Source organism: Heteronotia binoei, chromosome 1 (genome assembly GCF_032191835.1).
Source record: "Heteronotia binoei isolate CCM8104 ecotype False Entrance Well chromosome 1, APGP_CSIRO_Hbin_v1, whole genome shotgun sequence".
Classification (NCBI taxonomy): Eukaryota; Metazoa; Chordata; class Lepidosauria; order Squamata; family Gekkonidae; genus Heteronotia; species Heteronotia binoei.
In genome coordinates this window covers 196,522,158-196,778,300 of record NC_083223.1, presented here as the reverse complement: position 1 = coordinate 196,778,300, position 256,143 = coordinate 196,522,158, and the positions used below count along the sequence as shown (strand labels likewise).

General features: G+C 43.3%; 2 protein-coding genes, 1 long non-coding RNA gene and 1 other non-coding gene across 5 annotated transcripts; all 4 read left to right on the top strand.

The window, feature by feature from the left end:
• Positions 1–15,908: 15,908 nt before the first annotated feature.
• Positions 15,909–31,284, top strand: LOC132576774 (protein FAM177B-like). The gene is made up of 5 exons (XM_060246088.1): positions 15,909–16,407; positions 19,663–19,815; positions 21,635–21,701; positions 25,310–25,407; positions 29,965–31,284. Exons 1-5 carry the CDS (start codon positions 16,381–16,383, stop codon positions 30,181–30,183), a joined length of 564 nt encoding a protein of 187 aa, XP_060102071.1. The 5' UTR covers positions 15,909–16,380; the 3' UTR covers positions 30,184–31,284.
• A 21,552-nt stretch (positions 31,285–52,836) lies between these two features.
• Positions 52,837–196,390, top strand: LOC132576748 (protein dispatched homolog 1-like). Of its 2 annotated transcripts, none has more exons than XM_060246086.1 (8): positions 52,837–52,944; positions 147,491–148,026; positions 176,822–176,851; positions 179,622–179,745; positions 183,727–183,854; positions 184,423–184,520; positions 185,728–185,825; positions 192,787–196,390. In XM_060246086.1, exons 1-8 carry the CDS (start codon positions 52,858–52,860, stop codon positions 196,378–196,380), a joined length of 4,695 nt encoding a protein of 1,564 aa, XP_060102069.1. In that variant the 5' UTR covers positions 52,837–52,857; the 3' UTR covers positions 196,381–196,390. The 2 variants fall into 2 exon arrangements, with proteins under 2 accessions (XP_060102069.1, XP_060102070.1); XM_060246087.1 differs by lacking the exon at positions 52,837–52,944 and adding an exon at positions 128,875–129,099.
• Positions 86,152–86,253, top strand: LOC132589290 (U6 spliceosomal RNA). The gene has a single exon (XR_009556574.1). It is a non-coding gene; the product is annotated as a U6 spliceosomal RNA (small nuclear RNA).
• Positions 196,391–246,328: 49,938 nt separating the features above from the next.
• On the top strand, positions 246,329–246,667 carry LOC132587218 (uncharacterized). Its single transcript, XR_009556409.1, has 2 exons — positions 246,329–246,511; positions 246,580–246,667. It is a non-coding gene; the product is annotated as an uncharacterized LOC132587218 (long non-coding RNA).
• The last annotated feature ends 9,476 nt before the right edge of the window (positions 246,668–256,143 follow it).

Sequence of the window (256,143 nt, the reverse complement as noted above, 5' to 3'; positions counted from 1 at the left end):
TGCAGTGTGTAGCTGCATCTTCATAGCAAATGATATAAACATTTGGTCTCTTTTGCACCATTTCTTGCAAAGGAAAATGTGACATAGCTAACTGTTTTCTTGGTTCTGAATGCTGTGTTTTAAACCCTTTCTGATAATCCAGTGACATGGTAACTTTAAATTCATTTCCTGCTTTTCTCTCATTATTTCCAGGCTAAACCGAAGCCAGAGGAAGAAGTAAAACCTGTGAAAGAGCCAGATATAAAACCTCAAAAAGACACTGGGTGCCAGATTTCTTAAGCCCCACAAGTGCATTGAATACCTCTTGTGAGCTGCATTTAGTGAACTCTGGGGTTTCATTGTTCACCCCCTTTGCTGATTCTTTTGGACGCCTTCATCCTCAAAAAGAGCACACTGCTTTTCATGTTTCACAACTATCATTCTGGATTGAGTGTATGTGGTTTCTTTTCATAAATGTTGGAAATGGTGAGATTAAAACTGAGTGGAAAATATTTGCTTCAGTTCCTTGAGGGTGAGTTAGATGTCTAAACAAGAGGGAAGTCTGAGAAAGCCTTGGATGATGCAGTGTAAAAAACCTGACTAAAATACATAAAGCACAGACACCAGAGATGTACTTCAAGAGTATGGAGACTTATGCTATCAGGCTAATAAACAATGTAAAGAAATCATAGCAAAAGAGAGTATAAGGACTTTCAGGTAGTGTTTTATCTTTAGGATCTTTGACAGAAGCATTTTGGTTTGTATCCAACAACTGTTTTCTCCAATTGGAAGGATGTTTCTGCCAGCAGAAGGGGTGGAGACAATTTCTACTAATTCCCCACCACCACCATCGCACACACATACATCGTGCCTAGGCCACTTCCTAGGGTCCCTGTGGACTACAGCAGGAAGTGGAGAGGGAAATCTGGTTCTCATTGGATTGCAAGCTCTTATTCTAGGAATGTTTGAGAGAAAGAGAACATGATTATATAGAAGGATCTGTTGAGAGTCATTCATCCAGTTGATCACAAGAGTATAGCAGAAGTAAAACTTGTCTGGAAGGACCATTATTTAAATCTATACCATCTTGGATAAGCAGTAAGTTGTTCTGTTGTCTAAAGAAATGTTCCTTCAGAGTCTAAAAAAATGCCCTGTTGAGAGGATTTACAGGTGCTATCGTACATGTAATAAATATAAAGAGAAGTAAAAAGGGGACAGATTACACTAAAGAGCAATGTAAAGAAGTCAGTATGATATATGGAGAGGATGAAGGGAAAGTACGTAATATCAGCTGCAGGATATAAACACCCTGTGAGATGACTGTTGGTATAATGTGTTTGTGACATGGCAGTAGATACTATAAATAATAGAGACTAAAGGTAATGTAATAGATTTATGTAAATCCAGGAAAAGAAACACCAAAAGTTTTGACTTTAAAAATGAAAGGTCTGTAAGAGATGGTTACATGGAAAAGCAGGAGCAGAGCATTCTTCTTAAGGGGGTATGAAGGATGGTGTAACTCTTGAGAAAGCAAACGCAGATTCACTGATGTATAAAAATGTGTTGGATTGTGGAACACGCCACCCTTAGCTGAGTGGGGTGGAAGGACACAACATTGGCATAAGGCTGACAGAGGAGCCTCTTGTATTGGCAAGACACACCTTGTACAAACAAACTTGATGCTTGTAGCTGAGCAGAATGGCAGGACACAGCCCACTGAAACCTAATCATAGAAAGCTCTGAAATGAAATATAAACAACTGTTTCGGAACAGAATATCCTGTAGTGCAAATGAAATTTAGTGCATAATTGGGTTAGTTAATGCTCTAGTCTGTCTTTGATAAACTGGATTTGTATATGTGTTCGATGACTTACTCTCTACTTCTGGCCTGTTGTCTGGAATTGCATTTGGTGAGAGTGTGAGCAGCCATGGTATTAAATTGGCTGGCGGTCAGGAGCCTTAAAGGGCATTTATCAGAATGTCATATTGTTAAAATTTGCTGTAACTGGCATGCAAGTCCAGCTCTTCGCTAGAATTAAAATTATCCAGATGTTTTGGGCACTCTCACTTTGTCTCATTTTCTCTTACCAAAATTCAGTAAAGGAATAACGTGGAGCTGCTTTGGTGCATAGAAAATCTTTACGAAAAAAAATCATGTAGATATCTGTACAGTGCTCAGCTGGATACTGGCAGAGTTGATCACAGAACGTTTCAGTGGTTTAAGAAACCTTGGAATATGTGTTACTAAAGAATTTATGTACTACTTGTATATAGTTTAGTAACAAAGGATCTATTTTGCCTAGTATGCCCTTAACCAGTCACTACATTGCAGTGATCATGTAAATAACTCTTGTGCAGATTTAGCAGAGAAACTAATTCTGTAGTCCAACCAGCCAGTTCTCCTGCATCAACATATTTTCAGAACTCAGTCCCACTTATTCCAGTGTGACTTGTAAGTAACTGAACATAGGACTGTGACCTTAATAATGTATTTTGCCTCATATTTCAAGGCTCATTTTTTCTTTCCTTCCCCCCTCCCCTCACTGCACTGTTTTCCACATTCATTTGATGTCTTCCAAGTTCAGTCACCCAGCATCCCCAGTCAATACTTGAGAGGTTTGTCTGGAGTTGCTTCCTGTTCTGTTCAGACCCCTTGCTCTTTGGTATGAGTCTTGTCAGCTACTGTGCCAAGCGCTACACATGGTCATAGCTGTGTTCCATGCTGAGCTGGTGGTGGTGGAAAGTGCCATTAAGTTGCAACCAGCTTACAGCAACCCCTCATGGGGTTTTGAACCAAGATACATTTAGAGGCCATTTTCCATTGTCTGCCTCTGCATAGCAACCCTGGACTTTCTGGACTCCCTTCCAAGTACTAACTGGGACTGCTGACCCTGCTTAGCTTCTGAGATCTGATGAAACTGGGCAAGCCTGGGCCATCCAGGTCACACTGTGCTATTCTAGGATGTACTGAGTAGCCTTTAGATCTTGTCAGGTCTTCTGTAACTGTCCCAACTAGCATCTCTGGTTTTATGCCTTGCTGTTGTGAAGCTTTCCACTCTCTTCCCATCTCTTCTTAATAGACATCTTTGTGCTTAGAGTACTGTGTTGCTTCTGGTGACACATTCCAACGCGGTAAGGACTTTATGGCCATTGGAGGAATAGATGTGATGTGATATTATGGGTTTAACATCTGTGTCTCACTGGCTACAACTTTAAATTATTCAGCATAATTTTTCTGGATTTCTGCTCCCTGCTGTCAGATGAAAATACAGTTGGGCAAAATGTAGGTTTTCTATATATGTGCTTTCACTATTCAGCTCATTAGCTCAGAATTAATTTTTTTTTCAAAATTCCTGTAGTAACAGTGGCAATATATAGAGAAAAATTCTTTATTTGTTGTTGCTATTTCCTAATGTAGCGGCCCCGTGGCGCAGAGTGGTAAAGCTACAGTACTGCAGTCCTAAGCTCTGCTCACGACTGGAGTTTGATCCTAGTGGAAGCTGGGTTCAGGTAGCCGGCTCATGGTTAACTCAGCCTTCCATCCTTCAGAGGTCGGTAAAATGAGTACCCAGCTTGCTGGGGGGAAAGTGTAGATGACTGGGGAAGGCAATGGCAAACCACCCTGTAAAAAAGTCTACCGTGAAAATGCGTGATGTGACGTCACCCCAGAGTTGAAAACAACTGGTGCTTGCACAGGGGACACCTTTACCTTTTTATTTCCTAATACAGACCCCTTGAAAGGCCTAGGAGCACCAGATTTTATAGAACTGCTGAACTGAAGTAGGTGTTGCAGACCTGATCAGTAACTTGGATAGGAGACCACTGAGAGCCTATTATGAGAGCAAGGTAGACTTATAACTTGTTTTCTAAAAAAAGGAGAGTCTGGCTCAGAGAACTAGCACTTTTGTGTTTTCTGCATCTTGAGTATTTTTCAAACACATGAGTGATGAATACAACTACTCTGAAATCGTTCCTGCCTTGTACAATAGCATGATGCTTACTTGCCCTGAACTACAGGAGGAGACATCCCTTTGTATTAAATCTGCCCTGTGGAAGTAAGCACAACTTCCTGATAACTTTTTTAAACACTTGGGTGGCCATTGAGCTAAACAGCAATATAGAATAAGTTTACATGAAGTGAAATTGTATTTAAATGCTTTGGTTTCTCAAGTCTTCACCAGTAATTTGAATTTTGAGTGATACGTGGTTTCTTTCTCTCAAACAGGGCATGATCTTTTTTCTTTATTTTTTTGTCCAAGGAATACACATTCTCTTTCATCATTGTGATTTCCCTGCCTGCCACCTCAAGAGATTTTATCATGCTACTCACTATCAGTATGCCTTCCTTAAGTTAAATACTTGTCCTTCAGTGTACATCTTCAGTATACTTGCATCGTGCATTCATAGAAGAGCTTGCTTGGGACTTCAGTGATTCAGCACAAGGATAAAATGCTGTTGTACTGTGATGGAAGCTAGACATGTTTCTATCTTACTTGAATAGTGAGACACTTTTTCTCATGATTTCATAATTTAAAATGTAATAAGGATTAACATATGGCATTGTAAACCATTTACACTGACAATGCTGTGTACACAATACTAGCACATTTTCAGCACATAGGCTATAAGGAGTTTTCTTCCTCAGCAAATAGTGAATCTGCTTTGGTTTCACAGTGGGCCTGGATAAGGTATATTGCCTCTTCTGGGTACCTTTGGGGAACTTCGTGGCTCTGATATCAGAGATGGGCTGGGAATGCAGTTGAGTGCACAGAAGATTTAAATCTTTTGCAAACCATTTATGGTAATCTATTTTTTAAAATACTGTCTACATGTCATGGCCTTTGAATTGTGGGGATGAAGCTTACTGACCATGCACACAGCACACTTTCTATTTGTGGTGTGTAGGTTGTAGACATTTTGGCATACATAAAGGTTTTTCTTACAATTTCCTTTACTTTGCCTCAGACAGTATAATTAGCCAGCAGTTGTCATTGACAAGCATGCAGTTCCCTATATCTGCCTCCCACAAATCTGTGGTTTATTTTTCAATAAAAATCCCTGACATACTAGCTATATACCAAGGCTCCATTTAGCATGCACCAACCCAAAAGAAGAATGCTGCTCTGGCTTCACACTGGCTTCAGTGTGAAGTTTTCATATGCATCCAAATATATAATTCATGTATGTATTCAGTGAAAATACCTGCTTGTGTGTTTCTATGACAGTTTTTGATGTCCACAAGGCAAGCAGCTGAATTTCAGTATATTACTGTAAAGGCAACTTTGCACTTTAGAATCTTCGTTTTGCTTTTCAAGTACTGTATAATCCTGCAAATATTGCCCATTACTGGGTTATTCTGATAAAGGCAATGTCTATTAAAATGATAAAATGGTATAAGTGTTGTCCTGTCTTCTGTGAACTGCTGTGATAATTTGCCCTGGCTCAAGCAAAACTGGATTATTTTTGTCTAAAAATGAGCCAAAATTATTTGCTGGGCCATCTTTTGATGATCAGCCAATAAAGGAACACTTTTAATTTCCCAAGGATTTTGTACAGTAGAAAGTTTGTAAGCATCTCACTACCATCTAGGAGTAGAGAGAACACCCTTCAAAACTTTGATTCTGTTCAGAGCAGCCTGAGGCTATAACTATGACCAGTTCAGTAGGTATTGATGCCTATTACAGGATAATGTGCTGGGCTTTGAGACACATCTGTATTTTTTCAGTGGCACATATGATATGCTCACATTGAGTTGGTTTTTCTGATTACATACACTTGTGTGTTTTATGTTGTCCTTCTAGCCATTCCAATGTTATGTGCTTGAGTGATAGATTTTAATTATAAACCACTTTGGCTGCTTCTGTTGGTTATAAAGTAAAGTGTCATATTTTGTTATTATTCTTGTCATTTTTTCCTATTTAAAATGTCACACCTTAATGTGAGCCAAAAAAGAACTACATTACAATATTAAAAGAGATGACCTATGTTTTATATATGGTGAACTTAATCTAATTCAGTGTGTCATGACATAATGCTATAGAGATGGTGAAGGAGGTGAAAGGCTATAGAAGGGAGGCACTTGGAAATCTAGAAAGCTGAAGCTGGGTGTCCACTGAATCTGAATTATTATTCAGCAGCATTTTCTGTCGTAAAATAATTATCTGCCATCATTAGAGGACAGTCAAAACAAAGGACTGCAGTGTGGGGAATATAAATAAAAAATACACCGTTCCAGGCGCAACAAGAGACAATTTAGTAACAGCCAATCATTTGTTTACAAATATACAACATACAAATCCCAAATATAAAGTATGGACTACAGTGGGTAGATTCAGTGTAGTTTCAAATCATCTTCCGGTCCGACATTGAATCCAAAAAATTTATAATCCTGTTTGTTGCTAGCTCTTTGAAGTGGGACCAAACAACTCCAAAGAGCTTACACTCTTAATAATTGTTATCACTTTTGGAATGGGGCCAAACCAGACTCCAAGGAACTTACGGTCTTATTGGCAATAACTTGTGTTTATATGGAATCAGCACAAACATTTACCAGTAGCCAAAGCCTAAATAATTATTCAGGGGAAAATTCTCCATTAGACGACAGGCTTGCTGTGTTCCATGAGTAAATGCAAAAATGAAATCTTCCTATGAATAATCTAAACAAAAGACATGGAGACCCAGACCTGCCCCAGCGTCATATCATAATATGGCCATAGAATGACACCTAAGAACATCCATGATAGCCTAACTACTCTGGTTTTTGAGAACTTAAATGTCCCCATTGTAGGTGACATCCTTGCTCAACATCAGTATTCCTTCTAAGCTAAATTAGCGTGAGCCAGCTCACAGATTTTAAACTTCCAACTCACACATTTTTGGCTTAGCTCAGGAAGGATGACCCCAGAAGACAATAATTCATGCAGTAGCTCATAACTTTAATGTCAGTAGCTTCCAAAGTAGAATTTTTGTTCACAAGGCTCTGCATTTTAGAGGGAACATCGCTCAACATTTCTGAAAATACAGATTGGAGTTTTCGGAGTTCACACTATCCCTACCTGAAGGAGCCAATCTTGCTTGCTTAAATTGTTGATGCCATGTCATTCTGTGAAGCTTTGTGGAATGTTTTCATAAACTTTTAACTTAAAAGAGGAAGTAGAATCAACTAGGAAGACAAAGAGCTTGAAATGATGCCAAAGAGTCTACTGTATTTTTTTTATATCAATGCTTGTTCCTTAAAACTTGCCACTGATTTTTGTAGATATATATGCTTTTCCAATGAAAGAAACAGGATACAATACTTCAGATTTTTCTTTTTGTTCTGTAGGAGAATGATGCTATAAATGGATTCTCCCCCTTTTTGGTGGACTAAAGACTGATGATGGAGGTAACTAGATAGCCTCCTAGGTCTTGGCCTGATCAGGGCTGATGCTAAGCTTTCTGGAGCCCAAGGCGAGTCACCCACTAGTGCCCCCCATTATTAAAAAAATATATAGGGAAAATGAAGAGCACCAAACTTTAAACTTTTCACATTTTTAATTTACTGATTTTTAATTTTAATTTTTTTAAAAAATGTGGTAAATTATAAAAAATTGTGAGAATAAGTGCTTGCCGGCCACGCGAGGAAGGAGGGTAGCAGGAACAGGACAAGGTGGGACGCCAAGTCACACATTGGGGAGAGGGGGTGTGGCTTGGCTTTGTTGAGGTAGATGAAGCTTTGGTGGTGGAAGAGGATGAAGCAACAGTGGTCAGGAGCCAGAGTCATGCATTGGGGAGGGGGTGCCCAGCAGCACCCCCTGTCATGAGCCCTGACGAGGAGGAGCTGGAAGGGTTAACAGACCTGGAAGAGTTGCCAGCCAGTTCCTCAGCTGAACAAACAGCAGCTGGCCCATCAATCACTCTCCAGGCACCAGTGTCAGCTGTTGACGATCAATCTCCTCCAAGCTCTTCTTCTCCCATTCAAGAGTTCGAAGCAGGCTCCAGAAAGAACTTTCAGAGTGAAGACGAGGCACGCCAATGCTTCAGATCTCTCAGCTCTGAGTTCTAGCAGAGTCACTGCCACCCAGGGAGCAGGCTGATTGAGACTCTCATATAGCTCCCACCCAGGACCTGGTAACTTTGTAGAAGCAACAAGTCTATTCTCTGGCTTGCATCCACGCTCCTTCCTGATTCCTGATCCTGACCTGCTTGATTTCCTTGGCAAACTGACCTTTTGGCTTTTGGACATTGACTTCTGATTCCGGTCTGTGATTCTGCATTGGTGACTTGGCTCCTGCTTGACTTCCTGGACTTTGACCTTGGACTGGCTTTGGACTCCTGCCTGCCTGCACCCTGAGAACATGACACCCCAAGGCCAGGTGGTACCCTAGATGAGTGCCTACTTTGCCTACTCCCACGCATCCCCCAAAGGGATGTCTGTGACAATTGCAACCAGACTCTAGATGAAGGACAGCAGCCGATCCACCTGGAAGTAGTCAGCTTGTCTGATGGGGGTGGGGGTCTGAGAGAGTTATGACTTACCCAAGGTCACTCCAGCAGTTGCATGCAAAGGAGTAGGGAATCAAACCCATTTCTCCCAAATAGGAGTCTGTGCACTTAATCACTACACCAAACTGGCAGCACCTTTCTGAAGACTTAACACATAACAAATTTTTATTTTATTTACAATGTGCCTTTCTCACTGGGATTCAAGGTGGATTACACAGAGTAAGTCAATACAATCAACAGGATGGGATATCTAATAAATAATGCAATAGGATAGCAAAGCATAAGAATGTGACAAATTATACAAAAACTACACAATAGGATCCTATTGACAGCAAAAGGTCGCACAAGCTATACCTAGTAGTATAGAACACAGTCCCTAACCCTCTACTCAAATAACCTTCAGGTCTATTCTGTTACAGTACAGTCCTATTATCTGTGTAATAGTTTGTAGAAAGCAGGGAGAGTGGAAGTCTTCCTGATCTCATCAGGATTTTCTATGGCAGCTTGTCCTTGTACTATGACTCTTACCTGGGAGAACCGGGTTTGATTCCCCACTCCTCCACTTGCACCTGCCGGAATGGCCTTGGGTTAGACATAGCTCTGGCAGAGGTTGTCCTTGAAAGGGCAGCTGCTGTGAGAGCCCTCTCAGCCCCACCCACCTCACAGGGTGTCTGTTGTGGGGGGAGAAGATATAGGAGACTGTAAGCCTCTTTGATTCAGAGAGAAGGGTGGGGTATAAATCTGCAATTCTTCTTCTTCTTCTTATGATGGAGTTATGTGAGGATATTTCTGGAAGATACAACTCTTAGTGCCTGCTTTTTTCCTAACCTACCCTCCGCATTAAATTCTTGCACTGTGTCTGTGGATGTGCTTGGCAGCTTGCAATACAGATGGGGCCTAAGAGTAGCACTTGTGTAGAAAAGCGGTTGAGCAGCTAGTAGATAGGACTGGGAAACAGTTGGAAATTTTAGGGGTGGAGCCGAAGAAGGGTGGATTTGGGGAGGGGAGGGTCTTCAATGAGGTATAATGGCATAGAGTACATCTCCCAAAGTGGCACTTTTCCCCAGATGAATTTATGTTTGTTGCCTGGATATTAATTGTAATCCCATGAGAAAATCTAAGAACGGCCTTGCTGGATCAGACCAATGGTCCATCTAGTGAAGCATCCTGTCTCACACAGTAGCCAACCAGTTCCTCTGGAAGGCCTAGAGGCCAAGACCTTCCCCTGATGTTGCCTCCTGGCTCTGGAATTCAGAGGTTTAATGCCTCTGAATGTGGAGGCTCCCCTCAGTCACCATGGCTAGTAATCATTGATAGACTTATCCTCAGGGGTTTTTTGGTAGAAAAAGCCCAACAGGAACTCATTGCATATTAGGCCACACTAGGGTGACCATAATGTCTGAAGGCCAGCCAGGGACACATTGGGGGGGGGAGGTAGGGGTGTGCGCGCGCGAAGCGCGTGTGCGCCACCGGAAACAGGAAGTGACGTCACTTCCGGTGACGGCATGCCACCACAGGAAACAGGAAGTGACATCACTTCCTGTGACATCATTTCCCCGCGTCACCTGCCGGAAATGGGAAGTGACATCACTTCCTGTGACATCATTTTCCCCCAAATGACATCATTTCCCCCAAATGCCACTGCCGGAAACAGGAAGTGACTTCACAGCACTTCCTGTGACATCCCCAAAAATCCCCCAAATATCACCGCCGGAAACAATTTTGTTCTGAAATCCTGTATATACTTCATCAGTATATGGGATAAGGCACTTTCTCAACTGTGCTGCATAATGCAGCCTATTTATTTTGTCCTGTTTGCTCTGTTGGCTCTATCTGCGCCACCTTCATCACTTTCGGGGTGTGGATCCCCCAGTGGGGTGCTCTCCCGACTCCCTCCGCCGGCTGTTTCTGATAGCCCTGCGCCCCCTCTTTCATTTGATATGTGTCCCGTGCGGGTGCCACCCTCCCGCCGGGAGATGCCGCAAAATGAGCCCCCTTGAGGCTTATGGCGGCAGGGCTCGGGGGAAGCGAGCTAGACTGCTGTTCTTTTGAGGGGTTATAGAGTGTTTCGAGCCCGTCCCTGTGGCATCAGTCCCATCGTTGTGGGGCCCAGGGGGCCGGCGCAGCGGCACGCCGAAGCAGCCTGTCACTAATAACACAGGTCGAGATGCAGGACAGGAACCCGGAAGTGACCGACAGGCTGCTTCAGCGTGCCGCTGCGCCGGCCCCCTGGGCCCCACAACGATGGGACCGATGCCACAGGGACGGGCTCGAAACACTCTATAACCCCTCAAAAGAACAGCAGTCTAGCTCGCTTCCCCCGAGCCCTGCCGCCATAAGCCTCAAGGGGGCTCATTTTGCGGCATCTCCCGGGGGGAGGGTGGCACTCGCACGGGACACATATCAAATGAAAGAGGGGGCGCAGGGCTATCAGAAACAGCCGGCGGAGGGAGTCACGAGACCACCCCACTGGGGGATCCACACCCCGAAAGTGATGAAGGTGGCGCAGACAGAGCCAACAGAGCCAACAGGACAAAATAAATAGGCTGCATTATGCAGCACAGTTGAGAAAGTGCCTTATCCCATATACTGATGAAGTAAATACAGGATCTGAGAACAAAATTGCACCAGAAGACACAAACACAAAGCTCCCTTACACTGAATCAGTGCTTGGGTCCACCAAAGTCAGTATTATCTACTCCAGTCACAAACACAAAGCTCCCTTACACTGAATCAGTGCTTGGGTCCACCAAAGTCAGTATTGTCACATAAGAACATAAGAGAAGCCCTGTTGGATCAGGCCAGTGGCCCATCCAGTCCAACACTCTGCGTCACATAAGAACATAAGAGAAGCCCTGTTGCATCAGGCCAGTGGCCCCTCCAGTCCAACACTCTGTGTAACATAAGAATATAAGAGAAGCCCTGTTGCATCAGGCCAGTGGCCCCTCCAGTCCAACACTCTGTGCCACATAAAAATATAAGAGAAGCCCTGTTGCATCAGACCAATGGCCCCTCCAGTCCAACACTCTGTGCCACATAAAAATATAAGAGAAGCCCTGTTGCATCAGACCAATGGCTCATCCACTCCACCACTCTGGTCACATAAGAACATAAGAGAAGCCCTGTTAGATCAGGCCAGTGGCCCCTCCAGTCCAACACTCTGTGTCACATAAGAACATAAGAGAAGCCCTGTTGGATCAGGCCAGTGGCCCCTCCAGTCCAACACTCTGTGCCACATAAAAATATAAGAGAAGCCCTGTTGCATCAGACCAATGGCTCATCCACTCCACCACTCTGGTCACATAAGAACATAAGAGAAGCCCTGTTAGATCAGGCCAGTGGCCCCTCCAGTCCAACACTCTGTGTCACATAAGAACATAAGAGAAGCCCTGTTGGATCAGGCCAGTGGCCCCTCCAGTCCAACACTCTGTGTCACATAAAAATATAAGAGAAGCCCTGTTGCATCAGGCCAGTGGCCCCTCCAGTCCAACACTCTGTGTCACATAAGAACATAAGGAGGGAAGGGAAGGGAAGGGAAGGGAAGGGAAGGGGAGCGAGGGAGGGAGGGAGGGAGGGAGGAAGGAAGGAAGGAAGGAAGGAAGGAAGGAAGGAAGGAAGGAAGGAAGGAAGGAAGGAAGGAAGGAAGGAAGGAAGGAAGGAAGGGGGAGGGAGGGAGGGAGGGAAGGAAGGAAGGAAGGAAGGGGGGAGGGAGGGAGGGAAGGAAGGAAGGAAGGAAGGGAGGAGGGAGGGAAGGAAGGAAGGAAGGGAAGGGAGTGAGGGAAGGAAGGGAGGGAAGGAAGAAAGGAAGGAAGGGAGGAGGGAGGGAGGGAGGGAAGGAAGGGAGGGAAGGAAGGAAGGAAGGAAGGAAGGAAGGAAGGAAGGAAGGAAGGAAGGAAGGAAGGAAGGAAGGAAGGAAGGGAGGGAGGGAGGGAGGGAGGGAGGGAGGAGGGAGGGAAGAAAGGAAGGCCGCCCCCCGCCCCCCGCTTTCGGCCCCCTTACCTGATTCCAGGGCGGCATCCATCGGCGGCGGCGGCGGCCTCGCGGCGAGGCAGGGAGGGAGCTGCCGGCGCTGGCCTCTGGAGGCCTCCAGGGACCAGCGCCGGCTGCTCCGCGGCTTCCCCGCGGCCTCCGCTGGTCCCTGGAGGCCCTCCAGGGACCAGCGGAGGCCGCGGGGAGGCCTTCGCTGGCCGGCGCTGGTCCCGGAAAGCCTTCCAGAGGCTCTGGAAGGCCTTCCGGGACCAGCGCCGGGTGCCCCGCGGCCTCCCCGCGGCCTCCGCTGGTCCCTGGAGGCCCTCCAGAGACTCTGGAGGGCCTCCAGGGACCAGCGGAGGCCGCGGGGAAGCCTTCGCTGGCCGGCGCTGGTCCCGGAAGGCCTTCCAGAGGCTCTGGAAGGCCTTCCGGGACCAGCGCCAGGTGCCCCGCGGCCTCCCCGCGGCCTCCGCTGGTCCCTGGAGGCCCTCCAGAGTCTCTGGAGGGCCTCCAGGGACCAGCGGAGGCCGCGGGGAAGCCTTCGCTGGCCGGCGCTGGTCCCGGAAGGCCTTCCAGAGGCTCTGGAAGGCCTTCCGGGACCAGCGCCGGGTGCCCCGCGGCCTCCCCGCGGCCTCCGCTGGTCACTGGAGGCCCTCCAGAGACTCTGGAGGGCCTCCAGGGACCAGCGGAGGCCGCGGGGAAGCCTTCGCTGGCCGGCGCTGGTCCCGGAAGGCCTTCCAGAGGCTCTGGAAGGCCTTCCGGGACCAGCGTCGGGTGCCCCGCGGCCTCCCCGCGGCCTCCGCTGGTCCCTGGAGGCCCTCCAGAGTCTCTGGAGGGCCTCCAGGGACCAGCGGAGGCCGCGGGGAAGCCTTCGCTGGCCGGCGCTGGTCCCGGAAGGCCTTCCAGAGGCTCTGGAAGGCCTTCCGGGACCAGCGCCGGGTGCCCCGCGGCCTCCCCGCGGCCTCCGCTGGTCCCTGGAGGCCCTCCAGAGACTCTGGAGGGCCTCCAGGGACCAGCGGAGGCCGCGGGGAAGCCTTCGCTGGCCAGCGCTGGTCCCGGAAGGCCTTCCAGAGGCTCTGGAAGGCCTTCCGGGACCAGCGCCGGGTGCCCCGCGGCCTCCCCGCGGCCTCCGCTGGTCCCTGGAGGCCCTCCAGAGTCTCTGGAGGGCCTCCAGGGACCAGCGGAGGCCGCGGGGAAGCCTTCGCTGGCCGGCGCTGGTCCCGGAAGGCCTTCCAGAGGCTCTGGAAGGCCTTCCGGGACCAGCGCCGGGTGCCCCGCGGCCTCCCCGCGGCCTCCGCTGGTCACTGGAGGCCCTCCAGAGACTCTGGAGGGCCTCCAGGGACCAGCGGAGGCCGCGGGGAAGCCTTCGCTGGCCGGCGCTGGTCCCGAAAGGCCTTCCAGAGGCTCTGGAAGGCCTTCCGGGACCAGCGCCGGGTGCCCCGCGGCCTCCCCGCGGCCTCCGCTGGTCCCTGGAGGCCCTCCAGAGACTCTGGAGGGCCTCCAGGGACCAGCAGAGGCCGCGGGGAAGCCTTCGCTGGCCGGCGCTGGTCCCGGAAGGCCTTCCAGAGGCTCTGGAGGGCTTCCAGCGACCAGCGGAGGCCACGGAGAGGCCTCCACCACGCTCCCTCCCTCACTCGCCGCCTTCCCCGCCGGCGCCCGCGGCCCACCGGCTCCGGGGCTGCCTAAACCGGGACCTTTAATGGTCCCGGTATAGGCAGCCCGGGAGCCGGGATTGAGTGGCCAGAACCGGGAATGTCCCGGGAGACCGGGACGGTCTGGCCACCCTAGGCCACACCCCCTGTGATCACCATTGTTTCATGTAATTTTGTAGAAAAAACTAGTGGGGACTCATTTGCATATTAGGCCACACACCCTGACACCAAGCCAGCCGGAACTGTGTTCTTGTGCTCAAAAAAAGCCCTGCTTATCCTCCATTATTCTATCTAATCCCCCTTCAAAGCTGTTTATTCCTGTGGCCATCACTACATCTTCTGGCAGTGAATTCCTCATTTTAATCACTCTGTGTAAAGTAGTATTTCCTTTTGTCTATCCTGAATCTACTGTCCATCAGCTTCATTGGAAGCCCTCTATTCTTATATTTTGGGAGAGGGAGAAAAAAATCTTTTTGTCAATTGTCTCCATCCCATGCATAAATTTATAAACCACTATAATGTCTCCTCTTGTCTCTTTTCTAAACTGAACAGTCCCAGATTCTTCAGCCTTTCCTCACAGGGAAGATGCTCTAACCCGCTAATCATTTTAAGAACATAAGAAGATAAGAGAAGCCATGTTAGATCAGGCCAATGGCCCATCCAGTCCAACATTCTGTGTCACACAGCGGCCAAATATATATATATATATATATACACACACACACACACACACACACACACACACACACACACACTGTGGCTAATAGCCACTGATGGACCTCTGCTCCATATTTTTATCTAACCCCTTCTTGAAGGTGGCTATGCTTGTGGACGCCCTCTGTACTTTTCCCATTTTGGTTGCCCTCTGTACTTTTCCCATCTCTGCTGTCTTTTTTTGAGATATGGTGACCAGATCGGTACACAGTATTCCAAATGAGGCTGCACCATAGAACTATACAAGGACATTATAATATCTGCCATTTTATTCTAAATCCCTTTCTCAATAATCCTTAACATAGAGTTTGCTTTTTTCACTGCTGCAACACACTGGGTTGACACTTTCTTTGAGCTATTGACTATGATAGCAAGATCTTTTCCCCTCAGTCTCAGCAAGTTCAGATCCCATAGGACTATTTTTGAAGCTGGAATCTTTTGTCCCATTTTGTATCACCTTGCACTTACTAACACTGAATTTTATTTGCCATATTGTCACCCACTCACCCAGTTTGTAGAGATCCTTCTGGAGTTATTCACTGTCAGCTTTGATTTTCACCATCCTCAGTGCTCCTGAGAGATCTCTAGCCACCATTTGCAGGTTGGCAACTCTATTGGCAAGGAAGACCCTGGTTCAAATCTTGCTTGACATGAGCTCAATAGGTGACCTTAGGTAAGCTGTTATCTCTCAGTCATAGCAAGAAGCTAAGGAATCTTGTAAAGGTGGGAATTTCTGTAAGTGTAGCTTGCTTTTCCCTGTGAGGCCTGTCTCCTACAAATCTTTCTCTGTTAACTAACTGTAGTTTTGCATCTGCTTACCCCATCTACAGTCTGAAAAATGACAGCCCATTTTACAGAGCTGCTATAGGTACTGTGAGGAACATATATGTTGTGCAGTCTATAATAATGCCAAGTATTCATTTTGCTGGATTGACTCGGTGAGAATGACAAGTGCAAACTTTTGATGTAATTATGTGGTCCTTATGCTGGAGGATTCACTATGAGAACTTTTCAGAAAAATAAATTCTAATTTTTAAAATTCAGCCCTGTTAAGTTCCACGTAGCGATTACTTACAGTTCCTGGTGTCATTGCACGCAACTACCACTAGATGGTATAGTGTCTTGAGTCACAGAGCTTTTGTGTGCCAAGGTGTGGCTGTTTCTAGCTCTCTGGTTCGACGGGAAACGAGTAAATATACACCTACGACTTTTAACCTTGTTAAACAGAAAAGCCTTTTTAAAAGCCATTATTTTTTGGCGAAGGGCGGTGGCAAAATAATGAAAGTATTCCCTCTCAAACTGGAACTTATTGATTTCAAATAGAAATTGTCGATATTATAACTGATCCTTGCCCTCACCCTTTCCGTAACCTTTGCAACAATTTAGAAACCCTGCCCCCAATTTAAACACAGCCAGTCCTTCTCAGACAGCAGTATCCTGAAGTATTATTGTGCTCCTTTTTTCCACTGACCAGCCTCTTGGTTTCAGCAGCTAATGCTCCCAAAAGGTCTCTGCGCTGCTCTCAAGTTACTTTTGTTGTTTTCCTCCTGAGCAACTTTTTAATCAGATTTTTCTTTCTGTGATGGAAGATAGCCAAGAGATTTTAAAGGTGAGTTAATGGATTTTTTTTTGCATAGAATGTTAATACTTTTGCTAGAATTAATGCCCTGTTTAGAGTGGAGGAGAAAAATCTTAGAACCTTTACCATTTTGGAGTTATCTACCCAAATGAATGGGTTTTCTGATTTTTTTATTTAAAAAATGCTGTACTTTAGTTGTGTTCTGGCACGTATAAAAATACAATGCATTTATGCATACCATTTTGAACTACTGCACTGCTTTTAAAAATCATACATTTACTTCCTCCTATACTGTACAATTTAGCTACATGTTTTAGTCTTCCAAAATGGCTTGAGGACATCTTGGGGGGGGGGGGGGGGGAGGTGAAGGCTAAACCTGGGTGTAGTCACTCCTGTGACTACTGAGAAGCAAACTTGCTGCTGTCTTTGTAGCCCCACTTGTAGTTTTGTTTTTAAGTGTGAAGGAATATTGGCATCTGGCAGGTGTACACACACACACAGATCTAATGAGTGTGGCACCAACTCATATAAAGTGAAGCAGAAGACTGGCATGGTTTCTTCTTGCTGTTTTGGTTGTTGTGGACTCCATTCTGTCTTGTATGCATAATGCAGGACATTCTCACTAATGTGAGAAGTGCTTTCAGGCCAAAATAAGCAGCTGAGGAGGTGTGAAATATCTATGCCATTGCTTTTCTTGTGTTCCCCAGTGGCACATGAGGTCCCATCCTGGGGGAACCACTTTGCTGAGTGTATACTGTGGACATTGGAATTGCTAGGGAAACCCAAGATAAGGTGGTGTAGTAATTCCTTTGGGCACCCAGGTACATCATGTAAATTCACAACTAAATATTATTTCATAAGGATGCCAGCCTCCAGGTGGGACCTGGGGACCCCCTGGGATAACAGCTAATCTCCAGACTACAGAGATCAGCTCCCCTGGAGAAAATGGATGCTTTGAAGGGTGGACTGTATGGCATTGTACCCCCTGAGGTCCCTGTTCTGCCCAGGCCTCATCCACAAATCTCTAGTTTTCCAACCTGAGTCTGGCAACCCTATTCCCCCGCCATTAGCTGGGGGAGACCTGGCAACCCTGTTTCTAGAATAGAGTTTATCTGTGTCTATGTAAGAATGATAGAACATGACCAATGCATTCAGAATAACCAAGATTTTTCCACTCTTCAAATGTCATAGTATGGTGATTGTAGGGATTTCCCCCTTATCCTTCAAATAATCATAATTTAACAGAAAAGCAATTGTGCAGAATCATGCCAATCTGTGTATGGAAGGTATAATTCTCCTGCATTCTTGTACTTTGGTGCAGCCCTTTCTGATCCTTGGCATGATCTGTCCTGGGACTGCAGTCCTTAGGAGAGCCAGTTTGGTGTAGTGGTTAAGTGTGTGGACTCTTATCTGGGAGAACCGGGTTTGATTCCCCACTCCTCCACTTGCACCTGCTAGCATGGCCTTGGGTCAGCCATAGCTCTGGCAGAGGTTGTCCTTGAAAGGGCAGCTGCTGTGAGAGCCCTCTCCAGCCCCACCCACCTCACAGGGTGTCTGTTGTGGGGGAGGAAGGTAAAGGAGATTGTGAGCCGCTCTGAGACTCTTCGGAGTGGAGGGCGGGATATAAATCCAATATCTTCTTCTTCTTCTTCTCTCATGGAAGAAGTGTGCAGGTGGGGAGGGGGGCGCTGGAGTGAGGAGGGACCTCATTCCTCCATCCTGTTCTGCACGCACTGCTCTGCTGAGAGGAGGTGGCAGCTTCATCCCATCATGCTTCCTCACTCCAGTTTGCTGAGCATCTCAGCTGTTCATTTGCATGGACTGTGCAACCTCAGGAGTAATTTTTCCAGAGAGAAAGCAGCAGTAATGGAGAGGAACATGGGAAAAATGTGTTTGTTCTGTACACTGATGCTATTGTACTGCCTAATATTTCTTGTCTTTGCTGGAGATAGATAAAGATGGGTAGCTGTGTTAATCTGTCTATAGCAGTAGAAAAGAGTAAGAGTAGCATCTTAAAGACTAATAACATTTGTGGCAAGGTATGAGATTTTTTGAGTCACTGAGTGAATCACAAGCTCATGCGCTAACACAAATTTTGTTAATTTTTAAGGTGCTACTGGACTCTTACTCTTTTCTACTGCTCATTTTTGCTGTAAGGACTTTGTAGTTATTTATACAAGTCCTGTAACCACCTCTGAATATCTCCTGCCTGGAAAACCCTATGGCATTGCCATAAATCAGCTGTAACTTGACTGCACTTTCCACCACCAACTTTGCAAAAAACCCTTTAAACCGTATCCTTCTCTTGCAGAAATACAAATTGGGGGCATGATCCTCATTCTGTACGGAAGACAGACATGGAAGATGGTGCTGCTAAGCATTCCTTTCTTCTCTCTGTTGGCAAATGAGAGACCAGGGACACCTTGTTTACAGACTTAAGAGGCGATAAGAGTCAAATGGGGAAACAACTTTCACTGATACCCAGGGCTTTTTTTGAGCAGGAACGCAGCTCTGGCTGGCATAGTGTCAGGAGCTGTGGCCTAATATGCAAATGAGTTTCTACTGGTTTTTCCTACAAACCCCCCCGCGCAAAACAATGATGATGTCAGCGGGAGTGGCCTAATATGCAAATGAGTTCCTGCTGGGTTTTCCCGCCAAAAACCCTGCAAAAAAAAACAATGACGATGTCAGAGGGAGTGGCCTAATATGCAAATGAGTTCCTGCTGGGTTTTTTTCTACCAAAAAAGCTCTGCTGATACCCATCAGCCAGTATACCCCAATGCTGACATAGAGATGGTAATTTCTTCCACAGTGATTTTTTTTATCACATACAAGCAGAGTGATCATTTTAATTTCCAGGCACTAATCCATAATAGCCATTAGAAGTATTGCTATCATCTACAAATTTGTTCATAAAACCTGGGACATGAAACTATCTGTCTGGGAGGCATCAGCATATATCAAAGAATTGTGAGCTAGCCTGCTCCCCACTACTGTAAGTCACTGTGTCCCTTGAAATGCTGCTCCTGAGGTTCATGGGGACACCCCCCCAATGGAACAACACTTGGTACAGTATATGGATCTACCGTAGGAGGGGGGAAATCAGTAGAAATCACATTTGTAGACCCGTCCTATGTCTCACTTGATGGTTTTCTCCATTTGATGTTTTTCTCCAGAAATCTCCATTTGTAGACCTGTCCTTCTATTTGATGTTTTTCTCCAGAAATATCCATTTGTAGACCCGTCCTTCTGTGTCTCACTTGATGTTTTTTATTTAATGAACAGGCAGAAAAAGGTGGCAGCCAACAGGATGGAAATAGAAGTTCAAAAGAAAAGACTCCAAAAAGGATCATATATTTTGCAAGTGGTGAAACTCTGGAAGAATTCAGCTCAGAAGAGGAAGACCAAGAGGAGGTCATCCATGAACCCTTTGACACTGTGAGAAATAGCAGAAGGGCTACTTCACCAGTGAGAGGGAATGAACATGTATTATGTGCCCCCTTCATGAGAAGTGTGGGAAAAGGATAACCACTATTTAATTCTGCGTGTTTGGGAACTTGTGGTGTGATTGGAGAGTGAGTGACACTTCTGATGAGCACCTAAAATGACTGTTGTTATAGCTTTAACAACCATCCCCCCATCCCTGCTAGTCCAGTTCTGTGACAGAAGGGAGAATGCAAGAGGGCAGGAGATCCTAGTGTAAGAACTACCAGCCAACTATTGGGAAGCAGGTCCAGGAAGCTGGCTGCAAAAAAGAGCCAGCTGACCCATACAAGGTCCCTTCAGAGTTCTGCCAGCTCTTCCTCTCCTCCTTCCAAAAGCAGTGCCCAGAAGGTCAGGCCAGAAGCAGTGGGTTGAAATTAAATCGAAAGTGTTCTCGGCTAAACAGTAGGAAGAATGTCCTGACAGAGCAGTTCCTCAGTGGAACATGCTTCCTCAGGAGGTGTTGGGCTCTCCTTCCTTGGAGGTTTTTAAACAGAGGCTAGATGGCTATCTGACAGCAATGCTGATACTGTGAATTTGGAAGATCATGAGAAAGAGGACAGGAAGGGTTGCATCAGTGCTTAGTTCTTGTGGCCCTTTCTTACACGCCCAGGGAAATGCTGATTGCTGCAATTTTTCTCCAGGCCAGTTTGGCAAGGGATCCTGGAGTTTTCGCCATCTTCTGGTCATGGAGCATGGATCACTGGGTGTCAGGGTGGTAGGGGGAGGTATTTTTGAATTTCCTGCATTATGCAGGGGGTTGGACTAGATGACCCTGGACGTTTCTTCCAGCTCTATGATTTTATGCTCTTCGTGTGTGTGTGTGCATGTGCAGCCAGTGTAGCTGCCTCTGCTGCTAATCAAAGGCTAGGTATCTTTAAGAGATTGGGTTTTATGGTGCCTGGTCAGTTATTAAAGGTCAGTTTGTCTGGCAACAGATGGCTGACTCAGGGCGGCATCAAGCTGGCCTGGAAGTAAGCCTGGGAACCTCCAGATGGCACATGACCCACCCCTGGAACAGGGACGGGCTGCATGCACTCTGGAGGAGCTTCCAGAGAGCTTGTGTGCCTCTTGGCCACTCCCCAGGTGTTTCCTGGCCATGCAGATGGCCGGGGAAGTGCCTCAGAGTCACCTCAGAATTTAGTGGCTTTCTGAGGCAGCTTCAGTCCGACCCCAGACAAGCTGTGTGTGGAATGGGGACAGCAGGCAGATGTGCATGTGTGTACGCGCTTTTTTGATCGGCATGCTTCCTGTCCACAGGGCAGCTCAAACCGCCCATCTGTTATCACCCTTTATGTAGCAAAATACACTATCATCCTGTGGATAATTGCTTGGAGTAGTAACTAGCCTCTGAAGATAGCTCTTGTTGGTCTAGAGGTCAACAGTGGCATGAGAATGTCCAGACAGTGGCACTGTAGTGTTGCAATGTTTTATTAAATCAGGTCATGTAGAAAAATGTTCATTTTGCACCTGTTGTAAGGCTCAAGGTGCCCTATAGCCATTGTTCATAGATAAAGTAGGCCTCTACCCCAACAAAGCAGGAAAAAGGAGATATTAATTTTAATGGGAAAATTTGTTTCTTATCTTTCTATAATTTTTCTGTATATTTGAAAAATTAGATTTCACCAGAAATCACCATTTGATTACAGGTCATATATACCTGTGATCTGCCTTGTTCTCTTTGCAAGACAGAAATCTGGTTTCCCTGTTGTTGATATGCTGTTATTATGGCTGCGTTTCTCTGAGTTGTGAACTCTGTCTCATTTTTTTATAGGCCAGTCTCTCTTGGGGTGCTTACCTGCAATTTTGGGCACTTCAAGTTGCAGCAGTTTCTTTTTTTAGTAAGTATGTGTATGGTTTTGGCTCTTTTGCAGCAGTGGCTAGTTTGGTAGGATAAGAACAATTAGCATGTAATTGGCAAGGAGTGAAGACATACTCCGAGTTCTTTGGTAGTGGAAACTGGCTTAGTCTTCTTTCCTGGTGAGAAATTGTTTTCTTCCTCCTCCACCAGCCAAAAATTGAAAGGTTGATTTCCCTCTTCAGAAATCAGCCAAGCACAGGAAGGTACATAACAGCATCCCTTGGCATATATGGACAAGGTAGCCCACTCCAGCTCTGTTTTTTCTCCATATGACTGTTAATGAGCTGGAAATTCACTTGAGCTCTGCTCAGATAGTATCATAGAATCATAGAGTTGGAAGGGGCCATACTGGCCATCTAGTCCAACTTTAATGCAGGATCAACCTAGAGTATCCCTGACCAGCGTTCATCCAGCTGCTCCTTAAGGATTGCCAGTGAGGGGGAGCTCACCACTTTCCTAAGTAGCTGATTCCACTGTCAGACGACTCTTACCGTAAAAAGGTTTTTCCTTCCCACCTTTAATTTAAAACCATTATTATGTGTCCTCTCCTTTGCCGTCAACAGGAACAGCTCCCTGTCCTCCTCTAAGTGACAGTCCTTAAAATACTTAATAGAGAGCAATCATGTCCCCCTCAGTATCCTAAGAACATAAGAGAAGCCATGTTGGATCAGGCCAAAGGCCCATCCAATCCAACACTCTGTGTCACACTGTGGCCAAAAAATCCAGGTGCCATCAGGAGATCCATCAGTGGGGCCAGGACACTAGAAGCCCTTACACTGTTGCCCCTCCCAAGCACCAATACAGAGCATCACTTGCCCCAGACAGAGAGTTACAATGATATGCTGTGGCTAATAGCCACTGATGGACCTCTGCTCCATATGCTTATCCAATCCCCTCTTGAAGCTGGCTATGCTTGCAGCCGCTGCCACCTCCTGTGGCAGTGAATTCCATTTGTTAATCACCCTTTGGGTGAAAAAGTACTTCCTTTTATCTGTTCTAACCCGACTGCTCAGCAATTTCATTGAGTGCCCACAAGTTCTTGTATTGTGAGAAAGGGAGAAAAGTACTTCTTTCTCTATCTTCTCTGTCCCATGCATAATCTTGTAAACCTCTATCATGTCACCCCTCAGTTGACATTTCTCCAAGCTGAAGAGCCCCAAGTATTTTAACCTTTCTTCATAGGGAAAGTGTTCCAACCCTTTAATCATTCTAGTTGCCGTTTTCTGGACTTCTCCCAATGCTATAATATCATTTTAGAGCTGCAGTGACCAGAATTGTACACAGTACTCCAAATGAAGCTGCACCATTGTTTTATACAGGACATTATGGTACTGGCTGATTTGTTTTCAGTTCCCTTCCTAATAATTCCCAGCATAGCATTGGCCTTTTTTATGCATAGCATGCCCTCTACATGGGGCTGCCTCTGTACCGAATCCGGAAGCTGCAGCTAGTGCAGAACGCGGTGGCTAGATTGCTGTTGGGGCTCCCAATGTGGGGGCACATACAGCCTGGGCTGCGCGAACTGCACTGGCTGCCAGTTGTATACCGGATTCGTTACAAAGTGCTGGTTATTACCTTTAAAGCCCTATATGGCCGAGGACCTGCCTACCTTAGGGACCGTCTCTCCCCATATGAACCCCAGAGAGCACTGAGGTCAGCCGGGAAAAACCTGTTGAACATTCCCGGGCCGAAAGAGGTGAAGAGGTGAAGCACCCACAACCGAGCTTTCTCTACTATGGCTCCACGCCTATGGAACCAACTTCCAGAGGAAACGCGGGCCCTATGGGACCTTGAACAGTTCCGCAGGGCCTGCAAGACTATCCTCTTCCGATTGGCCTTCACTGATTAAGAGGGAAACTGCTAAAGAACTCGCCATCGTAAACGTAAATGTAATCATAGCACTAGTATATTTTATTAATTTTATCAATTTTAGAATTTTAATCAGAATTTTAATTAAACTGTCAATGTAGTTTTATTCAATATTTGTATGACCAATGTATGAAATTATGTTGTTAGCCGCCCTGAGCCTGCTCCAGCGGGGAGGGCGGGATATAAATAAAAGTTGTTGTTCTTGTTGTTTATTGCAGTTAGACACTGTCTCGACATTTTCAGCGAGTTATCTGCCACAACCCCAAGATCTCTCTCCTGGCCAGTCTTCTTCCAGACTGAACATTCCCAAGTCCCTCAGACTTTTTTCATAGGGCTTGGTTTCCAGGCCCCTGATCATCGTCGTCACTCTCCTCTGTACCTGCTCCATTCTGTTCACATCCTTCTTGAAGTGAGGCCTCCAGAACTGCACACAGTACTCCAGGTGTGGCCAGACCAAATGTAGTGAACAGCGGAACTATGACATCTTGCGATCTGGAAGTTATGCCTCTGTTGATACACCCCATGATGACATTTGCCTTTTTTGTCACTGCATCGCACTGGCTGCTCATATTTAACTTATGGTCCACCCGTACCCCAAGATCTCATTCACACACACTGCTACCCAGAAGTGTATCCCCCATCCAGCAGTATGTGTGTTTCTCATTTTTGTTTCTGAGATGTAGAGGCACTTATCCTTGTTAAATTGCATCTTGTTCACTTCCATCCACTTTCCCAGCATGTTCAGATTTCTGAGATGTAGAGGCACTTATCCTTGTTAAATTGCATCTTGTTCACTTCCATCCACTTTCCCAGCATGTTCAGATTTCGTTGAATTTTAACTCTGTCTTCCAGTGTATTCACTTCTGCTCCCAATTTGGTGTCATCTGCAAATTTAATTAGTAGCCTTTCCACACCCTCATCCAGATAATTGATAAAAATATTGAAAAGAACAGGGCCCAAAACTGAGCCCTGTGGCACCCTGCTGGACACCTCCCTTCATTCAGATGTAATGCCATTGACAACTACTCTTTGAGTGTGGTTCTCCAACCAGTTCCCTGTCCACCTAACTATCCTGGAGTCCAGTCCACAGCTCTCTAATTTACCCATCAGAACATCATAGGGAACCCTGTCAAAAGCTTTACTGAAATCTAGGTAAACAACATCAACACTATTCCCTTGATCCAGTAAGCTCATCACTCTATCAAAGGAAATTAGGTTGGTCTGGCAGGACCTGTTAGGGACAAATCTGTGTTAACTTTCCCAGATCACCAAGTTGTCCTTTAGGTGCTCACAGATTGATCCCTTTAAAATCTGCTCCAGTATCTTCCCTGGGACAGAGGTCAGACTGACTGGCCTCTAGTTTCCTGGGTCATTCCTCCTCCCTTTTTTGAAAATTGGGATAATATCTGCCCACTGCCAGTCTTGTGACAGATCTCCTGTCCTCCAAGAGGTCTGGAAGATGACTGACAAATGCTGTGCAAGCTCTTTGGGAAGTTCTTTGAGCACTCTTGGGTGCATAACATCTGACCCAGGGGATTTGTACACATTCAATGCAGCCAGGTGCTTCTCAACTACCGCTCTGTCCATGTTAACCAGCAGCCTGGATACCGTGCCTGTTATACTTGCTGTAGCAATGAAAAGGCCCAGATGATTCCCTGCTGTTAGGTGCTTCTTTATACTTAAAATTTGGGGCTCTAATTGCTTTCTTTCTCCTTCCAGCCTGTGAATTTCTTGGTGGGAAATTAGCTACATTATTTGGACTTGATCAACCCAAATATCAATATGCAATAGACGAACACTACAGAGCTCAGAGAATGGTAAGCACCATATAGTCTGGTGTGGAGTAAAAGCCTAAGGCATTTCATTTGTAATCAAGATGTTTTGGGTTGATTTGATTTTCAAGAGTTAATTATGAGCTCAGTTTCACACACAATGTAGATAACTAAGCCTCCAAGGAAGGGGGTGAACAGTGGCTAAACAAACAATAAAAATTATTTTCTTTTTCACCTTTGACTGTCTTGAGAGCTTGTTCTCTGTGGTTCAAGGAAGAAAATAGGCGATTTGCCACCCTCTGATAGTGTGCAGAATCTGCCTTCAGAGGGAGCTGCTGTTCTTTGCTTCATAACATTAACAGGTTACTAGAAAATGTTCTCATATCCTTGTTTCATGTTGTGTCTATAAGGCCTGTCGGATAAGTTGGCAAAGGAATTTCTCTACCTGCTGGCAGGTCTGGCTCAACTCTTTTTGTTGCCCCAAGCACGGCGCAGAAGGAGATGCACTCCCACCAATCATGCCAGTTTCCCAGCCCTGTCTGAAGTTGGACTTCATTGTGACGTTCATTTGTATGCATTGTAGTTGTCTACTCCAAGTCTAGGCATTCTATCCCTTCTCTGTGAAAGCAATCTTGCTTTCCCCCTCCTATGTTGTGATTTTGGGATCTGGTTACTGTGAATGGGACAATCTTGTACACTTGGTCAGCAGCATGAGGGCGGCAGGAGTCAGAGCCGTTGACAAAAGAATGGTAATGTAGACAATAATATCCTTGGTGGACTTGCTTGTTAGGAAATTACCCTGCCCAAGCACCCATCAGGTGCCAGAAGGAGGAGGTCGATGTATGCTTGTAAAGCTTTTTTTAAAATACAAGTTTTGATTCTGTGTATGTGTGTGCATGTGCACTATTCCATTACACTGGCTCCATATTGCTTTTGGAACTGAATCTCCTGGACCAAAATAGGAGGGTACACAACTGGGATACCATTTCGGATATATGTACCTGATTTGGACACAAGGCAATGTCATATGAGGCCTATATAGAACCTCTTTGCCTTGAGTTACTGATATTTATCAGAACATAATTTTCACTTGGTTCTGTATTGATAAACATTAGTATTGCAATAACTGAGCCTATGTAGAACATTTATGCTTGACCACTGAAGAAGGCCGGCAGGCTGAAACATGTGTTGTACAATTTGAAATTCTTATTGAGGCTATATTTGGACCTATAACTTTAAAACTAATTTGTAATAAATACATGTTGTATATTTATTGATTTTAACATTGGGCCTCCTAATTTGTATCCATTTAACCTTTCTAACCCAATACACTGGACCAGTTGACACTTATTCAGCTGTTATTATGAATACTTCTGTGTCTAGAGTTGGGCTATGTAGTCCAAACCTGTTCAGTGCAGAAAATCCAAAGCTAGAGTATTGCATACCTGATTACTGCTTATTTTGTGAGTTGACTCCAGCACAAGGACCCTGTAAAGTCCATACAAGGATCTCTCATCTTCCTGGCTCTCTAAGAACATAAGAGAAGCCATGTTGGATCAGGCCAACGGCCCATCCAGTCCAACACTCTGTGTCACACAGTGGCAAAAATTTTTTATATATACACACACACTGTGGCTAATAGCCACCGATGGACCTGTGCTCCATATTTTTATCTAAACCCCTCTTGAAGGTGGCTATACTTGTGGCCGCCACCACCTCCTGTGGCAGTGAATTCCACATGTTAATCACCCTTTGGGTGAAGAAGTACTTCCTTTTATCCGTTTTAACCTGTCTGCTCAGCAATTTCATGGAATGCCCACGAGTTCTTGTATTGTGAGAAAGGGAGAAAAGGACTTCTTTCTCTACTTTCTCCATCCCATGCATTATCTTGTAAACCTCTATCATGTCACCCTGCAGTCGACATTTCTCCAAGCTAAAGAGTCCCAAGCGTTTCAACCTTTCTTCATAGGGATAGTGCTCCAGCCCTTTAATCATTCTAGTTGCCCTTCTCTGGACTTTCTCCAATGCTATAATATCCTTTTTGAGGTGCGGCGACCAGAACTGCACACAGTACTCCAAATGAGACCGCACCATCGATTTATACAGGGGCATTATGATACTGGCTGATTTGTTTTCAATTCCCTTCCTAATAATTCCCAGCATGGCGTTGGCCTTTTTTATTGCAAACGCACACTGTCTTGACATTTTCAGTGAGTTATCTACCACGACCCCAAGATCTCTCTCGGTCAGTCTCTGCCAGTTCACACCCCATCAACTTATATTTGTAGCTGGGATTCTTGGCCCCAATGTGCATTACTTTGCACTTGGCCACATTGAACCGCATCTGCCACGTTGATGCCCACTCACCCAGCCTCAACAGATCCCTTTGGAGTTCCTCACAATCCTCTCTGGTTCTCACCACCCTGAACAATTTAGTGTCATCCGCAAACTTGGCCACTTCACTGCTCACTCCCAACTCTAAATCATTTATGAACAAGTTATGGAAAGAGCGGACAAATCATTTTTCACCCTCCCTCATAACACTCAAACTTTAGGTCAGCAAATCCAGCTGTCTGGCAGTAGTTTATTACAGGGAGAAGGATTTATTCACACACACACAATGCATAATTAACTGGCAGTATTATGTGTTATGAGGGAGGGTGAAAAATGATTTGTCCGCTCTTTCCATTTCAGATTCAAAAATCCTTTGTAATGTACCATTTGTAGGATATAAAAGCGGCAAAAAGGAAAAAGGTCTGCTTCAAGCCTTGGAATGACCATTGAAAAACTCAACCCCAAATATTTACTGCAGTCCTATCAGGAAGTTATTGCGGGCCAGTTATTCCACTTAACTGTTTAATAGTGATGGCTCACAGCCCAGAGTGCTCATCCTATTGAATTACCTCCATTAAACCTCTGTGTAGTCTTTCCCTGGCAAACCTTCACTGAATTAAGAACAAAATTACCTCGGCCACATTGCTGCATTAAGCAACCTGTTATTGATGGCCATAATAAGTGGTTATTTTGTTGGAGGTTAAGGTGATCAAAGGCAGTCCTGGTATTTTCTTGTGAGGCAGCTGAGCAACAAGAAGCATGTGGCTGGAATGCAGTCAGTTTGGAATAGGGGAATTTGTGAAGAGTAAAGATAAACCTTTGTGGCTGTGAAGTTCTAAGGAATTAATGAAGGAGGCTCCTTTGAAATCTGACTACATAGAAACCTTGAAGAAATTGTAGCACTCACTCACTAAGACAAATGTCTCATAATTATGCTGCTGCACTGAAGGGCTTCCAACAATTGGCTTATGACCCTTGATCATTTCTCACAAACAGTAGATACGGTTGTATACCAGTCTCTGGAATCTACAACTTCAGATCTGCAATGAGAATGAGAGTCATCTGATGGAAGAAGTCCCTGCACATAGAATACTGGCAGTCAAAAGGGAAAGGTTCTTGTTTAATCTTCCCCAAAATGCTAGTGTTTGATGTGTAGGATTTTCTTTCTTATAGGGGAACATTTCATCATGTAATCTTTCACATGGTGTCAACCATGGTCCAGTTTTACTACTTTACCTCATGTTTATGAGAATTATACCCTTACTGCAGAAACCTAGAACAGCCTTTCAGTTACACTGTTAACCATTCAAAGAACTTTTGTCACTTCTGTATCATTTGTAAACATTTGGCACATATGACAATAATCTAAATTCTCACTTTCACTCTAGGAAGACAAAATATGCCATAGCTATAGCTGTCAGGACAAAATCATAAGAAAATCCAAGCTTATAGAATTTTTAAGTTCTTCATCAACCTGTATAGTGTGCATTCACCTTCAATTAATATAAATTTGGAAGATGACTTTGGAGTTTTTATAACTATGAAACATGTCCCTAATCACATTGGTTTTAATAGTTTTTAATTGAAATTTGTACTGAGGCTCAATAATTTGTATTGAGGCTTAAGCAGGAGTTCAGCAAATTGAATTGGGAATGTAAATAAATACCAGTAGTTCAGAATAAGTGCAGAATAAGAATTCATCTGAAGAGTTTTGTATTTGCCTTGTCAGTCTCTGTACTGCGTATTAACCAAGCAATGTATAAAATGACCTATTTATGCTGTCAGTTTGTATATTTGCTCCATGTTCATGTGGTTTTCATGCAACATCATCATCACCATCATCAAGTTGCAACCAACTTATGGTGACCCCTCTCGTGGGGTTTCTAAAGCAAGAGATGAGCGGAGGTGGTTTGCTGCTGCCTTACCTCTGCATAGCAACTCTGTTTTTTCTTGAGGGTCTGCCATTCAAATACTGACCATGGCTGACCCTGTTTAGCTCCCAAACAAACTTTGGCTGGTCGGCTTGTTCAGTCTTTATGGTATTTATACACAGTCATGCTATTTATGCATTCTCATTAATCTCAACATATACAAACAACTGCAGTTATCTGCTCTGTCTAATGTAATTTAAGGAATCTTATGAATGAATGAGAAATTCTTGCATGTCAGGATCACAAGCCACTCTCAAGTCATTATCTGAGTAGCTTTGGGTTTTGTTTTATTTTTAAATAGTAGTATTCACCATTTGCCATCTGGAATATGTTTCAGGAAAGTGAAAGTGATGAAGATGGTGAAGATGTGCTAGAGATGGAGAGAGCTGTTCCACTGGATGAAAAACAGCACCTGGAAATGCAGAATATAGAATATGGGTCCCTTTGTAGCAAAAATATATCCACATTTTGTCAGAGAAACACATTTGCAAATGTCATTGAATGTGAAGAAGGTAGACTGGCAGATCAAAAATTTAACCCAGTCCCAGGAAAATAATAGCAGCGTTGTGAGTCACTGCATTTCCCCTGCCAGCAATGTCTGCTCAATGGAGGAGGGGGGAATTGTTAGGTACGTAGGAAGTGACGTCAGGATGACTTTAAAACAGTGGTTCTCAAACTTTGTTTGAAGCTTAGTGAGGATTGCTCATTGAGAAGATAAGCAATAGCAGATGATCTTTCCTAAAAGACCATATCTCCTTACTACTGTCTGCAAAATGTTGTGTAGCTGTTAAGACATGTAAATTTCTGGCAGGTGTCTATTGTGTAGAGCAAGACAATGAAAGCGAATTTTAACAGCGTCAAAGCTTGAGTCTTATGGGTGATACATCACTTCTTCACTTCATTTCCATTCTATAAGGAGGAATCAGAGTAAAGCAACAACCTGGCATCCATGGGAATAACGTTTTACCTAGTGAGTGGTATGAACTGTATGTTAGGAATGCCCTCTCACATTCCAAGAGGGGAAGAAATTCCCACAAGGCTCTTAAATACAGTCAAGGCTAAACTACCATAATGCAGCGTATGTTAACAGCATCTGGTGTGATAATTTTCTGCCTTTTTATACTTCAGTTCCACAGTATTCATATTTTCTGTAGAGTTGGTCAAAGATGTGTGTGGTACAGTGTTGCAGTGTGTGGTACAATCACCTCTAGTCCTGGATTTTATTTATTTAAAACATTTATATCCTGCTTTATCACCTCAGTCAGACTCAGGGCAACTAACAACAGAACACCATGTTGCAAGGATATAAAACAACTGTCCAGTTTCCAATATTTTAAAATGCACAGATTAAAAACACAGAGCATTTTTCAAAATGCAGATTACAGATTAGAAACAGCACAGAATTAAAAAGAATTTAGGTACCTGCCGTATTTTATTCTTCAGCATACTATACCTCTCAAACATTTAAGCAATTGCGGAGGGGATATTCTGTCTTGGGTAGAGATAGAAGATTCCAGTGATTTTACATGAGGAGGTCAAGATTCCTGGATTTGTCCTAATTCACACAGATTTTGTATTGTAAAATTAATTTTAGATTGTAAACCTGAAATAGAGTTCTTTGTATATTTGCAAATATACTTTCTGCAGTACCTAAAAAGTGTAGAGTCTTCTTAAACTATATAGACTATAGTTTAATTAACATGACATAAAGCATAACATAACATAGGGCAGAAGGTTCACAGGAGTAGTTTAGGGACATGTTTGCTCAGCCAGACAGAGCTTAGAAGTTGTTCATGAACAATAATTTATAATCTCTAAACATCTTTCAGAAAGGAAACTGTTTTTAATCCCATCTTTTTAAAAACTATTTTTTTTTCTTATTGATTTGTCTTTTGCTGTTTGTAGGTCTTTGATTCTCTGCACTTTGTTTTTTCTCCTGATTTTTGTCTCCATATTTTCTGCCTTTACTGATAAATGTATATAGGAAGGCTTTTTAAAATACACACACAACTATGCAATTCTGGGTGACTGTGAAGAGCTCACTGGAGTAAATGTGATATTTAACATATAGACTGGAACACCCCAGCTGACAAATCCCCAGAACATTGCCTCTAAGATTATCTAGACTTTCAGCTCAAATAGATACATGACATTATTTTGGATGTCATGCAGAGATTGTGCTGCTGTGGAACAAATTAAACAAGGCAAGCCCCTTCCAACTGCAACCTGCACATACTTACTTGGATGCATGTCCCATCAGACATGGTGGGACTTACTTTTGAGTATATATACACAAGATCAAGATGTAACCCCTATCTTATGCATACTGACTTGGAAGTCTCATTATAATCAGTAGGTTTTACTTCAATATGATTGTACATCTGATAAGGGTGTAGGGTTTTGTTTTCAAGAGCACACATCTCTGTTTCATCAATATGGAATAGCTAGAATATGGTTAGGTTCAGGAAATAATGGCTTGCTCTCAATAACACAAATTTAGTTCTGTTTAATCTGAATTAGCTGAAAACAGCATTTGGTTCAGTGTCCATTTTCAACATTTTTAAAAACTTAATCTTCATTAATTAGCACATCCTGGTTTTGTACCCTTGCAGTGCAATCCTATGCAGAGCCACTCCAGTCTAAACCTATTGAAATCAGTGGGTTTAGAGTACAGTAATTCTGCATAAGATTGCACTGTCAGTTATTAAAATGAACTGCAAGCACTATCCAGTTTGGTGTAGTGGTTAAGTATGCAGACTTCTGGAAGAACCAGGTTTGATTCCCCACTCCTCCACTCACAGCTGCTGGAATGGCCTTGAGTCAGTCATAGCTCTCAGAGAGCTGTCCTTGAAAGGGCAGCTGCTGTGAGAGCCCTCTCAGTCCCACCTACCTCACAAGGTGTCTGTTGTGGGGGAAGAAGGTAAAGGAGATTGTAAACCACTCTTTGAGATTCAGAGTGAAGGGTGGGATATAAATCCAATATCTTCTTCAAATGGGGAAGCCTGAATAGTCTTCAACTACACATTGTGAGCAAATGCTGTTTAAAGAATGTTGAGGGATAACTGTACTCACAAACCTGTGGGAGTTGAGGCTTTCCATCATGATCTCCAAGCAACTGTTTTTCCCTTCCTCTCTGACTTTTTTTTGCAGTGAATGCATGGCCTGAAGAAGTCTTCTGGGCAACTTGAAAGTATGCTCACTAGGGACACTAACCACCAAGCAGGACCTGGAGATCTGGTATTTACAATCAATCTCCAAACTAAATACATCAGTTTCACAGGAGAAAATGGCAGCTTGGGAGTGCAGAATCTATGGCTTTATACCCTACTGAGGTCCCTCCCCTCCCTAAGCCCTCCCTCCCCAGATTCTACCCCAAATCTCCCAGAATTACCCAAGCAAGCCAGATTTGGGAACCCTGTTTCATGACATTTCAGCGGGTCTGGGTAAAAGTCGGATCTAAACAGATTCTCATGAATTTATATGATTTTTACATTGAAACAAAATCAAATCACCATCATGCAGTAGAACAAGTCGTAGACTATAGGTAGCATCCCAAAAATCACGCCTTCACGGATTTGTGGCGACACACCAGCACAAAGACATGCTTTCAAATCACGGATCCTCATGAATTCATATGATTTTTTTTTTATTAAAATGATAAAAAAAACCACCATCATGCTATAGACCTTGTCTTAGTCTATAAACAGCAACGCAGATATCAGGCCTCCAAAAATTTGTGGCATCATATTAGTGGAAAAACATGATTCCAAAGCATGCATACTGATGGATCCTAATGATTTTTGTTTTGGATGCCCCCAGGCTTAACATTAAATCATATATCATGTCCATGGGCAGAGTCTGCACCACAGAAATCGTGGATCCACAGCTTTGTGGCAGCACCATGGACCAAAAACTTGGTTTTAAACCACAGATCCTCATGATTTTTGCTTTGGATCCCCCCAAGCTCACCATCCAATCACATATCATGTCCATGGGCAGAGTTTGCACCACAGAAATCATAAATCCACGGCTTCATGGCGGCACCATGGGGCCAAAACATGGCTTTGAAGCATGGATCCTCATGATTTTGACTTCAGGCCACCCCAGTCTCACCATCCTATCACATATTCTGTCCATGGGCTGAGCTTCCACCCCAGAAATCACAGATCCACAGCTTCGTGGCAGCACCATATAGCCAAAACATGGTTTTGAAGCATGGATCCTCAAGGATCCTCATGATTTTTGCTCACCATCCAATCACATATCATGTCCATGGGCAGAGCTTGCACCACTGAAATCATGGTTTCACGGTTTCGTGGAAGTACCGTGGACCAAAAACTTGGTTTTGGACCACGGATCCTCATGATTTTTGCTTTGGGGCACCCAAGCTCACCATCCAAACACAGAGCTTGCACCACGGAAATAATGGGTCCCCAGCTTCGTGGCAGCACCATGGACCAAAAACTTGGTTTTGAACCACGGATCCTCATGGATTCTCATAATTTTTTGCTTTAAATCCCCCCAAGCTCACCATCCAATCATATATCATGTCCATGGGCAAAGTTTGCACCGCAGAAATCGTGGATCCACGGCTTCGTGGCACCACCATGGATCCAAAACATGGTTTTGATGCACGGATCCTCATGGATTCTCTTATGAGAAGACAGGAGTCTTGGAAAACATGACCAGTTTCACAATAGATCTTTATTCCTGGTTTAGCCCTGTCCCCAAGCTAATATTCTACACTAAAATAATAGAATCATAAGAGTTGGTTTATCTGATTCTATGATTCTAGTGTAGAATGTCAGTTTGGGGACAGGGCTAAGCCAGGGTTAAAGGTCTACTGCAAAACTGGTCTATGACATTGCTAGGAAATGGTGGAGGCAGTAGAAGAGACCCAACATGAGTTGTACTGATTCAGTTGAGGACAAGGCCGGCAGTTTGCAAGACCCAAATATGTCTGTTAAAGATAGTACAATTCGAGGGACATCAATTCGTAGGGTTGTCAGCTGTTAGAAACAACTTGATGGCCTTTCACACACACACTCACACACACAGTCCCATTGAGAGACCCATAAGACATGTGTCTGCTGAAGTTTATAGTAAAATATAAATTTCTTAATCTTCTGAAGCACATTACTGCAGCTCAATTTTGCAGCAGCATACTAACTTAGAATCACAGAGTTGGAAGGGGTCATAGACTCCATCTGGTTCAGCCCCCCCCCCCCCCCCCCAACACACACTTAATGCAGGATCAGTCTAGAGCATCCACAACAAGTGTTTTTCTGGCTGTTGCTTAAAGACTGTCAATGACGGGGGAGCTCACCACCTCCCTCAGTTGCTAACTCCACTATTGGACAACTGTTATCGATAAAAAATTTGTCCTAATGTCCAGGCCTTGGATTCAGCAGGAACTCACAGGAATGCAGCTCCTGAAGCTTTCTGACAGTTCCACCTTCTCCTTCCCATTTTGTCCATTGAATAGTAGGTGCAGTTGCATAACAATCCCTGGATGAGCTCCACCACCTTTTTTTCTACAAAATGACCCCTGCTAATGTCCATCCAGTACCTTGAAAACCTTATATACCCCGCAGATGTGCAAGACGACCTGAGCTGTGGGCTGAGTGCCGGGAAACGCCAGCAGCGGCCGGGCGGAGTGTCAGAGCAGCTTGGAGATTGTTTGGTGGAGTGGCGGCTTCCAGGGTGGGGCGACCGGGAGGCCCACGATTGAGAGGCTCCACTGTGGGGCCGGGCGGCATGTGGAGGCCTGGTGTGCTTGATTGTGGGGGCTGTTGGACTACGAACATGACCCCAAGACGGCTGCGGAATTCACAGGCAGCTGCGAGGCGCCTGTTACCAGCTGGGTGCCTGAAGGGCTTAACTGCATGGCTGGGGGAACGCTTCCACTCCTCTGGGTCTCCTAAGCTGTGCAGGGGGCCGTCTGGGGTTCGGACAGCACTACCACACTTTAAGAACAACTGCACTTTGAGAACACTTTGCACTTTCAGAACACCTTGCACCTTAAGCATTGCAGTGTTTTATCCAGCACCATTTTAACTCTAACCTATTCATACGAGAGGCTTACTCCTATTCATACGAGAGGCATACGAGAGGCTTACTCCTTCCGGGCTCTCCCGGCCCCAGAGATTAATGGCATTGAATGTGCCGGTCTGGTGTGGGGTTGGCGTACCGTCCGCCTAATGCACCAGCTGATGTCTTACTGTCCCTGATGGAGGCCGTAACAGGCTGGGCATTGGAGTACCCAAGGCTTTTGATCCTGGGTGACTTCAATGTCCATGCCGATGATGCGACCTCCAGTCAGGCAATGGACCTAGTGTCATCCATGGTGACATTGGGACCCTCCAACTTGTTACAACGCCCACTCACCACGCGGGGCACATGCTAGATTTGATCTTTGCTGTGGGAGTTTTAGTGGACAGTATTACTGCCGAAGCAGTGCCATGGTCGGATCACTATGCCCTCAAGGCTCATGTGGATGTCCCACCCCAAGCCTGTTTAGGCAGTGAGCATATTGTAGCTCGCTTATTAAAGCTTGCCAGAGGGAGCTCAGATATCCTATACGGGATATCATAAATATATCCCTTGTGGAAGCCTCTTAAAGAGGCTGTGGTCCACCCTCTCCTGAAAAAAATCGACATTAGACCTGGCTGAATTGGCACATTACCAGCTGGACTCGAATTTACCCTTTTTGGGTAAAACTATTGAGAAGGCAGTAGCACTACAGTTACAGAGCTTTCTGGATGACACTTCTGTCCTAGACCCCCACCAGTCCGACTTCCGCCCAGGTCATGGGACGGAGACAGTGCTGGTTGCCCTTGTGGATGACCTCCAGCGGCATCTGGATCGAGGCGGCTCGGCGGCACTGATGTTGTTGGACCTATCAGCAGCGTTTGATATGGTCGACCATCAGTTGCTGACCCGCCGTCTTGCCGACGCAGGGATTCAGGGGTTGGCCTTGCAATGGCTTTCCTCTTTCCTTGATGGTCGGGGATAGAGGGTGGCGATTGGGGGTGAGTTGTCCTGGAGACACGCACTTGACTGCGGGGTGCCTCAGGGGGTAGTGGTCTCCCCGATGTTGTTCAACATCTACATGCACCCCCTTGCCCTGATCGCCCAGAGGTATGGGTTGAGTTGCCACCAGTATGCCGATGACACCCAGCTCTATCTACTGATTGATGGACGGCCTGACTGTGTCCCAGAAAACTTGGGCCTGGCGCTACAAGCTGTGGCTGGATGGCTTAGGCTGAGTAGAGTGAGGCTTAACCCAGCAAAGACAGAGGTCTTTTGCTTGAGTCGTGGTGGTCCAGGAAGGGAAATTCCCCTACCGGCCTTTGATGGTGTGCCACTGGCAATGGCGCACAAGGTCAAGAGCTTGGGGTGCTGCTGGAGCCTGCCTTGATAATGGAGGCCCAGATAGCAGCCACTGCTAAATCTGCATTTTTCCATCTTAGGCGGGCAAGGCAGTTGGTCCCCTTCCTGAAGCATGGCGACCTGGCAACAGTGATCCATGCAACAGTCACCTCGAGGCTGGACTACTGTAATGCCCTCTACATGGGGCTGCCCTTGTGTCGAACCCGGAAGTTGTAGCTAGTGCAGAATGCGGCCACTCGGCTGCTATTGGGGCTTCCCAGGTGGGAGCACATTCAGCCGGGACTACGGGAACTGCACTGGCTGCCAATAGTATACCGGGTTTGTTACAAGGTGCTGGCTATTACCTTTAAAGCCCTATGGCTTTAAAGCCTATATGGCCTAGGACCTGCCTACCTTAGAGACCGTCTCTCCCCACATGTTCCCCAGAGAGTACTTAGATCGGGATCACAAAACCTATTAGTAATCCCCGGACTGAAGGAGGCCCAATTAAAATCAACTAGAGACAGGGCCTTCTCAATTGTAGTCCCCTGCTGGTGGAACCAACTGTCAGATGAAGTGAGGGCCTTGCGGAACCTTGTACAGTTCCACAAGGCCTGCAAGACTGTCCTCTTCTGGCTGGCATTCAATTGGCACCGGCTGGCACCGGTACTTAAGAGAAGTGGAAGAAGGCTGTAGCCATTAGAATAGCACCAACTCAATAGTTTGTTTTTTCTGTTTTAATCATTGTATATCTATTTTATTACCAAATATGTAATTTTAATACCTATTAATTTAATTGTTTCTGGGATTTTATGCTGTAAGCTGCCCTGAGCCTGCTTCGGCGGGGAGGGTGGGATATAAATAAAATAAAATTTTAAAAAGTATATTAAACCCTTAGGGTTTGTAGAGTCTTTCGGGATCAAGTGCCGTGTTCTACTGGAGAAAGTTTTCCTTCCAGACGTTTCGTTCTCAGCTGCAGAGAACATCCTCAGTGGCGTTGCAGCCGGAGCAGGCGCTCAGACCTTCTTGGCTGCTGTGCATTGAGTGGGGCCAGGGCTGCTGGAGAGCTGCTATTTCTAGGCTGGAGGGGGTGTGGTGAAAGGGCAATTGGTTTGTGGATGTGCCCATCTTTGATATATTAAACCCTGATTGTGAGTCTGTTCCTCTTCTGCCAACAGGAACAGCTCCACGCCCTCCTCTAAGTAACAGCCTTTGAAATAAAGAGAGAGCAATCATGTCCCCACCCCCCTACCCCGGCCTTCTCTTCTCCAGACTGAACATTCCCAAATGTTCAGACTTTCCTCAGAAGGAATTGTCTCTGTAGCATAGATCCCAGTGGGGAGCCGTATGAACATATATGAAGCTGCCTTATACTGAATCAGACCTTTGGTCCATCAAAGTCAGTTATTGTCTTCTCAGACTGGCAACGGCTCTCCAGGGTCTCAAACTGAGGTTTTTCGCACCTATTTGCCTGGACCCTTTTTTGGAGATGCCGGGGATTGAACCTGGGACCTTCTGCTTCCCAAGCAGATGCTCTACCATTGAGCCACCGTCCTTCCCCTTCCTTCAGCCACGTTTGTCTGAAGCAGCGGAACAAAGTTTATGTCCAGTATCATTTCTGAGTCTGTCACGGTTTTATTCCTGGTATAAGCTTTCATGTGCATACACACTCAAAGATGTCATGGGAGTCAAACTGTGACATACCATGTGCATTCCATAGCTTCACCGCAAAAGGAAGTCCTGTCCAGCAATACTTTGGAGTTCCTTGAGAATGTCAACAGGCATGTGCATGAAGGTGAGCTGGTAGACATTATGTGCCTGGACTTCCAGAGGGGTTTTTGGTGAAGAACCTCACCAGGCAACTGAATAGCCCTACTAAGTCATGGGATGAAAGACTGGGCCCTCAGATGGATCACAGATTGGTCAAGCAACAGCAAGCAGGGAGCTAGAACAAATTGGCATTTATCTCACTGGTGGGGCCCATACAAGGCTTAGAACCACTATTATTTCACTTAGTCAGATGTAAGCAGGAGTTAGTGGTGAGCTGTGTAGTTGCCACATTTGCAAATTATGCCAGGATGGTAAAAACTGAGGCTGGTTGTGCAGTAGTACCTTGACAAGGTATCAGCTTAGTGTGAAGCTTCTGTGAACAAAGCTGAATTCATGCTGGAGATCTTGGGACAGAAGATTAAAACAAAATTGTCACAGTTGTCATGCCCCTGTAAAGTTGTATAGCGTGGTTCTATTCGGAACAGTGTGTGCAGTTTTGGGTGTGTTATCTCTAAAATGACATGATGTAGCTGGAGAAATTGCAGAAGAGGCAATTTTCTTTCTGTCTGGGAAGGTCGTTACCTTCCATGGAATGTGCAGCTTAGGGAGGGATGCACAATAATGGAGAAAGCAGACACATTCCTTGCAAGCCATACTAGCCAAATCAAACCTGTTGACCGTACAGAGCCAGCGTGTGGGAGCAGGTGGGGTAGGTGGCTGCCTAGGGCACCATCCTGCCTGGGGCACTGCTGGACGCCCCCTCTCTCCCCTGATGAGCCAGCCCGGGGCTTGCACACTGCATTCCTCAAGAGGAGCGTAGCACGCAAGCGTCAGCTCTCCCTGCCCCTGATCAGGCTTCCTGTAATGCAAGAAGCCTGAGAGGGGACAGGGCTTGTACCTCATCCCCTGGCCTGCTTGATGACATCACTTTTTTCATAGCCCAAAGGAGCTGTGGGGGGCGCTGCACAGGGGTCTGTCTTGAGCGGCAGAACTGCTAGTGCCGGCCCTGACCGTACATCTGGAAGTTGGCAAACAGAGTGATTAAGGGGTTGGAGCACTTTTCCTCTGAGAAGAAGATAAAGATCATAGATGTGTACCCCAACCTTCTCTGTGAATCTGAGTCTCAGAGCGGCTCACAATCTCCTTGACCTTCCTCCCCCACAAAAGATGCCCTGTGAGGTGGGTGGGGCTGAGAGCTTTCACAGCAGCTGCCCTTTCAAGGACAACCTATGCGAGAGCTATGGCTGACCCAATGCAAAAACCTTTAAGTTCAAGAAAGATCCGTGCTTCAAAACCATGTTTTGGCTCCTTGGTGCCACCACAAAGCTGTGGATCCGTGATTTCTGTGGTGCAAGCTCTGCCCATGGAAATGATATGTGACTGGATGGTAAGCTTGGGGTGGCCAAAACAAAAATCATGAGGATCCATGAGAATCCGTGCTTCAAAACCATGTTTTGGCACCGTGGTTCTGCCATGAAGCTGTGGATCTGTGATTTCTGGGCTGCAAGCTCAGCCCATGGACATGACATGATTTGATGGTGAGCATAGGGAGATCAATGCAGAACTAATGAGGATCCATGAGGAACCGTGCTTCAAAACCATGTTTTGGCTCTACAGTGTTGCCACGAAGCTGTGGATCTGTGATTTTTGTGGTTCCAGCTCTGCCCATGGACATGATATGTAATTAGATGGTGAGCTTGGGGTGGCCCAAAGCCAAAATCATGAGGATCTGTGCATCAAAACCAAGTTTTTGGTCCATGGTGCTGCCACGAAGCTGTGGATCCACAATTTCTGTGGTGCAAACTCTGCCCATGGACATGGCGAGCTTGGGGGGATCCAAAGCAAAAATCATGAGGATCCTTGAGGATCTGTGGTTCAAAACCAAGTTTTTGGTCCATGACGCTGCCACGAAGCCGTGGATCCATGATTTCTGTGGTGCAAGCTCTGCCCATGGACATGATATGTGTTTGGATGGTAAGCTTGGGGGGATCCAAAGCAAGAATCATGAAGATGCATGCTTTGGAAACATGTTTTCCCACTGTTGTGGCTCCATGAATTCGTAGAGGCATTTTTCTGGTGCTGCGTATAGTCTAAGACAGGATCTACAACATGATGGTGGTTTGATTTCATTTCAGCATAAAAATAATATGAATTCATGAGGATCCGTGCTTTGGTACCGTTTTTGCACTGGTGAGGCGCCATGAATCTGTGGAGACGTGATTTTTGTGGTCCTGCCTATAGTCTGACAGGATCTCTAGAACAACAGTAGTTTTATTTCATTTCAATGTAAAAATCATATGAATTCATGAAGATCCGTGTAGATCCGACTTTTACCTTTTCCCCGATTCAGCAGGTCTTAATAATAAAAAAATGTTCACTGCAGCTACTCATAGAAAGGTAATCTAAAGATATACAACTAATTCAGTCTATTCAGCTGTCTTTAATCTTAATATTCAAACACACAGCTGAAGCAAAATAAAACCTATCAACTTAATGGGAAGATTTCAAATATAACCAACCCTTGAAGCTATAATTTACAAATAAATAAAAGTTCCCAACACATTTAGTTTTGAAATCAACGCAATCCAAAAAGGTGATCAACTGCCAAATGGGTTTTGACTCCCATCTTCACCAGCAGCTATTTATACAGCACACAGACTTCAATTAATCTTCAAATTACATTCATGAAAAATCATATTTCACCCACAGATTTTTTTTAAATGATCAAATTATGCTTTAAAGTATTGGGACCTCCAGGCTAAATAAGAAATCTTGTGAACCTGTTACGAAAATATTTTTAAATTATCCTATACATTTCTTCTCAGGTTCAAAAGGAAAACAAAATGCACTTTCAATGGGCTCTTCATGCATTTGATGAAACAAGCCCTGGTTCATCAAAGCTTATGCCATTCTAAATATGTGAGTCTTTAAGGAGTTCTTTAAGTAGTTAGGAGACATTCCTTATTTTGACTGCAGCACATATAAATATATATTTTAAAGTAGGTATTGGAATGAGAGCAACTTTTAAAATGAAATAATTTTTTAATGATCCATCTCCACTCCCAAAAGTAAAAGGAAGTTCACCCACAATACATGAAGGCTAAAAAATCTGGCTTCACTGCTGAAGATATGTACACAGTACACACACTTGTACACACCAAAAACACAAGCATCTAGCCAGATTCGACCATGTGTCCAACTATTTCCAGCACTCCGTTTGCAATAATGGCCTGATGTATTTAGAACGCGACAGGCGTAAAATAAACGAAACAAATTCCCTCCTCAAAGGGGATGCTGTTTTGGAGCGTGGGAGCTCCATGCAGTCAATCTAGCCAATCACGCGTTGCTAGACTTTTCCTCTAGATGTGCCTATTCAAATACGCACCTTTTTAAAGGGTGGCTTTTTTTTTAAAGGGACAAGAGACCGACTTTCTAACGCTCCTCGGAGTGTAGAGCACTCTCTTACCGATCCCCGCCTATCAGTAGCGGCAATAGAAAGCCGGACTGCACCACGCTCAAGATGGCGGAGCAGTTTAGCCACGCTCAAGATGGGGGGGGGGGGTGTCTCATAACCGCCCCTCCCTCTTTCCCTTCGATTCTCCCTCTTCTCCGTGTCTAGCCACTTTCCCGGCAGTGACTTCCGGAGCCCGTCCCATAGTAACTGCGCTACGTTTGGGGACGCTAGCAGGGCCACTCACTTCCTGCCCCACAGCCATAACGGGCCGACACAGAGCACGGCGAGGCAGAAAAGTGAGGAGAAGCAGCAAGGAAGAGAAAGCTGAGTTCCACACGCCCCCCACAGGAGGGTCAGGCAGGTACCGACTTCTCCCCGCTTTCGTTGGGGCCCCAGGCACGAATTGGTGCCCCGCTTCCTTCAGGGGGCCAAGAGCGAGCGGAGTTGAGAGACGCCGGATGCCCCCGCCCCCAGGTGTTGGGACAGGTCGGGAACCGCTCTTTCCCTGCCGGACCTGGAGGAGGCCCAGCCTTCCTTGTGCGTAAAGCCCAGACGCTCCCAGTACAGTTGCTGGACTGGAACTGGATCTCCATTATGCTTTTTCTGGGGCTCATTTAAATGCAAAGTAGGACTGTTTGAGAAGCGTAAGGATGGCGGGAGTCCCCAGTGGGTATTATTTTTAATAATATTAAAGTAAAGGTTGATTAATTTAGTAGCGACACCAGTAGGTCTCTCTCTTCTTTTCTTGTCCGGTAGCTCAAACATCTTCTTTTTTAACTAAGTGTGGCAAGTACAATTTAGAAGAATTTCTTAACTTACAGCAGCTGTTTTTCAAAGCGTATAGGATTTTCCAGCCTTTACTCCCTTTGCAAGGCATGCAGTGTTAGTTGGACAGCCTGCTTGCAACAGGTCTTTTAATCTCTTACTCTTTTTCGGGATCGCAGGGACTATGCTAACCAATCTGATGCTTTACTGATCAATTTAGTTGCAACTTTAGGTCCTAAAAGTCTTCCTAACATTTTATGTGCGCTAGCAAAGAAAGCTACTCTAGTGGAGTGTGTTTTTGAAAAGGGAATTGTACTTTGGCATCCTCAAGGCAGCTCAAATTGGGTGCTGTAGTGCACATTTTGGAGTGCAGGAAATTATTCAGGTTAAGTCTGGTACTTTTTGACCCAGGGCAGACTTGAGCTGACCTAGTGGAAGTTCCACTACATATTCTGTGGAGCCGGTGCTGTGTGGATTGTCTAGACTTGAAACAAGGGTTGTGGAGGCAGGGTATTGGAAGTAATGAAATGCTGGTTCACAGTCACAGTCTTTTAGGACAGGGCTAGACATCTCTGATTTCCAAGATTCATCTGGAAAGGTCTGGCACTTTGTTACAGAGAAATGGGAAATGTGCCATTGATGGCTCACTCTGTGCCTCAAGGGAGATGCTCTTACTTAGTTATTAACTTCTGAGTCCGTGATGAAAGATTAGGTATTAAAACCCTTCCAGGTTGTTATATCTTTTATATGTATAAATACATAATCTTCTTAAAAGTGCTGTTATACCTAAAGAGCACAGGTCAGTTGAAATGGTTTAGACAACTGAAGGGTTAGAGGAACACCATGGTTTTGTCTAGCCTAGTGGTCTTCAACCTTTCCAGGACATCATTAACAGATGTTTGCCCAACAGTCTCTAAGGAGGGGACTTTCTGAGATAGCTACGGTTGTTTCAAAATAAACATTAGTATAAGAAGGTGTTTTATACTGCTTTGGGGGGTTTTCCTGTCAAACTTCAGCCAATTTGTGGTGACCGCTCAGGGTTTTCATGGCAAGAGATATTCAGAGGTGGTTTGCCACTGCCAACCTCTGCATAACAACCCTGGACATCCTTGGTGGTCTCCCATTCAAGCATTAATCCGGGCTGACCTTGCTTAACTTCCAAGAACTGATGAGATTTGGATGACTCAGGCTAGCCCAGTCATGTTGTCTATCATACTTAAAAAATTATTTAAGTGTTTAGGAAATGATAGCCTAACTCAGACATCCCTTGGTCTTAGGACTAACCAATCAGGAAAATTCACCATTTTCGCTTTCTACTTAGCCTGTCCCTATCCCTTGCTATTTATTCCTTGTTCCCTCTCACTACATCTGTCATTCTTCTCATGAGCCACTGCGCAACCCCTGGACGTGTGCATTTGTGCCTTAAGGCTTTTTCTTATGTTGCAGTTTCATTGGAATTAATTGCTTTCTAAAAATAATTTTTCTGCTTACCTAGCTAGTGGGTGTCTTGGCTAACATTGCCCTCCTCTGCATAGCAACCCTGGACTTCTTTGTGGTCTCCCATCTAAATACTGACTAGAGCCAACCCTATTTAGCTTCCAGGGTCTATTGAGACTGAGCTAGCCAGCCCTGACTTGGATAGCTCAGGCATGCCCAGTCTTGTCAGATCTTGGAAGTTGAGTAGGGCCAACCTTGACAAGTATTTGGATGGGAGACCTCGGAATACTAAGGTGGGAAGGCAGAGGCAGGCTATCAAGCCACTTCTCTGAATGTCCTCCATGCCCCAGTAGGAGTCACCAAAGGTCACCATGGTTTCCAGGCATGGACACACACACACACATACAAAATGCAAAAGAGAGGGAGGTTGGGTTAGCCTTGGCTATGAAGGTCAGAGCACTGCTTCGTCTGACTCACTATTATTTCCTTAGACTGGCAGTACCTGTCCAGGGCTTTATTTGCAGATACTGCTACCAGAGATCTCTGAACTAGAAGAAACATGGAACCTTCTGTGTACAAAGTGGTTGCTTTAGGTTCCTACCCTGTAGAGTCCTAATAGCATTTTTGATTGATATTCTGATGTGCTTAACAAAGATCTGCTGTATCAGAATATTTACATTCTTGTGCTAAGTATGTATTCAAAGCAGGGAGAGCTTTCTTAACTTTAGCCATAACATTTATGCAACGATACTACTGCTTGTCCTCAGCTGTTCAGATTTAATATGGGCATCTTCTAAAGTTCTTAATCTTCAATGGAAACAAAGGCTGTGAATGTTTTTCTGTTTTTTGGTTAGTTTGTTTCAGGTGCAAAAACATTCTTTTTTTTTAGGGAGGGTGGTCTACAACAAGGATTACATTTCTGACATATTAAATGTCAGTGTTGTCTCCCAAATCACCAAGGCTTAAGGTTTATGTCTATTGGTAGGGTTAGAACATGGACATCTGTCCCTTTGAAACAATGCATCTGGATCCTTTAACACAATAATGCTATCATAAAGAATTATTAAATTGAGTCTTCTTGCCCATTTCTGTTTCCCAGTAGGCATTCCACAAGACTATGCTGTGTGTTTCCCAAGCTGAACATCTTTACAGTTTAAAAGTATTTTAATTTATGGACATAATAACTATTATCTATTACTTGGAACGTCTCCCAGTTGGTTACCCATTTGTTCCTGGCAGTCACTTAAGGGATGTACGTTTGTGGAGTCTTGCCAGCTCATCTGGAGAAGGAAAACCCATACACTTAATTTCTTCTTTGAAAAAGAAGACTTTGTAGCTAGTGAGATACAGGTAATCTTCTTATATTCAAGTGATCTGAAATAGCATTAGACTGTCAGTTAAAGAAGACTGAAGGTGATAGTCTTAGAATAAATAACATGAAAGCTTTTTTATATACATCCTCTATTTGAGATGTACAGACTGCCAGGCATGCACAGCATAGACTGCATTTTAAAAGGGTTGCTGGAAAAAAAAACAAATTCCAATTGACTACCGACTTCCAAAGATTTATATTTTACAGCATTAGGTATTATTTTTCTCTGTAATATAAGCCATCTTTTTAATATTATGCACAGTATTCTTTGAAAAGATGAGCCTCAGAAATCTGGCTAGTTGAAAGAAAAATCTTTGGGCTGACAAATCTGAAATGTTCTAATTTTTTGTGATGTTTTGATTCAGGTAGTTACCAGTGAATTTAAGTCTGATAAAGCCAGGTAGTTTGGAAGGGTTAATTTGTTGAATAATGTAGACATGCATAACTTGTCCACTGGGATATAGCTGTGGATTCAGTACTCCTTGGATTCCTTCAGACAAGTTAGAACATAAGAACATAAGAGAAGCCATGTTGGATCAGGCCAATGGTCCATCCAGTCCAACACTCTGTGTCACACAGTGGCCAATATATGTGTGTGTGTATACACACACACACACATATACATACATACACACAGACACATATATATGTATACACACACACATACTGTGGCTAAGTTAGTTTTGGTAACAACAAATGTCAGACAACAAATGAGGAAAAATGCAAATAGACCAAATTCTGTAATGATGGGTAGGGTGTTGCTGAGCCCCATTTGTAAAATTGAAGAGCGATATTGAAATTAAATTTCAGCTCGAAGAAAGCCATATCCTCTTTCCTTTGCTTCTCTAACTCCAGTAAGATACAAAGGTTATTTGTAAAACCAATGGAAATACATCAGCATAGTGTAGTGATTTGAGTGTCCAGTTAGGATCTGAGAGAGCCAGGTTCAAATCCTCATTCTGCCATTGGAACTTTGCTGGGTTATCTTGGGCCAGTCACATACTCTCAGCCTAACCTGTCTCACCGGTGTGTTGTGTCGATAAAATGGAGGAGAGGATGATGACACAAGCCTCTTAGGATCCCCATCAGGGAGAAAGGTGGGGTATAAATGAAATAAATGTGTTCTAAATATTCCAAACTGCCTGTTCATATTGCCCATTATTCTGTCTGGGATCTTTTGCACATGTTTAGAGCTTGTGGCCAATCTTATTCCGAAGAACTGCGGCAATTTAGCATTGCTTGCTTATTCAGAAAACCTCTAACCATATAAAATGAAAACCAATATTAAAATCCCACAATTATTCTTGAATACTAAAAGCCAACTCAGATTTTTTTAAAAAAAATCTTAATAGTATTTCTGGATGATGCTCACATATTGGGTTTGATGAGCCTCATCGAGGAAACTGAAAAACAGCATTCATGAACTGTGGCAGAGAGTGCCTTTGTGGTTGTGAAAAACCCTTTCTGGTTAAAAGGTTAGTTACTTTTATAATGTAAAATTCACTTGAGAGTTTGTTCATTATATATTTAGTATTGTAGACATCTTGAAAGGTTAAAAATATTTTTGGATAAATATGAGAGAGCATAAACCCCAAACTTGAGAGGCTATAGAGGCTTGAGAGCTATAAGTTGTCATTTTTGTGCTAGGGTCCCCCCCCCCCCCTTTGTTAGTAGTGTTACAAGTATCGTGATCAACTTCTAATGTTGGTTTCTCACCCAGGCTTTTCACTGTACTGATGGCATGCTGTAGTTCCCTGTTAAAAACTATGCAATATAAGTTTTGTAATTTGTCTTTCAGGCTCAATTGCTTTGATATCTGTTAAATATCAGAAAAAGCAAGCTACACAAGTTCTAAATGTATCCCTGTTTAGCTTTTTAATTGAATAGCTGGTATCTACCCTGTCAGGTCTTCCCACATAGACATGGTTGCTTTTTTAAAAGTTATACTCTTCGTTGAGGACTTACTTAATACTATAAACATGTTTATGGACTGTTTTAAATTATCATAATTTCTTTTAATATAATAGATTTATTCAGAATAACCCTGAAAATCTGCAGCAAAGTTTCAGTAGTATTTTTGTGTGGACAGCAGTTGAAGTGTTATTATTAGTCTGTATTTTCAAAAACTTTGACAAATAATTCTTCTCAATTAAGGTTGTTGTTTTTTGTTTTACTGTGAATTTATTTGGATGTAGAAAGTTCAGCTTGGGAGGGCTAAGAGAGTAAAACAGATTAACTATGACTAAAGTCACACGCCTCTGTTTCAACTGGAATGTTATAGAGAATGGTATTTCTCAAATAACAGTTGTGCTTCGGGGTAGTGGCAGATTTGAAGGTGTGAATGAAAAAACTTAATTGGAAGCCATTTATTTCACAACCATAAATTACTGTTTGCTGCATGAGTGTGCATCTAAGTGCATGGGTATGCTTACTAGTCTGCTCAAAGCAATCTACAGCACAAAATTCCAAGATTTTGTTGTGTATTTAAACCATGCTGCAGGAGAAGCTGGCCTCAGGATCTACATGCTGCAGGGAGGTCTCTCCCTGCTGCAAACAGACCTAGCTGGGATGGCTTCACCTTCAGCATGGTTTAAACTGCTGCAGGAGAAGATAGCCCCAGGAGAACCTGTGTGCTATGAGGAGATCTTTCCCTACTGCATGCAGATCCTGGTTGGGATGGCTTTTCCTGCAGCATGGTTTAAATCATGTTTCAGGAGAAGGTGACCCCAGAATCTACTGTGTTGTGAGTAGCAGATTGCTCCCTGCAACACAGCAGTTTCTAGGGCTGGTTTTTTCTGCGGCCCCGTTTAAACTGGGCTGCTTGAGAAGCTAGCTGCAAACCAAGTTGGTGGGAACAGTCTGCTCCCGCCTGGAACAGCTGATCCTTGGGCTGTCTTTTGCAGTCCCTTTAAACTTTAAAGAGATTGCAGTAGAAGCCTGACAAACAGCTGAGAGGCAAAAGCAATCTGCTTCTGCCTCTTGGCTGTTTTCAGATCTACCAGCAATCCCCAAATATATCTGAGATTTTCTCAGGATGGTTCTTCCCCCCCCACCCCAGAAACCCTGGATGCATTTGGGAAGCCAAAATATAATGGCGTTTTTTGGGTATATATTTGGCTTGGGTAGATCTGAATGTACACCCCTAATAGTAAACCTGGTATTCTTTGGTGGTCTCCTATTCAAAGACTAACCTTTGAGGAGGTGAGCAAACATATGGACAAGGGTGATCCAGTAGATGTGGTTTACCTAGACTTCCAGAAAGCTTTTGATAGTTCCGCATCAAAGGCTCCTAAATAAACTCAGCAATCATGAGATCAGAGGACAAGTCCTCTTGTGGATTAAAAACTGGCTAATTAACAGGAAACAGAATGAGTATAAATGGGCAGTTTTCACAGTGGATAGGGGTAAGCAGTGGGATATCGCAGGGCTCAGTACTAGGTCCGGTGCTTTTTAACTTGTTCAATAATGATTTGGAGATGGAAGTAAGCAGTGAAGTGGCTAAGTTTGCGGATGACACTTAAGTTGTTCAGGGTGGTGAGAATCAGGGAGGACTGTGAGGCACTTCAGAGGGATCTGTTGAGGCTGGGTGAGTGGGTATCAATGTGGCAAATGAGGTTCAACATGGTCAAATGCAAAGTAATGCACATTGGAGCCAAAAATCCTAACTATAAATACACGTCGATGGGGCCCAAACTGGTAGTAACTGATCAGGAGAGAGATCTTGGAGTCGTGGGAGATAACTCACTGAAGATGTCAAGTCAGTGTGTGATAGCAATAGAAAAGGCAAATGCTATGCTGGGGATTATTAGGAATGAGTTTGAAAACAAATCAGCTAGTATCATAATGCCCCTGTATAAATCCATGGGGTGGCCTTATTTGAAATACTGTGTACAGTTCTGAGCACCTCAAAAAAAGTTGTTATAACTCTGGAAAAGGTGCAAAAAGGGGCAACTAAAATGATTAAGAGAATGGAGCACCTTCCCTATGATGAAGTTTAAAGAGGTTAGAGATCTTTATATTGTAGAAATGATGATTGAGATGATAGAGATTTACAAAATTATGCATAAGATAGAGAAGGTAGAAAAAAAAAGTACTTTTCTCCCTTTCTCACAATACAAGAACTCATGAGCACTCAATGAAACTAATGAACAGTAGACTCAGAATAGATAAAAGTGCTTCTTCACCCAAAGAATAATTAATTAACATGTGGAATTCACAGATGCAGGAAGTGGTGGCATATACAACCATCAACAGCTTCAAGAAGGGACTGGATAAATGTATGGAGTTGAGGTCAAGGTATAAATTGAGCACTCTGTCTGGGGCAGTGATACTCTATTCCAGGTGCTTGTGAGCAACAGTTGGAGGGCTTCTGGTGTTCTGGCTGTACTGATGGACCTCCTGATGGCACCTGGTTTTTGGCCGCTGTGTGACACAGAGTGCTGGATGGGATGGACCACTGGCCTCATCCAAAAATGTCTTTTCTTATGTTCTTAACCAGGGCAGATACTACTTAGCTCTTGAGATCTGACAAGGTAAGGCTAGGCTAGGCTATCCAGGGCAAGGCAGGCTTCTGTTTTAGTCCTTTTTAAAGTGTACCTTTGTTCTAAAATAGCTTTTTTGAGTATTAAAAGTGCTGATGAATATATTATCGTCTGTATTTTAGGTATTGAGAAACCATCTGCAGAGCCAGTTTGGTGTAGGGGTTAAGTGTGCAGCCTCTAATCTGGGAGAACCAGGTTTGATTTCCCACTCCCCCGCATGCTCCTGCTGGTGTGATGTTGGGTCAGCCACTGTTCTTGCAGAGCTGTTATCTCAAGAGCAGTTCTCTGAAAGCTCTTTCAGCCCCACCTATCTCACAAGGGTGTCTGTTGTGGGGATAGGAAGGGAAAGGAGGTTGTAAGATGCTCTGAGACTCCACTTGAAGGGTGGTGTATAAATCCATTCTTCTCTCTCCTCTCCTCTTCTCCTTAAATGATTTAGTGGAACCATTTTATGACTGAAGTCCTGCGTATTTCAATCAAGACAAGAATTGTAATATTGCAAAAAAAGGTAATAATATACTTTTCTGAACATAAGAAGATAAGAGAAGCCATGTTGGATCAGGCCAATGGCCCATCCAGTCCAACACTGTATCACACGGTGGCCAATATATATACACACACACACACAGAGTGGCTAATAGCCACTGATGGACCTTTGCTCCATATTTTTATCCAATCCCCTCTTGAAGCTGGCTATGCTTGTAGCTGCCACCACTTCCTGTGGCAGTGAATTCCACATGTTAATCACCCTTTGCGTGAAGAAGTACTTCCTTTTATCCGTTCTAACCAGACTGCTCAGCAATTTCATCAAATGCCCATGAGTTCTTGTATTGTGAGAAAGGGAGAAAAGGACTTCTTTCTCTACTTTCTCCATCCCATGAATAATCTTGTAAACCTCTATCATGTCACCCCGCAGTTGATGTTTCTTCAAGCTAAAGAGCCCCAAGCGTTTTAACCTTTCTTCATAGGGAAAGTGTTCCAAACCTTTAATTATTCTAGTTGCCCTTTTCTGCACTTTTTCCAATGCTATAATATCCTTTTTGAGGTGCGATGACCAGAATTGCACACAGTACTCCAAATGAGACCGCACCATCGATTTATACAGGGGCATTATGATACTGGCTGATTTGTTTTCAATTCCCAGCATGGTGTTGGCCTTTTTAATTGCAATTGCACACTGTCTTGACATTGGCTGTTTAAATCCGGGATGTCTAACTCATTTGTCATGAGGGCTGGATCTGACATAAATGAGACTTTGTTGGGCTGGGCCATATGTATACCTATTTAATATTAGGTAGCAGAGATGTAAACTTTATAAAGGACACAGACAAACACAATTAACCTCTAAATAAAAATTAAAATAAAACATGCTTAAAACATTAGCACTCATTAGTCTTAAGGTGTTTTCTTTGCATTTCTCCCATGGGATCCAGCGAACTGGGCAAAGGAAGCTCTGGCTCTTTCTTCCTTCCCCAGGGGATCAGGAGGGGTGGCGCCTCAGCCAATAGGCTTGGCTCAGTAGCTCTGCTGTGCGATTGAGAGAGCCTGGCAAAGCAAGCCCTGCCTCCCCCAGGGAAGAGCCTCAGCCAATGGAGAAAATAGAGGTTTTGCTCTGTAGCTCCTGTGCAGTTGAAGAAGACAAGAAGACGACATTGGATTTATATTCCGCCCTCCACAGAGTCTCAAAGCGGCTCACAATCTCCTTTACCTTCTCACAGCAGCTGCCCTTTCAAGGACAACCTCTGCAAGAGCTATGGCTAACCCAAGGCCATTCCAGCAGGTGCAAGTGGAGGAGTGGGGAATCAAACCCGGTTCTCCCAGATAAGAGTCCACGCACTTAACCACTACACCAAACTGGCTCTCCAGTTTGTAAGCTGTTATGCAGAAGGAAGCAAGAGAGAGGGAGAAGGAAGAGAGGGGCAGCCAGTTGCTTGGGAGCCTGATTCGGTCCCTGAGCCACATGTCTGACACCCCTGGTTTAAATGGTATCATTATACTAGTGAATTCCTTTTTGTGATGAGAATGTGTATAAAAACACAGATGTAGCTGACTCTTTGAATAATGAACAGAGTTTCTCTTTTTAATTGTTCTGTTGCTTATAGACTATGTTGATCAAAGTAATGAATCGCTATCTTCCTATATGTATCCATTCTTATCTCCTACATCTACTATACTTTCTACCTCAGCTCTTGTTCTATGTACCTACCAAAGCCTCTCCAGTTTAATTATATATCTACCATGGTCCTTCCATATAGTTGTACATGTGCATATGTGCTCTCTTGCTTCTGGATGCAACACATTACTTGCTGCTCTCTTTGTTTGAATTCAGATGTTATATTTAATCATGATTAAGAAAAAAATGTTATTGTGACATGTGAATGCAGACACGTGAGTTAAGCAGAGCTAGTAAGACCCAGGTGGGGAGCCTTACCACTTTAATCAACACACCTGCATTGACTCTAACTTTTGTTCTATGGGGAATTAGAGTTGTTCAGTTGAGATACTTGTTGTGAGAAGGGAATGAGGAGGACAAGCATGTCAGTAGCTATGCAAAATAATAAATGGACACCAGTGGCATTAAAAATAGCAGTATTCAGAAACCAGCAGGTGAATGTTTTAATCTTCCATAGTGTTCTGTTACTGATTTAAAAGTCACTGTTTTGCTGCAAAAGAATTTAAAAGGAAAATACAATGGAAAATGCTGAATTAGCATTCATCTCCATGCAGGTCTCAACAAGGACCTGGCGCTATAGGTGCTAATAGTTGAGCACGTCTTACCCCTTATAGATGCTAATTAGTTCAGCTGTATGTCTGCACTATTAAATTAGGTTTGTTTATTATGTTTTATCCTGCACTAGACTTTCGTATGATAATCCTACTTTGCATTTCTGTCAACAGTTGGGAGTGGTCCTCTATTGCACCGTTTTTCATTTAAAACTGGCCTGATTTTGTACCATAACTGTCTGATACTTCTTTCTGTTTTCTCCCATGTTAAAATGGCTGACCACTTCCTAGAATTAATGAAGTAAGCACTGACTCGTGAAAGTGTGTGATGGGATAAATATGTGTCTTTAAGGTGCCACTGGACTTTTGCTTTGTTCGCCTTCTTTTACTTTTTCTGATGGTACTAAGACTTGATGTCTTTGTGTTTTGTTGTAAAAGGGTACTGAGTGCTCATATCTGTGGGGGAGAAGGGGGATAGCCTGTTATGGTATAATGCAGTGATAAAATAGTAAGCTGGGAATTCTTAGTTCAAATATTCCTTCAGTGACCCTAAGTAAGCAACAGCTGTTTTCAGGCTCCCCTTCCCCATTAACAATATGGGACCAATGCAAATGTACTGTAAACATTGTGGGAAGCATCACTGTGATGACTGTGAAGTCCTTTAACTACTGTTATTATTAATAATATTGTGCTGTCAGTGTACATGGTGCTTTGCAAAGTCTTCTTGTATTCTATCCGGAGGAGCTCTTACAATGTAACATCTATTTTATATTGATATCTGTGTTCAGATTTTGTGGGTCAACAGCCATTGTATTAGAGTTACACTAGACACTATTTGCTTGGGAAAATGCATCTATTTGCTGATAGATTTAGATAGAAATAACAGTGCATTTCTTGTCTTTTCTTTAATGATAGTAATGAGTGAGTATCAAGTTATCATAATGCACTATTTCCTTTTGAGTAGGAAAGAAAAGCAGCAGAGCTTGAGTAAAGAAATGAGGAATTACTATGTGTGCAGATCAGCATTGTAAAATATTGAGAGAGTTTTGCTTGAGACTTCCAAGAATTGTAAATGAGGTATAGTTAAATTGCAAAGACAAGATTTTGTCAGATCAGCAGTACTGTCATTATATAAAAATAAATATATGCTCAGAGTCTTATCATTATTTTAAACAATGGAGTTCTCAAATTCTGCTGTAGTTACTCAGACGATGTCTGTAGAACAGTGTGTGTACTAGTTTTGTGCCACAGAGTCTTATTCCATTGAAAGGTTAATGTAGATGTTTAGCAACTTACTGTCTGGTCCTAAAAGTCTGTACTTGGAAGTAATTCTTTCTTCCTAGTAAATATTCATAAGAATATGGCTGTGTGGTTTGTGGAACCAGTCTTCTGTGAGAGGCTGCTGTATCTGCAAAACTTGTTCCTGCTTGCTTTCTAATGTGTTACATTGACTGCAGACAAGCCTTCACATCATGTGTGCTTCTTTGTCCCAAACAGCTCTTAAAATATAGGTTTTCCCTTTGGCATATGTTCGCACCTGAACATTGTTTTGCCTGCACTGGTTTTATAGATTGAAAGCTTCCCCCCACCAAATTTTTTTTTCTAACTTAAAGCAGTATTTTTACAATGTCTATTATTTATGACCCTTAGTTTTTGCATTCTCGAAGTGACTACAGCAAAATATATAAAGAACAGTATTTTTCAAACCAATGTATCTCAGGCAATATTCATCCTTTACTGTTTTTATCGTTTGGTTTCATGGTTTTGATTGTGGATTTTTAATTTCAAGGTAGAAACCACATGCATTCTCAAGTGGCACCAAATTGAAGCTATGTTAATGTTGGTTTGCTGGGTTTTAGAAATGTAAGACTTTGCTGGCATTTTTGGTTGGGTAGAAGCCACCTTAAAATATCTGAAGAGTAAGAACATTGACCTTGATGAACTGCTCTGACATACATGGATATTCATTCTCCCATTTGTTTTCTACTGTCTTTCATCTGTATAGGGAATGTAATGAGATATGACATTAATACTAGGTTTTTTTTCAGAAACAGAAGTACAATACGAATTATATTAAAAAAGAATATTCATAACATAAAGAGCATCTGGACTATGCTCACTTGATATTGTAGAAAAACTATACTATTCATGCTTTGAATGGATTAATGGATTTTTCGTCTAGGAGAACAATTGGGGACTGCTCTAGTTGCACTCTTTTGCATAATAGTAACTTTATAAATTTTGTTAAGACCTTTAATAATTTGTTGTAACGTTTTTTGGAGGGGGGGTGGAATGATCAACCAATTGAACTAAACATAGTCATTTTATATAACATTTATATTTTTAAGATTGCCTTTTGGTTCAGAAGAAATAATTTGTAATTAGGTATGTCATGACTTCCCTCTTAATTTATGTGTAATGCTGCCACCAGGAACTTAATTCCAAACACTTTATTTAATGTTCTCAACTGAATTAAGTGCCACGCTGTAAGGCTTCTTTGTTGGACTATGTGGTCCTGAGGATGAGACTCTTATATTTTAAAATCACAGGACTCCATAATAATATAAAACAAAATAAATCTTTATTTGTGCAATAAGTGTATTGGTATCAAGATGTTTACAGCTTAATTCTTCAATGAATAATGATAACTTCTGACTGAGGTGCCACTCTTTCACTGCACATATCCCTCCCCTCTCAAATCTTCCTTTCTCTTATTATTTTCTGACCACTTCTGTCTCTCACACTCCTATAATACTCTGACAATATTAGGTTTTGGCTCTCTCTCTCTCTAGTCCTAATATACCCTTTAAGTATTTCTACTTTTTTTCTATAGAATCTTAATGCTTTTCACAGCACTATATGGGATTCTAATCAGAAGACTGCTTCTCTGACTCTGTAGACTGCTGACTGACCAGAACTGACAGTTAATTGCTGCCACTCTGCTGAGAGTTCATTGCTGATCTCTCTCCCCCCTCCCCCCCCCATACTTCTTAGGTCTGCCCACACTCTCTCTGTCAACAACCAATAGGCTTGCCAATCCCCAGGTCCAAGCGGGAATCCTCCAGTTTTGTAGACTCCTTCCCACCCCCAGTCAGTTGGCTGATAGGATTCTAATCAGAAGACTGCTTCTCAGACTCTGTAGACTGCTGACCCACCCCCGCAACCACCATGTGCCTTTCTACTTCAGAATGGTAGAAGTTTGGAAAGGCTTGCTTTTTGGATGGTGTGTCTGTGCCTTTAAATGTGTAAGGGCCAGGCTGAATGGGGGCGGAGTGAGCTGTCAGAACAACATGGCTGCTCTCAGTTAGCTGTGAAGCTTCCAGACCCTCCGTTTGTTTTATAATCTTTTAATAAGTCGTTTTCATAGTAAAAGGTAAGCTAGAACTTTTGGTTTCCCTGTGTTAGTCTGAAGAACTTGGAACTTCAGCAGCTTGTGAGTAAATTGCCCCAGTGAGACCACACAAGTGTGGGATTATAAACTGTTTATTTTGGCTGTGTGTGTGTGTGAGAGAGAGTGTGTACATGGATGTGCAGCTGCTTGGGATGAGGGCATGAAGACTGTATTCAGGGGAACTGCTCTGCAGTATTTACTTAATTAGGGAATGTGAAAGTCTCCTATTTCCACCCCCAAAGTCCCCAGATATTTTCTGAATTAGATTTGGCACCCCACCAACCAATCACCTCATTCACTCATTCCCCCTCTTTCACCTTCCTTTCTCTACTGCAACTTACCAACAATTAAAGGGACACACATACGTATATAAGTTCAAATCATTACAAGGTATATTAGATCAAGATGGGTAGCCATGTTTGTCTGTAGCAGTAGAAAGGAGTAACCGTCTAGTAGCATATTAAAGACTAACAGAAGTGAGTAGTGACTCATGAAAACTCATACCCTACCACAAATTTTGTTAGTTTTTAAGGTGCTACTGGTCTCTTATTCTTTTCTACTGGGAATGTGAGGCCTCCGGTACATGGAGTTCATTAATCTAACAATGCTGTTACTAGATTCCTAGAGACCTCTGATTATGGTGATTTGGCAAGCTTTGTATGAGTCCTGTTTTCTTTCAGGTCCCCCTTCTATTTGATTTATAACCTCCACTAGCTATTTAGGTCTTGGTGGGTTTCAGCCTTATAAAACTGCATGCTAAAATCTAAACAGTAGCTATGAAGTCTTCCTTTTAAAAATACACAATTTAAACCTGTTACTTATCTTGTAGCCTTTAAATGCTAGCTTAAACAAAGATTACCTTCAGAAGTTATTTGGGCTCTTGGGAACTCCAGAAAGAAGAAAATTGAATTCCCTATCATGGTGGCAACTGAAGCCTACATCTTACAAGCATTAAGATAACATGGTATGCCTTGTACTGAAACTCCTGCCTGCACTTGAGGATTCATGGGATGGTAAACTTGCCCACAAAAGTGTAAAAAGATCCCTGGTATGGAAAACTAAGTTAGAACCCTCCTTTCTGACATACTAGTTTTCTATCTACAGGAAATATTTTTATATGGAGGAGAGCTGAGGTCTGTATTTTAAAGTTGTATATTCCAGGTAGGCTTGCCAACCCCCAGGTCCCAGTGGAGGTTCTCCCGCTTTCCCAGGCTCCTTCCCACTCCCAGTCAGCCGGCCGGCGGGGGGAAGCCCTGCCCCCACAGCCCCCATGTGCCTTTCCAGCTCCGGAGGCTTCAGACTCTACTTTCAGACTCCACTCGGAAAGGCTTCCTCTTGGGATGGTGCGTGTGCATCTTTAAGGCTGAAGGGGGGTGGGGGAGCAGGCAGAATAATATGGCTGTGAAAGCAGCCCAGATCCTCCATTGGTTGCACAATTTTTGCAGAGGTCATTTGCAGCCCAGACCCTTCGTCGGTCGCACAGTCTTTTCAGAGGTCAGTTGCTCTGTGTTACTTTGAAGAAGTTGGAAGTTCAGCAACTCGTGAGTAGAGATGCCAATCCCCAGGTGGGAGCAGGCCCTCCCCCGCTTCAGAGTCATCAGAAAGGGGGGGATGTCTGCTTCACTTCATTATTCCCTATGGAGATCGATTCCCATAGGGAATAATGGAGAATTGATCTGGGCATATCCGGGGCTCTGAAGGGGCTGTTTTTTGAGGTAGAGGCACCAAATTTTCAGCATAGCATTTAATGATTCTCCTCAAAATGCGCTCCAGGTTTCAAAAAGGCTGGACCAGGGGGTCCAATTCTATGAGCCCCAAAAGAAGGTGCCCCTATTCTTCATTATTTCTAATGTAGGGAAGGCATTTAAAAGGTGTGTGGGTTCCTTTAAATGTGATGGCCAGAACTCCCTTTGGAGTTCAGTTGTGCTTGTCACAACTTTGCTTATGGCTCCACCCCCAATGTTTCCTGGCTTCACCCCCAAAGTCCCCAGATATTTCTTGAATTGGACTTGGCAACCCTAATTCCAGGCGTCTTACTACCTTATCTGATATTTGTAAAAACTAAGCCAGAAACTCTCTGTGCCCATTTTTAGACATGCTGTGATGATGGTATTGTTTAGAATGGACTGTTATGTTCTTAAGAGCATCAGTCGAGATGCAGATGCACAGAAGAAGAGGTGCAGAGTTCAAATTCTTCAGAACTTTGTAATAGGAAAAAAAAAATACCCTCATGACACACAATACTATAGAAGCATTTTTTAATAAATGCATAGAATTCCAAGGGCTGTTTCTAAAGTATTGTGAATAAACCTCTGCCCATGAAATGGAAATCTCTTACCCTCTTGCACTCATTGTACCCAAGGAATAGCACTAGGTGCAGTGTGGATTCCTGCAATGATGGTGTTTGGAAATCAGCAAAAATAACTCTTCTCTCTCCTGCACCAGTTGGCAGAAATTCCTATTTGCTAGTGCAAACAGATGTTGTCATCTCAGATTTTTTAACTGGAACCATTTTTACAGAAAGCTGAAATTCAAAGGACGATTAGTAGAGGAAGAATGAGGTTGGATGAAAAGTGGTGATAAACTATTGGAAACAAACTTTTAAGCATATATAGGGTGCTATTTTTAATGCTACACTTAAACACTAATCTAGAAATCATGTTTTTGTTTTAATTAATTTCAAATAGTTTGGTAAAAATTCTAAATCTCTGTAAACAAATTTTAAAATTATAAGTCTTCCTTCACAAACAGTATTAGACATAGCTCTAAAAGACATTTTGGATGGAAATGTACGAGAACAAAATAAAACCCATAATGGATGTCTTCGTTGTCTTAGATCATATGCCAAAAGTGCACTGCTTTGTATCTTCACCAGCTGCTTAGAATAATGTGCCATTCCTAAAATGTTATGGAAGGCAGAAATTGATTGCAGTAACTAAACCTGGCAAACCTCTGTATGACTCAGAAATTGATTGCAGGATTTTGTTTGGTGTGCGTTTTTTCTGTGACATCTCTGGTTGATCTACTTCAACCCTAAAAACAGACATCTAGGTGAGTACTAGCACTTTGGCATGGGCCTAATGCATTTTTATTCTGGCCTTCCAGATAGTTCAAGATGGCATTCATGGTTCCCTGTCCTCAATTTTATCCTTCCAACAGTCATGTGAATTAAGTCAGCCTGAGGGAGTATGACTGGCTCAAGCTTATCCTGCTAGTGCCATCGTAAGCATATATTTGAACGCAGGTCTTTCCTCTCTCAATCCCACATTCTAACCACTGTACCACTCTGATGAATCAACAATCCCATTGGGTATATCTAAAATCTTGGTTGATCCTAAGGAAGCTCTTTGATCCTAGCATTCGTTGTTGGAAGCAGTGTTTGTTGTTCAGTCACACAGTCAAGTCTGACTCTGCGACTCCATGAACCACATTACCCCAGGCCCTTCTAACTTCCACACCCTCCTAAGTTCACACAAATTCATGTTCACTGAATCGGTAACACTGTCTAACCATCTCATCCTTCGCCATCCCCTTCTTCTTTTACCTTCAGTCTTGAAATACAAGAAAGCGAAGTGGCTGTCTGATGAGGCTTTACAAATAGCTGAGGAAGGAAGGAAAACAAAAAGCAAAGGCGAAACCCGCCTCACGAAATCTGGACCGGGCACTACAGGCTGTGGCTGGGTGGCTCAAGCAGAGCGGGCTGAGGCTAAATCCGGCGAAGACAGAGGTCCTTTGCTTGGGTCGTCGGGGTCTGGGAAGGGAAATACCCCTTCCGGTTTTTGACGGTGTGCCGCTGATTGCGACGCATAGAGTCAGGAGCCTGGGGGTACTTCTGGAGCCTTCCTTAACAATGGAGGCCCAGATAGCAGCCACTGCCAAGTCCGCATTTTTCTATATTAGGCGGGCAAGGCAGTTGGCTCCCTTCCTGGAGTGCGACGATCTAGCAACGGTGATCCATGCTACGGTCACCCCGAGGTTGGACTGCTGCAATGCCCTCTACATGGGGCTGCCCCTGTGCCGAACCCGGAAATTGCAGCTGGTGAAGAACGCCGCCGCCCGGTTGTTATTAGGGCTCCCAAGGTGGGAGCACATTCAGCCGGGACTTCGGGCTCTGCACTGGCTGCCAATATGTTACCGAGTCCGGTACAAGGTGCTGGTTATTACCTTTAAAGCCCTATATGGCCTTGGACCTGCCTACTTGAGGGACCGTCTCTTCCCACACGTTCCCCAGCGAGCACTAAGATCAGGAACCCAAAACCTCCTGGTTGTTCCCAGGCCAAAGGAAGCCCGTTTGAAAGTTACAAGGGATAGGGCCTTCTCCATAATGGCTCCATCTTGGTGGAACCAGCTGCCGGAAGAGGTAAGGGCCCTGCGGGACCTTACCCAATTCCGCAGGGCCTGTAAGACATCCCTCTTCCGGCTGGCCCACAACTAATCGGCACTGAGCATTGAACACCGAATACTGAACATGGAACACTGAACTTGAAACTGATGAGTGTAGCTTTAGGACCGCTGTATGATTTAATGTTCATGTATATTACAAATGTTTAGATTTTTAATTATACATTATGAAATGTCAATTTTAATGTTTAATTTTATATTTTATGTTAGTTTTATATGTTGTAAGCCGCCCTGAGCCACCTAGTGGGAAGGGCGGGATATAAATCGTAAAATAAATAAATAAATAAATAAATAAAAGGAAAGATTTACCCAACTGAATGCAGATTTCCAGAGAACAGCAAGGAGAGATAAAGAGGCCTTCCTAAATGAGCATTGCCAAGTAATAGAGGAAAACAATAGAATAGGAAGGACTAGAGATCTATTCAAGAAAACTGGAGAACCCAAGGGAATGTTTCACGAAAAGCTGGCAATGATAAAGGACAGTAGGGACCTAACAGAAGCAGAAGAGATTAGGAAGAGGTGGCTGTGACTGCCCTGCACCCCTTAAGGCGACTTATGGTGACCCCAGCCCCTCCGGACGACTTTGTTTCTTTCTTCTGGTTTTGCCTCATGACTACTGAGTAAAGGGGGTGGGTATAATAAGGATTTCTAGTCTCTTCAGGGTTCTCTTTTATTTTCAGATAGACGGATAACTATGTATGTAGTGGACCACTGCTGATTTACTGCTGATTCCCAAATACTCAGGCACCAGAGAACTTAACAGTTAACCACAGATTTTTATTTACACACAGTCTTCAGCTGGCGGCGGGGGGGGGGGGGGGAGGGATGTATTTACATAGGCTATTTTGTATCTTGGATAAATAACAGTTGCTAAACAGTTCAGGCTTTACAATATAGAGTTTCACTGAGGTATCTCAGGGTCCACAGTTCTTATATTCTTCAAACTTTAATTAGATTAGCCTCTTGGGCTTTATGTGTCTGGTCTCTTGAGTTGACTAGTGTGTCTGCTCCCAGCCCTCCTGACTCCCTCAGACCCACATCCCTCCCTCAACAACCTTGTTAGTTCTTAAGAGTAGTGTAAATATTTCTGTGACCACTCAGGTCTTTCACTGTGACACTCGATTGTCACTCTCAGCCACCTGGCTGTCTCCACAGAGCTAACAGCGAGCTTCACTTCACCAGAAGTCTCTTCACAGCTCTCTGTATCAGCTGTCTCTTCAGCTCTCCTGCTGACCATATACTGCCCATCTGATGGTTGCTGACAGTTGACTCTCCAGCCATTATCTGTCACTCACTCATCCTAAGAGTTCCAAGCACTCCGGCCCCCACCCTCAGATCACATGACTCAGACTCCCTGAATCCTTAGCTTTTCTATTAACCCTTCCAATTCCGTCACAGTGGCAAGAATACACAAGAGAACTATACAAGAAGGATCTCAATGTCCTTGACAATCATGATGGTGTAATTGCTGAACTTGAGTCAGACATCCTGGAGTGCGAAGTCTAATGGGCCTTAGAAAACATTACTAACAACAAAGCGGAATGACATCCCAGCTGAGCTATTCAATGTCCTAAAATATGATGCTGTTAAAGTGCTGCACTCGATATGCCAGCAAACTGGAAAACAAAACAGTGGCCACAGGATTGGAAAAGGTCAGTTTGTATTCCAATCCCAAAGAAGGGCAATGCAAAAGAATGTTCAAACTGTTGCACAATTGCATTCATTTCACATGCTCAAGATTTTACAAACTAGGCTTCAGCAGTATGTGGGTAGAGAACTATCAGAAGTACAAGCTGGGTTTCAAAGAGGTAGAGGAACTAGAGATCAAATTGCCAATATTTTCTGGATTATGGAGAAAGCACGGGAGTATCAGAAAAACATCTACTTCTGCTTCATTGACAATGCTAAAGCCTTTGATTGTGTGGATCACAATAAACTGTGGCAAGTTCTTAAAGAGATGGTGTGGTGCCCAGGGGTCCCTCCAGCCTCCTCCCCGCTCCTTGTGAGGAGGCCAGCCTAAGGACTTACTGCCGGGGTACATATATCTAATAACAGGGGAGGCCAAGCTCTTCCACCTTCCCCCAGGTTGCTGCCATCAGACTGGTTTGTTTTACAGCGCCCAATCCACCCTGAAGTTCCCTAAGGGATGGACAGTCTCCAACTAACCAAAAGATGTTTAAGGCAATCACCTTCTCTTAAGTAGGGCTAATAGGCACTGGTACCTTGCAAGCCACTGACACAAAAAAAGGTTTAAACAAAGTTTATTTTAACAGTGCAGGTAATCCCCCAACACAATGTAATAAAAATAACGAAACTTAAAGCTAACTAGTACCTCAACCCTTAAGTTGATAGTAGGAAGCTAAAACATTCCAGAGTCCCTCAGGCACTCCCTCCTGGGATGGTCTGGCCATGTCCACCTTGGTTCCAAAGTATTCTGGCCTACCCTCAGGCCACTGCCACTGCTTGCCTCAGCAAGTCGTCAGAAGGCACAGACTAAGAGAAAAACTCTCCTTTTCTAACCCACCAGCTTCTAATTGGCCCTCAGGGATTGATACCCTGCAGCTGGTGGCTCCACCCTGTGGCTTACAGCAGAAGGGAAGGGATCCTGTGAAACGTAAGTCATGTTAAAACTTACCCCTGGCACCACAGATGGGAGTACCAGAGCACCTCACATGTATTGGAATTCTGAGTATTTATATTGCATGTCTAATCATTGTCTAAGTTCAGTCATTATAGGGTTAAATATGTTTACCAGTTCGTATTGTTTAGCTGACTCAGGAAGGGATATCTGGTTCACTGCCAATGAGATGAGAGCTGATGGAATGTTAAGGGGAGGGTTGGAAACGACGGTTAAAAGAGTGGTTGGCAGCTTCGGATCTGTGGGGAGCTGATGGAGTACCAAGCTTGTTAGCTATAGAGTAAGGATGTAGTCTAAAGCATTATTATTTTCATCCCAATGTCCGTATCCCTTTAGAAATAAAAAAAATATGTATTTTCAATACTAAAGATCTCTCAATTTCTTTTGCGATCCAGTGGTCCATTGAACTGTCTGGGAAATTTTAAACAAGTTCTCTCACAAAACTTCTCGACATGTCTCCTGAGAAACCTTTATAAGGGTCAAGAAGTGACAGTTAGAACTGGATATGGAACAACTGATTGGTGTAGAATAGGAAAAGGAGTATGACAAGGATGCATAATCACCCTGCTTATTTAATTTATATGTAGAATACATTATGCGAAAAGCTGGCCTGGATGAAGTGTTTGTGCTGAACACTAAAAGGCTTTCTTCAATTATTCATTTTTGCTTTTAAAAAAAACCCTCTTGAACTATCATATGGCTCCCTGGAATATTTTTGTATCTGTTGAATATGTTAATTTGTTCTGTCAGATCAGTATTTTCCAGAAAAATCCAGCATACTTAATGCTGGCGGAATGCTGGTATTACAAGAGAGCAGTAGTTTCTGATATTACAAGATGGCCGTCTTATTGGTTTCCTAGAAGAATGAGTTCAGAATGTTCAAATGATGTCATTTTTGTTAACCATTGTAACTAGGGTTTTTTTTGAGCAGGAACACACAGGAATGTAGTTTCAGCTGGCTTGGCATCAGGGGGTATGGCCCAATATGCAAATGAGTTCCTACTGGACTTTTTCTACAAAAAAAGCCTTGCTCTTATCTGAAGACGGACAGGGCACTGTTCAGCACAGCCTTGACAAGAATGTGGATTTTGCCTTATAGAAGGCACATGAAGCCATGGCAGTGGCAATCAAAGCTTCTACAGCAGCATCCGTCATATCAAGAGCTGTGATTATTTGAGCCAGGAAAATATCGCAGTTACTGCCAGAGTCCAACAAACATCATAAAAAGGCTTCTTTCAGCATTCTCAAAACAGTCTCCCTCATCACAGATGCCATATTAGACTCTTATTAATTTTTTTCTAGAGCGATGTCATCAGTTACTGCAGCAAGAAGGATCCTCTGGCTCCAGGCATGGCCAGTGGATTTTCATTTCAAAGCCATCATCAAAGCATATCCTTTTCAGGGAGACAGGCTATTTGAAGATTGTTTGGACAAGGTCCTTGTGGAAACAAGGGATAAGAAGAAAGTTTTGCCTAAGACATTGAGGTGTTTGGATAGAAGGCAGTATAGTGGGGCCTTTTTCACACTCAACACATTTAATCAAAATTTAGGCAAGACCAAAGAAGGCCTCCTAGAGACAGGCAAGACCCTTCTACAGGAGGGTCTGTCCAGATTCTCTAGACAACTTGCTCCTTGATCTGAAAAGCCAAATCTGGACAAGAAAACAGCTCAGTATACAATGCCAAAAGCATCCTGATTGAAGGATGTGTTCTTCTGTTCCAGGAAACCTGGGTCCAATTGCAAGCAGATCTCTGGTCCATCGAAGCACTCACCAAGGGTTTATGTGATAAAATTTTACAGCCTCCACCAGAATGCTTCATACAGTCACCAGTTTCCAAAAGACCAGAAAATGACAAGAGGATTAGTCAGGCAATTCAACTCTCTCCCCCCCCCCCCATGAATGCCATCTAGACAGTCCTATTTCCACACAAGGGGTCAGGAGTTTACTCCATATTCTTTACAGTGTCAAAGAGAAATGGAGATTGGAGGGCCATCCTGGACCTAAAATTCAAAAATAAATATGTCAAGACGAGGCACTTTCGGATGGAATCACTACACTCCATAATGGAATCCCTGCATCCAGGAGAGTTTCTCATCTCCATCGACCTCACAGAGGTGAATCTATGTTACTATTCTCCCAGTTCACAGGAAATGCCTCTACCTCTGCTTCAGGGAACTCTACTTCCAATTCAGAGTGCTTCCATTTGGCATCTCTATGACCCCAAGGATATTTTCCAAGATACTAATTGCTCCATTTGTCAGGTTGAGACAGCAAGGTATTCATATCCATCCATATCTAGATGACCTGATCAAATCCAGCACCAGAAACAATGCCCAACTAGATATAGCGTTGACTATATAGCTCCTTCAAGATCATGGATTCATAGTCAACCTACAAAAGAGATCCCTTTCTCCCTCTCAAGAACTGGAACATCTGGGGGTTGTCAGACACCTCCATCAACCAGTTCCTACCTCAAAACAAAGCACAAAGAATAGTGGAACTTCATAATCAAGGCTAGGTCTATGCCCCTCATGACGTTGGCCAAGCTACAAGGCCTCATGATATTGTATATAGACACAATTCAAGAATGCATGCACGCAAGAAAGTTGTGACAGCTGTTATGACCAATATCAAGATCATACAGAGAACAAATCTGCTCCTTCAAACAGGTATCCAGGTGAGCCAAGGCTGTTGTGGGTCAAACCATCCAATCTGCTACAAAGCAAACATACTAGAAGCGAAAGGTACTGCAGTTTTTCACTGATTCCAGCTTCTCAAGATGAGGAGTAACATTAGATGACAATCCAATCCAAGGAATTTGGTCAAGAGCAGAATCCAAAATGAACATCACCCTCCTGGAGCTGAGAGACATATGGCTAGTGTTAAGACATTTTCACCAACAAATTCAACACAGACATGTTCTCATGAGAATGGACAGTATTTTGGCAAAGACCTACATCGTCAAGCAGGAGGGGTTGAGGTCTTCCAGTATCCACAAAGAAGCCCTGAAAATCCTAATTTGGGCTGAAAGGAATTTATCGATTACAGCAGAACACATAAAAGAGTCTTCCAACAACAAAGCAGATTGGCTCAAATAGACCCTTGGATACTTACTACAATCGTGGTCTTGCAGCTTGCAGCGTAGCTGCTAGGCTGCTTGGAGCTGTTTGCCCTCCAGGGCGGGAGAGTTGGTCTGCGCCCTGTTTGGGCGCGCTTTGCAGGGGGCGGGGTTTAGCCGCGTCAATGGCTAGCTCCCCGTCCCTTTCCTCAATCCCTCGGCGATCGGGTATGGGGTGTGGTGTGTGCCTCGCCTTTTGAGGCATGTTTATTTCATGCCGCGTCCTTGTTAGCCTTTTTTGAGGCGCTTAGAGTGAGTGAGCTGGTAGCTCAGTCTAGAAACGATGTTTCTGGTAGGGCTTTGCAGTTGAGGGACCTGTTGTTGTTGGGGCCTAAGGCGGTCATTACTGTCCGTCGCTCGAAGACGGATCTGCTGCAGCGGGGTACTGTGCTCGAGCTGGGTAGTTGTTCAGAGCTTGAGTTGTGCCCAGTTAATGCGTTGGCTGCTTATTTGGCAGTGCGCGGGTCCAAGGACGGATTTTTGTTTATACACATGGATGGTAAGCCATTAACAAAACACCAGTTCTGGGCGGTTACGTCCAGGGTGTTGGGTGAGTTAGGGTTATCAGGGGTGCGGTTTGGTACCCACTCCTTTAGAATTGGGGCGGCCTCGACAGCGGCTGCCATGGGGTTTCCTTCCACCTCTATTCAGAGGTTGGGCCGTTGGCGTTCTTCAGCCTATAAGGCATACATACGTCCCTTTTTCGGGCAGTGAGCACTTTGGATAATGAGTTGGTTCTGTTTGTGTTTAATGGTTTTTTCTCTTTTTAGATGCTGCTGTTCCTGGCCAGAGGAGCTGGTGCCGAGTTCTCATCTGCGGCCATAGCTACGTGTTTTGGGCTGCTCTTTAAGCACGGAGAACTGCGGTCGGCTCTCAGCTGGGACTCAGCCAGCATGCGGTTATCGAATGGCAGGGGCGCCGGGGCCTCCAGTGGCCAGGCTTGCTGCCGTTGTTATTCAAGGGTAGAGCGGGTCCTCCTCCACAGGTCTTAATTGTTCACCTGGGAGGTAATGATCTGGGGTTATTGAAGGGTAAGGCCTTGGTGTGGCAAGCCCGGGATGACTTCCAGCGCATCAGGGAGCGATGGCCGGAGACCACGATAGTCTGGTCAGCCATGCTGCCCCGCCAAGTGTGGCGTCATGCTGTGGACCCTGCAGCCTTAGAAAGAGCTAGGTATAAAGCCAATAAAGAAATTAAAAAATTACTCGAGAAGGGTTTGGGCCACTATTTACCCCATCCGGATATTTCGGTGAGATGTACTGACCTCTACAGAGGGGATGGGGTACATCTCTCGGAAAAGGGTAATGTGCTTTTTCTGAGAGATTTGCAGCAAGGGTTGCGGGTGGCTTTGGGCCTCCCGGTGGGTGCTAAGCCCTAAGTAGAGACTTGGCCTTATTAGTGGCAGGTTTTAGGGGTTTAGGACACTATGCGGCTAGGGGAGGACTGTGAAGCATCCCCCCCCTTTGGGGGAAATTTGGGGTCTGGCATGATCGGCCTTGGGGTTTGGAGACCCGGGTTGGAGAATGCAGACTGTCCAGGAGGCTCGGCTAGAGGGTGCCTTTCTGCCGAGACGTGCGTCTGGGTTTGGGCCCTCTGGTGCGGGCCTCCCTGCTGGGCCTGCCTGGAGGGAGCTGAGCAGCTCAGCTCCGGAAGGGGGGCTGGGTCCTCGCCCGTTAATGGCAGGGGAGCGGTCGCGGTGACCCCTAGCCCTGGCCAGGCCGCTGGTGGGGTACCCTTGCTGTTCATGTTGTAAGTTAATAAAGTGGCCCAATTTCAATCCAATGCATTGTGTCCGACTCGTTATTCCGACCTTGGTGGGCAAAGAGTCCTTCTCCTTTGAGGCAAAGAGGATATCTTATACCTCCTAAAGTCATCATCAAGAAAGACATTACAACAGGTTTTTTGTTCTTGTCTCAGCCTTTGTTCACTCATATTGCTCATGTATCTGCTATTCTTCTCCTACTGTAGAGGTAATAGCTTAGTCAAAACTGCTAGTGGAGTTCCCAAACTGGAGAGGGTGACTCCCATGAGACTGAGGACAGGAAGCTGAAAATTAGTTCCAGCTTCCCTTGATTGGACAGTGGGAATCACCCTATCAATATATCCTCCTTTCCTTGTTTTAAATTTTTATTAAATTTCAGTATAAAGGGGAAGGAATGGTGTAGGGATACAGAAGCAAAAAAGGGGAGGGTAATGGAGGGAAAAACAAAACAAAGAGAAAAAGAGAAGCAGTAAAAAAAACTTACATTTCTACCTTCCAAACTTGATCCTAAATTCTTTCTACGTGCAAGTCTTAAATGTTAACCCAACCCAACCATTACATTCTACAGTCTTATTATTTTATTATATATTTTACTAATTATTACTTATAATGTAAATCTATACTATTCATATTTAATATCCACGCACGAGAAAAGCAAAGAAACCAATCACAAAATAAAACCCAATAGATTATTTTAACCATGTTAGGGATAAGTACTAACTTTAACCACCATACTAACAATAATCATAAGGAGAGAAGATGAATATAATCTCTTTATCCTTAACACTACCTTAATTGTTCCAACAGAGAAAACATAAAAATAAAAATAACAAAGGACCAAAATAAAACCTAACAGATATTACTTTATCTGTTTCAATATCAACAGAATCTATTACTAAAAAGAAAGAAAAATAAAAAATAACCAAGAGCAGATCTTTAAAGTTTTTAAATACCTGTGTCATCTACCTGATTGTAAATTGACCCAAATTAATTATTTGTCTAGATTAAGTATTTAAATATTTAACTTCATTAAACTTTTAGGAGACTCATATTGCTCTAAAAAACACACAGATTTAATAACCAGTGACAATCTCATTTCCCATGCTTATTATTTTTGCCTAGATAAAAAATCATACAATCTCTATAACCTTCTCTCTATTAACTTGCTCCATTTAACTTTATAAGAAAAAAGAAGAATCCCTAAATAAAAACGGCTTTCTTTCTCTCATTTATCTTATCCGTGGAAAATATTATATATCTCTATAACCCACTCTCTATTAAATTGATTAGTTTTAAGAGTCTGAAATCCATAAGAAAAAGTAACAAACAGGAAAAAAGCATTCAGATTCAAAATCATGCGTCTCTAAAAATCGCGCTTGTCAATTCAAAATTGTGAGTTTGGGGGTGCTACTCTGTTGGGCACCCTGGAGTGACACAGAGCTAGGCAGTGATTTTTTTAGCCTAGAGAAGGTATCCTGAGCGACAGGATTATGTGTCTGAACCAAGAGGTTTCCCAAACTCTGATCGAAAGGTGTTATGGAATCCTCGTGGGTATATCCTGGTTGATGGTTGATACTATTTAATACTTCAAAGTGTGTGTGTGTGTATCCCAGAGAATAGGCCATGGCCATAAATCTGTTTTCCAGAGAAATGTTTACACTTTAAGGAAGTTTGGCCCAGGAAAGAGGCTATAAAGGACAGACGTAGGTGTTTTGCAGAGAACTGCTGGAATGCTGAGAATGCTGAGATACTTACCAGGGGTGGAGGGGAGGAGCAGATTGCACATTCTGTTTCTGCAACCTCCAGAAACCTTGTTTTGGCAAGTTTTGGCAAGTTCCCATGATCATATGTGTGTCCCCTTCAGGACTTACCCATAGACCCAGGAGTAATGCTTTGGGAGACCCTGACGTAGTTCAAAGGTGGGGGTGCCTGTAAATGTGGGTGTAACAGTCTGCCCTCCGATGCAGGGCATAACAGTCGGGTTACAATTCCATCATCTACAACTTGAATTATTAATTCTGGACTATTCTGAAATTCTTATTAAGAGGGTTTTTTTGTGTCAGCTATTAGTCATTCAAAAATGGCATGGGATAGGCTTCTTGAAGTGATTTAAGAATTGTGTTGTGGAACCAGGATGACTTGCTTGCCTTTCAGTTGCAATTCAGAGCAGTCATTTGTCATCCATTTTTGCGCTCGTGCCTTCCTCCTCAGCACAGGCTCAGTCATTTATAATGTCAGTTATGCAAATGGAAAAATGATATCCTGGTGCAGCTTTGTTGTTTTCTGAACCTTTTGGTGTGTGTTTCACTTCGGTATATAATGCAAGCAACTAGTAACTGACATTTTTGTAGCTTTTTTAAAAATTACTTTTTAATACAAATAAATTCTAAATCATATCACTTTGTGGGATCTCATTTTGTCTTTCACCAGTCTAGCTAGTTGATTTTACAAGTATTACCCTGGGTCAGAAAAGACACAGGGTTTGCGTGATAACTGTTTCCCTGTGTCCAGTTCTAGGAATAGCGAGGTGATAGACTATTTCTAGCTTTTTTTTTTAAAGGCTTGTACCATCAACATGTTGAAGACTGAGTTGCTAAGTTGCAATTTTGTTAAATAGTTGGTGTAATTGCATCTGAAGCATTGTGACAGAGAGCTAACTAGTATTTAGACTTGAAGGCAGCCTTTTTAGACCAGAGTTTTATGGCAATAATGTTATCTGTCATAGCTTCACACTTTCAGTTGTTTTGTTTTAATTACTGGCTATACTTTGATGTGTTTTCAGCAGCTGTCACTGATTGTACAACTCAAACGCTCCTAGTGTTGGTTAGAAACAGGTGGAGCACATTGTAAACATTTTGAAATATGAAATTAATTAAATTGTCATAACAGGTAATGGCTTTTCCCTCAACTGTAAACCTAGAACAATTCGTATTTAATTTTAAGTCTTTCACCAGGATTTAGGTAGACTGAATCTCTTTTTAGTGATCATAATGCTCTTTTAAACTTCATGTAGAGCAGCGGTGGCCAACGGTAGCTCTCCAGATGTTTTTTGCCTACAACTCCCATCAGCCCCAGCCATTGGCCATGCTGACTGGGGCTGATGGAAGTTGTAGGCAAAAAACATCTGGAGAGCTACTGTTGGCCACCCCTGATGTAGAGTGTAGATATTTGTGTTGAAGAATATGTGCCTAATTAATTGGATATTACATTTATAATCTGTGGCTTGACACAGTTCTATTTTAGGACGTAAACATTTCTACCTGTATTAAACTTCTCTCTTAACTACCCACATCTCTGCATAATGTAGTGTTGGCTTTGTATTTATTTGAGTAAATGGAAGTTTGTTGAGACATTTCTGTTTTAAGTGAAATCCTGAATGCATTACATGAGCTAAAACAAATTCAGACATTTGGTTTTCATTAGCTTTGTAACTGAAACAAAAACATATTTAATCCCAAAGTATTTGAAGTTAATGTGCAACTTTGCTTGGAAGGTACTTAAACTGTGGTATCAGTTGCAAGTAGGCTACATGCCAGAGTTTAAGAACTGTCACTACGCAAGATGTTAAATTGCTTTTAATGTGCACGAGATTCTGTGGTGTGGTATGAAGAGATTTGGGTGAAGTGTAAGGGAAGCTTGGGAACCAAAGTAAACACTAACCCCACCCCTAGCCCGTGCTGATAATAGATTGTTCTCCATTTCACTTAAGCCACCATTTCGTAGTTGCTTATGCAAGGTTCCTTATGACTGCAGGATAAACCAACTAGCCTACTTGGACAGACTGAAGCATCTAAGAACAAGGGCTGTTAGCCAGCTGCAATATGTTTGTTGATAAATCATAAGAGTTTTAATTCAGTTTGCATATCAGTAAGGGCCTGGATCCAAAGATACTTCAATAAAGGGGAGTCTGTGATTTCAGTGCATGACTGTCATACAGCATTCTGTGCTGTTTGCAAGAGATCTCCAGCTTGCAGGAGCAGGTGCAGGTGCACGTGACACAGGGAGCTGCTGCAGCAGAAAGCAGATGGTGGGAAAGATGTATTGTGCTTGCAGCTCATTACTGCTAAGCTAATAGTTTGAAGAGAAAAGCATATTTTCCTGGGGGGTTTTGGATAATGGATGTGTCAGAGTAGGTGCCATTTTGAGAGAAGCATATTTCTTGCTTGCACTGTCAGAAGAAGATGGAATCTGCAGTTTTATAAACAACTGAATTAAAATCAGTTGTTTTTTTAAAAAAATCTCTTCTACCTGGAGCAGTGATTTAATTGATTAAAAGGTTTCATTCAGATGTGTCAAACATAATGGCCGTGCAGGTCTGGTGTCCATCCCGCAAGCAACTGACTCTCTCCAGCTTTGTCCCTTTGGGCTGCTGCTGTGTTGTCAAGCCTCTCTTCCTTCCAGTGGCTGAGATCTTCTCTTTCTCCTTTGGGAAGGAAGGGAGAGGGGAAGGAAAGAGAGAGAGTATGTGCATGCACCACAGAAAACATTCCTCACTTGTTCTCTCCTGCTTCATCCTCTGGGGTGGCTGCTGTGTCACCAGGCCTCTCTTCCCTCCATTGGTTGAGACCTCTTTTTCCTTTGGGAAGGGAGGGAGAAAGGGGAAAGGAAAGAGAGAGAGTGCTTGAGAAAGCGATGGAGTCCCATGGCACCTTTAAGACCAACAAAGTTTCATTCCAGTATAAGCTTCGTGTGCATGCACACTTCTTCAGAGAAAGGGAGATTCTTCTGACAAGCACAATTTACCTTAAGATTGCCCACTCTGCTGTTTACTTTGAGATCTGATCACACACACGTTAAAAAAGGAAGGGAGCAGGAGAGAGATGCATCTGGGATAAGTTCCTCCTTTCCGGTTCTAACAGATGAAAAGTAAAAGAAACCTAACAGTACAGCTTGCAATCTTTATTAGTGGAAGGGAGCAAGAGTCCAGTAGCACCTTAATGACTAACATCATAACACAAGTAATGTCAAAATTCCTTTGTAAAAGAACTGCTACTCTTAGGTCAGCAACTGAATGTCTTGGAAGGTTAAAATGTTCCTCCCACTGATTTTTGGGTGTTGTGCTTTCTCAACTCCAAAGGGATCTGTTGAGGCTGGGTGAGTGGGCGTCAACGTGGCAGATGCGGTTCAATGTGGCCAAGTGCAAAGTAATGCACATTGGGGCCAAGAATCCCAGCTACAAATACAAGTTGATGGGGTGTGAACTGGCAGAGACAGACCAAGAGAGAGATCTTGGGGTCATGGTAGATAATTCACTGAAAATGTCAAGACAGTGTGTGTTTGCAATAAAAAAGGCCAACGCCATGCTGGGAATTATTAGGAAGGGAATTGAAAACAAATCAGCCAGTATCATAATGCCTCTGTATAAATCGATGGTGCGGTCTCATTTGGAGTACTGTGTGCAGTTCTGGTCGCCGCACCTCAAAAAGGATATTATAGCATTGGAGAAAGTTCAGAAAAGGGCAACTAAAATGATTAAAGGGCTGGAACACCTTCCCTATGAAGAAAGGTTGAAACGCTTAGGGCTCTTTAGCTTGGAGAAACGTCGACTGAGGGGTGACATGATAGAAGTTTACAAGATAATGCATGGGATGGAGAAAGTAGAGAAAGAAGTACTTTTCTCCCTTTCTCACAATACAAGAACTCGTGGGCATTCGATGAAATTGCTGAGCAGTCAGGTTAAAACGGATAAAAGGAAGTACTTCTTCACCCAAAGGGTGATTAACATGTGGAATTCACTGCCACAGGAGGTGGTGGCGTCCACAAGCATAGCCACCTTCAAGAAGGGGTTAGATAAAAATATGGAGCAGAGGTCCATCAGTGGCTATTAGCCACAGTGTGTGTGTGTGTGTATATATATATATATATATATATTTGGCCGCTGTGTGACACAGAATGTTGGACTGGATGGGCCATTGGCCTGATCTAACATGGCTTCTCTTATGTTCTTATGTTCTTATGTTCTGATAGGAGTAGAAAGAGTAAGAGTCCATTAGCACCCTAGAGACTAACAACATTTGTGGTAGGATATGAACTCTCATAAGTCACTGCTCACATCTTCAGACTTATGTCCATTTATTCTTTGCATCCTCCTGGGCTGAATCCTCCTGTACCAAATAGAGACCTAGGTTTCCTGCCTTTTACCAATGCAGATATCTCCATGCCTACTACCCCTCTGCATATCACACCTAATCCAATCAAGCCTGCTATTGCCATTCAGCATCTGAAATCACGTTTATAAAGCTTGCTATCTCCGGTATTTTGTGTTACATTTTATGGCACACATGGCCTGGCCAGACATAGTGACATTTATGTCAGATCTGGCCCTCATAACAAATGAGTTTGACACCTCTGGTTTAGTTGATCATTAATCAACTAAATGCTGAGAAAGCTGTGCCTGGAATGCTTAGGGTAAGTGTGGTTGGCTGAAGAATAATGGGGCGAAAGTGTATAATGAGGAAAATGGTAATAGGGGAAGCCAAGCAAGATATGGGATGGTCCAGTGATAGGGAAATGGAGTAGAAAGACTAGATGATTAGGAAGCATAGGACTGGAGGATTGTTGTCAGGGAGATTAATTGTTGTTCATTCATCCAGTTGATTGTACTGATTTACATTATGTAATCTCCTTCAAGTCTCTGTGAGAAAGGCCTACTATAACATAAAATAAATAGGAGTAACTGTGTTGACCAGATGCTTTATGATTCAGTAGACTTTTATGCCGTGTAGAGAAAAATTGTAGCCTGAGCTGCTTGAAACTGACCACAGTAACTTTTTATTGCATGGAACCATGCATATGAAGAACAATATTACAAGATAATTACTGGCTAATTTAGCTAAACTGGTTCTCCAGTGGTCTGTTATGCAGGAAAGGAGCAGGGTTTTTCAAATATCAGTGTCTGGTGGGCTTTGGAAAACCATGACAAACATAATTTTTATGTCTACTACACCTTATGATTTTAAATATATATGTGTTAATTACAAAGCTTTGATTATAATTGGTGGGCAAAAATAGTTCTTCTCTCCTGCATGACCTTTCATTATTTTCATGCATGCTTGAGCCGTTCTTTAGTTTTCATTTGCTTGCTTCTTTCCTTTGAACTGTAATGTGCTTAGTAATTTTCAGGAATGTGAAAGACTTAAGAATACACGTATAGTTGTGTCTATTTAAAACAGCAAATCAGACATGACAGCCTTTAAATGTTTATAATATTAATGTTTTTCTTTTTCTTTAAGAAATCAAATTAAGAATCTCCAAGTCCAGCTTCTCTTCTAACTTGAGTGTGCCAGTTAAAATAGGGAAGTTCCATATGTGCATCTAAACTTTAAGACTGAAGTGGCAGAGTATGGAGGTCTTTATTCAGCTGAATGTTCTTCATCTGATCCACTCTTTCTTAACAGATTTTTCCACCCCCAATCTCTTAACCTTCCTCATAGTCAAGAGAAGAATAAAATAGGGAGGGGAAGAATAAAATAATATGGTTGAGCTCTTCTAGTGGGATGTATACAGAATAGTGATTCTCTCGTCAGACAGATCTGGAAAGTCACTCCAGCCCCCTTCCAGAAGGGCAAGCTTGTTTATATTCTCAAGTCTTTGCCACTATTACGTATTATTCCAGGGGACATGACGTCTGATGGTAAAGCACTCTCAGTTGCCTTTTGTCATTTTATAGTTTAATGCTATACAGATCTTGATCTTATTTGGAAACTTCCTGACAACTTTCTGTTGTACTGTGTATAGATGATTATTTTGCTAGATTGACTTTCCTGTAAGAGTTGTGCTGTCACTAGTAGCAGTTTAACTGTGTGTGTTGTGTTAAGTGCTGTCAAGTTGCTTCTGACTTAGATGACCCTATGAATCAATGTCCTCCAAAACATCCAGTCATTAACCCGGGTCTTGCAAGCTCATGTTGGATCTTGCTCTTTTCCTGCTGCCTTCAACTTTTCCCAACATTATTGTCTTTTCCAATGACTCTTGTCTTAATGAGATCAGATAGCCTCAGTTTAGTCATTTTAGCTTCTATGGATAGTTCAGACTTGGTTTTATGTAGAACCCAGATATTTTATCTGTATGCCTTTAATATAAAACCAATGAAATACACTCTCATTTTGGAGAAAGATTCAACAGTGAAGTTGTTTGTTTTTAAGGCAATGTTCAAATATTACCTGGGGAAAGTAGCTCTGATTTTTTAAAGACTGCATGAGAATAAATATACTGTAGCAGACAAATGCTCTATCATTCACAGGAGCAAAATAACAAAGCAATATAATATTGTGTAAGCATGGGGACAGGGGATTGGTTATCAGCAGTACCATCTAGTATACAGTCTTCACTAAACAAAGCAACGTGTCTGGTGTGCTAGTACTGGGGGTCAGATGTAGGGGGTTTTTTAGTTACCAGGGCTTTTGGTTTTCATTCTGGCAGAGTAACTTAACCAGCAGTATAGGCAATGTTCCCTCTAAGCCAGGGGTGTGAAACATGCAGCCCAGGGGCTGAATCATGCCCCTGGAAGGCTCCTATCAGGCCCATGAGCAAGTCTGCTTCTTTCTCCCTCTCTTTTGCTTCCTTCAGTTATCAGAGGCTGTTTAAAAAATACTACAAAAGTGCTAATCATTTTAGCATGTTTTAGTTAATTTTTGTAAAAAAAAAATCTTTAATAGTGTTTGTCTATGTCCTTTATAAAGTTTATTTCTCCACTACCTGGCATTACATTTTATGACAAACATGGCCCAGCCCAACATTTATGTCAGATCCAACCCTCATAACAAATGAGTTTGACACCCCTTCTCTAAGCTGTGGTATCTTGTGAGCAAAAATTCTACTTTGTGAGCTACTGGGGTTAAAGTTATGAGCAACTGCATAAATTAGTTTGTGAGACAGAGACTAAAAAACTATTAGTTAGCTCACTCTAACTCAGTTTAGAGGGAACACTGAGTATAGGTATGATTGGAAGAACTTGCCTGTAATTGGTACACTCTGACCCTGCAAAAGTTAGTTTCTGAATGAAGCCTAATGGTCTTTCCCCCCTCAATCTCTGAATACTTCTACTTTGCAGGGAATTAATTAATGTTTGTGTGCTGGACTCCTTAGTATATAGAGCTCCTAGAAGGGGGGCCCTGACTTACCCATGGAACCCATTTGCAGTCCTGTGTGAATGGGGAGAGTCAGCAGGGTGGCATCTTGCAGGCCACATCCTGCAGGGTGGGATGGGTGGCTTGGGGGCCAGGTGGCAGCAACAGTGGGAGAATCTGGCCTTCACCTTCCCAGGTGAGCCTGTGGTGGGAGATGAGCCGGAGGAGGGGCCACCAGAGGGAAAGCATGCTGCGTTGCCCAGCCAGCTCACGTGGCTGTTTAGGATCGCTTGCCCACCCATCACTCCCTATGAGTTAATGCTTGAGAGGGAAAATGTATGTGGGGGAGTGTAACCTCAAGAGGATACATGGGTAATATTCTGTTCAAGGTGTTTTTTGGCTTTATTTATTTATTTATTTTATGATTTGTATCCCGCCCTTCCCACAAAGATGGCTCAGGGCGGCTCACAACAGATAATAAAACAAAATTTAAATTAACATTTACATATATAAACAGTTAAAATAGTCAAAACATTTAAAACCTTAAAACATCAAGTCTTAAACAGTATAAATAGCAAGAGTCTAGTAAGCTACATTTGTTTCCCATCTCAGTTAGGTGTAAGCTACCCGGAAGAGGGTTGTCTTACAGGCCCTGCGGAACTGAATAAGGTCCCGCAGGGCCCTCACCTCCTCCGGCAGCTGGTTCCACCATGTAGGAGCCATAACAGAAAAGGCCCTGTCTCTAGTTGATTTCAGGCGGACTTCTTTTGGCCCAGGGATAGCGAGAAGGTTTTGAGTTCCCGACCTCAGTACTCTCTGGGGAACATGTGGGGAGAGACGGTCCTTCAGGTAGGCAGGTCCCAGGCCATATAGGGCTTTAAAGGTAATAACCAGCACCTTGTACCGGACTCGGTATGTTATTGGGAGCCAGTGCAAAGCCCGAAGACCCGGCCGAATGTGCCCCCATCTTGGGAGGCCCAATAACAGCTGGGCCGCGGCGTTCTGCACCAGCTGCAATTTCCGAGTTCGGCACAGGGGCAGCCCCATGTAGAGGGCATTGCAGTAGTCCAACCTCAAGGTGACCGTAGCATGGATCACTGTTGCTAGGTCGTCGTGATCCAGGAAGGGAGCCAACTGCCTTGCCCGCCTAAGATGAAAAAACGTGGACTTGGCAGTGGCTGCTATCTGAGCCTCCATCTTTAGGGAAGGCTCCAATAGTACCCCCAGGCTCTTGACCCTATCCGCCGCCATCAGCAGCGCGCTGTCAAAAGCTGGCAAGGGGATTCCCCGCCCCCCGGTCCCCGACGACCCAAGCAAAGGACCTCTGTCTTCGCAGGGGTCTGTCACAATCTTTGGGCAGTATCAGCATGGGGGCAGATCCAATTTTAGGAAAACTGGCCTGCATGCCCATTTTTGCGGCATAAGGGGATCCCATTAAGGGATCTTGGGGTGAGAACTTTCAAGGGGCATGCCTAGCTCAGGAGCTGCCAATGGGTTATCCTCATGCTGAAGTGGCAGGGGAGACCACTTAGTGGTGATTATCCTTGTGGAATCTGACAGCCTGCCGTCCCATGGTTCTCCCCACCCCTGCAGGTGGGATGGGGAGGGGGTGCATCAACTGGCAGGCAGGTCAGTAGATGCCAGGATTTGATGGACCCATGGTGTGCCAAAGGCTTCTTACAGCTGTAACCACCAAGCTGTGGCCATTTTTGTTCCAAAACATTGTGTTTTGTGTTATTAGCAAGTTGTTGTAAAGGTGTTGCCCTCTCCCCTGCAAATTCCCTGCCAAACAAATGAAACTAACATGTTCAGACTAAGCTTCAATTATGCATTACTAGTTAGGGCACAGTTTATTTTGCTAAAATTCAAGAGATGGAAAAGCTCTCTTCTGTGACACAAAGAATACTAGCACTAAGCATATGGCAAACTGAAAACTGGTGGTCTTTCTGAAGAGCAAATTAGCCTGCTTCTTAAAATGTACTATGGAAAAAAAATGTGTTCTTGTCTAAAGAGAATAGCATTTTCCACACTTTGATGTCATTAGCATTAGGTAGTGTTCTAAACTTAAGAGCCTGTTTCAGTTCACAAATTAGGACTCTTCCACCAAAGCCTGAACAAACTGGAAAAACTGTTCATTTCTCTCCTTTTGAATAAAAACCTAATTCAGACATCTCACTGGGTAGTGTGCATTTGTTGCTCTTTTATTCCAAGCATATTGTGCAAAAATTCAGGATATGATTCCTTCAATTTATAATTCCTGTAACATTTATGGCTTGCTGTTTTCCCACCTGGTAATGGTAATCTTTTTATTTTATGTTGGGCATTGTTTATTTTTTAAGTAGGATGTGTTAGCACAGTGTTCTATAGTTTTTTGGTATGTTTCTTCACTGCTGGAGTGTTCATCCAATGCTAACTACAGCAGAAAAGTTGTGCCTTCCTCTCTGCACTTTTGAATAGATCATTGTTGCTAGGAAAGCTGTTTTTTAAAAAGCAAAGCCTATAGTTCCTTACTGATAAGTCTTCCTTTAGTACTTATTGTGTTCATCCATTCAGTTAAAAAACCCTCCACATTTTTACACCATTGTGTAAGAAGAGATATATTACAGTTTCTAGTCAGGGACTAATATGAGTGAAGTGCTAAGGATAAACTTCTTCATTGTCTGGAAAGACCCTAGCAAATGGTCTGCACAGTAGAGTGATACTGTAGCTGTCACTAAAAGAAGAAAGAGGGTGAAACTGTCTATCAGTATTCTCATTTATTTCAGATGATTACAGTTAAGAACTTGCATCCAATAAACAAAAATAGAGTTTGCCACTCAAGATAATGTGAAAGTTTTAGATCTTTAGTTCTCTGTAGTGTCATATTCCAGTTCAACATGAAAAGTCTAGTCTATGGAATACTTTGAATGCAAAATTAACAAACTTTTAGGGATTTAATTTCTCTCTTAATGTACTTTTTTTTAGAGTAGATTACCCAATTCCACTTTCACCTTCACTTTTCATAGACAAAATAATTTAATTAAACTCGTGCAGTTATTGGCATTTGAGTTGAAATTTCTGATAACTTACTGCAAGTGATCTTTTTAATAGTATGAATAATCTGGAAGGGAGATAGTAAGGTTTTTTTTGCCCTCATTTGTTGAATTTTCAATGACCTGGATCTATCACTTAGTAGTAATGGACCATGAAGTGTAATTTTTTAAAAAAAGAGAAAGAGGAATGCACCCCGCCCCTGCATTGAAAGTTGGCGTCTCTCTCATGTACCCTAATTCAGTGTGTCCCCATTTGTGGAAATTTTCTTGGTATGCAGCAATTAATTTTTCATTTGTCTCATTCAAGTAGTTATACTATGCAAGGTAACTGCCATTCAAGAATTAATTATGCAAGCAGTCAACAGTTTCTCATGAGCTAGAAAGGGAAACCAAACAGCTACCTTGTCAACAAAGTCTCAACCACAAAGTCAACAAAATTACACACACTATTATACAAATTATTCAGAATTATTCAAAAACTATATCCACAGTATGCATTACAGATACAAAAATTGTGCAAACAGGGAAACAAATCACAATTGCATAGAATAGAACAAATGATCCAAAAGTATCCACATAGGTAAGTCTTTCACAGTTGCACCAAATCAACTTTATTTAGGATAGATATCTTTTGTTCCAGAAAATTTAATGTGGAGGAATCCAAAGCAGAAAAAGTCCACCACACTTGGCTTAAGTTTAACTTGGTTTCAACCTAAATGGACAAACCAGTATTCCACAACTTGTTTCACCAGAGCTTTTTCCAAGCTATTTCCAAGTTGAAACTTTTTGTGAACAAGAATTATTCCTTATGAATTTGAGCAGACTTCGGAGGATGGTGGAAGACAGGAGAGTCTGCCGTGACTTGGTCCATGGGGCTGCAAACAGTTGGACTCGACTGTGTGACTGAACAACAAAGAACACGCAAGACACTATATGCTTCCCAGTGGCTACAAACTTCATGACTGGTAGCTGCAGTTAAATAACAAGCCTTTGTGGTGACAGCAGGAAATAAAGGAGGAGGGATAGAATGTGTCTCATGCAAAATGACTTCAAAATTTCTTTCCTACCCCTGCCCATTGTTACTTTTACAGAGTAAATGCCATGCATATATACATATTAGGGGAGGGACGGTGGCTCAGTGGTAGAGCATCTGCTTGGTAAGCAGAAGGTCCCAGGTTCAATCCCTGGCATCTCCAAAAAAGGGTCCAGGCAAATAGGTGTGAAAATCCTCAGCTTGAGACCCTGGAGAGCCGCTGCCAGTCTGAGAAGGCAATACTGACTTTGATGGACCAAGGGTCTGATTCAGTATAAGGCAACTTCATATGTTCATATTTTGTGGTATTTCTTTACTGCTTTGTAAAAAGCAATTTAAGTATTGTACTTCTAAAAAGATGCATCCATACTGCCTTTTATCAGTAACTGCTTAAAATTAAGCTATGTATAAAATGTGAGGTATTCAGCTCTTTCTTGCTTATGAAGGTAAACTCAGAGAACTTCCCTGGGTTATGTATGTATTCATAGTGAAGAAGCTAGGGCCCTAGTCTCCTTGTGTTCCCAATAAGGTAAGTAGACCTTTTGCAAGGAGAGCCACATATGCACGAAGGGTATTAAAAGAGGGATTGTATATATATATTTTTTAAAGAATAAAAATAAAAAGCAGTTATGAAGGCAGAATGCCAGCAGTGGGTTGGAGGCTGTCCAGTGTTTTGCACTGAGTGTCACATATATGACTGTCTGTTTACTGCACAGATGTCTTGGGGGTGTGATCGGTTCATGGAGCTCCTGCTTCTCAGGGAACGAGTGCGCACCTTTGAGGCCAAGGCTGACCTGGAGAAGCAGAGACAGCCAGTTAAGCACTTGGAGAAGACTCTCAGGGACTTGTTAGATGTGTCCCACTCTGAAAACGGCAGACCTGCCACTATCAGGGGTCATGGGGGTCAAAAGGCAACAGGGTACCGTGCTGAGGGACCTCTTCTTCAGTTTTTATTTATTTATTTTATTCGATTTATATCCCGCCCTACCCCACCGAGGTGGGCTCAGGGTGGCTTACAACATAAAAACCAACAAAATCAATTTAAATACATTAATAATACATTAATAATTATAATTATACAATAAAATACATAAAATACATATAAAACACATAAAAACACATAAAACTAAAAACACATAAAACATAAAGTTGATGAATAGGTATCCTTTTGCACCAAGGAACTACCCCTGGACAGGGAGGGAGGAGCTGTCTTGGTAGTTGGTGATTTGATCCTTAGGCAGATAGACAGATGGGTGGCAAACCCATGTACTGACTGTATGGTGACTTGCCTGCCTGGTGTGAAGGTAGCGGACATTACACGTGTTCTATATAGGCTGGTTGGCAGTGCTGGGGAGGAGCCAGTGGTCATGGTATGTTGGCACCATTGATGTGGGGAAATGCAGTTGTGAGGTCCTGGAGGAAAAATTTTGACTGCTAGGCAGGAGACTCAAGGCCAGGACCTCCAAGGTAGCCTTCTCAGAAGTGTTATCTGTTCCATGTGCAGGGCCAGAGAGACAGGCACAAATTAGGAATCTCAATGTGTGGATGAGATGATCGTGTGGGAAGGAAGGGTTCAAGCTTGTTAGACACTGGAATGCTTTTTGGAACAAATGGGGGGCTGTACAAAAGAAATGTCTCCACTTGTCCCACAAAGGAACCAGACTGCTGGCACTTAAAATAAAAAAGGTGGCAGAGCAGTTTTTAAATTGAATCTTGGGGGAAAGCCAACAGGAGATGAAATGCCTCTGGTTTGGGATGACTCATCTCAAAGAGATGAAGGGTTAGCTGTTAATTTTCTACGGGGCAATGGATTCAAGTTGTCCATATGGACTGGCTGGCAAAGTCTCGAGGCAGCAGGAGAAAGCTTGTGGGCTTAACGTGCCTGGGAAATTATAGATGTTTATATACAAATGCTAGAAGTGTCTGAGGTAAAATTGGGAAGTGTAGTGATTTTGTTCCACTAAATCACTAGTCAAAGGTTCTTGGCCTATATGCTTAAAGTAGGGTCAAGAGACCTGTCATTTCATAAGAACATAAGAGAAGACATGTTGGATCAGTCCAACACTCTGTGTCACACAGTGGCCCAAAAAATTGTGTGTGTGTGTACACACACACTGTGGCTAATAGCCATTGATGGACCTCTGCTCCATATTTTTATCTAACCCTCTCTTGAAGCTGGCTATGCTTGTAGCCGTCACCACCTTCTGTGGCAGTGAATTCCACATGTTAATCACCTTTTGGGTGAAGAAGTACTTCCTTTTATCCATTTTAACCCGACTGCTCAGCAATTCCATAGAATGCCCACAAGTTCTTGTATTGGGAGAAAAGTACTTCTTTCTCTACTTTCTCCATCCCATGCATAATCTTGTAAACCTCTATCATGTCACCTCGCAGTCGACTTTTCTCCAAGCTAAAGAGCCCCAAGCGTTTTAACCTTTCTTCATAGGGAAAGTGTTACAACCCTTTAATCATTCTAGTTGCCCTTTTCTGGACTTTTTCCAATGCTATAATACCCTTTCTGATAAGTAAAACAATTTTTATTATTCAGCAACATTAATCAGTTATCATCCAGAAATAAACATCAAAAAATATTGCATCACATTTCCCATCTCCCTCCCCCCTTTCTGTGACTTCCCCGGTGCATTCGACTTAAAATATATAACAAAAATAAAAGGTAAGATTAACCTTTTAAGAACATATTAAAAAAAGAATTAAAAAGACAAAAACTTATGACTATAATAAAATACAAATAAGAACAACATTACTTATTACTATTATTATCTATCTTGGTTAATAGTCCATTTATAATATTGCTATACTTAATTCTTAGTGTTATCTATCCTAATTATATTCCATTAAACCCAATCCATATATGCAAAAACACTGTATATTTCCATAATTCTACTTTACCTATAGTTAACACTGCATTAAAAAAAATTAACCATTATTAAAAATCACCAAATGTCCTTTCACCTTCCACTGTTTTTCAACATACTTTTGAAATTTCTCCCATTCCTTGTTATATTTATCTATATCAAGTTCTTTTAATGTTCTAGTCAGCTTGTCCATTTCGCTTCAATGCATAACTTTCATAATTCAGTCCCATTTTTCTGGTAATTTATTTTGCTTCCACAACTGCGCATATAATGTCTGTGCAGCTGAAAGCATGTACCAAAGTAATGTTCTGTCTTGTTTCGGAAAATTTTCCATTTGTAATCCCAACAAAAAAGATTTCAGGTGCTCTCTTTACATTGTAACTCAAAATCTTTGAAATTTCTTGCTGAATCATTTGTCAAAATTGTATAGCCTTTTCGCAAGTCCACCGCATGTGATAGAAAGATCCTTCATGTTTTTTACATTTCCAACATCGATCAGACATCTGGTTATTTATTTTTGAAAGTTTCTTAGGAGTCATACCATCTGTATAACATTTTAAAACAATTTTCTTTAATATTATTACATGTCGATATTTTCATAGAGTTCTTCCATAAATATTCCCATTGTTCCATCTGCATGTCTTTATTTATGTTAATTGCCCACTTTATCATTTGAGATTTAATCACTTCTTCCTCTGTAGATCAATAATAATTTATATACTTTCAAAATCATTTTTTCATTATCGCCAAACATCATTCTTTCCAGTTCAGTTTGATCCTGTCTTATTCTTTCATTTCTAATATCCTGTTCAAGCAGACTTTTATTTTGTTACAATTGAAACCAATTATACTTATAGTCCAATTCTTCCACTGATTTTAATTCCACCTTGCCACCTTGTATTTTTAGCGATTGTTTGTATGTTATCCATTTTTCTTCCTTAATATCAGAATATAACTTATTACTTCTGTCAGTACAGTCCAAAGCGGTTTCCTCTCATCACCATATTTCCTGTATTTCAGCCAAGTTTTTAACAAATTACTTCTTATATAATGATGTGAGAAGAAACCATCCATCTCACTTTTCCCATAACACAGATACGCATGCCAACCAAAAATATTTCCATGACCTTCTAATGTTAATAATTTTTTATTTAATAACATTATCCATTCCTTTTTCCACACCAAACAAACTTCATCATGGTATAATTTTAAATCCAGCACTTGAAAACCTCTCCTTTCTTTTGCATCAGTCAAGATCTTCATTTTAATTCTTGGTTTCTTGCCGGCCCATATAAATTCTGAAAGTTTCCTCTGCCATTTATTAAATTGTGTATCTTTTTTCACTATTGGAATTGTTTGGAATAAGAACATGATTCTTGGTAATACATTCATCTTAATTGCCAGTATTCTACCCAGTATAGACAGGTTCAGCCTATTCCATTTTAATAAATCTCCATCAATTTTCCGCAAAAGCTTTTCATAATTATTTTTATATAAATCAATATTTTTTATTGTGATATCTACTCCTAAATACTTTACTTTGGAAACCACTTCACATTTTGTTAGGCTTTGTAATTTTGCCTGTTTACTCTTTGACATATTTTTACACAAAATTTTTGACTTTTCTTTGTTCACATAAAAACCTGCCAGTTTACCATATTCTTTAATTTTTTGAAGCAGCAACGGTGTAACTTGAGTTGGGTTTTCATTTATAAACATTGCATCATCTGCAAACACTCTGTATTAATAAGAAAAACCTTTCAATTTTAGACGCTTCGGCAGCATATATACTAAAATTGGAACGATACAGAGAAGATTAGCATGGCTCCTGTGCTATAATATACTTTTTGAGGTGCGCTGACCAGAATTGTACACAGTATTCCAAATGACACCGCACCATCGATTTATACAGGGGCATTATAATACTGGCTGATTTGTTTTCAATTGCCTTCCTAATAATTCCCAGCATGGCGTTGGCCTTTTTTATTGCATTCGCACACTGTCTTGACATTTTCAGTGACTTATCCACCATGACCCTAAGATCTCTCTCTTGGTCAGTCTCTGCCAGTTCACACCCCATCGACTTGTATTTGTAGCTGAGATTTTTGGCCCCAATGTGCATTACTTGGAACCTCATTACATTGAACCTCATCTGCCACGTTGACGTCTACTCACCCAGCCTCAACAGATCCCTTTGGAGTGCCTCACAATCCTCTCTGGTTCTCACCACCCTGAACAATTTAGTGTAATCTGCAAACTTGGCCACTTCACTGCTCACTCCCAACTCCAAATCATTTACGAACAAGTTAAAGAGCATGGGACCCAGTACTGAGTCCTGCGGCACCCCACTGCTTACCGTCCTCCACTGTGAAGACTGCCCATTTATACTTACTCTCTGCTTCCTATTCGTTAGCCAGTTTTTGATCCACAAGAGGACCTGTCCTTTTACTCCATGACTCTCGAGTTTACTGAGGAGCCTTTGATTAGAAACTTTTATCAAAAGCTTTCTGGAAGTCAAGGTAAACAACTTCTATTGTGTCTCCTTTGTCCACATGTTTGTTCACTCCCTCAAAGAAATGTAACAGGTTAGTGAGGCAAGATCTTCCTTTACAGAACACATGCTGAGTCTTCCTCAATAACTCGTGTTCATCAATGTGCCTACTCATTCTGTCCTTGATAATGATTTCTACCAACTTTCCCGGTATTGAAGTCAGACTGACTGGACTGTAATTTCCTGGAACTCCTCTGGAACCCTTTTTAAAGATGGGGGTGACATTTGGTACCTTCCAGTCCTCAGGAACGGAGGCAGATTTCAATGAAAGATTACATATTTTTGTCAGGAGATCCACAAGTTCAACTTTGAGTTCTTTCAGAACTCTTGGATATATGCAACCTGGACCTGGTGACTTATTAGTTTTTAATTTTTCTATCAGTTGTAAGACCTCCTCTCTTGTCACCTCAATCTGACTCAGGTCTTTCAACACCCCTTCCAAAATAAGTTGTTCTGGAGCAGGCAAACACTTCTCATCTTCCACAGTGAAGACGGAGGCAAAAAATGCATTCAGCTTCTCAGCCATTTTCCTATCCTCCTTCAGTAATCCTTTGACCCCTTGGTCATCCAAGGGCCCACTGCCTCCCTGGCTGGTTTCCTGCTTCTAATATATTTGAAGAAATGTTCATTGTTGGTCTTTATGTTTTTTGCAATATGCTCATAGTCCCTTTTTGCCTGCCTGATCACAGTCTTGCATTTGATTTTCCATTGTCTGTGTTCCCTTTTATTAATCTCACTTGGACTAGCTTTCCACTGCTTAAAGGAGTCCTTCTTACCTTTTACAGCTTCCATTATTTTGTTTGTTAACCATGCAGGCCTTTTCTTATGCCTGTTTGTGCCTTTCCTAACTTGTGGTATATATTTTATCTGAGCTTCTAGGATTGTAGTTTTAAATAGCCTCCAAACTTCCCCAAGGGTTTTGACTGTATTTACCTTTCCTTTCAGTTTCCTCTTCACATGCCTCCTCATCTTAGAGAATTCACCCCTTTTAAAGTTAAACATGGTTGTGCTGGTCTTTTGGGGCAACTCTGTATTTATACAAATGGTGAAATCAATAACGTTATGGTCACTGCTCCCAAGCGGTGCGATCACTTTTACATCTCTCACCAAGTCTTGGGCATTACTTAGGATCAAGTCCAGGATCGCCCACCCCTGGTAGGTTCAGAGACCATCTGCTCCATAGCACAGTCATTGAGAGCATCTAGAAACTCAATCTCTTTCTCTCAACCTGAACACATATTGACCCAATCAATCTGCGGGTAATTAAAATCACCTATTACGACACAGTTTTTATGCTTAGCCGCTATTTTTAATCTTTCCATCATATTATAATCATCCTCTATCTTTTGATTTGGTGGGCGATAACAAACTCCCATAGTTAAATTTCTTTTTGGGCCCTCTATTTCAACCCAAAGCATTTCTAGAAGGGAATCTAATTCTTTGACCTCAGTCTTACTGGACTGTATACCCTCTGTGACATACAGAGCCACCCCACCTCCAACCCTTCCCTCCCTATCCTTCCGATATAACTTATATTCAGGTATCACCGTGTCCCACTGATTCTCCTCATTCCACCAAGTTTCTGAAATTCCCACAATGTCTATGTTTTCCCCCAACACTAAACATTCCAACTCAACAATTTTACTTTGAACACTTCTAGCATTTGTATACAAACATCTATAATTTCCCAGGCAAATTAGGCCCTCAGCCTTCCTCCTGCCGACTCGAGACTTTGGCAGACACTCCATACTTTCAAACTTGTAAAATTAGGCCTCTTGCCTCAAGTCTTAAGTGTTTGCAGAGATAAGGGCTTGGTATTTGGCCTGCCACAAACAGATTCAGGTGGGAGTTAGCACTAGCTAAGAGCTATCTCCCAGTTAAGAACATTCCACCCAGCTGTGGGGTAAGAATCAAGGCCATCTAAGATCAAACCCTTTGCTAGCCATTAACTCTGGGGTGACATCATCATGCTTGTTCCCGGTTGGTTGTCTTGGATCCACCAAGCGTAAAGTTTTGGCTACCTAAAGAGATGTTGAGTCTGATCCCACTCAGGCTTCCTTGTGGGTTGCTGTGCTGCAAGTCTGACTCCACTGAGGCTTCCTTGCGGGTTGTTATGCTGGGAGTCTGAACTTGTGGACTGCTTGCTTTGTCTTCATGTTATCCTGCTGTGCCTAGCTGAAAGCTAAGAAACTTTTGTGCAACGTCCTTATGCCTTCTGACTACGTTTGAGCAAATATGACAACTGTTTAGTTATGCTGGATAAGCTTAGGTTCTTTTATTTTCTTTCCTTGCCACAAGCATGTTTCTATGTTGAATGCACACAATAAAATAAATGTTTATGGTTATACTTCATGTAGTCTGTTGCTTTAAAGTTGGTTCAAAGCCTAATCTAGTGCCTAGGCTGCTCACTTCCTTTAAAAGTGATAATCTGTATTTTACTGCAAGCCAACCTTGCAGGCTCTTATAGTTTCCTGGTAAGGGCTGGAGATTTCACCTGACCTCCTGCCTAGGGTTTTGTTCTCGGGTGTGGTGGCAGTCTACTACTAGGGACTGGGATTCTGGGGCCTAGAATGAGTTTTGGAGTCCTTAAGCCTTGTCCAAAAGTATAAAGACTTGGAAGCATGGTTTGTGCTCCAAGACAGGGAGTTGGAAGCCTTAGCATTGGGCAGGAAATATAGAGATTGTGGGTGTTTCAGAAACTTGGTGTGATGAGAAGAATCAGTGGGACACGGTGATTCTTGGATATAAATAATATAGGAAGGATAGGGAGGGAAGGGTTGAAGGTGGGGTAGCTTTGTATGTTAGAGAGGATATACAGTCCAGTAAGACTGAGAAGGTAAGAGAATTAGATTTGCTTCTGGAAATGCTGTGGATTGAAATAGTGGACCCAAAAGGAAGCTTAACTCTGGGAGTTAGTTATCGCCCACAAGATCAAAAGGTAGAGGATGATTATAAAATGAAAAAATTAAAGATAGCAGCTAAATGAGAGGGGATTGGATAAGCATATGGGCTGTCAGAGGTCCATCAGTGGCTATTAGCCACAGCGTATTGTTGGAACTCTCTGTCTGGGGCAGTGATGCTCTGTATTCTTGGTGCTTGGGAGGGCACAGTGGGAGGGCTTCTAGTGTTCTGCCCCCACTGATGGCACTTCGGTTTTTTGGCCACTGTGTGACACAGAGTGTTGGACTGGATGGGCCATTGGTCTGATCCAACATGGCTTCTCTTATGTTCTTTTGTAAAAACTGTGTCACAATAGGTGATTTTAATTACCCCACACAATGATTGGGTCAATATGGTCCAAGTCAGGAAAAAGAGATTGAGTTTCTAGGCACTCTCAATGACTGTGCTATGGAGCAGATGGTCACAGAACCTACTGGGGGGAGGTGTTCTTGGACTTGGTCCTAAATAATGCCCAAGACCTGGTGAGAGATGTAAAAGTGACTGTTTGGGAACAGTGACCATAAAGTTGTTTGATTTCACTATTTGTATAAATAGGGAGTTGTCCCAAATGACCAACACAAGCACTTTGAACTTTAAAAGGAGTAACTTCTCTTGAGATGAGGAGGCATGTGAAGAGGAAACTGAAAGGAAAGATAAGAAGGGTCAAAACAGTTCTAGAGGGTCAGATATATACTGCAAGTCAGGAAAGGCACAAATAGGTATAGAAAAAGGCCTGCATGGTTAAGAAACAAAGTAATGGAAGCTGTAAAAGGTAAGAAGGATTCCTTTAAGCAGTGGAAAGCTAGTCCAAGGAAGGTTAATAAAAGGGAACACAGGCTGTGGCAAATCAAATGCAAGTCTGTGATCAGGCAGGCAAAAAAGGACTCTGAGGAGCATATTGCAAAAAACATAAAGACCAACAATAATTTTTTTTCAAATATATCAGAAGCAGGAAGCCAGCCAGGGAGGCAGCAAGGCCCTTGGATGACCAAGGGATAAAAGGATTACTGAAGGAGGATAGGGAAATGGCTTAGAAGCTGAATTCCTTTTTTGCCTCCATCTTCACTGTGGAAGATGAGCAGTGCTTGCCCACTCCAGAACTGCTAATTTTAGGAGGGATGTTGCAAGACTTGAGTTATATTGCTGTAACGAGAAAGGAGGTCCTATGAATGATAGACAATTTAAAAACTGATAAATCACCAGGTCTGGATGGCATACATTCAAGAGCTCTGAAAGAACTCAAATGTGAACGTGTGGATCTCCTGACAAAAATATGTAATCTTTCATTAAAGTCTGCCTGTATTCCCTAGGACTGGAAGGTTGCTAATGTCACCCCCATCTTTAAAAAGGATTCCAGAGGAGATCCAGGAATTACAGGCCAGTGAGTCTGATGTTGGTGGAAACCATTATTAAAGAGAGAATTGGTATCCCTATATGGATCTCAGCTTTTACCAGGAAAGTGGAGGGCATTCAAGCCTCATTCTTTAGACAAATTCTTGGTTTGCCAAAATGTGTGTCCTACTTTGCTCTCTGCTCTGAAGTGGGTCAGTCTTTGGTGGAGACAAAAGCCTGGATTGCAGTGTTTAAATTCTGGCTCAAAATTCATTTTAGAACAGATCCCAACAGCCTCCTTGATTGTATGAAAAGAGACCCATATATTTCGTCCTGGACAGCACTGCTTCTGTCTAAACTCAATCAATTGGGGTTAGAGGTAGATGATTTTTCTACCTCTGAAGAGTCATATATCTTCAGATGTATTAAACTGAGACTGTGGGAATTGGAGGAAACGAAATTACGGCCAACTCTCCCTTATACTTGCTCTCCAGCTTCCTTAGGTCTTTATGCTTTTTGTGGCAAAATGCCCAATTATCTATCAGACCTAACCACTCCAAGTCATCGCAGGGCATTTATGTTGGCCAGACTAAACGCGTTTCCCTCCAAAGTTTTACAAGGGAGATATCAGCGAGTCCCTTTAGCCGACAGACTTTGCTCCTGTGGAGCGAATACCCCTGACTCAATCCAGCATATATTGCTTGATTGTTCTTTTTACCATAACCTCCGTAAAGATTTATTTGGCAAGCTTTCTTTTTCTCCAGATTTGTCTATTCTGCCACCCTGTTATTATTTATTGAGTGATACTGAGGGGGTGGTTAGTGAGGCTGTGGCAAAATTTCTGGCTGACATCCTTAAATTTAATTCTGACCATGTTTGAATGTATCTGTAAGCTCGGTTTTATTTTGATTTTATCTCCAATGTTTAAATTTTTATATTCTGTGTATTTTTATCTGAATCTATTATGCCATTAAAGGTTTGGTATGGTATGGAGAGAATTGGTAGACACATTGATGAACAAAAGCTGTTGAGGAAGACTCAGCATGGATTCTGTAAGGGAAGCTCTTGTCTCACCAACCTGTTCTTTAAGATGGTGAACAAACAGGTGGACAAGGGGGACCCGATAGATGTTGTTTACCTTGACATCCAGAAAGCTTTTGATAAAGTTCCTCATCAAAGGCTCCTAAGTAAGCTCAATAGTCATGGGGTAAAAGGACAAATGCTCTTGTGGAAATGGCTAATAAATAGGAAACAGAGAGTGAGTAAAAATGGGCAATTTTCGCAGTGGAGGGTGGTAAACCGTGGCTCAGAACTGGATCCGATGCTTTTTAACTTGTTCATTAATGATTTGGAATTGGGAGTAAGCAGCAAAGTGACTAAGTTTGCAGATGACACTAAATTGTTCAGGGTGGTGAGAACCAAGGAGGATTATGAGGCACTCCAAAGGGATTTAAATTAAATTAAATCTGTCGAGGATGGGCGAGTGGGCATCAACGTGGCAAATGAGGTTCAATGTGACCAAGTGCAAAGTAATGTGCATTGGGGCCAAAAATCCTAACTATAAATGCACGTTGATGGGGTCTGATCTGGCAGAGACTGACCAAGAGAGAGATCTTGGAGTCATGGTAGATAACTCTCTGAAAATGTTGAGACAGTGCATGACTGCAATTAAAAAAGCCAACGCTATGCTGGGAATTATTAGGAAGGGAATTGAAGACAATTCAGCCAGTATCATAATGCCCCTGTATAAATCAATGGTGAGACCTCATTTGAAGTACTGTGTACAATTCTGGTCACCACACATAAAAAAAGAGAATATACCATTGGAAGAAGTCCAGAAAAGGGCAACTAGAATGATTAAAAGGTTGGAACACTTCCTCTATGAAGAAAGGTAAAAACACTTGGGTCTCTTTAGCTTGGAGAAACGTCGACTGAGGGGTGACATGATAGAGGTTTACAAGATTATGCATGGGATAGAGAAGGTAGAGAAAGAAGTACTTTCCCCCCTTTCTAACAATACAAGAACTCGTGGACATTCAATGAAATTGCTGAGCAGTTGGGTTAGAACAGATAAAAGGAAGTACTTCTTCACCCAAAGGGTGATTAATACATGGAATTACCTGCCACAGGAGGTGGTGGCAGCTACAGGCATAGATGGCTTCAAGAGGGGATTGGATAAACATATAGAGCAGAGGTCCATCAGTGGCTATTAGCCACAGTGTATTGATAGGAATCCTCTGTCTAGTGCAGTGATGCTTTGTAATGTTGGTGCTTGGGGGGCAACACTGGGAGGGCTTCCAGTTTCCCGGCCTCACTTGTGGACCTCCTGATGGCACCTGGTTTTTTTGGCCCCTGTGTGACAGCCATTGTGTGACACAGAGTGTTCAACTGATCCAACATGGCTTCCCTTATGTTCTGATACAACATGGCTTCCCTTCCCATCTTCTTCATGGTCTCTGTGCAGTCCCACATATGGGTAATCCGCCAGGATCGGGCCCGACCTTGGAGAATTCAAAGCAATCTTGAGCGTTAATTTTAGCGCGCCTTCCCGTCGTCCCGGGGAGGAGGCATCGCCTGCGCATGCCTGGATGAGGGGGAGGCGCCTAACCCACTCAGTTTCTTCTTTACCGCCGTCCGGAACACACCTACCTCTATGAGTCTCCTGTTTTCTTCACTGCAATCTGATCCTTCTTGAATCATCTCTGCGCCCGGCTATGTCGCACGCGGCGCCTCAGACCTTGCCACCATCCCTAACTTCGAAGGGAATGGCGCAGCTGGCAGCTTCCGTGGCCCTGGTTCCCAGTAAGCCTAAGTCCGGAAAACACTCCAAAAAGTCAGACGACACCAAAAAACGTCACCGTTCAGATTCGACTTCTAAGGACTCGACTAACCGGAAAGCTCCTAAGAAAACTAAGACGAGCCATAAGCCATCCAACCCAACCTCCTTGGTAAGGCTCTCTACCTTGGAGGAGGTCGGAGGAGGTCGACAGAATTCTTGGCACTGCACGATCCACGACTTGTGACCTGGACCCATGCCCCTCCTGGCTAGTTAAGGCCTGCCAGGAGGAATTAAGATATCCTATACGGGATATTATAAATCGATCCCTTTCAGAGGGTGCTTTTCCAACACCCCTGAAAGAGGCATTGGTCCGCCCTCTCCTGAAAAAACCGTCATCAGACCCGGCCGAATTGGCACACTACTGGCCGGTCTCAAATTTGCCCTTTTTGGGCAAAATTATCGAGAGGGCTGTGGCGGTGCAGTTACAGGAATTTCTGGAGGACGCTTCCGTCTTAGACCCATGCCAGTCCGGCTTCCGCCCGGGCCATGGGACGGAAACAGTCCTGGTCGCCCTCATGGATGACCTCCGACGACAACTGGATCGAGGCGGCTCGGCGGTACTGCTGTTGCTAGACCTATCGGCTGCGTTCGATATGGTCGACCATCGGCTGCTGACCCGCCGCCTCGCCGACGCAGGAATTCGGGGGCTAGCCTTACAGTGGCTCTCCTCCTTTCTTGACGGTCGGGGACAAAGGGTGGCAATTGGGGGGGAGCTGTCTCAGAGGCACCCACTTCATTGTGGAGTGCTTCAGGGAGCAGTTCTCTCCCCAATGTTGTTTAATATCTTTATGCGCCCCCTTGCCCAGATTGCACGGAGGTATGGGCTGGGTTGTCATCAATACGCAGATGACACCCAGCTCTATCTATTGATGGACGGCCGGGCTGGTGATGTCTCTATAAATTTGGACCGGGCATTACAAGCCGTGGCTGACTGGCTCAGGCTGAGCGGGCTGAAGTTGAATCCGGCGAAGACTGAGGTCCTTTGCGTGGGCCGCGGCGGACCGGGAGGGGAGATTACCCTACCGGCCTTTGACGGTGCGCCACTGGTACCAGTGCGCAAAGTCAAGAGCCTGGGAGTGCTACTGGAATTCTCTCTATCAATGGAGGCCCAGATAGCCGCCACTGCTAGATCCGCCTTCTTCCATCTCAAGAGGGCGAGGCAGCTGGCTCCCTTCTTGGAGCGCACCGACCTAGCAACTGTGATCCACGCAACAGTCACTTCGAGATTAGACTACTGCAATGCCCTCTACATGGGGCTGCCCTTATACCGAACACGGAGGCTTCAGGTAGTCCAGAATGCGGCGGCCAGGCTGCTGGAGGGACTACCACGGTGGGAACCTGCGCGGCCTGGGCTGCGGGATCTGCATTGGCTGCCGGTTGTGTACCGTGTTCGCTATAAAGTGCTGGTTATTACCTTTAAAGCCCTATATGGCCGAGGACCTGCCTACCTAAAGGACCGCCTCTTCCCATATGTGCCCCAGAGAGCACTGAGATCCAGCTCTCAGAACTTACTAACAATCCCTGGGCCAAGAGAAGCTAGGTTGAAGGCTACTAGGGAGCAGGCCTTCTCAGTGATAGCCCCTCGTTGGTGGAACGACCTTCCAGAGATGGTGCGAGCCCTGCGGGACCTGAACCAATTCCGCAGGGCTTGCAAAACATTTCTTTTCCAGCTGGCTTTCGAGATAGAACCTGATTAATCCGACGTGTGGACATCTAGCCATCTTGTGGATATTATGATTACAGTATTTTAGCACCGATTTTATGTATTTTATCTATTTTAAATAATCACTATGTAATTGATATATTTAAAATTGTTTATATTGTTTTAGATGAATCATGGGATCCCCATGTCTGTTAGCCGCCCTGAGCCCGCCTTGGCGGGGGAGGGCGGGATATAAAAATAAAGTTTATTATTATTATTACCTCGAATCCGACGGCCGGCTCCAGCACCTCGATTCCGACAACGCCAACTTCGAAATTGACTCGAGATCGTTTGCATCCACTCCAGATCGCCTTCGGTCCATGAATCTATACGAACAGATACTTGAGGTCGACTCCCCGACCTCGACCAGAAGCCAGCGCCTCAATGCTCTAGACGCACGCTCCTTCCGGGAAGTCTCCTTACCACCATTATCAGCACACTCCCTTGTAAGGGAACCATCAACTCCGAAGGAACTGCCAGTCCGTATTCGAACAAAGAGGTCCCGAAGTGGTCATAGGGAGCGCTACTACTGCTATTCCCCATCAAGGTCCAGGTCACCATCCCCTCGTGGGTACCGAAGACACCGAAGATCGCCGTCTTCAGGTTCCTATTGGCACACCAAACCTAGGTACCGAGACGACTTGCGACGCCACGAATCTCCTCAATACCGAGACCGTACACACAGAGAGGACCGTGTTCGATACCGCGACACACCTCCATGCAGGGATCACTCTCACTACGAAGATCGCCCTCGGTACCGAGGGGACCCCGGTCACCATACTTCTAAGCCTAACCATACTTCTAAGCCTTTCTCCAGCCAGATCGACCTCCATTGGCCCCACCAAACCACAGCCTTCGCTGACGGAGCGAGCTACCAAACCTTTGGACTTGGAATCCCATGAAGAATCCGAGGCAGAGCACTCTGACTCCTCACACTCTTCAACTTCAGGTCTCCACTCTCCAGCATCTGACATAGCCAAGCAAACAGACCTATCTCCTTCAGAGGGACGAAAATCCTACTTGGATCTTTTATCCAATATGGCGAACTCCCTCAATGTCAAACTAACCGCTGATGCACCCAGAGTCTCAGACGTAGTATATGACCTGGTACATGCGGATTTGCCTGCAGGCTCCTCCTTCCCGATGCTCCCAGTCCACCTTGAAACCCTGAAGGAAGCATGGGACAAGCCAGCCTCAGTACCACCGACTTCAAAACGGGTCAAATCACGCTACAAGGTTCATGCCCCTGAGTCCAAATTTCTCTTTAACTACCCTGCACCGAACTCCATGATAGTGCACTCCTCATCTAAATCGAAGCAGACTAGACATCCTGTGCCTCCAGAGAGGGAGGGCAAGAAACTGGATACGATTGGGAGAAAAATATACTCTCTTACTACTGCTACCACAAAGATCCATAACTACATGGCGTATTTCTCTGCCTATGCCTTCAACCTAACAACTTATTTAAACACCTTGGTTCCTTCTCTACCTGAAGCAACGCAAAACCAGCCTCTCACGCCCTGCAAGAACTCGCAGGAGTCAGCAAACAGCAAATTAACACGGCACGCCATGCAGCCCAATGCTCCTCCAGAACCCTTGCATCTGCAATAGCCTTGCACCGACATGCATGGCTTAGGTCTTCATCTCTACAGCCGGACATAAAGTTCAAGATAGAAGACTTACCCTTTGATGGGCTAGGCCTATTCAACGCCACTACAGATGACATTCTAACAAACGTGGATGATAGCAGAAAGAGAGCCAAGAGATTGGGGGTTACACAACCACAACCTCAAGCCAACCGACAAAGAAACTGGAGGCCGAATTACTACAAACCTACCAGATCCCCGCGACAGGCTGAATCTTGGAGACGTAAGCCCTCTCAGCCCAAACAACCTTTTCAACAGAGAGCACGTCCTCAAACGTCAAAAAAGACCACTCCAACTACAAAGCAGTCTCTTTGACTCCCTTACCCTCTGCAGACGTCCAGAGCACTGCCCAGACATCAGACTTCAGCCATTTTACCCCATGTGGGAGTCCATAACATCAGACTCATGGGTCCTGGCGATCATCCACAGGGGTTACTCCATAGAGTTCAACTCAACCCCAAAACTTCACAGGTTCTTAACCACTCCAGTATCCGCACCTCTTCAAACAGAAATTGCGACCTTGCTGGACAAGGGAGCTATAGAACCAGTTCCACCACAGTACCATCATACAGGGTTTTACTCCTCTTACTTTCTGGTACCCAAAAGAGACGGGGGATTGTGCCCCATTTTAGATCTTCGAAAACTCAATCTTCACATCTGCCACAAAAAGTTTCGCATGGTCACCCTTCAATCTATCCTACCTCTCATTCCAGAGCAGGCCTGGATGGCATCTGTAGATCTACAAGATGCCTATTTTCACATCACCATCAACCACCATCACAGAAGATTCCTCAGGTTTGCAATCGGAGATCAACACTTCCAGTTCCGCGCTCTCCCCTTTGGTCTCTCAACGGCACCAAGTGTATTCACCAAATGCATGGCTGTGGTGGCCGCAGCACTGCGACAACAAAAAATATCCATCTACCCCTACATAGACGACTGGTTGATCGTCGCCCAAACAAAGGAACAACTCCAACTGGACATCTCGACTACCCTTTCCCTCCTAGCTATCCTAGGACTTCAAGTCAATCCATCAAAATCCAAGCTAACCGCTACTCAAACAATACAGTTCATAGGAGCGCACCTGTCAACGATTTCCCAGAAGGCCTACCTGCCACCAGACAGAGTGAAGCATATCCAATCCCTGGCCAACAAAATCATAATGCACCGCTCCCAAACGGCACTCATCTACCAAAGGATGTTAGGCCTCATGGTGGCTACCACCTCGGTACTTTGCTTTGCCAAACTCCACATGCGCCCTCTCCAATTGTGGTTTGTCTGAACATTCCACCCTCAGAGACAACACCAATGCACGGTACTAACTCTTCCGTCCCACATTATCTCATCCCTGAGATGGTGGACAATAGAACGTCATCTTTGTGTGGGAATGCCATTCATGCAGGCACCCCCCTCTGTGATCATTACCACCGACGCCTCCAAGTGGGGATGGGGAGCCCACTTAGGAATGCTCACAGTCCAGGGACAATGGATGGACTATGAAAGCTCCCACCATATCAATTGCCTAGAATTCCTAGCGGTCCACAGAGCTTTGAGATCCTTCCTACCATCTCTTCGAGGCCATCATGTCCAAGTCACTTCCGACAATGTGGCCACTGTCTTCTACATCAATCGACAGGGAGGCACTGCATCTACCCGGCTATGCAAGCGAGTCCTGGCACTATGGCACTGGAGCATCAGCCAGGGTATCTTCCTAACAGCAGTACATTTACCAGGGGTTCAGAATGTCCAAGCAGATGCGTTGAGCCGCCACTTAATCAACGACCACGAATGGACCATCAACAGGCATTACATAGAACCCATATTCCAGAACTTTGGTACCCCGAAGATAGATGTATTTGCGTCCCCAAGCAATGCCCAGTGCACCCGCTTCTACACGCGAGGCCCTCCATCTCCACTGTCTCCGGGGGATGCTTTCCTCCAAACTTGGAAGGGACCGCTCCATTACCTTTTTCCTCCAATACCACTCATCACCAGAGTGCTACAAAAAATACAAATGGACCGCACCAATTGCATCCTGATCACACCCTGGTGGCTGCGCCAAACCTGGTTCACTGCTCTCCTTCTCCTGTCCAACAACACTTTCCTGCGGCTTCCACAAGTTCAGGACTTGATTTCCCAACAGGGGGGCAAGGTCCTACACCACAACCCAGCACTTCTGAGACTGACAGCCTGGAAAATCAGTTTTTGAACTTTCCTCCAGAAGTCCGGCATGTCCTGGTGAATGCTAGGAAACCTACTACCAGAAAATCCTATTCCTTTAAATGGAAACGCTTTTCCAGTTATGGATCCCAGCATAACTTTAATCCTAACCTTGCCAGCATCACCCAAATACTGACATACTTTAGCCCTCTCCAATGCCGGACTTTCGTACTCCTCCTTGAAGGTCCACCTAGCGGCTATTTCTGCCTTTCACCCTCATATTGAGGGCTCCACAGTTTTTTCTCACCATGCTACTAAGGCTTTCCTGAAGGGAGTTCTTCACCTTCACCCTCCAATCCGGAAAGTCCTCCCTACTTGGAGTCTCTCTCTTGTCCTAAGTCAACTAATGAAACCGCCTTTCGAACCTATGGCATCCATTCCTCTACATCTTCTCACTTGGAAAACAGCCTTACTAATAGCACTCACCACGGGCAAGAGAGCTAGTGATATCTGTGCCTTTAGAGCAGACCCACCTTATACAATCTTCCATCACAACAGGGTAGTGCTACGTCCCGACCCTGCATTCCTGCCTAAGGTTGTCTCAGTGTTTCATTTAGGGAAACCCTCCACTCTACTGGCTTTCTTTCAACACTCTGCAGACGCAGGCCAACGGGCTCTACACAATCTGGATGTTCATAGAGCCCTCGCCTTTTACATTGAAAGGACACGTCAGTTCCGTAAGGACGTGAGTCTCTTCATAACTTACGCAACCCACAATCAAGGTAGGAAAATTTCAACTCAGAGATTTTCAAAGTGGATTGTGGCTGCCATCACCTTATGTTATGAACTGGCGAAACAGCCAATACCAGAATAGATACGAGCTCACTCTACTAGAGCCGTTGCAACCTCATCAGCCTTTTGCAAGGGCATTCCAGTGGAGGACATTTGCGCTGCTGCGGTCTGGTCCTCTCCGTCCACTTTCGCCTCGCACTACTCCCTTGACGTTCGTGCTCGGCGTGACTCGTCCTTCGGGCAGGCTGTGCTGCAATCCATCTTTGACTGATTTCTCCTTGACACTCAACTGTGAGTACAATCTTCTTATCTTGATTTAATTAATCATGCTTCTGCTTACAGATCCAGCACCCTCCTCCTGACGGAATAGCTTGCCAATCACCCATATGTGGGACTGCACAGAGACCACGAAGAAGATGGACAGGTTTCTTACCTGTAACTGGTGATCTTCGAGTGGTCATCTGTGCAGTCACACATACCCACCCAGCCTTCCCCGCTGCTGGATGCTTCTCATCTCTTGAACTGGTCCACTTACACGGCGGTGGGAAGAAACTGAGTGGGCTAGGCGCCTCCCCCTCGTCCAGGCATGCGCAGGCAATGCCTCCTCCCCGGGATTGCTTTGAATTCTCCGAGGTCGGGCCCGATCCTGGCGGATTACCCATATGTGTGACTGCACAGATGACCACTCGAAGATCACCAGTTACAGGTAAGAAACCTGTCCTTCTTGCATGCTTGATCTGTATTCTCCGTAACTGGATTAGGTTCTTCAGTCAGTATAATATCACTATGTTTTTAGAGTTGATTCTTCAGTTAGGTTTGAGTCCAGTAAAAGTTTTTTTCTTCAGTTTTCCATCAATACCATGGTATCATCTTTTCAAAATGTTGTTTCTTTGCCTCCCCCCCTCCATTTAATTATTTCATCTCTAGCTATTAGCTTTTGCTTTTAGATCAGTGGTTTTTAGACTTTGGGCAGGCCTCCCTGGGGCTTGCGCGTGAGGCATCAGCAAAAGGAATGGGTTCCTGGAAGGGGGATGAATCCTGTGTAGGCAGTCAGATACTTGCCTGCTATCGTAGAGATCTAGCTTTGCTGCCTTTGCTGAGGCAGAGAACTGATATGATTTCAGCTTGTGAACATGATTAATTTCTTTACTAAAATCATGGTAAGCTATTAATCTAATTAAAGGTATGTACACACATGCGTGTGAATACACACACAAGCACCATATTTTCTGGGATTTTTCTGAGCTTTGTAGCAAGATCTGTCTTGTCTAACCATGGTTACAGTCTTTGGATCTAGATATCCACAGATGAAGCCGTGAAGAGAATTACATATATTTATTTGATGTAGTATATTTATTATGACTATGTTTAGCAAAAAAGTATGTGCCCCATGTTATTTTGAGAGCCAGTTTGGTGTAGTGGTTAAGTGTGCGGACTTTTATCTGGAAGAACTGGATTTGATTCCCCACTCCTCCACTTACAGCTGCTGGAATGACCTTGGGTCAGCCATACCTCTCACAGGAGTTGTCCTTGAAAGGGCAGCAGCTGTAAGAGCTCTCTCAGTCCCACCTATCTCACAGAGTGTCTGTTGTGGGGGTGGGGAGGGGGGGAGATAAAGGAGATTGTGACCACTCTGAGATTCAGGGTATAGGGCGGGATATAAATCCAATATCATCATCATCATCTTTTATTTTTAATTTATGCCCAGTGTATGCTGGTCCCTATTTGTCTGTATTTTGCAAGCAGATGAAGGACAAAGGTTGGAGTTCTGAGAAGTAGACCTTGTATGTAGGTAGATCAAAGGGTTTCCAAGAAGACTGGTTCAATTTTTACCATAAGTAAGAAATGTTGGTTATGTCTTTGTTTTTTTTTAATCTTTTTTCCTTAATGCTTTAAAGTTCTTTTCCATGTTAGCAGCTGGGTTAGCTGTTATATTAAGATGAATGAAAAGTGCTAGTAAAACAGGTTCAGTGGATTTTTTATTTTGATCAGTTTCCATTGTAGAATGCAGCCTCTAAAGAACTTTGAAAGGTCACGATAGCATTTACATGCAACTGCTGGAAGACTTAAAATTTATTACTGTAGAGAATAAATACAATTTTAAACATTTCTCTGGACTTCTACCCATTGTTCCCAAAGATAGTATTATCAGGGTTTTGATTCTTAAATGAGGTTAAATCAGTTACTTGGTTTTCATCAGTTATTAGTCTCCTCCAAAGACTGACAGGAGAGCAAACTTTATAAGGCCTTGTTTATTATATTATATGAACTTGGTTTGTAACTAAAGTCCCAAAGCAGTGTATAGAAATTAAAAAGAAGCCATAATGAATTACATTACAAATATTCCATGGGGAGGGGAGTCTCAGCTGAAGTGGATTTGGGAGTGATGGAGAAGTACCAGTTTGCTTCTTCCTTTCCCTCTTATGGCCACACTGATGGCTGTTTGAAGTTTGAAGGGGTGAAGTTCAAAGCTGGAGCTGAGCCCAGGCTTAATGGAGTTGTGGCAGCTGCTTGCCTTCCCTTTGATGGTCTGTGTCTGTATTTCATACTTATATCTTTTTTCACATTTGAAAGTTACCAAATTGTATTGTGTAATTTAGGTAGGAGATTCTCAAATTTATTACAAACTGTGGGAAAGCTGTACATATGTGGCAGATACAACTGCTGCATGGAAAATTAAGCTGAATCTAACACATGTTTCTTAGAGCATTGTGAACATGGGTATATGCATTATGTTTGTGTATCTTTATTAACACCTGTGTCTATGTGTCTGGGACCATTGATTAGATCAGTATTCTCAGACTAAACTGGCATACTTTGTGTTTTGCTACAGGGGAAATAGCAGTTAATGTGTAGTGTAAGCCAAAATGCCCTCAAAATGAGGTTGGGGAATTGTCAGGTGGGCACCTGGCTCACTCAGGATCTTTTTATCTGTGTATACAGGATTCCACGTCCAGAAAAGTAATGCTTAAAATATTGGGGACTCTAATTAAGTAAAACAATTATAATTTATTAGGAAAAATATAGGCTTCCATACAAGATAAAATACTCATCAAAATACACATTCAGTCCTAGGATAGATAGATAGGGGAACACATGGGTAAACAAACAGGGTGATATTTACCGATCGTAGTCTTCAAGGAAGGCTCCAATGGCAACGAGCAAGGAAGTGGGAGAAGGGACCTGAAACTTGGCCTTAGAATCGGGGATGGATCTATGCAGCAGAAGTTGGGATACTGATAGAAGCACACCTGTGGCTAGCTAGTCCACAGATTATAAGGACTCTCTTGAGCCCTTAGGGGATGGGAGGTACGAGGGAGGAGAAAGGTGGTCAACTGGTGCATGACCTCACGAAAAGGGGAGGTTTCGCAGTGACCATAAGGGCGGGACTACTGCAACAACCAATAGAAAGTTCATTGGTGGCACCTAATTGGGTGCTTGCTCTTGACCAATGGACTTGCCTGGATTCTGGATACCTGAGTGAACTTTCAGGTTGAAATGGGCCAGGGGGAGGCTCCAAAATGACAGTTGGTGAGAAGAATAGATTACTTGGGTGGGGGGAGATGCTTAGGACTATTAGACTTATCTAGAAGGGTGACAATAGAGGGTCAAATCATGGCCTAGGTAACACCCAGTTTATAAAAAGGAACTTGGCTCTGGCTGAAGATGGTCTTCCTCTTCTTCTGGGCACCAGTCTTTTTCTTGAGTTTCGTCAAACAAAGAAAGTGGCGGCTGGACGATTAACCACTCCGGGGTGGGTAGGTTGCTTGCAGGCATAGGTGACATCTGGTGTGTATGTGAGCCGTCTGCTTTGCTGGAATGGAATGGAATCAAGCCTGGTATGAAGATGGCTGCATGTGGTGTTAGCCCTCCACGGTGGATTCCATGGTCAGGGCTTCAAAACCATTCGCCTGGATAGCTCCTGGCAGCGCAGTCTCTTCCACTCCATGGCTGAGATGGACGTCATACGGAACGACGGGAAGTCTTCCGTTCTCCTGGTGGGCACTCTTGTACCGGTCTAGAGTGCCTTTGTAGTGTTATGTCTGCTAGTACTGCATAAGTCCCTTTTGCCCCTGGATAGGTTTACCCACATTCTCTGGCCAGACGTGTGTGAGTCACTTCTCCAGGTGCTCTGGCAACCAAGCTGGTGATCACGATGTTCTGTAAGGGGGTTTTTCCTCACAGTAGACCTGATCTTATTCCCATTTTCATGAATTGTCTCGATGTGCTATGTATCTAAGGCCCTGTTACTTTGTTTCTGAGTTCATTATCAGACTTGATTGCCTTGGTAGTCTTGTATCCTAAAATCATTTTCTACATGCTATAAGAGCATTGGTAAAAAATATTGGATTTGGTCCTTATTTAGAAATAACGGTTTTAAAAATATACTGGTTCTGAGCTAAATTTCACCTATAAGTTATGACAGTTTTTGGCCATCCAATATGTTGTAAATCCCATATCTGAAAATGTGAGAGCATCCATGCTGGATTAAGTCACTGATCCATCTAGTCCAGCATCCTACCGAAAAGGCATTTAAAGTAAAATAACCAGTATTTTAATGCCCTTGCATAGATCATTGGAACAGTTGCATTTGGAATACTATATGTATTTCTAGTTCTTTCATACCAAAAAAGATGTAATGCAATTTACTGTGAATTTATAGTGTGATTACAATTTTAAGAACTTACTAGTTGAGTACTTTAAAGGCAAAACAAGCAAACTATTTCTTATACTTTGAAAGTAAGGCCTTGCCTATAAAACCATGGCTTCTGAAAAGTATGTAGTGTGTTTTAAAGCAACCAGTAACTCTCCTGATGTATCTTAATGTATTTATACTTTAATCTGCACACATTTAATGCACAGAAACCTACTTCAGCTGTTTAAGCAGACAGTGGCTTTGGAAATGTATGTTCAGGCATTCAAGTCTTTTGACATTTAAGTGGCTATGTCTGAAACTGATTAAGCCATGGAGAGGATTTATGATACAGCTTGTCAGCTAAGTCAATATCTTCTTGAATTATGCTGAAATATTTTCATATGGATGTAACACTTGCTAAAAAGAATTTATTAGGGCATGATTTAAAGTTAGTTTGTACTTAGCATAGGCAATGATTTTGTGCTGTAAAAATTTCAGTGGGTGTCCTAATCTCTCTAGTTTGGCGTTCATCATGAATACATTAATGTTTCCATGCTGTAGAGAATTCTCATGTGCAGTGATGTTTGCTGTAGTGCTTAAAACGTAAAATTAGTTGATGCATTAATCTTTTTGGAATTTAATGTAAAAATCTTTCTAACAAGAATATGTTGAATCTCCAAGTCTTCATAAAGTGAGTATAATGTGTGTTCTGTTTACTGAGTATGGCATCTATGGATGTAGTATGTTCAAGAAAAGAATTGTTTATATAGAATAGAGAAACCCTTAGTGTATGAACCTTTCCGTTCAGTTTCTAAAGATACTGCAAATGATAATATATTAGAAAATATGAAAGAGGCTGAAGAATGGTTAGGTGAGTGATCCTGGGCATATCTGTGGTCTACCACCACACTTCCTGGAATTTGAAGTTTAAAGCAAATACTAAAAAACAAAAACAAAAAACCCTGCAGCACTTTTAAGTTCGCTGCTCTGAGAGCAATGGAATACAATCCAGTAGCAACTTTAATTCTGAAAAGAGCACTTGCTAATGCACAGATGGTGTGTGCATAAGCATAAAAGCGATGAGAGATGAATAGGCTTGGATACATTTCTGCCCTGTTACTCTCAGTAATGCATTTGAACTGTGTACATGGACTCAGAATTTATAGATCTTGGTCATGGCAGCCCTTCCTCAAATCAGGTCCTTGCTAAACCTCCTTGTAGTGTTTTGATTTCCTATTTGTGAAAGGTATTTTGTCCCAACACGGGTCTTGCCCGTTCCACTTTATTCTCCTGTAGCATCAGGTGCTATGTTTCCTAACTGGCAGAAGTGCATGCACTATTTTTAAATGCCCTCCATTCTTTGACAATAAATTTGCTACAGTAGGCAAGGTTGCTTATTCACCTCTGTTTGCAGCAACATGAAAAATTTGTGGAGTATCTATTTGAACAAAAATGCCAAGGAGTTTATTTCAAAGTTGATCTATATGAGCTTTCCTGGAATAAGTATACTGTTCCTTGATTATAGTACCAAGTTAGGTGTTCTACCTTATATTTTCATGCTGAGCAAGCCAGGAACAAAAGCACATGCAGAATTATCACCTTATGTAAGGAGCTCTATTTTACTGTGAGGTTTCTTTTTTGGGGGGAGGGGTGGGGTTGCAGTTGTCTGCTGAAAGCCCACACTGTTAAACTGCTCTGAAAAACCATGCATCAGTCTGACCCGGCAAAACATGACAGTCCTGTTACTTATTGAAATATTTATCTCTCTCCTTTCTCCAGAGATTCAAAGTGGCTAACTAGTGTAAAATGGTGAATGTATGTCAGAAATATATATAAAATCAAAATACTGCCAAGACAGTTACAGGCTGAAAAAGTTTGTATATTCAGACCAGTGAGAGCAGAACCAGCTAATGGCCCTCTGAAATACAAAGACTTTGCATGTTTGTCTGAAATACAGTGGTGATAATCTCTGGACTTTCCTCAGCAAACTGTTCCATAGTCCTGATATACACCTAGAGAAACATCCGTAAGAAGGCAATGTATGTAACAGCTGGCCAGAGAAGAGCAGTTGGCACATGGGTTCATACAAAGAGATGAGATCCCTCAAATATGTGTCTCATCTTGTGAAAGGAAAGAACCAGTGCCTTAAACTGAGCCAGGAAGAAAAATTGCAGCCAATGGAGCAGTTTCAAAAAAGGTGTATCAAGTTCACAGGAGCCTGTCACTGTTAGAAGATGGGCAGCTGCAGTTTGCCTTAATTGAAATTTCCAAGTTGTCTTCAAGAGTACTGCCGTATAATGTTCTACAAAAGTCCAATCTAAAAGTTAATGTAACATGAATCAATGTGGCTAGGTTGGAACAGTGCAAGTATGGAGCCAATTATTTGAGGAATGTAGTTTGCAAGAAGGTGTTTTTAGCAACAGCACCAATCTACTTCTCTGTTAGCAAGGCCTGTGTCCAAGAACTCTCCCAAAATTATAAGAAACAGGTGATTATATAAAACATAGTGATTTCAGGTTTTCACGGCTGGTAACATCATTAGGGTTTGTAGAATCTTTCGGGATCAAGTGCCGTGTTCTACTGGAGAAAGTTTTCCTTCCAGACGTTTCGTTCTCAGCTGCGGAGAACATCCTCAGTGGCGTTGCAGCCGGAGCAGGCGCTCAGACCTTCTTGACTGCTGTGCATAGAGACCTTCTTGGCTCAATGCACAGCAGCCAAGAAGGTCTGAGCGCCTGCTCCGGCTGCAACGCCACTGAGGATGTTCTCCGCAGCTGAGAACGCAACGTCTGGAAGGAAAACTTTCTCCAGTAGAACACGGCACTTGATCCCGAAAGATTCTACAAACCCTAATAAAACATAGTGATCCATCATATTTGTGGTGGCCTGTGGCTTTGAAGAAATAAATTTATATCTCAGAAATCATCAGCTGCCATACCAACTCTTGAGTACAGACATGTTTAGATACAGATTGATTGAAACTAAAAATGGTAAGTATTCAAATCTCAGAACCAATGCTCTTTCTTTTACTAGTTTTCTTTAGGTAATTTAGTTAGAAAGCTCTCTGACTTTAATTATCAGTTTACACTGCCATGCGAGCAAAGCATCTCCTAAATCCAGTTCTTTCCTTGAAGGCGTGAGAATTTCTCTGCTGCTTGAGATTTGTGCAAATCATCTGTACTACAAAGGAATTGCATCCCAGTCCATTTTCGTAATCTGGGAAGGGCAAATATTTAGAAACACTCTGTGTAACAATAGCAAAAAGAGATGTAAATTAAAGTTTTTGGGACCTTGCTCTGGGCTGTGTGTGGTTTAAAGCTGGGGAAGGGAAGAAGGATCCTCTTTAATACATGCTCTTTAATGCAGTTGTTTAAAGGGGGGATTATTTCACACCCCAATTAAAGGAAAAAATGAGGGTTTGCCTTAAAATAAACTTCATTTTGCTAAATTGCATAGCATCCTGATGTTACAGTATGAAGCAAAATCTTCTGTGAGGTGCAGATAAGTTGAAAAATTAACCATTTAAAAGTTACCACTTTAATATAAAATAAACACTAGAAGGCCAAGGCTCCAAACTCAAAACATAGGAAACTTAATGGCCTCACTTTCAGTCTCTAAGAGGCAGCTGAGGATAGTTTTGTTTAGGACTGCACTTGGTTAAGTTTAGTAGCAGTCCTGAGTTGTGCTTTCAGTTTTGGGTTTTTATGTTTTTTTAATGTATTATCTATGTTGTAAGCCACCTTGAGCTCCATAATGAAGAAAGTTGACTAGTGTTTTCAACAAATAAAATAAATAAATAGAAATAGGTCAAGATAAATATTTTAGGGCTAAGAAAAAGTGCCTTTTGTGATCCTGCTGCCCATAGAGCCTAAAATGACTGAGATCCTCTGCTGCTTGTTGCCTCCTTTTAATCTTTTGCCTTTTCTTCTGGGCTCCAATAGAGGGGAAGAGAAAAGGAGCACCTGTATCTCTGCTAAAGCTTGCAATACTCCCAAGCCCAGGCTGAGTGAATGGAAGCAACAAAGAGCAGAATTTTGCCTCCCTGTGATCTCACCTTCTACCAGGAACAACTAGGGGAAGGAATAAATCCCAGTGGCAATTCCTACTTCCTCCTCCTAGAAGTTGATATTAAAGACAGGTCTAGTCAGGAGCAAAACATGTGAACAGCTAGTCAACATATTTTATTCCTTACCAGAGAAGATCTTGGAGTATCTCAAGATCTTGCCTATGGATACTCCAGCAGCAGCCCACCATCATCAACAGGAATTAGCCTTACTGAGTAGGAAGAAGGTCTCGAGGACCACAGCGATAACTTGGTGAAATTTTGTAATTATGGGGGATATCTTTGGTAGGTATTCTTTATCTCAGTTAATTTTGCTTACTAGGACTTCAGTTTCACATTATGGCACTATAGTTTTGAATCTGGTCTTGGGAATTGCGGGGGCCACCTTATGGTGGACTTTGTCATCTGAATCTTCCTTGTTATAGGATAAAATTGAATGTCCTACCTTCCTCAAGAACACTAATCTGTGTAAAATTTTTGCCGTCTTCACCATCATAGCATTACCTTTGAATTGTTTCTAATAAATGGTTCACTTTGACACAAGTCTTCAGCCACTTGTATACCCATTTTTTACTTCTTGGACTTCTACTCTAAAGAGGAGGATGCCTCTACTGATCAATGTATTATAGAAAAGAAAACAGTTGTGGGGAAAGCTGTAGGTTTTGAAGGGGCATGTCCAATGAAGACAGTGTTTGCATCAATGTTCCAGATGAAATAACACTTGAAGGGGAAACTCTTCTGTTTAGAGAGTGATAATTACATATGTGTGCTTTGCAGGTCTGACTCATGGTTAAGACTTGGCTGTCCAAGATGGGACCAAGAGACATTTTTTAATGTCTTAGAGGAAGAAGAGGGATTCATCTGAAGGAAAATGTGAAGCTTGTTAGTGGGTGTGTTGTTGATTTTTAGTACTTTGTCTGAGGTAACAGCAATCAAATGTTATTTTGTTATGTTAATTTATTTAAATCACTTTCATTAAGCTTTCTGAACTAGTTTAACAATATTTTAACTACTTCAATCACAAAATGTAGAAACATTATAAAATATAGACCACTTTTTGAGCCTATAGTTGGGCTGTATTCCAGAGAATAAAACAGAACTCCAGTGGCACATTAAAAACTAGCAGCATTGATTCCAACATGAACTTTCATGAGTGAGAACTCACTTCTTCAGAAACTATGAAGAATGTTTTTTACATATTTATAAGAAAAATTATGGGATGGAAAAAGGGAAGAGGAGGAGAAGCTTGGTATAAATCTTGTCAGGAATCTTTTATGTGCGCTTTCTTTGTAAGCAACTGGAATGGATTAGGTTGTAACACATAATTAATGAGGAGAGAGGTGAGGATTGTTCTGGTAAAACTGGCTGTTTCTGTTGTTAAATCATCCCAGGTTAGCTTTCATTTCCCCTTCACTTCATGACATAGATGTTTTTGGCCTGGTTTCCATACAGGAGTGCCTAGTACTCCATTTGGTGTTAAAGAAGCACCTGCTGTCTCTGATAAAACATGTTGCTTGATGAACAACAGTTTGATTTCATTTTGAGTAACATGACGTGTTTGTAGACTGTATAGCAACAGGTAAGCACCATTTATGTATGTTATCGTCTTCAGCACCGGCCCAAGGATGTGTGGCGCCCCCGGCAGGCACACCCTGCCCCCCTGCTGCCCCCGTGGCGCTGCAACGCAGCGCTCCATCACAACCCCCCCGGGTGCCATGAGGTGAGGCGGCGGGACCCCCTTCCCTTTGCTCTCTGCCCCCACATTCACAGCGCGCTGCACCTGGGCTCTGCTCACCCCGACGCGGCATGCATCTTATCTTTAGAAGGACGGCGCTGAAGTGAAGGCTTCTCCCCCCTCATTTCTGAAACTGGAAGGGAGGGGGAGCCAAGCCTTCTCCAGTGCTGTCTTTCTAAAGATAAAATGTATGCTGTTTCAGGGCCAGCAGGGCCCAGGTGCAGTGCACTGTGATCACGGCAGCAAAAGGAAAGGAGGGGCAGCGGGCGGAGGAGGCAGGCAAACCAGGCACATGCCTGGGGCACTTGGAGGGGGTGAGCCCAATTTGGTGCCCCTACCCTCCCGGCGCCCTAGGCAACCTAGTTTGCCTAGTTTGCCAATGCTGCTAGTTTGCGAGCCGGCCCTGATGGTCTTCCAGATAGTTAAAAGTCAGCCTACAACTACTATATGATCTTCTTCGTGGTCTCTGTGCTTCACACTCATGGGATAGTGCGCCTGCGCCGATCCCCGAATCGGTATCTGAAAAACCCGGGATTTTTTCGCGCTCGGCGCCAATGGGCATGCGCAGGCGTCCCAATGCGCATGCCCACCGGCGCCCACGCGGAGGATCCCGCCAGTTCCTTTCTGACCGCTGCGCTAGAGAGGTTCCCTTTCTGTTTCTCCGGTCGGTGAGAGCACTTTTCTCTCGTTTTAGCCCGTTTATCTTTGTAAATAGTTAGTCTTTAGTATTAGTTAGTGATAGTTAAAAAAAAAAAAAAGCGTTCTTCGTTGTCCGGCGGACTGCCCCTTGGGGTATTCCGCGTTCGCTTTTCCCCCGCCTTTCTCTCAGGCGTTTCTGAGTAGAAAGAAGTTGTGTTCGCGCGACTGCTTATGGAAAGTCGCTGGGGGTTTTTCAAGCGCTGCCGTGCTTGCGGGAAGAAGATTGCCCCTCCGGACGGCCATTCTCTGTGCCTGCTGTGTTTGGGAGAGTCGCACAGAGTAGAGTCGTGCCCGCACTGTCTTTGGTTCTCGAAACAGACCAGGAAGAACCGTGCGGCTCGATTATCGGCATCGTTGACCGAATCGGTGCTTCGACCTCATCGACCGATGGAGGGATCGGCACCGAAATCGACTGACACCCCGGCACAGGAGCTCGCATCGGCCGGTGCCGCTCCGATCCCGACTGTAGAACTGCTGGAAGACCGTGGCTCCACAAAACGTTCCCGTGAGGGCTCGGTGGATACGCCCGCTAAGAAACGCCGTGGGGACTCGGGGACCCGAGTTCCGAAAAAGGCGAAGTCAAAGGAGAAGCGGAAGCGACCCCGCACTCCTTCCCCGTCGGGGGGCGCATCGACATCGGCAAACCCACCGAAAACGATTCGGGTTTCCTCGCGCCGAAGCCCAGCGACCCAGCAACGCCTGTCGGCGTCGGAGCAGGAGCCGGAGATTGACCTCACCCAACGGTCTTCGTCTTCGGGCTCACGTCGACGGTCGATCAGCGATTCGGCGTCGGAAGTGGATGCTTCGGCACCGGTCATAGACCCGCCATTCAAGCCCCGACTCAGGCGAGATCCACCCTATACCCCGCAACGCTTCCCGATACCACCATGGGAGCAGCGTCGGTGGCAGCCTCCCTACTCCCGGTATGAATCCTACCATTGGTACCCGGAGGACTACCAAGACTGGGAGCAAGCTTCGGAGTTCTCTTCGGTGTCGAAGGTCTCGCATCGTTCCCGGAAGGCATCGGCGTCGGCGTCGGTTCCTCCGGATCGACAGCTAGTTCCGGTCGAAGCCCCTCGGAGACTACAACTGCTTCAACTGCCACCGCGAGAGTCAACCCCGAGGCTCTCAGAACACTCCACCCAACGTGACTCTTCGTCATCGGAGTCGGATAGTGAAGCTCAGGACTTGGAGCCCTCACCAGGTTCCCAGACGGCGGAGGACCTCCCGATTTCGCCGTCGGAGGATCTGAAGTCCTATGGGGACCTCGTGAGACGTATTGCTGCCACCCTCAGACTGCCTGTGACCCAGCTGGAACCCGTAGTGGACGACAACGTGTTCGATATAATGCAGAGGAACACGTCCACTGCGGTGGTCCTCCCGGTTACTAAGGTGATTCTTCAGGCCGTCAAAGAACCCTGGAAGAAGCCTTCTTCAACACCGGTCTCTTCTAAACGCCTGGACCACATGTACAAGGTCCAGGAGGCAGGTGCCGAATTTTTGTTTACCCACCCACGTCCGAACTCAGTGGTGGTCTCCTCCTCCTCGAAGGCAAGGAAGGTTCACTCCTCCCCACCGGACAAAGAAGAGAGGAAGATCGACGGAATGGGCCGCAAGGTCTACTCAGCTGGGGCACTCGGCATAAAAATATCTAATTATGCAGCCTGCATGGCTAGGTATCAGTATGCCGTGTTGGAACAACTTGCCCCGTTCCTCTCTTCTCTAAGCGAGGACAAAAAGGCCGCTGCAACCAAGCTGCAGAAAGAGGGTCTCGCTGTGGCCAGACAACAACTGGCTGCAGCGAAACACATGGTGGAAGCCTCAGCCAAACAGATCACCTCTGCAGTCTGCATTAGGCGTCACTCCTGGCTTCGGTCCACGGCACTCCACCAAGACACAAAAACTCGGCGCTGCAAGAGTTCGATAAGAGCGTCAAGACCTCTAAGAACTTGGGCGTCCAATCCACTCCCAAAACTTCTAGGTCCAAGCAGTGGCCTAAGCCCTGGACCAAGAAACCCTACCAAAGGTTCTCCCCTGAACAATGGCGTCCCCGGCCTGCACAGCCTGAACGACCCTCCTACTCTGGTAACGGCAGGAACCGTTACGGGACCCAGCCCTCCAGCAAGTCTAAGGGGGCCCGTCCCCAGAAGCAGGGGGTTTGACTTCCTACAAGCACGCGTCATCGCTCCCACTGTTGGCTCTTCCATCCGCCTACGCCCTTTCCTGCCTGCCTGGGAGTTGATCTCCACAGACAGGTGGGCGCTGTCCATCGTGAAAGAGGGCTACAAAATAGAGTTTGTTCAGACCCCAGACCTGTCCGTGGTAGTTACCACTCCCCCTTCCCCACCTCTGCTGGCGGAGGTGAACAACCTCCTACAGAAACAAGCCATAGAGGTAGTTTCGCCGGAGGCCAGGACAGGAGGCTTCTACTCCCGCTACTTCCTGGTCCCCAAACGGGACGGGGGCTTGAGGCCTATCATGGACCTTCGGAGTCTGAACAAATTCATTCTGTACCAGAAGTTCAGAATGGCCACCCTGCAAACTATCCTGCCTCTCATCAATCAGGGAGACTGGATGGCGACCCTGGACCTCAAGGATGCCTACTTCCATGTCAGCATCCACCCTGCGTTCAGGCGTTTCCTAAGGTTTGCAGTGGGTGCTCGGCATTTCCAGTTCAGGGCCCTGTCGTTTGGACTGTCTACCGCTCCTCGGGTGTTCACGAAGCTGATGAGTGTGGTGGCTGCCCACCTTCGTCTTCAGGGAGTTGTTGTCTTCCCATACATCGACGACTGGCTTCTTGTAGCGAAGTCGAAGGAGAGTTTAACAATGCACATTGCCATCACTCTGCGTCTGCTCGACACCCTGGGTTTGCAGGTCAACCTGGAGAAGTCCCATCTTACTCCATCCAGGACAGTTCAATTCATAGGGGCCCTATTGGATACAGATCGACACCGAGCATTCCTTCCTCCACAGAGAGCAAAGGACATCATCAATCTGGTACAGCTTCTTCGAAGGCGGCAGTGGGGCACGGCTCAGCAGCTCCAGCGGATGCTGGGGCTGATGGCTGCGACGACAAGCGTGCTACGTTTCGCAAGACTGCGAATGAGAGGACTGCAACTATGGTTCTTACGCCTTTTTCGTCCTCTCAGAGACTCGCCTCGAAAGAAGTTTTCCATCCCTCTTGGGACTATCCAATCTCTGCAATGGTGGGGATCGGAGAGCAACATCTGTCAAGGGGCTCCCTTTCATCTACCAACCCCTACCGTGACTATCGCTACCGATGCTTCCATGTGGGGGTGGGGAGCTCACCTGGAAGATCTGTGTGTGGGGGGCCAGTGGCCTCCGGAACTGAGTCGGCGCCATATAAATTACTTGGAACTGCTGGCAGTTCACTTCGCCCTTCGCTCCTTCCGCCCTCTGCTAGCAGGGAAGACTGTGGCACTGCTTACAGACAACACCACTGCCCTGTGTTATATAAACAGACAGGGGGGGACGGTGTCCCGCAGGCTGTGCTCGCTAGCGATGGATCTCTGGATGGAGTGCCTCCAGTGGGACATTTTTCTGAAGGCAACACATCTGCCGGGGGTCCTCAACATTCAGGCGGACTCTCTCAGCAGGGGTGCTGCTCTCCCACACGAATGGGAGCTGCAATGGCGGTTCCTGGAGCCGGTGTTCCAGCGTTGGGGGTACCCACAGCTAGATGTCTTCGCCACAGCGGAGAACAAGAAGTGCCCCTTGTTCTGTGCCAGGGGAGGTGCGGATCCAGCCTCGCTGGGAGACGGACTCCTACTTCCGTGGGGGGGCTGGTTCCTTTATATGTTCCCACCCTTGCCTCTGCTGACGAGGGTAGTCCACAAGCTAGTGCAGGAGAAGCCACGTTGCATCCTGGTGACTCCGTGGTGGCCCCGTCAGAGCTGGTTCCCGATCCTGCTCCAGCAGTCGGGGGGGGGGTCTTTTACCAGTTCCCAAAAGATCCGGACCTGTTGTCGGCCCAGGGCGGGCACGTACTCCATCACAACGTGCCTCACCTGAAGCTGACGGCGTGGTTCATCGACCAGTAGGGTTTTTCACCAGGGTCCAGCAAGTCCTCCAAAGCAGCAGGAAGCCTTCCACTCGTGCCTCTTACGAGAGGAAGTGGAAGAAGTTTAGTAACTTTGTGGCTGACTCCCCTACACCTCCTGACTCTGTCGGGCTGTCGGCAATTTTTGACTTTCTTTTAGCCTTGGTGGATGAGGGGCTGGTATTCTCTTCCATCAAGGTTTATTTGGCAGCTATCTCTGCTTTCCATGTTTCAGTAGAGGGTTACTCTGTTTTTGCTCACCCTCATTCCAAGAGGTTTATGAAGGGGCTGTTTCGCCTTCACCCCCCTTCTAGATCCCCTCCACAGTTGTGGGACTTGACTCTGGTTCTGGACAAGTTGACTCGTCGTCCCTTTGAGCCCATGGCAACATGTTCCTTACAACTTTTGTCTTGGAAGACTGCATTTTTAGTTGCCATCACCTCGGCACGTCGTGCGGGGGAGTTCACGGCGATTTATTTTTATTTTTATTTATTTGGGATTTATATCCCGCCCTTCCCACGGATGGCTCAGGGCGATGCGCTGTGACTACCCCTACCTTGCCTTCAGGGAAGCGGGGGTCTCCTTAGCTCCAGACATCACTTTTCTCCCCAAGGTGGTTTCCCAATTTCACCTGAACTTAGAAGTTTGGTTACCCACGTTTTACCCTAGCCCTTCCTCGGATGAGGAACGTAGGTTGCATGCGCTAGACGTCAAGCGTGCCCTTCTGTTTTATTTGGATCGTTCACGGGGTTTTCGTAAGGATAACCAGCTTTTTGTTTCCTACTCTGCCCCCAAGTTAGGGTCCAAGATTTCGTCTCAGAGACTTTCCAAGTGGCTTACTGAGACAATTAAACTTTGTTATTTGCTGGCTAAGAGGCCTTTACCTGGACCTGTTCGTGGACACTCCACAAGGGCGATGGCCACGTCGGTGGCGTTCCTGAAAGGTGTGTCCCTTTCTGATGTCTGCAAGGCGGCTACCTGGTCTTCTCCGCATGCCTTCATGAAGCACTACGCGCTGGACGTGCGTGCTCAGCAGAGGACTCGGTTGGGAGCTGCGGTGCTGCAAGCTGTGTCTTCAGGTTGACCGTCTTCCCGCCTCCAGGTATGCTTTGCTTGCTAGTCTCCCATGAGTGTGAAGCACAGAGACCACGAAGAAGATAGACAGGTTGCTTACCTGTAACTGTAGATCTTCGAGTGGTCATCTGTGCATTCACACTACCCGCCCTCCTTCCCCACTGCTGACGGTCTCCCTCCAGTAAGAGGCTTTCAGCGGTCAGGAAGGAACTGGCGGGATCCTCCGCGCGGGCGCCGGTGGGCATGCGCATTGGGACGCCTGCGCATGCCCATTGGCGCCGAGCGCGAAAAAATCCCGGGCTTTTCAGATACCGATTCGGGGATTGGCGCAGGCGCACTATCCCATGAGTGTGAATGCACAGATGACCACTCGAAGATCTACAGTTACAGGTAAGCAACCTGTCTTTTTCTGATGAGGTAGCTGACTGATACACTGACAACAGAGCTGACTGGCTGGAAAATAGCATTACTTTGGTCAGTGCAACATATTAATCAGGAATCATGGTTTGGACTTGGAGAATCAGAGCCAAAGTAAATGGCTGTTCCTTGTATTGTGATTCTAGACCTAGAGAGGTGTATAGGCTCCAGGGAAACCTGTATCAGAGTAGCTATAGGGCTTACATTTCCCAGGATCCCTTCTGTCCCTCAGATTAGGTGGGCAGATGTTTAGAAGGGAAAACTTGCCCAGTGAAGAACAGAGGGGTGGGACCTGGGAGGAAGGAAATAAAGGGCCAAGCTACAGAGCAGAAAGCGTTCTTTCTGGAGATGCTGCAATCAGAAGAGTTCTCTCTGAAAAGGCTGCAGAAGGAGGGTTCCATCACCCAAGGGGTGGTGAATCTGTTGGCATTAGAGGAAGGGAATGTTTCGTTAGTAACATCTGGGCTGTTATTTCCTTTGCATCACCTTTACTGTTTCTAGCTTTCACTGTTGCACTAATAATTAAAACCACTTGTTGTTTTGAGCACTTATTGTTATACTGCTTGAGTCCTCACGTCTGTTTGCCTACTCCCAAGCACCAGCCCTGCTTGCTTATTGTATGTAAGTGAATTTCCCTCTTGTGCCATTAGAGGAATTAACAGATATTTTTAAAATGCAGTTACAAAAGTTGCATAGAAAATATTTACACTTATCATTACAGCAGCAAGAAATTTGTCTTTTGTGCAATGGCAAACTCTTTGCTTAAAACAGGATTTATATCGTGTTGGCATCTTCATCTAGTAGAATGGAAAGTCATTTTTCATTAGTTAAATTTACAGTGGCAGTTTTAAATTTTGAGGAAGCTGTAGTGACCTCTAAAAAGTAATATGTTGAACCCGTCACTAATAATTCAGCTCTTTAGCTAATAGCACTAAGTTTAATCCAGAAATTACGAGCTAGGCCCCTTTCCCCCAAGGAAGAATTTCTTACCATCTTGAATAGCAAGAGTATGTGTACAGTGTATTTAAACTAGGTTTAGTAGGTTTGTACTTTTTGAAAAGGAGTTAAGCTTTCTTTAAGCTCCAGAGTCTTTATACTTCAATGTAAAATTATATAGAATGGTATCCTTGATTTCTTAATTTGATGTTCCTGATGCTGAAACTATACACACATCTGCATGAATCCTTTTGAATATCAGTGTGTCATCACAAAACTTCAGTTAGTTGAAGGGATTACTTTGGCATATATTTTTATATCCTGTTTTCATGTGTTTTCTTTCTAAGTAATCCTGTAGGTTTTGTGGACTTTGAGGCAAAGTGAGGCTAGAGAGAGACTGTTGCAGAATGAGGGCTTGCATCAGGTGTTATCTAGAATCTCTTTGTGAGAGAAATATTGCAGCAGTTGGCATGGAGTTAATTGGAAGGGTAATCTGGTGTATGGAATGTCTGGCCCATTTCCCTTTATTTTTTGACCTGTGTAGCATGTGTCTTTGAAAGAGTCAGCCAGGGAGTTCATTTCATGCTGCTGAAAGGGAGGGGGCAGAAATAGGTTTAAGAGGAAGTTCCCATGCTATGCAGCATTTAGGGACCATTTTTTCATGACTATAGCATGCCCTGCAAACTAAATAAGCCTGTTCTGTCAAGTAATATTTAATATTCTGTAAACAGTGCTAAGTGTTAAATACCTGAAACATTATTTAATGTAAATGTTTTTATTCATAATTTAGTAGTAAATTGATTTAGCTTTATTAAATAAACTTATGGGTGGAAGTGAGGTGTTGATAAATTTTCCTGTGTACTGTGGAGGTAATCTGCAGTTGCCTCAGGGCTATGCTAGCATCCTGTGTTTCTGCTGCACATAACCCCCTTTAATAAGCAAGTGTTGGAGATTTTCTTTCTTCTGGTTTAACTGTAAATTGCCTCCCCTCCCCACACACAGCTAAGATTCTTTCCTGTGCTAAACATAGAGAACCCCGGAAAACGTGCTCTGAAATGAACATACTTGAAGTCTTTCTTTCTGGCTTCCTGATACTGATTATTTTTAAGGGAGGAGTGGAGGAAAATGCTCTCAGGTTATTTTATGATGTCCTCCCCCCCCCCCCAATAATTAAGTCATAACCAAATGATTGAGAGACTTGCTAGCAAAAGCAGATTATGAACACTTATTTATAGAGCTTTCTGATAAGACATGAAATTGACACCTATAGAGGCAAATAAAATGCTAATTTGAACAAACAGCAACTGTACTCAAATGCAAGATTAGTTTTTTTCATAGGTATGCCATCAGAAAAGAGGCCATTGTCTTAGATTCACACACAAGTTACAGTTATGTCCAATGATTTTTTTGTGCATAATATTTTGAGGAGGTTGTCTTTCTTCCAAGTAAATATGGTATCTGCATACTGCTGTTAAATGTTTTAAAACATTTACTACAAATTCATTGAACTAGTATATTTCAATAGTTAGTAGCTCATAATTAAAGATAGCAGGATTCATTTAGCACACAGTATGCAAAATCAATATGTCCCAGAGAAATTTAACACATACGTCTGAAAGCAATTGATGGTTTGCATTCTAAAGACTTCATCATTGATTTATCCACATGTGGGAGAAATTCCCAGGCCCCTGTCTTTTGGCCAAGTGACAACTAGAAAAGATTGTCTCTACACTGGAAGATCTGTGTTTGGGCAGTGCTCTCAAAACTAAGCAGTCTAGTGAATAAACATTTAAATTTGTGCTCAAATAACATTTTCTCTTGCCTTGTCTGCTTCAGCCCTCATTAGCGTGTCAGCAAATCTCAGATCAAATAAACCCTTCTGTATGAGCTGTTGCAGTGTCCAGTTTACTCAAACCACTTGGACCTCTTTTGTCAAGAAGGGAAACCCTAGTCTGGTACTTATTCCCCTAAGCAGGAAATATGGCAGTATTCAGTAGGTGCTCAATAAAGGCAAGAGAAAATGCTCTTTTGAGCAGCATTTGAAGTTTTGTACTCTACTTTCTGGAAATTGCTTGGAAAAATAATCCCAGGTGACTAGAGCTCTTGGTGTGTTACAGTTCTCACAAACTTAAATACGTACCTCCCAGGTTGTAGCCAAGGTTATTTTTTCAAAAAAAGAAATATTTGTAAGAATGACATATGTTATTTAATTTAATTTATTCTTACCTTAACAGTCACGACCTTCCACTGCTTATGTCCATGGGGAAAAAACTCTAATGTCTTGTTGTGAACTTCTGCAATTAGCCATAGTTGAGATTTTTGAGACTTTTTCATAACTGTTACTCCTATTGGTTTGTTCAAACAGAACTTCTAGAGCCAGGTTTTAGGGTGAAATGACTAATGATCATTTATTTCATTTTGGGCTTCGCCTTCACTATCTCACAGTTAGTATCAAGAGAATATCCCCTCACCTTATTTCCAACTGCATTGATCATAAATGGGCAGATGATGTTTTAATAGATTTGACAATGTAACGATTACATATCAAGATGGTAGGATTTTTTTTTAAGCGCCAGCCTTGACCACTTTATGATGTGCTATATTTGGCTGTTTGCATCATTTATGTTTATGGATGATGGGCCCTCTTATATCATTTCTCTCCTTGCTGCTTGTAAAAGCAAAAAAATCCAGCCTGGGGTTTTGCATGTACTTGTTGGAATAAGTTTCCTATTGTAATTCATAGTGGAAAGCCAACACCTGTGATAATGGAATGCATATGACTATGTAACTTTGTATAAATGTTAGTTCAGCTGCACTTCAGTGTTACTCGTTCATTACTGTGCACATTTGTAGGATCATGCAATATACTTGAAGTTAGAAACAGGTGTGCTAAATGGTGCTCTAGAAAATCAGACTCTTACAAGTCATAACATAATTGATTTTTTGTATCCAGTCTGACAAATTTTGATCAAAGTATGCTTATGACGTTGTTTGAAATAGGCAACAGACTTTTGTACAGGCACTTCGAGTGTGATGCTGGGAGAGCCAAACTGATCTCATATATGCTCTATTTTGATTTATCAAAATCCTACAATTTGAATATATATTTCATATTTAGTTGTCATAATCCTGTGATTAGTATGAAGACTTGTAGTAATTTAAAAAGGTAAAACTAGTCCCCTGTGCAAGCACCAGTCGTTTCCAACTCTGGGGTGGCGTTGCTTTCACAACGTTTTCATGGCAGACTTTTTATGGGGTGGTTTGCCATTGCCTTCCCCAGTCATCTACACTTTCCCCCCAGCAAGCTGGGTACTCATTTTACCGACCTCAGAAGGATGGAAAGCTGAGTCAACCTGAAGTCGGCTACCTGAACCAGCTTTCGCTGGGATCAAACTCAGGTCGTGAGCAGAGGGCTTTGACTGCAATACTGCAGCTTTACCACTCTGCACCATGGGGCATTTAACTTAATTACGTGGTAAATATAACAACAGTGGTGATCCAAGTAGCCCAGCACACAGGTAAATATCAATATAAGGTTTGAGTGTATCTGAACAATCGACTAAAATTTTTGAAGGTGTTATTTAATAGCATGCAAATATAAAGCATTGACATAGGTCTCGTTGGCCCAGTCTGCCCTTTCCACTTCTGTGTGATGCATACATGCCATTCTGGCAACCTTTGGCTGACGCGTGAAGCATTGTATGCACATAGCACCTTTCCTGGCAATTGTGCCTCTGTATGAAATGCCTGGGTTCCAAGTTCCACATAGTGTGTGTATGTGGTGCCACAGTCTAGAGCCAGTTTAGCAGGAGGAACGACAATAGTGATGCAGTTTTATTGGTTGTACTTTTTCCACTTCCCATAATATCCTGTGATCTAGAAAAATATATGGTGCCAGTGTCTTAAGGGTATAAACAGTGCTATAACTGTATCAAATTATGCAAATATCTAATATCAGAAACTCAGCAATGTACAAAGAAAGAATGGCTAAGAAAGGTTGTTAATCGGGTTCCCAAGAGGAAATTTATATTGTAGCTTATGAATATATGCATCATATGAGTGTATTGGAATCATTACAGAGATGAGTGTTGTAATATAATGGATTGTTTTTAACTTTTCTATTGTAACTTTGCTTATATGTGTTATTGGTGTATATATATTCCTGTTTGTGCCTCTATAGAATTACCCTTGGGTGGAATAAGACTTACCTGAGGAAGGGCTACTCCCTGAAACTCGCTTAACATTCTCGTAGTGTGAAGTCATATTTGGATTTGGATGCTATTATATGTGACGGTAGAAGGGAAAGTGGCTCCCTTAAGAGGCTGCGCACTCCAGGTGCAGGTGGTGGAGATTTAAGCACACGGGAGGAGGAGGCCGGTGGGTGAAAGAAAGGAGGCTGAGCTGTAGAATGCGATGTGGCTGAAATAAAGGTTACTGCAAACGAACGGAGGCTCCGGACTGCGTCTTTCCGACACTATACAACGCACCTGCTTCATTAGGACATCTACTCATTTAGAAAGCATTTGAAAAGCAAGTCTCCTTTGATTGGACTGGATTATCAATAGATTGTTCTATTATTATTCTTTGGACTTTGTACATTGCTGCGTTTCTGATATTAGATATTTGCATAATTTGATAGAGTTATAGCATTGTTTGTACACAGTTTTTATTTTTTATTTGAATTATCCTTTACTATGTGCCCCTTTCTTGTTTTTGAGTAGTGTCTAAGGCTGTGTTTCCCAACCTTTTCAACATAGCGGTACCCTTGACCTTGCTCTTCATATCTCTTTGAGGAAAACACCTATTTTAAAAAAATTGATTTACTTTCTAGTTACGTGAGAGACTTAATAGTTTTTTGCTGTTAAGTTTGTTTATTCATTAATTAATGATGTGAAAATGAATATAATCTAAACTAATTAAATTAAGACAGTATAATGTGATATTTTAAAATTCTTCAAAGCACACAACAGATGCAAGTCCCAACAGTAATGTTAAGAAACTGTTCTGAATGCAATTTTTAAATGTCCACCAAATGTCATCCACCAAACTGCAACACAAAAATTTTCAGTGTCAGAACTGATGTTAGCCTGGAATGCGCAACTTGTGAATGTAAACTTTTGTATTCTAAAAGCACACTTCATCAGACAGTGGTATAGGTTCATTCAAATATGACTGGCAGCAGAAGAAAGCACATTTTTAAGTGAATGGTTCTTCTAGTCAGTGTAGTCTTTACATTCAAAGTTCCAATGTGAGTTCTTAAAATCAATGAGTAGCATGTAGGAAAAAACATTCTAACAGTGCAATCCTAAATGGAGTTTCCTCCTAAATTCATCAATGTCAGTGGGTGCGTGACTCTACTTAACACAGTATGGTTAGCCCTTGATTGGGTGCGCTACAACTTTGCAGCGATTCATCCAAGAGTGGCTACTCCAAAATAAGCCTCTTTAGAAAACATGTCTAAATACTCTGTGCTATTCTTTCAGATCATTAAAAGTAAATACGAACTGAGGAGGTAACCTGCCTAGGAGAGTTGTGCTGCAACTTAGTGCGACTCGTGGGAGGATCTCCCCCCCCCCACCTGTGAGGGAGGGGGTCTATTTTGCACCAGTTCAGCATCCACCATTTTAGGTGCCTTAGAGAAGAGGGGCAGAGCTCTTGCCATCGCCAATGAGGCTGCCCACATAGCACCCACTCTCTGCCTAGCCTCCCTGTCCCCTCGACTCACTTATCTCCCAGTAGTCCCAGCTCTGTGCACTTGCCTTGCCTCGCTGCCTCCCTCTCCCTCTGTGCAAGTGGAATCGTGCATAGCAGCCTCAAGAGCCCTGGCCCCCAAGGCCCGCGCAGCCTACTTTCCCCCGCACGTCCTCCTTGTGGCATGGCATGTTGCTGAACTTGCTGCTTATCAATCTGCTGTCAACTCAGTACTAGGTCTGGCTGTGACACCCAGCCATCAGTCCGAGGGGCAGAGGAGGAGGAAAGCAGCTGGGTGATCTGCTTTGTGCCTTGGTGAAAAAGGGGCAGAGGTGTCGGCATTGGCAGCAGTAGCAGCAGGTGACACGTCCTGCTTGTTGCTGATTGGCACAGCGTGCACAAAAAGCAGGACACCGAGGAGGTGGTGCCAGGCATAGCCTCCTTGTGCGGGCATATAGCAGTGCTGCCAGCCTTGTTTGCGTGCATTTTTTGGAGTTGCCCTGCACCTGGCCAGCCTGGTTGGAGGGAGGTGGGGGGGGGTTGAATGGCATCATTGTACATCTACATCTTGCGGTACCCCTGGGAAGTGTTCAGGATACCCTAGGGTACCATGGTAACCTGGTTGGGAATCACTGGTCTAAGGTATAACATTTTAGAAGAATCAGTTATACCGGCTTTACTGCCTTAGTCCTCTGAATCCCTGAAAAATGAAGGATTGCATAAATTGGCAAATGAATAGGCAAATTATACTGTACATTATTTAATTTTAGTAATTCCTGCAAATATGTAGAATATAATAACTTTATATGTATGAATAATGTTAATAGGCTCATAAGTAGTATTCTTAAGGTTGGCACTGGACCCATTCTCATACCTCATAATGAGCCACTAGGCCTTTTAAGTTGCCAGAAAGGAAAGACCCATGTGACTTGACTGTAGTGAAGCCACACATTCCTTTTCTTACAACCAGCTGACAATATGAAGTGAAATGGAGATCAGTCAGATAGGTTTTATAGTTTGATTGAAACTCTACAGGTGTATGCATCGTGTTTCTTTTTGAACTCGAGGATATATTATCTCTGAAAACTTAAATTAAAGCATGTCTGGTGAAGTCTGCTTCCATTGTTTGGAATTCTTTTTTGGTTCTTTTTCATACCTGGCATCATTGCTTGTCTTGATTTTTTTTATCATTGTCATGCATATTTGTTTTAGGGGAAGAGAATAATCTTATGAGAGAATATTCTGTGGTGATTAATGTTTATGGAAATGATCGTCAAGTTAGTAGCTTGTAGATACTTGAATAATCTGTGGCTAGACTGCTGATTGAGGCTAGCTGTCAGGAGCATGCAACCTCAATATTACAGCAATTACATTGGGTATCAATCCACTCCTGAGCCCAGTTTAATATGTTGATTTTGACCCTTAAAGCCCTACATTGCCTGGGACCAGTGATGACAGTGAAAAGGTATTAGTTCGCTGCCATAATTGTATCTGCACATAATTATCCAGCTGAGGTGTTTTTTGTGGTCCAGAGGCTTTTAGATCATAGCCCCAGGGAATTGGTTACTGACCACAATGTGACCCAATTGCTACTTACTTGGCAGAGAAAATCACCCAGATCCACTCTGGATTAGATGCTGGTGTGGATAATGTACCTTAGGCACCTTCTTGTCTGATTTTATGGATACCTTTCAGCTTGTGGAGCCTGAGGATGTGGATGAGATCTTGGAGAGGTGAGACCTACTGCATGTGCTCTCAGCCCTTGTCCTTCCTGGCTAATAAAAACTGCTGGGTTGGGGGGGGGGCGGTGTTGGGTGATCGGGTAAGGAGTTGTAAATGCTTCTTTGAAGATGGGGGTTGTACCACCTGTGTTCAAACAGGCACTAATTAGAGCTGTTTTGGAAAAACTTTGCCATACTATAGATCCAAATAGGCAGCCGTGTTGGTCTGAAGTAGTAGAACAAAATAGGAGTCAATTGTACCTTTAAGACCAACATAGTTTTATTCAGAACGTAAGCTTTTGTGTGCATGCTCACTTCTTCAGAAGAGGAATGAGGTACAGTAAGCAGAGACACATATAGCTGGTAGGGTTTGGAATGCCAAGTGGTACAAAGTTAAAAACCAATAGCAGAATAGCAAAATTAACAAATTCAGAAAATCTTTGATCTGTGTTGCATTAGCATGGGGAATCATAAAACAGTAACATGTCAGAATGTGAAAATGCTTGTTAAATATTCCATTGCTAATAAACCTGGGTCAAAAAGAAGGCATTTCTTTCCCAGAAGTTTTTCCTGTCCAACTAATTTACCTTTTAACATGTAACATAAATATATACATTCTAGTTTGCCATTAGGAAAAATTACATTAAAATATAGTGGAAGATGGGTTTAGTATATGTAATGAGATAAACCCCACCAAACCCCACCAGTTATATGTGTCTCTGCTTACTGTACCTCATTCCTCGTCTGAAGAAGTGTGCATGCACACGAAAGCTTACATTATGAATAAAACTACATTGGTCTTAAAGGTGCAATTGACTCCTATTTTGCCATACTATGTTGGAGAACTTCCATTTTTGGGAAAGCTGCTTGAGTGGGTGGTTGCTTTTCAGCTTCAGGGGCTCTTGGAAAAAACTGATTTTCTGGACTGTCTCTGTCTGAGTTCGGGATGGGATCTGGAACAAAACTTCAGTCACCTTGGCTAATGGCCTCTACTGAGAACTAGCCAGGGGGAATGTGACTTTCCTTGTTCAGCTGGATCTCTCAGCAGCCTTTGAAAAGATTGACTGTAGTATCTTGCCTCATGAGCCACCTCTTGGCACTGGGACTGAAGGGCACTGTATTTCAGTAGTTGAGCCCTATGGGGGGAAGGGTGGATTCAACAGGTGGTGCTGGGGGATTTCTGCTTAGCCCCAAGACCATCGACCTGTGAGCTTCTTCAGGGTTCAGTTTTATCTCCCATGTTAATATCTATGTAAAGCCGCTGGAAGAAGTCATCAGGAGGTTTGGGCACTGGTGTCACCAATATGTAGATGATATTCAGCTCAACCTTTCTTTCCCACCTAATTCAAGGGATGCTGTTGATGTTCTGAGCCGGTGCTTGAAGTCAGTAATGGGCTAAATGAGGGTGAACAAGCTAAAACTTAATCCTGACAAGATAGTTTATCTGGATTAGTAGAAAGACAGAAGAGGGACTTCATATTTCTCCTGTCTTAGATAGGGTTATACCCAAGGTCCATAGCCAGAAAATTTTAAACGAGGGAATAAAATTTTAGGTGCCGGAGGGGGGGGGGCATGAGGCCCATCACAAATTATGTATTTTTTTTTTTAAAAAAAATTAAAATCTGAGCAGCCGGCATGAGAGACCGGGTGCAGTGTCAGAACTGAGGAGATTAGTGCTGCCACCACCAGGCCCACCACTGCCATGGCTGCCTCTCGCATTGCTGCCCAGCCTGGGGGGCCACTCCTTGCCACCACCACCCACAGGCCTTCCTCGCCACTCCTGCTGTTGCCACTGCCACTGCTCCTGTAGAAGGAGAGCCTTGGTTGTCCCTGTGGCTGCCCCAGCCCTCTCCTCACATTGCCCCTCACCTCAGTTTTCCCTTCCCTTCCCAGCCCAGCCAGCCCTCCCCAAGCACATGTGAAGTGGCAGTCCTGCCAAAGCCTGACAGGAAGCACCAGCAAGAGCTAGCCCAGGGAAGCACAACAAAGTGGAAGAGGTGATGGCGACGGTACCAGGGCGAAGCAGTCAATGCTGTACCTACTGATGCTCAGGATGACCCCTGCTGCACACCAGCCATGGGAAGCTCAGGAACTCAGGGGGCTATCCACTCCCGTCACCTGCCCTGCATGATAGAGGCCCTGCCCCAGCCGTGCTTCTGCTGCAGAATGTCACTCTGCAGAGCAGGTAGGATGCCAAGGGTGCTGCTGCTGGAAGGTGGGGGGTGCCAGCTCTGTCCAACTTTTCCCCAAGCTGAGCCCTCTCACTTACCTGCCTGCCACTCCCAAGCTGAACTCTGCCCTCTCGCTCTCATCCTCCCCTTCACTTGCAGATTAAGGCAGCAGGCCCTCCAGTGGAGGGGCATAATAATATCACTATCATCATATGGCATTGTGTGTAGTATAGACAGGAGAACTGAAGATTATCAGGCAGTCTTAAATTCTAAGTCTTTTAGCATTATGCACCACTAGGTGGCAAGCTCTGAGAACTGTGACTAACCCAAAATCACCCCGCTGGTTCATTTCTGCACTGGTGGAAAAGTGCAGAAATGAACCTGGTTCTCCAGATTAGAGTGTGCCACTCTTAACAGCTACACTACACTGGCTCTTAGTGTTGGGCTACAATCTGGGTAAACCCAGGTTTGAATCCCTTCTCTGCCACAGAAGCTTGCCAGGTGACCTTCGGCTCAGTCACTCTCAACCTAACCTACTGCACAGAGTTATGAGGATAAAATAGAGGAGAATAGAATGATATAAACTGCTTTGGGTCTTCATTGGGGAGAAAGGTGGCATACAGATAAAGTAAACAAATAAAATACTACCCTTGAAGGTTGTTCAGAGGCTGCAGCTAGTGCAGAATGCTATGGCTAAACAGTGATTGAGCAGGCTGTTCTCACATTCTTTGTTTGCAGTGTGGTGAAAAATCCCTGAACATGACCAATCAGATTATGCATCTAAATTGCTGGCTACAGATCAAGTCTCTGGAGAGGCAACATATAAACCTTATATATCCTTTTTAGTGTTTAGAATTTTCAGGGAAAATGTAAGGGCTCTGATCCCACAGAATTTCCATTGACAAAAAGGACTTTCTGTGAAAGCAGTAGACTTTCTTCATCTACCCTGCCCCCACTGCAGCCTACAGTGCTCCCTGAAATACTGCTCCTGGGGACAGTGGACCCTCCAGGAACAGGCATGAAGAGGGAAGTCACAGGTCTGCAGTGTGAAGGGGTAATGAGTGAAAACTTCCCAGTCTTCTATTCACAATACCCCTCTGCAGGATACAACTCAAGGCCATTTAAATTAATCCAGTATCTAGTAAATTGGATTTCTTCTTTTAAAGTTATAATTAAGAGAAGCATTTCTACAGCTCCTGTTGAAATAAGGAGACACAAAATATTAATATGTTATCTTCATCTCCTAACTTTCCAGCCTTGCACAGTGATCAAGCTCATACCAGCTGTTACCTTTAAGTCCTTGCCCCTTGAGGTTAAATGGGAGAGAAACTCAGCTATCCTATAAGAGAAAAAGGGAGGGCTGGAAATTCCAGCCCCCATCAAGCTTAAATCAAGGCAGTCTGCTTGTGCTGTGTCACTCCTCTCTGCAGCACCGCAGAGCAACCAGCGTTTTTGTTTCTGCTGATTTGAGTAGCTAGCCAACAGCATTTGTCTTCGGGAAGATTTCCTGAAAATATTACATGCATATCTCTGAGTTTTCTTCAGTTCCCTTTAAGGTAATACTTTAATTCAGTGTTTTGTTCTTTGTTAACTGTGGAGAAAGTTTTAAAGAAGAAGTAGGCTTCATTTTCATTGGTGCATTCTGCTTTACACTTTTGATACAACTTAAAAGCCATACACTTCAGAATAATTTAGATGAGTTAATGTATACAATAAGATTTTTGCCATTTCTTGTGCCAGTATGTTTAACTTGCATAGAATTGTTGGTTTAGAATGAGACTGCTGTGGAAGAAAGATTTAGGATGCTTAAAGAAGTATGGCAAAACTTGACTAAGTTCTATGGTATATAAATCTGCTTATTGGTCAATGTATCTTACTGTTCATAAGAATCATTCTGTTTTTAATCAGTGTGAGTCAAATATTTGCTTGAATGGTCATTTTAGATAATTAATGTCAAGTATTGGCAATATTGGAAGGCAAGAGACATTAAATGTAAACTTGGTTTTTATATTACATTTAGTTGGAGACATACAAGTCATTTTCTCAGAAGATAAATATTTGAATTGCAGTGAATGCCATCTAAAGCTTAATTGTTACTTCTTTTTTATACACTGAAATTGTATTGTACTAATCTTAGTTCTTCATACTAATTGTATACAGATGTGTTAAGGTATTCCAAATACAGCTTCACTTTGAAAAGTATGCACATGCTGTTTAGTATAAAATGTTTAACCAGTTGGTTTGTAGCTCAGCTGTCTGACAATTAGAAATTGTGTGAATTTATTTCAGATACGTGACTTTTACCAGTGTAATATGCTGGAAGATAAATTTATAGTGCATGCTATCCCATGTTTTCAAGCTTCTCATCATGTAGTAATCAAGTGTGCATGGTGAAGTGTTTTTTTTAAACAGTAATGAGTATATTCTATGAGGATTTGCCACTGACATTAATTTAAATGTTGACCTTCCCTGTTTGAATAATTTATTGCAAATCTCTCTGAAATTTTCAGGAAAACTAGTTTCTTTCAAGTGAAAAAGTATCATTTGACCCCCCCAGTGCATGTGTAGAGAATTATTTAAGCATAGGTTGTAAAATAATGAAAGCTACCATTTATGTAGTAATGGAAAATTGTGACATATTAAACTGTGTAAATAAGATTTAGGATAATATGTAACTTAAATTGTAGGTTTTATAGCTTGTCTTTTTAAATTGTGCTGGGACAATTGCAATTTTCCTTGTTTGTTTGATGCAGAATATCTTACAGAATTTCTTGTCTTGTTGATACAGAGTTTTAGTCTGAATTATTATTTAAATTATTATGACTGATGCCATTTGCTGAACTTAGGGGCTTGGGTAAATACCCATCACTCAAATTATGTAATAATTTGAACCAGTGATGTAGCCACTGGTGTGTAATTTGAGCCAGTGGTTAGACTAGTATGTGTTTGACTAGGATCAGGGTTGTAGCTATAAATATAAGTATATTATAAATACAAGTTGATGGAGTGTGAACTGGCGTAGACTGACCGAGAAAGATCTTGGGGTTATGGTAGATAACGCATTGAAAATTTCGAGACATTGTGCAACTGCAATAAAAAAGGCCAATACAATGCTGGGAATGATTAGGAGGAGAATTGAAAACAAATCAGCCAGTATCATAATGCCTCTGTGTAAATCGATGGTGCGGCATCATTTGGAGTACTGTGTACAATTCTGGTCACCACATCTCAAAAAAGATATTATAGCATTGGGAAAAGTTCAGAAAAGGGCAACTAGAATGATTAAACGGTTGGAACACTTTCCCTGTGAAGAAAGGTTAAAACGCTTGAGGCTCTTTAGCTTGGTGAAACGTCGACTGAGGGATAACATGATAGAGGTTTACAAGATTATGCATGGGATAGAGAAGGAAGAGAAAGAAGTACTTTTCTCTCTTTCTCACAATGTAAGAACTTGTGGACACTCAATGAAATTGCCGAGCAGTAGGTTTAGAATGCATAAAAGGAAGTACTTCTTCACCCAAAGGGTGAGGAACACGTGGAATTAACTGCCACAGGAGATGGTTGCTGTTACAAGCATAGCCAGCTTCAAGAGGGGATTGGAGCAGAGATCCATCAGTGACTATTATGGAGCAGAGGTCCATCAGTGACTATTAGCCACAGTGTATTAATGGAACTCTGTCTGGTGCAGTGAAACTCTATATTCTTGGTGCTTGGAGGGGAGCAACAGTGGGAGAGCTTCTAGTGTCCTGGACCCACTGATGGACCTCCTGATGGCACCTGGTTTTTTGGACTGTGTTGGACTGGATGGGCCATTGGCCTGATTCAGCATGGCTTCTCTTATGTTCTTAGCTAGATGGGGGCAGCACAGGCAGCCCTCCTATCAGTTTTGCTGTGTTTCCACACAGGTTTTTTTTCCCCTTGGAAAAAGAGGTGCCAGAACTCTCGAGGGAAATGAAGGAAAAGCCCATGGGTGCCCCTCATGAACTTTTGGTTCCAGAACTCCATTCCACCTTATTTCCCCAGGAAAAAAACCCTGCCCCCAACCCCAGTCTCTCTTTATTTATAAATTTTGGTGGGTTCACTCACTGTCCACCTTGCCTCCTCATCTTTAGTGCAGCATGTAGCAGGGCACAGAGGCTGCAGCTGAGCTCCTTCAGGAAAGAGGAAGAAGAGAGAAAGGAGGAGAGAGTTGGAGGGAGAAGGGGAGTTTTTTAGCCTGGGTCCAAGGCTTGCTGACCAGCCATGTGGTCTCATCAGCTCTTCCTGATTATTCCTTTTGAAAGGAAGGGAGAGAGGCTTTGAGAAGCTGGCTGCAGAAGCAGGAGACCTAGTGAGTCCGCCCTCTGCAGTCTGACAGCAGGTGTGTGCAGTTTCTGTTTCTTTGCTTAATGGAAACTGTGTCAGGTGCTAATGAAGCTGTGTGATGTACTTTTAATTCTTAGACACCCCTTTTGGACAATTCTTCAAGCCTATGATAGCTGCCTTAATTGAATCAATGCTGCTAATTACCACACAATTAAATTAGGGCCTCTCATCTGGCAGCACCCCATCCAGTGCCCCGGTGCTCCCCAGAAAAATTCTTAGCTACTGGCCTAACTAGGATATGGGAGATCCAGGTTCGAATCACTGCTGTGTCATGGATGCTTGCTGGATGACCTTACGTCAGTCTCATGTGATGGGCCAGTCTCATCTTGTTCTCAGCCTAACCTATCTCACAGGGTTTTTGTGAGGATAAAATGGAGGTGAGTATGATGTGGGTCTCCATTGGGGAGAAAGGTGGGATATAAATGAAGTAAATAAATAAAATAAATTACAAAAAAATAATAATAGTACAATACAGTAATTTTATTACAGTTCGTAACAGCACAAAACAGTCTATGTCAGGGACCAAATAACAAAATACAACCATAATAAAACAAAAAATTGGATACAAATGTATAAACAGATTAAGACTGAAACATTTACAATACCTTACAGTCCATATCAGTCCATATGTATACAAATTCTATAAGCTGCTGCTAAAAATTTGGCACACACCAACATGACCTGAGGGTTAGAGTCTAAGAGAAGCATATTACTTATTGCACTATACAAGAGACCTGAGAGTCTTTCCTGTTGGGTTGATTTTGAGTCCAATAATAGTAATATTTATCTACTTTTTTTTGGAGCTGTACAAGATTTTACCCTAAATAGCAATTGGCAGTTGTATAATAAAGCCCCTAGTGGATAACTTTGTGTGCTGAGGTTGCAGGAGGAAAAAAGTAATCAGTTGTTTACCTACATTTATTACTCACCTTTCTCACTGAGACTCAAGGCAGATTTATAAATTTAAAACACAATCCAGTTGGAAAGCAGTAAACACCAATAAACAATGTAATAGGACTAGGATAACAGAATTAGAAAATAGTGTGAACAGAAAACTGCCTCAGGCATAACATACCATACCATAACAATGTACACAGTGGATTACAAAGGTGGAAGATAGTACAGTAGCAGCAAGATGATACATGCAATAAACATTGCTACAGACTACAATCCTGAGTGAACATTGTTATATAGCCATTCATCTTTAGATTCCATTTCTGCTAGGTAATTTAACCTGTTAATAGAATTTTTGTAAGACTATTAATTTCATCTCCACAACTGTCCTTATTCTCATTAGTCATTCCTTCTCTGTTATTGCCAGCAATGAGTTAATATGTGTTCTCAAATCTAATCCATTCTATGTCTGTTCTTCGTGTAATTTTTACAACCCTGGTATAGTGATCTCTGGAAACTCTGTCAGAGGCACTGCATTTCCTGATGGAGCTTTCTGCACAGGAAATGAAATAATAATTTCTTGAGGTCCAGAGAGACGCATCAAGTCACTTGGATTATGGATTTGCAATAACATTAGAAGTAGATGTTTAAGAGATTTGTTTTGTAGCTTAGGTGTTACATTGTGACTGCTCAATTTGGCTAACAAATATGTAAAGAAATACCAGCAAATTATTCCCTTGTTCATGTTAACACAAACTTCATGACCAGTGTCTAAATACTCTGTGCTATAAGCCTTCTGATAGAAACTTAAGAATGTAAAATTAATCAGTGGCATTTATAATAGCTAGTTGCCCTGATCCAGAGAATGCTGTCTTTGTTATTTTGATTCCTCATTGCTAATGCTCCTTTTTAAATATTTTTGCACACTTTTAATAAATTCTTGTTAATCACATTTGTGGTGTTGGTTCTTTAGGTGGCTTCAGTCTTAATTCTAGTTCCTAGACCCAGTGCTCACCTACTAGATTAATTATTTTCGTAGAATCATAGAGTTGGAAGGGACCTCCAGGGTCTTCTAGTCTAACCCCCTGCATAATGCAGGAAACTCACAAATACCTCTCCCTAAATTCACAGGATTCTCATTGCTGTCAGATGGCCATCTAGCCTCTGTTTAAAAACCTCCAAGGAAGGAGAGCCCACCACCTCCTGAGGAAGCCTGTTCCACTGAGGAACCACTCTGTCAGGAATTTCTTCCTAATGTTGAGCCGGAAACTCTTTTGATTTAATTTCAACCCATTGGTTCTGGTCCTACCTTCTGGGGCCAATCCCAAAACATCCTCTATATGACAGCCTTTCAAGTACTTGAAGATGGTGATCATATCACCTCTCAGCCACCTCCTCTCCAGGCTAAACATGCCCAGCTCCTTCAACCTTTCTTCATGGGACTTGGTCTCCAGACCCCTCACCATCTTTGTCGCCCTCCTCTGGACCCGTTCCAACTTGCCTATATCCTTCTTAAAATGTGGTGCCCAAAACTGAACACAATAGTCCAGGTGAGGTCTTACCAGAGCAGAGTGAAGTGACACCATCACTTCATGTGATCTGGACACTATACTTCTGTTGATACAGCCCAAAATGGCATTTGCCTTTTTAGCCACCACATCACACTGTTGACTCATGTTCAGTGTATGGTCCACTAAGACTCCTAGATCCTTTTCGCATATACTACTGCTAAGACTCCCCCATCCTATAACCATGCATTGGATTTTTCCTACCTAAATGCAGAACTTTACATTTATCCTGTTAAAATTCATTTTATTGGTTTCAGCCCAGTTTTCCAGCCTGTCGAGGTCATCCTGTTTCTGTCTTCTACTGTATTTGCAACCCCTCCCAATTTAGTATGATCTGCAAATTTAATAAGCAGACCTCAGATTCAGTGGGAGCTCACAGGAGCACAGCTCCTGAACCTTTCTGAGAATTCCACCTCCTCCTTCTGAGAGTTCTACCTCCTTGTCCATTGAATAGTATTGCAGCTACATAACTATCCCTGGATGAGCTCGACCACCTATTTTCCTCTATTCCTTCTTCCAAATCATTTATAAAGATGTTGAAGAAGAAGATATTGGATTTATATCCCGCCCTCCACTCCGAAGAGTCTCAGAGCGGCTCACAATCTCCTTTACCTTCCTCCCCCACAACAGACACCCTGTGAGGTGGGTGGGGCTGGAGAGGGCTCTCACAGCAGCTGCCCTTTCAAGGACAACCTCTGCCAGAGCTACGGCTGACCCAAGGCCATGCTAGCAGGTGCAAGTGGAGGAGTGGGGAATCAAACCCGGTTCTCCCAGATAAGAGTCCACACACTTAACCACTACACCAAACTGGTCCCAGGACAGATCCTTGAGGAACCATTCACAAGCACTCTTTGGGTGTGATCTGTCAGGCAGTTACAGATCAACCTAACAGAAACAGGATCCAAACCACATTCCACCAACTTGTCAACAAGGATAGTATGTGGAACCTTATCAAAAGCCTTACTGAAATCAAGATAAACTATGTATACTTTTTGGAAACTCATTCTGCAAGTGGCCTACCTTGCAGGGTTGACTTTTTTGTTTGGTCTCAGAAGGGTTAGAAGTGTACCCCTTGGCTTCTCTGGCTGTTGGGATTGTTGAAGGGGCTGGTGGCAGCTACTAAGACTGGTGGTCATGAGGGCTGACATGCCCAAGGTTTTGTAATTTTGTATTCTGCAGGCTCTTACCAAAGACCCCTAGGACTAGGAGTCTCTGACAGGGTTCACCTTCCCCCTGCAGATAGACAACGTGATTATGGGGCAGAGTCAACCTTTCTGCCTTGCCTGGGGCCTGGGAGCCATCTGCACAGTTGTGGGTGGCTGTATGTCCCTGATCCCACCCTCCCTCTGTGGACAGACAATGTGATTATGGGGCAAGGCCAACCATGGCCCATAATCACATTGCCAGCAGGCAGACTGAAAAGCTAATCTTGCAGATGGGGGAATCAGGTCAGGAACATATATGACAACCCAGTACAACAGCATGGATCCACAGTGTTGTACCTGGCCGTGGGTGAGCTCTGCTTTGAAAACACCCCAGGAGGAAATTGGCCATGTCCCATAATCACATTGCCCACAGGCAGACAGAAAGGCCATGGTGGCTCCAGACGGAGGGCCTGTTGGATCTGCAACAATATGGCTACCCAGTATAACAATGTGGATTCACAGTTGGGTAACTGGACTCAGATGGGCCATGATGATTCTCAAACACCCTGGGAAGATTTAGCTGTGCCCTGTGATTACCTTGCCAGTGGGCAGAATGAAAGACCATACAGAAAACCACACTGGAACATAAGGCTAGACTGTCCAATGGTGTGGATTCATCACCTGGACTTAGGTGGGCTCTGTTTTCAAAATACCCAAGAAGGATGGTCCCATGCTGGTGGACAGGAGTCACCTTGCCAGCAGGGCGGAGTTGTGGTCTGGGTGAAGAAAAGCAGTTATGAAAAAGTTGACAAGTTGCCCTGGAAACTTGGACTCTGTAGGCCTGCTGTGCCCAGCACTTGCCCTGCCTCTGGTATCACCCTGGCTGCAGTGCGCTTGAAAGGGTATAGCTCTTGATTCCTGAAGCAAAGGGACACATCATGGACCTTTGATATGCAAAGTTGTTTCAAATCAGCATCCTGGTACACAAGCCCAACCCTGGCCCCACGGCCGACCAACCATAAGTTACTCTTCAAAAACACCACTGGAACCTCAATGGCATCAGTGACCAAACCCAACTGCAACCAGCCCTCCCATGCCCAGGAAGGATCTGCCAAGATGCCAAATGCAAGTAGTGGGGCAATTGACACAGGCAATATGCTGTGCCCTGGAATCTGTGGAAGTCCCCCAGGTTACCCAAACCTTATGTGATGTCGACGGGTTGGAACTGTGACCTGGGAAGGAAGACATTTGCCCTGGGAACTAGGCCTACTACGTCTGCCTGGCTCTCCTGGAATCACCCTGCCAGCGCTATGGGAGAAAGCAGATAGCTCTGCAAAAATCTTTCCTAGGTGGGCTTGGCCACAGAATTCCCACCCCATGGTCACTCCACTATCATGTGCCTTCCCCCAAAAAACTAGAACTACACAACATTACTATCTGTCTCAGGGAATGCAGTCAGCTGCCGGTGTCCCATTGCCTCAACAGATCTGCCTCCCAAGCACAGGTTACATGGGCTAATTTACGCAGGCTGCTTCCAGTGCCTGGGATCACTGGAAGTCCCCTAAATTAGCCTGAACAAGGGATGCAACAACTTCAAGTCACATCTGACAAATACTATGAGGTAGTGCTATAAGGAGGATGTTGCTTCGGGAGGTACTAGAGTTCTTCTGGTTGAAGTTGATGTTTTGGATTGGCTGCCTCTTGCCCAGCAGAGGCAGCCATCCTCCTGCCCATGCACCAGGGGCATGACCCATAGACCACATGCTGGGATTACCAGAGAAGAGAAGCTATGGGTGGCACATGGGACAATGACTGGAAACCATGATCTTACTCTTCCAGATCCAGAGCAAGGTGGCCCAGCAGGGGGAGGTTGACCTTCAGACAGGCCCAGATGGGAGTGGTGGGGGCTGTGGATGTCTCCCAAGTGGGATGACACCCACTTGCTCTGCTTGTTAGTAGGAGGTCAGGGAAAGAATTTGATAGCCTAGCTAGTAAGGTCTGGCCATGTGACACTTTTGCGTGCCCAGTACTCAAGGGGGTCAGGATTGACGGGCTCAGGGGACTCCATGAGGTATTCCCTGACCATGACTTTGATGGAATCCTCCACCTAACACCCCCCAGCACTGGTCCTGAGCTCCCACTTTACTCTCACTCTGACATCCTGCACCACACTCTTGCAATCATGGCATAGGTGGATTTCCACCAAGTGGCCACATCCTAAGCGAGCCAGTGTTTGTGTTCCTCCCCCTCCCCTGCCTCTCATCCCATCCCCCACTTAGTGCTCCCCAGTCCTAGGTCATCCCTCACCACCAGGAGCAGCGTGCATGCCCAGCAAATGATGTTTCTCAAGCATGTATCTCTCACAGCTACCAGCATATTGGCACTGGCATCCATGATGTGTCTACCATCCAACCACTCCCTTAGGCTACTCTATATACAATTGCAGCAGTGTTTGCCACCATGTGGTCTGCATCCATTCCCTATACATGGAGGAGAATAATCTTGTAGCCAGATGACAGTAGGCCTCTCCCCTCCCAGGGTGTGACCACAGTCCTTTCCTCTGGTTCTTAACAGTGGGCAATGGGAGGGAGGTAGCCATGGTGATGTCTGCTCTAGAGGTCCACTGTTAAGTGGATGGTTCAGGTTTGCACTTTGGAGAGCCTGGCCTTAATAAGCTCCACCATGGAGTGGTGCGTGGAGGGCAACACTCAGTGGCTCATGGTCCTCCTGGAGGGGATGATGTACCAGGCAGTCACATGTTGCATCAGCTGGTGAAAGGCTGCATCCTCCACCAGGGAGAACAGTTGGCCATCCATGGCAATCACCTTGCCAATTAGGTGAGTGATTGTTTCCTGAGCCCTCCCACTTTTCCCCAGCACTGGCAGTGTTCCTGTGAGCATGACCTCTTGGAGAGTGGCTTGCCTTATAGTGCTAAGCATTGTGCCCAGAGCAGCCTGCTTTTCCACCTGCCTTTCCCTGCTGAGTGGGAGTGGGCCTCTTCCACCTGCCACTAGTGGATGGCACTCCTTCCTCTGGCAGCAGCAAACTGGGATGTGCCCTTTGCAAGTGCGTCCAGAAAACAGTGGTGGCAAAGTGTTGTGGATCTGAACACTTCTAGACACAGGCATGGCACTCCTGCCACTCCACCATGCACGGGTCACGTATCAGGGTGCTGAAGTATTTCCATGCGATGAAGTGGAACCATGTCCCCACACCCATGGTTGAAGCATGTGGAAGGCAAAGGTGCTTCCTGGCATTGGGTTGGGGAGTGCTAGATGAGAGCATACCTATGGAAGCAGTAGCAGCAGGGAGTTGGAAATCTTGGGATGTGGAAGGGAAGGATGCATTACTGCTATCATTATCTTCCCTTCTGAATACAGTTTTATGCTACAGTTTAGGCAGCAATGCCAAACTCTCAAGAGCCACGTGGATGGAACAGGGAAGTGGGCACCAAGACCCCCAGTGATGTGCTTGGGGACATCCTCTAGTGGGAGGGAGACTGCTTGTTTCCCATGACCAGTTAGCACAGGGGAAAGTGATCACATCCTCTCACAGCCACGAGCGTGACCCCTTCCAGTTTGGTGTAGTGATTAGGAGTGCAGACTCTAATCTGGGAGAACTGGGTTTGATTCCCCACATCTCCACATGCAGCCAGCTGGGTGACTTTGGGTCAGTCACAGTTCTTGAACTTTGACATGTGAAGACAATTCACATGATCAGGTATGATGCTTCTACTGTTGTGGAGTTTCTTTGGCAGAAATTTTTTAAAAATGAAAAATAGCTTCATTAGCATGAAGAGGCTGTATAGCTGAAAGCTTTCTCTAGCAACGAATAGGAATGAAGTCAGACTGCATCATAGCATGAGCTGAATTGCAGGCTTAAGGTAGGAGGGTATTTTTGTTTAAAGCTAGACCTTTTTCTTTCCCAAGAGTCTTGGAATTCTATATATCAAATTGTTAAATAAGCCAGTTCGCTGACTCCCAAGTATTCTAAAGATTTAAATGCTGTGTGCTATAAAGCAATTTAAACCACATTTCCAATACATCATTCTTACCTGATTTTGCACTTTTCATTTTGAACAGTAAGTAGCAGCAATCCAGATGAATTTTCTTGAACCAGTGTTATTTCAAACTTGCTCTCCCCTTTAGATAAAAACAACTTTTAGAGCAATAAAAAGTGTCACCTGGACCCAGAGTAATGGGTAAAGTTTATCTGCAACTAAAATTAACATTCACTTGAGTGAACACAAAATCCAACACATGTTTGAATGTAGTACAACATTACAGTTCTTCCTGAAGACTTGAACTCCAGAGGGCAGCTGTCTGCAAAGAAAACAGTGCTCAGTGTTGTGGCAAAGAACAAGCAGGATTGTTAATGGAAACTGTTCATATGTAGAGTTTCTGTGTTGCTTGATTAGACGAGTTTTTCCCTAAATTATCTGAATGCTACCTGGTGCCCATTTAGGCCCGTTTAAGCCATTAACAGGTCTGAATTCTTCATTTAAACAGAAAGTCTCCAGCCTTTGTAGCCACAGGGATATTAGTGAAATATCCCAGAGTGGCATAGACTATAGGACTGGGATCTAGGAGGCCAGGTTCAAATCCCCACTCCACTGTGGAAGCTTTCTGGGTAACTTTAGGCCAGTCACCCTCAGCCTAACCTACTTCACAGGGTGATTGTGAGGACAAAATGGAGGAGAGGAGAAAGATGGAGTTTAAATGAAGTAAATAAATAAACTTGGGCATGTCTGTAAGATCATTCTTCAGCAGGCTGGCTAGCTTCTTTCTATAAACCACTCGCATTGATAAGGTACATATTAGAAGGAGGACAGAAAATATGTCAAATATAAAATGACATGCATGGGTATAGAAAGTACAAGAGATGGTAAGGCATGTAGCCCTGAAAGAGTTTGTTTTGTCCCCATTGTGGCTTAGCTTTAGGGGAGCTGAAATGGCAGATCTTCAATAGCTGAATTCCAGTTCAAGCTGTTAACCAATTACTTGCATAGTATTTGCAGCCATATCATTTTCTATATTGTATTGAATACACAGGGGAAATTGTTGATTCCTGTGCAGTGTTCTCATTGGTGTACTTGAGCTTCTTGTTCAGAAGGTAATTCTTCAGCATGTCATGATGCCCATTAACATAGTGCACAACAGGTTCAGGGGTTAGCATGTGTTCAGAAAATGTTTTGTTATGGACTATATACCTACTAATATGACTTCTTGTAGTAGCATACTGAAGCTGCTTTGTGCTCCATGAGAAAATCAAGCTATTTCAGTTTTAGAATATTTCAGATGTCTTTTCAGACAACTAGATTTAGCAAACATTTATACTTTTTCTTGTTCTGTGAGGTTTAAATGGGCCGTGCTGGTTTGGGTGCATGGAGGGATCTAAGATGATGTTAAGCAAGAGTGCAAAGTGGTCACTTGAGCAAAATATTTTTGCCTAGAAAATGTTGTAAAATTAGAATGAGTTGTTTGGTATTTGCTTTCGAAAGAGCCTGGGTATAATCTAGAACAGCACTTATTCTCCCCCCCCCTACTTTATTCAACACTTATTGTTCCTCCCCCCCCCCCCCATAGCTTTAGGCTAAAGACTTATTACTGCAAACTGAAGTGACTGTGAGAAGCAGCACTCTGCGTTGCTATGGGCAACATTCCATTGTGCAAAGCACCTTCTGCTCATTTTTATGATGAACCAATTAAATAGTTTGGCTAGTTGGAATATTTGAACCACTCAGCTCACTTGGTAGTGGTAAAGGAAGAAAGGTGATGTTGCAAAGTCCTTAGGAAGTGAAAATAATCAATTTGAGTCTCAACAAACTGTTAATTAATGCCAAGTTTTAATATTGCATGCGTTCAAGAGAGGTTGAAACAATAATGGCACTTGCATTAATAATTAGTCTCCAATTATGTACATGTAAAATAGATAATTCCTCAAGACTTTCTCTACCATATTCTTAAAAGCCCAAGCTTCCATCACATTTTAAGATCACACTATCAAAAGAGGAATATGCAGATGGAGGATGGCTCAGTTCTTAATGGTTCTCCTTGCATTTTGTGGAACAAAGAAAGTGGGCTATAGTCTTTTTTACCTGTAACAATGGGGTGACCCTATGCAGTGGGGGTTTCAGTAGCTTATCATTTAGTCTTATATGGAAAAGTGTCTAATTTGCAGTGTGAGACAGGACAGGCTGCCCACTCAGATGTTGTAAACTACACAGAGATAATTGTCACTCAGTCATCATATAGTACAACAATTCATGTAAGTACGTTATGAATTGATACTAGAAATCGGGTGCTTGCAAATCTTCATAGATTTCATCCTGTCATCCATCTGGGTGATTTCCTGTGTTATACCAATGCTACGCCAATGAGGGCTTTAAACTAAATTATATGGGGGAGCGAGACAATAATTCAAAGCCTCGCATGATGCCAGAAACTGAGGATAAGAACATTAAAGATTTGCAAAGAGCGGCACATACACTAGGTAATGTTAACTTGCAGGCTTGTACGGAAACTAAACCCTCGGGATGCATAAAATGTGTATTCCGATGACTCTACACTAATGCACAGAGTATGGGAAACAAACAGGAGAAACTGGAAGTCCTAATAAAGTAAGGAGACTATGACATAATAGGCCTTACTGAAACTTGGTGGGATGACACAACTGGAATATTAGGATTCAGGGGTACAACTTAGGCAAATGAGAAAGGGCGGAGGCATAGCAGTATATGCAAAGGAGGTATATACTTGTGAGGAAATATGTGAATCTGAGCATGGCAGCTCAGTTGAGAGAGTTTGGGTAAAAATAAAAGGAGTAAGAAATAACAGTGATATTATTGTGGGGGTCTGCTATAGACCACCAAGCCAGGCAGAGGACTTGGATCAGATACTTCTACAGCAGATTTCTAAGTTCTCCAAGAGAAGGGATACAGTGATCATGGGAGATTTCAATTACCTGGACATCTGTTGGAAGTCCAACTCTGCTAAAAATGAAAAGTCAAATAGATTCCTGACTTGTCTTGCTGACAACTTCCTTTTCCAGAAAGTGAAGAAGGAAACAAGGGGGTCTGCTATCTTGGATTTGATTCTCACCAACAAGGAAGAATTGATTGAAGAAGTGGAAATAGTGGGCACCCTGGGCAGTAGTGACCATGTGATTTTGGAATTTACAGTCTTAGGGAAGGGGAAAGCTATATGTAGTCAGACTTATAGGTTGGACTTCAGAAAGGCAAACTTTGATAAACTTAGAACTATGCTGGGTAAAATCCCATTGTCAGAGATACTTAAGAGGAAGGGTGTTCAGGAGGGGTGGGAGTTTCTTAAAAGCGAAATACTGAAAGCGCAATCACAGACGATTCCTATGAGAAGAAAAAATGGGAAAAGCCTAAAGAAGCTGAAGTGGCTCCATAAACAGCTCTCTAAAGACTTGAGAAATAAAAAAGACTCCTTTAGGAATTGGAAGGAGGGCCTTATAACCAAGGATGAATATAAACAAATCACCAGTGCTTGTAGAGAAAAAGTTAGGAAAGCTAAAGCTCAGTATGAGCTTAGGCTGCCCAAAGATGCTAAAAACAACAAAAAAGGATTCTTATGTTCAGAGTAAGAAAAAGAGCAAGGACATGGTAGGCCCATTGTGAGGGCAAGAAAGTGAAATTGTAACAGGTAATGAAGAGACGGCGGAACTGCTGAATTCCTACTTTTCCTCAGTCTTCTCTTCTGAGGGAAATGGTGCTCAACATGGCAAAAACAGAACATATAAGGAGGGTATGAAGTTCCAACCTAGGATCAGCTTAGGGGTAGTACATAAACACCTAGTTTCTTTAAATGAAACTAAGTCCTCAGGACCAGATGAATTGCATTCAAGGGTTCTAAAAGAGCTTGCGGATGTAATTTCTGAGCCTCTGTTTATTATTTTTAAGAATTCTTGGAGAACAGGAGAGGTGCCGGAAGATTGGAGGCAGGCGAATGTTGTCCCCATCTTCAAGAAGGGGAAAAAAGATGATCCGAGTAACTACCAACCCGTCAGCTTGACCTCTATACCTGGAAAAGTTTTAGAACAAATCATCAAACAGTCGGTCCGGGAACATTTAGAAAGAATGAATGTGATTACTAAGAGCCAGCATTGTTTTCTCAAGAACAAGTCATGTTAGACTAACCTGATCTCTTTTTTTGAGAAAGTGACTACCTTGCTGGATCAGGAATGCTGTAGACATTATTTATCTTGATTTCAGTAAGGCTTTTGATAAAGTTCCACATACTATCCTTGTTGGCAAGTTGGTAAAATGTGGTTTGGATCCTTTTACCGTTAGGTGGATCTGTAATTGGTTGACAGATTGCACCCAAAGAGTGCTTGTGAATGGTTGCTCATCCTCTTAGAGAGGACTGACAAGTGGAGTATCTCAAGGATCTGTCCTGGGACCTGTATTGTTCACCATCTTTATCAATGATTTGGATGAAGGAATAGAGGGAATGCTTATTAAATTTGCAGATGATACTAAATTGGGAGGGGTTGTAAACACAGAAAAAGACAGAAACAGGATACAGGATGACCTTGACAGGCTGGAAAACTGGGCTAAAATCAATAAAATGAATTTTAACAGGGATAAATGTAAAGTTCTGCATTTAGGTAGGAAAAATCCAATGCATGGTTATAGGATGGGGGAGACTTGTCTTAGAGTAGTATTTGCGAAAAGGATCTAGGGGTCTTAGTGGATCATACATTGAACATATCAACAGTGTGATGCGGTGGCTAAAAAGGCAAATGCAATTTTGGGCTGTATCAACAGAGCTATAGTGTCCAGATCACGTGATGTGATGGTATTGCTTTACTCTGCTCTGGTAAGATCTCACCTGGAGTATTGTGTTCAGTTTTGGGCACCACATTTTAAGAAGGATATAGACAAGCTGGAACGGGTCCAGGGGAGGGTGACGAAGATTGTGAGGGGTCTGGAGACCAAGTCCTATGAGGAAAGGTTGATGGAACTGGGGATGTTTAGCCTGGAGAAGAGGCGGCTGAGAGGTGATATGATCACCATCAAGTACTTGAAGGGTTGTCATATAGAGGATGGTGTGGAATTGTTTTCTGTGGCCCAAAAAGGTAGGACCAGAGCCAGTGGGTTGAAATTAATTCAAAAGAGTTTCCGGCTCAACATTAGGAAGAACTTCCTGACTGTTACAGCGATTCCTCAGTGGAACAGGCTTCCTCGGGAGGTGGTGGGCTCTCCTTCCTTGGAGGTTTTTAAACTGTGGCTAAATGGCCATCTGACAACAATGAAGATCCTGTGAATTTAGGGGGAAGTGTTTGTGAGTTTCCTGCATTGTGCAGAGGGTTGGACTAGATGTCTCTAGAGGTCCCTTCCAACTCTATGATTCTATGATTCCTATGTTATACCAAATAACTACTTAATATTTGAAGGTGGCTCACTACTCTAAGTATCAGAAAATTGATAGCACATATATGCTGCCCCATGGAGAATGCTGATCTGTTCAACAACCAGAATTGCTGCTGGTTGGCATTATTTATTTTTGCATGGGGGAGAATGAAGGGCATTTGTGAGAGGAAGTAGAAATGGCAGACTAAAATGGAAAAAAGTCTGACTATGAAAACACTATCATGGTTACAGATGAGAGGTTTCGTTTCAGTTTACAGGTATGGATGTCTAAATACAAACAGTGTACTGAATATAATTTTCCAAATTAGTAAATATATGAAACGAATGTTTAAGAAACATAGTTTATCATATAATATTGTAATGGCTTTACTCAATTTTACATCAGTATGGTTTTATGTTTATAGAAATTAATCAGTTTAGACCTCTATTTAGGTGTGTTTCTAATGTAAAACTGTTGTTGAAATCAGCTTTTTATTTATTTATTTATGTTAATTTATAGTCCGCCCTTTCCTGCAAGCGGGCTTGGGGCAAATAACAACAAAAGTTAAAACAATTAAAAACTACAGGCTAAATAAAACTGTAAAATACAATAAAACAAATAACACGTATGTCACAGGCGGTGGTTTCCATTGGGTGCATTCTGTATATCAGTACAGCAGTTGGCCCAGAGATGGAATTTCTTGTTGATCTAAATAGTTTTTGAAATAATTTTGTCCTGAATTAGCCTACCCTATACCATAAACTTCAAGGTAATCTGTGTATAAACATAAAGATATTTGGCAGCACCATTAGGAATCTCTGCAGTATACTGCTATTACTTGCACCATCTCTTAGTGAAAGTCAACTTATTTTCCTCTTCATAAAACCATAACAGAGAAGTATAGGAATAACCAATGATACTAATTTTTTTCTGTGGAAGATCAGTTTTTAGATCATATACTTCTCCTCCTTATGTTAAGACCTTGGGTTCCTTTTGACTTTAGGCTAAGACTTCTTTCGGCTTTTATATTTTTGACCTCCATTGGCCACTCAGCACACAGGAAAACTTTTATCTTTATAGTGCTTTTTTTCTAGTTAAGACCATTTTTCTGGTACAAAACCACATTTGCCTTGCCTTTGATTTCTGCTGCTTGGGAGTAGTTTACTCAGATGACAATGCTGATCTTGCAAGGAAGTAACAGTGAAAGGTTAGAAGGGAAAATTCTCGTCCCAGTAAATGTCCAGGGACTAGTTCAGTACATTTTCATTGAAAAATCACAATTTTGATTAGAGGAAGGAGCCCGTAGCAGGGTCCATGGTATCCTCTAAAAATATCCTCATGTTCCAAGTCCTGTGTGTGCTTTTAGTATTGTTCATTCTAGTACAAAGTCTCTTATCCAGCTCCACCAAAGCTCTTAGTTAGGGGTGTGCGCTCAGTATATACAGGGGAGTAGACTCACTGGCCCGCTCTTAGTCAGAAACCTCTGGCTTTCCTTATCCCTTTTATGCCTTCCTTTTGCTTCACCTTGCTTGGAAGCAGGAGAAGGTAAAACTGAGGGGTTTAAAAGCAAGCTGCAAAGAGGAGTCAACTCAGGATTGGCTGGGGCAGCGTGGAGCTGGCTGGGGTTGGCTCCTCTTCACAGCTAGGGTATTGGGGGGGGGAGCCATTTAAAGGGGACATCTCTTTAAATGGCTTTCACAAGCCAAGCTGTGCAAGTGAATCGAAATGGCCAGTGAGCTTGGTGGCTGGCTGTTTCAGAGTTCATATGGTGCTGCTCAGCTTGCAAATGCCATTTAAAGAGATGTTCCATTTAAAGGGATGTTCCCTTTAAATGCCTTTGCAAGCTGTGTGGTTGACCAGCACTTCTATTTATGGATCATTATTATGCCCTATGTGGACCATTCCCCTTAGGATATAGTGGAACTGAATACATTCAGTGATCCTGATTATTTCCTGAATCTCAATATTGATATTTTCAGGTTCTATATATTCAAACCTGAAAAATACTGACTTTTTTTGTGCACACCCCTACTCTTAATTGCTAGTTACAGCCCCTCCCAAACTATTCTCTATAGTTCCTCATTATTTAAGGTTTCTGTCTTGCTTTCCAAAATTCTCTTGTGTGCCAGACTTGCTGTTTCTCCTACTAGCCTAAATACTTTTTGAATCTCTTCTGCTGTTCAGTCTTCTATTGTCCAAAGGCTGCCATTAGGGATGGGCACAGACCCGAACACCGACCAAATCTGGCCCAGACTTTACCTTGTTCGAGGTTCGGAGAGTTCAGTTCGAAAGTCACATGTTCAGACCAGGAAGTCTCCAAACTTTCTGCCCGGTTCGGAACCTCTTGTGCACTCTTGGCAAAGAAACTCCACCCATGGAGTTTCCTGCTGAAAAGTGGGTATGGGTGGGATATTTCCAGCCATCGAGGGACCAATAGGGACAGTCTGAAGCTGACAGGCAAGTCTGATTTCCAATGACAGGCATCAATCTGACTTCCTCAGGATTGGGGGGGGGGATGTATATAAAAACTGAAAGAATTGTATCTTTTGAATATTATGATTAATTTTTCTTTATTCCCCCCCCACACCTTTGCAGTATTGCAGGCCATCGAGATTCTGGAGTATGGCTACAATCAATGGGAACAATGATTTTGCAGTTCTGAGCAATGGCAACATTCCATCCAGTGTCACTAGTTCTGATATCCTTACAACCAGTGATTGTAATGCTGCAGTCCCAAATCTCCCATCTAAGGAAACCACAAGAAGAAAAGTGAGTGAAAATGGGTGCCTTCAGCTTAATGGCATACTAAAAGCATCATTTTTGTCTGTAGATGAGCAAAGAACCCCACAGGTGGTATCACAGTGTTGCCATTCTTGCCCATATCATCATCCACTAAATAACCATAGTAGTCAACAAGAATGTCTTTCACTGAATGGCAGTGCAGCAGCATCTCCATTGACTTCATGCTGTTTAAACCCTCATACTGAATATTCAGCTTCTGCTTGTCAAAAACGCACACCCTTATATCAGCCTGCCTGCCGTCTTCAGTCCTCTCCATCTTTCTGCCTACATCATCAGTGGCCTGAACATTTTCAGCACCAGCCTGTGCCACAACATATCACCCTTATAAGGTAAGTCAATTATATCTTCTGTAATGTCTAAACTGATATCTTCTGTAATGTCTAAACTGAAAGCTGATATCAGTTTAGATGTGTTTTGTTTTGCTTCACAGTATAGATTAATTTAAAGCAAACCATGATGAGCAAAATATTCATTTCTAAGGGCATGCAAACTGGTAGCTCAAGAGCACATAATGTAATAATGACATAACTACAGAAGTTTCGATATTTAAAATGTATACAGGTCTGGCTATTTAAAATGTACACTGGTCTTGGCATCTCCAAAACTGCTAGTCTTACTGATGACTTATGAACTTGGACTATCTTATCTGATGAGGTACATGGATGAAACAAGTGTTGCTGAGCGGTATATGTGATTCCAAACCATCCAGTCTGTTCAACCATGATGAAACTTACCTCCTTGTTTGAAGTCAAATAGAATTGTAACGTACATAACTGGAATTGTTAGATTCAAGTCCAGTAGCACCATGGAGTTTTGATTCTCAAAAGTGTAAACTCTGGAAATCTTGTTGGTCTTTAAATGCTACTGGAACCAGTTGAGCTCTTCTACTTCAGACCAACATGGCTACTCACTATGTTGCCATGTAGTTGCAAGTGGTGCTAACTGGTAGAGATTACCTTCCATTGCAAAAGAATTTCTAATCTAGAGGCCATAAATTGTTGGGGTAAGTGATGATACGAAATCTTCCTTTTGCATTGATGGGGCAAATCTAGTGAAGCCCACAAATTTATGATCGATTTCAGTTCGGAAATACATTTGTGGGTTCCAGAATTGTGACATGGGTTTATCAATTGGCTTCTACCTCCCCATACCTGATCTAAACCACCCTTTAGATTTTAAACATTACTTTATATTAAGAGATGATATTGTGTAGCATAACTTGTAATCACTACCTAGTTTTCAGTTATGCTGTTCAAAGCAGCTAATTAGAAGTCCTCAAGAACCATAGTACAACTTAAAATAACATAAAACAATAAAACAGTACAGTCACACTATTCAGAAATGAAAATGGTAACAGCAGCAGTGGAGATACTTTAAAGCTATTTGGAAAAAAGTCTTCCCATCCTTCTCCCTTTATGCCAGCAAGGACTAAGTGGTGGGCCTTCCTTGAAGGAGTTTCACAGTATTGGTACCCTGCCCTTTGCTTCAAGGTTAGAGTGCTCTAAGTGGTTGGTCTTTACCTGCACCTGAATTCTGAACTGTATGGCAATCTTCAGAGACAGCTAACACACCATTTAGGCTTATACCTCAAAGGCCCTGACTACTCAAAAGCTGTCTTTAAAAATGCTGGGGTGGTAGAGAAATACAATTCTTTTGTTGCCACCACCAGTTTTGTGGAGTAGGCTGAAAGCTGAACCCTAGCTTGTTTTCAGTTGAATTCATCAATAGCATTCAGCTGTCAATAATGGAGCTTTTGCTGCTGTTGTTTCAGTGTTCTAACTCGTCACTGAATCAAGGAGCTAGCCAGCATCCACTGGTTTCAGAAAGGTATCTAGGCATGTTACCTGTCTTTTTAAGTTCTTTATTCCTTAAGCAGGCAAGGTTTAAACAAGACTGCAAAATAAGCTATTGGGTAAAATTCCCCAGAAGAACCTGTAGGGATTCATCAATCTCGGTGGATGAGACTGAGGGAGATTTTGTCTTCCCCATCTCCCACCACCAAGTGTCAGCATCTTTGAGTTAAAACCCAGCCTGTTCATTAGAAGGGGCTAACATTAAGTTTCCTCCTACTCTTACTGTCTTCTTGCCCTGAGCAGAGCATCAAATTGAAGGTATTCCTTGCTATATTTATTGGCAGTTTATAACTTGAGACAAGCCCATGGTTGCATGAAGGCCATGAATTCATGAGCCACACTCAACAAGATAGCCTTGGCATTGATAGGGAAGTTTCCCAGTACAATCAGTTTGGAAGTCCGCAACACCATACTTAAGACACCTTGTCCAGCTCTGGCAAGCAGACTGTTGTATAGACAGTGCACCAGCAGAATTTTTATTTCAAGAACCCAGTATCAGATGCACACATTTGAAACTCAGGAATGGCTCAGCATGGAAATGTTATCATAGGATATTGAAACTGAAGTATAGTATACTGAAATATTGTATTTGATGTAGCAAATGTGATTAATACATTTTGCACATCACATTGGCTGCGAACAAAGAGTGAGCTGGATAGCTGACCAAGGAAAGGACTGGTTGCCATTCTGTATATAGTTCCTCACAAATGACTGAAATTAAAGTTAATTCCAATTGCTGGTTAGCAGTTGCTCAACAAATAAGAGTATTTGGCCACAGTATTGCTTTAGCCACAGTGTTAAAATATAAGATTGTTATGAGAAGCCATGGAGCTGTTTTAGCAATCTCTCTAATGTACAGAATTTATTTGCGCTACTTTACTTTGCTAACAGCTGAGTCAAACTAGATACAGTTAGATCACAGTATTTACATAGCTGACCTGCCTGAGAATTTATATATTTCAACTGAGTTTTGATAGCCGATGATCTTCAGTAAAATTCTTTAAAAATTATCTTCAGTTGTACTCTTTTTTACCTCCCATGTTGAATGTGTGTATGTTGTAGAGCCCCAAGTCATGATGTAGTGGTGGTAACTGAGTCCACTTTGCCTCAGATTGCCCCCACACTTGCCAGTGATGCTTGTTTTCCACAGGACTGCACCACAAAGTCTGGACTTGTGGATAAGCATCGTAGTTGGGGTGGGATGGAATGTGTCAGTGTATACATAGCACATAGAGCAGTCTGGGAAGATCATGAACAGCATGGTATTCAGGAAATGTTTAAATGTGTAGGGGAGTATTTCATGCCTTCTGCCTAGAAAGCATGGACTTTTGTTAAGTGTGTTTAATTGAAGGAGAGGCATGAAGCAATCTGGAGCAAATTGGGCTAGATTAACAGGTGTTAGGCCTGAACCATCCGAGAATGTCTTGAGTCAGTTGTTGAGAATGCAGTTCAAAAAACCACTGAGTGTGTGAAACAACCCTAACTGGAAGTCATCCAGTGCTGTACTTGTTATGACAGAGTAATATTAAATGCAGGTGTTGTCCCCCTCCCTTTTTTTTGTAAGGCACATTAATTAAATCTAGTGTGTAATCAAACCAGCTTTCATTACTGTTCTGCAACTGCATATGCCCACATTGTTAACTTTAATTGGGAACTGGAAGAAAGTGGTCCTATTACAGGAGAAGGAACACAGTCCTAAATTCAAGTAGAATTTTACACTTGGCAAATATCCAAACATACAACATAGCAGGTTGAAGCATGTTTTTCAAGCCTGTGGAGCTTAACATTTCTAAGTGACCTAACATTAAAAGAACAAAGCATTGATTCTTACCATAAATTTATTAGCAAGTTATGCTTTATTTAATTGTAGTTGGTTTCAGTAGTATGTGCAGCTTAATTATGACACTCTCTTAACTTTGGTGTAGGTTTTTTTGTTATATTTTGGGAGTTGAAGGGGAAAAGTCTGTCAGAGTAACAGATTTTATTTACAACTTGTAAATATCTCCTTTTAAATCAATATTATTATATCCTTATCTTTCCCCCACATTTGTGAACAGTGTTGCTGCTATACTGTTCATAGCTGCCAGGACAACTATTCAAAATACTGATACCCTTTAGAGGCTATAAGGAAAGAAGTCAGGTCACCTATGGCATAAAGTATGGCATTTCCATATCCAGTTTTAATGTATTAGTTACCTCTGTCACTGATTAACACTACTTTGGGGGTCTCCAGCCTTTTTCAGCTGATGGGCACCTTTGAAATTCTGACACAGGATGGTTGGTACAACCACAAGATGGCTGCCACAAGAGACAGAGCAAACGATAAAATGTCAGGAATGAATTTATGTGTAACTCTTATAGCAGCTCATCAGCAGGTCAGGCAGAAACTCTGTTTAATAGGATGCCTTTTAAATTGGACATATTGTTTTTTAAAAAAATCTTATACACAGGATACCTTAGCAGGGGTGTCACCTTAGCAGGGGTGAGATGGATCTGGCCTATAGAGGACTCAAATTTATCCCCCAAGCAACTTCTTTCTTCAACTTCCTTTCCCAGAGCTGCTACATCAGCAGCACCATAGCTTTCCATTTTTCCCAACTCCCTCAGAGCTTCTTTGCTTCTTGCCTCACTCCCCCCCCCCCCACTCTCACACACTCATACACATAGGCACACAGAGAGCTCAGTGACTGCTTCCTTCGTTGTGTGGGAGAAATATAAAGACAAGCCTCTGTCTTTCTTATACGTGTGCACACACAGAGAGAGCTTCTGCTTCCTTCTCTGGGGCTGTTCCTCCTCTTTTGGGGGAGGGAAGGAGAGTCCCATGGCAGCTTCAAGACCAACATTTTATTCCACGTATAAGCTTTTATGTGCAAGCACACTTCTGGTTTCTAATGTCAGCCTTATATCCATTTATTCTTTGAATCCTCCTGGATGGAATTGATACCTAGGTTTCCTGTCTCATTACCAATGCTGGTATCTCCACATCTACTACCCCTCTGCTTATCACACCTAATCCAGTCAAGCCTGCTATTGTCATTCACCTGCTATTGCCATTTGAGACTTGAAATCACCTTTATAAAGTTTATATCTCTGGTACTTTGTGTACATTTTATGGCGTGCATGGGCCAGCCCAACAAAGTGACATTTATGTCAGATCTGTCCCTTGTAACAAATTAGTTTGAAACCTCTGCCTTGCAGTCATTCAGTTCTGCAGTGGCAGCTGCTCCTGAAGCACTTAAAAAAAATTTGCACAGCCCATCAGAGAAGCCCCACCAAAAACACAGGGAAGGTGGTAGGTACTATGTTGGACCTCTGCACTACCCTAGGGCAAAATTGAATGTTGGTTTTATCAGTGTAGAAATTTCAACTGCTGGTGCATGCAGGCTAATGGTGGATCAAACATATGTGTTCACCACTTGCTGACAACATCAAATAGTAACTTGGCTGTTTGAACAAGCTATAACATACGTTATTCCACAGTCAATACTTTTAAATCACCTTAAACATCCTTTTTGTTTGAGTCAATTTACACATTCAGTTGCCAGTGATATGCATACATGTATGAGCCAGCACTAAGTGAGAGAAGCCAATAGGTAGAACATATTATATTATTGCTAAGTCAACTAAATTTTATTTGGAGATTGATTTATCATTAATTGTGGAACATTGAGAGCAATTAATTGAGTCCCTGACATTATGTTCCATCCATCTCTGCTCAAGCATGGAGGTGACTTTACAGCATCATCTTTGAAGTGGGGCAGTTGGCTGTGTAGATTTATCTCCCATGTTCCCAAAACAGAGAGATATGGTGTGATCTACCATTCCAAATTACATTATGTTGGTTTCTTATCTCACTGCATATTCTAACATCATTCAGCTCTGACATTTATATTCTCACCAATCCCCCCAGAAGGGCCATACTACTTTATTTTACTTTATATTATTTTTATTTGGAATAATAGATTAGAATAGTAGAGGGGTGGCCAATGGTAGCTATCCAGATGTTTTTGCCTACAACTCCCATCAGCCCCAGCCAGCATGGCCAATGGCTGGGGCTGATGGGAGTTGTAGGCAGAAAACATCTGGAGAGCTACCATTGGCCACCCCTGGTCAATAGTAGATTTTAATGTAATTTAGTAATGTAATAGTAGAATGTAATGTTCTTTTAATAGTTGTGTTAACACTTGCACATGCTGTCTAAAGGACTTTGGTGATCAAGTCTTCATGTAAAACAAGTTATTTCCTGTAAAGCTATTTAATAAAGCAAGAGAGTCTTTCAGCAAAATAAACTGATAAAGCAGTCTCTTGTGGAATGTGTTCTTGAGTCCTTACTGAAGATCACACACATGGGATGTCCACAAATTGCATCCTTTTCAAATTGGAAAATACTCTTTGGAATCAAAGTGATAGTTTCTGTATTCTAATGGAATATTTCCAATATTTTACCCCCATTGCACTCTATTTGCGATTTTTGTTATAATGAGTAATCAGATATATTAGATAAAAATTAGATATATTAGATTTTAAAAATCTTTTAGCTATATTAGATTTTAAAAAACCTTTTAGCTATATTAGATTTAAAAAATCATATTAGATTAAAAAAAGACTGTAAACCTAATGAAACCTTGAAGAGGTTTGGATCTGAAGGTGCTGTTATGTTGGTACAACAGCAAGTCCTCCAGTGGGACGGCTTTTCTGGCTGTGGAGGGAGATTTTAGCTAATTTTCTCTCCTGTGGCTGTCTACTTCCCACATTATATTTTTAGACATGCTAGGAACATGACTTGAGGTGCAGAAGGCTGTGCGGAGAGGAAAGGAGAGGATGTAGCCTTCCTCTAGTGTGACAATCTCGCACTGCTTAAGATCCAAGCCATAATCCCAATGCTGTTATATCCCTTCAGTTTAAGTGTATTTGCTCCTACACTCATAGTAGTTTATCTTGGCAGCTACTCTAGAATTAAAGTTCTCTACTGCTTTACTGCTGTCTCATCAAAGATTTCCAACTGAGTAGTATGGACAATGCAAAGTGCTTTAGTGCCTCTGTACTGGCTTGCAGGTTTTGAGGATCAGGTGCCAGAAGTCAGGCAAACAGAGTTCTTCAGTACAAGGTCAGGGATCCAGAAGTCAGGCAAAGCAAGACTTTCAGTCCAAAGTCAGGGGTCCAGAAGCCAGGCAATGCAGAGTTGGTGTCTTATCATACGTATTGCATCTATACCTAACAGCCTCTCTTGGTTGGCTTTATAGCCCCACTCCTAAGGGTCATGCTTGCTTAGAAGCCGTCTTGCAGCTACTCATCTGCATTATCAGCAAGCAGCTGGCATCGGGCCAGGAGGCATGCATTTTGTAATCATGTCTGTAGCTCTGTTTTCAGCCTTCATCTGAGGAGCTCTAAGTTTGTAGGTGATACTGGTGGGCTGGGAATGGCCAACTTGAGTTTTACCTGCTGAATCAGGACTGGAGGGTGTAAGTGCTCTGTACTAGCTGTTGGCTGTGAATCCTGACAAGCCTGCAGCTCATTTTCCTGCTAGTCAGCTTCTGTTAACTTAAGTCTAGCTGCACAAGGCTCCTCTTCTCCTGAGGAGTCCTTACTCTTGCTGAGCCCTGGCTCTTACTTCAACATATTTTATGACCGTCATGACTGTCTCTTACTTCTACATATTTTAAAGAAGGAAGCCAATTCATTAATGATATCCATCAATGCTGTTGTTCCTCTTCTCCCTCCCCCAACCAGTATACAAAAGTAGATTCCACAGAAGATTTCCACTGGCAGAAGCGGGGGGGGGGGGATTTTTCTCCATGTATCCCTTCTACATCAGAACTCTGTTTCTCCAGTTATTCTGAAGGTCCCCTTTCCCCTAGAAACACCATTTTGTGGGCATTTGGGGTTTCGGCAATGGGAAGGTCAGCAAGGTCAGTAATCTTTGTCAGGGGAAATTTTCAGCAGGATCCAAGCCAAACTCTGGTATCTGAAGCTGCTTCAAAGTAACAATTTCTGCTTCAGAAATTACTCATATATGAGTTCTCTGTTACACTTTAGCCTGCCTGAGCCTGGCTATTGTATGAGTTACAGTCAACATTTAGTGGGGTTGCTAAGACTTTTATTAATCTATGAAAAGATACCAATATTGATTATTATTCTGCATGTTCTCAACATGAACAGAATATGACTACTACTTATTTAAACTTTGCCTCATTGTTGTCAAGCGTGCTATTTTCTATAACGTAATTTTCTTTCAGACAAAGAGCAGGTCACCAGCTCTCTTCTGCTCCCCCCTTATTTACAACCATTGGGCAAGTAATAAATCCATCTGGCCCAAGGATGTTTATGCTATAGCCTGGCTGGTAGTACTTTCAAGTCGCCTCTTCCACAGGTTCACACAGACAGCTCTTATCTGCTTCCAGAATAGTGTGAGAATGGGAGATAACCTAATAACCTAAACTCCTTAGTAATAAAATAGATAGTTGTTTAGCAACCTTTGAACCCGTGACTCAATTATGCATCTGTATGTTAACCTTTGAAGATATCCTATATAGCAACTGTGTAACGGTGTATACATCATTACTCCCAAGGCTTGTGTCCTTGGTATAGCTCCTGAGTTTCTAACAATAAAACAGCTTTGATTTAAAACAAAAAACTGCTTAGTGAGAAATATTGACGCTTGACAATTGCCTTAGATTATATGATACTTTACTAGACTGCATTGAAAACCTCTGCAAACTTAATGCTAGACAGTAAAACATGATAAACAGGCCACATTTGCTTCATGTAATAAAACAGCACATTAAATAACTACCCCCCCAAGAACTTATAATGATAATTAAGGTGTACTCTTTCTTTAAATTTTTGCCATTTCAAAAAAGACTCCTTAATTCTTGCTTTGGTTGCAATTCCACAATCCTGGAGCACTGATGTCTTCTGACCTTTAGAATCTGGCATTTGTAAATGGTAGCAAAAAAAAGTATTAAACTAATTTCCCATGCCCTGTATCCCTCACATTCCAGCAAAAGCAGAATAGTTAGTACTTAACCTAATGATCTGTTAGTCCTTTGAACGGTGGTGAGATAATAAGAATGGGGGTGCCCTATGCAAGATAGCTGGAATGATATTCCTCTGTTAAATATGACAAGTGCTGCTTAAAACAGTTTTGAAACTTGCAACAAACCATATAGAACTATGTTCAAAATGAGACTCGGTGATGAAAAAGCAAAGATGGTTTTAGTGAGATGAATGAATGACTTCCTTCCAGGGTCTCAAGCAAGAAGACTCTTCTTAACAAGACACTAGACAGTCTGAAAAAAGACCAGATTCAGTAAGAGTCTCTCTGCTTTTCAGCACTCTTGATGTGTGTAGAAGTGCTAGACATTTTTATTTTTCTGAAGTTTCTATATTGGAGGATGGACTTCAGAATCAGTGTTTTTGGAAGTATGTGTGTATATGTACACACTTCCTCATAAACACTCAATATACAGTATGTCACAGAAGTGAGTACATCCCCTCACATTTTGTAAATATTTAAGTTGATCTTTTCATGTGACAACACTGAAAAATGACACTTGGCTACAATGTAAAGTAGTGAGTCTACAGCTTGTATAACAGTGTAAATGTGCTGTCCCCTCAAAATTATGCAACACACAGCCATTAATGTCTAAACTGCTGGCAACAAAAGTGAGTACACCCCTAAGTAATAATGTCCAAATGGGGCCCAAAGTGTCAATATTTTGTGTGACCACCATTATTTTCCAGCATTGCTTTAACCCTCCTGGGTTAAAGCTTCACACGTTGCCACTGGAGTCCTCTTCCACTCCTCCATGACGACGTCCCGTAGCTGGTGGATGTTAGAGATCTTGCACACCTCCACCTTCTGTTTCAGGATGCCCCATAGATGCTCAATAGGGCTTAAGTCTTGAGACATACTTGGCCAGTCCATCACCATTACCCCCAGCTTCTTTAGCAAGACAGTGGTCATTTTGGAGGTGTGTTTGGGGTCGTTATCATGTTGGAATACTGCCCTGCAGCCCAGTCTCCAAAGGGAGGGGATCATGCTCTGTTTCAGTATGTCATAGTACATGTTGGCATTCATGATTCCCTCAATGAACTGTAGCTCCCCAGTGCCGGCAGCACTCATGCAGCCCCAGACCATGGGCCTTTTCACACTTACCGGTGGAAACCGGAAGGGAGTCGGTATTGTGCCGCTTGCAGTAATCCGAGACAGCGATGGGAGTTTTCATACACATGTTTTTTTCCCTTGGTAGGGTTCCGTGATTGAAGCGAGCCATTTCACACTGTTCCGCTCTTATCTCGCTTCCACCAGCGCCAGCCGGTTTCACGCCGTTTTTCGCCCGCCGGCGCGTGCGATCTCCGTCTTTTTTTTTTTTGGAACGTCAGTTTAGATCGATATAGCGATATATCGCTATATCGACCTATCAAAACAGCACCACCATAGGGATCTCAACGGAGCCTAGCCATCCCTATGGTGGTGCTGTTTTGACAGGTCGATATAGCGATATATCGCTATATCGATCTAAACTGACGTTCCAAAAAAAAAAAAAAAAGCCGGAGATCGCGCGCGCCGGCGGGTGAAAAACGGCGCGAAAACTGCTCCCGGGTTAGATACTGGACATTTCACACAGCACCCCATAGCGAATTCAACCCGGAAGGAGGGGTTGAAAAGTGGAAGAAGCTGCTCTTTGTTTGTGACGACTCAGGCACGCCTCACTACCGGGACAGCCGCGGGAGTGTGTGAAAAGGTGAGAGTATTCCGGTAGCAGCCAGTTACTGAATCGGGTCTGTCTGAAATGCCAGCAGAAACCCGTTACTGTTCAGTAACTGGCCAGCTGCTATACTGGAATACTTAGGCTGTGTGAAAAAGCTCCATGACATTCCCACCACCATGCTTGACTGTAGACAAGACACATTTGTCTTTGTACTCCTCACCCGGTTGCCGCCACACACGCTTGACACCATCTGAACCAAATAAGTTTATCTTGGTCTCATCAGACCACAGGACATGGTTCCAGAAATCCATGTCTTTAGTCTGTTTGTCTACAGCAAACCATTTGCGGGCTTTCTTGTGCATCATCTTTAGAAGAGGCTTCCTTCTGGGACAACAGCCCTGCAGACCAATTTGATGCAGTGTGTGGCATATGGTCTGAGCACTGACAGGCTGACCCCCCACCCCTTCAACCTCTGTAGCAATGCTGGTAGCACTCATAAGTCTATTTCCCAAAGCCAGCCTCTGGATATGACGCTGAACACAGGCACTCAACGTCTTTGGTCGACCATGGCGAGGCCTGTTCTGAGTGGAACCTGTCCTGTTAAACCGCTGTATGGTCTTGGCCACCATGCTGCAGTTCAGTTTCAGGGTCTTGGCAATCTTCTTATAGCCTTGGCCATCTTTATGTAGAGCAACAATTTGTTTTTTCAGATTCTCAGAGAGTTCATTGCCATGAGGTGCCATGTGGAACTTCCAGTGACCAGTATGAGGGAGTGAGAGCGATAACCTGCTCCCCCTTCACACCTGATACCTTGTACCACTAACGAGTCACATGACACCAGGGAGGGAAAATGGCTACTTGGGCTACTACTTTACATTGGCTACTACTTTACATTGTAGCCATGTGTCATTTCTTCAGTGTTGTCACATGAAAAGATCAACTTAAATATTTACAAAATGTGAGGGGATGTACTCACTTCTGTGATATACTGTATATCAGTAATTTTGGAAGCTATATTAATTTCTCAGCTAAGCATAACTATAGTGCTGAAGAGACGACGATGCAGGAGTCATCGTCGTCTCTTCAGACTCTGGCAAGACTTATGGGTCTCCTGATCTCAAACCTCGAGGCACTGCAGTGAGGTCATTATCATACCAGACAGTTACAGATGTTTCTACGCCCCTATCAACTCCAGATTGTGGAGAGGCATCCCATGTCACTGATGGTGCCATGGTCGTCAAGGAGAGTCTTCTGTGGTGGACCAAGACCGCCAACCTGCGTCAGGGGAGAATCTACTTCACGGAGAGAGTGTTACAGCTATTTTCAGACGCCAGCCTCTCAGGTTGGGGGGCGACCCTCAACGAGATCCCCACGCAGGGTCAGTGGACAACCAAGGAGTCGGGCCTTCCGATCAACCTCCTGGAACTCCGGGCCATTAGCTTGGCTCTGCTGCACTTTCAAGTCCAGGTGTCTGGACAGCATGTTCTTGTTCGAACATACAATATAGTAGCAAAAGCATACCTAAACAATCAAGGGGGGTCCAAGTCTAATTCTCTCCACAAGGAGGCCGGGAAGCTGTTCGAGTGGGCGGAGATTCACCTGAAGTCAGTAAGGGCGGAACATATCAAAGGGTCTTACAATGTCAAGGCAGACTGGCTCAGTCGGGAGAACATTCACTCAGGGGGAGTGGTCTCTCAACGAGAACTTTTTCCTAAAGATAGTGGAACGCTTTTGCCTACCGATGTTGGATCTCTTTGCGTCCTATCAGAATCACCAACTTCCTCGGTTCTTCACAAGGTACTACCACAATCAGGCGGAGGCCACGGACGCTCTAACATCTCCCTGGCCACAAGACCTTCTGTATGCCTTTCCTCCAATCCCGGTCATTCTGAGGGTTCTCAGAAAAATCAGTCTGTTGGGGGCCAAGGTCATCCTGGTTGCGCCCTGGTGGCCTCGTCGTCCCTGGTTCTCATCAATTCAACAGATGTCAATAGATGTCATTTCATCTACCAACCTGGCCGGACATGCTATTGCAGGGCCCGGTGTGGCACCCTCATCCAGAATGGCTGAGATTTACCGCGTGGAGGTTGAGAGGAAATCATTGTTAAACTTGGGGTACACAAGTGAAGTGACGAATACCATCCTAGCTTCCAGAAAGGAATCCACTACTCGGCTTTATAACGTGTCATGGAAAGCTTTTCACAGGTGGTGCCGGAGAAAGAGTGTAGACCCACTACATCCCACTGTTCCTAGAATTCTTCAATTCCTTCAGGACGGTCTTCAGTCGGGACTGAAGCCAGCTACCCTCAAGCGCCAGGTTGCAGCCTTGTCTTCAGTACTCCCAACAAGTGGGCAGTGTAAATCCGACATCGCATCCTCATATCCGTCGTTTTCTTAGAGGGGCTTCTATGAGTCCTCCACCACAATCTCATTGCTTTCCTACCTGGCAGCTGAATCCAGTGCTCTCAGCTTTAACAAATCCTCCTTTTGAGCCCTTAATGTCTGTGCCTTTAAAGATGATGCGCATGAAAACTATCTTCCTGGTGGCGATAACATCGGTCAGAAGGGTCTCCGAAATTGGAGCTTTGTCGATTAAGCGAGAGTTATGCGTGTTCCACAAGGACAAAGTCATTCTTTATCCAGATCCTACTTTTCAACCAAAGGTCTCGTCTAGGTTCCACCAAAGCCAAGAAATCAATTTACCATCCTTTTTCCCGGATCCTAAGCATCCAAAGGAGCGCACGTGGCATACTCTGGACGTGCATAGGGCACTTAAGGTTTACCTGATTAGAACTGAACCTATTCGTAAGTCAGATTCCATGTTCATTAACATAGCAGCGCCCAGATTGGGTCAGAAAATGTCCAAGTCGGCTATTAGTTACGCCATTAAGCAGTGTATAACGGAAGCGTACAAGGCGCTACATCTCAAGGTACCATCAGGGCTCATGGCACATTCGACCAGAAGTGCAGCCACCAATGCAGCCTTTAATAAGAATGCCTCTGTCGAGGAAGTGTGCAAAGCAGCGACGTGGTCGTCTATTTCCACCTTTATTTGCCACTACAAGCTGAATGCATACGCGTCGGCAGATGCAGCCTTTGGTAGATGAATCCTGCAACATGTGCAGCCTTTGGTAGATGAATCCTGCAACATGTGCTGCCTGAGTAGGGCGACCCCACCCTGATTAACATACTGCTCTGGGAGCACCCAAGATGTCCTCTGCCTCTTAAGGAGAATGACCCTTGGCACTTACCATGAGGGGTCCTTCTCCTAAGAGGACAGGAGGACATCTTGCCCTCCCTTCTCTCGCCCTACCTTGGGCAGTCTGTTTTGTCTGTATCTCGTCTATCAACTTTCGTCTGAGGTGTTTTTCTATGCTACTATCTGTTGCCTGTTGGCCTGTTTTTCCCCATAAAGGTTTGTTTTTGTCGGTCTTTCAGTCTAATGCCATTGTTACTGACCGACTGTTAGTTTTTTACATTAGGAGTTTTTTAGGTACGATATTCTTCTTACTGCTGCTCGGAGTCACCCAAACTGAGAGAGGGGTGGTTCCCACAGCCACAGGAAGAGAAAGATTTTAAGATTCCTGCCTCCCTGATTGGACAGTGGGAAACACCCAAGATGTCCTCCTGTCCTCTTAGGAGAAGGACCCCTCACGGTAAGTGCCAAGGGTCATTCTCCACTTTCCTCTCTCTGGAGTTCTGAATTCCAATTCCCTGCTCAGCCATGGGCCAATCACGCGCTCTATTTCATACTACCATACCTCACGAGGTTGTTGTGAGGATAAAAATAGAGGAAGGGAAAAATTGTTTATGTCCCCCCCCCCACCTGTCCCCACCTCTCCAATTCCTTAGATGGGCAGGGTAAGATGTGACAGATAGATCTAGGGTTGCCAACCCGCAGGTGGGGCTCAGAGTCCTCTAAGAATTATGACTGACCTTCTGACTAAAGAGATCAGATCCCCTGGAGGAAATGGCAACTTCAGTGGGTGGGCTTGATAACATCACATCCCTGCTGAGGCCCCTCTCTTCCCCAGACTCTGCCCCTCCCCCAATTCTCCAAGAATTTTATAGCCTAGAGTTGGTCACTCTGGACCTAGCCATTGTCCTGAGACGTCATGCTGAACTTGTTAACAAAAAAAATGGGAAAGACCTGTAATAAGTGAGTAATCAATAATCAACACAGTAAATTTATTTAAAATGCTCCCTTGCCTCCTGTCTCTATGAGATTAACTCAGTACACAGCTACGCACCCTTGCAGTTCTGGATTCTCCGCTTTAGAAAGATGCTTTATGTTTCTCTGTGTGTCCATCTTCTTTCCTCAAAGGGATCAGTTGCCTCCCAGCTGTGGTGTCCATTTCGGATCTTCTTCATGGTCTCTGTGCAGTCCCACACATGGGTTTTCCATTAGGACGAACCCTACCTCGGAGATTTTAAAAGCTAGCCTAGGCGTTATTTTTGGCGCGCGTTCCCTTCCGCTCTGGGGAGCAGGCATCCACTGTGCGCTCCACTGTGGCGCTCCACCCACCCAGTTTCTTTCCGACCGCTGCCCGGGATAGTCCTACCTCGCTGCGTTCCTTCATCTTCCTCAGCTTACGAGTCTTCGCTTCTTCAACCTTGCTTCTTCAACTCTGTTTTTTTTCCTTCTTCGTCTCCTCATTCTTCTACCTGGTATCGTATAAAAATATATATATTTTTCCCGCTTCTATCGCCTCACTCCCTTCCTTCTCTTACCCCCCTCCCCCCCTCTCCTCCTCGGCTTATGGAAGGAAGAGACGCGAAAATAACCTTTAAAAGGTGCATGCATTGCAGAGCTAAAATCCCTACCTCAGACGGCCATTCGCTCTGCCTTTTCTGTTTAGGGGAAGGCCATAAAACCGACGCCTGCACCCATTGTCTTCAATTTGGAAAACAGGTGAGAAAAAACAGGGCCGCGGACTTAAAAGTCACCTGTTAGAGTCTGCGCTTCGCCCAGATATGTCGCATTCCTCCAGTCTTCCAAAATCGCCACCCTCCCTAACTCCTCAAGGGGATGGCGCGAAACCGGCAGTTTCAGTGTCCTCGGCTCCCAGTAAGCCTAAGTCCGGGAAACATACCAAGAAGTCTCACGATTCCAAGAGGAAACATTCGGACTCATCCTCATCCAAGTCCCACAAGGACCCAAAGGACCCGAAAAAGGCTTCGGATTCGACCCACTCCGAACCAAGAGCGCACGAATCGGAGACTTCTACTGCCACTCCACTCCAGACAGAGAGGATGGAGAAAATTATACCAATCCACTCTCGCTCGCCTTCCATTCATGAGACCATGCCAGAAGCTTTTCTCACTGACGAACCCATGGAACTTTCGACTCAGATGCAAGAACATCAGATCGGCCCACGCTCCTTCCGCGACATGTCGGCTCCCAAAAAAATTGACAAGTACTACTTCCTCTCCGCACCGCCTGGCCCCTCGCCAAAGAGAGCAATGCACCCATCGGTACCGTGAAAGATCCTCCAGCATAGAGAGAGAAAGATATCTACGCACTTGGTACCGTGAAAGGTCTCCAAGCCGAGGAAGGGACCGCTACCGCTATTATAGTCGATCCCGATCTCCGTCCAGATCATCACGAAGTCACTACTACATGACTTCAAGATCCCCATCAATAGACTACCGTCGTCATCAATACTACAGCCACCATTATCCTCGGTACCGTACCGAACGATATCAAGAGCACCGTGAGGATACCTCCGCCTACCAGGGGGCTGAAACAACTCAACGCCCTACAAAGCCTGCCTTGCCGGCTCCGTCAACATCGACTTCTAAGCCCCGGACTTCCTGTTTGGCTGGAAGACAGGCTGCAGCTCCCTAACAGAGGGGGATTTTATTGTCACTGTTCAGGGTATAAAAGACCCCTGAAAAGGTCTATGCCCATTAACCCTAGGCAAGGGTTAATCCAAGACGACGTTTTATTTTTCCCTTTAGCTGTTGATATCGAACTGGAGGGGTCAGGGAACTGTCTCCTTCAGTTCTTGGTGTCCGGCGATACGAGACTTGTCAACCATTATCTGCAGTGATTCCAAAGTCATTAATTTGACTCAAGCCTGTCGGAATCCAAACACTCTAGACGGACTGACTTTAATTGCAAGAAAACGTGAGCCGGGGGAGTTGAGAACATCTAAAAGGTACATTCATCATTTTTATCTTCACTCTGAGAGACTTTGAATATAGTTTAAACACTAAGTGGATTATAAACAGACGAAGGCAAAGCATAATTGAATGAAAAAAAAAAACTTTTACCTTGTTAAGCTGAGATCTGTGGCTTTGGAAGTGAACAACAGCAAAAGAACTTTAAGATAAGAGTGAAAGTTGGCAGTCCGAGGCTGGTGACGCAGAAGAAAGAAAAGAGATTTGCCGTGTATATATGCCCATAAACTGTGGAACTTTGAATGAACTGAGCTGAGTGGAGGCATAGTAGGAAAAGAATTCAGCCTGTGAAAATTGAATGCTGCAAAAATAATTGCCTTCAAAGATATTTGGAGAAAAGACATATTGTTTTGGGTTTTTGTGGTTACGGTTTCTTCATGTAGCTCAAAAAACTGCGAGACTTAGACACGAGATTAGACCAAGCTGTAACAGGAATTGAAACTAAAAGGGGCTGGACAATAATTCAGAGCCTATAAGGATTACAAAAGCTGTGACATCCGACCTTTGAACCAGGAAGGAATTGAGTCCAAGACCAAGAAAGACTAAGAAAGACCTCTCTGGACTGGAACTGTACCATAGAGAAATAATGATTGCCATTTTAAAAGGGAGAAAAACTGTCAAAATTGTTAAAATTCAATATCTTTGCTCAGGAAGAAGGGAGGAAAATGAAATTAGTCTCATCTGAAAGAACTGCCTCTAAGCTATTGGACTGGATGCTAAACTTTATGTGGGGATTTTTTTAAGGTTTGGTGATTTTTTATATGTCAGTAGAAAGAATAACACGTGCAAGAGCCCAATCATTTGATAAGATGCAGTCCCAATTTGATGCTCTGGAGGCAAAAATGTTAAAAGCAATGGATAAATTGCATTTGGCAATGAAAAAAGATTTTAAAAAAGAAGTTGGAGATCTTAGGAAAGAGATAGAGGGTTTTAAGGAAGAGACTCAAAATAAAGTGAAGGAGGTAGAGATGAAAGTGGATACACAGGCCTCTGCCTTGCTAAAATTTCAAGAAAAGGTCATAATACACGATTGTAAGTTGATGGAATCACAAGTTCATCTGAGAGGGGTACCTGAAAAGGAAGAGGCAGATTTAAAAGGCTATATGGTGAATATCATCACTGAGTACATAGAAGAAGACCCTGACAAATTTAAGAGTATGTTGGAGGGTGCCTATAGAGTCAACTCAGTTTATGCGAAAAATAAAGGCCTGCCAAGAGACATTGTCATAAGATTAAGATCAAAAGAGGTGGCAGAGAAGATTTTGAGCAAAGGGTACCAAAAAGCCTGGGCAATAGAAGGGAGCAGAGTTAAAATAATGAAAGAGCTACCAAGACAAGTGATCAGTGATAGGAAAAAATACAAGAGGCTAACTGACCAGCTACATGCAGAGGGCACAAGATATAGATGGATAATACCGGAGGGTCTTGGATTTGAACAAAATGGCAAGAGGATTACAATAAGAAGTGAACAAGAGATGCATAGCTTTTTTGAAGAAAATAAAGAACCAACATCATAATGGAGTACAAATTACTATCTTGGAATATAAACGGACTAAATTCACCACAGAAAAGAAGGAGAACATTTCATTGGTTTAAAAAGCAAAAACGTAATATAGTTTGTTTACAGGAAGTTCATATACAACGCAAAGACAGTAAATTTTTGTGGAATAGAAATTTGGGGTTGGAATTTTTTTCACTAGCAGAGCAAAAGAAAAGAGGGGTGGTCTTTTACATCAAAGAACAACTTGAGCCAAAATTAATCTTTAAAGATAAAGAAGGAAGATATATTGCTGTTGAGGTGACGATAGAGGCGAAAAAAACGTTACTACTAGGACTTTATGCACCCAATGGAGCGAAAGACAATTTTTTTAAAGACATAAATCGACAAATGGATGAAGAGACGTATGATCAGGTATTGATGATGGGCGATTTCAATGGGACAATACAAAATAATCTTGACAGATCAAGTTCAAAGAAGAATGATAAAGAAGGGAAGCTGCCCAATTCTTTCTTTGAGTTGATTAAACAGGAAAATCTAGAAGACATTTGGAGAAAGTTCAACCCTGATGTAAGAGACTATACATTTTTCTCAGCAAGGCATAATTCTTTTTCCAGAATTGACATGTTATGGGGTTCCCAAGGCTTGGGCCTCATAACAAAAAAAATTGAGATTCTTCCAAAGGTTTGGGCGGACCATAATTCAATATGCTGGTCTACAAAATTGCAAAGGAAATCAAGAAGATGGAGAATTAATGAGGATTTACTACAAAATAAAGACATTGTGTCATTCTTAGAAAAGGAGACTGCAGCGTTCTTCCAAATAAATGAAACGGAGGATATGGAATTTCAAACAGTATGGGACACTTATAAAGCAGTAATGAGGGGTATATTAATTACATTGAATAATAAAGACAAAAGAGCAAGAGAAGAAAGGCTGTCAGCACTGCAAAATGAAATAAATAAAAAAGAAAAGGACTTGAAAAAAAGACCAGGGAAGAAAAAATTAATAAAAGAAATTACGATATTACAATCCCAAGTTAAACATTTGCTGAATAAAGAATTAGAATGGAATTTAAAAAATTTGAAACAGAAATCGTTTGAAAGTGCGAACAAACCTGGTAAATATTTGGTCTGGCAACTAAAAAAAAAGAAAGAAAATAAGACTATAAATAAAATCATGGCAAATGGGAAAACAATAGTGGATCAAGAAGGAATTAAAAGAGAATTCTTTAAATACTATGCAAATTTATTCAAAGGTGTGAACATAAGTAAAGAAAAAATGGAAGAGTATCTATGAAACATTCAGGTGGCACCTTTGACGGAATATATGAAAAAGACATTAAATGATCCAATAGAGAAAATTGAAGTAGAAGCAGCAATAAAAGCAATGCAAGAGGGTAAAGCTCCAGGGCCAGATGGATTTACATCAAAATTTTACAAATCTCTTAGGCAAATGGATTATTGGAAAGCTCCTCCAACAAAACAACCGTTCAACCAACGGCAACGGTCTCAACCGCCTAAGAAAACTGCATCGACAACCAAACAGTCTCTTTGACTTTCCAAACCTATCACCACACCATTACCACCCTACTGCCCCCAGACTTCTACCATTTTACTACGCATGGAAATCAATAACAACAGACAATTGGGTCTTGAACATCATCCTCAGAGGTTACTCAATAGAGTTCGATTCTCCACCCAAGAAACACCACTTCATCTCAACCCCTCCGTCCCTCCCTCTCCAAGAAGAAATTACCGCTTTGCTGGCCAAAGCGGCCATAGAACCAGTCCCAGCTCAATACCATCACACAGGGTTCTATTCCCGATACTTCCTGGTCCCGAAAAGGGATGGAGGGCAGTGCCCGATATTAGACCTACGCGCGCTCAACAAATTCATCCGACACAAAAAATTCCGCATGATTACCCTGCAGTCTATCCTGCCTCTAATCCCCAAGAACGCATGGATGGCCCTCATCGACCTTCAAGATGCATACTTCCACCTTACAATCCACCACTGTCACAGAAGATTCCTGAGATTTGCTGTAGGGAACAATCACTACCAGTTCCATGCACTTCCATTCGGTCTGTCCACGGCACCCAGGATCTTCACAAAATGCATGGCTGTGGTCACTGCATCTCTACGTCAGCAGGGAATCGCAATATACCCATATATAGATGACTGGCTGATTGTGGGAACTTCAAGAATTCAACTAGAAGAGAACATTTTGACAACTTTGAAACTTCTGTCAGATCTCGGCCTCCAAGTGAACGAGCAGAAATCCAACCTGACTCCTACACAAGATATACAATTCATAGGAGCACGTCTCTGTACCATAGATCACAAGGCCTACCTCCCCACAGGCAGGATAGCCAATATCCAGACACTGGCTACAAGTATAATCCTGCAACCAAAACAAGCAGCCTTCACGTTTCAACGGATGCTAGGGCTCATCGCAGCCACTACATCGGTTCTACCGCATGCAAGACTTCGCTTGAGACCTCTGCAACTATGGTTTGTACAGACATTCCATCCTCAGCATCAGTCGCAACAAACCCTCTTCACAGTTCCACAACATATACTGCCACCACTGGACTGGTGGACGGTACAAGACCACTTACTCACAGGAATGCCATTCCTGCGGAAAAATCCATCAGCAATCGTCACTACAGATGCTTCGAGGTGGGGCTGGGGAGCCCATTTCGATGCACTGACAGTCCAAGGACAGTGGACGACATACGAAAAGTCTCTCCACATCAACTGCCTAGAACTTTTGGTGGTACACAGAGCCCTGAAGTCCTTCTTACCATCCCTCCACGGTCGTCATGTTCAGGTAACATCAGACAATGCGGCGACCGTGTTTTACATAAACAGACAAGGAGGGACTGCATCCACTCGCCTCTGCAAGAAGGCTCTGCACCTCTGGTACTGGAGCATAGCGCACCATATCCACCTTACGGCGGTGCACCTACCGGGCATTCAAAACACCCGAGCAGACGCTCTGAGCAGATGTTTGGTCAATGACCACGAGTGGTCCCTTCACAAATCATACCTCCGACCGGTGTTTCAAAAGTTCGGGACACCTCTCATCGATGTCTTCGCCTCACCAGACAATGCGCAGTGTGCTCTATTTTATATGAGAGGTCCGCCCTCAAACCAATCTGCGGGAGATGCCTTCATCCAACAACGGACAGGTCCACTGCACTTCCTCTTCCCACCTATCCCGTTGATAATGAGGACACTCCAGAATATTCAATTAGACAACACAAATTGCATCCTGGTTACACCATGGTGGCCACGCCAGCCATGGTTCACAACACTCCTCTTCCTCTCGAACAGCACATTCCATCGATTCCCTCGGGTGCGGGACATCCTCTCACAGCAGAATGGCAAGGTCCTACATCACGACCCGGACCGCCTCCGGCTAACAGCATGGAGGATCAATTTTCCGGATTCCCTGAGGGAGTAAGACATGTCCTGCTAAATGCAAGAAAGCCATCGACCAGAAAATCCTATACTATGAAGTGGAAAAGATTTACCATGTATGCAGCCAACCACAACTTTCAACCTCTATCTTCTTCAATATCACAGATCTTATCCTACACACTATCACTTTCTGAGAATGGACTTACCTATTCATCCCTCAAGGTGCATTTAGCAGCTATCTCAGCCTTCCACCCTAACATAGAGGGCCGCACTGTGTTCTCCCATCCTACTGCAAAATCCTTTTTAAAGGGAATCCTGCACCTCCATCCACCATTACGTCAACTATACCCCACTTGGAGCTTGTCCTTGGTGTTAAGTCAACTAATGAGACCTCCCTTCGAGCCCATGGCATCGATACCATTACATCTCTTATCATGGAAGACAACAATGTTAGTAGCACTCGCATCTGGCAAGAGAGCCAGTGACATTTGTGCGTTCCGAGCTGATGCTCCCTACACCGTTTTCCACCACGACAGAGTGGTCCTGCGACCAGACCCTACTTTCCTTCCAAAGGTGGTATTTCCATTCCATTTGCAGAGAACGACTACACTACCTTCCTTTTTTCAGGACCCTACAGATAGAGGCCAAAAAGCCCTTCATTGCCTGGACGTCCGAAGAGCTCTTGCATATTACATAGACAGAACCACTGCATTCCGCAAGGACTCGAGACTCTTTGTTGCTTATGGACTCCGCAAGAGAGGGCAAAAGATATCTACTCAAAGACTCTCAAAGTGGCTGGTTGCTACCATTGCGTTGTGCTACAGGCTCGCAAAACAACTGGTCCCAGAGCATCTACGAGCTCACTCTACGAGAGCTTTGTCCACATCTTCGGCCTTTGCCAGGGGTGTACCCATGGAAGACATCTGCGCTGCCACAGTTTGGTCCTCCACGTCAACTTTAGCCATGCACTACGCTATGGACGTCCGTGCACGGCGAGACGCATCCTTTGGTCAGGCTGTACTTCGCTCAGTCTTCGACTGAAGCTAAAGCTTCACCTCCAGTAAGTGCCACCTTACCACGTTGTCTGATACCTATCTTGACTGATATGCATTAACCTATGCAGCTTTCTTTTTAGCACCAGCACCCACCACCGTGCAGTTCAGCTTATCAGTCACCCATGTGTGGGACTGCACAGAGACCACGAAGAAGATAAACAGGTTGCTTACCTGTAACTGATGATCTTTGAGTGGTCATCTGTGCAGTCACACACGCCCGCCCAGCCATCCCCGCTGCTGGCTACTCTTCTTAAACAACATCTCCTTACCTACTGTCAGCGGCGGGAAAGAAACTGGGTGGGTGGAGCGCCTTCCCCCCGCTCCAGGCATGCGCAGTGGATGCCTGCTCCCCAGAGCGGAAGGGAACGCGTGCCAAAAATAACGCCTAGGCTAGCTTTTAAAATCTCCGAGGTAGGGTTCGTCCTGACGGAAAACCCATATGTGTAACTGCACAGATGACCACTCGAAGATCATCAGTTACAGGTAAGCAACCTGGGTTTTTTTGGCCCCACCGCCGGCTGCTTGAAGAATCACTGGGTCAGGCAGCCTTGATGTTTGCAGTTCGTCAGCCCAAGGGTTGGGCAAGGGACCATCCCCCACGCCCTGTGAGAGAAAAGAAATGCAAGTGCATAATGTTGAAAACTCTGTTTCACAGATGGGAGCGTGGAGGGGGGGAGTGTTTCTTCCCTCTTTCTCTCTGCTTAAACCAGTGTGACCACTGTGTTTGGGGAGAGGCCTCAGCTGAATATAATACCATAGAGTCTACCGTCCAAAGCAGTTATTTTCCCCAGGGGGAGAGATATCTGTTGTCTGGAGATCAGTTGTGTTACTAGGAGATTTTCAGGCTAAGGTTGGCTACCTTAGGCCTGGCAGCACCCTCTGGGTGACTTGATGCCACTTGACTGACTAGCATGACATAATGTGGCCTGGTTGCTTGCTCCTGTTCAGCAGCAACCCCCCATGACAGCCAGTGTGACATAACTGTTAGTGCTTTAGAGCAGGGTCTGCCAGACTCAGGTTCTTGCTGTGGAAGCTTTCTGGGTGATTTTGGACCAGTCACAGACTTTCAGCCTAACCTACTTCACAGAATTGTTGTGCAGATCAAAAGGGGGAGAGGAGAATGATACAAAACGCTTTGGTCCTCACTGTGGAGAAAGACTGTCCTTTTCCTAGATAGAGGCTGCAGGGAAGGAGGTAGAAAGCTGAAGTCAGAGGGGTAGATAAAGATAAGTTGATGGTTGTCTGGGAAGGGGATTTCCCAGGTTGGGAAATTCCTGGAGATTTGAGGGGTGGAGCCTGGAGAGGGTTTGAGGAGAGATGGGACCTCAGACAGGTACAATGCCATAGATTCCACACTCCAAACCAGCTGTTTCCTTCTGGGGAATAATAGTTGCCAGTGTCTAGGTGAGGGCTGGAGATCACTTGGAATTACAACTGCTCTCCAGATGGCAGAGATCACTTACCCTGGAGAAAATGGCTGCTTTGCATGGTGGACTCTGTGTCATTATACCCTGCTGAGGTCGCACTATGGAGAAAGACTGTACTTTTCTACGTAGAGGTTGCAGGGAAGGAGATGGAAAGCTGAAGTCAGATCAGTTCTCTTACAGAAAACAGCCACCTTGAGGTCTGTGGTATACCATAACACAACCATGCCAGCCCCCCCACCTTCCCCCCCAGCTCACAACATAAGCACAAACTTATGCTAAACACCAGAAGGCTGAATACAACAAGAAAATGTGGCAACAACACACTGCAGACAAAAGGAATGCTGAGCTTCAGTGTCTGCATGATCATCATCATGCTGTGACGCCGCAGCAAATTGACACTGAGTGACCAAGACTGGAGCACTTGTCCAAAGCCTTTTTCTAGAGCCTGTTGTATTTTCTTCCACAGTGGCCTTATTCCTAGTTTTTCAATAAAAGTTTACCAAATGTATTTGACTTCTGTAATATAGCCAGGGGTCATTTTGTAAGAAAATAGGTGGTGGAGCTAATCCAGGGATTGTTATGCAGCTGCAGTACTATTCAATGGACAAGGAGGTGGAACTCTCAGAAGGAGGAGGTGGAACTCTAAGAAAGGTTCAAGAGCTGTGCTCCTGTGAGCTCCCACTGAATCTGAGGCCTGACTATAGCCCAGGCTAGCCCAGTCTCCCCAGATCTTGGAAGCTAGGCAGGGTCAGCCCTGGTCAGTATTTGGATGGGAGATCACGAAGAAACGCTATGCAGAGGCAGGCAATTGCAAACCACCTCTGAACATCTCTTGCCTTGAAAACTCCAAGTCAGCTGTGACTTGATGGCAAGAAAAACATATATATCAAAAGGGTGTTGTGAGGTAAAATTCTTGTAATTTAACACAATGTAATATATGTGGGCAGCCTTCCAAACAGCAGTAGTTATTGTTCTTATTATAACCAAGGAAATTTTTACACTAGTTATTAATCTTTGTGCATCTGCAGTATACACCAAATTTTTATTAAGTGACCTCATGGACTGTTCAGTGGTATGAAGGTGTGAGTTAAAATTGCTAAAACAAAGTTGCAACCAATGTTAAGCCGATTGAATTTTATTTGTTACACTATTGTCTACATACCCAGTTTGGAGAGATTCTCTTTGAGTTCTTCATAATTTGCTTTGACTCACAGCTTCTGAATAACTTGTTATCATCTGCAAATCTGGACACATCTCTACTCACCCTAGTTCCATATGAATTATGACCAAATTAAATAACAGTTATTAAATTAAATAACACTTATTCCAATACAGTATTGGACTGGGTACATCACATTTCTGCAGAACATGTCTTCCCCACCTGCTGCAGTCCACAATGCTACTCCTGGGGTTCGAGGAGAATCCAAGGAATAGTAAGAGGGTGAAGTTGGCAGAAAATTGCAGTACTGTCTATGGAAATCTTCCACTGGATCTCATCCATTGGTTTCTGTAGGACTTCAGTGTATACTTCCCTCAGTTGCCCATAAGTCCAAATGTATACCTTTCAAATCACTTTATCTACCTGTTCGTTCATTCGTCTCTGAAGTCTTCATATCTTCTTTTAGCAATCCTTTGTCATCCAGTGGTCTCTCTGGATCTTCATATAATTTAATTCTTACTGTTGGTTGTAATGGTTTGGATCTAGCAGAAGGGTTTGCTGAAGGGGCTGGCAGAGTGCATGTTTCCTTACCTTCCCAAAGCAGCCTGCTGTTTGTCTCAAAATTCCTCTTTGAGGATCAGGAAAGGCTCACAAGCAAAAGGGCACTGGAATAATGAGGGGGAATCAGGTAAAATCACTTTTCCTTTCCACTGATGTAAACAATGTGTGAAGGGTGGGGGGGGGGGGGAGAAAGAGGCAATTTGACTTGTTCTTTACAGGATAAGCTGTAAGCTGATTTCTAAAATTTTATGTTTATTCCTTAGTAGCTGGTTTTATACAAAGTTTTAGAATTTTGGTGATGTCATGAAAAGACAAGACTCACTGGAAAAAGACAATAATGCTAGGAAAAGAGGAAGATTCAACATGAAATGAACTCATAAATGAAAGCCATGGTCTTCAGTTTGTAAGACCCAGGCAAGGCTGTTAATGAAAGGATATTTTGGAGCCTTTAATTCATAGGTTTGCTGTAAGTCAGAAATGACCTGACAGTACATAACACACATGCAGTTTCCGAATAATCTTTCCGAAAAAGAGAGGCAACAATTGCAGCTTCATAGTTTACTGTTCTCGAATAGTAGCTCCATCTTTGATCTATATCAGCAATGTTAATTTTGAAAGGAGAGAAGGATTTAAACATAATTCATGGTATGTTTAAAAATATTTTAAAAAACCATTGAACTCATACAAAAAGGTGTGCAGTCTCAGCCCGTATTCTGCATTTTACTTCCTCCATGCTCTTAAGCTTCTACTGTGTTGCACAAAATGATAAAATCTTTTCAGTCTGAAAAGGTTAAAGGTCACACCTGCTATCAAATTGTTTTGTTTCTCAAAGCCTTCACAAAAAACCCTGTGTATGAAAATGAATTTCTACACTGTATCCAGTATGTTGCAGCTGTTTATGACATCTTTATTGTGTTGGTTGGTTCGTTAGAAATATTATCCCTTTTGGACATTCGCCAAAAAAAATCCTAGTAATGCCCTAAAACATAGAAACGCATAGCAAAATAGATCCTTTCCGCTGTCTTGACAGATGTTTATATGCACAATTTTATGCTTCAGCTTAATTTGCTGAAGAGAGCACTACCCAAACTGTGAAGATTGTAGAGTTGGGGGAACAGGCCCTCTATAGGGCAGGATAGAAAGTAATAAATAAATAAATCTCTAACCTTCATGAAAGAATAGTACCCCAATTTAACCATATGTTGTTGCATACAAATAATCTAAAAGTACATTCTAAAAAGCATGTAGGACAAGTCAATATGATAGATTCTGGTGGGCAGCCATGCTGATCTGAAGCAACAGGACAAAATTTGAGTCCATTGGCACCTTTAAGAGCAACAGAATTTATTCAAAGTATAAGCTTTTGTGTGCACACACACTGCTTTAGATACATTGAAATGGAAGTTACCAGTTCATATATATAGGTAGAGGATGATCAGCAAATTAGTATAAGCATAAAAAGTTGTTTAACAGATGCAAAGACCAAACTGAAATAGCAAGCTTGGTTTACATGGTCACCATTTGTTTGGGTTTAATTCTGGGGGAGATATGGTGAAGGAAGTAAATATATCAAAATTGGAAATTGATGTGCATATATACCCTTCCTAATGCTGGAATGTTGGCAGTAATTAGCTGAGACCCTGGTGTTGTGTTCCATCTGTCTCCTCTCAAGCATGAAGGTAACAGCATCCTTTTCTTTAAGGTGGGGTGATTGGTCATGCAGTGTTATGTCTCCTCTGTACCCAGACTAGAGAAATACGTTCCAATCTACCATTTCAAATTACATTACGTTCTACTACTCATTACATTATAATCACTATTCCAGTTAGCATTCCACAATTAAGAAGGGTACATTTGCACATCAATCATATTATCATATAAAGTAATCTTGTTATTTCAGTTTGGTCCTTGCGTCTGTTAAACGACCTTTATCATGCTTATGCTGGTAACTTCCATTTCAATGTATCTGAAGAAGTGTGCGTGCACATGAAAGCTTACACCTTGAATAAAACTTCATTGGTCTTAAAGGTGCCACCGAAATCAATATGTCACATAAACTGTTAACTGGAACAATAGTGAACCACTATTCCCGTGTGCCTTGCAGAAGATACAGCTGGAAGTATATCTTCAGCATTTCATCACAGGGAAGTGTTTAGGATTGGGAAAGACACCTAATTTTTATTTATTTATTTATTTATTTTATATATATATATATATATATATATATATATATATATATATATATATATATATATATATATATATATATATATATATATATATATATATATATATATATATATATAAAACCATCTTGAAAGAAAACACTCGTTTGATTGTGGAGGTCAGTGCTATTTTTTAATATCTTGTCCCTTTTGATTTCAGAAGTGGTATTGTCGCCTGTCAGATTTTTTTTTTTATCCTGTTTCAGTACCAGAAATACAGTGCCTTCAAGTTATCCTCTTTTTAAAAATGCTCAGTAGCATACAATCACACAGAAGCACCTTTTAGAACTAACCTCCACTGTAAAGCAAAGCTCCTGTTTTACCTGAAGCTGTGGCTTAAGTTACTACTGAACATCTGTTTGTTATGTTTGTCATGTCTATGTATTTGGTGTTTTCCAAAGGATTTGCAGGTTCCCCAGGAGGCCATGATTGCACTTTTCTAAAGCTGAAAGTACAGCTTTAGCTGCTTTATTCTAAATATAAGCATGAACATTTTTTTTTCCTGAGGGAAGCAAAGATGAGCCACTGCTCTTGGTCCATCTCTTGTTTAGAACTAAAATAACATTAATAATTCTTACCTAAGGAACCAGATAAGGAGCTTTTGTGTTCTATTTTAGCCTTTAAAAATAACCTTGCACAGGAAGTGCATAGAATGATAAAAAAAATAATAATAATTTAGGAGCAAGGATTTTTAATGTCCCATGAGTTTCTCCTGACAACCAGTCAACTAATAATTTTAAAGAGTGGTCTGTAAATTGGCCTCTGAAAAACCAGTTGGGAGAACTTTGCAGCATTTCTTCTGGGAAATGGGAAGAGTGTTTTTATCTTCTTTTTATTTTGACTTGGTTTTGTAAATTCCTTGTCACATATGATTTACTTACATTAATATGCTAGCACAGTGCAGAATTATGAAGATTAACTTTCATTATTTTAACCAATTGAGAGCTGTTCTACAGATTAATATTTGGCAAGCATACTGAGGAATAAATATGTTACTTTAAATTGTTCTGTTTGATTTTTCAGGCCAGTCAGAACATTTACATTGCCCAAAAGGTAAGATGTCCTCTTTTGTTTGAATTCTTCAGTTTTCTTTTGAGGTTTTATGCAGGGTTACCTTTTGTGTCCAATGGTGCAAATTAGGGATGCTGTAACATTAAAGTACAATCTGCATTTGAACTTAACATATTTGAAATGCACATTTATCTCTCGAGTCAAGCTTCCATTGTGATCACCTTGATAATTTGGTGACAGTTTAAAATTAGTAATATTGCGAGCAGTTTGGCATCTACTTAATGGCAGTGTACAGCAAAATGGCTTGCCAGGTAGCTGCTGATTATGGTGCTTATTTGCTATGCTCAAATCTTCATGGGACATTTTTAAAAACAACTAATAGGTTGGATGTGCTGCTTTTCTGCTTGTACATCTGGCAGCATTTCTTTTTCCTTTGCTCTTCACAACCAAGATCCTCTTTATGTTTTATATTTCCCAAAGGTTAGACATTCTGCATCTTAAAAAGCCCTGGTCAATTTCATTTCAAATTCCAGTGGGAGCTATACTCAGCATAGTTCGGAGACTAGAAACTTGAAATGAAATTACCTGCTGAGGTCTGGATCTCCAGAAAATATGGGACCAAAAGGATAAAAGAAAAACAATCTGGATGTTGAAAGTTAATCCTTAAGTGACGGTCACCTTGTTTGATTTTCCCTCCATTTGGGCATAAAATTGTTTATCTTTACAGAATGTTTGTTTGGTATTTAGGGCAGGTGGGTGCAGAAGTAGTGGAGGACAACATGGCCACGGCAAAACACTGAGACCTCCTAAATAGGCAAATATTTATGAGCCACTTGGAAATGTATGAAATAAAATACAAAACACCTTTATATTTGATTTAATAAAATTCTTCCAGCTATCTTTGTCTTAGATGCTTCTTAGATTTTAGAGTGGATGGAGATTGCAATAGGCAGGAAAACCCTCCCATTTGTAACTTTGCCCACTTTGCATGGACTCTACTTTGCAAGGTATAATTGAATATCGCATCATCTTCCTTAATTAACAAAAAATTGTTGCAAGACTTAAGTATAAAAAAATTAGAATTAATATGTTTGTTAGAGCAATATTTTGGTGCCAACAGCAATATGTTTGCTGTTTGCCTAATTAGTTTGTCAATAAACCAAGTAATATTTGCAAATAAATTCAACCTGACAAATGTGTTTAGATCTGTTGAGCATATAAGAATTCATATAGACAAAAATAATCAACTTTGCCATACAGGCAGACTGAAGTATATTTCAACCTCATGCTAGGCCTAATGATTTGGCTAGTACCTGTGTCAGTCTCCCATTTTTCTTATCTAACACTTTGAAACTACAGTCAGCTTGACTTCAGGTTCTCAGAGAGAGAAGCTCCCATGATTTTTACTAGGCCTCAGCCTGAATCAGTATTTCTGAATAGACGAGAGCCTTCTAGGCAAGCCAGTCTCTTGACAAACACAATCAATACCTTCGTCTTTTCATCAAGTCTTGCATTCCATATCTTAATCAAGGTTTTTTTGTTTTGTTTTGTTGCAGTTGGTTGGTTTTTTCCTTAAGTTGCAGTGTCCAAAATGATATGTGTGATTTTCTAACGCTTAACCAATGCAGAGTAATGGACTGTGTCATCAAAGACTGAGCCCCAAATGTCATTTGCATGTTTTGTAATATAATCATATCAAAGTCTCAAAGACCTTCACAGTAGGGCTTAAATCTAGCTGTAAGGTTTTGCCCAAGTTCAATCTCGAGGCACCTTAAGTTTGTCCAAAAGAAGCTTTAATGATGAGGCTTGAAGCAAACATTAATGGCATGCATCGCAAGACCAGGTCTTGCCAGATTAAAGTGACTTGACAGACCTTTAACACTTATAGGTTACAACATAATAGCTCTCCTTTTGCCGTGCATGCTAAAAGTCTTTTGAATTAATATAAAGTCCTTTCCTATTCCTCAGTGTTACTTCCTGACAAGGTCACATTCTAAATACTCTTCCCATTTCAGTTGGTTTCTGTCAATGTTACCCAGGGAGACTAGATTAGTGTTGTCTCCCCATGCTCTTCTTCCACCTGCAGTCCTAGAATATCCCACAGCACACAGAGCACTAAAAAAATCACAGAAATCAATGGGGTTATTATTCATGGATACAGTATGGAGTTAGTACATTATATAAATGCAATGGCAACAACATGATGATAATGGATCATTAATGAGCAAGGATAATAATACCAGCAAAACAAATGGTAGTACCATCTCAAGCTATATTTGTCAGGGACTTGTTCCTGACATTAGCCACTTGTAAATTATAACATTGCATGGAATTTATTTATGGTATTTAATTTAGAAGCATCCTGACCAGACCTGAGGGAGAAAAGCATATTGTATACTTAACCTAGTTAGTACAAGATTTTTATTCATCATGGCATTGTTTTTCTAATCTTTAAGTGCCAGGATAGTGTGGGGAAGATACAGCAATTACCTGTGAGCCAAAGAAATCTATTTTAGTGACCATAGATTGCAAAAAGCTGCAGCATCCATACAGAGATCAACCTTGGAATTAGACATTTTTGTACCTCTTTGTTAAACATTTGGAACAAACATTCATAAATTTATGTAGAAGTTCCTTTATAACAATACCCTGAAGAAAACTGCATGGGGAAAAAATTGGTTAAAGACTAAGGTCTGTTTTTCTAAAAGGATAACAAAATGAGGCACTTAAAGATAATGCTAAAGTGACCCAATTTATTCTTTTCTCTCCTGAAGACCCTTTTCTTGTCATTGCTATTTTTCATTTGTTTCAGCTATGCAGCCCTGATAGCCGATTGGCCTGTGGTGGTTTTAGGCATGTGTACTGTGCTAATTGTGGTGTGTGCATTAGTTGGAATATTAGTACCAGACCTGCCAGACTTCTCTGATCCATTATTGGTAAGTAAACGTTATCCATTTTCCATTATGCCATTTTCCAACAATAATGAGGAGAGTTTTAAGGAGTTGTCAGTGAATATACTATATAGCTTTCAGATATAGTAGTGCCCAGCTCTAGACTGAAAATCCAAACATTTATGGTTTATAGTTAAGTCCAGGTGTTCTTTCAGATATGTCTAAATGGCTGCTGAATCTTTTCAGCAATAACAGAAATTGAGAAGGCCTTCTTCCAGCAACCTCTGAAAATAATTTTCACTTCTAATTCTAGTAACAGCAAAGTTATTGATTTGTTGTAATATGGGTATAGAGCATTAGAGTGCAACACCATCACTGTTCTGAAGTGTTAACTTTTCAATAAAAAATGGAAATCTTTTCTTCTAAAGTTGAGCAGTTGCATTCATTTAAAAGCACAATACCCAAAATAATTGTTGTAATCTTCTGTTTTTTCCAGGCATCACTAGAATATTGTCTTTCCTTTAGCTTTAGAGTTCTTTGCTCATTCAGTCCAAAGAGACTATAAAGAATACAGCAACAGTGCTATAAGGCTTAGAATGCAAAGCCCATGTGTCAGAAAAACTGAAGGAGGTCTGCATGCTTTAAAATGAAGCTTAAGGGAATGCTGCTTAGAACTATGTTGTGTTGCAACCCACCAACTCCCACTGCAATTAATTGGCAGACACAGATCTTTCCTGTGTTTGTTTTCCCCCAGCAGACACTTCTGAAATGCTGATTCCCATGTCATGGGACTGGCACAAGATAGAGGAAGGATATTTTACTTCTTCCTTCTCACTGCAGCCCTTCAACCTGTGTGGCTTTTTATGCTGTGGGTTGTGTGCCCTCCAACATAAACTTTTCCTGGATCATAAGGGACTTTTGAGGGTCATTCCTTCCTCTTCCATCAGCAAAGGTGCAATTTTCCCCTCTAACTGTAGTTCCATGATCTGCGCAGCAGTTTCTCCACATGGGTCCCATAACCCTGGGATTCATCCTCCAAATACAATAAAATATAAAAAAGAAATTAAAACTATAAATGCACAGTATTTAAAACATTCCAAACACTTAAACATTTTAGAACAAGATGGCAATGCTAGCATTCAGTCATGGGGGGGAAAGGTGCCAGGCAGAGGCAACAAACCATCACTGGCCTCAACTGTAGGCCTGGCAGAACATCTCTGCCTTATATGCCCTGCAGAACTTTAGCAGATCAGACAGGTCATGTATGTCACTCAGCAGAGAGTTCCACCAGGCTGGGTCCAGGGCAGAGAAGGCCCTAGTTGAGGCCAGCTGGATATCTTTTGGGCCTGGGACCACCAGAAGGTTCTTATCCACTGAACTTAATGCTCTTTGGGGGACATACCTGAAGAGGTGGTCCCAAAGGTACATGGATCCCTGACCATTAAGGACTTTAAAGGAAAGCACCAGAACTTTGTATCTGATCTGGTGCTCCACTGGCAACCAGTGCCGTTTACACGGCTCTGGATGTATATGTTCTCTCCATGGGGTTCCCGTAAGCACCCACACTACCACATTTTGTACCAGTTGGAACTTCCAGGTAGGTTTCAAGGATAACCCTAAGTAAAGTGTGTTACCGTAATCCAGCTTGAAGGTGACCATTGCATAGATTACTGTGGCAAGGTCAGCGTGAGATGGGGCCAGTTGTCTGACTTGGCACAGTTGGAAAAATGCTGACTAGACAATATTGGTGATATGGGCATCCATATATATTAGTGGGTGTCTAGTTGACATCCCTTTTCCAGAGCTACCCTCTCTTTCTCTGACCTTGAAGAAATTAGATCAGCCACTTCAAGACTGCCCTCTGGACTCCTCCGTTGATGAGGCAGTGGATCAAAAGATCACGGTCGACCATATAGAACACTGCTGTAAATTCTAACAGTATCAGCAGCACTGACTCATGTTGATCCAGCTTCCTATGAAGGTTGTCTGTGAGGCTGACCAACACTGTCTCCATCCCATGGCCAGGGCAGAAACCAGACTCAAATGGGTCCATTGCTGATGTTTTATCCAGGAATTCCTGGAGCTGCTCAGCAACCACAATTTCAGTTGCCTTAACCAGAACTGAAAAATTCAAGACTTGGCAGTAATTGGATGGATCAGTAGGATCCAGCTTTGGCTTTTTCAAGAGCAGAACATCCACATCCTCTTTCAGCCCCTCCAGGTAAACCCCTGCATCCAGGGACAGATTAACAGTCTACCCAAGTATACCTTCACTGCCAGCCTTCACCAGTCACAAAAGACACAGGTCTAAGAGGCATGTGGTTGCCTTAACAGCACCCAGATCTCACTCGACATTGGCTTGGGAAAGCCATTGAACTGAATCCAAGGATGGCCAAGGAGCCTCCAGTTTACTTACTGTATTAATAGTGGCTAGGAGATCATGTTAGAGAGACAGGACTTTTTCTGCAAAAAAGCTTGCAAAAACCACAGAGCTGAGATACAGTTTCCTAACATTTTGGTTTTTCTCAGTAAAAGAAATTAGTAATCCAATTACCCTAAATAATTGTGCTGGGTATGAGCTCGCATAAGTGATGGAGGCTAAAAATACTCCTTCATAGCCTTCACCACCATCTCATAGGCTTTCATAAACATCCTGTAAGATGTTCTTGCCTCTTCATTGTTAGTTTGCCGCCACACTCGCTACTGCTGTCTCAGTTCCTATTTCATCCCCCTGAGTTCCATCGTGTACCAGAGGGACAATTTAGAGTGGGAGCTGAGAGGGTGTTGGGAGGGGGCAATCTTGTTGATGAAGTTATTATAAAACAGAACACTAGTAAAATGTGGTAAGTTTATAATCTTCGCATGATTTGTTTGATTGTAGTGAAGAGGTAGAAGAAAGTTATATTAGGGAATTAATTTGGAAAGATTTACAAGGTCATCCTGTCTAGTCCCCACCAATCCTATAATGATCACCCTATCCAAGCCTTATAATACGAAGATGCAAATAATCATCTTTGCCAAGTGAATTAGGCCCAGAAAACATTGCTGTGCCGTGCAGTAGTTCCTTCTGAAATGCTGTTTCAGCAGCGTTGCTGGCTGTTTCTGCTCCAGCACAGATCTTACTACTGAGCCAAGGTATATATAACTTCCATTAAAAGATCAGACAAAACCCTAAAGACAAATTACTGTTCCTTATCAAAGCTGTGGATGATCCAGTGTATAGTGATCCAGTTCTTCCTTGTGATCTCCACAGACTATTCTGCTTGTATGGAACTCTTAAGGTGGAAAAGGGACTAGGCTGCTGCTGAAAACACCAGATTCATAGAAATTCTTTCTGTCCATAATGGACAATAAGCTGCTTAATTCCAGGCTTTTGTTATGCTATGCATTTTCCTTCCCCCCCTTTCACATCAAGGGCAGGGTAATGAAGAATGCAAAAACATCAGAACACTAAATTGTGCTACATGTGAGGGGGGAAGGAATTTGACATGTGGCAGGGGCAACGGTCTGAGCAGCTGGGAAGCCATTCCACTTCTGTTTCCGTCCCCTGATGGAGCAGAATCACACCAGCATTGCCAAATACTAAGTCATTGTAGGACTTCCTCAGTGTTTTCAGCATGATTTCACTTAACTCTGTTCTTACTAATTAGTGATCACTGTATCTTACTAATTAGTGATCACTGTATCTTACTAATTAGTGATCACTGTAGCAATTTTCAAATAGGAATACTTAACTAAAACTGATGAGCAAAACAGTTATGTACTTAAGGTGGTGATTGTGCTAAATTTAAAACAAAATATGGTTTCCTTTCTATTCCTACTACTACACTGGACAAGGCTGTTGTTTTTGGTGGCAGTGGTATGTTGTAGATCTACTGTCATAATATTAAGCAATTATAAACTGATCCCGTTAGACTAGAGCATACACATTCTAATTAAACTTTTTGATTGACTTTCATTGTTTTCCTTCTGATAATGCATGAGGATAACATATGCTAAACAAGTTATATAAATGCTCTGTTTTAGGGTTTTGAACCAAGAGGGACTGCAATAGGGCAGAGGCTAGTCACATGGAATAATATGGTGAAAAACACAGGTTACAAAGCAACGTTAGCAAATTATCCTTTTAAATATGCAGATGAACAAGCTAAAAGGTAGGAATTTTCAATAATTTTCTTTCTGGCCATCGTCTTGCACTGATTATTTGTGTATCAGATAGCTGAGATGCTAAATGCTGCTAAACTTTCTTTATAAACTTGTCCTAATATTACAACAGAAATAGCTTTTCGCATTTAGCATCTTTCTCTTAATTAAAAATACTGTTCAGTGTTAATAAACATTTACTGTGATATAAACATTATTTTAGCAGGGAGTCGTGTGAATTCTCATTTTCTTAAGGAATCTTCCTTTATCCAGGTATAAAAACTGAAAATGTATAATGGGACTGTATTAACCCCTCCTCTGAGGATAATGCACTACCCCCCCCCCATATATTGTCTGATTTTATATATAGTTTAGTTCACTTTTAATTATACAAGACAATATTGTAAAATCACTGGTTTATTTTTGATCCAGGTCTACTTAATAAATATCTGGGTTCTAATTTTTTATTATTTTATGGTACCTGTCTTCCCTTGTGAGTTTATTATTGAAACTAAAATTAAACTATTAAAAATGCATAGCTGTTGGCTTCAACACATTAACAGTAAATGTTCTTCCTAGTCATCGAGATGACAGATGGTCAGATGATCACTATGAAAGGGAGAGAAGGGAAGCGGACTGGAATTTCCACAAGGACAGCTTTTTCTGTGACATTCCAAGTGAGTTGGTGAAAGTTAAGGATCTGCAGAAAACAATGCTCTGAGTGCCAAAGCAATCCTATTTTTGTGAACATGTTTGTTTGAAGGTTTAATTAATTTCACGTTTTCTAGAAGTCATTGCTTTTGATTTCAGAGAATTGAGTGTTGTTGGCCATTATATTTTTAAATGTTTGTGGGGGGGGGGTTAATTTAATTTAATGTAATTTAATTTTTCGACTTATACCCCACCCTATCCCACAAGTGGGCTCAAGTGAGGGGGGGGGTGAGATTCTGAAGCATAATGCCGTCTGTGTGAAGTGATTCCTGGTGATCTATTAGCACTTCCTTGCTTGCTTCAAGTTAGGGTATGGTTAGGGTTAGGCTTCTTACTGCTTGAAGTAAACCAGTGATTGGGTGCTTCCATCTTCCAGATATCACAAGCCTAAAGTGAACACTGGGGTCAGGCTTAGAAAGCAGGAATGGGTGGGCCACAAGGCTGAATGCTGGGTAGCTGCAAGCTCCTTCTCCCATCACCCCTCTACTTACAATGGAGGGAGCTGCTTCTGGAGCAGGCAGAAGTTCTCCAGGCTTTTAAAAGAAGACTTACAGGATATATACTTTGTTTACAACCAGAAAAAAATAATTGCTGGTAGAATAAATGGGAGAGTCATAATATTATCTATCCTCTCAGTCTCTGGATGGAAGGCAGCACGGTATAGCCCAATCTCATCACATCTTGGAAGCTAAGCAGGGTCAGTACTTGGAAGGAAGACTCTCTGCAGAGGAAGGCAATGGCAAACCACCTCTGCTTCTCACTTGCCTTGAAAGCCACATGCTGGGGTTGCCCTAAGTTGGCTGTGACTTGAGGGAACTTTGCACACATACATACTATCTCTCGATAGCAGGAGGTTTGATGCTACTAAGTTTGAATTCCATGTAATGTCTGGCCCATGTTACAGGGATGTGGCAAGTGTGTATTTTAATATTCTAAAGTGCTCTTGACAATGTATTCTGCTGAATAAGGTGAACAGCTGTTGTTGGCAACAAGTTTCTGCACATTCATAAGGTACAAACGATGTTTTAAAAGCCTTTTTAGTTGGCTATAGCCATTGGCTATAATTCCATACTGAAAATAGGCCCTGATATTTTCAGTCATCATGACAAAACAGTATAAAATTCTGTCATATTGTCTACATACACACACATTTAAAATCTCAATTATTTTCAGGCGAACGCTATTCACGAGTGGTATTTACATCAACAGATGGCGAAAACCTGTGGCATTTACCCGCCATAAAATCAATGTGCAATGTAGATAATTTGAGGGTAAGTGACCATATTTCTCTTGATACGAAAAATATGTATTTAAAACTTTTGGCTAGTAAATGGTTTCTTGGCAGGCAGACATCAAAGAAGGCAGAATTGACTTTGCATTTTTAGTGATAGATGTATCTTAGCATTTCTCTGTGAATGATTCTTGAGCCTAATAATGCCATCTGTTTCTTTTCTCCAACATTTCCTGTCCTGAAGAATGGTTTTTTGGGGGGCGGGGTACCTAAATTGTCTGTGCTTTTTTGTTTTCTGAAACTAGTCTAGAAAGTGTGTCATTGTCCATTTTTAAATTCCTCTTAAAGACATTTTTCAGCATTATGTGGTATGCAATTCTTGGGCAATTGCTTTTGCTTTTGGCTCCTAAACTGTGGTAATCAGGATATCATACAAACATCTATACTGTAACTGTGTAAATCCCCCCCCCCCTAAAAAAATATCAATCCAGATCATGGTATTCTGAGAAAGCAAACTTTCTTCCTCTTCAGAACACAAAAGGGATGAAAGAAAACTCTTTACTCTTGACTTCTCTGGTTGGGAGAGAATATTTTCCATCACCAGAATAGTTCAGGCCTTTAAAAAAAAAACTCCAGTAAGGACCCAAAATATTAAAAGCCTCTGGCGCTTCAGAAGTTTCTCTTGCATGCGTTAGAAGTTAACATTTCATATAGTCAGGGCCAGTTCGCCCACTAGGCAAACTAGGCGGTTGCCTAGGGTGCTGAGAGGGCGGCAAATTGGGCGGGATATAAATCCAATATCATCTTCTTCTCCAGTGCCTCAGGCAAGCGCTTAGTTTGCCTCCCTTCCCCCTCCCTGCCGCTGCCACTACCGTCACTAACCCCCACCGGGCTGCCCTCCAGCACTCCGCTCGCCTTACCATTGCAGCGGCAGTGCTCTGTTTGCTCCCTTCCCCCTGTTCACTGTGGCTAAAAGTAAGCTCTGCTGGCTTCATAGCCCATGCCTACGCATTTTGTCTCTTAACAAAACACACAGGTGCGGGCTGCAAAGCCAGCAGAGCTTACTTTTAGCCGTGGCGAGCAAGGGGGAGGGAGTGAGTGGAGCGCTGCCACAGCAGCAGCAGGCAGGCAAGTGGAGCACCGGGAGGGCGGGCAGGCGAGCACCGTGCTGGGGGGGGGGCGGGCTTTGTCAGTTGCTGGAGTCACAGTTGTTGGTAATCTCAGAGGTATATGGCAGGCCGTTTAGGCTGTAATACAGGCAGGGCTATATAGAAGCAAGATTTTTGTGAGGTTTATTGGGTTACTGTGCCCCCTTCCCTCCAATTCAAGATAATATACAGGCTGAGAAAATAGGAATGGAGGACTGTTCCATTTAGTAGATGGCCCTTTGGACAGAAATTGTTGAAAGCTACAATTTCAAATGGATGCTTTCAGTTGCTTTGCAATATAGATTTTTGCTTTTGATGTTAGTTTCTGATTATCACTTTCTGTTGGCATCTGAAAAACTTAATTCAAGATTTTAAGGTTGGTTATAGTAAAATAGTTTTAAAATACAATTCTATATAAGCAGTGTTCCAGCACTTGTTCACTTTATTTGGTGTAAAATAAAAATATATTGAAGCCCTCAAACTTTAGAGCTGAGAATAGATATGTTCAATAGGCTTTTTATATCCATGGAACATTCCCTATCCCAAAGAGAAGCTGAACTTCCCTGGACTCCACTGCCAGGGGTCGCAGCCCCAAGACAGGTGATGTGATTTTTAGTCAGAGTCACAATGTCCCAGGAGTGCTGGTTTTGCTGAAGGCCATAAAGATTGGCAAGTCCTGTGATTGACTTGTACATGATGTTTAGATTGGTCTGGGCCGTGTGAGCAAAGGAGCAAGGAGAAAAATTGTGAGCCTCAGTAGCCTTACTCAGGTTAGCACAAACGAGCTAGTTGCCTTGGCAACTAGAGAGCTACCTCGGTGAGACTGGCCATAAATGTCTCCTATGGAATTTCAGTAGTTCCAGATGCATGCGCAGTTTGCTATCCTGTAGGAAAGTGGAAGGAAAGCAATTAAGGAGGAAGCAGTCAAATCTCAGTTCTGCTTCCCAAGGCTAGAGATGTGGGGTAACAGGGTGAAGGAATCCAGCACCCTTCCATTCCTGATACTGCCTGACCTCCCAAGCTGAGAGAAGTGATTAACAGAGAGCTTACATGGCTCTTCTATCTTGACTTTGTATTTGGTGATACAGAACTACTATCCAGATATTTAAATAGATGACTCCCTATAATAAGTGTTCTTAGTCATAGTATAATCTAAATAATAATATTGGGAAAACATAATTGTGTTTTTAACTACTTGGTTATTCAAACTGCATCTGTAAATGCTGCTGAAAGCATGTTAAGTTAGAAAATATCTCTGTCCAACTGCAAACCTCTGGCTCTTTGAACTGCTAAGAGAAAGATGTCTTCTGTGGCCTTTAATCTTTAAACTTTCTTTGTTGGCTGCTTTTCATATCTTTCTTTAATTGGGGGGGGGGGTTAGTCCCACTTCTATTCGTATTGAAGCAAATACTATTAAGTCAGTGGAAATAAATCCAACTGCTTTGGGGCTTAAATTTAAGCTTAAGGAAAATTTTATGATTTAGCATGTTTTCCACAGTTATTTTGGTTTCAATGGAAATACTTAGTATACATTTTCAACATGTCCATAGGAAAAAAAACATTCTAGGTTGGATTGCCATCTGTGTACCATTCAAACACAAATTGTCTTGGGCATGCTATATCAGCTTTAGCCATCTGGTTTTCTTGCACTTGAGCTTATATACTATAACTGTTCCACACAGCACCCTAAGAATCTTAATAGTATTGACATATGCTGAGTCACTGTAGGATCTGCCCCCTGTCTTAGAAATTACTAAAATGTATTAACCACAAGCTTTCACATTTTAGCTAATCTGAAAATTCCCTCTAGCATACTTCCTAATAAAGGCTTGAAAGTAAGGAGGGAGGGGCTGGCAGTTTTCAACCTCTGAGGCTTTATGAAAATTTATCAGAGGTTTATTAATGAAGAAATCAAAGATTAGGGTTTGTAGAATCTTTCGGGCTCAAGTGCCATGTTCTACTGGAGAAAGTTTTCCTTCCAGACGTTTCGTTCTCAGCTGCGGAGAACATCCTCAGTGGCGTTGCAGCCAGAGCAGGCGTTCTGACCTTCTTGGCTGCTGTGCATTGAGTGGGGCCAGGGCTGCTGCAGAGCTGCTATTTCCAGGCTGGAGGGGGTGTGGTGAAAGGGCAATTGGTTTGTGGATGTGCCCATTGTTTGGTGGGGCTTCCTGGAAGGGTAGTGATAAGGAAACTGGCTGTTGAATGTGACCATTGTTCTGTGTTAATTGCTGGGATGGTTGGAAGGGGTGTGAAGATAAGGAAAATGGTTGTTGACTGTGCTGATTGTTCTGTGGAATGTGCTGGTTGTTCTGTCAAAGATTTTCTGCCATTACTAGTCTTGATCTGCAGTGTACATCCACAAGAAAGAATTAGGTTGGTTTTAAAGCACATGGGTACATAGTTCACCTAGGAAGGCTATGGGGAGGCTCAACAGCCTGCCTTGGATCCATTGAAGAATTTTTGCAGATGGAAGGATTTCCATGGAAGCATTCCTCTCCTCGCTTCAGCCCAATGTGCCTCCTGAAAAGCAGCTCTTAGGGAACAGGGAATCTCTAGGAGCAGCATTGGAAGAGGGGCATATTTGGCTGCATATGGGGTGTAGAAAAGTCTTGCTGTGTGCATAGAAATCCTATCAGTAAAAGTACTACAGTGGATCCACCTTAGTACTCTGCAAGGTACAAATTTTGTTGGCAGTGCATATACACTGTTTTCATTTGATATCTCAGAACAGTACATCTTGACCCAGTATGGACCGAGTGGCCTCTTTGTCAAATACCTCTTTTGGTCAAGCACCAAAGCAGAACCAAACCTTTGAATAGCAGTAATTCTAAAACAGTGGGTTTTATGTGATCTTTATCTGTAGGGATGGTTACTTTGGTAGCAAACATAGATGGCCTGCAATGTGCTGAAGGACAGCAAATGAAACTCAGTTTCTTTCTGAATTAGAATAAGCTCAGTGAACAATAAATGTTTCCTCCCAGCTTTCCTGACTGACTCAAAAGGCTTGCATATTGTATCCTCCTTGGATAAATTTGGACATGTGCCATAACAAATAGAGATGGCATTCCAGTGCTTCCTTTTATTTGTTAGGTTGTTCATTTTTTTCCTGAGTTTCTTTCTATGAGTGTTTTTATCTGGAAACAATCAAATGTGAATTATCCTGTTTTCATGGAATGGTAGGTTATTTTTGTGAGTTTTTTTTATAAAATTAAGGCCATAGTACTTTTTATAACAATCACATGAATGTCAAAATCCTGTTTTGTTCTATCAGAAGATTGTTCAGAATAAACCCAAGTAATTTCAGAATGAATGAAAAGCAAAATGCTTGAATGTCTGCATGAAATTTGCCTGTCTTTCAGCTGCTTAAGCATCTGTGTAACTGACTCAGTGAGACTAATAATACTGGAAATGTCCTTAAGCATATTCAGAATTAGACTTTTTTATGTGTTCAAAACAGGAAATTTGAAAAGAGAGTTCCAGGTGTACATTAAAAAGATTTAATTATGTGGCATTTCAGGACCAATTAATGGGGAGAATGGTTCTCCAAATATAGCTGTGTTGATCCACCCATAAGATATTTAGATCCATGCAAATATTCTACTTGCATAGGTTGGAGGACTTATAACCCTATATTGGCATTAGTATGTAAGATAGTATTGGGGGGTAGGAGGAAGATTCAACTCTTAATTGGATACTCTGACCATTTAGTGAAAGATGGATAGGGAATGGTTGCCACATGCAGCACCAGCTCTAGGGTGAATAGCACCCTAGGCAGGCACCCCCCCGGCACTCCCCAGCACGCTCTGCTTGCCCCCCTGCCACCGCACTCCACTCGCTCGCTCCCCCAGCTCGCTGCAACTAAAACAGAGCCCTACCAGCTTCTCCCAGCCGATGCCTGCACATTTTGTTAAAAGATGGATGGAGGAGGTATCTCCCCCCTCCTTTCCAGAACAGGAAGTGAGGCGGGAGTGAAGCTTCCTCCATCCGTCTTTTAACAAACCATGCAGTCTGGGAGAAGCTGGTAGGGCTGTTTTAGTTGTGGCAAGCTTCTGAGGGGGGGGGAGTGGAGTGTGGCAGTGGTGGGCTGGAGGGGGCTGGCAGCAGTGGCGGGGGGAAGGAGGCAAACTAGGCAGTTGTCTTGGGCACCAGAGGTGCAGAGCCCAATTCGGCATCCTCAGTGCCCTAGGCAACTGCCTAGTTTGCCTAGTGGGCAAGTCTGCTCTGGCCACATGCTTACTGCTGTTGCAGGATGTAATATATTGCATTTGCTTCACTAGCCAGAGCAGAGCACCTAGCCTGGTCTCTGTTCTCAGTGCAATGCAAAACTGGTGCAAGGAGATGATTTCCAGCCAGACGAGGAAATTAGGCTTTAAAAGCATTTGCTTTGTAGTGTTAGTACCAGGGCTTTTTTTTGAGCAGGAACCCACAGGAACGCAGTTCCGGCTGGCTTGGTGCCAGGGGGTGTGGCCTAATATGCAAATGAGGTCATGCTGAGCTTTTTCTACAAAAAGCCCTATATGAAACAATGGTGATGTCAGGGTGTGTGGCCTAATATGCATATGAGTTCCTGTTGGGCCTTTTCTACAAAGAAAGCCCTGCTTAGTACTATCCTATCGGCAGGATCTCTCAAGAGATAGATAGATAGATAGATAGATAGATAGATAGATAGATAGATAGATAGATAGATAGATAGATAGATAGATAGATAGATAGATAGATAGATAATTTTATTTGTATCCCGCCCTCCCTGCCGGTGCAGGCTCAGGGCGGCTAACAGCATTATATAAAAACAAAGTTACATCCAGCATTCAAATTTCTGACAAGTTTAAAATCAATCAATTAAATTAAATTAATAAAAGTGCTATTGCTATTCGTTCTTTTGTGGTGGCGGTTATCCTTAGCAGCTTCTTTCTTCAGCGAAGGCCAGTCGGAAGAGGAAAGTCTTGCAGGCCCTGCGGAATTGTTCAAGGTCCCTCAGGGCCCGCATTTCCTCTGGGAGTTGGTTCCATAGGCTCGGGGCTACAGAGGAGAAGGCCCGGTTGCGGGTGCATTGCAGCTTCACCTCTCTTGGTCCGGGGGTGGTCAGCAAGTTTTTTCCAGTTGACCTTAGTGCTCTCTGGGGTTCATATGGGGAGAGACGGTCCCTAAGGTAGACAGGTCCTCGACCATATAGGGCTTTAAAGGTAATGACCAGCACTTTGTAACGAACCCGGTATATAACTGGCAGCCAGTGCAGCTCGCGCAGTCCAGGCTGTATGTGCTCCCATTTAGGGAGCCCCAGCAACAGTCTGGCCGCTGTCATATCTTCCCCTCCCCAAGAGCCACAAAAATGGCAAGCCTAGCATATATAATGTTCCCTTTTCTTGAACTGCTTTAGGAGAGGTGAACTTAATTCTGGCACATGGACGCAGGTGCTTTTTTAGTACAATTAGCAGTGGGTTGCATACTTCCAGATTTGATCACTCTTCAATTTACCACAATGTCCAAATGCAGGTGCTTCTGTAAACTACAGTTTCTCCCCCTGGATCTCTAAACCTTGTTAAATCCCAGTTTAGCAGACTGTCTTGGGTGGAAAAACAAATTCCAGCTTGCCTGAGCATCTAAATTCAAACATCACAGCAAATTAGAGCTTAATCAAATATGAGAGTGTTCAGTGTGCACATGAAGAGAGAGGTAGTTAGAGCAGCAGAGGGAGCACACAAACGCAACAAACAAGCTTTGATGGTGTCAGGTGCTGACAAACCAGTTCCATTAATTTGTCATGATGCCTGAATGCAGCCACGTTTCAATTTCTCTCTGACTTTGCACTTTTGCTTTGAACTATAATTTTATTTGTCTGTTTCTCTTTTACAGATACGATCCCATTTTCAGTTTAGTGATCTCTGTCAGAGGACCACTGCTGCTTCTTGCTGTCCCAGCTGGACTCTTGGCAATTATATTGCTATTTTAAACAACAGATCATCCTGTCAAAAAATTGTAGAAAGAGATGTTTCTCATACTCTGAAGCTGCTCCGTACATGTGCCAAATACTATTACAATGGGACCCTGGGACCAGATTGCTGGGATATGGCAGCCAGGAGAAAGGACCAACTCAAGTGTACAAATGTGCCTCGTAAATGTACAAAGTACAACGCTGTTTACCAGATCCTCCACTACCTAGTAGACAAAGATTTTCTAAGCCCAAAGACTGTGGATTATGTTTTACCAGCTTTAAAGTACAGCATGCTTTTTTCACCTACAGAAAAAGGGGAGAGCATGATGAATATCTATTTGGATAACTTTGAGAACTGGAACTGTTCGGATGGAATAACCACCATCACAGGGATAGAGTTTGGAATAAAGCACAGCTTATTCCAAGATTACCTTTTAATGGATACCGTGTATCCTGCTATAGCCATTGTGATTGTTCTCTTAGTTATGTGCATATATACCAAGTCCATGTTTATCACACTGATGACCATGTTTGCCATAATAAGCTCCTTGATTGTTTCTTACTTTCTTTATCGGGTAGTATTTAATTTTGAGTTTTTCCCCTTTATGAATCTCACTGCACTGGTTATTCTTGTTGGTATTGGAGCAGATGATGCTTTTGTCTTGTGTGATGTCTGGAGCTATACAAAATATGACAAGTCTCATGCTGAAACTTCAGAGACTGTGAGCATAACTTTGCAACATGCTGCCCTTTCGATGTTTGTCACCAGTTTTACCACCGCTGCTGCCTTTTATGCCAATTATGTGAATAATATTACAGCAATCAGGTGCTTTGGTGTTTATGCTGGCACTGCCATATTGGTGAACTATGTTTTAATGGTAACGTGGTTACCTGCAGTTGTCGTGTTACACGAACGGTACCTACTCAATATATTTAGTTGTTTCAGAAAACCTCAGTCAAGGGTATATAACAACAAAAGCTGCTGGATGATGCTGTGCCAAATGTTCCACAAGGTTATTTTTGCTGGCTCAGAAGTGTCCAGAATATTTTTTGAAAAAGTATTGCCATGCATTGTTATCAAGTTTCGCTATGTTTGGTTGGTCTGGTTCTTAGCCTTAACAATTGGTGGAGCATATATTGTGTGTGTGAATCCAAAGATGAAGCTACCATCACTGGAGCTCTCAGAGTTTCAAGTGTTCAGGTCTTCTCACCCTTTTGAGCGTTATGATTCTGAATTCAAAAAGCTTTTTATGTTTGAACGTGTCCATCATGGGGAGGAGCTTCACATGCCCATCACTGTAATTTGGGGTGTCTCTCCTGAGGATAATGGGGACCCCTTAAATCCTAAAAGTAAAGGAATTCTAAAACTGGACAGTAGCTTTAATATTGCAAGCCCAGATTCTCAGCTCTGGATTTTAACATTCTGCCAAAAGCTAAGAAATCAAACCTTTTTTTATCAGACAGAAGAGCAAGACTTCACAAGCTGCTTCATTGAAACATTTAAGCAGTGGATGGAAAATCAGGACTGTGATGAGCCAGCTCTTTATCCATGCTGCAGCCACTGGAGTTTTCCTTACAAGCAGGACGTTTTTGAATTATGTATTAAGAGGGCCATAATGGAGCTTGAAAGAAGCACAGGGTACCATTTAGACAGCAAAACTCCAGGGCCTCGCTTTGACATAAATGACACCATTAGAGCAGTGGTACTAGAGTTTCAAAGTACCTACCTCTTCACCTTAGCTTATGACAAGATGCATCAGTTTTACAGAGAAGTAGATTCATGGATTTCAAATGAGCTGAGTACTGCTCCTGAAGGTCTAAGCAATGGTTGGTTTGTGAGTAATCTAGAGTTCTATGACCTCCAGGACAGTCTCTCTGATGGTACTTTGATTGCCATGGGTCTTTCCGTTGCCGTTGCATTTAGCGTAATGCTACTTACAACTTGGAATATAATAATAAGCCTTTATGCAATAGTTTCCATCGCAGGAACCATATTTGTCACCGTTGGGTCACTTGTTCTTCTAGGATGGGAGCTGAATGTATTAGAATCTGTCACCATATCTGTTGCTGTTGGCTTATCTGTAGATTTTGCTGTCCATTATGGAGTCGCATATCGCTTAGCTCCTGATCCTGACCGAGAAGGAAAAGTAATCTTCTCTCTAAGCCGCATGGGTTCAGCAATCGCTATGGCTGCACTGACAACATTTGTAGCTGGAGCAATGATGATGCCTTCTACAGTTCTAGCATACACTCAGCTTGGCATTTTCATGATGCTTATAATGTGCATTAGTTGGACATTTGCAACCTTCTTTTTCCAATGCATGTGCCGTTGCCTTGGACCCCAGGGTACTTTTGGCCAGATTCCTCTGCCTAAAAAGCTGCAGTGTAGTGCCTTTTCCCAGGCATTGTCAGGAGACAAAGGAGACAAGGAACGAGATCAAACTCATCCTGTTAACAAATACCACTTGGATTCCAGAGCTGAAAAAACAGATATGGAGCATGAGCATTATGAGTTAGAGCCTCTGGCATTGCATACTAACAATTGCACAATGTCAGAGAAAAGCACCTATGAAGAAACACACATCTGCTCTGACCTTTTCAGTGGAAGATCTTCAGATGCTCATGTTCTTCCCCAGTCAACATACAACAATGAACTGAACATAGGGCCTAAAAGTGAATCTGAGTCAGTCTTGATGTCTTCTGGAGAACAGAATACCTCTTGCCAGCTGCTGTCTCTAAATCAACAGTGTAATTGTTCACATAGTTATAAGCATGTGGGCATTAAATGGAGCCCACGTTCATGCCAACAGTTAAATGAAGCTTTCTGCTACCAATGCTCTCTTCCTCCTGGAAACCAAAGTTCTCTGATTCCTATAAATTATCATTCCTCTGATACTTATATGAACACTGTCCAGCATGTCCTCCACTGTAACTGTCTACAAGGCAGATTAAAAAGACCTCCAGTCCAGAATTCACTTCCCAGAAACATTTTTCTGCATTCAGCGCAACATTTTCAAGCCAAGAGTCTTTCAAACACAGAGGAGAATTTGAGAAATCTTCCAAAAGAAGCAAGTTCATCCCACTGTATTTGCAAAAGTGTTGGTTCAGTAATGAAACCTTGCTGCGAAATGGAGAAAAGTATGCTTGATAATCAAAAAGGACTCTGTAATAACCACAGAGCCAAATGGGATGTAATGGTCACTGAAGTAAATGGGAATGAAAATGGGACTTCTGCATCAAAGCAGAACAAGAAAACTGAAACAGGGGGCATGCAGAACTTACCACAAGCAGCACCAGGCATAAAAGTTAGTCAGAATGAGTGGGAATCTGGAAACACTCTTGCAAGACAGGATGGTTATGAGTCTTGCTCTGATAATTCACAGTATTGTAACAGAACCAGAGCAACAAAGTGCAATTCTGTTGAGTGTCATATGCCAAACACTGAAGCCCATGTGCCTGCTCTGTTAGCACACCCAGAAATTTCCAATGAAAGTTTACTAATAAAAACACTATAATAAATCTTAATCTTGGCAGTTTTGTCTTTCTTTTAAAACAGCTTAAAATACTAAAACCAAGTCATGATATCTGGCTCTAAGCTGTTTGATTCATAACTATGATAGAGTCCATATAAACCTTACAAAGATCTCCATTTAGACTATATTTGTGTTGACAGTAGAGTCTTTTGTAGAAAAATGTTTGCAGGCATCACTTTCTACCGAGTTACAAGCATTTTCTATTGCATGGGTGAGCAGTTGCTTTCACCAAGGACTGATTTGTGCCACCAGGGTTTCTTAGCCTCCCTGGGATCAGCTGAAAGCATGAGACAGAGCAGAGTATGATTCACATATTGGTGACAACCCACCCCAATTCTTTGAATGACCTTACCCAGTGGTTTCATGTAAATGTTAAAGAGCATAGAGGGCAAGATGGAATGTTCCGGACCAAGGGGCTGACCAGTAGTCCCCCAACACCAACACCTGACACCTACTCTCCAAGTAAGTCCAGAATCACCACAGAATGGTGCCTCAATCCAAGTCCAGATAGGTAGTCCACAAGGATACATGATCCACAATCCCAGTCCAGATAGGTAGTCCACAAGGATACTGAATGCCACTGAGAGGTCCAATAGAATCAACACAGTCATACTTTCTCTTCCCAGGACAAATCTACTAGGGCAACAAAGGCTGTTTCAATCTCATAAAACTGGCCGAAATCCAGATTGAACAGGATCTAAACAATTTGCCTCATCCAAGAAAGCATGAAATTGTCTAGCTGATTGAAACATTTGAGTGGTCAATAATTCATGAGATTTCCTGTGTCCATGTTAGGCTTCTTTAGAAGTGGAGACACTACATCCTGTTTAAAGGAAGTGTTAACTACTTCTCAGTCCATAGCCAACTAGATGCACCCAAGTAGTTCCAAAGCAGGGCAAGAATGCAAAATATTTGGGTATCCATTCTAGAATCCAAATTATGCACAAGCCTTATCAAGTGAATGTGTGTGTGAAAAGCTGGGGTCCAGACAAGCTAGTTTGCAAATTGATTTGTATTTTGTGCCCTAAGACGATGCCTTACATTTTTCTACACCCAGCTTAGTGAAATTTTCATAAAATCAGATGTATGTGACTAGCCCTGTTTGTCATTTCATAATGTTTCATGTGAGAGGCAAACAGTGCAAAATTGACTTGTTTTAAAATAACTTTCTCAGTTTGGGGGGGGAAGTCATAATTGAATTTACGTAAGGGATTACAATGTAATGTATTTTTATAAAACAAAGTTAGCTGGGTCCTTGGCTGCTGAACAAAACATGTTATGAAGTTCTGTGATTATATCCAACTTTATTCTTAATGTTCTTGCCAAGGCATTCTGAAACTCAAACTCTGACAAGCAAATTATTTAATTAATGAGCAGCCATGTAAAAGAGAACTGCCCTTTAATAATAAATACAATTTCTGAAATTTATAAAGGCAAGCAGCTACAATACAAACTAAGACAACTCAGCTCTGCTCAGCAGCTTATTATTTAATAAAGAGCACACAAAGAAAGGAGAGGTGAAGGCAAGAATAAAATTATACATTACCTATATACATTCTATTAATTTTAAATTTTAACACCCCATCTTTCACCATTGTAAGCAAGATGGTTTACAATCAGAAGATAGGAACATAAAGCTATCCAATTGAATCTAAATTAAAAATACAATCAGTAGCCAAAATCTGTATATTAAACATCTGTTTCCATTTGAGACAATCAAATACGTCAAGCACTTTGGATTGCATCCACATGAACTAGGTGATCCAGCTTCAGACTTTGCCAGTGGTGGATGAGAAGACAATGGTAAAGAAAAGTGAGAGGCCTGGTGCCTGCTAATCTGATTCAAAGGACCTTCTTTTGTTATTCTCATAGGTGGGAATGAAAACAGTCAAGGTTTTGTGACAGGATCAAGTTTACAACACTCAAATCTACTAACTGCTTTTGTTATTAGATTGTGGTGCTGTAAACTCCATGGTTCACTTATATAATATTGATGCACATTAAATGGTAAAATTTTCAGCTTTTTCTCTCTCTCAATAAGGATACCTAATTCATTTGTTCAATGCTCATTAATGAACAGAAAGAAAACAGAAACAAAAATTGTTATTGTTAACACCTTTTATTAAACATTTAATAACATTGATATTCCCAAATAACAGCATTCTAAATTTAGGTCTATGTAGGATAATTTAATATAAAAAAAGGGGAAGTAGCCTGATGTTTTATTCTCCTTTCAGTACTTCCTACCCTCCACCCCAAATACAATTTTTAGCTCATCAGCAGACATCTGGCAAGACTTCCAAGCTTGTACTTTAGAATAGGGATATTAATTTAAAAATACATTTGGAGCACATCTCATTCTTCCAGATGGAAACTGAGCAGTTGATCCAAGAAAAATCAGTGTGCGTGTGTGCATGCAAGTGTAGGTGTGAGTAAGAATCTCATATATAGCAAGCCTAAAAAGATTTTGCCTCAGTAAAAATGTCAAATAAATATTTTATTGTGGGAAGTATTTTGTTATTAGTTGTAAGAGGCATGTATGCAGTTCTCTGCATCCATCTTTCTATCTGCCACCTGCTTTGTTACTCATTTGCATTTTAGGCCATAGCTCTTACATCACCAGAAGTGACATCACCCATTCGATAGGTTACTTTCTGCATATTGATGCAGAACAGTACAGTGCCATCAGCTGCATTTCATGGATGTGTGTTCTTACGAGGCCTCATTTTGGGCTGGAGCTCACAGGAATGGAGTTCTGGAACCTCTACATTTTATTGTGCTCTTTCTGTCAAGCATGCAGTTTCAATGTCGAGGCGAAGTTGATACAAAACTAAGTTTATTGATAAACTGATACTTTCAGTGTAACAGATTTTTGAGAGTAATGCTGCAAATACATTGATACAATACTTTTAAGGCTTACTTCAAAAGGATTCCAAAGGGTGGGGGCGAGGGATAGCTCTCACACATAAACTATCATAAATGCCTACATTCTCATAGCATTATCAGGACTCTGTCCTTGCTTTCCCCAGATGTGTCGCACTCCCTAATAGGAATGTATGGGAAGGTGCTGTTTACTTCTTCTCAAGTTAGTTTTGTTTCTCTCTACTTCTACTTTGCAAGCAATAAAGCAGGAAGGGGGAGGGGAAAGAATAACAGAGCTAACTGATCTTGGTCCTTCAAGATACTTCACAGACCAGTGTTATGGAGGACCCTAAAACAATCAATTATCAATGGAATTTTACCATGCTTGACACTTTCTTTCTAAACCTCTCCCCCACCAAATACTTGCTTCTGGGCTCCATTGTTCAGACCCCCTGGGATAATTTTACGTAATCTCTAAGATTTAACAAACTTTCTAATATTTTTCCCCACAAAAAATGGGAAAATAAACAAAACATAGAAAGTAGACAGATGGAAATCTTCCTTATGCCACTGTGGCTACATAGGAGAAAGTAATTGAAAAAGTATGATGGGAGTCAGGTTTTATTATGACAATTATAATTTAAGAAGCATTTTATGGTAAATGCTAAGCTGATATAATTTAGCACACCTTCCAGTAATGTCAAGGGTGTGTGGTGTATGCAAATGAACTGTGCTAATGAGCTCCAGCACCTCTTTTTCTGTGAAATGACCCTGGTTCTTACACAGCTGAGTGAGAGACCTGCCATTGCAAAGGCCCAGCTTCTGGAAGGCGGCACTTACGGGCAGCTCTGCCTCTCTTGCTCTCTTCACAAGCCCATTGGAGGCTGGAGGCAGCAGAGAGGATAGACCGCATGATCTGGGAGCATGTGGCTGCCTAGTGCTTTCCCTCTGCTGGAGACCTCTTTTTGAGCCAGAGCCCTGGCCAAGCCAGCCAGAACTGCATTCCTGTGTATTCCTGCTCAAAAAAAGCCCTGCAGATCTACTAAATGAGAAATGTCCCAAATACAGAAAATTGGCAACAAGTTGCAAGAAGGCTAATCTAGAGTCTATTCACTGATATTTTGTGCAGGGCCTTTTCCTGCATGGGGGAACATGTGATCATGAGGCAAGCCTATCTTCGTAGTCAATCCTGAAACTACTGCACCACCACCTCAGCTGTTGGTGAGAACCATAAACAGAACCAACCCTAATCAAAATCTGCTGAACAGATTATCAATTCCCTTTGCCAAACAGTAGCTGGACCAAGAAAGTCTTGCGATCTTTTCAAAATCTAGAGAGGGAGAGGTGATCTCTGACCCCACTACCCCAGGAAGGTCATTCCATGATTATGAGGGTACAGTGAAGAAAGTCATACCCCTGGTAGGTGATAGTCTCATCTCTTTGTGAGATAATGCAAAGCATCTCGCTCAGTATTGTTACTGTGACTGGCAGTGGCAGAGGCTCTCCGAATCCTGAAGCAGAGAGCTGTCTTTCTCAACACTGAGTTGTCATGTGAAACCATCCAGCAAAACAGTATTACATAACAATTCCTCTCTGGCTTTCTGTCTACAGGGGAGATTGTGGATCTTGCCCCAATGGCTATATAAGAAGATTCTTACATATACTGAGATAATTTCTCTTCTGGACAGCAACTTGATATCATTGAGTCTTCACCTGATGGATTAGTCGTGATCCACAGATTGATCACTCTGTAGTAGACTAGTGCCCCCTTCTCTTTTCTTTTGTCTTTTTAGATCAGCTGATATAGGGAGGAAAGGAAGAATTAGAAATAGAAAAACAGATGCAGAGAGGGGGAAAGGGAAATGGACAATCTGGTAAGAACATAACAGACTCAAGAGTGCAAAAGCTGAATGCAGCTGCTTTCAACACTAGAAAGCTTATATGTTGGCAGTTTTGGACAGGACCTGTGATTGTTGTTCACATCTGCTTACTTTCAGAATTTGCTACATTTCATTGTTCAGTCATCATAAATATCACTTGTGATTTTTATTATGGAGAAGATACTGAAAATGTTTTGCTTATAAGGCTGTGCAAGTGCTTTTGAAGCTCACTTGATAGTTTATTCCTGTGATGTTTTTCTCAGGCCTTTCCTCTGGTATCTCTTAGTCTCAAGCCTTCCTTTGAAACCTGCATGAAGCCTGTAGTGATATTTTCCAGTAGCATACCTATTTCATATATCACCTGAAACATGAGTTCTGAAGAGGCAGCTATAGATAGTGGATTGTAGCTAATAGGCTGGAGCTTGTGAAAAAGCGTACCAAAAGACTTAGTAGAGTGTATCTTTCCTTATGCCTTTTCCTTGCAACTGGATACTTGCCTTGAAAGTGTTCCCTGAAGTTGGTGACCCTGATGAACAGAATGTGCCACAGTACAAGGGACTGCAATGAGGAGAACACCTGAGCAACAACCCACTGGAGTCAATGAGTACTTTTCCACTGAAACCTCCTCCAATGGAGAAGATCGTTCCATGAAGAAGACTCACAGTGGAAAGGAGTTCTTAGATCCAACTTAGCAAGAGGGAGTCAGTCAGTAACTTTTTTCTTGCAGTAAATTCTTAAATGTCTTTGCGTGCTATGAATGATAACGGATAGCCATTCTCCATTTCTAGAAGTCTCAATGCAACATTTGCACTGTACAATTAAGCCGAAGTGTTTAGGAATGGTTTGCAATGGCCTGTGATCTTCAGAAGTGCAGATGGTTTTACCTACTCTCCTTTTCCATGACTTTGCCTATGAGCCAAAAGCTCCAGAGTAAGTTCATTAATGACATCATAATCACCTGCTTTTCATTAAACCAAATAATGATGGTAAAATGAATAAGTGGGTTTCTAATCCACTCAAATGCTCTTTTTTCCACTTCCCTCTTGTGGGTTAGGAGAAGCCATCTGCACAAGATAAACACTTTCTTATATTTTCTTAGGGGAACGAATTGCTTGCATTTTAAGAGATTTTATTTTAGCAACAGCTATATACAGCACGATGCATGAATCCTCTATTAAAGTTTAAAAATTCAATACATTGAGCATTAGCATCAATAAAAGCACAAAAAAGACTGGATTTAATCACATAATTTGGATTGCACTAAAGCAAGATGATACCTTGCCAAAGGGGAAAAATTCTTAATGAAGACAGTCTCTCAAGTATTGCATCATTGCTCCCATTATCTGCGGCTGAAAAGCACTACATGGAATGTGAACCAAGATATTTTAACTTCAAGATACATAAACCTCAAAGCAAGAATTTGACACAGCTCTGTGGGTGATCTGGACAGCTCAGGTCTACATCCTTCAGTTGAGTTGATAGCTCAATAAAAAGCTAAAGATCTGTGCTCCAGAGTCAGTTGTATCAGGGACTTGTCAGAGATACCAGTTAACTTTAGCATATTTTAAAAAACTGAATTCCTTCAACATCATTTCCTTAAAAGACAGTAAACCATGACCCCCCATTCACATCTTTAGGCAAGATGGGGAGGGTGTGACCTTAAGCAAGCCATCTCAATTGCAGCATTCTGAAATACAGGAAAACTGATATTGATTTGTCTTTACTGTTAAGAGTTACTGAGGAAATGGTTGAGGATCTGAAGGGCCATGTGCAGGGTATCAGCACTCCCCCATCCCACCATGGATCCTGCAAGTATGTGGACCTCTTGGAGTGGGGTTTGATAGGCAGGAGGGAATGGCACTCAGATTGCACTAAGATCCAGTGAGAAATATGTACGAGAGATGTGTTTAAATAATATTAATAGCAGACTTGGGGGTGGGGTTAAGTTGGAAAGGGACCATGGTGTTTGAAGGAGAGTATTAAATTGCATTTATGTCCTCCCCAAGCTGCTATTTGGCCTGAGAAGGGAAGAACTTATAACATCCTGTAGGGAAGTGCCTCATACACAAGCATTGTTCTCTCTGTATCCTGTATATGTGAAATTTTTGAACACTCCAAATTGCTACAAAAAACTAAACATTTTATTATGACATGAAATCTAAAAGGCAAGCAGGTGGCCTTCAAGGAACCACAAGAAGGGGCAGCAATTAGGAAATTCCATCCCACCCACTCCTCAAATCTCCCCCTCAAGGATCCTCTAAGCACTTAGGAAACTTGATTCTTTCTCCTTTAACAGGCACACATTGCCCTCAACATTCCATCCCTTCCAAAGCATTTTTAGCCCTCCTTGTGAGTTTTTAAAATGTTTCTGTTTTATTTTAACTTGCAAAGTCATTTTTTACACACCTGTCCCCTAAATATGTACAAGCCCCTACAATGACTGTAGATAGTCCATTTGTCACCCACGTGGATGACATGTCTGCATGTCTGGCCAGTTGATTTGTAATCTAATGATCTTATGTTTGAGTGGGATCAAAACAACATTTATCTGCATTTTTGTCAAGTGTCCCTCAAGGCATTTGTATCTAGTGATGAGACTATAGCAGTCTGCACGTTTATAAAACACAAATTGAAAAAAAGATCACTCCAGTTCCTCATGTGAAAGATTTTATTATTTGCTTATCATACACTCTGCTGTTTAAGAAAATTTGTCCCCCATGTAGTTTGCAGTTTAAAAAGGTAAAGCTAAGCCAATGGAATCACAGGGAGGGGAATCTTGGTAGGAGTTGGGTCCAGACAAAATGGAGGAGTGCCCGGCTTGCTGCCTCCACTCCCCCCACCTGGGCTCATGGCTACATGGGGAATGCCAAACCTCAGATATAAGTCCATTTAAATGCACCCAAGTCAATATGCTAGTCCGTAAGAAAAACAACCTGAAGTCCTTGCACAAGTGATCCAAATCCACTTTTGCGTTTCTTGCCTCTGTGTTTGAATGCAAAATCTATACCAAATAGCATACCCACTTGCTTTAAAACTGGCTCTGTATCTTTCATTTCTGTCCCTCACCATCATTCATAAGCATTGGTCCCATATTAAACAAAACTGACCCTGGTGCATTGTGATCTAAACTCCAGAAATAAACCCTGCTAGAGTTAATGTGGCAAATAAAGTCCAAGAGGATATGACTGTCAGACTACAGGATGTCCTGAGCTGAGGACTCAAAGGTGAAGGGGTCATTTGTAGGTTAGGTTAAATAAATCTGAATTCTTTTTTTATAGTGATTTTTATAATTTTTATTGATTTTAACTACATAAGATACATAAAAGGGGGGAAAGGGCATTTATAGAGTGGGAAGAACAGAAACAGAAAAAAGTACGAATATATCAATTATAATTCTACCTCCAAATAAAATACCCAGATCATTCTACCTGCAAGTATGAAGTTCTCCATATATTTTACCATCCTTGTCTTTCATTATAGAAAATGTTTACTAAACTAATACTAGCAATATAAATCTAAACAATTCTTCTTGAACACAAATAAGTATATAAAAAAATTCAAAGCCATCTCAACACAAAGCTGTCTGATTTAGCTTAACCATGTTAAAAGCACAGACTAATTTGTTGGTTTAACAATATCCTTATTAAAATAAGCACATAAAAATAATATCTTTATCCTTAACAAATTAAAAAGATACAACATAATAATTTGTCTATCTCAGTATAAACAGTTTCTCCAAAGGAGCATATTAAAAACAAATCTACCAGATTACAAAATAATTGTGCTGTCTGCCTTTTTAACAATTAATCCAACTCTTATATCAATATGAGCAATTTCACCAAATAAACATACTAAGAATAAATCTGCTATGTAAAAATAAATGTGTTGTCTGCACTCTTTAGCACTGATCCAAATTAACTGTATATTTAACTAAAATTTTAACACCCTTCCTTCCTTAGGATCTCCCTTGGTCTTTTAAAATCACATAACAATTCATTATTAATAATTCCATATTTGTTTACCCACAAGAAAAACCAGAACTCAGGAATCCTTCCCAAAATTTAAAAACTTTTGGATTCCTTTAGTTTCTATATCCATATTACGTCAGAGAAAATCAACTTAGTGTAACCCAGACACCACACTTTGCCTTTTAAAATCACATGTCAGTTCTTATTGAGAGTTCCATATCCAACTATCCACAAAGAGGGAAAAAGTTCAAGAGTCCTTCTTCCTGAAAGATTTCCACATCTTAATTAACTGGCTGGGATGCACCTTCTCTCTTCTCAATGTGGCCTGCCCTCTCAATAATTGGAAGAAGAATTCTGTGCCATTTCTTCCTCTCAGCATGACTTCACTCAATCTTGATTTCCGGTCTTGTTTTGTAACTGCGCCATAAGGATCCATTTTGGTTTTCTTTTGTTCGTTTCGGAACGGATCACTTTCCCATTCTAATTCCGCAGACGTCACCAGAATCTCTTTAGCACTCAGCTCATGCAGATTTGAAAGTTCGCTAGCTTTCAGCATAAAAGCTCCCATTTGCTTTCTAATCAGCTGCATTAATGAGCCAAGATCCTGTTTCAGAGAAGTAATATTCCATAATATATCTTTTTTATAATACATTTCGCTTGGCAGTGCCATTTTTCTCTGTCAATAAACTCAGTCTCTTAATCCAAGTTGAAAAATAGCTTAAAGATCCTGTTAAATCGTCATTCCAAATCAGCTCCAGCTGAGATTTCAAATGTTATTTCAATTGCAGTCAGACAACAGGGACAGATCTCTCTAGAATATATCTCATTTATGTTCAGATCATATTGCAGCCAAATAATAGTCTCTTTAACATATGTCCAATTATAATCCGGGTCGATTTAAGCATTTGTATTCAATCTAATTCAAGTAATTACCAATACCTAAGATTGCTCTTTGACTTTTCGAGGCCTCATTCGCAGGAGAAGTAGGCTTATAATCAGCCTCTATCCCTTCCTTTGAGCTAGCTGCTCGTTGTTATGTAAAACGACCCATTAGCCAGTGGTATTGAAAGCTCACTTACTTGCCAAGTAGAATTGCCACGCTAGAAGTAGAAAGGCGATGCATCAAAAGCTTACTGAAAGGAGCGAAAGAAAGCAGTCGGACATTCATCTTTTTGTGCTGCACCAGCTATCATGGCGGCAGAGCCTCAGGACATGCAAGAAGCACAGGAGCAGCTGCTGCTGTACCCCTAGCTTCCCGCAAAAGTCCAATGCCAAAGAAAAACCCCTCCAGGGTTTGCCTATGGGGGCGCCACATCTGTGACACCCCTCCAACCTCCTGATTCAAAGGTGCCACAGGAGGACGGTCTTCAGACACCCCTGAGGTCAAGATGACGTAACCCAGAAGTCTCAATAAATCTGAATTCTTTTTGTTTGCCTATAGCAGGAGTACTTGAAGACCAACACTTGAATCAACCTTTGTTTCTTTAGAATGTTTTCACATCAGATTAGTACAAAACACATGAAGTCAAGAATGAATTCCAAGATATATGCGGGATTATGTGCAGCATATCTTCCAATTTAGTGCTCACCTATGTATCTCCCTATGTGGAGGGTCTCCATGCCATCCCCAAGGAGTCACTGGCACTGGAGTCTTTCCTTCAGATTGAGGTGGCCCACAAGATGAGGATCTTTTAAATCTCACAACTGCTATCATGTGAAAGCTTTTCCAGCATCCTTCTTGTCTTGACCATTATTGTTTCATGGAGCCCTCTATTGAGAGCAAGCTTGGTGTAGTAGTTAAGAGAAGTAGACCCTAATCTGGAGAACTGGGTTTGATTTCCCACACATTCCCATGAAGCCTTCTGGGTGATCTTGGGCCAGTCATAGTTACCTTGGAACTCTCTCAGTACCTCCTACCACATAAGGTGCCTGTTGTGGGGAGAGGAAGAAGGAAGAACAATTGTAAGCTGCTTTGAGACTCCTTAAGGTAGAGAAAAATGGGGTATAGAAACCTAATCTTCTGTCTGCCGTCTTCTAGCAACAGCAGCCAGCACATATATATTTAGAACTTTTAAATGCTGTCTTTTTACCTGATTTGGATCCCCAGGGTGATGCATATAAAAATATTAAAACATCTGAATGATTAAAAACAGCATTCAAGATTATAAAATAATTCCATAAAAACACATAAATAAATGACACCAGAAGCAGGGAAGACACCAGTCAATACCATTATTGGAAGTATGCCAGACTAAACAAAAAAGTCTTCACCTGCTGGCAAAAGACACTGATATAGAGAAGCAGACAAATCTCCCAGGGAGGAAGTTTCAGAGTTCTGGTGCCATGACTGAGAAGGCCATTTCTTGGGTTGCCACACATCCAGCTTCAGATAGCAGAGGCAACTGAAGCAGGGCCTCTGAAGATCCCAAGCTGTATAGGGCTTTAAAGGTCAATACTTATTCAAGGGCAGCTTCGTGTACAGCAAATTGTGGTAATTTAATGTAGATGTTCTCAGGGCATGCACCACAGTGGCAAGAACTTGTCTGCCTAGGAAGGACCACAGCTGACTCACTAACCAAAACTAGTTAACAACATGCCTAACCACTGCTACCAACAGGAAGTCCAGGTCCAGGAGCACCCCCAAAACTGCCTCCATGCACCTGTTCACAATTTCCATAGCCTCCCTGGAATCTGCTGGTAATGCAAGATAGAGTTGAGTGTCATATGCATATTACTGACAACTCAGCCCAAGTCTCCAGATGCCCTCTTCCATCAATGTTAAAAATGCATAGGGGACAAGATGGAATCATGGGGAATCCCACAGGACAGGTTTAGCAAAATAATCACAGTGAGCTCTAAAGCAGTCCACCTCCTGCCGTTAACGAGAACTCAATAGACCCCTGACCACCTGGAAGAGTTCTGCAGGTCTACACTACATGGATGCAACAGTGGCCACCATCACAGAGTAGGCTTTAAAATGAGCTCTAGTCTGTACCTTGTTAGATTCATCCCAAGACTTTCTCCATTGTGACTTTAGATATCTCCCCTGTCTTTTCATCATCTGCACACCCTCAGTAAACCTAGGGGCTGCCCAGACTCTTAGACCTAAGAGATGCCACCTAGATGTAATTGTGTCAGTGGCCTGGGTCATTTCCCATTCTAGAGGTCAACCAGGGCATTAGCAGGAGTTCCAACCATATCAGCAGGAAAATCCCCTAATACCATCTGAAAACCTGCTGGATCCATCAGGCTACAGGGGTGGATCATCGATTCCCCTCCCTTTGCAGAGTCTAGGTACCTTTGCAAGTCTAAACACTATGAGAAGGGGACCATCTTCAATCCCCTCCTCCCTTCAGATCCCCTTCTGCCTCACCAAAGCAAAACACCAGATCAAGAGTGTGACCTGCACAGTGTGTGGAGTCTGTTATTATCTGAGACAGGCCTATGGTTGTCATCGAGACCATGAAATCCTGAGCTGCTCCCTACAAGGCAGCCTTAGCATGGATGTTGACATCCCTCAAGACTTCCAGTTCATCCAGAATTAATATTCATACATATATAGACACATTTCACACAATTTGGTGTGGTTAAGTGTTTGATTAACCAGGATGTGGTATATACCAGTCATTAAGGGTTGTTTCATAGTTTGTGGCTCTTAATTGAAATCTGCCTCCGTTCCTGAGGACTGGAAGGTAGCAAATGTCACCCCCATCTTTAAAAAGGGTTCCAGAGGAGATCTGGGAAATTACAGGCCAATCAGTCTGACTTCAATACTGGGAAAGTTGGTAGAAAGCATTATCAAGGACAGAATGAGTAGGCACATTGATGAACACAAGTTATTGAGGAATACTCAGCATGGGTTCTGTAAGGGAAGATCTTGCCTCACTAACCTGTTACAGTACTTTGAGGGGGTGAACAAACACGTGCACAAAGGGGACCCAATAGATGTTGTTTACGTTGACTTCCAGAAAGTTTTTGATAAAGTTCCTCATCAAAGGCTCCTTAGTAAGCTCGAGAGTCATGGAGTAAAAGAACAGGTCCTCTTGTGGATCAAAAACTGGCTAATTAATAGGAAGCAGAGAGTGTATATAAATGGGCAGTCTTCGCAGTGGAGGACAGTAAGCAGTGGGGTGCCGCAGGGCTTAGTACGGGGTCCCATGTTCTTTAACTTGTTCATTAATGATCTGGAGTTGGGAGTAAGCAGTGAAGTGGCCAAGTTTGCAGATGACACTAAATTGTTCAGGGTGGTGAGAACCAGAGAGGATTGTGAGGCACTCCAAAGGGATCTGTTGAGGCTGGGTGAGTGGGCGTCAACGTGGCAGATGAGGTTCAATGTGGCCAAGTGCAAAGTAATGCACATTGGGGCCAAGAATCCCAGCTACAAATACAAGTTGATGGGATGTGAACTGGCAGAGACTGAACAAGAGAGAGATTTTGGGGTCATGGTAGATAACTCACTGAAAATGTCAAGACAGTGTGCGTTTGCAATAAAAAAGGCCAACGCCATGCTGGGAATTATTAGGAAGGGAATTGAAAACAAATCAGCCAGTATCATAATGCTCCTGTATAAATCAATGGTGCGGTCTCATTTGGAATACTGTGTGCAATTCTGGTCACTGCACCTCAAAAAGGATATTATAGCATTGGAAAAAGTGCAGAAAAGGGCAATTAGAATGATTAAAGGTTTGGAACACTTTCCCAATGAAGAAAGGTTAAAACGCTTGGGGCTCTTTAGCTTGGAGAAACGTCGACTGCGGGGTGACATGATAGAGGTTTACAAGATAATGCATGGGATGGAGAAAGTAGAGAAAGAAGTCCTTTTCTCCCTTTCTCACAATACAAGAACTCGTGGGCATTCAACGAAATTGCTGAGCAGTCAGGTTAACACGGGTAAAAGGAAGTACTTCTTCACCCAAAGGGTGATTAACATGTGGAATTCACTGCCACAGGATGTGGCGGCGGCTACAAGCATAGCCACCTTTAAGAGGGGATTCATATATATATATATGTATATATATATATATATATATATATATATATATATATATATATATATATATTTGTGTGTGTGTGTGTAACTGTATGTATGTATTGGCCACTGTGTGACACAGAGTGTTGGAGTGGATGGGCCATTGGCCTGATCCAACATGGCTTCTCTTATGTTCTTAATAATATTTTTCTTTCAATCTAACTAATGTACTCCAGTAACAATTCAGTGTGTATCTGTTTTTTTTAAAAAAGTATACCATTCTATAACTTTATAAGCAGTTTGCAAACTGAATGGTGTGATTATGGATACGTTCTTTAAACATTTAGTTGAAGTAGTCAGACTTGAATTTTCTGTATCCTTCATCCGTCTTATTTTCTTGAAGAATACGTGAAATTCTTTGCAAAGGGCGTCATTGATTATCACCTCATAGTTTGGTGTTTTGCAAACATTTTTTTTTTTGGTAGGCATCAAGGATTTTGCAATTTCTGTGAAATCCTCTCAGGGCCGTGTAATATCAGTTGGCTGTGAAAAATCTCTGTTTATGAAAGAGTTGCATAAAAGTCCATTTTAGCACTTGAGGAAAAATGTACCATGAAATGCACAATCTATTGCCATGAAAAAGAATACAGCCCTAATTGCAAAGTGATGAAGCTTACCTCCTTTCCCTTGAGAAATTTAAGGCTCCAGCCTAACAGATCCAGCAGCTATTTATTTTCCTGACATTTTGGTCTGAATTTTCCCTTACTTTCTGGCCTTTGGTTTCTCTGGTGGTTTCACCCAAGGACTATTAGGGACTCTGAGAGTGTTTTTATCATCATTGCTCCTCATTACACAAAATGAAGCTTTTGGCACTCTCCTTCCAGTTAGCTGGCAGTTGTTCTTGTCCATCATGGCACTTTCCTGGTCCACATTCCAAAACACTCACACACTGCAGTTCTTGTCAAAGGGAAAGGATACTCAGAAGACCTTTACTTTTCTGTGGCATCCCAGCTGAATGCAGATTTTAATTTTGCATTAATAACATTAAGGAGCATTGCTGTGTTGTGATGGTCAGCTGACCGTGGTAATGACTCCTGCAGCTCGTGCCGTCATGGAGGGTACTCTAAAATAATTATTGCATGTAAAGAGCAGGACTCTCCTCATTCAACATTAATAAAAAATGCTGATGTGGATACCAGCTGGGTAGTGCTGCTTTCACACTTGCTCTGGTTTCACACTGTTATGATTTAGGATTAAGATTAGAAACCAGAGATGTATATCAGATGCTAGTCATTGCTCTTCCCATTCTCCTCTTTGCTGTGAATTCACTGTTACAAAATTCTAAAAGAAAGTGGAACTCAATCGAGAGAATTGTACCTTCCTATAATATATATGTAATATCTTTAACTCCTTTTTTTCCCAGTAAGATTTTCTGAGGATGAGAGATTGTTTGTGCTTTTAGTTGGCTTTGCACTCTAGTGCAGTGGCTCCCAACCTTTTTGGCACCAGGGACCGGTTTCATGGAAGACAATTTTTCCATGGACCGGTGTATGTGGGGGAGTCCTGCTGGGGTTTTTGCTCCTCCAGGCTGCCCCCCATGCTCCATTCCTGCCCCCCATGGGGGTCTTTAAATGAGGGGTAGGCAAAGACAGCTGCCGTGCTGCCCCTTCTGCCCACTTGGTACCCAGGTGGATGAAAGGTGGTGCTTTGGAGAGAGGCCACACTGCCTCTTTTGTCTGCCCAGGTCCCAGGCAGGTGAAAGGGGTGGTTCAGTGCCTCTGCCTCACTCCATGGCCTGGTTGCTAACAGGTCACGGACTGGGACCGGTCCACATCTTGGGGGTTAGGGACCCCTGCTCTAGTGGAGGATTAATTACTTTCCCATTGTGTTTGAGAAAAAACTGAAAAAACTATGTATTTCTGTGTGTCTTCTGTTTACAGGAAATCACCTTGGCCTAAATTTGAAAAAGTGTATACTTCATAGCAAGAAGTGGCTGGGGACTTTAGCTTCAATTGCCAGCAGCTTGGAAAAGACATGGATAAAAGGAGGAGACTGATCCCAACTACACCCTGGTGGTCCTAACTCTAGCTCTTCTCCCAGTGTCATCCTAGGGTTTCTCCTGAAAGTATGCACATTTACAGCTGTTGATACACAGTGTAGTTAGGGCTGTTCATAAAAATGGGTGGGATTATACCAGGTTTTTGTGCAGAAGCCTCACCCAGTTGCATGTGTCTAGTAAAAAGGTAAAAGGTAAAGGTAGTCCCCTGTGCAAGCACCAGTCATTTTCAACTCTAGGGTGATGTCGCATCACAACGTTTTCACAGCAGTCTTTTTACGGGGTGGTTTGCCATTGCCTTCCCCAGTCATCTACACTTTCCCCCCAGCAAGCTGGGTACTCATTTTACTGACCTCGGAAGGATGGAAGGCTGAGTCAACCTTGAGCCGGCTACCTGAACCAGCTTCTGCTGGGATTGAACTCAGGTCATGAGCAGAGAGTTCGAACTGCAGTACTGCAGCTTTACCACTCTGTGCCACGGGGCCCCTATATGTCTAGTACTTCTGACCTATGTCCACTTCTCAAGGGCCAATTCATATTTCTCACACTAGAGGGTAATCACAGTAACTATATTACTGAAAAAATGGAGCAAGTCCATCGCCTGATACATTTCCAGCATGATCCTCTATTGACTGTACTGTTCCTCTTACTAGCTGAGATCATTGTAAATGTATAACATAAAAATCAGAGATGCAGCCAATGAAGGCTGTGTAAATACCCTGTTGTACCTAATTTGACACTACATCTCATGGAAAAGTGGGAATTGTTTTTGTTCCATCTGTTGAGGTTCAGCTTAAATAACTGAATTCAGCAATGTGGAGCTACACTCTTTGCCTCCTTTTAGTGCCAGAAACTACCTATTATGCAGTTGTATAATCTGGTTTTGTAGTTATGAAGTTGCCTTTGTAAAGGGAAGAGATAAAGAATGAGCCAAAGATGGAGTCATGATGCAGGATGACTGCTAACTGTATGGCAGCATTTACAGGTTTTCCTTTCTTCAGGTTCTGCTTCTTCTGGCTGCAGCATTTGTGAGGATTTGGCATAATTCTCTAATATGTTGTGTAAGCCTTATAATAATAGTGCTGTGGAGGAGTTGGGGCCTCCCAATTGCAAAATATTGACACGACCTCAGGAAATTATACATGTTGCTGCCAAAGTAAAGTTGTGCTCATTCAAAACACTGATCAAAGAACCTCAGTTCAAGTGAGGTAGGAAGTTGAAGCCTTTCCCCTAACCATTGTGGTTTAAGAATTCCTTGTACATGTTGCCAAAACTCAAATGTGTTTTAAAAAGCAATTCATGGAGTGCATCAAATCCCTATCGGATCTTTAGAACTTCGCTGCAATGCTCTCAGAGCACAACTCACATTAGTACCACTAGTTTGGTTTTCCTTCTGCCATCTTCTCCATCCCTCCTGGAAAGATCAACATCAAAGTTTAGTTATTTCTCTATTACTCAATAATAATTAAGTTGTTGGGAGAAAAACCATCTTTTGAAATCAGATTTGATGCTGAAAGAGTAGTGAAGATCTGAGCTGAGGCCATAACACTGGCAGAAGCGAAATGACTCATCTGTGAGTTATTGCAGTCACAGTGACTTGTTGACATTGGGCTGCAGTCTCTGCAAGTATCATGTTTAAATAGTGTATTGGATCTAGTTGTCATTTCCACTAGCAAAAAAGGGAGTAGGATGTCCATCCCCAAAAAAATGTATTTGGAGGATCACAGGATCTGCTTGAACAAAGCCAATGTGGAACAAGGGCTGTAAGCAAAGAAGAGAATTAGGTGAGACAAGTGAGGGACCTGCAAGGGTCCTGATTGCGGGTGGTGGGGTGGGGGAATCTAATTTTTCTTTCCAAGTTATTTCCACTTTCCATCTCCCAGATAACCTCCATATCCTTTCCCCTTTCCATGCTTCATCCTCTACTTCCCTCCTACTGGCCCACCTTTGGTGTAGTAGTTAAGTGCACAGACTCCTATCTGGAAGAATTGGGTTTGATTCCCCACTCCTCCAAATACACCAAGCTGTCCTCAGCCTGCTTCGGTGGGGTAGGGCGGGATATAAATAGAATGAAATAAAATAAATAAAAATAAATAAACACCTGCTGATGTGACCTTGAGTCAGTCACAAGTTCTCACAGAGCTGTTCCTCTCAAGAGCAGTTTCTGTCAGAACTCTCTCATCTCCATCTACCTCACAGGGTGTCTGTTGTGGGGAGGGGAAGGGAAAAGAGATTAAAAGCCACTCTTCAGGTAGTAAACGGCAGGGTATAAAGCCAATCTCCTCCTCCTCTTCTTTTATTTACTTCATTTATACCCTGCATTTCTCCCCAGCGATGACACAAAGCCGCTCATATCATTCTCTCCTGTTTTATCCTCACAACAACCCTGTGAGGTGGGTTAGGCTGAGAGTTTGGTTGGCCTAAGGTCATCCCAACAAGCTTCCATGGCAGAACCTGAGTTTCCCAGAACCTGGTCTGAAATTTTAACCATTGGCTGTTATATTTCCATAATATATTTTTCACTCAACTATTTTATCCCACAAAGAGATTTGGAACTTGATTCTTAGTAGGAAGTTTTTGTCATATTAGATTTAACAGGCTCTACATTAAATAGTCTGAAAACAGTAGTCTGAATTATTAACAATGTAACTCTGGTTATTTCTTAAAAATTATTATTCTGTTTGACTAAAAAAAGCTTCCTTTCAGCTTTGTAGACTGAGCCAAATAAATGCATCTTTCCATGTGACAAAACTTCAGTTTGATAAAAGATTCACGTTTTACCCGTAGCTAACCTTTTGAAATTCCTCAGTGCCCAGGATGTCTAAAATGCACTTGAGCCTGTATGTATAAATCCTCAGCTATTCCAGAAATGTCAGCTGCAGCTACCACCCACTTGTGTTCCTTATAGGGCACTCTTATTTCCATTCTGCGCACAATGCTCCCCTTCAATAAAGACATTTTGTGTTGGCAGATAACCTTATGAAAAGCCTGTCCTTTCCAAAATGAGCTGCAGTCATGCCATTTAATTGGGTACTTCTAGCCATTTGGGCTGAACAAATCTGTTCTGTCCTAAAGAAGGAAGCAAAGACTTTGGAATGAAGTATATTGTCTAAAAAAGGCAACAAAAATAACAGCGTATGGTTGCACCCTTAAAGCAAAATGCTGAGTGAGATCAACCTGTAATTTGATCCACTACTCAAGTAAGAAACCTGTTCTCTGAGAGGTCCCTATTTAGGCATTTCCTCAGTAAATGATAATGAATCCAAATATTGTAAGTGTTATGCAAGAAATGTGGTTCCTTGTAGACTTCTAATTCGTTTTTTTAAAAATAGGCTGATTTTCAGAGAGCAAGACAGAGAAAGTTGAAGGTGGTATGAAAGATGCTTCCATTTCTAAGAGGTACACATATTTCTTTCATCCCATTGTTGCTTCTGGCATGTAGAGTTCCCAGTCTCCCACCAAGGGTGGGTTTTCCCCCAATTTCAGGGCCTCCAACCTGCTACCATGGAACTGGCCAGTGGGGGAGCCCTGTTGCTGAAGAGCACCAGTGCGCCATGACATGCCCAGCATGATGATATCACCCAGAAGTGACATTATCACACCAGGCATGTCACAGGGGATGCTCTAGCATTTGGAAAAAAAATCTATGATAATCATAGCGTTTCCCCCAAATTACTTGAGTATCTCCCACCACAACCAGGAAGAAGATTCTTCCTGCTAGAAAAGATCTGGCAACCCTAACTGCATGTTTCTGAAAGCAGTACAAAACCTCTTTGTCAGAAGTGACAATGGGTATAAGCAACTAGCTTCAAGTCCAGTAGCACCTTAGAGACTGACAAGATTTTTGAGGTATAAGCATTTGAGAGCCTTTGTCAGATACAGTGGGGTTGAGCACCCAAACTGGATAGTAACCTCTCTTTCCGATTTTCAAGTCTTAAAAAAATATCTCATATTTGTTAAGGCATACGATACCTCAAACCTTTGATAATTCATGGAATTTAAGCACCCAGAACTCTACACTAGAATGTGATGGTTGTATTTGCAATCGACATGTTCTGCAGCATGTTAAGTGTTTCCTATTTGTAATTCCTTATCTCTAGGCAATTCTTCCTAGTCCTAATTTAGGGCAAGCTTTCAGCAACACAGAAAGACCTGAGTCTCTAGTGAAGTAACAGATGCTAATTAAATCACAAGCTCAATCCTACACATCTTTTTACTTAGAATCAAATAAAAGGGATAGGACCAGGGCTTTTTTTTAGAAAAAGCCCAACAGGAACTCTTTTGCATATTAGGCCACACCCCATTCCTTGGAGAAGTGTTTTCTGGGCAAAAATTCTCAGAGTTTGGTTTAAAAAAAAAAAAAAACTTCAAACAGTGATATAAAAACCACCCCAATGGTCAAATTTCAGTATAATTTTATACTACAAGCAGGTTTTTGGATACTGAAAGAAAATTGGTATATAACAAAAGGAGCTTTGACTCTCCAAAGCTTCTACCCTGAAAATCTTGTTGGACTCTAAGGTGCCGTCAGACTTAAATCTAGCTTGCCTACTGTGGGCCATCATGGCTACCCTCTGAAAGTGATAAATGGCTGTACTTTGGAGACATCATCCTCTACATACTATTTCCTAAGTGCGGCCCCCATCTGCAGATACCTAAATCCAGTACCACACTTGCACTAAGCAGGTGACCTCCCCCCCAGGTTTGCAGAGAAAAATCTGAAGTCTTAAAAAAAAAAACCCAACCACACCCCACCTTGGTTAAATTCCCTCCAGAGTGAAACAGCACCTACATCTGGTGGTGGTTGTTGAAGCTAAGAGTGGTCCAGCATCAGTGGCTGTACAGCCCTGCTGTGAGGGTGCTGCCAGTGGTGTAACCCAAGGGGTCATGCTGGGCCCACTGGCAGCAGTGGTGCAGCCCAGGAGTCATGCTGAACTCAGTAAGAAAGGGGGAAATTCCCACCCACAAGTATTGCAGACCCACACTTGTTATATCTAATTATTATGGCCCCATCTGTGGATGCTTACCTTAAACAAAGGTAGGTTGGCTGGTAGGGTGGAAGAAGAGAAGAAAGGGGGAGAGAATATGGAGGCTTTCATGGAAGAGAAAGACAAGAAGTGAGAGAAAGGAAATGTGGTGCAGTCCACAAATCCAGGTCCGCCACTTCTTGTTTATTAAAAGTGCAGATGACAAGTGTCCAAAGAGGAAAAAGTTGAATAGCCACTTCTCTGCTCATTCTGCCAAAAAAAAAAAGTTCCATTGGGGTAGGGATATACCTAACACCATGTATCCAAGTAGTGCATTCTGGTATGAATTCTGAGATCTAACATTCCAGTAGACTTCAGAATTTGTCTCAGTGATTTTGTTGTTGTTGATCAAGTCACTGGACCAGATTCTGCCTCTGCTCCATAGATCTTTATCCCTTGTCCAGCCTGCTCTCATCAAGTGTTAATCTCATCTTGTCTTTCAGTGTCCTCCATCTCTGTAAATTGGGATGAGAATGCCTGACTCACTAGGACTATGTTCCTGCTTGTAAAATAACTTGAGAGTCTTAATTACTATATAATTACTCATTATTATCATTCCAGTGCTGAATAAAGCTGCTTCAACAAAAGCAGCTGTGTCTACCATTTCAAAAGTACTTGAGCTAGAAATTGTTTCTTGGGATATTCAAGTAGCATTGTGCCATTAATGCTCTGCTTCTAGAGGCAATTGGGCTTAATCTGCTTTGATTTCTTTCCATTTCTGAGCATGTTACATCTATGGAAGACTGGAAGGCAGGTTGGGTAGGAAAGGAGAAAAAGCTTTCCATGAATAAGAGGAAGGGAAACATATGATGATGAATCTGGGGTGAGAGAGTGATCTGCAAAGCAAAACGGAGCAAAGGAGAGCACAGGATATTGGGAGGCTACCTGAGCAAAACTGAATCAAGGGATTAAAAACTGTGGAGCAAGAGAGGGAGGAGGAGGATGTGAAGGTAAGGTGGCAGGGGGAAGGCTGCAGAACAGAAGAAGTTAGCAAAAGTTAGTAGGACAGAAGTTGCCTGTCTTGAAGAGTGAGTGTTGTCTTGTGTAAGTGGTAAAAGAAGGTCTAAAGGGGAAAATGTAAATCTGTTCCTTTTCTACACTAGCAGAGAAATGAATCTCTGAAAGGTTCTTTTTTCCTGAAAATGTTTTCTTTGTTCTGTGAGTAAAAAAGGGGAAGCTTTAAGGTTATAAGGCTTTGAAGCCTCTACACTGTTGAAACTAGGGTCTTTTTCTATCAGACACTTCATAAACTCTGTGTGTGTGTGTGTGTGCCACAAAACTCCTGTTTTTTCTTCTACTCATGCACTCTGGCTCAAAATGAGGCACAAAAAAAAATTCCTTCTTCAAATATGTACAGGCTGAAGCATAGAGGTCTCTCTTTACTTGGTCTTGGGAAAGAGTATGATGTCTCTAGATGTAATATTTGTAAACAATTCACCCTGAAGGTCAAATATAACAGGGCCTCACATCTAAGGGCCATTCTATGAGAGAAAGCCCTGTATAGCTCATTAGGGTTGCCAAGTCCAATTCAAGAAATCTCTGGGGACTTTGGGGGTGGAGCCAGGAGACATTGGGGCAGAGCCAGGAGCAAGGGTGTGACAAGCATAATTGAACTCCAAGGGAGTTCTGGCCATCACATTTAAAGGGACAGCACACCTTTTTAAATGCCTTCCTTCCATAGGAAATAATGAAGGATAGGGGCACCTTCTTTTGGGGCTCATAGAATTAAACCCCCTTGTCCAATCGTTTTGAATCTTGGAGTGTATTTTGGGGAGATGCACTAGATGCTATACTGAAAATTTGGTGCCTCTACCTAAAAAAAACAGCCCCCCCCAGAGCCCCCAATACCCTTGGATCAATTCCCCATTATTCCCTATGGGAATCGTTCTCAATACAGAATAATTGCCCAGGGGTGCGGCCACACCTCACATTAAAAGCGGGTGTGTAGCGCTCAAATTTGAACAGCTGAATATTGATTCGATGCAGGGCCGTTCAGACGAGCATCCAAGAATGCGACTCATTCTGTTGTTGAGCAATCACACATCCAAAACTATCACGCTCTTTTCTTGGAGCATGCGTGATCAGATGTTGATTTCTGGGAGGCGGGGGCCATTGAACATGCGCCCAACTGTTTGGAGGTGGGAAATCAAACAATGCTTCAGAGGCAGGGGGGCGGGGGAAGGGGGAAAATTTCTGGAATTAACATTGCAGATTCAAACTAGGGAACTGCCAGGAATTAATTTCCTAGAAATTGGCAGTGACAATGATATCTGGAAATCCTCCACATTGAAAAAAAAAAAATTTCCTGTTCTGAAGAGTGGGATAACGTTCCCCCCCCCCCCCTCCGATCCTGTGTTGATTGGAGAAGCAGAAGCGTCACCTCAGATTCCCGGATGCAATACGCATGTCTGCTGGGGCTTTAAAAAAAAAAAGGTGGGAGGGGCAGTAAATATTTCAAGGGGCAGCATCGCGCGTGAGCTGTCCAAACAGGAAAAAGCCGATTTTGTGCCGCTGTTTTGAAAAAGGGCCAGACTTTCTGCGCTGTCAAATTAATGCGGCACTGATCCGTAGCAAGTCGGAATGACCCTGGATGATGCTCGATTGCCAGATGTGGATGTCTGAACGAACACATTTAATCCGTCAGCGAGACGGAGCTGTGTCGCCACTAATGGTACGCCTGGCTGCACCCCAGTAGATATTTCCCTCCCCCCCGCGACCGCTTTCTGATGACACTAAGGCGGGGGGGGGGAGGGCCTCCAAACCTGGGGATTGGCAACCCTCTCTCTCTCTCACACACACACACCGGTTGGTTCCTTCACAATGACATCTGAAAAGAACAGGGGCTACACTGCTCTCAACCTCTCTCTCTCTCTCTCTCTCACACACACACACACACACTTAGTTCCTCTGAAACGAAAGTAAAACCAACCAAGGGACTGTATTGCTGACCCTTCCCGTGAAGTACTTTCTACTCAACTTTAAAGGCACACAGACACACACACATTTTGAAACGGACCTGTTTGCAGGTTTCTAAACCTGCCAGAGATCTAGAGACTAGAGCTGCATGGTGGCTGTGGGGATGGGAAGCCTAAGCTCAGTCTCTGAGGGCCAGGCTACCTCTAAGACTGCTAAGGCACACAAGTGGTTTGCAAGATCAGTCTCTGTTCTATTCATTTCAAAATTGGTTTTGACTCCAGTGAACTTATGATCAGTAAGAAGGAGTTTGCCTCTTTCCCTGTAACAAGAAGCTGTGTTCATGAGATACTACCAGTTTTGTGAGTGTGGCGCACCTTGTTTGCTTGTATTGTCTCTTTGCAGCTATTCGATTCCTCTTGAGGGGAAACATGGGTTGATGGGTAAGGCTAAATACTTTGGGGCACAGGTTTGGACTTGGTAGCCTGCTGGCTCCTTCTATCCCTCCCTATCATTTAAGATGTATTTTAAGGGTTTGCTGGAAACAAGCTGGGTTTAGCAAGTTGTCCAATTCCAATATTCTATTTTAGAAAAAGAGATGTCAGTACTATATGTTTCTGGACTGATCTTATGCATTTACAAGGCATCTTCAGTGCATTTTGAAAAATGCAGCTGTTTGCATGGTTTACCCACAGCCTGCTCAGATAATATTTTAAGCTACTGAGTAATGTGGCTTCAAAAGCAATGTTTTTTTTTTTACTCTTAATATCACATGGTGTTCACAGAAGCTCATTTTGAGGGATTCATTTTTTACTGTAATGTCAATTCTGTTTGTTCAGGAACTGCCCTTTAATTTGTTTTGATTTCTTTTAAATAGGTGGCAACATTTTTATTCTTGTTCCGTGAATACTCATGAATAGCACACAGAAAGTCTGTTCCACATTTAGAAGCTGCTAAAACCAAGGGTGACTTCTCTAAGCAAATTTGCCTACACTTGAGCCAATAATATTTATATAGGGCAAGCTTTTGCACTTATGTTCCATTGATTTCAGTAAGTGAAGCCAATCTCTCTGCCTGCAATAAATGATATTTTAAAGTATTTAACATTGGGAAATTCTGTCCATAGGTGCCTTCCTTAAGTGCCAAAGTGCATAATTTCCAATGGCACTCTCAATGGAGTTTTTCTTTAATTACTGTTATTATTTAGAATATGCACTATTATCCTTTCCTTATTTAACCTCAAAAGAGCCTACCAAATGAGTAATTATTAATATATGAAAGAACTGGAGAGCTGAAGTGATGAGAATAAGCTATCTAGGAGAATATGCCAGGTTTGTCTGTCCAGCATGGGTTTGGGCAGGACATTATTATTTGGTTTAGTCTTGAGAGCAATGTGTGTGGGAGGGATTGGTTTGTTCTGCCATGGGGCTTGCTAGCAGTTTAGAATGTTATGATCTACACGCACATACTAACAGTGTGAAACTGAGGTGGTGCTTGGGAAGGGGAGATGGAGCAGTGGAAGAAGATGTGAGGGTATTCAACCACAATACAATCCCTGTCCCATTCAGGGGGGATGAGGGTGGAAGAACTCTGTTTCCCCCACTTTGACCTTGATATTTAGAGTGTTTGTAAATAAATATCATCTCTTTCATACATGATCTGTTTAGGGATGATTATTTTGAACTGGCATGGATCTAATATGTATCTAATATGACCTTGCCTCTAATTCCAGCTGGATATATAAAACTTCATCAGCCCTGTACTGCAAAATGAGGAGATGTTGTGGCTATCCTCCTTCATGGGTCTTTCTGCTTTTGCAGATCCCCAGTGTAGACAGCAGCCAACTTTTAATGTGTAGTGTAGACAGCAGCCAAACTTCTCTTGGGTTCCAGGAACAGAATGGGAATACTATTTGTGCACCATCTGCCTAGTTCACAGACAGTTGCTCTGGCTGATCTGACAGAGTTAGTCTTGCTTATGGTATTCAAGCTCCCAAACATTATAGGGTTGGGGGACTTCAACATTAGGGTTGGAAAGTCCAATTCAAAATATATCTGGGGACTTCGGGGGTGGAGCCAGGAGACATTGGGGCGGAGCCAGGAGCAAGATGTGACAAACATAAATGAACTCCAAGGGAGTTCTGGCCATCACATTTAAAGGGACAGCACACCTTTTTAAATGCCTTCCTTCCATAGGAAATAATGAAGGATAGGGGCACCTTCTTTTGGGGCTCATAGAATTGGACCCCCTGGTCCAATCATTTTGAAACTTGGGGGGTAATTTGGGGAGAGGCACTAGATGCTATACTGAAAATTTGGTGCCTCTACCTCAAAAAACAGCTCCCCCAGAGTCCCCAATACCTCCAGATCAATTCCCTATTATACCCTATGAGAATCTATCTCCACATAGGGAATAATGAAGTGCCCAGAAGGAAGCAAGAGGGAGGGACGGTGGCTCAGTGGCAAGCAGAAGGTCCCAGGTTCAATCCCCGGCATCTCCAACTAAAAAGGGTTTCGGTAAATAGGTGTGGAAAACCTCAGCCTCATGGGCCTCATGTTTGACACCCCTGAGTTAAGAAGTTCTGATCTTGGAAATTAATGGATCTAATTGATTTCCAGATTGCCTTAGGGAATTTTGAGATCCTGAATAGTAACACAGTGAAAACCCTTGCTACCTCAAGATCACCCCCAGTGTACTCACCCTCCTCAAGTTGAATTGTGGTACTTTCATATACCAGGTTGCTGGGGGTGGGATATGAAGAGGTTTGGGAGACAACTAACATTGCTGGTGTAAAAATCATGCCAAATTAGGACAACATAGAGTCCATTGGCAGGACTGTGAGTTCCTGGTGGCAGCAAACTATTCCACTACCACTGCATCAGCTAATTTTTATCAAGAAACATTATGGCCTAGCATCATCTAAACCTGACACCCTTATACACACTAGTTTTGGAATTACCTGTGATAATTTGATTCAATTTCCCCCTTCAGGTCTATGTTTTTTATCTGGTCCAGCTTAGAACTCAGTTTGAAAGTAGACTAGATGCTGGAGATGTCAGCTATATCTGCTTGTCAGCATTCTATGGATAACGAGAACCCTTCAGTGAAAATTAATAATGTGTCCCTATAGCAATTAGCATTTTTTCACACTTAAAGGAAGTGCTTATCAGACTTCTTTAAAAAAAACTTTAAAAAGAGAAACATGGGCAAATATTATAAACCAGTCCTCCCTTTTTGCACAAAGTGATTGAGCAAATGGTGGTAAAGCAACTGTAAGCACATCTGCATATCACAACTGAGAGTTCAAAGAGAACTGTGACTGGCTAGCAGGCTTTGTGTAGAGGAGTGGGAATTGAAACCTGGTTCTCAAAATTAAAGTCTGTCGCTCTTAACCACTACACTGTGGCTCCTATCTGGGACTAAGTGCTTGGTACATACAACTCGGGTACTGCAACAGTTGCCCTGGTTACCAATTTATTTCTGCACTAAATTCAAAGTTGTGCTTTTTACCTTTAAAGGCCTTAAGCTTGGAACCTTCATACTGTTCAACTATATCTCCTCATATACTTCCACATAAGCCAATAATATAGGGGGGGGGCAGCCTCCAGGTGGGGCCTGGAGATCTTCTGGAATTACAGCTCATCTCCAGACTACACGGATCAGTTTCACTGGAGAAAATGGATGCTTTGGAGGGTGCACTCTATGACATTGAACTCCATTGAGATCTCTGTCCTCCCCAGGCTTCATCCCCAAATCTCCCTCCATCCCCCACCAGTGGCCAGGGGGACCTAGCAACCCTAGAATTGTTCTCCTCAGATAACCTTCTCCTTGCAGTGCTTTCCCTTAGATCAGTCTATTTTATGACAGCTGCAACAAGCACATTTTCTGTGACACTATGGACTGCTCTACTAAAATGGGTTCAGTAGGCATGCTGTGAATTACTCCATGGTCCTCTAAGCACCCTCAGTTTGCTTTGGAAATTACATTGGGCTCTGCTTTTACAAGTCAGTCTTGTTTGTTTGCAATATGGCAGCAAAGGAATTCCAAGATGGCATATATGCACATGCTGTGCATGTTTAAACAGGTTGCTTACCTGTAACTGATGATCTTCAAGTGGTCACCTGTGCAGTCACACACTTGGTTTCGATGCCCTGCACGAATCCCACCTCAGTGATTTTCAAAGCAGCATCAGCGTTTCTTTCCCTTGGGCGGTCCCCTCCCCCCCGGCCCAGCCGGAAATGGTCAATGCACATGACCGGGTCTGGGGGGAAGAGACCGCCTCCCACTCAGTTTCTTCCAGCTGCTGCTGGCCAGTGCATCTGGAGTGGTTTGACAAATGAGCCAGCAGTGGGGAAGGCTGGGTGGGTCATGTGTGACTGCACAGGTGACCACTCAAAGATCATCAGTTACAGGTAAGCAACCTGTTTATCTTCTTCATGGTCCCTGTGCAGTCCCACACTTGGGTGAGTAGTGAGCTATGATGATGGCTGGCAGGTGCTAGCTAGTAGTGGAATCTGAAAGTAGAGGTTAGAGCATATCACTTGTGTGCTGTATGCTCACCTGTTGTCCCAGTTGCGGTGACTTCAGGATGGACTGGAGGATGGAACGTCCGAAGGAGGCGTCTCTCCGAGCGCGAACGTCTAGGGAGTAGTGCCTCACGAATATAGATTGAGAGGACTATGCGGCGGCAGTGCAGACATCTTCCAATGGGACCCCCTGCAGGAATGCTGATGAGGTGGTGACTGCCCTAGTGGAGTGTGCCCGAAGTGTGTCAAGTAAGGGCTGTTTTGCCAGTTCATAGGACAGTCTGGTTTCCGCCCGGGCCACGGGACGGAGACGGTGCTGGTCGCCCTGGTAGATGACCTTCGGCGACATCTGGATCAAGGCGGCTCGGCGGTGTTGATGTTGCTGGACCTATCGGCAGCGTTCGATATGGTCGACCATCGGCCTCTGGCGTGCCGCCTTGCCGACGCAGGGATTCAGGGGTTGGCCTTGCAATGGCTTTCCTCTTTCCTTGACGGTCGGGGACAAAGGGTGGTGATTGGGGAGGAACTGTCCCGGAGACACACGCTTGATTGTGGGGTGCCTCAAGGGGCGGTGCTTTCCCTGATGTTATTTAACATCTATATGTGCCCCCTTGCCCAGATGGCCCGAGGGTATGGGCTGGGTTGCCATCAATATGCTGATGACACCCAGCTCTATCTGCTTATGGACGGCCGGCCCGCCTGCGCCCCAGAAAATCTGGACCGGGCGTTACAGGCAGTGGCTAGGTGGCTTAGGCTGAGCGGGCTGAAGCTGAACCCGGCGAAGACAGAGGTCCTTTGTTTGGGTCGCTGCGGCCCGGGAAGGGAAATCCCCCTGCCAGTTTTTGACGGCGCTCCATTAACAGCGTCGGGCAGGGTTAAGAGCCTGGGGGTGCTGTTGGAGCCTTCATTGACGATGGAGGCTCAGATAGCAGCCACTGCCAAGTCCGCTTTTTTTCATCTTAGGCGGGCGAGGCAGTTGGCCCCCTTCCTGGAACGTGACGACCTGGCAACAGTGATTCATGCTACGGTCACCTCGAGGCTGGACTACTGTAATGCCCTCTACATGGGGCTACCCTTGTGCCGGACCCGGAAACTGCAGTTAGTGCAGAACGCTGCTGCCCGGCTGTTATTAGGGCTCCCAAGACGGGAGCACATTCGGCCGGGGCTCCAGGGTCTGCACTGGCTGCCAGTAATATTCCGAGTCCGGTACAAGGTGTTGGTTATTACCTTTAAAGCCCTATATGGCCTAGGACCTGCCTACCTTAGGGACCGTCTCTCCCCACACGTTCCCCAGAGAGTACTACGCTCAGGTTCACAAAACCTGTTGGTAGTCCCCGGGCCAAAGGAGGCCCGTCTAAAATCCACCAGGGATCGGGCCTACTCAATAATGGCACCTTATTGGTGGAACCAGCTGCCGGAAGAGGTGCGGGCCCTGCGGGATCTAGGGCAATTCCGCAGGGCCTGTAAGACAGTCCTCTTCCGGCAGGCCTATGACATTAACTGACAATGTAAAATATCTTGGATGGAACAAAATGTATCTATAGGCCGCCGGTTTTATTCTATCTTGTTTTTATTAATTTATGGTTTAATTGTATTTTAAATGTTTTAAACTGAAGTTGTTTCAATTATTATGTTGTAAGCCGCCCTGAGACACTTAGGTGAGAAGGGCGGGGTATAAATCTTAATATAAATAAAATAAATAAAATAAATTTTGATAGCTGTTGGCGGGAGATACGTTCGCCCTTTTGTGGTTTGCCATAGGCAATGAAGAGCCTTTGGTCCCACTGGAAGGGGCAGGTCCTGTCTACATAGAAGGCTAGGGCACGACGGACGTCCAGGGTGTGTAGTGTCCTTTGTAGTTGATTGACTGGTTCCTGAAAGAAGGTGGGTAGGACCGTCAGTTGAGAGAGGTGGAACGGTGAGACCACTTTAGGGAGGAATGCTGGGTCTGGCCTCAGGACTACCTTGTCTTTGTGAAATATAGTGTAAGGGGAGTCGCAGCAGAAAGCACATATCTCACTCGTCCTCTTTGCTGAGGTTATTGCAACCAGGAATGCAGTTTTCCATGAGAGTAGGTGAAGTGGTGAGGATGCTAGTGGCTGGAATGGTTTTCCCATGAGCTGGGTAAGCACTAGGGATAGGCACTAGGGATAGGCTCCAGGTGGGAATGAACAGCTTCAGAGGGGGATTCAGGTGCATCAGGCCCTTTAGGAAGCCTTTTGATGTTGGGTGGGAGAATACTGTCCATGTATCCACCAAGGGGTGGGATGCCGAGATTGCAGACAGGTGCACTTTGATGGAGGAGACGCTGAGGTCAGAGTTGGACAGCGTTAGTAGATAGGATAGGATTATCGGTAGTGGGGCAAATTTTGAGTTGCAGCCCTGCTGTTGTGAAAAGTTAGCGAATCGTTTCCACTTTGCAGAGTATGACTTCCGTGTGGATGGTTTTCTGGAGTTTAGGATTACCGGGCGGACTGCCTCAGGGAGGTCGTGTGTGTGTGTGTGTGTATCCTCCAGGTCGTTAAACAAAAGAAGGTCGGGTTATGGTATAGTACCGCACCATTCTGTTGCATCAGGAGGTCCCGTGCCTCCGGTAGGTGTCAGTAGGTGCCGTCGGAGGGGTGGAGTAGGCTTGGGAGCCATGGTTGGCATGGCCACAGGGGGTTATCAGGATGCAGTTCATATTGTCTGTCATGATCTTCTGGATGGTGTGGTTGATTAGGGGGGTGGGCGGAAAGATGTAGAAGAGGGTTCCCATCCATGTGTGGGTGAAAGCATCCCCAAGGGAGCTCCTCACTAAGGGAATTGAAAACAAATCAGCCAGTATCATAATGCCCCTGTATAAATCGATGGTGCGGTCTAATTTGGAATACTGTGTGCAGTTCTGGTTGCCGCACCTCAAAAAGGATGATATAGCATTGGAGAAAGTCCAGAAAAGGGCAACTAGAATGATTAAAGGGCTGGAACACTTTCCCTATGAAGAAAGGTTGAAACGCTTGGGGCTCTTTAGCTTGGAGAAACGTCGACTGCGGGGTGACATGGTAAAGGTTTACAAGATAATGCATGGGATGGAGAAAGTAGAGAAAGAAGTACTTTTCTCCCTTTCTCACAATACAAGAACTTATGGGCATTCGATGAAATTGCTGAGCAGACAGGTTAAAACGGATAAAAGGAAGTACTTCTTCACCCAAAGGGTGATTAACATGTGGAATTCACTGCCACAGGAGGTGGTGGCGGCCACAAGCATAGACACCTTCAAGAGGGGGTTAGATGAAAATATGGAGCAGAGGTCCATCAGTGGCTATTAGCCACAATGTGTGTGTGTGTGTATGTGTATGTGTATGTGTATGTATATATATAGATAGATAGATAGATAGATAGATAGATAGATAGATAGATAGATAGATAGATAGATAGATACACACACACACACACACACACACACACAGTGGCCAAATATATATATATATTTGGCCACTGTGTGACACAGAGTGTTGGACTGGATGGGCCATTGGCCTGATATAACATGGCTTCTCTTATGTTCTTATGCTGAAGAAAAGGGGGCATTTCACGTTCTGAGGGCTCACGAAGGTGTCCACCTCGGGTTGGCACCATCGTGAGAAGATGGGTTTTATGTAGGAGTCGTTGCGCTCCCATTCATGGTTGTCTTGTGTCGTTCTGCTGAGGGTGTCCGTGTGGGTGTTTTGTGACCCCGGGATGAGGTTGAATGCTCTGTTTGATGCACCATGTCCATAATTTTCGTGCTCTGCAGCAGAGTTTGTTGAATACAGTCCCACCTTGTTGGTTTATATAGTAGACGGTAGCCATGTTGTCGGATAAGATGAGCACGTGGTAGTCTCTGAGGTGTAGTTGGAACGATTGAAGGGCGCGGTGGACTGCCAGCATTTCTAAGCAATTGATGTGTAAGGTGCTTTCTGGAGGTGACCATGTGCCTTGGGCTGTCAGGTTTTCGTATTGCGCTCCCCTTCCTTGGAGGGATATGTCGGTGGTTATGGTGGCTGATGGGGGTGCCCGTTGAAAGGGCATTCCAGAGGTCAGATTGTGATCGTTCAGCCACCAGTGGAGAGATGAGCGTATCGCTGGTGGAATCTGCAGCTGTGTGGATTGAGGTTGTATGTGCGGCCGGTAATTGCACATGAACCAAAACTGCAGGTTGCATATGGAGGTGTGCATAGGGTATTACGGAAGTTGTTGCTGCCATGTGCCCCAGGAGACATTGTATTGCTCGGGCTGGTTGGTTGGGGGATTCCAGGATTGCATGGGCCAGTGTCTTCAGAGTCTGTCTCCGGTCTTGAGGAAGGTACGCTCGGTAGTCTAGCGTGTCCAAGTGTGCCCCGATGAAGTGTAGGTTCTGCGTCGGCTGTAGTTGCGACTTTTCTAACTTCACCGAAAGGCCCAGTTTGGAGAGGAGTTCCCACGTAATGGTGATGTCCTGGGTCAACTGTGCTGGTGTTGGGGCTACTATTACCCAGTCATCTATGTATGGGAATATTTGGATGGATGGCTGGTGTAGTGCGGCTGCTATTACTGCCATGCACTTTGTGAAGACTCGTGGTGCCGTTTACAGGCCAAATGGCAGGACTCAATATTGGAAGTGCTCATTTCCAACTGTGAAGCGCAGGAATTTCCTGTGGTGTGGCCTGATGGAGATGTGGAAGTAGGCGTCTTGTAAGTCCAGGGACGCCAGCCAAGATTTGCGGGGTAGGAGTTGTAGGATTGTCTGGAGGGTGATTATTCGGAACTTCCTGAGCTTTATGTATTGGTTTAGTCCCCGCAGGTCCATTACTGGGCGCTTTCCCCTGTCCCGCTTTGGGACGATGAAGTATCTGGAGTAGAACCCTTTTCCCCTTTGGGGGAAAGGTACTCGTTCTATTGCTCCTTTTGATAATAATATACACACCTCTTCTTGGAGTGTTGGGGAGGAAGGTGTGGGCATGAAATGGTGTTTGTGGGGGGTGCGTGTGAATTCGATCGCATAGCCCAGTTTCATGATGGTGAGTACCCAGGTGTCTGATGTTATGATCTCGCACTGGGATAGGGAGCCCGAGAGTCTGGTTCCTGGGTTTGTCAGTGCGGGTCCTGGTGTCGTAAGTGAAGAAGAAGATATTGGATTTATATCCCACCCTCCACTCCGAAGAGTCTCAGAGCGGCTCACAATCTCCTTTATCTCCCTCCCCCACAACAGACACCCTGTGAGGTGGGTGGGGCTGGAGAAGGCTCTCACAGCAGCTGCCCTTTCAAGGACAACCTCTGCCAGAGCTATGGCTGACCCAAGGCCATGCTAGCAGGTGCAAGTGGAGGAGTGGGGAATCAAACCCAGTTCTCCCAGATAAGAGTCCGCATACTTAACCACTACATCAAACTGGCTTTCCAGTGGTGTAGTGGAGTTGGAAGTTCCGGGAGGGCGGTTTGGTCAAAGCAATTGTTTGTTCTGAAGGGAGTGTTTGGCTAGCTGCTGTTTGGATTTTGTGGTGAAGGAAGATCTCCCAGTGTCATCCTGGCATGGTGGGTATGGCTTGCGGCATTGTGATGGTGTTCATTGTCGTGGCTTATAATGCTTGGATGGTCCAGGGGCATTTACCCCCAAGCGTCTTGCCTTTTTTCTGCCATCGTCTGCGGAGGAAAGTACTTGGTCCGTAATGGAGTGGAAGAGGCCCTCCCTGTCAAAGGGGAGGTCTTCGATCTTCTCTTTCAGGTCTGGTTGGAGTGTTGTGGTCCGGAGCCAAGCGTGGCATTGTAGAGCAACAGAGATTGCCATGGCTCTAGATGAACAGGAGACAGCATGTCTTAGAGAATTGATCTGTTGTTTTGACAGTCTAGATATCTCATTCGTGATTGTGATGGCTTGGGGTTGCATTTGTTCTGGGAGCTGGGAGAGTAGGGGGTGAGTTTCTCTCACAGTGTGAAAGTGTAGGCAGCGAAGTAGGCCAGGTAGTTGTGGAAGCAAGACATTGTCGATATTGTGGCATAGAGTTTATGGCCTAGGGAGTCTAGTTTCCTTCCTTCCTCGTCTGGGGGTGCCGGTTGTCGTGCAGTCTTAGATTTTGAGGTGGATTGCACTATGACCAAATTCTGTGCCGGGTGGGTGGTGAGGAATTTGGCCTCCTCCGGCTGGATTTTGTAGAGGGCTTTCCAGTCTACAGAACATTGAGGGAGCTGACGCTGGTTTGTCCCATGTTTCTTTGAGGACAGCCAGGTGTACTGGTAGCATTGGCAGGGAGGATGTAGGGGGCAGGTCCGATTGCACCAGTTGGTACACCAGATCTGTGATCTGGGGGGCGTCCGTGTGCATAGGGATGCTCAGGATTTCTGCCATCTGTGTGATAAGCTCTAGGTAGGCTCTGGTACCCTCGGATGGTGATAAGGTGCCTGATGGAGCAATGTCTGGTGAGTGGTCTGTTTGTGTCTCGTCTGGTTCAGAGGAGGACACCAAAAGGGATTGATCTGGCGATTTATCTGGCTGGCCAGGGAGTAGGTCATCTGGCATGTAGAGTGGAGGGTCCTCTTGGGGTGGTTCCCAAGGGTCCTGTGGTGCACCTAGTGCTGCAGGGATTGGTAGATGTCATGGGGGTTGTCCAGTAGCAGTTTGGACAGTGGCTCTGAGTGCCTGAAGTCTGGCCTGGAGGTAGGAATCCAGGTAGTGTGTGTATTGTGCCCCTTGATGTGGTTAGGGGTATCAACGTCATATTCGGTGTCTACGTCCTGCATACTTGGGTGATGAGGACCGCGAGCTAGAGGATCTCAACCGATGAGTATGGTGTCTCCGGAGGCAGTCTCTTCCTCCCGAACCTCGTCATGCGCAGTGACCATTTCCGGCCAGGCTGGGGGGAGGGGACCACCCAAGGGAAAGAAACGCTGACGCTGCTTTGAAAATCACCAAGGTGGGATTCGTGCAGGGCATTGAACCCAAGTGTGGGACTGCACAGGGACCATGAAGAAGATCCTGGAATACTTGCTGTAGGATAGCAGAGTCTTCAGAAGCTGCCTGATTATGTGGTCACACCAATGGCCCATCTTGCTCAGCCAGTCCAACTCTAATTGGTGTTAAATAGAGGACTTTACCAGGGGAGACCTCATGCCCTTGAAGGTGGCTATAAGCATGACCACTGATGCTGCTGCTGCCCAGTCAGAGACTGGGAACATGGATGTGAACCTCAAGCAGAAAGGAGTACAGTTAACTGAATTTCCTTTGGAGCAGGCATAATAGCTTGATTATAGAGCTCCCTAATCCTATGCATGAATTCAACAGGATGTAATTGAGTCACCACAGCTGGTTAAGACAACCATCTATCTTCTATAGCCATAATTTATGTCCCAAGTTTGAGTTTTAGGTGCTCCCACGTTCCAACAAGTCGAGAAACAAGAAGACATGCTGAAAGACAGTGGCTCTGCTAGCAGCTTTAACTACTCTTCCTGCTGGAATTTTTCTTTATTTTTTGTGCTCTGCCATCTGTGTCTGTGAGTCCATCACATTTCCTGTATAATCAGTGTTCTACCAATTAGGATAAATTACTGTTTCATTACTGTTAAGTGAACTATTAAAATGCCATTCATGTCCTATGCTGACAAAGCAATGCCTGCACTCTCCCCTTTTTGAGTTTCATCTAATTCCAGAAGGCTGATGGAGGAGCATATTTAACAAGTGAGATTGCCAGTGTTTTGTGTATAAAAGGTTTTAAAATGGTTAGATCCATGCCAATTTCACCCTGGAGACAAACATTCAGAAATCTGCAAAAGATTATGCAAGAATGCCTGTCTTGGGAGCAAAATTGAGTTGATCTCGCCATGCAACATTACATTGGCTGGGGCCTTGTGATTCTTATGTGGAAAACAGCTCACAGAGTGACTTCCTACCCAGAAGCCAATCAGTTTCATCATGTCCTCCCCAATACACTTTGCTATGTTTAAACACAATAATTTAGGATTAAAAATTCTTCTATGCTCCTTCTAAGCATTCCACTAAAAAAAGCAAACAGCTGTTCCTTCCATTAATTGTTCACATAAACTAGTTGCACCATAACATAGAATATTAGCAATCTTGTGAATCATATCAGTTAACAGTTGAGCAGTCTGTATTCCTTTTTTTTACAAGTAGGTTTAGAAACTGCCTTAATTACTATCTTGATTGTTATCTGCCTAATCTGAGAGAAATCTTGTCAATTAATACCTAATTACCACTCCTTAGAAATGTTCCCTTTCTAATAAGGCATGTCATTTTAACTCTGGAGACAGTCATTCAGACTGCACTTGGCATTTCCTGAATATTTTTCTTCTTCCCCCAGCTTTTGAAAGGAGATGCTCTGAGTTGTAGAACCTGGATATCTTTATATTAGCACTGCACCCCAAAATAGATAAGCCTGCATTCCCATGTACACCTAATATTTATTTGTTCCCCATTTATCTCTCCAATATTGGAATCAAGGCAACATATATCATCACTCTCCACTTCCTCCATTTTATTCTTACAACAGCCCTCCATGAGGTAGGCTAGACTGAGCAAGAATGACTGGCCCAAGGGAGCCTCCATGGCAGAGTGGGGATCCGAACATGGGTGTCCCAGGTCCTAGTCTAGCCACTACTACACCATCCTGACTCCCGTGGGAGGAAGCTCTACCAAAGTCACTGGGATTTCTTCCGTGTAATCATGGATAGGATCAGGCTGTGTTGTAGATATTTCCATACAACATTCCATACATAAGAGAAGCCATGTTAGATCAGGCCAATGGCCCATCCAGTCCGACACAGAGTGTTGGACTGGATGGGCCATTGGCCTGATCTAACATGGCTTCTCTTATGTTCATACAGTGTACTAAAAATATAAAAATTCTATGGAGTGTTGATAGTCTCCGTTGTAAAGTTGTAGACTAAACTAAATACAAAGGAGGCACCACGTGCAATTGGTGTGCCCTTCCATTCATTAAGGAAAATGGAATAGAGGAACTGAGTCCTGACACTTGCCCCCACCTCACCTGGTGCATTCCAATGCTTGAAAGATTTCTCCACCAACCATCTCCACCATTAGAAGAGAGGTAGTCTGGGGGAAAATATGCCTCAGTGGGGTGTAGTGAAGTAAGGGAGATGTGATGGCAACATTGAGTTCTCCTCCATGCACACTCTGTTCCTGTTTTTGTTCTTTCAAAAGACACCCACCACCATTCTGCTTTACATATATATGGGAAGACAGGTGAATGAATGCACATGAATCCCTCTATCACACTAGTTGGACCATGTATTACTTTTGCTCATTTTTTTTTCAGTTTTTGAAGAGCCTGTTCACACATTTGGTGGTTAAGAACATAAGAAGAATCCTGCTGGATCACACCAGTGGTCCATCTAGTCCAGCATCCTGTCTTGCACAGTGGCCAGTCAGTTCCTTTGGGGGGCCACTAACAGGACATAGCATCTAAGGTCTTCCTCTGATGTTGCCTCCCGGCTCTGAAATTCAGAGGATTACTGCCTCTGAACGTGGGGGTTCCCTTAAGTCACCTGGGCCAGTAGTCACCAATAGATCTGCTCTCCATGAATCTGTCTAATCTCCTTTTAAAGCTGTCTGTGCCTGTGGTCATCACAACAACCTCTGGCAGAAAATTTCACAGTTTAATCCAGGGGTGTCAAACTCATTTGTTATAAGGGTCAGATCTGACATAAATGAGACCTTGTTGGGCCAGGTCATGTGTGTCATAAAATGTAATGCCAGGTAGCAGAGATGTAAACTTTATAAAGAGTACAGACAAACAAAATAAAACATGCTGAAAAAGATTAGCACTCTTGCAATATTTTATTTATTTAACAGTCTCTGTTAACTGACATCTCTTGCTCTGAATTGTTGCATCAAAATCTGGAGAAAATGTTGGCGCTGTACCAATCCTGAGTATGCTGTTTCAGTGTGTATCTACTTTTGATTTATTGACTGGCCAATGCTTTGAGCCTAAGACCCAGAGGCAAATATGAAATGGGTGGGCATTGCAAGCTTTTGTGCATAAGTTGCTTCACATGCTGGTCAAGAACATGTGAAGGTACCATGACACAGAGTGAGGACTATGTGTTTGTCTTCAAAACTATAGTATTCCCACAGAAATAACTATAAATCCTGTACAATTGAGCATGCCTGGCAAAGCAAGCTGAGACACAGAAGAAAGAAAGAGAAGGAAGCAGACAATAGTGAGTTGCTTGCCTTGTGGGTCTGATAGAAGCCCTCCGGGGGACAGATCCGGCCCATGGCTGTATGTTTGACAGCCCTGGTTTATCTCTCTCTCTATAAAGTAGTATTTCCTTTTGTCTGTCCTGAATCTACTTCCACCCGCTCCATTGGATGCCACAAAGTTCTATGAAGTGGCTCTGCCTTGCTCCTTGACCTTTCAGGCACACCTGAAAAGTTAATAGGGAACCAGGCACAGTGGACTTTGTGATCGCCCATGGAAAAATACTAAGTTCAGTAAATATAATCTGGTCTCTGCTCTCTAGCACGTCGCAGGTCTTGACTAATCAGTTTTGTACATGTCAGCTATCCACCTCAGACAATGATTCATGATTATCTTGTATGACTCAATAAAAGGCTAGCAGGTCAGCTCATGATTGAGGCCTGAAGACAGACTGACCCTCGAATCGTTCTTTGCTACAGTTCTAGTATTTGAGAAGAGGGAGAAAACTTTTTCTTTGTCAACTCTCTCCACCCCATGCATAATTTTAAAAACCTCTATCATGTGCCTCCTTAGTTGTCTGTTTGCTAAAATGAAAAGTCCCAGACTGTTCAGCATTTCCTCATAGGGAAAGTGCTCTAACCCTTTAAACATCTTGGTTGCAGAGCTGGAAAAAATACAGAAAGGGGCAATGTCCTTTTTGAGATATGGTGACCAAAACTGTACGCACTATTACAAATGAGGCTGCACCATAGATCTATATAGGACATTATAATATTGGCTGTTTTATATTCTGTTCCTTTTCTAATAATTCCTTATCCTCTTATCCCATGACTGCTAAATTTAGTTTGCCTTTTTCACAGCTGCAGAACACTGGGTTAACACTTTCACTGAGTTATCCACTATGACCTCAAGATCCTTTTCCCCTCTCAGTCTCAACAAAATCAGTTCCCATTGGCCTCTACCTGAAGTTGGATTTTTTTTGTCCCAACATACATCACTGTACACTTACAAACATTGAACTTCATTTGCTGCATTTTTTGCCTGCTCACCCAGTTTGGGGAGATCCTCCCAGATCTGTTCACAGTCAACCTTGGTTTTCAGTATTCTGAATAATTTTGTGTTATCTGCAAAATTGGCCACTACTCTACACTACACTACTCACTCCTAGTTCCAGATCATTTATGAAGAAATCAAACAGTACTGGCCCCAGCACTAATCCTTGTGGGACTCCACTTCTTACTCAGGCCTGTAGCCAGGATTTTTCATTTGGTGGGGCCCAAAGCCAGGATTTTTGTTTAGTGGGGCACATTTTTTGTGGGGGCGCTAATTATTATGTTTGAGTGTGTAACTTGGTTCCATTGCTTCAGAACGTTTCTTTTAACTAGCTTCTCAGGTCTGACACAGCAAGGCAGGTTTAATTTGGCTGCCTTTTACTGAACAGTAACATCAATACTAACATGTTAAAAATTTGCAAACAGAGAAGCTATGGGTAGGGTAGAATGTTCACATGGTAGTAAGACCTACATAATGCCTTGGACCTAACATTAATGTTAAAAACAACATTTTCATTAGTAAATAAATAAATGGCCCCTTCAGTCAGCTGATTGGAGGGACCATAAAGGTAGAACAGGGGGTTGATTGGAGGGGCCTGGAACCCCCTGAAAACCCTCTTGCTACAGGCCTGTTCTTACTTCCCTCCATTGTGAGAATTGTCCATTTATTCTGAGTCTTTGCTTCCTGTCATTTAACCAATTTTTAATCCATAAGAGAACCCAACCTCTTATCCCATGACTGCTAAATTTATCCAGGAGTCTTTGATTATGAACCTTGTAAAATGCCTTTTGAAAGTCCAAGTATATAATGTCTACTGAGTCACCATTATCTATATATTTGGTCACTTTATCAATTAACTCCAAAAGGTTTGTGAGGCAGGACTTCCCTTTGCAGAAGCCTCCTGTGCAATGCAGGAAATTCATAAATAGCTCCCCCTCAAACCCCCAGTTACCCCTGCTCCATGCCCAGAAGATATACTATGATTAAAGGTACACAGTGTATATAATTACAATATACAATAATTCACTGTATATGTTAAGAAATCACTGCTTTAATTATTTTTGTATGAAATACATCATATACAGGCATGAAATGTCTACTGAAAACACAATAGCAACAGACATTATATCAATCCAGTGCTAATGCAATGAGGCACCCCCCCCCCAAAAAAAACAACCTTCCAGGATCCCTGGCCAAACTGGCCTGGAGAAAATTGTTTCTTGGCCCCAAAGTGGCGATTAGGTAAGAAAAGGCCACAAGAAATAGCACTGATGCAACCCTTCCCGCCCTCCTCCTCATGATCTACATAAGTTCACAGAATCAGCATTGTTGTCTGTCATTCAGGATGTTCCAGTTCCCTTCATTTTTGGCACTGTCACTTTCATCATTGTTCTGGGGTTAGTGGGCATTTTTCAAACATGTTGCATTATTTTCTGAGTTATAAAGACTCTTAGCTTCAGTTGCAAGTAGCATGGTGTAGTTGTGATTTGTCTCACTTGCCTTTCAATTTTGACCACAGTAATTCTGAAGCTGGTGGCTAATTTTGAGACTCCTAGCTTTATTCTCTGATGAGTTATGCCTGCCAGTGAGATTAATGGTTAAAGTGGTGGATTTGGATCTGAGAAACCCAGGTTCAAATCCCCACTTTGCCATGGAAGCTTGCTGGGTGACCTTGGGCCAGTAACACACTCTCAGCCTATCCAGCCTCACAGGGTTGTTGTGAGGATAAAATGGAGGAGAGGAAAATGACGTAAGCTGCTTTGGGTCCTCATTGGGGAGAAAAGTGGGATATAAATAAACAAACAAACATGGACAGACTGGTCAATTATTTTATTACTATAGATTCATGGTAACAGCAAAGCAAGAAATTTGTTCATTTTGGTATATTTGGTTTAGCTCAGGGTCATGAGGGAGGGGGCAGATGGAATCTTTGTGCAGGGGCCTCTGGTGGCTCCTGGCAGTTATGCTGGGAAATAATGGCTGTGGCATGGATACATGCTCAACTCTTTCCACAATGAGCCTGGAAGCAAAAAAGTCATTGAGCTGCTCTGCCATCTCCCCATCTTCCTTTAGCAATCCCTGCATTCCTTTGCCATCCAAAGGCCTCACTGCTTCTCTAGCTGGTTTCCTGCTCTGGATATATTTAAAGAAATGTTTATTGTCTGTCTTAATGTCTTTTAGCAACCCACTCCACAAAATCTCTTTTTTAGTGCCTAATTATTGACTTACATTTCAGAGCCTATGGTCTCTTCTGTTCTATTTTTAACAGAAGCCTCTTTACTTTTTATAGTTTCCTTGACTTGTGTTGTTAATTATGCAGGCATACTTTTAGACTTGGCAGCACCTTTCCTCACCTGTGGAATGCATTCAGTCTGGGCTTCAATCAGTGGGGTTTTAAATAGCTTCCAAGTGTCCTCTAGGGATTTGTGTCTCCCCTTGGGCTTCCTTTTAACTATTCCCCTAATGTTTGTAAAGTTCCTTCTTTTGTATTCAACTGTTATAGTTTGGACTTTAGAGGCAACTTTCCACTGACCTGAAAACTGAACTTAATAGCTCTATAGGCACTGTTCCCTGCTGGTGCAATAACCTCTACATCTCTCACAAGGTCTTTAGACCCACTTAGAACCAAAATCACTATCCCACTGGTTGGCTCTTCTGGTGCAGAGTCATTTATGATGCCTAGGAATTTCATTTCTAGCATGTTTATCCAGTTAATGTGAGGGTAGTTGAAGTCTCCCAGTGTAATAACATTATCTGTTTTAGTCACCTCCCTTATTTTCTTCTCCATCTCAATATCAGCCACAAGGGTTTAATCAAGTGGGCAATAGCAGACTCTCATTTTTAAGTAACCCTTAGGACTGTGTTTCCACCCATATCACTTCTGTTGGGGAATTAATTTCCCTGATGTTTTCTAACTGATTTAATTCTATGTTCTCTTTTATGCACAACACAACACTTCTAACCCATTCCTCCCTATCCTGCCTATAGAGCTTATACCTAAGAATGAATGTGTCCCATATAATTCCCCCATTCCATCATGTTTCTGAGATATCTACTGTATTTAAATTGTCATTGAGCACCAAGCACTCCAGTTCCCCATCTTGGCTCAGAGACTCCTAGAATTGATTTATAGAGGGCATCTATAATGTATTTTATTCTCTAGTAACCCTTGCTTCCCTCGGCCCCGTAGTCACCACACATGGCCCCTCATTCATTATCTGCCCTCACTCCCAAGGTCTATTATGCTCCTATCAATATCACCCTGAGTGTTTATGCAATCATCCCTTTGGACTGACTCATCCTGAGCTGGAGTCTCTCCAGCTCCTGTTGGCTTTTTCCTTAGGACTAGTTTAAAGCTGCTTTGCCACCTTTTTGATATTAACCAACAGCAGTCTGGTTCCCTTTTGGTTCAAGTGAAGCCCGTCTCTTTTGTACAGGTTTAGCTTTTCATAGAAAGTTCCCCTGTTCCTAACAAATCTAAACCCTTCCTCTTGGCACCACTTTCTTGTTCACACACTGAGACCCCTGATCTGTGCTTGTCTAGTTTGCCCTGCTTGTGGGACCAGTAGCACTTATGAGAATACTACCTTGGAGGTCCTGGCCTTTAACTTTCTGCCTAGTAACCTAAATTTTCCTCCAAGACCACATGGCTACATTTCCCAATGTCACTGGGGTGCCAATGTGCACTACAACTGCTGACTCCTCCCCAGCACTATCTATTAACCTATCCAGGCACAGGGCTGGCCCTAGACTGTCTGGCACACTAGGCAAGGCTAACATCTGGTGCCCCCCACACTGATGTCACAGAGTCACATGGGGGGGTACCAATTTGGTCCCCCAAGAAGGCTGGTGCCCTAGGCAATCACCTAGTTTGCCTAGTGACAGGGCCGGCCCTGTCCAGGCAGCACATGTTGTCTGCAACCTTCACACCAGGCAGGCAAATCACCATGTGGCCAACACAGACCCTAGTTTCTATATTCCGGATAATCATAGAATCATAAAAGTTGGAAGGTACATCCAGGGTCATCTAGTCCAACCCCTCCATAATTCAGGAAAATCACAAGTACCTCCCCCTGCCCTCTTTCTCATGATCTGTCTAAGGTTTGGTCCCCAAGCTAAAAGTCACAAGCCAGGAGCCCTTTGACGCTTGCCAAAGGCTTGGGCCTCTGGTGAAGAGGAACCTTAAGAGAGTTCAGAGGCTCACTGCCTCAGCCTATCAGCAGCAACAGCAGAGGGTGGGGCCGACAATCAGCCCCAGGCAAACAGACCCTCCTGAATCAGCATCAGACAAAAGTACCAAACAAAACTCCACTTTCCAGCAGTCAACAAACACCCATTCACCCCCAAACAGTGTTCTTTCTCACAAAGCAGCTTCAATTAATGCTCCCCACCAGTTTAGAAAAGGCAACTCCCCCCCCAAAGAACCCTCACCTGCCCAGCAGCTATCTCCTGTGCTCCTTCTTGCAGTCCAGCTGATTCAGTTCAGTTGGGATGGGTACCCAAGTACATGTATGAAGGAAAAATGTGCAGCATATCATAGGCTGGTGAGAGAACAAACCCAGATTTAATCCACATAATGTGTGTAATAAATCCTTGCAGAAAAACTAGCTGTAAAGTTTATACCTCAAGGTCCAGCCTTGTTGATCAGTTCTACCATTTATACAGATTGATTAATATGGCAGACTGGAAGGAAGCAAATGAGGGAAATATATGTTCTGTGGAAGTTTATTAATACAGGTCTCAGGCATCTGCTTTCAAGTATAGTATTGCATGTTGACTCAGATGCCTTCAGGTAAAGTAGACACTGATAAATTGTCATGCTGTACTTCATAACTTCACCCCAGGCTTTTGTTATCCCTGTACAATAAACAGTAGCTCTCATAGCCATAAAGAGATATTTGCCAAGACACTTTCAGATCTGGGATCTTGCAAAAAAAGAAAAAGGAAAAAAGACCCTGTAATCCAAAACAGAGTTATACCCTTCTAAAACCAGTTGCCTTTGAATAGCGTAACTGTTTAGGTTTGAGATGGATAGCTGTGTTAATCTGTCAGAATTGACTGTGCAACTGAACAATAACAACAGCAGTAGAAAACTTATGGCAGGGTGTGAGTTTTTGTGAGTCATTGCTCACTTCTTTTTGAGCAGACTTTGGAGGATGGTGAAAGACAGGAGGGCCTGGCATTACTTTGTTCGTGGGGTCACAAAGAGTTGGACTCGACTGTGCGATTAAACAATAAGCTCACTTCTTGTTAGTCTTTATGGTGCTACTGAATTCATACTCTTTTCTATGGTTCAGGCTTGTGCTGTGATAATTCCAGAGAAGGATAGTACCATCAAAAGGAAATTACGTAATTTAGAGCTGGAAAAATGGAATTCTGGGGAGAACATCTATTTTTTCCAAGTAAAATTAAATGATATTTGGGGTGTCAGACAGATTGCACCCAATGATGTAAAAAGGCATGTGCAACCTCCTTTTATGCCAGCCAGATTTCTAAATACCTGTACACTTTGAGCAGCAATAGGACACCATCCTTTTGAAGCACTGGATCAGTGTATTAGTCTACAATTCTATTTTACAATTATATTCTGTCAGATCAGGACCGTTCTTGTAAAATAGATACAACTATGCATCTCCATTGTGATGATCATTTGAACAAGAAACATCTTATGCAAACCATGCATCCATTACATGATTTAAATGGCAGAAACCCAATTCATGCGCATTGCAAACCAGATGCAAATGCCCATTCCCTGTCACTGGGGCATACATGTTGTATATGGATGTAACAATCAGTTTACATGCATGTGTATAGGCTAATCTTGTACTGGGGAGAGGGTGCAGATTAAAGCAAAGAGGAAGCCCACTCCCCCACATTCCCAACTCCAAACAGATGCCTCAGTTCTTCTCACTAGGGTCAGGATAACATTAACCAATTTCAGTTCCCTGTCTCCTAGCTGATGAATGAGAGTTAGAAGAACTGTGTTCTAAGATGGCTTTAAATAAAGAGAAACCAAATTGCCTAAAGAGAAACCAAAATCCCTGATTCACAACAATGACCAAAGCTAAAAGGAGGCATTGCCTACATATTGCCAAGTCCTCATGTTCATTGTGGAACAACATGGGACTTTGTGCCAGTAGGATGGGAGTCTTTTTGCCTTCCAGTTGCACACTGGCTCTTTTCTGCCTGCAACTAAAGCAGTCAGGGAAAAGCAGTCCTTCTGCCATTTCCTAGAGATAAATGTTTGGCTGGAATTTTATTTACTATAAATGTATATTCTGAAAATGAGAAGATTATGTACTTGTTATCAGATATACAGTAGATGAATTTGTATCCTATAGAGTTGCTCTTTTTCCTTTTGCTGCTAAGAAGATCAGAGCCAGGGCAGTCTCATAAGGGTTAACCTGTACACCAGTTTATCTTATTCCCATCTTATTGTCTAATTTTATTATTTTATTCTAGGGTTGCCAATCTCCAGGTGGGGACAGGGGATCCCCCAGTTTGGAGACCCTCCCCCCACTTCAAGGTCGTCAGAAAGCGGGGGGAGGGGAGGGAAATGACTGCTGGGAACTCTATTATTCCCTATGGAGATTTATTCTCATAGAAAATCATGGAAAATTGATCTGCAGGTATCTGGGGCTCTGGGAGGAGGGGTCTGTTTTTTGGAGTAGAGGCACCAAATTTTCAGTATAGCATCTAGTGCCTCTCCCCAAAATACCCCCCAAGTTTCAAAAAGATTGGACCAGGGGGCCCAATTCTATGAGCCCCAAAAGAAGGTGCCCCTATCCTTCATAATTTCCTATTGAAGGAAGGAATTGAAAAGGTGTGCCGTCTCTTTAAACATGATGGCCAGAACTCCCTTTGGAGTTCAATTATGCTTGTCACAGCCTTGATCTTGGCTCCACCCCTAATGTCTCCTGGCTCCACCCCCAAGGTCTCCTGGCTCCACCCCCAAAGTCCCCAGATATTTCTTGAATTGGACTTGGCATCCCTATTTTATTCATGTGATTGTAGTTTAGCTTAATGGTATTTTACTGTAATATTTTTGTAGTACTTGAAAGTTTTGCAATCTTGTTATGGCCAATGGCTAATACAATAAAATTTGACTTGACTATTGAGCACAAAGGTTTTGCAATGTGTAGATAGACCCTATTGGCATAGCAGCACTGTGACCAAGTGCTCTAGCATCCACTTTATAATACCTTAACCTTGAATCTCCGTTGCCACTGGTTTAACTAACAGCCTTCCTCACAAAGTATACTGTTCATATTATTCTGAGTATACATATATCATGGTTCGGAAATGTAGACAGGCTGCCAAATCTGAATGTAAAATCCCCAAGCCAAATACAAGGTTTAAAATAAAATGCAGGCAAAATGCCTAAAGGTTGGGTTGTTTTTAAGTCGGCAATCAAATGAGGATTTAGTAGATGAATAAAGTTTTGGATTTTAAAAAGCCAGTGAGGCCCAGGTATACCACCGCCTAAGAATATGATGAATGAGACTCTTCAGAGATGAACACCAATGAAAAGGACAGTGTTAAGTACAACTGACCAGATGCAAGAGCACATGCGCCAAAGGAAGAACACACATACAAATGGTTTCCTACTAAACCATGCTGTTGCTGTCTGTGGATCTGGCAAACAGGAAAATGTCCTCGTTTCTAAAAAGAACACAGACTAGATTGCTCTGTAATTGGGTAGGGAGGTATATGCAAGGCAATAGAGACATCTCAGTCTGAAGCAATACAGCTTGCACCACTGGCAAATATCAAGCTTCAGAATGACATTTCATCTCCTTAGAGAAGACTCAGGGAGAGTTCCCAAAAGGAAGTCTGTTCTCCACCATGCCTAACAACCAGTTCTTGTTTTCTCCAATCAACCTCCTCAAACTACAGTGGCATTTGTAAGTGCTTGGCAAAACAAGGGAAGTGCTTATTCAGTTTAATGCCCATAAGTGACACACACTCCATTTTCATTAACAATTTGTTTTAATTTCATGATTGCATTTTCATTTTTTGTTTGGTTTTCAGTTCCCTTAAAACCAGTCTGTTCATAAGTTGTCCACTGCTCTGCTTTGCCCTCCTTCCTCAGCAGTGCTTACTGGGTGGCTACAGTAGCCACTGCAGACCCCTAGGTTAGTGGTAGTGGCTGGCTGGGCAGGTAGACCTGTCAGAGAAGTCAATCTCTAGGTCAAACTAGACCATGGCCACCACAAAGAGACCACTGTCATTTTAAAGTCATTTTAAAATGGCACAAAGGCCTGACCCACAGCTGTCACACACATCCCACCACCTCTTCAAGTTCTGAAACAGCCATGGAGGAGGGGCAAGAGTGCCTTAGCTTTCCAAGACTGGCCTCTCACAGCTTTTTAAAATAACCTAAAATGGCCATTATGTTATCATGGCTAGTTTGGCTGTCTCCTCAGATGCCATAATGCATCTCGGGTGCCACATCCTGAGAATCATAGACCTCAGAATTCCTGCCAATATGGTGCAAGTGGTGTAGTACCTCACCTCATTTGAAATGGCATTCAGGGCTGGATCTAGGGTGGGGGGAGCAGCAAATTGGGTGCTCCTGGGAGGACAGGTGGGGGGAGCAAGCCAGCAGCCCCGCAGATCGGCTGCTTTCACCACCTCTCTCTTTTGCAGAGAGGCGACCCCCCAATTTGCTTCCCTTCTTATTTAAAGTCCCCGCTGGCCAGCAGGGAGATGACAAACGCAAGGAGACGGCAAAGGCAAGCCCCTGGCTCCCCTCCCCATGTAAACACCCCGATGGGGAGGGGGAGGCAGATCACCTGCCTCTCATTTTTTGAGTCGGGGCGCCATTTTTTGGTTTTGCCCCCACTCAAAAAATATGTAGATCCAGCCCTGACGGCATCTGATATGCCAGAGGAGGGAGAAAAGGAAAAGATTTTCCTCTAATTTGGAACCTAGTTAGCCAGCCACCATCTTGGCTACCTTGAGCCTAAGGATTGCTCTTTTCTTATGGTAGGTTCTTAAAAATATCTGCTGCTACAAAAACCCACTAACTGTCCCCAGAAGCTTTTCCCATCACTGCTATTAGTTGTCCACTCCAGTGTGGAAAATTCCTGGGAAAAGCCTTCGCAAGATGACATATGGGGAGAGGAGAGATCTCAGCAGTTGATGTGACACCCTAGAGTCTGCCCTCTGAAGCTGCCATTTCCTCCAGGGGAACAGATTCTTAGTAGTATGGAAATCAACAGTAATTCCAAGAGAGTGCCAGGCCTCATCTGGTGATTGTTGCTAATTTGTTTATTTATTATAGGAGTAGGAAGCGGATTGCTAGCCAGAGTAGAGGCCGTTGCTGCCCTCAACCAAAAGCCCAGCAGAACATCTCTGCCTTACAGGTCCTGTGGAACTGCGTGAGATCCTGCAAGGCCCTGATGGTGTTTGGCAAAGAGTTCTACCAGGTTGGGGCCAGGACTGAAAAAGCCCCAGCCCTGGTCAAGGACAGCTGGGCATCTTTGGGGCTAGGGTTCACCAGTAGATTGTTATCTAAGGAGCATAATGACCTCCTGGGGACATACCAGAGGAGTCAGCCCCAAAGATTGCTCAGGACCTTATAGGTCAGCACCAAAACCTTGAACCTGACTCGGTACTTCACTGAGAGCTAGTGCAGCTGGCACAGCACAGGTTGTATATGTGCTGTCTGTGATGTTCCCATTAGGACTCACATTGCTGTATTCTGGATCAGTTGGAGCGTCTGGGTCAGTCTCAAGGGCAGGCCAGCATAGAGTGAGTTACGGTAGTCTAATCTGGAGGTGACTGTTGCATGGATTACTGTGACTAGGTTGGAACATGAAAGAAAAGGGGTCAGTTGCCAGGCTTGGCATAGGTGGAAGAATGCCAGCCTGGCAATATGTGTGACCTGGAAGGCATATCCAAGGAGGCATCCAGGATCACACCCAAACTCTTGATGGGATTGCACTGGATTCAGTGAGCTGGAAGTCTGTGCCCTAGTCCTGAGGGGTCAGCCCCAGCCACATAACTTCCATCTTCATTGGGTTCAGTCTCAGCTTGCTCTTTTTTAACCACCCCACCATGGCCTCCAGACCCAGATTTTGTGAGTGTGTGTGTGTGTGTGTGGGGTGGTGGTGGTGGTATCCAGGACCAAATAACAGATACAGCTGGGTGTCATCCCAGACACCTTTAACTGACAGTTGTCACGATGGGATAAGGGAGGGTAAGAAATCCTGCTTTCTGAGTTTTCATCAAGAATAATCTTCCATAGAATGATCCTTCATGACATTACTTTTTTTCCCCAGGGCTTAACAAGCAGACATGTGCCAGGAGTTCCATACTGGGGTTCAGTCCTCAAGTAGGCATAGGCCCAATTTGAACAGGGGCCATGGCATATGAGAAGGGGCTTCAGCATTCCTCCCACAGTTTCCCCAAGATTCAAACTGTACTTGCTCAGAAATTTCTTAAAAAACAAAACAATAGAAAGGAATAAAACTGGAACTATATACTGTCCCTTCTAACCATTCTATCAGCACTGATACAATGTTTAACCAGCAGAGAGGGCTGGGGGTGAGGAAATATAAAATCCTGTGATCATTATGAAATAACAATTAAGAGCTCAAGAGCTGTACATCTGTGCTTGCCTCTATGGGTAGGATGTGTGAACCAGCAGGTATCCGATGGCTCAAGACAATTAAATTGTGTTTGGAACATGGTAAATATTTATTAGTGTGACACTGTTCACAGTCGAATTGGCTTAGGAGCGGTATCATTAAAATAAAGGTAAATATTTACATTTCAGGACTCTCTTAAAGAGATGTAATGATTTAAAATCCAACTTTCCTCCTTTGGGGCAAATTGTCTACACAGGGGGGGGAAAGCTGTACTTCCCTTTTGAATACTTGTTTCCTTCTTGAGAAATAGGTAATGCTTGTTCACTCTCTCTCTCATAAACACACACAAAAAACAAAAACACTATTGTGACCTTGAATTTATACTTGTAAAAACCTGTAGTTTGGTTGTTCACTTGCTACATCAGTGAAAAAGCAAAACAAATAAAATGCAATAGTAATGTGTCAAGTCACAGCATAACATTACAAGAGAATTTGGAATATGGGAAATTAAGATTGTTTCTGAATAGTCATCAGGTTATTCACTCTAGCATGGAGGGTTTTCTTTGCTTTTACAGTGCACGAACTTCTCAGGTTGAATATCGACATAGCAGCTCTCAGTGAGGTCCGTTTCCCTGAGGAAGGTAGTCTTCAAGAACACGGTGCTGGCTATACCCTCTACTGGTCAGGTAAGTCAAAGGCTGAGAGCCGCCTTTCTGGCGTTGGCTTCATGGTCAGGAACTCCATTGCCTCCAAACTCAAAAACCTGCCAACAGGTCACTCAGATCGCATCATGTCCATGCGCCTCCCACTTCAAAACAAGCAGCATGCAACACTCTTCAGTGTGTATGCCCCAACCCTTCAAGCAGATCCTGCAGAAAAGAACAAGTTCTATGCTGATCTACACAACCTCGTACGGAAGACCCCTACAGAGGACAAGGTGATCATCCTTGGCGACTTCAATGCCAGAGTAGGTAAAGACTCGGAACCCTGGAAAGGAGTACTTGGCAAACACGGCATTGGCAACTGCAATGACAACGGGCACCTCCTGCTAGAATTCTGCATGGAGCACCAGCTCACCATCACCAACACTATCTTCCAGCAGAAGAACAGTCTAAAGACAACCTGGATGCACCCACGGTCCAAGCACTGGCACCTTATCGACTACATTCTGGTGCGCCAGAGAGACCTTCGAGATGTCTTACACACCCGAGTAATGCCCAGTGCAGAATGTCATACGGATCATCGTCTTGTACGCTGCAATCTCCATCTTCACTTTAAACCCACACCCAGGAGAGGAGGTATCCCTCGGAGGAAGTTTCAGGTTGGCAGTCTCCAGTCAGCCGAAGTTAAAGCTGCCTTCCAGGCAAAACTCCAGTCAAGAATTGAGGACCCCAGTTGCCCCACAGACCCTTCTCCAGAAGCACTCTGGGAACACCTAAAAACTACCGTCTTGCAGATCTCTGAAGAAGCCCTCGGGTTCTCCACAAGGAAGAACAAGGACTGGTTTGATGAGAACAATCAAGAGATCCAAGATTTACTGGCGAAAAAGAGATCTGCCTACCAAGCACATCTTGCTCAGCCCTCCTGTCCTGGGAAAAAAGCAACCTTTCGCGCTGTATGTAGCAACCTCCAGTGCAAGCTTCGAGACATTCAGAACGAGTGGTGGACCAAGCTTGCTGAGAGAACCCAGCTGAGTGCAGACACTGGTGATTTAAGAGGGTTCTACGAAGCCCTGAAGGCAGTATATGGTCCATCATATCAGACTCAGAGTCCCTTGCGTAGTGCAGACGGCCAAGTGCTCCTCACAGACAAGGCATCCATATTGAACCGGTGGTCAGAGTATTTTCAAGTTCTCTTCAGTGCCAACCGTGTAGTTCAAGATTCAGCAATTCACCTCACCCCACTTCAACCAGTGAAAACAGAGTTGGATGAGATCCCCACTCTAGAAGAGACTGTTAAAGCCATCAAGCAACTGAAAAGTGGCAAGGCAGCGGGAGTTGATGGAATTCCACCAGAGATCTGGAAGCATGGGGGCACAGTACTACATAGCTCACTTCACAAAGTACTTGTCACCTGCTGGGAACAAGGCAAATTACCACAGGACTTTCGCGATGCAATCATCATCAACCTATACAAGAACAAAGGGGAAAAGTCAGACTGCTCCAACTATCGGGGTAAACCCTGCTCTCCATCGCAGGCAAAATCCTTGCCAGAATACTCCTGAACAGACTGGTGCCCGCCATTGCAGAAGAACTCCTCCCAGAGAGCCAGTGCGGCTTCAGAGCTAACAGGAACACCACCGACATGGTATTTGTTCTCAGGCAGCTCCAAGAGAAATGCAGGGAACAGAACAAGGCTCTGTATGTGACTTTTGTCGACCTTACCAAAGCTTTCGATACCGTTAGCAGGAAAGGCCTGTGGCAAATCTTGGAACGTTTAGGATGTCCCCCAAGGTTCCTCAGCATGATCATCCAGCTACATGAAGACCAGCGAGGCCAAGTCAGACACTGCAATGACCTCTTGGAGACCTTCCCAATAGGCACAGGTGTAAAGCAAGGCTGCGTTCTTGCGCCAACTCTCTTTACAATCTTCTTTAGCATGATGCTTCAAAGAGCCGCAGTAGATCTAGATGATGACGATGGTGTCTACATCCGCTATCGCACCGATGGCAGCCTGTTCAACCTGAGGCGACTAAAGGCCCACTCCAAGACAATGGAAAAACTCATCCGAGAGCTACTGTTTGCTGATGATGCTGCACTCGTCTCCCACTCGGTATCAGCTCTGCAGCATATGACGTCCTGCTTTGCAGAGGCTGCCAAGCTATTCGGCCTAGAAGTTAGTCTGAAGAAGACAGAAGTTCTCCACCAGCCTGCACCCCAGGAAGATTATCACCCTCCCTGCATCACTGTGAGTGAATCAGTTCTGAAGACAGTCCAGCAGTTCAGCTACCTGGGGTGCATCATCTCCTCAGATGCTAAGATCGATAAGGAGATTGACAACAGGCTGGCAAAGGCAAACCGTGCCTTTGGCCGACTGCACAAAAGAGTGTGGAGCAACAAGCATCTGAAAAAAGGCACAAAGATCAATGTTTACAAAGCGGTTGTGATGACAATCCTCATCTACGGCTCCGTATCGTGGGTTTTATACCGTCATCACCTGCGACTCCTTGAGCGCTGTCATCAGCGCTGCCTTCGCACCATCCTCAACATCCACTGGAGTGACTTTGTGACCAACACTGAAGTTCTCAAGCGGGCGGAGGTTACCAGCATCGAGGCACTGCTGTTGAAGACGCAGCTGCGCTGGGCAGGGCATATTTCTAGGATGGAAAACCACTGCCTTCCCAAGATTGCCCTGTATGGCGAACTCTCCACCGGCCATCGAAATAGAGGGGCACCAAAGAAGAGGTACAAGGACTCCTTGAAGAAATCCCTTGGCACCTGTCGCATCAACCATCACCAGTGGTCTGACCTAGCCTCAGATCGCAAAGCATGGAGGCACACCATCCGCCAGGCTGTCTCTTCTTTTGAGAACGCACGCATAGCTGGTCTTGAGGACAAAAGGAGATTGAGGAAGAATCGCACTGCTACAGCACCAACCCTAAATCAGACTTTTCCCTGCAGCCACTGTGGCCGGACCTGCCTGTCCCGCATTGGTCTTATCAGCCACCAGCGAGCCTGCAGCAGACGTGGACTATTGCACCCTTCTTAAATCTTCGTTCGCGAAGCCAAGCCGAGAGAGAGAGAGACAGTGCATTGCATCTGGTGCACAGGACAACAAAATGTCCAACCCAGACCACTGAGTTTGGAATATTAAGGTAGAGAGGGGAAGGTATGAATAGGAAATCTCTTACCTGGCTGTCCTACTGCACCTTCTTGTGGCTTTTGGTGCCAGGTGATTGTTTAAATCAGAATTTTTAAAACAATGTTGTAGCTAACCTCGCAAGTTTTAGAGAATCAGTATTACTATCATCATTGTAGTTCCAGCCTGTGGCTGGAAGCTCTTTCCTGTGAATTAACATCTTTCATCCTGGGAGAATAGTAAAATCAATGAGGGAATCCTTATCTAGATCCATAAAATTCTAATAAAGCACTATTATCTTCCTAGGGGTGAAAGGGAATAAAAATCAACAATGAGCCCAGGGTTCATTTTATAAAGAACTCAGGTATATTGGGATTGCTGCTCTTTCACCAACTATATGCAGAAAATTACCAGTGTGATGAGATAGGAGGAAAGCAAACAAGCAGAATCTTTGGAGCACTGCTTTCCTCCATGAGCATTTAGTGACATCAGAGGGCAAGTCCCTAGTTTCAGAAGCAGGATGTATTGCAGCCATTCTAATTCACCCACAGCAGCAGCTTGATTAGCCCAATTTAGCCTGCACTAAATCAAGGCTTGGGAACTAAGCAGGGGTCTGCTACAGTTGGTACTTGGATAGGAGAAAACCAAGGAGGACAGGGGCTCCTACACAGAGGAAAGCAATGGCAAAAACTTCTCTGCCAACTCATGCGTCAAATGCCCTATAGCAGGGGTGTCGAACTCCTTTGTTAGGAGGGCCAGATCTGATATAAATGAGACCGTGTCAGGCCAGGCCATGTGTGTCATAAAATGTAATGCCAGGTAGCAGAGATATAAACGTTATAAAGGACACAAACACAATTAAATATTTTTAAATAAATAAATAAAACATGCTTAAAACATTAGCACTCATTGGTCTTAAAGGTGCTTTCTTTGTATTTCTCCCATGGGCTTTCGGGAACTGGGCAAAAGAATCTCTGGCTCTTTCCCTTCCTTCCCTGGGGACAAGGAGGGGGAGGAGCCTCAGCCAATAGAAGGAAGAGAGGCTTAGCACAGTAGTTCTGATGTGTGATTGAGAGCTTGGCAAAGCAAGCTGTCCCTCCCCAAGGCAGGAGCCTCAGCCAAATACAGAAAATAGAGGCTATGCTCTGTTGCTCCTGCGCAATTGAGCAAACCTTGCAAAGCAAGGTGTGATGCAGAAGGATGCAAGAGAGAGGGAGAAGGAAGCAGATTACAGCCAATTGCTCAGGGGCCTGATAAGAGCCCTCCAGGGGCCTGATTCGGCCCACGGGGCGCATGTTTGACACTCCTGCCCTATAGAGTTGACTATGACTCAGCAGCACATTCTTTTTCTTCACATTTCAATGATCAGTCCAGGCTAGTGCCCAGCAGTTTATCTGCTTTCTTATCATTGACAACAAGGAGGGGCTGTGCAGGCTACAACCACCCAAAGTTCCTAAGTATTTTTCACAGTTTGTACTCTCACCTGTCCATAGTTCCAAATGTTTGCTCTCAGTAAAGAGTTCCCCCACTTTAAGACTTCCCCCAGCACTCACAATAGTTTAGCAGTGGGTACTAAAAGGGAAACAGAACATTCTTAAGGTAAGAGCCCACTAAGTAATTAGCAAAAACTTTTAAAATCCTACAGCACCATCTAGAGGATAAATGGTATATTAACAGGTTTCTCTGCATTTAATGACTGTAGGCCAGAGACTCTGAACCAATGCCTGACTGCTGCAGTTGAATGGCTAAACTGAATCCTGACAAGAGTAAGGTTAATGGAAAAGGCCAAGACCTTGAAGGACATAGGGAAGGGGTGGCCCAACTGTGACTCAGGAGCCACATGTGGCTTTTTCACACATATTGTGTGGCTCATGTGGCCAGCTTGGAGAAGGCATTCTTCTCTTTAGGAACATAAGAGAAGCCATGTCGGATCAGGCCAATGGCCCATCCAGTCCGACACTCTGTGTCACACAGTGGCAAAAAAAAATTATACACACACACACACACACATATATATATATACACACTGTGGCTAATAGCCACTGATGGACCTCTGCTCCATATTTTTATCTAACCCCCTCTTGAAGCTGGCTATGCTTTTAGCTGCCGCCACCTCCTGTGGCAGTGAATTCCACATGTTAATCACGCTTTGGGTGAAGAACTACCTCCTTTTATCTGTTTTAACCTGACTGCTCAGCAATTTCATCAAATGCCCATGAGTTCTCGTATTGTGAGAAAGGGAGAAAAGTACTTCTTTCTCTACTTTCTCCATTCCATGCATTATCTTGTAAACCTCTATCATGTCACCCCGCAGTCAACGTTTCTCCAAGCTAAAGAGCCCCAAGCGTTTTAACCTTTCTTCATAGGGAAAGTGTTTCAACCCTTTAATCATTCTAGTTGCCCTTTTCTGCACTTTTTCCAATGCTATAATATCCTTTTTGAGGTGCGGTGACCAGAATTGCACACAGTATTCCAAATGAGACCGCACCATTGATTTATACAGGGGCATTATGATACTGGCTGATTTGTTTTCAATTCCCTTCCTAATAATTCCCAGCATGGCGTTGGCCTTTTTTATTGCAATCACACACTGTCTTGACATTTTCAGTGAGTTATCTACCACGACCCCAAGATCTCTCTCTTGGTCAGTCTCTGCCAGTTCACATCCCATCAACTTGTATTTGTAGTTAGGATTCTTGGCCCCAATGTGAATTGTTTTGCACTTGGCCACATTAAACCTCATCTGCCACGTTGATGCCCACTCACCCAGCCTCAACAGATCCCTTTGGAGTGCCTCACAATCCTCTGTGATTCTCACCACCCTAAGCAATTTAGTGTAATCTGCAAACTTGGCCACTTCACTGCTCACTCCCAACTCTAAATCATTTATGAACAAGTTAAAGCATGGAGCCCAGTACTGAGCCCTGCGGCACCCCATTGCTTACCGTCCTCCACTGTGAAGACTGCCCATTTATACTCATTCTCTGCTTCCTATTAATTAGCCAGTTTTTGATCCACAAGTGGACCTGTCCTTTTACTCCATGACTCTTAAGCTTTCTAAGGAGCCTTTGATGAGGAACTTTATCAAAAGCTTTCTGGAAGTCAAGGTAAACAACATCTATTGGGTCTCCTTTGTCCACATGTTTGTTCACTCCTTCAAACAAATGTAACAGGTTAGTAAGGCAAGATCTTCTCTTACAGAACCCATGCTGAGTCTTCCTCAATAACCCGTATTCATCAATGTGCCTACTCATTCTGTCGATAATGGTTTCTACCAACTTTCCTGTTGTTGAAGTCAGACTGACTGGACTGTAATTTCCCGAATCTCCTCTGGAACCCTTTTTAAAGATAGGGGTGACATTTGGTACCTTCCAGTCCTCAGGAACAGAGGCAGATATCAATGAAAGATTACATACTTTTGTCAGGAGATCCACAAGTTCAACTTGGAGTTCTTTCAGCACTCTTGGATGTATGCCATCAGGACCTGGTGACTTATTAGTTTTTAATTTGTCTATCAGTTGTAGGACCTCCTCTCTTGTCACCTCAATCTGACTCGGGTCTTTCAACACCCCTTCCAAAAGTAGTGATTCTGGAGTGGGCAAACACTTCTCGTCTTCCACAGTGAAGACGGAGGCAAAAAATGCATTCAGCTTCTCAGCCATTTCCCTATCCTCCTTCAGTAATCCTTTTACCCCTTGGTCATCCAAGGGCCCCACTGCCTCCCTGGCTGGTTTCCTGCTTCTAATATATTTGAAGAATTTTTTATTGTTGGTCTTTATGTTTTTTGCAATATGCTCCTTATAGTCCCTTTTTGCCTGCCTGATCACAGTCTTGCATTTGATTTGCCATAGCCTGTGTTCCCTTTTATTAATCTCACTTGGACTAGCTTTCCACCGCTTAAAGGAATCCTTCTTACCTTTTACAGCTTCCATTACTTTGTTTGTTAACCATGCAGGCCTTTTCTTATGCCCGTTTGTGCCTTTCCTGTGGTATATATTTTATCTGAGCTTCTAGGATTGTAGTTTTAAATAGCCTCCAAGCTTCCCCAAGGGTTTTGACTGTATTTACCTTTCCTTTCAGTTTCCTCTTCACATGCCTCCTCATCTCAGAGAATTTACCCTTTTTAAAGTTAAACATGGTTGTGCTGGTCTTTTGGGGCAACTCTCTATTTATACAAATGGTGAAATCAATAACGTTATGGTCACTGCTCCCATGCGGTGCGATCACTTTTACATCTCTCACAAGTCCAGGATCGCCCCACCCCTGGTAGGTTCTGAGACCATCTGCTCCATAGCACAGTCATTGAGAGCATCAAGAAACTCAATCTCTTTCTGTCGATTAGAACACATATTGACCCAATCAATCTGAAGGTAGTTAAAATCATCTATTATGACACAGTTTTTATGTTTAGTCACTATCTTTAAGTCTTCCATCATATTATAATCGTCCTCTATCTTTTGATTTGGTGGGCGATAACAAACTCCCATAGTTAAATTTCCTTTGGGGCCCTCTATTTCAACCCAAAGCATTTCTAGAAGGGAATCGAATTCTCTGACCTCAGTCTCACTAGACAGTATACCCTCTGTGACATACAGAGCCACCCCACCTCCAACCCTTCCCTCCCTATCCTTCCGATATAAATTATATCCAGGAATCACCATGTCCCACTGATTCTCCTCATTCCACCAAGTTTCTAAAATTCTCACAATGTCTATGTTTTCTCCCAACACTAAACATTCCAACTCACCAATTTTACTTCGAACACTTCTAGCATTTGCATACAAACATCTATAATTTCCCAGGCAAGCTAGGCTCACAACCTTCCTCCTGCTGGCTCGAGACTTTGGCAGACAGTCCATACTGTTTGTCACCATCCTAGTGGACAACTCTGATCCATTACCCGGTAGAAAAGTAACAGCTAACCCTTCATCTCTTTGAGATGAGTCCTCCTGAACCAGACATATTTCATCTCCTGTCGGCTTTCCGCCAAGATTTAGTTTAAAAACTGCTCTGCCACCTTTTTTATTTTAAGCGCCAGCAGCCTGGTTCCATCTGGGGACAAGTGGAGACCGTCTCTTTTGTACAGCTCATGCTTGTTCCAGAAAGCATCCCAGTGCCTAACTAAATTAAACCCTTCCTCCTTACACCATCGTCTCATCCACACATTGAGACTTCTAATTTGTGCCTGTCTCTCCTGCCCTGCACGTGGAACAGGTAGCACTTCTAAGAAGGCTACCTTGGAGGTCCTGGCCTTAAGTCTCCCACCTAGCAGCCTAAATTTTTCCTCCAGGACCTCACGACTGCATTTCCCCACATTGTTAGTGCCAACACGCACCACAACCACTGGCTCCTCCCCAGCACTATCTATCAGCCTATCTACTACACGCGTAATGTCTGCTACCTTCGCACCAGGCAGGCAAGTCACCATACAGTCAGTACGTGGTTTTGCCACCCAGCTGTCTACTTGCCTAAGGATCTAATCACCAACTACCAAGACCGCCCCCCTCTCCCTGCCCAGGGATGGTTCCTTGGCGTGAAAGGATTCCCACTCACCAACTGAAGAGGTCGCTTCTGAGGGCGCATTCCCCTTATCCTCAGCTCGGTGCCCTGTTCCCTCTCGACCCTCATGCTCCCTGGCAGCAACGGGGCTGCACGTTCAGAGCAGGGCTCATCTAATACGTCCCCGAGAGTCTTCTCCAAGTGCCTAACTGACTGTCTGCTTCTTTTTTTTTTATAAAGTAATGTTTATTAAAGATCAAACAAAAAAGAAACAGACAAAACCAAAAATACAACACAAATAAAGACAAAAACACACACACACACAAAAAACAATATATATATATATATAAACACCATATTCACTATACCCACCCACCACCTACCACCACATATAAAAGGAGCCTTGAGGGCGTTATGAAATAACAATTCTAATGTC

Bases quoted from the DNA above. Each gene is read 5' to 3' on its own strand.
- LOC132576774 (XM_060246088.1), top strand. From the start codon at position 16,381: ATGGAAGATAGCCAAGAGATTTTAAAG. The intron at 19,816-21,634 runs GTGAGAAATAGC...ATTTTTTTATAG, and splicing joins TCCATGAACCCTTTGACACT to GCCAGTCTCTCTTGGGGTGC. The intron at 25,408-29,964 runs GTAAGCACCATA...AATATGTTTCAG, and splicing joins ACTACAGAGCTCAGAGAATG to GAAAGTGAAAGTGATGAAGA.
- LOC132576748 (XM_060246086.1), top strand. From the start codon at position 52,858: ATGAGGAGGACAAGCATGTCAGTAGCTATGCAAAATAATAAATGGACA. The intron at 148,027-176,821 runs GTAAGTCAATTA...TTGATTTTTCAG, and splicing joins CAACATATCACCCTTATAAG to GCCAGTCAGAACATTTACAT. The intron at 185,826-192,786 runs GTAAGTGACCAT...TCTCTTTTACAG, and splicing joins GCAATGTAGATAATTTGAGG to ATACGATCCCATTTTCAGTT.